Source organism: Bufo bufo, chromosome 5 (assembly GCF_905171765.1).
Source record: "Bufo bufo chromosome 5, aBufBuf1.1, whole genome shotgun sequence".
NCBI classification, from domain to species: domain Eukaryota; kingdom Metazoa; phylum Chordata; class Amphibia; order Anura; family Bufonidae; genus Bufo; species Bufo bufo.
In genome coordinates, this window is record NC_053393.1 from 47,221,065 (window position 1) to 47,509,422 (window position 288,358).

A 288,358-nucleotide genomic window follows, 5' to 3' on the forward strand; every position below is an offset into this window, starting at 1 on the left:
ACCTAACTATCCCTATTTTTGTACCGTTTCCATTGGTAGGCCATGTTGGACAGCCCATTTTGTCAGCACACATTTGCTCTGCATATTATGCTTGTAGGTTGATCTTTGGCCCCCTTAACAGTAGTTACATGCTGCGGGGTGGGTATAGGTTACATGTCAAGGTATATTATAGGCATAAGGGTAACAAGTCAATTTTCCGTTCGTATTTATCGAAGATGTTTAAAGGGAACACCTGACTTAAAAAAAAATAAGCGTGAAGGGTTAAGAGGCCCAAATTCTGTCCTAGAAGTAGGAAATCGGCAATACCCATGTGGGCAAGAAGGAAGCTAAGGAGTTAAAGGGGTTGTCTCACTTCAGCAAATAGCATTCATCATGTTGAGGACGTTAATACAAGGGACTTACTAATGTATTGTTGTTATCCATATTGCTTCCTTTGCTGGCTGGATTCCTTTTTCCGTCACTCGTTTCCATGGTTACGACCACTCTGCAATCCATCAGTGGTGGTCGTGCTTGTACACTATAGGAAAAAGCGCTGACTTCTCTGGTAGTCGGGACCACGGGAACGCACATAGACTGGTGCTTTTTTGTATAGTGTGCAAGCACGTCCACCACTGATGGATTGCAGGGTGGTCGTAACTATAGAAGCAAGCAATGTGATGGAAAAATGAATCCAGCCAGCAAAGAAGGCAATATGGACAATCACAATACATTAGTAAGTGCCTTGTACTAACTTTCTCTACATGATAAATGCCATTTGCTGAAGTGAGACGACCCCTTTATGTACAAAGTTGTGAGAGGTTTTGAAGGTAAGCTAGAGATAAGAAGAGGAAAGGAACTAGAAGATCGGGAAATCGTTTCAAATTTAATTTCACTTTCCAGCTTCTAAACCTCTTGGAAACTATCCACGGAGCAGGTTAAGAACTTCTGTTTGAAATACTTGTGTCTTCAGCTGGAAGCTAAAAGATGTGAGCTGGATCATCTAGATGTAGGAAAAAAGATCTCACCTCTACTATAGGATTTTATTTTTGACATCTGTCGTCTAACTTTTTGGGCAAAACGATACATTCCAGAAAAAAGTATTTTAATCACATTCACAGTCCTGACGGCTCCGGTGCGGTTGTCTGGCCCTTCTCATGCTGTGAATTTCTGCTTTCATTGTTTTCTTAAATAAAGTGAGAACTTTTTGCTTCGGGCAAACTTAATAATTGATAATGCAGATAAAGGAGAGGCTTTATGACCTGCTTCTATGGGTTTCAAGTCTATGGACACGGGGAACTAGGGGGTTTCGAGTGCCTTGGGTCACCGGTATATTGACAAGTCCTTCCATTGCGTATAGGGAAGACACCTCTTCACAGACCATAACACAAGAAACGTAGAGAGGAACTTGTAGTGTATATAGGTTTTTATAAATTACATCTTTCTGAGGGCCTCAAGATTGAGGCTGCACTACTGAGAGATGATATCATTTAGTTTTCTGTCAGTACGTTGACGTTTTGGAGACCTTGTGGATTCCATTAACCACCTACATCAATATCTACATTATATGACTCAATGCAGTGTTCATGGAGAAGCAGGACAGAGAAAACCACCGCCCGACACCAGACGGCTGCTTATCTCCTGGGAGAACAAAAGGTTCAGGCGTTGAAGTTCAGAGCACCCAATCCTTTTCTCCCGTCCACATTATACTGTCGCCCAATAGCCTACGGTGTAAGGGGGTGTACCAACTCTGTCCATAGCCTAAAGCTGGCCATAGATATGAGACAATGATCGGCTGCATTGCGGCCAATCAGTCCTCCATGGGATTGTTCGACCGTTTTAATAAAAATTCACTCCCTGGTGCTTGAGCACAATGGCAAGTGATCGGCTGAATTAAGCTGATCATGCCATTAACATGCAATTTCGGCCAAAGTTTTCTAGCACAGTGGATTACATTCATTGGCGATCGCAAACGCTTGTTTATGCTAGTTTTTCAAACAGTATGCTGGAATGGCCAAAATCTGCCATCCTGCCTGACTTTGGTCTTGGGTGTATGGCCACCTTTATGCACTTGTCCTTAAACAAATGCAGCACATTGTGGTGGTTAATGATTATATGACCAGAGCAACCAAAATTCAGAGGTGGTTTGCCCGGTTGCTGCGCCAATAATGCTATTTAACGTGTCAGTGTAGCTGTTTGGATCTGAGCAGGATAGTGTCTTTCCGTTCATTTAGATCCATATTAAAGGGGTTGTCGGGGTTCAGAGCTCAACCCGGACATACCTCCATTTTCACCCCGGCAGCCCCCCTGACTTGCTCATCGGAGCAGTTCATGCTCCAGTGCCCTGCGCTAAATCCTGCAGGACAAAGGCATTTTCAAGAGTTCTGGTGACATACCTGGGCTCTCCATGGGGCTGCCAGGAAGCCCGGTGACGTCACTGGCACTGATGGGCGGGCTTTAGCGCTGCCCTAGCCAGTAAAACTGCTAGGGCAGCGCTAAAGCACGCCCATCAGAGCCGGTGACGTCACCAAACACACTGCTGGGCGGAAGCCTCCGCCTGCCAGTGTGTTTATTGTAAACAAAAGAGCCCGTGCCCTTCGCGATCTACCGCAGGGCAAGGGAGCGCATCGGAGCATGCCTGGGTGAAAATATGGGTTCAGCTCTGAACTCAGACAACCCCTTTAAGCGCATACAAGCTCCCATGAGGCTTTTGAAAATCCCATTCACTTTAAGATTTGTGACAGAAAATCTGTACCGCAAGTCCACAGTGTATGAAACTCCGGTGTAAGGTTACCTTACAAGACATCAGCAGTAAGAGTTACCATGTTTACATGTTTTGTAAGAAAAAAATGTGGGAATTACTGTCCCAACTTAAAGGAACCTGTCACCATGAATATGCTAATTAATCTGCAGGCAGCATGTTATAGAGCAGGAGGAGCTCAGCAGATTGATGTATAGTTTTGTGGGAAAAGATTCAGTAAAACCTGTAATTTATACATTGAAATTCCTGCTCATTCTGAGCTTTGAAGTCCAGGAGGCGGTCCTATCAGTGATTGGCAGCTCTCTCTGTATACACAGTCATAAAGGGAAAACTGCCAATCACTGATAGGACCGCCTCCTGGACTTCAAAGCTCAGAATGAGCAGGAATTTCAATGTATAAATTGCAGGTTTTACTGAATCTTTTCCCACAAACTATACCTCAATCTGCTCAGCTCCTCCTGCTCTACAACCTGCTGCCTGTAGCTCCGATACCGTGTTCAATGTGACAGGTTCCCTTTAAGGCCCCTTTACACTGACAGAGGAGACTGACTATTGTTGGGAAGGAGGCGTTTTGGAGGAGACCGCTACATTTACATGCAGCAATCTTCTCCACAGTATAGGGAGGAGCGATCACTAATGCCATCGCTTGTCCCCATACAGGATCAGTTTTGCCGGCAAACAGGTGACTGCACTAACCGATCCTATTACCAGAAGAACGAGCGTTTCGCCGGGGGATGTGCCTAATTTATGACCAGGCCTGCACCTCGTCATAATTTTAGGCACAACCGCCAGCAACGTAGGGGATAACAAGACCCCAGCAGTTGGTTTTGTCAACTTTTGATGTAAAGGCAGGGTGTCTTACAGGGGTTTTCCAAGATCAGAAAAAAAACTCCATAAACAGCGCCACATTTGTCCATGGGTTGTCTCTGGTATTGCAGCTCAACTCAATTAAAATGAACGTGGATGAGCTGAAATACCACACAAAACCTGTGGACAAGTGTGGTGCTATTTTTGGAAGATGCCTTGTTTTCTAATCTTGGAAAACCCCTTTAAGATGGGACATTTGTTGCCTAATTTTTGTTGAGATTTGGTGAAAGACATTTCATCCTACAGCAGAGGCTCAGTATACAGCACTGGATTCCTGTTTTCAATATGGGAACAATTACCTGGGTGGCAATCTGACCACGGCCCTACACAAAGTCGTCCATAACTTGACTAAACAATGACACAATTACAAACAATTGGATCTTGTAACAATCTTTATTTGTCTTTACAAAACAATGGAAATTGCTTTACAATAAATTACCCTCATGTTCACTTCTGGTCAATTTGGCACCTGGCACAGAAAACGGTAAATGGCGGTAAACAAATGTATTGCACAAATGACCAAAAACCTCTCTAAAGTCTAGATACAACGTACAATATGAAGATGTGGACTGACTGATTTAAATTACTACAAGTAACAAAACGTATCAATACAGATATAACTAAGGCTACTTTCACACTAGCGTTAATATTTTCCGGTATTGAGATCCATCATAGAGTCTCAACACCGGAAAAAAAAAAAAAAAAACGCTTCAATTTTGTCCCCATTTATTGTCAATGGAGGCAAAACGTAACTGAACAGAATGGAATGCTCCAAAATGCATTCCGTTCCGTTCTCATACCAGAGAGCGAACCGGTAGCATGCTCTGCTTTGCTTTCCATACTGGGATGCGGAGCAAGACTGATCCATCATGACCCACAATGCAAATCAATGGGGACGGATCCGTTTTCTCTGACACAATCGAAAACTGATCCGTCCCCCATTGACTTTCAATGGAGTTCATGATGGATCAGTTTTGGCAATGTTAAAGATGATACAACCGGATCCGTTCATAACGGATGCAGACGGTTATATTATCAGTAACGGAAGCGTTTTTGCTGATCCATGACGGATCCGGCAAAAACGCTAGTGTGAAAGTAGCCTAAACTAATCGATAATATCACTACAAGCCATCTAAAATAATTTATTTGGTCCTAAATCTCTGGTTTTACAAATTTTTGGGGGGGTTGAGAAGAATTCAGTGGTTTGGGTGGAAATATTTTGCCTGGGGAAGAGGTGTTTATGTACCAGCTGGATGTGAACACAGGACTACAATGGGTGGGTCTTGTGATGACCACAAGAAATGATGATCTCTTCATCAGCCTGTGTGAGGTTGTTCAGGATAGCCCGTATGGGGCTCTACAAAAACATGTATTAGGTTATTCTTCCCATGACTGCTGTGTCAAATCGCAGTATAAGATATCGCAACCACCACTATCTTTAGGGGACCACCGAAACCGATGGTTACTAGAGGTGTGTGATACAGCCCTTATACAGGAGGTGCCCATCCAAACGCATTATAAATCTGATATTATTAATACTTTGGGAGCTAAATATTAAATTTGTCTTATTAATTTCACACTTTTCAGATCAAGAAAGACATGTACCCAAACACCATCTGCTAATGCAGCCAGTTTCTCAGGCTAAGTAAAATGGTCTTCACATCTATGGGCACTAGCTCCAACATACAACTGATTTCTGTGAAAATACTAAATCCTAATTTAAAGACTTGAGGTTGATTCCTTTTTCTCCCCAAAATAAGCCAGCCCCAAAGTCGGCCCTTGTTATCTTTGGCACAACCCACCACTGAATGAATTTGTTGACTCTATCTTGGTCTCTAAGTAGAATGTAGGATTGGATAGATCCAGAGAGATCATGAGAAGAATAAGCTGTGGTGAAGCTAGAGGCTCAAATATGAAGGGTTCTCCTCAAATTGTGAAGTATGACTTCTCATTTGACCTGACCCAAAACCTCGAAAAGACTTTCCATTCTACAAACCTCCATTGTTCTCTTACCTCAATCAAAAAGTGGTAGATAGCTAGATGCAATGGATTTTGTACATGGACGCAAGTAGGGTGAGGCTAATGCTGTTTGAGATTCCTGAGGCAGTTGTCACCAATATCATGAGGGGCCAAGTGCCTGAGCACCTTGTCTATTTAGCTTATTATAACCCTTGTCTATTACTACACACATATTTCAGGACTCACAAAAGAAAGGACATATGCAATTACCTTTGGTCTCAGAGTACGTATTGATCAAAAATGGATAAAATTACTATTTCAATTTACGTAAACAATTTCCATGAACAGTGCATTACATTATGTACAATGTATTGTAGACAATGCTTGATGACTGTCCCACCACAAAATTATGAGTACCTACTCATTGAGTCCACTTAGACATCCTGAAGATTTTTTAGAGATTTGGATGGTCTTTTCTGAATACTTCTGGCTATGCGGCTAATCCCAGGTGACCTCACCTCCTCCGAATCTTCCCCTTGGACCGGTGTAAACTCTGGTATGAATTCTGGTTGATGGTAACCAACGTGAGAGTAGGAGGCAGGGTAGGGCACTTGGTATCCACCATAAGGATCTTCATTGTCGTCATCATCGTAAGGACTTTCTGGGCCATAGGATTCAGGGCTGCCTTGGCCAGGCTCACCGCCATATCCACCTTGACCCGCCACCACCATGAGTGTATAAATGATTAAATACATATACAAAAGGGCATAAACATACAAATATGGGGGTATAAACATGGTAACAGGGCCTAGATGCTATACATGAGTTAAAATACTGTATCTTTATTTACAACATGGAACGATTAATAGAAACAAGACGAAAAGTTAAAGTTGAAGACTTTAACTAGGAAACCGTCACCAGGAACGTGTAATCAACCAAAGACATTTACATCAATGAAGTGAATAATGTCACAGTATCTTGGTTTCTTTTAGCTCTGGGCAAGCCTTCAGTATATCAGGCTGTCCCGAGCAAGGTACATTGGCTTATGTGACAATGCTTGATATGCAGCTAATAGAAACGGTAGGAGAGGCCTCCATGGAACATTATCCTCTCCTCTTCATCACTTAGTGATTGTTTTTTTTTTATGACAAGTTCATTACTGTCTATTTTTTATTGGTCAAACGGACTATATTTTCCATTGGTGGCTTGGAGCCAACTGGCAAAGCAGAGTCGTAGCGCTATTGGTCGTAATCTTCAAGGCTGGTAGTCATTGTAAGGTATTAAGCCTTCTCATTGGATATGTGTAAAATTGTGTAAGACGAGACATTCGGAGAGACAAATGAATAAAAGAGAAAAAAAACACAAACGTCAGTACATAAATATCATTACACCAAGAGAAAAATGCCAACCGACACTCAACAAGAACGCACAAACAGAATGTCCTACGTTGGCATGTTTTGGGTGGAACGTATCAGTTGTGGTGCATGGGATCTGTCATTGTAGTCTTAATGCCAATATATTTTGGGGCACCTTGATTTAGTGAATCTTGGGGTATACAGTAACCATTTTATCACGTGGCCCCACTCCAACAGCAACCACTTGAGATGCTGTTGAGATGGTAGGATTTCCCATCACGTTTCTCAGTGGAAGTACAATACACATGGTCAGGATTGGACTAGAATACCCTCTTGTGGGCCAGGCTCTGAAACAATAATGAGCCTAATTATGCGTGGGGGGGGGGGGGTTCCGAAATAACTCCACTTGTGTCCATGGGTTGTGTATGGTAATGCCGCTCAGTCCCACCCAAGTGAATAGAACTAATTTATATCTCATATTACAACCCTGCTCCATTCACTTTAAAGAGGCAAGCTTCCTGGTAAGAAAGCAAAAGTCTGTTTGTGTTAAACTCATCAAACAGTAACAGATTACCAATACACAAACACACTCAACGCAGACAAAACGTCACAAACACACAATGACAAGGACATGCAAATCTGAGTTTGCAGTGTCATGTTTTTAGTTAATATGTGACATTTTGTGGAAATACTGAAGTGCAAACCTATATTACATCCATCAAAACCAGTCAGGTAACTAGTACAGAGCCTACTTCCTATTACCATATACCCAATATCAGTGAGTATGAAATTCACAGACATATTGGGGGAGATTTACTAAGCAAATTATGAAAAAGTGGAGTACACTGAGATGGACCTTTCATAGCCATAGAGGCTAATGACTATGATTGCTCACAATTACTGGTGGATTGTGCAATATATTTTATAAGTTTTTCTGGAGGGAGAAATTTAAATAAGAGCAGAATGGGTTATAAGAAGTATTAGTCACCTCACCAATCTCTGGCCCCAACATCCTGCTTTCAGCTGGACACAGAAAAAGGCCAATTACCAGTCCAAATTATGACCCTTCCAATACTCATTTCCAACTGCATTGTTTGTGATAGGTAGCTGCCTCTATGTGATACACTTTGTAATCTTTTGGATTATTGGATATGTATTCTATTATTGTCAAGAGATTATCACACCATCTTTTGCATATATGTTACTTGACCTTCTATATGGACGTCCTTATGTTGGTCTTATTTTCTGGCATTTTTGCGAGGATCCTTGATCTTGCCAGGGATCAGGGTCAGTTTCTATAGGCATGTTAATCTTGTCTACCTGCTTTGTTCATATCCATTGAAAATCATGTACAACAAAACATTAGAGCTCACCATATCCAGCACACGAAGAAGCATCGCAGTAACCTGGGGGCCCAGGTGGTCCCATAGGACCAAGATTTCCTTGTGGGCCTGGCAATCCACGTTGTCCCGGTGGCCCAGAAGGTCCTTGGCTTCCTGTCCTTCCTTCTCCTGGGGGTCCTGTTGGAGAATGGTTCTAAATGTAGTATTTGTAGCAGCATTCATGAAGTAAATTAAATATTTCCTTTCCTAGAACTAAAGGTCGATAGACTAAAGTCAGCATTTAATGAAAATCTGGAATATATAAAGTTATAGGAATAAAGTTCCATAGGAAAAAAGTTAAAAGAATTCTACAGATTTTATAACCTGTGGGATGTAATAATGTATAGAAGGATTTCTAAATCTTGGCAATATCACATTTTCCCTTTTGGCATTTTGGCCACTAGACTACCTGGCACATCCTGAAGAATATTATATACATTTCAATGACAGATTTTCCCAACAATGAACTTTTGTCCCATTGATTGTTTTTACCTGAAGGTCCCTGGGGACCACGTGGGCCTTGAGTTCCAACTCCTGGGTTGCCTCTTTCTCCCTTTTCACCAGATAGACCTATAGGGAGATGATTAAAAATTAGACATTTTTCTAGTTTACCCTCAATGTGGCCCAAGTTGTAGAAAACTGCAAACTGACCACAATGTCATAGGCAAGGAAGCCCAAGTCAACCAGGTCACCTGCTGCCACAGTTTGCACTAAAGTCACCATGTAACAAGGGTCAAAAGTAAAACAAATTCATGCTCAAGAAATCTTGTGATCAGTGTCAGACTGGGGTTCCTTGTGCCAACCAGTGGAAATTATTCTCAGGGCCCAAACCCCATGTGAACAATAAAGTCTAATCGATTATGATTCAAAGATATAGACTCTAGTGGCAAGTTATTGGCTCCAAAAACATCTCCAAAACTTTTTTTTCCAGGACCTCTGGTGGGCCAGTCTGACACTGGTTGTGATGCCCTCAATTCAGCCCAACCAGTAGCCACACTTATTTTTACTGCCTTTCAAGTGCACAATGCAGATGCTTACTAGATTATACCTCCAACAGTATCCTGCAAGTTCTGAAAAGTATGGGGGAATATTTTTGAGATGGAGGTTTTAAGGTGGATTTAGATGCCAAATAATTGGGTGGATTATACGCTCGTTCCTGTGAATCTGTCCATCTAAAGATGCATCCGATCACCTGATGAATGAGCATAAGGGTCCATTCACACGTCCGTTGTTTCTTTCCTGATCTGTTCCGTTTTTTGCGGAACAGATCTGGACCAGATCTGTACCCATTCATTTTCAATGGGTCCTGGAAAAAAATCAGACATTGAGCTGTCTGATTTTTTTCAGGACCCATTGAAAATGAATGGGTACAGATCTGGTCCAGATCTGTTCAGCAAAAAACGGAACAGATCAGGAAAGAAACAACGGACGTGTGAATGGACCCTAACACTCGCTCATCATAGAAGCATATCACCATATCTTTCTCTAGACAGTGGCAAAAGAATTGGTAGGAGGCATTACATACCATAGTGTTATTTATTAGCAGAATCGTCGGGGCTGTGTGTGAGGAACTATGTTTTAAGCAGGGGGGCAATACGGGAGAACATAGCTCCTTGACTGCAGTGCTTTCTTGGGAGAGGTAAGTGCTTTATGGTCTCATTGGACGAGATTCTGTCTGCCCACAGAAAGTGAATAGACCTGAGCCGCAGATGGATGAGGAAAGAAGCTAAAAAGGCTTGAAATTACACTGAAGATTAGCTGATGAGCTGTTTTTGCATTGATATACTTAAAATTTATGGAGGGTTAATTCGTGAGATAACCCATTGAACTGTAATAAAGCTGAGCTGCTATACCAGACACAGCCCATTGACTGGTGTGGTGTCGTTTTTGCAAGAAGTTATGATTTTCAGTGACTTTTCATGTATTGAGACATGCTAATTAAAATTAAAACTTTGGATCACTTCTACAGTGAGTTCACCTAGGTTCTGGCATAAATTGCGCTAAAAGGTAGCGTAATTTGGTGCATCTACGTTTAGAGATATTATCTGATCCTAGCCTGACAAGGGGCGTGCCTTCTCAGGAAAGGGAGTGCAGCCTTATATGTGACACTTAGCACCAAAACTGATCCACCTAAAATCTTTCTTGAACTAAGCCAACCAAAGTTGGTATAAAGTTGGACAAAAGTGTCTATGCCTGCACCACATTTATCATCCAGCCTGAGCCACTGTGATAAATGTGGAGCATGTCTAGACAACTGGTCTAAGTTTATGTCAACTACAGGATTAGTAAATCTACCCCACTGTTTCCATCAATGAACATTGTGTGGTAATTAAATAGGCATTATTCTGTAGTTAAAGGGAACCCTACTTTTTTAATGTAGTGACATTCCTTGTAATGTAGTGAGTCAATGAGCATATACAGGCACCTATTGGTCTACAGTTATCAGGACTGGTACCTCTGGTACCAGGCCGCATTCCTAAAGATTGGGGTAACTTTACATGCGTACTGCACACTGAAGATTTTTAGGAGAGGCCGGGAAGCTAGAAAGTATAAACTTCTATGTATGTAACAAAGGCCTCAGTTCCAAAACACACATCATCAGGGTAAAATCATGTCTTGTGACTACCACCTCTTTTTGTGTCATATGGGCGTTGATCAGATGTTATGTTGGGAACTAGTCAATGTGGAGCTTGCTCATTTGTTCACTGGCTTGGTTACTGTTACTTACTTTACTCTGTATGTTATCTTTTGTATACATACTTTATCATAGTTTAGTAAACTCCTTATGCACTGAAACCTTGTCAAGCCTATCCTATTCCTGTATCCCAGAATTCACTGTAAAACAGCAGCGTAAAAATGCCAGTTGCAAATGAAAAACCCACAATGGATTTTAAAAAGTCACAAAACCTTGTTTCGAGACTTTTAAATACCAGGAAACTAGTGTGGGGGAAATGATAAATTCTCCTCAGAGTTTTTAAAATCCATTCCAAAATTAACAATGTATCTTAATTTTTTATCTTTTACATCTGCAGCAACATGATAATCACTTTGCTCAAAACTACCTCCTCAGGGATAGGATTAAGGAAACTATCAGGTCTGAACAAATCTGCTCCCAGTGACATAAACATGCATGCTCAGATCAGCTCAGCGAGACCTCTTTGCAGCACCTTATCTCCCAAGAAAAAAAGAATTAAGCATGTTGAAATTGAGCAGCCCAATCCTTATCTCAACCAACATCTGCTGTCAGGCGGTCCTGCTGAAATCACACTTTTAAGAAGTCTATAGACAATCACTCTAAATCTTGACCTGCAATCATTATGGGGGGAATTTATCACGCCATGCACTCCAGAACTCTGACTTTAAAAAGTCTCAACATTTCATGACTTTCTGGGCTTATTTACATTATAAGAAAATTGCTACTTTTTGCATTTTTACACCACTCACTCCAGTTTTGAAAAATGGGTGGGAGCGTGGGTGTGGTGGGCTATGTTAATTGGCTTCACTCAAGATTTATCACTGCAACTTTTTTAATAAAGAAAAGTCCCACTAGAAAAGTCGCAAACCCACTCCTGAGAAAAGTGTTATGCTTAAAGGTGTTCTAAATTTAACAAACACTGGGAAGATTTATCAAAAGTGGTGTAAAGGAAAACAGACATAGGCTACATTCACACGTCCATGGTGTATTGCGGGTCCGCAACACACCAGCCCGTCACCCCCATAGAAATGCCTATTCTTGTCCGCAAGCTGCGGACAAGAATAGGACATGCTCTATCTTTTTTGCGGCGCTGCGGACCCAAAATCGGGGCTGCGCTCCGCAATTGCGGCTGCAGACAGCACACTGTGTGCTGTCCGCATCCATTCCGTCCCCATAGAGAATGAATGGGTTCGCACCCTTTCCGCAAAATTGCGGAAAGGATGCGGACCCATTTTGCGGACTTGTGAATGGAGCGTTAGGCCTCATGCACACGACCGTTTTTTTTTACGGTCCGCAAAAACGGGGTCCGTAGGTCCGTGATCCGTGACCGTTTTTTCGTCCGTGGGTCTTCCTTGATTTTTGGAGGATCCACGGATCGTTTTGGTGTCCGCCAGGCCGTGCGGAGCCAAACGGATCCGTCCTGAATTACAATGCAAGTCAATGGGGACGGATCCGTTTGACGTTGACACAATATGGTGCAATTGCAAACGGATCCGTCCCCCATTGACTTTCAATGTAAAGTCAGGAGTCCCTTTTATACCATCGGATCGGAGTTTTCTCCAATCCGATGGTATATTTTAACTTGAAGCGTCCCCATCACCATGGGAACGCCTCTATGATAGAATATACTGTCGGATATGAGTTAGATCGTGAAACTCAAATCCGACAGTATATTCTAACACAGAGGTGTTCCCATGGTGATGGGGACGCTTCAGGTTAGAATATACTAAAAGAACTGTGTACATGACTGCCCCCTGCTGCCTGGCAGGTGCTGCCAGGCAGCAGGGGGCAGACCCCCCCCCTGTTTTTAACTCTTTGTTGTCCAGTGCGGCCGGCCCCCCTCCCTCCCCTGTAGTTAACTCATTGGTGGCCAGTGGGCCCCCTCTCCCTCCCCTGTAGTTAACTCATTGGTGGCCAGTGGGCCCCCTCTCCCTCCCCTGTAGTTAACTCTTTGTTGTCCAGTGCGGCCGGCCCCCCCTCCCTCCCCTGTAGTTAACTCGTTGGTGGCCAGTGGGCCCTCCCCCCTCCCTCCCCCTCCTAATTAAAATCTCCCCCCCCATCATTGGTCGCAGCGGAGAGTACCGATCGAAGTCCCAGTTTAATCGCTGGTGCTCCGATCGGTAACCATGGCAACCAGGACGCTACTGCAGTCCCGGTTGCCATGGTTACTTAGCAATTTGTAGAAGCATTATACTTACCTGCGCGCTGCGATTTCTGTGTCCGGCCGGGAGCTCCACAGGTCTGTGCGGCGCATTGCTTAATGATCTGTCACTTACCAGTAGGAGGAGCTCCCGGCCGGACACAGACATCGCAGCAGGTAAGTATAATGCTTCTACAAATTGCTAAGTAACCATGGCAACCGGGACTGCAGTAGCGTCCTGGTTGCCATGGTTACCGATCGGAGCCCCAGCGATTAAACTGGGACTCCGATCGGTACTCTCCGCTTCCAGCAATGATAGGGGGGGGAGATTTTAATTAGGAGGGGGAGGGAGGAGGGAGGGCCCACTGGCCACCAACGAGTTAACTACAGGGGAGGGAGAGGGGGCCGGCCACACTGGACAACAAAGAGTTAACTACATGGGAGGGAGGGGGGCCCACTGGCCACCAATGAGTTAACTACAGGGGAGGGAGGGGGGGGGCGGCTGTACTGGCCACCAATGTGTTAGCTACAGGGGGGGGGCCTGCCCCCTGCTGCCCCCTGCTGCCTGGCAGCACCTGCCAGGCAGCAGGGGGCAGTCATGTACACAGTTCTTTTAGTATATTCTAACCTGAAGCGTCCCCATCACCATGGGAACGCCTCTGTGTTAGAATATACTGTCGGATCTGAGTTTTCACTAAGTGAAAACTCAGCTCTGAAAAAGCTTTTATGCAGACGGATCTTCGGATCCGTCTGTATGAAAGTAACCTACGGCCACGGATCACGGACACGGATGCCAATCTTGTGTGCATCCGTGTTCTTTCACGGACCCCATGACTTGAATGGGTCCGTGAACCGTTGTCCGTCAAAAAAATAGGACAGGTCATATTTTTTTTGACGGACAGGATACACGGATCACGGTCTCAGCTGCAAAACGGTGCATTTTTCGATTTTTCCACGGACCCATTGAAAGTCAATGGGTCCGCGAAAAAAAACGGAAACAGCACAACGGTCGTGTGCATGAGGCCTTAATTGCCCAGTGCAAGCAATCAGATTCCACCTTTTATTTTTCAGAGCTCCTTTGGAAAATGAAATAATTAATCTGATTGGTTGCTTTGGGCAACTAAGCCAGTTTCCCTTTGCACCAGTTTTGACAAATTCCCCCCAATGCATGAGATTTGATAAATTTTGTGTAAAGTATGCTAACGCAGACTCATGCAAAAAACTGGCTTCAAATGTTCCCGTTCTGAAATCAAATTTGTTCTTTTTTCAATTAGAACGAAAGCTGGCTGACTTTTCAGCCCCCTGCTTGTTCAGGGTCTGTGGACAATTTAGAAGATACAGCAGGCACTTGAAATTGAAATTTAAAGGAAATCTGTGACTAGCTTCTTCCCTATCAAACTGATTGCATACATTTGACACATAGCTGTTGTTCACCTGATTAGAACACAGTTTTTCTTTTGTTGATGTGAGGCTCAATTCCTGATTTATGATGCTTTTTCTTAATATGCAAATTAAGCTTTTGGTGCAAAGAGGGCATTACCTTTGCTCTTGCTGCACCCATCCTCCACTCATTTCTTTGGCCAGCTCTTCCCTGGCTGCTTTGACACTCCCTGGTTCTGTCAATCAAAGCAGCCAGAGAGGGGCTGGAGACAGAAAGTAACAAAGCTTGGATGCATCGAGAGCAATGGTGACGCCCTCATTGCACCAAACGTCTAATTTGCATATAAGGTATAAAGTATCATAACTCGGGAACGGCACCTCGGATCAACAACAGAAAAACAGCGTTTTAACCATGTGAACCCCAGCTATGTGTCTATGCAGACACTTTGATAGGGAGGTTGTTGATGACAGGTTTCCTTTAATAACAAATGTTTCTCCCCATGTCTAGCATTAGTATATGGTATGTTAAAGAATATTTCTGGGGTGTGTCTGTCAGCACATTATTGATGGATTTAAAGTCGCAAGTGGCAGAATTTTAGATTCTGGACGTGGCTGGAGAAAGGTAATATCAGTACAACATAGATAAAGTAATGTATTTGAAAAGTTAGTCAGCATTACATACAGTTTCACCATCGGAAGGCTATGCCCATTCCTACCTCCCCCAATCTGTCTTGACACAGCCATATTTTTGGCTAGAAACAATGTAGAAATTACCTCTTTCTCCTGGCGGTCCAGGGCTTCCAGGATTGCCAGGAAATCCTGCTCGTCCAGGTGATCCCTGTTCTCCAGGTTGTCCTGCAGGACCTTGTCGGCCCGGTTCCCCTGGTGGTCCCTGAATGCTCCTAACTGATACAGACTGACTTGGTATTTGGTTCAGAAGTGAATTGAATCTTGACATATGACCTACAAAAAAAATGCACAAAGGTTAAACCATCTTGTGGTATCCTGCTCTGGTACTTCACAGGTTGTATTACTTTCAGTGGGGGTTCTTGTATTCGTGAGAGTAGTTTCATCTTGACTCTAGAGGTACGTAAAAGAATCTGTTCCTTTGGGCTAATTGCACATGGGAGAACATTTGTCCAAATACAATTGTCCTTCTTCTGAGTATGTGGCCCAACTAGTAAGAATTTTCAAGGTAAATTTTGCATGAATTATGACTTGGAATTACATAAAATTTGTTTCTGGCCTCAAAATATGTTTCTGGTCTCACAGTACAGGCAAGGACATGTCACTTGTCCGAGCCTTCTTCAGTTTGAACCGTCAATGCTAAACCTTGCAAGTGGAAATACTAAAAACTTGCCTGAGATTTCACCATGAGTACAGACACTATCGATTCACATTCTCAGGATCTGATACTCATTGAGTGGCGTTCATTCATGAATCATCAATTCCCCATGGAGCTGAGCTAATGTTTTTAAGGCATACTTAACCTTTCAACAAAGTTTGCATTAATCAGTAGTACAGTAGGTGTACACGAGGAACAACACTATTTCTGGCCTCTATATGACTTGTATCTGGCATTTTTTAGCAGTTTTTCTCTGTGCATGCTGAATGTATAGTTTGCAGTTATCCCAGACATGGTGGGTGAATACTAGCTTCCATCCACTGCACACAGAAAGTAGAGGAGAATCTGCTTCATAACTTTATCTTACTCAGTCAGAATCAGCTGCAAGATCACGGAGGACAGTACAGAAAGGCAATGATCTCTATGGTTGCGAATAGAGTACATCTCAGCCCATGTAGCTGCAGCAGTCTGTGTGTGTCTCACTCATCTCCTGCTCACTCCTTCCCCCTCCCCGCTCCATAGCCTTGTATTCACATGTGTAATATGATTCTTCTGTGGAGCTGATCCATCTTGGACAGGTTTAAAGAGGTTGTGTCACCCTTGACATTGGTGGGATATCATTAGGATATGCCACCAAAGTGAAATAGGGGCAAATACCACCTCTGGAACCCACTCCTATCTAGAGATCAGGGCCCCCAAAGTGAAGGAGAGCACACCGTGCATCGGAGTTCTGAAAATAGCCAAGTTAGTGTGCTCTCCTATTTTTCGGAAGTCCCATGAAAATTAATGGAGAGTGCACCACACAAGAGCGGCCACCACTCCATTTATCTCTATGGGACTTCCAGAAAAAGTCGAGCGAGTGCTCAGCTAATTTTGGTAAGTAAGTCCCATAGTAATACAGTAATTGAGGGCGACCGTGCATGTGCATCTGCTCTCTGTTCACTTTGAAGGTCCCATTCTGGAGATAAGAGTGGTTCCCAGATGTGAGACCTGCAACTATCTGACATTGATGACATACCCTAAGGATATGCCACCAATTTCTTAGGTGAGACAACCCCTTTAAGACTTTTTCAAAGTGAAAAACGATTAGCAAGGAAGGAGGGAGAGATAAAGAATTGATAACATGAGAACTAGACATTTCTATCTGATAAAACATATTACAAAGTTTCTTGTGGTGGCTTGTACTATTGATTTATGCTAAGTTGTGTGAAAAGTTAGTTAACATTTAAGTAGCAGTTTAGATACTCACTCTGGATGATCTGCTCACACACTTGCCGAGCAATGACACGCACCATGTTCTGGGACTGGGTATCTCCCTGTTGTAAGACAAAAACAAGGAGCAATGTCTCTGTTCTCGAGAATATGATAAGGAATACATAGCATTATTCAAGTAGGGTGGTGATGCTACATTGTTTAGATGTAAAGACTTGTATAGGTTTTGAAATAATATTTACTGAAGAAAGTAAATAAAAATAAAAAAGTAAACACCATACATCATAAAAACCTCCAAGAATGCACCTATATTTTGGTTCCCGTGTTAGTCTCCTTGGCTTGATAGTTTATAGCATGAGTCCACATGATTTATTTGTACAACTTTGTCATACATCCTTGTTCCTAAGATCCTTTTTGGACAGCCGACAACCTTTATTTATGAACCTTAAAGGGGTTCTCTGGAAGTGATTTAAAATGGCTGCAACCAACCTGTCCTAAAAAGTGAACAGGACTGGCTGTCTCCATTTGCACAGCTGCCTAGGGGGGTGATGGATCAGGGCCTCATTACACACTATGCTCTGGCACTTGCACATACTAAACATTGGTGAGTGTTCCTGTCAGGCTGCTCAGCCATGATTTCATATCATAGGCAGGATCACATCATTACCATCTATTGTAGATCACTGTAGTATAGATGGAAATGATGTGATCCTGTTTATGATATGCCATCATGACTGAGCTGCCTGACAGGAACACTCAGTTATATGTGGTATACACAAGTGCCATAACGTAGTGTTTAGTGAGACCCCATCCCCTCACTCCACCTAGGCAGCTCTGCAAGTGGAGGCCACCAGTGCAGCTCACATTCTAGGACAGGTTGCTTGTGGCCATTTTAAATCATTCCCAGAGAATCCCTTCAAGGAACATATTCTATTATTTACACTGATCAGCCATAACATTCAAACCACTGGGAAATATTGGAGCTGGACATGGTGTGATGCTCTGAGCAATGTGCAGCTGGGAAACTTTGGGTTCTGGCATTTATGTGTTTGTTACTTTGACATGTGTCACCATACTTGTCAACTCTCTTGAAATGTCTGGGAGGCTCTGGGGAAAAATTGAGACCTCCTGGAAGACTGCAGCACTCCATGAGTTTTAACTGTATGAGATGCTGGGATGCTGCATCATCAGACTCAGTCCAGCGCCCAAACATGCATTCAGAGTGGACAGGGTGTTATACGAAAGGTGGCCAAACACCACCCAAAAAGTGTGGTTTATGTGCCCAGGGAGCCTGGTCTGGGTTGTTTAATGCTTAAAAGAATCCTGGCATAAGTTGACCAGTAGGCAACTTACAGTGCAACCCTTCAGGTATTCCCTAAGGGCAGTGGCTTCTGCCACACCACAATAATTGTCCAGGAATGGTCCGACGAACATGACAAAGAGTTCAAGGTGCTGATTTGGTGACTTGCCCTCCAAATCCTCCAGATCTCAATCTGATCGTCATCCGTGGGACGTGTCGGCAAAACAAGTTTGATCTATGAAACTTACTGGACCTAAAGGATCTACTGCTAACATTTGCTAACGTCTTGGTGCTGGATAGCATGGACCTTCAGAGGTCTTGTGGAGTCCATGCTTTGGTGGGTCAGAGTTCTACACAATAGTAGGCAGGTGGTGAGGAAATGACATGGATGACAAATACTGGAATTACTTACTCTTTCTCCTCTTTCTCCTTTTTGGCCTGGAGAACCCTAAAATAAAAAGAAAACAAATGATTATTCGTTTCTGCATTGTATTTGTAATAGTTGGAGCTTCAGTTTTCTGATAAAGAGCTTCACATCTCTTCATAGACAGCAGAAATTCTGGATTTTATTTATAGCATTCAAAGGTGTATCATGCTTGCAGCTCCTTAACAGACAATTTTTTTGGAATTACACCTACCGTATATGTCTCTTAAAGGTTACTTCTACATTCAATGTCATTTTGGGTGAGGAGGGGGGTAGCCAATTGTTAAATGCTATAAGTGCCATATGTAGTGCCTAGAAGTGAAGGGGGTCTGGGCAGAAGACCTGACACAATGACATTGCATAATGATCCTGAGGTTGTATCGATCTCTACAAGACAGATAATCCTTAGGCAGCTGTAGATGTGTATTAGATGCAGTTTATACAGAAACCGTGTGCCTAACTTGTGTGTTTTTGGAAACTTTTTGCCTTTTGAAAAAGCATTTTGTCTCCATGCCGACTGAGTGGGCGGACACTTTCTGGTGTTTTGCTAGTGGTGTCCTCAATACTATAAGCCAATCAGATGTTATTTCATTTCCGCGGCCCATCCCCTCTCACAGCATGCGGTCTCACAGACACAGAGGGAAAGAAACTGCAGCTGCATCTCCCTCCTCATCCTCCTCCGTCAAGAACCTATTACTGATGGAATTACAGGCTGCTAGAAGAGGAGAAGATTCAACTTTCACAAGTAGAATAGATGATAGAAGTTATGTAGAGTCACATCTACTAGTTAATTAAAAAGAAGATAGATATGCTTTACATTGTATATTTCCTGTCACTAATACAGTACGAATTTCATTTGCATGCAGATTTACATCTCATGAGCCTGTAGCTAAATATTGCCTTGTAGTAAGAACTTGTTCGAAATGCATAAGCGTCTTTTTTTTTACCAAGGTTGGGATGTTTTTTAGAAGATAAATTAGTAGATTTTATTGAGTGCTGGAGCCCATTTTTATTTGATATATTGCCTTGTGCCTTAGGGCATATTTACATGTGCTTTCCTCCAAAATGACCCTATTCAGATGAAATAAAATTAAAAAATTTCTGAAACAAATCTTCCACATGGGAATAGACCCTGAGACTCCGTCCATCACATCTTAAAGGATATACGGTTTTAAAATGTTTATCTGCAGCCTCTGACTCCCCAGCATCAATGAACATATTAATACCTATTATTTTCATATAAATGTACATGGTTCAGAGTATTCACATGTAATCAATCCTGTTTGCAGAGACCCTTCCTTTAGGGTGGCCTAGGCACAGGCCTACTGTGCCTATAGGTGACTCTGGCTCTGTCCATAAAAAAAAAGAATCCTTGCAAACGGAATTGCTGTGTAATATAAAGCTGCCCATACGCATAAGGTTTTCATCGGCCACAATGAAGACGATCAGTCATCTGTACCAAGGCATAACAAAATAAACTGGCCAATCATGGAGTCAGTTAAAAAAATGTAATCCTTGGGGCGTGGGCAAAGTGGCAAACAATCGGCCAATATTTTTAAACCTGACGGATCACATTCAGGGGGCAGGGCTTAATAGGATGGCGCTAAAGGCACAGTACACTGCAATGCAAAAGCACTGCAGTGTACATATGGTACAAGAGGGCAAATGATTTTTAATATCTAAAATATTAATTTTTTTACATTATTTATACCGCTCACTTGTAAAAAGAAACAAGTACAGGAGTATAGCTATAGAGGAAACAGGGGGCAGAGACACTATAAGAAACGGACAGAGCGGCTGCCGGGCCTGGTCTGAAAGAGCGATCTTGCATAGCCACCGAAGTGGAGGTTGCATGGGAGGAGGAGGGTGCGAAGAAGTTACTAGGGGGGCCACGTTAAATTTGCTGTGGGGCCCAATCATTTCTGGTTATGCCACTGAACAAATACAATGTTTTTCGGACACCTCGCTTAACCCCAAAAAAGTGAAGTAAAAAGTGATCAGAAATTCATACATACCCCATAATGTATTGCATTTTTTTTAAAGCAGTAAAACATAACGAAAACTATATACCTGTGTCGCCGCAGTCATACTGACCGGCAGATTAAAGACCGCGCATCATATTTACCGCATAGTGAACAATACTAACATTGGCGGAATTGCAGGACTTTTTTTTATTTTTTATTCCACCCGACAAACTATTTTTAGCAAGTTTATCACCACATTATGTGGAATGTTAAATGGTGCCAGTAAAAATATCACTTATCTGCCAAAACTAACGCAGCTTGGTAATAAAGGGGTTAAAATACCAGCCCTGCCGCCGTCTTTGTATGATTTAGCACACATCGTGCTAGTTTGTATTATTTTTTTCCGATTATTATTATGAATGTTGTGCGTTGCACATTTCATAAACAGCAGTTGCTTCGTGTCATGGGATCGTCTTCTGGAATATTTCACTGAGAATAGTTATCCCAACAAGATGTCATTGAAATATCAATAGAAATATCCCAAGGAGCCGGCAGCTGGACTCTCTCAGCACAGACGTCTTATAAGTTCAGGGGAAGGAATTTACAATGATCTCGTAATATCATAATGTTCTAGTCAGCGGGGGTTTATGATTGGATATTACACATAGAAAGCATTTCCTAATTATAACCTATGTCTATGCAACCATTTATTGCTCCGACGCATCTAAAACATAAAATCATCACGAAAAAAAAAATCATCAACCGTTTCATGTATACAGCTCCTATGCAGACTGATGTGTCTCCATGGTAACAGACTACAAACAACCCCTGTGGAGTCTGAGCTCGCTGTCCCCTCCTTCTTGCTCACAAACCCACAGTAAGAAGTAGAGCACATATAGGAGTGACTGCAGGACTAGACTACGAAGGGTTTGTTTGTAGTCTGTAACCATGGAAACACATAGGTCTGTTAAGGAGCTGTATACACAAAAAGCTAGGAGATAATTTTCAAAGCTGAGTTGTTGTTTAACATGGCCTTGGGGTGGGAAAGGAACTTATGATGTGAGAGGTGGCTGTAAGATCAGTATTAGAAAAGTACAATCACATATTCGCCAATACGTATTTACAATGTTATGACAAATCCACAGGATCTGCCGTCCCGACCTATCAGGAGAACAGGGGCCCCCATTTTGGCAGGTGCTATAACTCCCATAGACTCCTATAGAATGAGGTGTTCATGTGTGCGACCACTTCTTGAAGGGGTTGTGCCAAGTTTAGAACAAGTCCACGGTATAAGGGCTAATAAACTGATTGCTGGGGGTCTGACTGCTGGGACCACCATGGACTCCACTGATCTGATGGAGTGGCAGGTCGGGCATGCACCCTGCCTCTCCATTCATTCTATACTGTTCTTAGCTATCTCTGGCCATCCCATATAGAATGAATGGAGTACTAAGGCTCACGTCCAAGATGCCGCTCCATCAGATCAGGGGAACGGGACCCCTTTCACGGAATCGGTGGGTGCCGAAGTAGTCGGACCCCCAGCAATCAGTTAGTTAGCCCTTATCCTGTGGACTTCTAAACTTGGCACAACCCCTTCAAGAAGTGGTCGCACATGAACGCCTCATTCTATAGGAGTCTATGGGAGTTATAGCACCTGCCAAAATGGGGGCCCCTGTTCTCCTGATAGGTCGGGACTGCAGATCCTGTGGATATGTCATAACATTGTAAATACGTATTGGCGAATATGTGATTGTACTTTTCTAATACTGATCTCACAGCCACCTCTCACATCATAAGTTCCTTTCCCACCCCAAGGCCACGTCCGCCTCCATCACCATTTTTGTTATTGCTCCAATTTTCATCCAGTAGTCGGACCCCCAGCAATCAGTTAGTTATTGATAGCCATTATCATTTCTAAACTTGGCCCAACCCCTTTAAGTCCGTCTGCTGCTGGAAGTCAGGGGGCCCGTGTTCTCTCAATAGGTGGGGACGGGCCCCCTGATGACATTTTTGCCACATCTTGATATATATGTTGTCATGACAACCTTTGTCTATCAGTTATTCCTGACCTGTCACGTATATAATCTACTGTCACACCCTGCAGTTAATCTGATTATAGATGAAATGTTGTTTCTCGGGGTCGTTATCCTGCACAGACCCCCAGGGCAGCACTAAAACAGCGGAATGTGACAGCTGAGTGCGGGGACAGTGTTCAGATGTGTCACCCCATGGTTATGTCAGGGCAGCTTCCCGGCGGGCGCCTCCCAGTGCGCAGCTCCAGGTATTTCAGAACTGCTCAGACTTTGCTGAAGCTGGAAAAACACGGCCACGTTTGTTATTCTGCAGCCCTCAGACTATAGCGCGGAGAGGGTCCTATCACCACGAAGCGCTCCGGTCCCTCACACACGTCTCTTTGTAATCTGGAACGTTGCTTTGAATGTAGGCAGAATAGTTTATGTCACTACTGGAGGAGTTATACGTTCCTGAGGCTAAAAGGGGTTTTCTCATCTTTCCATTACTAAGGTGAGATGTGACACAGTCCGGACCACCAGTCGGCCGGGGAACAGCGGAGCATGCCGCCACTCGCTGTTTTAGTAGTTCCCATTGCGGTGCGTCTTAGTAAAGGCGAAATAAGACGCCCCCTTTAAATATCGCTGTCTTATCCTTAGGGCTCCCGATGATCAGCTGTGTGAAGGGGTCACCACCGCGCTTGGATGAGTACGCCAAGCTCAATCCTATTCAAGAAACTGGTACTGAGCTGCAGAAAGGACTAGAGATTAGTGTTGATCGGGAATATTCTAATCGCAAATTTTTATCGCGAATATTGGCACTTTGAGAATTCGCTAATATCTAGAATATAGTGCTACATCTTCATAATCGAGAATATTCTAGATTTTTTTTCATCAGTACCCATGATCCCTCACTGCTTCTTGCTTGCGGGCCAATGAGAAGGCTGCAATATCTTTGACTTTAGGAGTAGTGTTGATCGCGAATTTTCGTATCGCGAAATTTTTTATCGCGAGTTTTCCGATTGCCGATTTTCACAATCAAGAAAATAATGACTGGAGATCACGAATTCGGGGAATATATGACAAATATTCGCCCAAATATTCGCGAAATAATGCAAATTCGAATATTGCCCCTGCCGCTCATCACTGCTAGAGATGAGCAAATCTTCCAAGATTCAGTTCCTCGCACCAACCTATACCGGCCCCGATGGGTAACCACTGTGCACATTACTATAGAATCTACACACCAACATTACCAGTGCACAGCATACAATTAATCAAAGTATATATTCTTTATAAATTTCATATCAAACACAATATAAAATCCGCAGCAGTGGCATATACAAAGAAAAGAGCCACACTATATATGTCACATGAATTGTATGTAGAATAGTTCCCACCCTTAGGCTTCATTCACACGTCTGTGCTCAAATCCGTGAGCAGGTGGTCAGTGATGCATCAGTGAAGCTGTCTGTGAAAGATCCGTGTGTCCGTTTTTTGCTGTCCGTGTTTCACTGACACTGAACAGCTGAAAAATAATTTTCAATGAATCTCTTTTTAATGATCCGTGAAACACAGATGCAACACGGATGGCATCTGTGGTTTTCACGGACCCATAGACTTTAATGGGCGTAATGGATCCGTGAACACGGACAAAATAGAGCACGCATCCATGCTAAAAAAACGGACCCACGGACTGTGCTAAAACACTGATGTGTGAATACACACATTAAAATGAATGGGGACGTGTGCTGTCCGTGGAGAACACTGACGTGTGAATGAGGGTTTAAAGGGTATTAAACAGTCACATTCATTCCAGCATACTGCAGACCCATCTATATAAGGCCTCTTTCACATGGGCGTTGCGGGAAAAGGTACGGGTGCGTTGTGGGAACATGCGCGATTTTTCTGCGCTAGTGCAGAACATTGTAATGCGTTTTGCACTCGCGTGAGAAAAATCGGCATGTTTGGTACCCAAACCCGAACTTCTTCACAGAAGTTCGGGCTTGGGTTAGGTGCTGTGTAGATTGTATTATTTTCCCTTGTAACATGGTTATAAGTGAAAATAATAGCATTCTGAATACAGAATACATAGTAGAATAGTGCTGGAGGGGGTAAAAAAATAAAAATAAATTATTTAACTCACCTTAATCCACTTGCTCACGCAGCCGGCATCTCTTCTGTCTTCTTTTTTGCTGTGTGCAGGAAAAGTACCTGTGGTGACGTCACTCCGGTCATCACATGGTCCGTCACATGATCCATCACCATGGTAAAAGATCATGTGATGGACCATGTGATGACCGGAGGGACATCACCACAGGTCCTTTTCCTGCACACAGCAAAAAAGAAGACAGACGAGATGCCGGGCTGCGCGATCAAGTGGATTAAGGTGAGTTAAATTATTATTATTTTTTTTTTAACCCCTCCAGCGCTATTGTACTATGAATTCCGTATTAAGAATGCTATTATTTTTCCTTATAACCATGTTATAAGGGAAAATAATAATGATCGGGTCTCCATCCCGATCGTCTCCTAGCAACCGTGCGTGAAAATCGCACCGCATCCGCACTTGCTTGTGGATGCTTGCGATTTTCACGCAACCCCATTCACTTCTATGGGGCCTGCGTTGCGTGATAAACGCACAATATAGAACATGCTGCGATTTTCATGCAACGCACAAGTGATGTGTGAAAATCACCGCTCATGTGCACAGCCCCATAGAAATGAATGGGTCCGGATTCAGTGCGGGTGCAATGCGTTCACCTCACACATCGCATCCGCGCGGAAATCTCGCCTGTGTGAAAGGGGCCTAACAGTTGATAAAGAAAAGGGGGGAAGGAACATAGTAGATGATCAAGATGAATGGTATCAAAGTTCCTAGTGCAATAAATAGCATGTAAAAATCATCAGGGAATACGTGAAAAGATTATTATACGGACCAATGTGGCTCAGACCCCAACGCACGTTTCGCAAGTTGCTTCTATCTCATATCTATCTAATCCTCTGTCTGTCTTTTATATTGCAGTTAGCACCTATGACCCTCAGTGTATGATCCTGGGATTTATGTAAGATATTCATATCTGACATTACAGTTCCGTTCACCAAGTTCCAGCGGTTTTCTCGTATTTCTGCGATTTCCTCTCTTGATAGTACAGTACTAGACTCAGATAGCAGATAACACAGCTCACATACCGGGGTTCCTGAATCTCCCTGAGGTCCTGTGCTGCCTGGAACACCGGGGGATCCTGGGTTGCCTGGTGCACCCTACAATAAAAATGACCAAATCTTAGATTTTATATATCTTCCATATGGCAGTGAATCTTTTATGTATTGCACTTCTATGTAAAGTCACAGAGGACATCTCATGTGGTGTGCCGAATGACAAACTCAGCACTGCTGCATTAGACCAAACATCCTCAAACTGCGGCCCTCCAGCTGTTGCAAAACTACAACTCCCAGCATGCCCGCACAGCCTACAGCTATCAGCCTACAGCAGGGCATGGTGGGAGGTGTAGTTTTACAACAGCTGGAGGGCCGCCGACAATGGGGACAACACTGAACAAACCAGAACGGAGCGCGCCAGAATGAATTGCGTTCCGGTTTGTTGCGTCCCCATGCAAGCAACGTTTTTGTGTGCGGCATGGGAAACTGAAAGAACCAGATCCAGCACCAATAGACATGTAAGTCAAAGGTGCCGGATCCGTTTTTCTCGGACACGAAAAATGGATCCAGCGCCAGTTGACTTACAATGTTTTTAGTGCCGGATCCGTTTTTTTCATTTTCGATATAATACCGGATCTGTTCAGAATGGATGCAGCCGGTTGTATTATTAGAATGGAAGTGGTTTTGTGATCTCATGCCGGATCTGAAAACCGTACAGCAAAAACGCAGATATGGAAGTAGCCTTTAATGAAATCATTCTAGCTGGGGAGGGGGTCTTAGGAACCTATTACATACTACTTATAGACTGAGTTCAATAACATAGTGGGCAGCAACCTCCAGCTGTTGTGAAACTACAATTCCCATCAGGCACACTTGCTCAACCGTTCTTCGAACGACCGTAGAAGTGAATGAAGTATGCTGGGAGTTATAGTTTCCCAACAAATGGAGTCCCGGAGGTTGTTTCATAGATTGTGAGGCAGGTGGGACCTATGATATATTTATATACTGTGTGTGTATATACTATCTATACACTGTATATATATATAGAAAGCTTTGAATCTCAGTTTTCACTTGCATTTGAGAGTCCTCATCTTGGCAATTTTATTTTTCTTAAAAAACAAAAACTTTACCATTGGGCCTGGAGGTCCTGCTGAGCCAGTTGCGCCATCTTTTCCTAGCATTCCCTGTATAGATAGAACAAAAAGAAATGTGTTACTGTGTCCTCTACCGTTCTCATCTTTGTGTTGCGGACGTCTATGTCTGCGTGAAATGTCATCTGACCATTCATAATGCATGCTACTTGGGGTTCATGCACACGAACGTGCCGTGTTTTGCCGTCCGCAAATTGCGGGTCCGCAAAACACGGATGCCGCCCGCGTGCGTTCTGCAAATTGGTGGAACAGGCGACCCGTTATAGAAATGCCTATTCTTGTCCGCCAAACAGAAAACAATATAGCGTCGCTATCAACTCCCAAAACAAATGATCTCAAGCCGTTTACAGCACATTTCCCATTTCTGGGTATATTTTGGGATTTGTTGGTCTCCATTACCCACGCCAGGTCGTCTCCAGCCACTGAAATGTACAGTCCTGGACAAAAGTTTTGAGACTGACACAAATTTTAGTGATATTTCTGTGGTATACTGGAGTACAATTATAAGCATTTTTGTTTTTATTTTAATGACAAATAAAGTTGCCAGAAAAAGTATGTGAACCCTTTGGAATGATATGGATTTCTGCAAAAATTGGTCATAAAATGTGATCTGATCTTCATCTAAGTCACAACTATAGACAATCACAGTCTGCTTAAACTAATAACACACAAAGAATTAAATGTTACCATGTTTTTATTGAACACACCATGTAAACATTCACAGTGCAGGTGGGAAAAGTATGTGAACCCCCAGACTAATGACATCTTCAAGAGCTAATTGGAGTGAGGTGTCAGCCAACTGGAGTCCAATCAATGAGATGAGATTGGAGGTGTTGGTTACAGCTGCCCTGCCCTATAAAAAAAAAACACCAGTTCTGGGTTTGCTTTTCACAAGAAGCATTGCTTGATGTGAATGATGCCTCGCACAAAAGAGCTCTCAGAAGACCTACGATTAAGAATTGTTGTAACTTGCATAAAGCTAAGTATCTCCAAAAGCCTTGCTGTTCATCAGTCCACAGTAAGACAAATTGTCTATAAATGGAGAAAGTTCAGCACTGCTGCTACTCTCCCTAGGAGTGGCCGTCCTGTAAAGATGACTGCAAGAGCACAGCGCAGACTGCTCAATGAGGTGAAGAAGAATCCTAGAGTGTCAGCTAAAGACTTACAAAAGTCTCTGGCATATGCTAACATCCCTGTTAGCGAATCTACGATACGTAAAACACTAAATAAGAATGGATTTCATGGGAGGATACCACAGAGGAAGCCACTGCTGTCCAAAAAAAACATTGCTGCACGTTTACAGTTTGCACAAGAGCACCTGGATGTTCCACAGCAGTACTGGCAAAATATTCTGTGGACAGATGAAACCAAAGTTGAGTTGCTTGGAAGAAACACACAACACTATGTGTGGAGAAAAAGAGGCACAGCACACCAACATCAAAACCTCATCCCAACTGTGAAGCATGGTGGTGGGGGCATCATGGTTTGGGGCTGCTTTGCTGCGTCAGGGCCTGGACGGATTGCTATCATCGAAGGAAAAATAAATTCCCAAGTTTATCAAGACATTTTGCAGGAGAACTTAAGGCCACCTGTCCACCAGCTGAAGCTCAACAGAAGATGGGTGTTGCAACAGGACAACGACCCAAAGCATAGAAGTAAATCAACAACAGAATGGCTTAAACAGAAGAAAATATGCCTTCTGGAGTGGCCGAGTCAGAGTCCTGACCTCAACCCGATTGAGATGCTGTGGCATGACCTCAAGAAAGCGATTCACACCAGACATCCCAAGAATATTGCTGAACTGAAACAGTTCTGTAAAGAGGAATGGTCAAGAATTACTCCTGACCTTTGTGCACGTCTGATCTGCAACTACAGGAAACGTTTGGTTGAAGTTATTGCTGCCAAAGGAGGTTCAACCAGTTATTAAATCCAAGGGTTCACATACTTTTTCCACCTGCACTGTGAATGTTTACACGGTGTGTTCAATAAAAACATGGTAACATTTAATTCTTTGTGTGTTATTAGTTTAAGCAGACTGTGATTGTCTATTGTTGTGACTTAGATGAAGATCAGATCACATTTTATGACCAATTTGTGCAGAAATCCATATCATTCCAAAGGGTTCACATACTTTTTCTTGCAACTGTACATCAAGTTTCTGCAGAGACTCAATATTTCCAGCTGTCTCTTCTTTTTCAAGACTTCTGCTACGCCCCCTGGCCTGCTGGATATCAGCTGCGGGTCCAAATCCTGACTGACGACAGCCCCTCGTTGCCTAATCATTGCTTGGAGTTTATCACAATTTCTGTGTTTTGTTTGTCCACCCCCTTTTTCAGGACTGACCACAGGTTCTCCATGGGTTTCAGATCTTGGGAGTTTCCTGGCCATGGACCCAAAATGTCAATGTTTTGTTCATTGAGCAACTTAGTAGTTTACCTTTTGCCGGGTTAACCTCTTCCCAACATGTGACGTACTATTACGTCACATGCCGGGTCTTTAAAGATGGCACCTGCTCCCGAGCGGAGCGGGCGAAAATAGCAACCCGCTGCCTGCTGTTTTCTACAGAAGACACCGACTGCTAATGTCCGCGACTAGCGGTAATGCCTATCGCAGACACTTAACCCCTCAGATGCTGTGGTCAAACCTGACCACGGCATCTGAGCGCGCTGAAAACCAGAAGTGCACGCTTCTGGTTATGCTCCGGCTCCCCTGTTCGACGATCGGAGGAGCAGGGCCTTGTGTGCAGCAGCCCCTGTCATAGTCTATGACAGGAGGCTGCTGCACAGTCTTTCCTATGGAGGCCTTGCCTGTAATAGGGCTACATAGGAAAGTAGTTAAATCATCATAAACTCCAATGCAAGTGCATATATGCCTGTACTATCAAAATATAAAAGTATTAATCCCATACGGAAGAAGACGAAACAAAAAAAGGGTAAAAATGGCAGATTTTATATTTTCTGGTCGCTTCTCCTCCCACAAAAAATTTAATAAAAAGTGATAAAAAAGCCATACATGCCCCAGAATACAAAAAAGTACACTACAGTCTATGCAATATTAATTGTTATGATGAAGGACCTGAATTAAAAGAGGTCTGAAACGCGTAACATTATATACTGTACTGGAAGTTTTTAACCGCTGAAATAAAGATTCCCCTGTTTTCGCTTTGAGCTGGATTTCTAAAGTTTTTTGGATTACCGTTGGAACAGCTAAGCCCAGGGGCTGTTGTCCGTGCTCTGCATAGCAGGGAGCAGGTGAGAGCTGCTTTTTTCAAATTTTTCAGTGGCGTTGGAAAGAACAACTTGTCCCACAAAAAAATAAGCCCTCATACAACTATGTGAACGGAGAAATAAAAAAGTTATGGCTCTGGGAAGGCGGGGAGCGAAAAAGCGCAAATAAAAAAAAAAAACCTCCGGGATAGAAAGGGTTAAAATCTGGTTTGACATCGCAGCAGGTAATTATTGGCCGCGGTGGAGACCGGATCCCCTCGTGTCATGTGACCACTCGTCATGCTGTAAGGGGAGTTGGTCACTGCCTCGCCTTATGTTTGGCTGCGGCGATGTGAAACCGGATGTTGACATCGAGGGAGTCCAGCAGAGCATTGCAGGCCTGGAGGAGAAGGAGCGGGATGCTGGCGCCGGGAGGCAGGTAAGTCATTTTCATGGGGGGAGGAGGGGGGGGTTCCGGGTTCCCCTCATCATTTTTGCACAACCCCTTTAAGGTGTGCACAGAGCTCCATGCCCCTCACATTTCTCATCTGACAGGCTTGGTGCTCCGCTAAACCATTAGAGGATTAACTTGATGTAGCGCACTCCCCAAACAAGACAGCTTGGCAGTCCGTGCAGATTTCACATACGTGAAACACAAATATCAGCGCTCGGGTGTCAGATGTTCTACGCATAAAGCAGATAAAACGCTGTAAACACCATTCATTATAATCGTGGCAAAACTTGGCAGGAGCGTTTGTAGTGTAGGCGATAAAGAAAACCTCCTCCTAATAAATGAGGCGAGATGTACGTGAAATTGAAGAATGTCACCATTTTTTGGTCCAGAAGCGCTGCACACCAGCATCGGCAACTGTACAACAGAAAACTGTTCGCACACGGATGTCACCCGCGTGCTGTCCGCATCCGTGTGTCTATTCAGCAAAAAGATAGAGCATGTCCTATTCTTGGCCACATAATGCAGACCATGGACCCATTGAAGTCAATGAGTCTGCAAAAAAAAAAACGGATGCAGCACAGACGTCACATGGACATCATCTGTGTTTTGCAGACTAAAAAATGGATGCAGTCATGGGCATGATGTCTAGGGCCCTATTCAGACATGTGTTCTCACAGACAGCACACGTACCCATTGATTTTAATGCGTGCGCTCACACATCCAGGATTTACCATGGTTCAGGGGTCTGTGGCTACTTCGTGGAACCATGCCCTATGTCCATTATAGTCTAGGGGTCCGTGAAAAAAAACATGGACACAACTAGAAGGCCATCTGTGTGTCACAGGTTGCTGGGAAATGAATTTTTAGTGTCCATAGAATACGGATGGCACACGGAAGGCAAAAAAAGGACGCACGGCCTAAACACGCTGACAGTCTTGTCATGGGTGTCATCATGGACACGGACCATGTTACATCCAGTGTAGACAATGCTCTGTGAGCTCAACACATCAGCAGCAGCTGCACAGATCTCTCTGGTAGTTTGCTACAATGTATCAGTCTGGAGTCCATTGTCTAGACTTCTCACCTGTAAGCAGGACGAGCTGTGTGCAGTGTTCTCATTCACTGGCGGCAAACACATTTTTCAAAATGCGGACATGTCATATTTTTTTGCGGGGTCTGGCCCGCTGCATGGATGTTGCCTATGCATTTGGGACTGCAATTGCACGGAACGGCCGCACAATGGCCGTGTGTATACGGCCATGTAGTATAACATTGTTACTTGCACATTAGCCCTTAAAGAGGTTGTCTCACTTCAGCACATGGCATTTATCATGTAGAGGAAGCTAATACAAGGCACTTACTAATGTATTGTGATTGTCCATATTGCCTCCTTTGCTGGCTGGATTCATTTTTCCATCACATTATACCCTGCAATCCAGCATTGGTGGCCCTACTCGCACACTATAGGAAAAAGCACCGGCCTATGTGCGCTCCCATGGTCCCGGCCACCAGAGAGGCCTTTTTCCTATAGTGTGCAAGCACGACCACCACCGCTGATGGATTGCATGGTGGTTGTAACCATGGAAACAAGCGGTGTATAACGTGATGGAAAAATTAATCCAGCCGGCAAAGGAGGCAATATGGAGAATCACAGTACATTAGTAAGTGCCTTGTATTAACTTTCTCTACATGATAAATGCCACTTTAAGAGGAACTCAGAATGATGGTTAGTCTACTCATAAACGGCTGAACTATGCTGTGGGCGTGTCCTCTGTGCTCAGTGTCCCCGCCCACTCTTATGATGCCTGCCGATTTCTAGTCGCATGCTTTTATCTCACCCGTGGTCCTTCGTTTCCATCACGTCCAGGAGCCCCTGATGGTCCGGAAGGCCCCTGAGAATAAAGCAAATAAATAACATTTTGGTTTGTATTGAGCCATATGGACTCTGTATGAGCCAGACACCAGAGAAGATCAGAGGGACAGATCCTGGGACGTGATGAGTATTAGTAGTATTCTGTACAATACCTGAATTCCTTGGGCTCCAGCTTCTCCCTTTTCCCCTTTGGTTCCAGGTGTTCCCTAAAAACAAAGTAAAGGACTGTCTCAGTGCTGAATTTTTGAGGCCTGTAGTTTTCGGACAGCTGTTTCGGTATATACTTGAACAATATTTTTGAAGGTTCTTCTGGGCCAACATTGAGTATTACAGATATCAGCCATTATGGGAGAAATAGGACCTCCTGCCAGGTTTGGTGGTCACCATCTCGATCTGCTGATTGTCATGCTGCCATCATTTCAAAATGGAGTTGTCTCCAAGAGACAAAGACATCTCCTTTAATTAAAGCATAACTAGCTAGGATTTTTTGTAGGGCTGAACTTGCTTGACCGCACCCTCAGTGGAGCCGAAGCTAGATCATATTTTTCCTAAAAATCATAAATTATTTTAGGTTTTAAAAAAAAAATTACTAAAACTTACAGATTTTGGAAAGCCGATCATTTATATTGTCAATGTACCGCCGAAGAATTATTAATGTGTGTGACGAGTGCATAGTTATGAGATCTACAAGCCTGCCGGCACACAGCCTTCCAGCGGACTGTTTTGGCTTGAAATGCCGGGAATCGGCCGGACAAAAACCGTTGCACGCAGTGGTATTTATCTGGCTGAGCCTCGGTATATTTGCAGTGTTTCAGCTGGTTCTTTACTGGATCCCGTTGTAGTTAATGGGGCCAGACAGCTTTCTGCCATTTTTAACTGATGGCCCATCCTCTGGATAGTCAGCACATCCCAGTGCGGCGTGCACCTGCGCCCTGGGATGTGCTGACTGACCCCCTTGTACTGCTGGAGGTGTGGATGACTCCAGTTGGTCATTCACCCCTGACTAGCCTGTCTGCCCCATAGACTGATTTTAATTAGAGTAAGCATAAAGCTGTAGCCTGCTCTCATTGTATTTATTGCAAGCCATTTGGCACCAGGAGAGGTATAGAGTGGGCTCAGCATGCATGTTGGTACCAGCATCCCTGGATTTAATGGAGGTCGTTATGGCACAAAAAATGGTAAAAGGCAGAGTGGAACCTGCATGCATGTGGAACCTGCACTCCCTGAATTTTATGGTGGCCGTTATGGCATATAATAGGTAATATTTAGTGTTAGGTTCCCGTCTTACAGAGATCACCTTGACGCCGGCAGACGGGCCCAAATAATTTTGTACAAAATGTATTTGCCAAGAATCTCAAATTTATTAAATAAGCGTAGCATTAGCACCAGAATATTTTCTATAATTATGGCATTATTGTACTTTTTTTGTGTTTGCAGAGTGCTGTTGCATTGTGTTTTTTTATATCCTCTGGATAGGTGATCAGTATCTGTTCAGTGGGGGTCCGACCCCCACTGATTTAAGAAGGTACCGGCGCTCGCAGTAGTGTTGTGGCCTTCTGTCAGCTCACCAAGCACAGCGCCGTACATTGTATAGTGGCTGTGCTTGGTATTGCAGCTCAGCCTCATTCACTTCAATGGGGCTGAGCTGCACCTAGGCCCCGTGTCTAGGGAAAGCAGCAAGAAGGTCGCAGTGCTTCTGCGAGCGCCGATGCCATCTGAAACAGCTGATTGGTTGTGGACCCCCACGATCAGATACTCATGACCTATCCTGACGATAGGTCATTAGTTGAAATATCTTGGAAGACCCCTTTAAGAATCGATTTGTCTCATCAAGCAGAGTTCTGCACCTGTGACTTGATTGACAAGGCTGCCTGACCCGGACAATCTTGTGCCTTCACCAATGCTCCTAGTAGCAGCACAAGCACACAGGCTCTGCTTCCGCTGCGACTGCGCATGCGCTGCTACACCCCCAGCTAGAGGCGCATGAACAGTTGCTGCACCACTTGCAAAAGCAAAGCCTCTGCACTTGCGTCACTACTTGGAGCAGCAGCTCAGGCATGAGATTGTGAGGGCCCGCCGAGATGTCCTGCCCTGTCCATCGAGCAGCAGGGGGCGCATCCTCAGCTTTGGGGACACCCCTATTGCAGGTGCAGAACTCTGCTTGGATGAGACAGATTGATTTGCTCGCCTCTGCTCCATCGCCTCCATGTTCATGAACTAATCTCCCCAGCTCCCCCTAGTGGGGCTTATCCGCGGCAGGTTTTATTTTATAATTGGCCTTTCTGGTTACAAAGGGGGATTTGGAGCTCTGAAGCTACGACCACTAAGATATATTAGGAAATGAATCAGCAGAGAATTTCGGACTTATTTAGATTAAAAAAACAGCCTGGTGTTCCAGGGTAAACACGAACGTTAAGAAAACTAGCCTGGCCAAGCCGATTTATACACATTCTGCTATCAGCAGGAGCTCTGCTTTATCTCACGGATGTTCGGTTCAGTGAATCTGTGAATTTCCTTTGCTGTTTATTTCTTCTTGCTGACTGTAAAATAGATGATCGAGTAATGTGTTCTTTGCGCTGACCTTTTACAGGCTGCAATTTGGCATGAGCTAGTGATATCACTGAGCAGAGGTGGATACAGAAATCTTTGGGCTCCATGGGAGAAGTCAGAATGGGCCCCATCCCCCAAAAAATCCTTGGTGACTCATTTCATACTATATAGGGGAGCTCTGCTTTTCTGACTTGATGAATGATATAATTCTGTACGCATACTGCTAACACTAGGGGGAGCTAATTGCACATTAATATGTACAGATAGTATAGAACCTAACAGGAGCTGTTTTAAATGGGTTGTCCTGGACTTATTGATACAGGTCATCACTATATATCAGATCAGTGGGGTCCGACTCCCAGTACCCCCGTCAATCAGCTGTATGGCTACCATGCTGCTGCCTTCTTCAGGCTCGTGATGTCATGTTCATCAGTCACATGTGAATGAACCTGGGCTACAATACCAGGCACAGCCACTATATAGTGTATGACGCTGTGCCTGAGGAGGCCACATTGCTTGCCCGACCGCTGTAGCCCTTTTTAAACATCAGATCTCCAAGAGTCAGACCCCCACCATTCTGATATTGATAACCGATTTGCCCATCAGAAATGAGTATGAGATGAGCTCCCTCTAGAGGCGGATGCAGGTAGACGACATAAGAGAGTCACAACAAGCAGGGGAAGCAAATAAAAGAGAGGCACCCTCCTACTATGGGTAGCATACCAGACGTGTGCCCTGCCTCTATTGTGTGAGGCACAAATACTCAGTCAGAAATTACAAAAATTACGGATTTATGGTCAGACAGCTTTCTTGTAAATGGTGGCGTGTGCATTATGGATGTGTGTGGAGTGCGCTATTAAGTATTAAGGTCTTACAGGCGGTCCTTGAATAGAATGCCCATTTGGTCCTTGGGGTCCGGGTGGTCCATGTTGTCCTGGTGCACCTACTGGGCCTCGGGGCCCTTCTGGTCCCTGTAAGATAAAGCATATTTTGACCATCAACCATCAGCTCATCTACCCTGAAATCCCAAGATAAATGGCGCAAGATGCATTACTACTTGTGGCACTAGACCAATCTGTAGTGGATCATACATGACCCAAATCTTTATCTCGACCTCTTACAGAGGACTAGTCACTTGTATTCCATGTGAAACCATTCTGGAGCACTTACTCTTATGACTGTAGGTTGTGCCATCACATGTACAACTGGATGTTCAGAGTTGGCACAACAAAGAGCTATATAAAAAGTTACTCCAGAGTTATTACATGGGGAATATAGTTAGTTACTAAAACAGTTGTGTCAGGAGAAGTGATAGGTCCTCTTTAAAGTTAAGATGACTGAATCCCCAAATAACCTAAAATAGCTCTCCAGGCAAAACTGTGTTACACCTAGTGCAGGGCCTTAGGGGGCGGAGCATGACACAGGGATTCCCTCTCTGGTATTCTTTGAATCTCTGTGTCATGCTCTGCCCCCGCAGACCCTGCACTAGGCATTTTTCTTGGTTTTACCTGGAGTGTTCCTTTAATTATAAGGAGATGTCTTTAACCTTTACCTATCTTGAAAGAAAGACAATATTATACAGGATTGACACATTCCTGTTTTGTCCCAATGAAGAGCAGAAGTAAAACATGGAACAAGAGGTTGCCTCATCTTTGTATGCTGTTGAGATGAGCACCTACTGTTGCAATACTCCAGAGCAGGGGATATCTGCAAATAGTTTGTTATTTAATGTTATGCCATGTATTGTTATGTACACTGACCAAAAATATAAACACTTTCAGTTTTGCTCCCATTTTGCCTGAGCTGAACTCAAAGATCTGAAACATTTTCTACATACACAGAAGACCCATTACTCTCAAATATTGTTCACAAATCTGTGTCAGTGAGCACTTCTCCTTTGCTGAGATAATCCATCCCTCCTCACAGGTGTGGCATATCAAGGTGCTGATTAGACAGCATGCATATTGCACACAATAAAAGACCACTCTGAAATGTGCACAGTTTTGCCTTACTAGGGGAGGGGGTTTGGAAAACCAGTCAGTATCGGGTGTGGCCACCATTTGCCTCACGCAGTGCAACACGTCTCCGTCGCATAGAGTTGATCAGGTTGTTGATTGTGGCCTGTGGAATGTTGGTCCACTCCTCTTCAATAGCTGTGCGAATTTGCAGAATATTGGCAGGAACTGGAACACGCTGTCGTATACGCCGATCCAGAGCATCCCAAACATGCTCAGTGGGTGACATGTCGGTGAGTATGCTGGCCATGCAAGAACTGGGATGTTTTCAGCTTCCAGGAATTGTGTACAGATCCTTGCAATATGGGGCCGTGCATTATCATGCTGCAACCTGAGGTGATGGTCGTGGATGAATGGCACAACAATGGGCCTCAGGATCTCGTCACAGTATCTCTGTGCATTCAAAATGCCATCAATAAAATGCACCTGTGTTCATTGTCCATAACATACGCCTGCCCATACCGCAACCCCACCGCCACCATGGACTACTCGATCCGCAACGTTGACGCCAGCAAACCGCTCACCCACATGACGCCACACATGCTGTCTGCCATCTGCCCTGACCGGGGAAAACCGGGACTCATCCGTAAACACAACGCCTCTCCAACGTGCCAGACGCCATTGAATGTGAGCATTTGCCCACTCAAGTCGGTTACGATGAGGAACTGCAGTCAGGCCCAGACCCCGGTGAGGACGATGAGCATGCAGATGAGCTTCCCTGAGACGGTGTCTGACAGTTTGTGCAGAAATTCTTTGGTTATGCAAACCGATTGTCGCTGCAGCTGTCCGGGTGGCTGGTCTCAGACGATCATGGAGGTGAACAATTCTCTAAAACGCCTTTGGAGACGGCTTATGGTAGAGAAATGAACATTCATTGCACGGGAAACAGCTCTGGTAGACATTCCTGCAGTCAGCATGCCAATTGCATGCTCCCTCAAACGTTGCAACATCTGTGGCATTGTGCTGTGTGATCAAACTGCACATTTCAGAGTGTCCTTCTATTGTGGGCAGTCTAAGGCACACCTGTGCAATATTCATGCTGTCTAATCAGCACCTTGATATGCCACACTGGTAAGGTGGGATGGATTATCTCAGCAAAGGAGAAGTGCTCACTGACACAGATTTAGACAGATTTGTGAACAATATTTGAGAGTAATGGGTCTTTTGTGTATGTAGAAAATGTTTCAGATCTTTGAGTTCAGCTCATGCAAAATGGGAGAAAAACCGAAAGTGTTGCGTTTATATTTTTGTTAAGTGTATTATACCCAGCATAGCCGTGTATGGATGGCACAGCCAGGGTTAACAATCCTGGCTTCGCCCTTGTAGGAAGCTAGGTGGTGGCTGGTTCCACTCATAGATTGAGGTTGTTTAGTTGAGAGATCAGAGAAAGAGGATGCATAGTCAGGGCCGTCTTTAATATTTATTGGACCCTGGGCAAAAATTTACTTGGGCCCCCTGGATCCCGCCTTCCCACACCTTAGCAGGCAATCACGCCCTCCACCACAACACACACACAAAAAATCCACACATCTGGTAGAGTCCAGTGAATGACTGTAAATACTTCCAGTTCTGAAGACTCCAGCGGCTCAGGATCAGTGCTCTGGGCAGCTGGGCTCAGGCTGGAAGTGGGCACCGCTCTGCAGGAAGGAGACCAGGGCTCGGCTCACCCTAGTGTTACAGTGCACCCCAGCACCCCACAGTATGCAGTATAGCACCCTATAGTATACAGCACCACACAGTATGCAGTTTAGCACCCCACACTATACAGTACTCAACAGTATATAGTAGACCAGTATAGCAGCCCACAGTATACAGCACCCCACAGTATACAACACCTCACAGTATATAACACCTCACTGTATACAGCACCCCAAACTATACACGATACAGCCCCCCCACACTATACAGTACAGCAGTATAGCACTCCACACTATACCGCACCCACAGTATACAGTATACAGACCCCCAAAGTATACAGTACAGCAGTATAGCCCCCCACACTATACAGGCCCCCCACACTATACAGGCCCCCACACAGTATACAGCCCCCCCACACTATACAGCCCCCCACAGTATACAGGCCCCCCCCCCACAGTATACAGGCCCCCCACAGTATACAGGCCCCCCCACAGTATACAGCCCCCCATACAGTATACAGCCCCCCACACAGTATACAGCCCACCACACAGTATACAGCCCCCCACAGTATACAGGCCCCCACAGTATACAGGCCCCCCCACAGTATACAGGCCCCCCACAGTATACAGCCCACCACACAGTATACAGCCCACCACACAGTATACACCCCCACACAGTATACAGCTCCCACACAGTATACAGCCCCCCACAGTATACAGCCCCCCACAGTATACAGCCCCCCACAGTATACAGGACCCCACTATACAGTAGTTTACAGTATATTAACATAACAGCCCCTGTCACCTTTTTCTGATGTAATCTTCACACAAAAAAGCTCCACAGTTAACTTCTGCAACACTCCTGCTAGGACCTGTGATGACCTCCTCATAGCCATGTGACCAGTAATTGGTAGGTTACTGGTCACATGGTGATGATGTCATTTAGGTCCTAGATCACAACTTTAACACAGTACGATCATGATACCTGGACACAGGGGGTGCTGGCATGGCAGCACCCCCTGTGTAGCTGACAGCTTGACACCCGGGGCAGTAGCTAGCAGGGCTCAAGAGACAGCTGCCTTGGGCCCCCCAGGAGCAACTGGGCCCGGGGCAGCTGCCCCTTTTGCCCCTTGGTAAAGACGGCCCTGTGCATAGTCCAGTTCAGAGGGAGAGAGGAGGCAAAGTCCATGTGCTCCCTCTTCTCAGGCCCAGGATGCTTCAGAGACGAACAGATTTCTGCAAGATCATGAGAAAGAGAACAAAGGGAAGGAGAAAAAGACAGAAAGATGAAGGAGAACTTGGAATCAGCTATTTAGATTTTGCTGCTGTGAGGGACACCATTAAGACACCCTTCACACCTGGACACATCCTGGCTAGACGTGCCTTCAAAACTCTGTCACCCGCATTGGGCACTACAGCAATTATTGCCTACTATTATAGATAGATTATAGAAAGGGTGCATCCTCTTTCACTGTACAGCTCTAGGGAGCAACAGTGTGAGGAAAGCCACTAAGATTGACTATAACAGCCAGAGCCACTACCACTCCCATCCTCTGCTCCAAGTGTACTTTGCTTCCCATTGGCTTCTTATCCCTAAAGCTCCACTGAAATCCATGATTGTGAAGAGAGAGAGTCTGGGGTTGTACATGCCAACACTTATCTGATGTATATAGCTGGATTACCCCATTATAAAATCAAAGAACAACTTACAGGTGGACCTTTTTCTCCTGAAGATCCTTTGGAGCCTCTCATGCCTGATCCGCCCTAAAAAAAAAAAAAAAAAAAGAGAACAGCTTAAATAAAATAATAAGACTCTGAAATTCGGAAGGTTATGGCTTCCTTTCTATAGAGTTAACGTAAGGCCTATATGAATATCCAACCAAGTGTCCATAAATTTCCTAAAACTACAAAAACTCCACCAAAAGTAGAGTTGGCCACAAAGATAATCAAACGGATAAGGTGATCACCGGACCTTCTACCAGCAAAATGATGTCTTATGCTGGAAATAGCTAAAATTCAAAGAACCCCAAAGTTAAGTCCGGGATGGATCCCTACCAACTAGATGACATCCGTATAGTAGACAGTGGATCCCTTCAGTCTTTGGGCCCCATCAGTTCATCCTGATCATTGCCCTGTGTAAACGTGCCTCTGATCACTCAACAAATGAGCAAATGTTCATTTTTTGCTTGATCACGTTTCATGAGGCACCAAAAATTGTCATTGTTTATTAGCACATCACCCCCTAAATAAATGTGAACTGACTCTAGTTCAGGGCTTAACCTGCCCCATGTAAATGAAGAATAGAACCTGTTAAACTCATTGATATTTTTTTTGAACAGGATGGACTTTAAAAGTGAAAATTATGTGTAAAAACCAAGTCATACTACAATGTCAGTATCCTGAAAAGTCTAAGAAACCGCTAGTTATACCATCATGCTGGGGCTTATGAAAAAAATTAACATAATCCAAGATATGGGTAAAAGTCTACAGCCAGCCATACAAAGCCCATCCATTGCCACAAGAAGCAAGATTTGGTGGTGTATATTGGAGATAACTAGCTCTTATGAGGGCTCCATGGGTGGACTGGCCCAGGAAAATAGCAGAGGATCCTCTGGTGGAGCCAGGCAGAGATCATAATGGACCACATCAGAAGACAACCAATTTGGGGATGATTTTGGAGGAATATCATGCCTCTAGTTCTTTTGGGATTACTAACAACCTATTAGATTTTATTTTATTTATGCTATGTCCAAAGATTATTCTGTCATTGTAAGTGGTGGATGTCTACATCTATGTTCTGTATGGATGGAGGGTGGCCTTCACAGTCATGCTCTCTAGTGGACCCAGTGGACCCCATTATGATTCTGGTCAGATCAGTATTTTTCTCTGGTAAAGGGCTGTCGAGATCTATGACATGGAAAGCAAACAAAGGCATCAAGGCCCATGTACAAGTGCCCAAATTGGGTCACGATCATTTCATATTCTAAACAGTTGCAAATGTAAATAAGTATTCCTATCACATAGAGTTGGCTATGATATGCCATCACTTTATGATGATGGGGGTTGACTGCTGAGACGCACAGCTGTACCTTAGTCACAGGTTGTACGTAGAACACAGGCTCAGTCCTATCCTGTTCCCTGTACACTCTGCAGGGACAATCTATGAGGACCAGCACTGTAGAGCCTTCAATCTCAAGATTGGTAGAGGTACAAGCAATTAAGGGGTTCTCTGGGATTTTCATATTGATGACCTATCCTCAGGATAGGTCATCAATATGTGATTGGTGGGGGTCCAACTCCTGGCACACCCACTGATTTGCTGTACGAAAGGCTGCGGTGCTTAGTTAGTGCTTAGGCCTCTTCCTACTGTAGGTCATTGACTTCACGTTCATCAGTCACATGGCCTAGGTAGAGCTCAGTCCCATTCAAGGGAATGGTGCTGATCTGCAATACCAAGCACAGCCACTATCAAATGGATGGCGCTGGATGGGGGTGCTGGGAATCGAACTTTCACCAATCAGATACAGATGACCTATCTTGAGGACAGGCTATCAGTATGAAAATCCCAGAGAACCCCTTCAAACACCACTGAACATAAAGTGATGGCATATTCCATTACTGTACCTCTTTAGGGGCATTCATGCTACACTACGACCGGGTGAGTTTGTATGTGGACAGTATTCTAATAGAATTGAAGTCCATATCTGGTCTATGAAGATATGAAAAACCCTTTGTTTGGGTCAGTCACCCCCGCCTAGTTGCTTGCTAATCACCATTAGATGTAACATTCCTACATGCTCATATTTTTACACATTATGTTCCATACACATGAGTCATTTCTTCTTCTGCTTGGCATGAGATGGACAAGTGGCACAGCTGAGTATACACATTACTAAGGTCTACCCGCCAGGTGCGTTAGTCCCATGCATTACAGATCCCAAACTAAACAAGCCTCAACATTACAGCAAACCAGATCACAAAAGTCGGGCTTCTTACCGGGGGTCCTGGAGGTCCAGGTAACCCTTTATTTTCCTGGGAGCAGGAGCAGGAGTTTGGAAGTGGTGGGCAGGTGGCCTCATCTCTCTGGAAAAGAAACATGTCTGCTAAATCTCTGCTGTGAAAACATGGAGAATGTCAATTTGATAAATGAATGGGACAACACAGGAATGCCGCTATGAAAAGTGTAAAGTATGAACATTATACAGACGATGTAAGCATTGAAGACTGCAGTGCCCTTCAAACAGCTGATTAGTGGAGGTGACGAGTGTCATACCCCCACCAATCTAATATTGATGACCTATCCTAACAAAAGGCCATCAATTTTGCAAAGCTGGATAAACCCTTTAAAGGAGTTGTGCCACTAAAAATATTCTACATTTTTCAAACCAGCACCTGGATCTGAATACTTTTGTAATTACATGTAATTTAAAATTTATTACAGCCACTGAGCTATTCAATAAAATGTATCTGTATAGCGCCACCTGCTGTTTGTTCTTTTGCTTATTTCCTATCCACCTCACTTTGGTGGTCACACGCGCTCAGTTTAAACTTTCAATTGTCATATATTGACTCTGTGGCAGTTACAGGGAAGGAGCTACAGCAGAAAGAACATGTCCCCTGAGAAAGGACAGGGCCCCTGAGCTGCAAGTTTGTAATAAATCTAGTAGCGCAACTTGGGCAATGAATGTGGAGATCTCTGGTTCCATGTGAGGTACAGGGCTGGTTTTAGCTTTGTTAAAAAGATGTCCTGTACTATATGATATCAGATTTTTTTTTTTTTTACATCAATCATGGTATAATCCCTTTAATGTATGTACACTGTGACTGCACCAGCAGAATAGTGAGTGCAGCTCTGAAGTATAGGGCCAAACGAGTATACTGTTTTTAACTTAACTTTCTGTGTAAATTATAACTGTAAAATGTGGAACATATTGAGCCATGAACAATGTAAATAAGGAATAGGGCACTTACCAGTGCAGGAAGTTCACAGCATTTGTCTCGACTGGCCCAAGAAGATGTACAAACAATATCAAACAACTGGAGCTGGAACTAAAGACAAATACATATACAGCATGTAAGTTAAATACAGTATGTCACATCTTCATTAGGTACATTGAAATGACTTTATGCACTGATATTCAGATTGTGTAACTGGTTACAATACCACAAAATGATGTTTGTTGGAGTCAGCGATAAGACTGAAGCCTGGGACTTTAGATTAATAAAGATGGCGATTAAACCATTAAATTGCCAAGAGGGAATAATAAACTGCGGATGGAAACTGTATGATGTTTTAGTTACATGAAACCAGTGCATTACCAAGAATAATCCCTTAACACTGGATCATCAGCGATCTACAGTAAATCACTAGATCACCAAGAATAGACCATAAACATTTTTTGCAGAAAACTACAGTAAACCTCAAGATTGCCAAAAATAGACTCTAAACTCTGAATCATCAGGGATCTACAGTAAACTACTAGACCACCAAAAATAGACCTTGAACACTGAATCATCAGTAATCTACAGAAAACCACTAGATCACCAAGAATAGACCATAAACAGTCATCAGTGATCTACAGTAAACCTCTGGATCACCAAAAATAGACCCTAAACACTGAATCATCAGCAATCTACAGTAAAACACTGGATCACCAAGAATAGACCATAAACAATTATCAGGGATCTACAGTAAAATACTAGATCACCAACAATAGACTTTAAACACTGGATCATCAGTAATCTACAGTAAACTACTAGATCACCAATATTAGACCATAAACTATCATCAGCAATCTACAGTAAACCACTGGATTACCAAAAATAGACCCTAAACACTGGATCTTCAGCGATCTACAGTAAACCACTAAAACATCTAGAATAGACCATAAATAATCATCAGTAATTTACAGTAAACCACTACATCACCAAGAATAGACCCTAAATATTCTTCATTGATCTACAGTAAACCACTGGGTTACCAAAAACACTAAACACTACATCATTAGCGATCTACTGTAAAACACTTAATCACAAAGAATAGAACCTAACACTAAAGAATTAGAGATCTACTGTAAGAGTGGATTACCAAGAATAGACTCTAAATAAAGTATCATCACAGATCTACTGTAAATAACTAGATCACCACGAATAGACCCCATACACTTTATCATAAGAAATCTACAGTAAAACACATTGGATATCTAAAAATACACCCCAAACACTGGATCATCAGAGATCAGTGCTAAAAAACCTCGGAGATCTACACTTAACCACCACTAAGGATGGACGATTATCTATGAAATTATTAAGATGATCATCAAACCATTGGATTGCCAGGGATCGAGGCTAAAAGACAGGATTGCTAAGAGATCAGCAGGAATGAACTCTGAATAACATGAGATTGGATCCAAATTATATAATAACACTAGACCATTGGATCACTAAAGATGGACCATCAACACATTTTTAAACTTAGCACTGGATCATCAGAGATCATCTTCTAGAGCTCTATGGAAGTGTAGCACCCCAGAGTTGTGTTACTACACGCCTCTACTCCGCTACTATCTTCTAAGAGGCTTTATATTGTCATCTGATGTAATTTACATTATGTCCTCCACAAATGTACAGTCGTGGCCAAAAGTTTTGAGAATTACATAAATATTGGAAATTGGAAAAGTTGCTGCTTACGTTTTTATAATAGCAATTTGCATATACTCCAGAATGTTATGAAGAGTGATCAGATGAATTGCATAGTCCTTCTTTGCCATAAAAATTTACTTAATCCCCAAAAAAACTTTCCACTGCATTTCATTGCTGTCATTAAATGACCTGCTGAGATCATTTCAGTAATCGTCTTGTTAACTCAGGTGAGAATGTTGACGAGCACAAGGCTGGAGATCATTATGTCAGGCTGATTGGGTTAAAATGGCAGACTTAACATGTTAAAAGGAGGGTGATCCTTCAAATCATTGTTCTTCCATTGTTAACCATTGTGACTTGCAAAGAAACGCGTGCAGCCATCATTGCGTTGCAAAAAAATGGCTTCACAGGCAAGGATATTGTGGCTACTAAGATTGCACCTCAATCAACAATTTATAGGATCATCAAGAACTTCAAGTAAAGAGGTTCTATTCTTGTTAAGAAGGCTTCAGGGCGTCCAAGAAAGTCCAGCAAGCGCCAGGATAGTCTCCTAAAGAGGATTCCGCTGCGGGATCGGAGTGCCACCAGTGCAGAGCTTGCTCAGGAATGGCAGCAGGCAGGTATGAGCGCATCTGCACGCACAGTGAGGCGAAGACTTTTGGAAGATGACCTGGTGTCAAGAAGGGCAGCAAAGAAGCCACTTCTCTCCAAAAAAAACATCAGGGACAGATTGATCTTCTGCAGAAAGTATGGTGAATGGACTGCTGAGGACTGGGGCAAAGTCATATTCTCCGATGAAGCCTCTTTCCGATTGTTTGGGGCATCTGGAAAAATGCTTGTCCGGAGAAGAAAAGGTGAGCGCTACCATCAGTCCTGTGTCATGCCAACAGTAAAGCATCCTGAGACCATTCATGTGTGAGGTTGCGTCTCATCCAAGGGAGTGGGCTCACACACAATTTTGCCCAAAAACACAGCCATGAATAAAGAATGGTACCAAAACACCCTCCAACAGCAACTTCTTCCAACAATGCAACAACAGTTTGGTGAAGAACAATGCATTTTCCAGCACGATGGAGCGCCGTGCCATAAGGCAAAAGTGATAACTAAGTGGCTCGGGGACCAAAACGTTGACATTTTGGGTCCATGGCCTGGACTCCCCAGATCTTAATCCCATTGAGAACTTGTGGTCAATCCTCAAGAGGCGGGTAGACAAACAAAAACCCACTAATTCTGACAAACTCCAAGAAGTGATTATGAAAGAATGGGTTGCTATCAGTCAGGAATTGGCCCAGAAGTTGATTGAGAGCATGCCCAGTCGAATTGCAGAGGTCATGAAAAAGAAGGGCCAACACTGCAAATACTGACTCTTTGCATAAATGTCATGTAATTGTCGATAAAAGCCTTTGAAACGTATGAAGTGCGTGTAATTATATTTCACTACATCACAGAAACAACTGAAACAAAGATCTAAAAGCAGTTTAGCAGCAAACTTTGTGAAAACTAATATTTGTGTCATTCTCAAAACTTTTGGCCACGACTGTACATCTAAAACCATGTTAAACACAACAGTTCTTGTTATTTACCTGGTTACCAGTAGGTGGCAGCAACACTTTGGCAAAGTACAAGTCTCAGTTTAGTGTATCTGAGCTGGAATGGATTATTCCAGCTTAGCTCTCCCTCTGTGAGAGAAGTGGGCTGTTCCCACATCCTGCAGCATAGGTGGAGAAGGAAGTTAGAGTCAGTGTGCCAGCCACCCCTGTTGGGGAAGGCTGTGTGATAGAGTTCAGGAGTGTAGCCCACCCCCTGCTAGGGGTAGGGTGTGTGTGTCAGGAGTTCCCCTGCATAGGGAAGACAGCAAGGATCTTGTCTCGGCTGAGACTTGATCATATTCCCAGTCTGAGCACCTTCAGTCTCAGCTGGATGAAGAAAGCAGAAACTACAACCTCCAGAGTTCCAGGAAGAAAGCATCCCCTGAGAATCCATCTGTGATTTAAGTCCACAGACATATAAGAAGCTATTCCTCCTCAGCTAGTCTGTCCCCATAAAGCAGAAGTTACAGAAAAGTGCAGAAGATTAATTCCTGTCACAATTACAGAGCTACTAAGCAGACAACTTTCATGCAAGCTCCAAATTTAAAGCAGAAGTATTCATTCCTGCCAATGATTGCTAAAACCTGCTGGGACCAAAGATTTATACTGTATACTGCTTGGATACAAGTTATCTTCAGTAAAGAAACGTTTGAACCTCATCTAAATGTCTGGACATCATTTCTGCTGCATCATTTCCTCTATTACTCCTACTATCACTACACTCAAATTTATTGCAAGTGAGTCAGGAGTCCAGCCGTACCCAGGTAGGAGACACCGTGACACAACTACCACCAAACTACAGAGACATTATAGGCCATTACACCACTCTGACATTCCTAATCTGGGACGTGCGTTATAACACCTTGGAAGGGCCCTGGGAGAGTACCCTGCTCACGCTGCAATTGGCGTCATGACAAATATAGAACATTATCCACACATATCCTGGCTATTGCAGAAGGAAAGTAAATTGTAATATCCCAGAGGAAGAAACATAAATTAATTGATCACCCAAGGCAGGATATTGAATCGGTAACTCCCTCGGGTCTAAACACTGAACTAGATCATCTACACTACTGGACTAATCAGGGAGTCATCACTGCAACGCTGGATCACTGGTACTAGGCTGTACGTCAATGGATCACCATGGAGGAGACATTGTACCATTTGGGTTAAGATCACAGTTCTAGTCACTGTAATCTAATCCTAAAACTCTTGGTCTGAACTGGTGTAAAAAGCAATGCAACTTGGGTCCTTGGGTATAACGTTCTACGGATATGTTGGGTTAATTAATGCACATAAAAAAATGGCTACAAAAAGTAGCTTCCACCCTAAATAGAGGATTTGTGACTGTGTGGGCAGTTTGGTTAACCAATAAACTTTGTAAGCCATTCACAAAAACACAAAACTTCATTTCCACCGATGAAACAATGGAGTCCTTCAACGAACAGGCCTCATTAGGTTGATGCCGGGTTGGAATGCAGCCACATGGTTCCTTCTCCTGAATACCCTCTCATCATGAGTGGGTTAGGGTTATTCATGTAGCAGCCATTATGTATAAGGCTCTTATTGTTTTTAGCCCGACCTCTAATAGCTAATTATTTTTACTCTCTCTCACATTCTCTGTGTTTGCGTAAACATATTATCTATACAGAGGTCGGCAATGGAATAATCTCATAAATGTAAATTTATTGCCTAACAGGATAACACAGACTGCAGGAATTTATTGAGTGGGTTTAGTTATGAATGGCCCATTGTCTGCAAAGGGTTCAGTACGTCTATGGGCTGATTGTAAAGCAGTCACTGTCTCTTACTCATGGCACTTACCGGGGCAGAGTTGTCCTTTGGTCCTCTTGATCGAACCATTCTTCCCAAGACTTCTACGCCATCGACTGTGATGTTTCCAGCTCCATTTATCGGCTTCTCGTCCACTTGTTTGCAGTCAATGACCAGTTTCGAAGTCGTCTTGGATATTACTATGTGTACCTAGAAAATAAATTAAGGCTTTAGTCTGTGCTGCCAGGGGACCCAGCATTTTTGGTACAATTATACAATTTATATTATTAACTGCACAATGTATATTATAGTCTATGGGTTTATATTTATAATGTAAAACATTTACACTGACCTTGTGGAAACTGCCATGGAAAATCTTCTTGACCTCCGGGCCTTCAAAGGTAATGGTCTGAAACTGTCCCTTACTGTCGTAATTGAAATATGTTAACGTCTTGCCATTGTCTGTACAGAAAACAACGTCATGTAGGTGTCAATCAAAAAATACAAACATTTTAAAAAATATATATATATATAATATATACAGTATATAAATACACAGTATATACTGTATATATATAATTATATATATATATATATATATATATATATATATATATATATATGTAACTAAAGTGATCAACTATTAAATGTGGGGAATATGTGTCATAATTGAATATCTGTCACACGTCTTTTCAAACATTCATTATAAAGGGTATATAAACTTCCACTACCGTCTTTATAGCTTCAGTGCTTCTAAGGTAAAAAAAAGATAAAGCAATCTTGCATATTGTCTTATATAACAACATATACTACCTGGTTTTTGTATGCAGCTCCTATGCAGACCAATGGGTCCCAATGGTTATAGACTACAAGCAATTCATGTGAGTAGTCTGAACCTGCAGGTTATAAAGGGGGTATAATAACACATGACTGCTGGATCAGACTACAGAGGATTTTTTGTAGTCTGTAACCATGGAGACTCATAGGTCCGCATAGAAGCTGTATAAAAAGAATAAATAAAGAAATAGTTGTGAATATCTATATACTCTTTAAGCAACAAAGGTGTTCCACGCTCATATCTACCAGGTGAACTTACTGTCAAGTATTACACCAACTAGTGGCTCATACTCTTTATTCAAGATCTCCCAGAGTGCAAATGGTTCTTTGGGGGTGTCAGGAAGAATTCGGAAAAGGAAGGAAACAGTATAATCTGAAGGAAGTCCCTCTGGATGAATATATCTTAAAAAAAAAGAGAACAGAGGGTTAATGTTTTTGTATGCAGAATACAAAATTCACATGTTTGTGTGTATGTATTGAATGCAGTAGGAGGGCAGGTAATGTTCATGAATTTTATTATAGAGGACTTTTTACCAATTTTCTCTACAACCCTAACAAGCCTCTGCCCTGTTGGGTGAGGTGCTAATAGCACGTACGACCTACTCGGCTGATTGGTTATGAGGGATCACCTGACACAGTTTCTGGTACTATTCCAGGCTTTATATGAATGGTACTACAAACAATCAGATGGGAAGGGCAAGTGGTTTTACTTACAGTGATCCTCCATTGACTGCCCAGGTTGGTACTTTAAGTTTTGGTTCGGTAGGTGGTATCCATTAGGTCATTATTTTTATTTGAAGTTATATAACAGAAAGGCGTCTCTCCACTGGTTTTCTGGAAATAGGTGCTCTTGCCCAATATGACTCACCCTTGTCAATTATGTTAAATTTAGAAAATATAGTAATGAAGGGCAGGCACTCAATTTATGGGTTCATGAGAAAGTGCGATTTTATTTAGAGAACAATTTAAAATACTAAACATTCATAAAATTCATAAAACAATGATAATAACAGTCTTAAAAAATTATTTTTATTGGATCTACTATAAATCTTTTTTTTTATTATTCTAAGAGGTCTTAGCTCAGTTCAGTCAGGTCTCTTGTGCTACCTCATTTAAGGACAGTATATGGCAGAGAGAAGATAAAAACTATGAGTCTTGCTTTCCCGCCCACTTAGAGAAGAGTCCTGCTTCTCCTGCCCACACAAAGAGAAAGCCTGTGAGACCTGTTTCCTACACCAACTCATAAGAAACATGTGAGTCCTCCTTCCCCCAACCACTCATAGAGAAAGCTTGATTGTCCTTTTCTCCCCCTTAAGATGGTCATACACATTAGATAGAAGTTGGTTGATGGTTGAACAGCAGTTGAAGAAACAATCATCTGGTGAACAATCACTCTCCTCTTCCCATGAAATACAAATGCACACTCAGCCAAGCCGGGCATGTAGGTGTATTTGTGGAGCCGGGTGAGAGTCGGGAGAGATAGCTGTTGGGCAAACAATCCCAAAGTAGCCCACAGCTACTGAATGTGTACGGTCGCCTTTACAGTTGTTCACACTGGTCATACATGTTCAATGAAAGCGGGAGATGGACGAAAGATCTTTCTAGGAACATTATTTCAAAGAAAGATCTTTCATCCAATCTTTTGTCTGACTATTGGATCAAAATTTCAAAGATGATGGATTTCTTTCCAGATGATAATGGTCTGTTATCGGTCGGTTAAAAAGTTCTTTCAGTGTTAAATTTTACCCGACATACAATTGTTTTGGCTGAAATAGTCCTTTTTGATCAGCTTTAGACTAATGTGTATGTCCACCTTTACAGAGAGCCTGTGAGTCCTGCTTCGTCCACTCACTTATAGAGAAAGCATGTGAGTCCCACTTCCACTGATACTGGTAGCCAACAACTGTGAGTTCCACTTCCCATGCCCACTCATAGTCAAACCCCGTGACTCCTGCTTCCCCGATAACCCAAGAGAAGCCTGTGAGGCTTTATTTTCCGGCCTACCCATAGAGAAAGTCTGTTAGTCCTGCTCCACCTTCCTATTCATAGACATAACCAGAATCCTGGAAGAGATGCCCATCAGCAGTATGTTTTTTTTTCAATTGGGATGGCTGACTGATTACAACTATTTTCTATATAATGCCTATATTATACACGAGTATAGTAGTCTAGGTTAATGATACAACTGTGGAAAAGGTAGATTTAGGCTCAGTCTTAGTTTTAGGGAGCAGGATTTGTAAAAATACACATAAATGGAAATCTTTATTAGCCTTGTACATACTTGGTAGGTTGAGACACCAGTGCATCCTTGTGTATTCTGTAACATGGGAAGTTATTGAAGGTTCCAGGCTCCATAGAGACCCCATCCAAGGCTGCATATTCCTTCTCCACCAAGCCAAACATTTCCAACATTTTGAACCCTGGAATAGTAAGGTTGCTATGTAAAGGTGCTGTCCATTAATTAGACAGTGCCTAATTAAGGCGCTCTCCATAAGAAAATATAGTACCCCCAAATCCTGACCTAAGGCCTCTCACCCACTTAAAGGGGTTTTCTGGGATTTTAATACTGATGACCTATAGTCAGAAAAGGTCATCAATATCAGATTGGCGGGGGTCCGTCCTCCGGCAGCCCCGACGATCATATGGTTGAAGAGAAGGCAGCACCCTTCCCTTCATTGTTTACCTGCTCGACATCGACATCGCAGCGATGAGCAGGTGTAATTACAAGAAGCCGTCCCATTCACTTCTATGAGACGGTTCCTTCCTATTCAAGTGTATACCACAGAGCCGTCCCATAGAAGTGATTGGTACAGCTTGTAATTACACCTGCTCACCACTGCAATGTCGATGGCGAGCAGGTAAACAATGAAGGAAAGGCTGCGCTTGTACGGAGCGCGGCCTGTCCTTCAACCATATAATCGGCGGGGGTGCCGGGTGTCGGACTTCCACCGATCTGACATTGATAACCTATCCTGAGGATAGGTCATCAATATTAAAATCCAAGAAAAATCCTTTAAGCCAGTACTCTCTGCTCTGCACTAATGAGGGACAATTACCACCGAAACAGCTGTCTTTAGATGAGATGCTGGCTTATTTAATATCTGACTCATGTCTCAAGACCTATTTAAAGGGTCGAACAGTGACTTATAGGATAGCTGCCTTACATCTGTTGGCATCAGAGGCAGAGCTTGTTAAGAGCTCATTTGCATCCCTTTCTTCCCGCAATTCCAGAGGAGCATGTATGGCCTATAAGATTGTTTACGCTGATTACAGAGCTCTCCATAAGGAGATATAGTACCCTCCAATGCTTCTTCATGTAATGCTTTGGTACGCTCAGGAGAAAGCAACAACTCGCCAACAGGCTCCCCCCATAATAACATAATTTTACTAGGATACTCTAGTGTTACACAATTTAGGGTCTATGGAAAGCTGAGTGAAAGCCCCTTTAATTAGTGTAATAGTTGTATAATGGTTTACACCCAGGACATGTCACCAGTGCAGTAGACCACAACTTATAAACGCTTAGATCTTCGATTCACTCCACTTATTAACAACGAAAGAGGTGGAAATGAAAGAAACATGGTCCCTTTTTTCTCAGAAACAACACTAGTTATGTCTAAAAGCTACTTTTCTTAACGAAATAGAGCTGACTTGCAATACCCAAGACAGCCTATACAGTTTAGTGGCACTGTTTCTGTAGTAAACTGATCATGTTTCTATAATATCATACAACCTTTCTAATAATGGGGGTTGTCAGACCTAGGAAAATTAGGAAATGATTAGGACACTCAGGGCAGATAGTGGCTACAAAGAAGTGTCTCTCTCTTTGGAGGACCAGGCATATCCATACAATACAAGGACAGTTCATTGATTTCAAAGAGGAACATGTAATGCTTAAAGAGTCACTGTACTGGGGGTAAATGGCAAATTTGTAAATCACTTTATTTAAAAAAATTCTGCCTGCATCCACCTAACAAAAAGCTGCAATGTTGTGGCCACTAGGGGTCTCACTGCCACCTAATTTGCAGTCCACAACCTGTTGTCAGGCAAAATCCATCCCTAGTAATAGCACAGAGGAAGTGGTGTGTGACAGAGCTAGCTGAGCTCCTGATCCTGATAGAAGAACTGCTTCTACACAGCTTCTGAACATCACAGGAGCGTCCTGTGCAATCTCTCCCTCCTTATCTATTCCGAGATCTCCAGAGCTGAAAACAAAGATAGTGGGAAGTAAGGTAAAGACGTCACAGCAGTAAAGTGCTGGCAGATTCCACAGATGGGAGATTTCCCCTGCTTGTGAGAGAAGTGCATCTAGCTGTGCAACCAATAAGGGCAATAATTAGGCTTAAAAATACATTAGGGATGCCCAAAAAAGACTTATTCCTTCACAATTATGATTGTACAAAGAAACACAGCTGCAAAGTTTAGTTACTGTCGTGTTACACTATTGCGTTTTACCAATGTAGGAGTAAAACGTGTCTATAATAAGGTAACTATAGAAACAAGAGAAATATCATCAAAGCCGAGAACTGGTATCACTTATAACGAGGGGTCTGTACGAGGATAATTCGCGGAAAGCAGACATACCTGTCACACTGTTGCCTTGAATGTAAGCCCATGGACAAGCTGAAAAATACATAATCATATAGGTGTCAGACAGGCAGCATGAACATAGAGATATTAGAGTGCAAAATGGCACTTTGGCTTCAACAACGGTATTTTGCTCTATGGTATTACTGACCCTGCCTACTTGTGTTGCCTTCTGTCAATCTGGACCTGCCTGCAACATGGGACCACATTTATGGGTTTTTTTCCAGGGCCACTTTAAATTTCCAGTCCACCCCTGATGGATTTTCAGTTCCCGTATATCTCAGAATGATTTTGCTTGAAAAAGAGAGGTTTGGCACGGAATGTTTTGGGTGGTACAGTGTGCCGTTTGCCAGCTTCTATGTAGTCTACAGATCATATCTTCCTAGTCTGAGATGTGAGGACAAGATGCACTTAGAGGATTCCTCAACCGGCCATGCACTTTGTAGGTCTGATGCCTTGCTCCTCCTCATGCTGAGAGCTCCATGTCCTCACACATCATTGACGCAGTGGGGACAATTTGTTAAGAGTTTAGGGGTGAGGGCTACTAGGAGATGTGAGAGCACAACATGCCATAAGAGGTCCCATTTAGGTTCCTGAGGAAGCTTCAGTTCTCCAGTTGTTCAAATGAAGATGTGTAGTGAGGAAGGACATGCTATGGATGGAACCTACTGAGGGATTTCCAGTAGAAATTTTGGTGCTACTATAGCATGCTATCGTCCCTTTCACCAGTGTCGGAGTGGGGTTCCTAGGGAACACCAGTAAAATTTGTTCTTGGGGCCCACTGTGCAGCCACATGCAAATATTGTCTGCTCACACAATGGCAGGCAGCAGCAAGACACTACAAGATGACTGATTATGGGGGTGCCTGATGAAAGATGACTCTGCACCTACAAGTCATCTCAGCCACCTAATGCATCCATAATAACACAATGGGTACTTATAAAATAATGTACCCAGGTTTTTATATGGGTACATAGTCTGGTTGAGAGGCTGTATGCTGCCTATCTATATGGAATGCAGTCAGTTTACTGGGCCATGTGCCACTTGTGAAAGGGGGTGGGGGACTAGGGGCCAACCCTGCTCAGGAACCCGCCAGGGGATACACCTGTTTCCTGGTGGGCCAGTCCGAGCCTGCAGTTGCAGACCAAGCACTATAACGGAAATGTGCTGGTAGACCGCATACTATAGCAGAACCGCTTATTGTCTTTCTGATAGGACTTTATAACGATGTGAAAAAAGAGGGAATGAGAAAACATAAGAAGTTGGCACTCACTTGCTTTTGCTGTCTCGCAGACAAAAGTGATCAATTCATCTTCTATTTTCTTGAAGGCATCAAAGTTGTCGACAAAGAACACGTGTCTCTCGCTGGGCTTGCTGCCAATGTTCACTAACTCTGCATAGTCTGCATCCGCCACTCCGATCGCAAAAATGCTGAAGCCTGGGAGGAGAGGACACAGGAGTTTAGTCATTAAGCTTCCCTCAAGTGCGAGTTCATTTCCACAGGTTACAAAAGAATATATGGCACGATCAAAGCCGGAGATTGTTGATGAAAGGTGCGGCTGGGCTGGGGACCACATGGTTTATTGAAGTTGCAGACTTAAAAATAACATTCACTTAAAGTGAACCTGGCTGCTGTGGTTGTGACGGCAAGCAGGTAAACAATGAAGAGAAGGCCGCTCTCATACGAGTGCTGCTTTCTCTTCAAACAGCTGATTAGCCGGGATACCGGGAGTTGGCCCCCGCCAATGTGATATAGATGACCTATAATGAGGACAGGTCATCAATAGAAATACAGCAGACAACTCCTTTAAGTTTTCCTAAGGCCTCATGCACACAACCATATCCGTTTTGCGGATCTGCAAAATACGGATGTTGTCCATCTGCTGTCCATATTTTATTTGCAGACCCATTGCTTTCAACGGGTCCATGGTCTGCAGTTCATGGAATGGACATACGGATGCAGAGAGCACATGGATGATCCGTGTGCTTTCTGCATCCATATTTTCGCTGTGCAAGAGGATAGACAATAGCCTATACTTGTCCACAAAATGAGGACTGCGGAACCATTGAAGCAGTAGCTCCACAAAAAATGTGGATGTAACACGGACCACATCTCTATTTTGCAGATCATCTAAATACAGTCCAGTTACAGTTGCATGTATTTGGCCTTAAACACTGGGTATGTGGATGAGACAATGTTTGGTTTTGTTCTTTTGCATTGCCAATGTCCAACATGGGACCGTCCACCATCTGTATGTAACGTAGATTGGATGTCTAGGGCAATAAAATTTAAAGTTTCTCTGCAGCAAAGAAATAAAATGAAAGGTAACTCAGACCAGCTGTATAAACGTTCTCTTAAAGTTATGTTATGAGGAGACGCGAGCCAAGATGAAAATTAACCAGTCCAATTATGACTTAAGGTATCGAGTCCTGACATCTCCAAGCTGTGAGGACCTAAAGCAAAGAGTGTACAAACCATAGACGTATAACTCATGCAATGTAGAAGGGAGGCCCTGATTAGTTTGGCTTCAGTTCCATAGAAGAGAGAAGAGCTGGTTCTGGGTTTTCCACCTAGGATGAGGGCTTCTCAACAAACTTCGATGATACTTGGGCCAAGTCCCAACTACCTTGCTAAAAAGCAGCTCCCCAGATCCTCGCCATCTAGTACTAAAGTTAATGAAACAACCAGGGCTGGGCCCCATCTTTCTAGGGACCCCAAAGCCGTGGCATGTTACTGTTATATGTAAAGTCCAACTATGACTTGAGGTACCAAGTCCTGACATCTCCAAGCTGTGAGGACCTAAAGCAAAGAGTGTACAAACCATAGACGTATAACTCATGCAATGTAGAAGGGAGGCCCAGATTGAGTTGGCTTCATTTCCATAAGAGAGCTGGTTCTGGGTTTTCCACCTAGGATGAGGGCTTCTTAACACACTTCCATGATGCCTGGGCCAAGTCCCAACTACCTTGCTAAAAATAAGCAGCTCTCCAGATCCTCGCCATCTAGTAGCAAAGCTAATGAAACAATCTGGGCTGGGCCCCATCTCTCCAAGGATCCCAAATCAGTGGCATGTTTCTGTTATATGTAAACCCACACCCATTTCCATTTATTCCCCATTTATTGTGATTGTTAGGGATTTCTTTCTGCTTTATGACTATTGCCCAATCTCGCACTGTTATGATGGCCACAGACATAACATATCTAGATAACAGTCCAACCATCAAATGGCTGTAGGCTCAGGGTAATAGTTGGAGATACGGCCATCAAAGAGGTTGGATTTTTGCCTGTGTATTCCTTTGTTTCCTAAATAGATAAGCGGTACCAGAGTCACCTTGTTCTGCCCAGCAGGGTTAGGGAAAATTATTCCAGTTCATTCTGCCAGTGTCTTGGTATTTCTCAAGCATTTAATGTGGTTATAGAACCATCTAGCGGTGTTAAGTTGTATTACACTTTGTTTTTTCCTGTTACAAAGACTGCTGCATTGTGGGTGGTGCAAAGCATTGTGGGAGTGCAAAGCATCCTGGGAAAGAGAAGCTTCCAGTTACCAGGACACATCAGCAGAGCTGTCCTTCTGCATATCTCCTTCTCAAACTCCACCATCCTTGTAAAAGCATATCTGCTCAAAGATCTACCTTGGTTTCAGGGACAATTTGTTATGCAGAGATGTTCAGTTAGTTATAATTGTTACTCAGGGAGTTACTACTGTTAGCTAGACATGTAATCTTATGTATAGGCAGCCATTTTACCATATGCTTTCACTGTCAATGCAAATGTTATAGTACATGCTATGCTATGCTTTATACTATACATGTTATTTGTATTCTTGTTGTACAATCTCTCACTCACGCGCATCGTGCAGTGAGTACAACCTGTTGACCAATAAACAAGTTAGACTACAAAGAACAGTCCTCTTATTTGGAAGACAGGAATGGTTTATGCTGAATGTCAGACTGCACACTGTGTGAACGTGTATTGAGGAGTCTGAGAAGGTAGCTGAGTGATCATCTTATGTCAACTCTTTTTCATATCATCCAAATTTAACAAATTATATATATTTTTTTCTCTAGACTCCAGAACCGTCTCTCCTCCTCTGGGGCTGATTTCCCTAGACGAACACATTTTTGGAATTCCATGGAAATGCGGATCACCTGGAGGATTTAATATGAATAAAAGGAGAACATACACACACTATTCAGGTTCAAGTGCTACAGGCATCAAACCGAGTCTCACAGCCGTGCCGCTAAAAATGACTGAGGTCCCTTTGTCCCTTCTGTTTTGGGTACAACAAACTATGAAGGCATCGCAGAACGTCTCACAGTCATCAAATGTTATTGTTCCCCCCCAAAGCAGCTTCATAAACTTCTCCACAGTTCATACTGCGCTCCTGTGGGCCAAGAGCTCTATTATTAATCATAATCTGCTGCATTGTCTGCTTCTTTTATCCGCTCTGAAGTGGGTTCAAAAATTTTTTTTGGGGCCAAATACCTTCATTTTGTATCAGATAATAATAAACCTCTTCATCGAAGCCCTAGGACTAAACGTTTTAATGAGTCTATTCACGTTAAACCTTATTCTCAGCTTTCCTGTCTTCTAGAAGGTTGTAGCTTCATTATTCTACAAGGAAATTCAGGATAAGGACGCAGATGTAGCTGAGTGGAATGTGCGTTTTAACTGTTTGAGGCTGTGTTTGTGCATTAAAGGGGTTGTCTAAATTTAAAAAAATAACACAAGGCAGGGAGGTTAATAAAAGAATAATAACTTACATTCACCGTTTCTAAACCCCTCCACTCCAGCATCGCCGGACAGCACCAATGAAGCACCAGTATACTGCACATGACCGCTGAAGCCAATTACTGGCATCAGCGCGCTCATGCTGTATACAGTGATTGGCGCAGAGAGGTTGCATGTGGTATATGGGACATCTCTGCAGCCAAGAACATGACATTATGGTAGGATGATCAGAACGACGATGCTGGAGCGCAAGGAGTTTGAAAATGTGAGTATATTTTATTGTTTAGACGATCTCCTTGCCTAAAAGGGTTTTCAGGATTTTTGTCAATAAAAAAATCACTTTATGAGTGAAACGTTCTACAACTTTCTAATATACTTCATCTTTGAATTCCTCACCATTTTCAACATAATAGCTTGCTGTCAGTGAAAGAGAACCTGTACATAGCCAGTCCTGTATCCAGTCTAGACAACGCTCTGTGAGCGTCAGACTGATACATTGTAGCAAACTACCAGAGAGGTCTGTACAGCTGCTGCTGCTGATGTGTTTGGCTCACAGTCATTGTCTGGACTGGATACAATTGTATCCACTTCTCAGCTGAGAGCAGGACTGGGATTGTACAGCTGGCAGTGAATGTAAATAAGGGTGTTCTCATTCACTGACAGCAAACTAGTATTTTCAAAATAGAAACATAAAGTAAATTAGAATGTTGGAGAACTTCTCATTTACACAACGATGAAGCATTATAAACCTAAAACCACAAAATCCCTGTAAGATACTGTAATAGGTTTCTTTATATGTCTGTGTAATCACAGGCTGCACATCCTGATCTTACTATGAATTTTGCCAAACGACACATTCATCTCTGCTAGATCATTTGTCTTTAGGCTACCAGTGCACATGGGCGCAAATTTCCGTGTGGATTTCTGTGCATTTGTGCACCAAATCCGTATGTGTTACTTACAGTTCTTGGGGTACAGATGTGGTGCCGTTTGTTCGCAATGTATTTTGTGACACTAACTGTGTTCCTTGACACAAAATGAATGTAGCAATCACAGAATTCATTTTGTCTTTATAGAAATCTTTTTGTCACACAGAATTGATTTTGTCACCCAGAACTCTTATTTTGTGATGCAGAGCTGATTTTGTTACACGGAATTCATTCTGTGACGACACTCATTTTATTGCACAGAATGTCATTTTGTCACACAAAACGTTAGGCTACTTTCACATCTGCGTTTTCCTTTCAGGTTTTGAGTTCTGGCAGAGGATCTCAGAACCAGAGGAAAACGCTTCAGTTTTGTCCCCATTCATTTTCAATAGGGAGAAAACTGAACAAACAGGAATGGAATGAATCGGAATGCATTCTGTTCCAGTTTGTTGCGTTCTGTGACCGGACACAAAACCGCTGCAAACTGCGGTTTTGTGTCCAGTTTGTGAAACTGAACAAGCTGGATCTGGCACTAAAACAATGTAAGGGTACTTTCACACTAGCGTTAAACTTTTCCGGTATTGAGTTCCGTCCTAGCGGCTCAATACCGGAAAAAAACTGATCAGTTTTATCCCCATGCATTCTGAATGGTGAGCAATCCGTTCAGGATGCATCAGGATGTCTTCAGTTCAGTCACTGTACGGTTTCTGGACGGAGAAATTACCGCAGCATGCTGCGGTATTTTCTCCGTCCAAAATTCCGGAACACTTGCCGGAATGCCGGATTTTTCCATTGAAATGCATTAATGCCAGATCCGGCCCCAAGTGTTCCAGTTTTGCGGTCAGACCTTTAAAAATGTGAAAAAGATACATACCGGATCCGTTTTTCAGGATGACAACCGGAGAAACGGATCCGGTATTGCAATGCATTTGTGAGACGAATCCGCATCCAGATCAGTCTACAAATGGTATCTGTTTGCATACAGATTGCCGGAATCCAACAACGCAAGTGTGAAAGTACCCTAAGTCAGTGGTGCAGATCTGTTTTGTTTTTTTCAGTTTGTTCTTTTTCGATTTAATACAACCGCATCCAAATGGAATGAATGCAGCCGGTTGTATTAAATCGAACTGAAGCGTTTTCCTCCGCTTTTGAGATCCTCTGCCAGATCTGAAAACCTGAAAGGAAAACACATATGGGCCAGATTTATCATTAGCTCTGGTCAGATCAATGGAGTGAAAAAGTCCCAAAAAAAGTCCCAAACGCTAAAACTGCGCACAAATTTGCGACTTTTTTCTGCTCTGCACTATGCTCGCCAATTTTCTGAAAGTGGGCGTGTTTTCTTATGTAAATGAATCTCTAGACAGATTTACTATTGGGACTATTTAAAAAGTCTCAAAAAAGTTGCAATTTCACTCCAGTGAGGACCATGCTTATCTTATGAGACTTTTTAATAGAACATGCGACTTTTTCATAAAAACGTGCGACTTTTTCGTAAAGATGTGCGACTTTTGTAAAGCTGCTACCGTCAAACCACGGATAAACTGCTACCGTCAAACCACATTTATTACAGTCTTAAAGGGCCGATCATAAATCTGACTTGGCTAAAACTGACTTTAGCCATATGTTAAAGTGGAGTGAGCTGTCAGAGTAATGATAAATCTGGCCCATATTTTGTAGTAGCCTTATTTTGTAATACAGAATTAATTTAGTCACACACAATGTTATTTTGTGACACCAAATCACAAAATAAATCTTCTGCACACAAAATTACATTTTGTAACAAAGCACTGATACTTGCTCAGTAACTTCTGATTGAAGAGAGAATTTGATTGGTTGGTTTGTTTGACTGACAGATACAGTATTTTTCACAGAATATCATTTTATCGCACAGAATTTTATTTTGTGACACAGAACGTCTTTTTGTTGCACAGAATTCTACTAAATGAATGTTGTCTGTACAAAATGCACTGTGAACAAATGGCGCCCCATAGATTTGATGCAGTTTTGCCGCAAATCTTCTCATCCTTTGCAATGCAAAGGATGAAATCCGCAGTGAATTTGTAAATCCGCACAGTAGGTCAATATCTGCATCAGTCTACACGAGATTTGTAAAATCACATACACTTTGCTGGTGCTGTATTAGGGTTCACACGACCATGTGCTGCTCGTGCACGTGCTGTGGACCGCAAATTACGGTGCGCAATGCACGGGCACCGACCATAGGGCAGCCGCATGCGGATCGCAGACCTATTCACTTGAATGGGTCCACGATCCATACGTTCCGCAAAAAGATAGAGCAAGTACTATCTTTTTGCGGTGCGGAAGCACGGAACAGAATCCCATGGAAGCACTCCGTAGTGCTTCCGTGGGGTTCCGTTCCGTGCTTCTGTTCCGCACCGCACCGTATCTCCGGATTTGCGGACCCATTCAAGTGAATGGGTCCGCATCCGTGATGCGGAATGCACGCGGCCGGTTCCCCATGTATTGCGGAACCGCCGTATGCGGTCCGCAATGCGGCCACGGGAGCACAACGGCCGTGTGAATGAGCCCTTGGGTTGTGGTTTTTCTGCACCAGACTCCACACGGAACAACCCGCATGTAATTGCAACTTGTGCAGGTCCCCTTACGGTGGAGCTGCCAGGTCTGCTTCCCCTGGGTGTGTAGTACTGAGGAATAGCTTGGCGCTATATATAAGGATTATTGTATCACCACTTTGGGCAGGAACCACATTCTACCTTCCTGCTGCATTTCATAAGCAAGTTTGATGGCGTCATCTTGAGAGCGTCCATCGGTAATCACCACCAGGACTCTTGGAACACCTTTCCTCATACCGGATTCCACGGTAAACAGGTCTTCTCGGACGTGCTTGATTGCCCTGCCTTTAGGAGAGAAAAATATATGGCTTAGCGCTGCTTCGGAAGCCGTGTTATTTTAGGCTATTGATTTTGTAAACCGTATAATTTAACTGTTCTGTTTGCATTAGCAATGGAGCTTCCATCACAGATTTGTGCAGTTTTGTAGCTATTTATAAAAAAACAAATATCCCTGAGGGCGGCCATGTTGGCAGCACACACTTTGTTCATGTCTGCTGTAAAGAAATGTTAATAAACTATGAGGCAGAGGTTCTATCCAAAGGGTCCGGCCAGTTGCGTGTGGCAAGCCACGTCCACCAGCAGCAGTCAATGGCTGGACAATTTTGCTGGGATTTTGCAATCAGATCTTGGCTGCTGCGGGTTGCCAGATGGACTGTTTGACCTTACCCTTAAGGCCCTTTTACACTGCTTGAACATTGGGCAGATTGTCTCTTACAAGCGTTCATACGAACGTAAGTTGCAGCTGATTACCCGATGAACGAGCAAAATGCAATGCGTTTACCTAAATCGCCGTTAGCCGGCAGGAGGTCGTGAACAGCCTTTGCTGCCGGCAAACCATGATCATGTATGGGTCCGATCTATGGCATTAGTGATCACTCCTCCCCAAACTGTTGGGAGGAGTGTGCAATTACTGCGTGTAATTGCAACGGCCACCTCCACTGACAAGCAGGCCATTGCCAGAAAGGAACACTTCCTTCCCGACAATCGCCTGCTCGATTGACCAAAGTAAAGGGACCTTTACAGTTTCTCTCCTCCAGAGAAGAAGGAGTGATCAAGGATCTGCATACAAAGCCTTATCGGTGTGTACAGTTATCCTGCCTTATCTAGGCCTCCAGCAGTGCAACAGAGAAGGCTCTGTTAACTCTGACCTAGTCTATACTGCAAACCTGAAGTGAGTGAAGGGAACGGTAGAGAATAGGAAGTGTCATCTTATTGTTTGTACTCTAGTGGTCGGGAATAAAACAGGAATTTATTTTTCGATGAAACATTCTTTGACGGCCTATTCTCAGGATAGGTCATCAAAATCTGATCGGTGGGGGGTCTGATCAGGTTGCAGCGCTAGGCCAGTGATGTCATGTTCATGGGTCACATGACCTAGGCGCTGCTCAGTCCCGTTCAAGTAAATGGGGATGAGCTGTAATACCAAGAACACCCACTACACCGTGGTTGTGCTGTGGTTGGTATGCTGTAAGGAGGCCGCGGCGCTCCGGCTGATCAGCAAACGGTGGGGTGCTGGGAGTCGGACCCCCACAATCAGATAATGATGACCTATCGTGAGGATAGACCATCAATATCAAAATCCCAGCAAGCCCCTGTAATCTATCTGATGGAAAATACTTGGTAGCGCCGGATCTACGCTTTTGGTTCTCTGTGCTGGGGTCTTATCAGGATTTCTGTCCGATAACTCTAAAAATGCTAACGACTGTTTTTCCATACTGGAATGATTCAGATAAATTGTGTTTCTGGCCCGGGCTGCGGTCAGTCAGCTTAAATAAACAGCTCAGTAATTGTTCCAACAATGGCTTTAAAAAAATGCAAAATTACCAAATAATTGTACATCAATAAAACGAGAGCCAAAACACGCAGCTCTCCGCATCTGCAAGGCAAATAAACAGGACTCTATTTTACGAAGTGCCAAGATCCATTTATCTCACCTTCCAAGGTTTCCTTGTCGCCGGCAGAACATGAAGGAAGCAAATGGGAAATTCACCCACCACGTACCTGTTTTTGTATTCCCTCCTTTGTAAGATATGGCATTGATTGCCGCCAAAAGGGACTCCTTGTTTCTATGGGATTTTAACTTAATTTCGGTCCTGGCGTCATCACTGTACTGAGCAACCCCAACCTAGAAAGGAACATGTCTCGTTACTAGTCCGGCAGCGACCTATGAGCTGATGTACCGCCAGGCAGGGTATGAAGGAACATACGTATGGTATGAAGGAACGTATACACCACTGCGGCCCTCCAGCTGTTGCAAAACTACAACTACCAGTATGCCTGGAAAGCCTACAGCTATTAGGACATGCTGGGAATTGTAGTTTTGCAACAGCTGGAGGGCTGCAGATTGAGCATCCCTGGTTTAAATCACCCCTCTTTCAAAAAGTACCCTTCATAGTTTAGTTTAAAGGACTTTAATGTTGATGGCCTAGCCTTGATCGATCCACTCCTGGGACTTCTGCTGATCAACACAATGAAGCAGTTGGGGAGCTACTACATATGCCACATCTCCTTCACTGTTCATTGGAATCCCTGAGATCGGACCCCCCACCCATAAATATTTTTAGACATTAATACTGAACTCCCAAACAGCCCTTTTAACCCCTTAAAGGGGAATTTTGATCTGGATATTTATGGCATATCGATAGGAAATGCCATAAATGTCTGAAAGATGTGGGTTCCATCTCTGGGACCTTCTCCTAGATCAGGAATGGTGGCGGTGCCCCAATGTGAATGAACAGCTCGCCGCACATGCATGGCGTCCTCTCCATTCACTGTTATGGTAATTTCAAAAGTAGCGGGTGAGTGTGCTCGGTTATTTTTCCAAAGTCCCACAGCTGTTAAAGGAAAAATCCTGTATGTGGCTTCTACTCCATCCACATTGGGGCCCTGGATTTCAGATATGAGTGGGTCCTAGAGGTGGGACCCGCGACCCGCACCCTTCGGACATTTATGGCATATTGATAGGACATATCCAGATAAAAATACACCTTCTAGGACGCATCTTAGTTTAGTACTTTGGGCACAGCAGTCTTTTTTTCCATTTTTATTTGTGCACATTTCAAAAACCATACATTTTTGGACAAGTTGCATATATTAAATGGCATAATTTTGGGTACCTCTAACTTAAAAAAAAAAATTTTTAATGCTGTGAAAAAACAGTGATTCTACCATTGTTTTTTTTTAAATATTTTTATGGAATTACATTTTGCTGTATGAGGCCTCATGCACACGGCTGTTTTGCCCGGCCGTACCTGTATTGTGGCCTGTAAACAGCAGGTCTGCAATATATGGTCACCGGCCGTGTGCACACCGTATCATGGAACGCAGACCCATTGTCACGGTCCCTCAGGTGACTGATGTCAGGAAATCAAGGAGATTGGCTGAGCGTGGAGGAATCTATCAGCCTCCTTGATTTCTCTTGATTCAATGTTGATAGGGTTAATGACCACTTCCCTTTTCTCAGCTGTTGCTCAGTGGTCATCACTTCTAACCTTTATAGTCTGACCCCACCCTTCTGACTATGCGGTAGATAGCTTCATTTGGGTTTGGCTGAGCTGGTGTGAGGTCGTCTCTGGTGTTCCTGTCGTCCGTCTCTACAGAAGTTAAGTGTTGCATTTGTTTGTGTTTGTTATATTCCCTGTTGTTTGTATCTGGGCCTGAGACAGAGACTTCCATTTGTCTATCTGGGGAGGAATGGGTTGTCTCTGGCCCTATCCTTTTTCCAGGGCCTTATAGGAATATAAAGGCCTAGGTATCCTGCATATGAATATTCCTACCTTCAGGGTCTATTCATATTGTTAGATAGTTAGGGCCCGGATTAGGGTTGTCTAGAAGGTGACCTGTTTCTTCCCTAGTTTCCAGGCCCAGTTACTGTTCCCCTTCCCTCCTGTGTTCAGTGTGGAGTTTACCCCCACACTGATCGTGACACCCATTTACTTGAATGGGTCCGCAATCCAGAAGGAGCAGCTCTACAGGAACATGCCCCATTTTTTTTTCCTGTGTGGACGGATCACGGACCCATTCAAGTTGAAAGGGTCTGCATCCGTCTGTGGCAACCGCACAGATGGTGCCTGTACTTTAGGGACCGCTAATTGCGTTCGTGTACATGAGACCTAAGTGATACGTGGAACAGTATGATTACGCCCATATTTATATTGTATTTTTATATTTTCCTACTTTTGCACAATGAAAGCTCATTTTATTGGAAATTTTTTTTTTCTGTCACTGCATTTAACCACCTCCGGACCGCTGTACGCACAGACGCGTCCTGGAGGTGGTTGATTCATTCCTCCTGGACGCGCCGGCGCGTCCTCTCGCGAGACGCGAGACTTCCTGTGAACGCGCGCACACAGGCGCGCGCGCTCACAGGAACGGAAGGTAAGAGAGTTGATCTCCAGCCTGCCAGCGGCGATCGTTCGCTGGCAGGCTGGAGATGTGTTTTTTTTAACCCCTAACAGGTATATTAGACGCTGTTTTGATAACAGCGTCTAATATACCTGCTACCTGGTCCTCTGGTGGTCCCCTTTGTTTGGATCGACCACCAGAGGACACAGGTAGCTCAGTAAAGTAGCACCAAGCACCACTACACTACACTACACCCCCCCCCCGTCACTTATTAACCCCTTATTAGCCCCTGATCACCCCTGATCACCCCATATAGACTCCCTGATCACCCCCCTGTCATTGATTACCCCCCTGTCATTGATCAACCCCCTGTAAAGCTCCATTCAGACGTCCGCATGATTTTTACGGATCCACTGATAGATGGATCGGATCCGCAAAACGCATCCGGACGTCTGAATGAAGCCTTACAGGGGCATGATCAATGACTGTGGTGATCACCCCATATAGACTCCCTGATCACCCCCCTGTCATTGATTACACCCCTGTCATTGATCACACCCCTTTAAAGCTCCATTCAGATGTCCGCATGATTTTTACGGATGCACTGATAGATGGATCGGATCCGCAAAACGCATCCGGACGTCTGAATGAAGCCTTACAGGGGCGTGATCAATGACTGTGGTTATCACCCCATATAGACTCCCTGATCACCCCCCTGTCATTGATTACACCCCTGTCATTGATCAACCCCCTGTAAAGCTCCATTCAGATGTCCGCATGATTTTTACGGATGCACTGATAGATGGATCGGATCCGCAAAACGCATCCGGACGTCTGAATGAAGCCTTACAGGGGCGTGATCAATGACTGTGGTGATCACCCCATATAGACTCCCTGATCACCCCCCTGTCATTGATTACCCCCCTGTCATTGATTACCCCCCTGTAAAGCTCCATTCAGACGTCCGCATGATTTTTACGGATCCACTGATAGATGGATCGGATCCGCAAAACGCATCCGGACGTCTGAATGAAGCCTTACAGGGGCGTGATCAATGACTGTGGTGATCACCCCATATAGACTCCCTGATCACCCCCCTGTCATTGATTACCCCCCTGTCATTGATTACCCCCCTGTAAAGCTCCATTCAGACGTCCGCATGATTTTTACGGATGCACTGATAGATGGATCGGATCCGCAAAACGCATCCGGACGTCTGAATGAAGCCTTACAGGGGCATGATCAATGACTGTGGTTATCACCCCATATAGACTCCCTGATCACCCCCCTGTCATTGATCACCCCCCCTGTCATTGATCACCCCCCCTGTCATTGATCACCCCCCTGTCATTGATCACCCCTCTGTCATTGATCACCCCTCTGTAAGGCTCCATTCAGACATTTTTTTGGCCCAAGTTAGCGGAATTATTTATTTTTTTTTCTTACAAAGTCTCATATTCCACTAACTTGTGTCAAAAAATTAAATCTCACATGAACTCCCCATACCCCTCACGGAATCCAAATGCGTAAAATTTTTTAGACATTTATATTCCAGACTTCTTCTCACGCTTTAGGGCCCCTAGAATGCCAGGGCAGTATAAATACCCCACATGTGACCCCATTTCGGAAAGAAGACACCCCCAGGTATTCCGTGAGGGGCATATTGAGTCCATGAAAGATTGAAATTTTTGTCCCAAGTTAGCGGAACGGGAGACTTTGTGAGAAAAAATTAAAAATATCAATTTCCGCTAACTTGTGCCAAAAAAAAAAAATTTCTATGAACTCGCCATGCCCCTCATTGAATACCTTGGGGTGTCTTCTTTCCAAAATGGGGTCACATGTGGGGTATTTATACTGCCCTGGCATTCTAGGGGCCCCAAAGCGTGAGAGGAAGTCTGGTATCCAAATGTCTAAAAATGCCCTCCTAAAAGGAATTTGGGCACCTTTGCGCATCTAGGCTGCAAAAAAGTGTCACACATCTGGTATCGCCGTACTCAGGAGAAGTTGGGGAATGTGTTTTGGGGTGTCATTTTACATATACCCATGCTGGGTGAGAGAAATATCTTGGTCAAATGCCAACTTTGTATAAAAAAATGGGAAAAGTTGTCTTTTGCCAAGATATTTCTCTCACCCAGCAAGGGTATATGTAAAATGACACCCCAAAACACATTCCCCAACTTCTCCTGAATACGGCGATGCCACATGTGTGACACTTTTTTGCAGCCTAGGTGGGCAAAGGGGCCCATATTCCAAAGAGCACCTTTAGGATTTCACAGGTCATTTACCTACTTACCACACATTAGGGCCCCTGGAAAATGCCAGGGCAGTATAACTACCCCACAAGTGACCCCATTTTGGAAAGAAGACACCCCAAGGTATTCCGTGAGGGGCATGGCGAGTTCCTAGAATTTTTTATTTTTTGTCACAAGTTAGTGGAAAATGCTGATTTTTTTTTTTTTTTTTTTTTTCATACAAAGTCTCATATTCCACTAACTTGTGACAAAAAATAAAAACTTCCATGAACTCACTATGCCCATCAGCGAATACCTTGGGGTCTCTTCTTTCCAAAATGGGGTCACTTGTGGGGTAGTTATACTGCCCTGGCATTCTAGGGGCCCAAATGTGTGGTAAGGAGTTTGAAATCAAATTCTGTAAAAAATGACCTGTGAAATCCGAAAGGTGCTCTTTGGAATATGGGCCCCTTTGCCCACCTAGGCTGCAAAAAAGTGTCACACATCTGGTATCTCCGTACTCAGGAGAAGTTGGGGAATGTGTTTTGGGGTGTCATTTTACATATACCCATGCTGGGTGAGAGAAATATCTTGGCAAAAGACAACTTTTCCAATTTTTTTATACAAAGTTGGCATTTGACCAAGATATTTATCTCACCCAGCATGGGTATATGTAAAAAGACACCCCAAAACACATTCCTCAACTTCTCCTGAATACAGAGATACCAGATGTGTGACACTTTTTTGCAGCCTAGGTGGGCAAAGGGGCCCATATTCCAAAGAGCACCTTTGGGATTTCACAGGTCATTTTTTACAGAATTTGATTTCAAACTCCTTACCACACATTTGGGCCCCTAGAATGCCAGGGCAGTATAACTACCCCACAAGTGACCCCATTTTGGAAAGAAGAGACCCCAAGGTATTCGCTGATGGGCATAGTGAGTTCATGGAAGTTTTTATTTTTTGTCACAAGTTAGTGGAATATGAGACTTTGTATGAAAAAAAAAAAAAAAAAATCATCATTTTCCACTAACTTGTGACAAAAAATAAAAAATTCTAGGAACTTGCCATGCCCCTCACGGAATACCTTGGGGTGTCTTCTTTCCAAAATGGGGTCACTTGTGGGGTAGTTATACTGCCCTGGCATTCTAGGGGCCCAAATGTGTGGTAAGGAGTTTGAAATCAAATTCTGTAAAAAATGACCTGTGAAATCCCAAAGGTGCTCTTTGGAATATGGGCCCCTTTGCCCACCTAGGCTGCAAAAAAGTGTCACACATCTGGTATCTCCGTACTCAGGAGAAGTTGGGGAATGTGTTTTGGGGTGTCATTTTACATATACCCATGCTGGGTGAGAGAAATATCTTGGCAAAAGACAACTTTTCCCATTTTTTTATACAAAGTTGGCATTTGACCAAGATATTTATCTCACCCAGCATGGGTATATGTAAAAAGACACCCCAAAACACATTCCTCAACTTCTCCTGAATACAGAGATACCAGATGTGTGACACTTTTTTGCAGCCTAGGTGGGCAAAGGGGCCCATATTCCAAAGAGCACCTTTCGGATTTCACAGGTCATTTTTTACAGAATTTGATTTCAAACTCCTTACCACACATTTGGGCCCCTAGAATGCCAGGGCAGTATAACCACCCCACAAGTGACCCCATTTTGGAAAGAAGAGACCCCAAGGTATTTCGTGATGGGCATAGTGAGTTCATAGAAGTTTTTATTTTTTGTCACAAGTTAGTGGAATATGAGACTTTGTAAAAAAAAAAAATCATCATTTTCCGCTAACTTGTGACAAAAAATAAAAAGTTCTATGAACTCACTATGCCCATCAGCGAATACCTTAGGGTGTGTACTTTCCGAAATGGGGTCATTTGTGGGGTGTTTGTACTGTCTGGGCATTGTAGAACCTCAGGAAACATGACAGGTGCTCAGAAAGTCAGAGCTGCTTCAAAAAGCGGAAATTCACATTTTTGTACCATAGATTGTAAACGCTATAACTTTTACCCAAACCATTTTTTTTTTACCCAAACATTTTTTTTTATCAAAGACATGTAGAACAATAAATTTAGAGCAATATTTATATATGGATCTCGTTTTTTTTTGCAAAATTTTACAACTGAAAGTGAAAAATGTCATTTTTTTGCAAAAAAATCGTTAAATTTCGATTAATAACAAAAAAAGTAAAAATGTCAGCAGCAATGAAATACCACCAAATGAAAGCTCTATTAGTGAGAAGAAAAGGATGTAAAATTCATTTGGGTGGTAAGTTGCATGACCGAGCAATAAACGGTGAAAGTAGTGTAGGTCAGAAGTGTAAAAAGTGGCCTGGTCTTTCAGGGTGTTTAAGCACTGGGGGCTGAGGTGGTTAAAGACCCAGAACATTTTTTCCCATTGATTGAGCCGTGCCAGTGCTTGTTTTATTGAGGACGAGTTGTAATTGGAAACATTTTGACTTTTTGATCTTTTTTTATTGTGTTTTTTTGGTGAGGTGAAATGAATTTTAATTTTCATCAGTGCTGTTTTGGAATACATATAATTTAGGCCTCATGCACACAACCGTTGTTTGGGTCCGCATCCGAGCCGCCGTTTTCACTTCAATGAGGCCGCAAAAGATGCGGACAGCACTCCGTGTGCTGTCCGCATCCAGGGCTCCGTTCGGCGGCCCCGCTAAAAAAATATAACATGTCCTATTCTTGTCCGCGCTTTGCGGACAAGAATAGGCATTTAAATTGCCGGCGCCCGTTTGATTATGCAAATTGCGGAAGGCATCATGGGCGGCTAATATTTTTTGGGGATCCGCAGTTTGCGGACCGCAAAAAACGGCACGGTCATGTGCATGAGGCCTTACTGTGTAATTTCCTTATTAGTCACGCTCGGATGCAGAAAAAGCCATTTTTTTTTTACCATTTTTAGATTCTGTTTTAAATTAATTATTCCAGTTATTAAGGTCGTGTGGATTTCTAATAAGTATAGGTTATTTGTTTTTATCAACTGTATTCAAAAGAAAATCTGTTTTATAAAAAATAATAGCGTTTTTGAATTTTTTTATTACATTATGTATAAACGTTTCTCTTGCCTTTATATGACAAATCCACCGAATACAGGACATTTTTGCAGTTTTTATCCCATTATTGTATTATGAATTTTATACCTAAAAAAGTGAGTAAAATAAATAAATTATATGTATGGAAAGACTGAGCACTCGCCAGCTAGACCAAGTGAAGACCAAGAGCAGATGTATATAATATAACAATAATTTATTAATAGAATGTTAATAGATAGCCCTAAACTTATATTGCAATAAAATCACACATAATTATCTGGATTGCTCCATGCCAGAGTTTCTGTATGACCAGATCCAAAACCATATTTTCGTTCCATCTCACCTTAAGGGATGTTGGGTATAAAAGGAGGATTAAACCCCCCTTACAGACCACCACTGAGGAAGGGGCCAGGAAAGGACCTCGAAACGCGTTTGGTTTCTGTACACCTTGGACATCAGCTGATGAACATTTACGAGACCCCAACATCCCGACAATTGGATCTTAACTTTGCCGGAACAGTGATATCTCCTTGATAATTACCAACCAGGTCCAGACTTGCAATATCGGGGAACACTATCAAGAGATCTCTCGTGCTGAGAGCTACATGACCACCTTGAGCAAGCGACTAGACCCAGGTACTGCCTAATCTGATTCAGTGAGCCTCGTGGGACGCCACGGTTATACTCACATCAGACGGCAAATAACAGGTGCATTCTTATCCCTAGACTGTACGTTCACTTGCTTCTATATAAGCGAATTTACTTCTTCGAATACAGGGACACTTATCCGTTTTTATTATCGGACATCATACCTGGCATATTTCTTCACTGGATTGAGTAGTGGTTTATTGAACAATATACCGAATATTTATCGAATATAGTACCACTTCTACATTTGGTTTTTATATTATATTAGTTGCCCTTTTTAGCTTTTTAGTATTGTCTATGATATATCACTGTAATACTATAGATGTAATTATCACATTTTCATTCGTTATCTGGGTACTACATCATTATATATTGTCATTATATTTTAGATTTTATTGCAATATAAGTTTAGGGCTATATATTAACATTCTATTAATAAATTATTGTTATATTATATACATCTGCTCTTGGTCTTCACTTGGTCTAGCTGGCGAGTGCTAAGTCTTTCCATACATATATACTATAACCCTTTCATGACTGGGTGAGTCATACCAGACTTAGCAGCACCCATTTCCATAGCCGCTTACAGAGTGAGCCACCATATTTTGATTATAAAATAAATAAATTCTCTGTCCTTATAGGGAAGCACTTAGGCGGAAATTCATTATTCCCCCTATGCCAAGTTTTGGCTTAAAGTAGAATTTTTTTTTTGTTGTTGTTGTAGGTCTACTTATGTCTGTGACTACCTCTCCCATGTAGTGCACCTTGAGGATTAGATGATTTAAGTTGCCTTACAGCCATCTGACCAGCTCCAATCTTTATCTATAGGTACTGAAGTGATCACGGATAGAAGCAGAATAATGACATGATGGAACGCAGCTCTACCTATTTGTATATATATGTTTTTTTTACATTTTAGACTTTTTTTGTATGATCTTACTTGTGTTCCATCTGGGCCTATCTCGTCCAGGGCTCCGGCAGTGCTGTACAGGAAACTGATGACTTTGTGGAAGTTGTCATCTCCGATACTCCACGATCCATCCACAAGAAAGACGAGATCAGCTCTGGTAGATTTACACACTACAGTATGGGAAGCATTTAGAAACCAAATGAGGGCACATTATATGGGACCTGTCCATAGCTAGTGCCATGCTGGATTTAAAGGGGTTGTGCATCCAGTACATATTGATGACCTATACTCCGGATAGGTCATCAATATCTGATCGGTGGGGGTCTAACATGCGGCACCCCCGCCAATCAGATATTGATGACCAATCCTGAGGATAGGTCATCAATATGTACTGGCTGCACAACCCCCTTAAGGTTTGTGTGTTCCTTCCATATAGGTCAGAAATGCAAGACAGTAAAGCTGTTAACCATCCCAACACAGTAAATACAGCAAGTAGATCTCATAAGGGTTTTAATGACAAAATAATGGTCCAAGAAGATATCATTTTAGTGACCAACAATAAAAGTTATGTTTTAGATACAAATTAACATATGTTAAAAGAAGGCAACTAGTAGTCTTTAAATAATTGTAAAATTAGAACTCATAAGGAACACCATATGGAAATATACATGAAAATCTGGTACCATGCTGAGCAGTGCCGACTGGTATAAATTTTTTATATATTCATTATTCACATGTATGAAACTTAAAGGGCATCTGTCAGCAGTTTTGTACCTAGGACACTGGCTGACCTGTTACATGTGCACTTGGCAGCTGAAGGCGTCTGTGTTGGTCCCATGTTTACATGTGCTCTCATTGCCCAAAAAAAATTATGTTTTAATATATGCAAATGAGCCTCTAGGAGCAAAGGGGGCGTTGCCATTACACCTAGAGAGTCTGCTTTCTCTGCAACTGCCGCGCCCTCTCCAATTTGATTGACAGGACAAAGCAGCAAAAGTGTCATTACACCTGGACCCTGACTTCTTCTAAAGTCAATAAAAGTGCAGAGGGCACGGCAGTTGCAGAGAGAGCAGAGCCCCTAGGTGTAATGGCAACGCCCCCTTTGCTCCTAGAGGCTCATTTGCATAAAATAAAACATCCTATTTCTCAGCAATGCGGACACATATGAACATGGGACCAACACAGATGTCTTCAGCTGCCAAGTGCACATGTAACAGGTCAGCCAGTGTCAAAGGTACAAAACTGCTGACAGATGCCCTTTAAAGGAATTATCCTGTGAAAAGTATTACTATGCAAAGAAAAGGGTGTTTAAAACTATGTATGATTGCACTATACATGCAATAAAAATATTGTTAGGTTTCTGATGTACATTGCATTTCTGGTAGCTCCTGTGCCCAAAATTGTGGTCCACCATCTTCTGCATTCACTGGTGGACCAGACAATGCTCAGTAGCTTCCCTACTCCCTTCCTACTCTCATTGCCAATGTAGTGATCTCATAGTGAAGTAGGTGAGGCGGCTCCAATATCTTTCATTAGTCCGTTCTTATCGCTAAATTCATAAAAATATATCTACCATACATCTGTCTCTAGACAGTGGAGAAGGAAATTGGGGGCATTACATACCATAGTGCTATTTATTAGTGGAATCCCTGTGGCGGTGTGTGAGGGACTATTTTCTATGTGGGGGGCAAAACAGTAGACTGGGTTAACAAGGGCTGACTGCAATACACTCCTGGGAGATGCAGGTGCTTCATGGTTGCATGTGCCCACCCACAGAAAGTGAAGAGACCAGAGCAGCAGAAGGGTGAGTAAACATAAAACGGGGTGAAAATAACGCTGGAGAGCTGCGATCTTTGCACTGATATGATGGTGTGTATTACTCCAGATATACATTTTTTTAATTTGTGGGATGACCCCTTAAGTACACGACAAACAATGTTGTGAAGTTCTTATTCTTTGAAAAATTAATTGGATTGTGCTGAAATGCCATTAATAGTTACATTTTGTCAATTTGTCAAACAGTTCAAGCTGTTGGTGTTACCTTCTTTAGCAGCAGGAATAGTCGGAGGAGGAGGTGGCGTTAGTGGTCGGGTGGGTGCCGCAGTTGGAAGTGCCGCTAAGAACAAGCACGAGATGTAAATGATTAAAACTGAGCACATCTTATCTACGGGTATCAACAGGACTGACCTGTATAATGTACAACCAATACGTACAAAGGGGGGTCTTTTATTAAGACTGGCCTTTTACATGCCGATCTTAATAACCCCTATATCTGGCGGTGGATCGGCTGAAGTTGTGAAGAGACGCCGGCCTCTACATAACTTCGGCGCATCCAGCGCCAGTCTGAATGTCAGCCGGCTTCCGAGCTTGCTTACATTTAGACCATTTTCTATGTCTAAAACAATCTGACCGTTGAGCCGCAATCTGCGCCGGAAATACGCATAATATAGGCATATTTCAGGATAATAAAGGACCCCCATAATGTATATGAGCAATGGCTAGTCATATGGCACTTTTTCAGCATAGTCATCTTATCATATATAAAAAAAATATATATTTTTTTATTCTAACAAACTATACTGGGTCTGTAAAATATTTCAGGGCTCTGTTTTAGGGTCCATATGTATTAGTAGCACATGAATAGGGTATGCTACCAATGTCTGCTCAACAAGGGTCGGGCTGACTCCACCTTTAAAGGGGTTTTCCAGGCTTTTAATATTGATGACCTATCCTCATGATAGGACATCAATATCAGATCGTCGGGGGTCCGACACCCTTGCCGATCAGCTGTATGAAGAGAAGGCATGCATCGTGTGCACGTGCAGTCTCCTATATCTCTTCCTGTCCGCTGCTGCTATGTCTATGGCAAGCAGGAAGAGATACAGGAGATGGCACGTGCGCATGGTGCATACCTTCTCTTCATACAGGTGATCGGCGGGGGGTGCCGGGTGTCGGACCCCCGCCAATCTGATATTGATGACCTATCCTGAGCATAGGTCATCAAAATGAACAGCCTGGAAAACTCCTTTAAGTGGAACAAGTAGACACTGACACTAGGAAAATGTCATGCCACTTTGTGTCTTGTCTGTGCAACCTGTGCAAGGGCTTGGCTATTTCTCCTTGTCACGTCCAAGGCTTGCTCAAAAGTTGGACATTCACTTCTAGGAGGCCACTTCCAATAGGTGGCATTAACAAGGACCCTCTTTCTCTGGGAGATACCTTTTGGCATAAAGAGATAATTGGGAGGGTGCTCTAAGTTATTAGAGAGCAAGGCGCCCAAATGGTGTTGCATACAGGTCCTCTGCTGTTTGTCTCAGCCCCTTCTTATACTAAAGAGCTGCCTATGAAGGTCTTGCGTAGCTCTTCCATTAAATTACTCCTTACCGTCTAGACTACTGTTCTCCTGCCTGTCTAGCTGCTGTACATCCACAACTCCCATCATGTTGGGAATTGTTACTTTCACAACAAGTTGAAGCTATTCTTTTAAAATACCCTGACTTTGCATATGAAGAACCAAAATAGTTTTAGTATTCATTAATTATGCTTTCTAGTTGCAGGAAGCCATTTGCTTTCATACCAAAAGAGTGAAGGAGACATTTTTCCAGCACGTCTAGAGTTTACTTGGTGGGATCCCATATTCTGATACTCTCTCCACCCCCAGGATACTCCTCTCCAAATAATATATGTCTCCCTATTTATTGTCTCACAATGAATCAACATACATGTAGTCTCCACAATGCTCACGCCGGGACCTTCGGTCTCATCAATTTGTGCATAAACGGTGATCCTGTATCTAGAGTTTGGTAGAAGGTCATAGAAACAGTGTCTAGATGTTCCTCCAGCAATATTGGCTTCTTGCTTTGATTCATCTGTATAAAAAGAGTGAAAACGGAAGTCATTAAATTATATGGCGATTGAGGATTAGTAAAAATGTATTTAACTACATATGAGAAACACAAAATGTAAGAATTACTTATGGTAATGTCCGCATCTTTTGCGGCCCCATTGAAGTGAATGGGTCCGCATCGGATGCGGACCAAAACAACGGCCTTGTGCATGAGGCCTAATGCCGATTGTGCTTCAGTGGAATCTAATAAGTTGTCAGGGGCTTTGCCGCCACCACATGGGCACTAGATTTAATACATGGCTGCCCTTTGCCATGGCCTAGCTTCTCAGTCTGTAGTATCTATATCCCAGGGGTAGGGGATGCCATGCTTTTGATAGGTGCAGCAAAGTGTATGATCATAGCCTTGGGGGTACAAATCCCGCTGTCGATGACCCCTAACCATATCCCATATCAACCACATCAGTCTTATCAGGGTACCTACCTCTCAGTGACTCTATGATGATTCTATAGGATGTGGCATGGCTCTGCGGCTGCCACTGAGCGCAAATGCTGGTCATTTTAATTTGATAGGATCTCAGGTTTGTCACTCCAAGAAACACTGGAAAGTAATTACAGACATTGTAATCATTAGATGCATAATAATAAAAGGGATATTCCCTTCTGGACATTTATGACATATCCCCATAAAATGCCATAAACATCCAATAGTTACATATTATAGACCCTTAGGTACTCCATATTCTCACTCCCTGTCCCCATTGGACCTCACTAAATTCTGCATTAAGCTATGATTATTTTTTTTGAGTGTGGAAGCAAACGGGTGCACCCAGAGGAAACCCATGCAAACACAGGAAGAACTAAAAAAAACGCCATGCAGATGTGGACCTTGGCTGGATTGGGACCCATGACCCCAGTGCTAAGCCACCATGCTTGATTGGACAAATATACTTTATTGCTCAAAGGTCTGCTGACATCCCGGCATCTCCCCTCATCTCTGGTCGAGAGAGTCTTCTGTTTGAAGTTGTTCCTCATGAGTATTGATTGAATTGGGTTGGGTGAGATGCCACTTGTATGTTCTCTGACCAGTAACCAAGCTTTTATATTACCCATGGAAATAATTACAGCTTGGACTAATAGGTTAGATCAGAGCCATGGACCATGGGTGGGATGTGGCCTCCTAATGCTTGGAATGGTCTTCACCACCAAAGTAAACCCTTTGAAGACACTTCGTGGATGATGTCAGCTCTTGAATTAAGATGCTTAGAACAGCATTGGGGCTCTCTTTATGGAAGCATGTATAAATAATAGTTTTTACTATTGAAATGACGATATCCACTGTGGAGCAACAAGTCCATTATTTGGAGGTAACCGTGAAAGAGGTCTTTGAGCTGAGAGTTGATACTGAGCCCAATTTGGAAAGTTGTAGGACACAAGAGGAATGACACCTAATAAACTAACGACCTCGCCGGTCAGGTCCCACAACATCTCGTTATATAGTCTTACAAAAAATTAAGAGTTTCAAATCATTCTTGTCATCTCCTCCTGCCTTGTGACCTGAGTTACTGCTATTTTCGGTGTTTACTTCTAGATTTTGGTTGCCCTACTGTACAAAATATGAAGCTGACAATATTAAGTACTGGCTTTACGCTTCATATTGGATTCAAGGGATTTTACAGATTATGAAAAGTTATACAATTTTCCAATATGTCTTTTGTATCAACTCATGATGTTTTTCAAGACCTCTGCTTGCTGTCATTCAGTAGGAACCTCCACTGTTTACTTCCGGTGGGTACAAATGTATCACGCGATGTGCCATTATGAGAGATGTGTTTTGTATCGTGCCCTGTGGGTCAGTCATATGACCAGGACAGGTGTGCATTCACTGGAAGTACACAGTGAAATTTGCTACTGAATGACAGCAAGCAAGGATCTTGAAAACCAGGAGAAATTGATAGGAAAAGGATATCGAAAAAATTAATATTATTCTAAGTTAATAGATGGGCCCGCCTTTTAGAGCTCTGAACTCTCCTGCAGATCAGAGAGGAGGACCTGGCATGTCTCACTAATTTCAATGAGAACTGTGCAATGCCTTATTTCCCCTGAGTTGGCGCTGTAGGAAAATGAAACACCTTCTTCTGGATTCCTCCACAATTTAGAGCTGATCGCTGGATGTCCCAGTAGCAATTAAATTATCCATTGTCTGTGATCTTACATAGGACTGCAGGTAAGGCTTTGTTCACATCTAGTTTTTCTAGATGTTAGGGGTTCCTATTGGGAATATTCCTCAACGTATGCTTCTGACGTATCCATATGCCTCCATGCACCCAGTGTCTTTACGCAGGGCCACTAGCGTCAGCATACCCTTCTTTTACATTCTACCATGATTTTACATGCAGAAGGTATAGCATGTGCTATATGTTTCTGCCCGGAGCTTACGGACGACATATCCCACAATATCCCAACACAGTATAACATGTAACAGCATCCCGTCAGACGTAAACATTGAGAGATCCTCTCGATGCATATCTCCATTGCAATGTGAACAGAACCCTTCGGCTCTGCTACATCTGCAGTAGAACATAAAGTTTTCCTTACGTGTTTTGCCCATTCCAGTTAAAGGGTCACCGAATCCAGTCGAATAGGACGCCAGGACTTTTAAGTTGTATTCGGTCCCACTGAGAAGGTTGAGAATGAGAATGGTGTTCACATCATCTCCAACGAAGGTCTCCAGGGCTGGGCCGACTCCTGAAATAAAGTCCGGAGCCTCAAATCATCACCGGGCCAATGCATGCGATAATCTTGGAGAACTTATACACAAGCCTGACGCTTCCAGTCCAAGCACAACATGAGCCATTCATATGGAGCGTGTACTTCCCGGCACACGGAAATGTAAGACTTGGAAATTTCAGATCTACAAATATTTTCATATTGTAAAACTTGGGGCTGAAATAAAATGTTATCCTAAATAGATCGCTTCCAAAGCACACACTCGTGGACAAGTCAGAAGGGATTTTTAAGTTAGTCGTAATTAACCAAAATCTTTAGTTTATATCCATTATTTATGATGTGAAATTTTATGAGCCGCCCACTGAAGGAAAACACGTGAAAGAACATATCTGAAGCTGCTGACCAAATGGCAGGATGTCTGGGAGCTTCTACTAAAAACAGCGACCCACTGGTCCACAGGTTGTGTGCGGTATTGCAGATGAGCCCCATTTTCTTCAATGCAGCTGAGCTGCAATACCATGGACAGGTGTGGTCCTGTTTCTGCAAGAAAGCAACCGCGTTATTCAAATCCTGTACAAACCCTTTAAGGTGGGAGTTGAACAGGTTAAGTCATCAATATGAGATTGCTGAGGATCCTGTTTGAAAGGGCTGTAGCGCTCGGATGAATGCTGCAGCCTCCTCACAGTATACCAAGCACAGCGCTGTACATTGTATACTGGCGGTGTTTGGTATTGCAGCTCAGGCCAATTCATATGAATGGGACTGAGCAGCACATGGGCCATGTGACCAATGGACATGACGTCAGTGGTCTAGGGAGAGGCTGTAGTGCTCAACGGAGCTTCACGGCCCCTTCAGGCTACCTCCACACGTTACGTGAATTAGGCATGTTTTTTCGGTAAAGAGATTTGACCGGGTTTGAGGTGGCCCCAAAACTACGCTAGATCCCCTGACACTGAGGTTAAGGTGTCACCACATGTTCCTGCTGTCTGGAGGGGATGGTAAGGCAATGGGAAATAAGTCCAGAGAGTCAGGGTCTGCAGTAAACCAGTGTGCTTCTTTACTGGGGAAACTCAAGTGCAAAACAATACAGACGAGGCACTGAGCTGGCTTCTCCAGTCTCCTCCAGGACAGAAGAAGGTTCTGTGCTGAGGAAAGGTCTGAGCTAGCTGTCCCTCTGATACACTGGCCTAAGGGCTGGTAAACTAGGGTTTGTGGCAGAGTATCCCTGTATTAGCGTCTACTTCCGGTCACTCATGCACTCATGAGTCTCTCCTACTAAACGCTGGTTCCTCTCTGCAGATCTCTAGGGGCTCTGTCTGCTCTACATTTATACAGTTTCTAACTGTTCCAGAACCTTCTAGGAGAGGAGAGATGAAGCTGGAGAAGCACAGCCTAACAGAAACAATGTTGCAGTTCACGGCTGCCATAGACTTTTAGTGTGCCTCAATACAAGTCAATGGGAATGACTAAGCAGTTTCCAGACATAAACAACCGTCTGACAGAGCTAAACCAGACGGCCAAAAAAAATCACTGTGTCTGTTTTTTCCCCTCCAAAACTTAGCACTGGTATCTGTGGAAAATTAATAGCTCCTTTGTGCTCAGGCTGGAAAGTCCCAAAGTCTTTTAGTATTAACTGGCTTTGCATTAACCCTTTCCACACCACAGTGCAATAACAGTTCGAATGAACAGGATAAATAAAATAAAAAAACATATAAAATGCAATTCAACAATATAAAGCAGTTGTAAGTGTAAACAACCGCATAAATCGTAGTGCACGCCAACCCTTCAAAATGCAGTAAAGTAGGGGGTTGATGGCTTTACATACTGTAGCATCAATAGCACCCTTGCTCTAGGGCAGTGGTCCTCAACTCCAGTCCTCAGGTCCCACCTACCAGTCATGTTTTCAGGATTTCCTTAGCATTGGGCAGCTGATATAATTAGTGTCCGTCCATCAGGATTTACCACAGGTATTCATTCTGTGGGATACTCCTAAATCCTGACCGGTAAGTGGGCCCTGAGGAGTGGAGTTGGGGAACCCTGCTCTAGGGCACTACAACAAATCTCATGTACACTTTGATTTTCTTTCCCTGAGTTGAAATCGACCTGCTGTGTGGATTTAGAAATCTGCAGCATGTCAATTGTTTGTGCAGATTTTTTGCGCAGATTTCACCCTTTGCAATACAAAAGGAGAGATCGGGGGAGATCGCATCACAGTCACTAACAAAATCCACAAATAACACAGAAAACCCGTGTCCGTGCCCAGGCACCCTCAAACAGCTGATCAGATATTGATCACCTATCCTGAGGAAAGGTCTTTAATATTTTACTCCCAGAAAACCTCTTTAGGCTACATTCACACAACCGTATGAATGGGTCCGCATCCGTTCCAAAATTTTGCGGAATGGTTGTGGACCCATTAATTTCAATGGGGCCGCAAAAGGTGCGGACACCACACCGCATGCTGTCCGCATCCGTAGTTCCGTGGCCCCGCAAAAAATAAAAATAAAAATAGAACATGTCCTATTCTTGTCCGCAATAGTGGCGGCATGTGCGGTTCGCAAATTGCGGAACTCCCATGGGCAGGTGTCCGCAAAAAAACACGGTCATGTGAATGTAGCCTTAAGCACAGAACCATAGCTCTTAAAGTGAAATATTTAAAAAATGAAAATTTATATTGGGTTAAATTCACACAAACGTATTTGAAATTGCAGAACGGATGCGGACCAATTAATTTCAATTCTTTTCCGTGCTTCCGTTCCGCGGCTCCACAAAAAAGATAAAGTATGTCCTATTCTTGTCTGCAATTGCATTTCTATGATGGGGCTGGCCATGTGTGTTCTGCAATCCACAATTTACGGATCGCAAAACACATACGGTCATGAATGTTCCCTCAATCTATAGCTCTGGTTCTGATCCAATCGACTCTCTATTGCTCTATTGCACTACACTGTCCTGGTATCACCTTCTGGAATTTACCCTCAGGGTCATCTGGAAGCATTAAAATGCTTGCGGTCAGCCGCATATTTGAACATGTCTTAGAAAAATGTAGCCTGATCAAACATTTCTAAAGCTGAAAGTAATTTTTTTCACCAAGTAAATTTCCCGGTAGAATAACTTGGACATGAAATACAAAGTTCTAACACTTGGCTCCAGGTTATTGGATCCGTTACAGAATTCTGCGACGGCAACACTTTGCACATACAATGGTACCTCTCTATTCAGTGAATATTAACCCACTTTGGGGGTAAGTTCTTCGTTTTCAGGATCTTACACCTTCCTGTTATATAACAAGTAAAATGTGGTTGCGCTGTCCAGGAAAACATTGCAAAGGGCTCGAGTAACGGCCTCACAGTCACTGCCCGCGCGCCAGATCCAAGAGAATAAATTCAGCATTTCACTGGCAGGAGGAATAAAAAGCTTACCGCTTGTAGGCCTGTATACAATTCTGTAACCCAAGGTGGAGGAAGGCGGGGGGTCCCATGTAATCCTCAGCTTATTGTACCATTCATCAGAAACACGCAGATTTCGGGGAGGAGATAAGGGCACTGCAGAGACAAAGTGTTGTATGCATCATTAGGACAAACTGGGATGGTGGTATTTCTATGCGTCACCATCATTGGTGCACATCTTAATAGCAAATATATTGCTTCTCTTGTCAGGGGTACAGCTAGCCTTTCTGCTGCCTGAGACGAAAATTGAAATGGCGCCTTCCCCCAATGCCTATTTCTTAACTTAACCCCTTTGCCACAATGAAAGTGCTCATTCCCCATGGCCCTTCTGCTGCCTCCCTCTTACCCCTACATGGTGCTGCCTGAGGCGATCACCTCACCTAGCCTCATTGGTGGTGCACCCCTGTCTCTTGTCTTTTACTGACCTATTTCATTCACGTGCAAAACTGCATTCAAAATTCTGCTAATTGTGCCTTGAATCAATCAACTGATTGAGTTGAAAGACCTGCCTCTAACAACTTAAAGGGGTATTCCAGCTAAATAAATAAAAATGGTTGCAGTAGAATACATTATATATATATATATATATATATATATATATCTATATGTGTGTGTAAAAAAAAAAATAACAGAGCTTGTGCTCACCAATCCCTCACCGCTGCCTGGGTCAGTGCTGTGCTCCACTTCCTGTTCCTGTCCTGATATGGCAGGAAATGGTTGTGAATAGCGCTAAGCCAATCCCTGACTGCAGTGATGACCTGCCTCAGCCTGAGTGGCATTCTACTCAGAACCTTGTACTTAAAATGCTTTACACATCTTGTACTGATTCTGAGATTTTGTCTATGTTATACTCCAGAGCTGCATTCACAATTCTGCAGACTCTAAAGTTGAGATGTTCCAGAACTCCCTGATAATTCAGCATCTGCAGATCTTTGTGTGTGTGATTTACATTCTAGGACTGTGGCGGTCTTAATAAGCCGCTGCGCTGGCGGTGGACTTGCCTAAATTATATAGAAACAACGGCCTTTACATAACTTCGGCATATCCAGCACCGGTCTAAATGTAAGAATTTAGAATTTACATACATTTAGACCATTTTCTACACCTAACAGAGGCGTAGAAAACAATGAATGAGACCTGCCTGCTGGCTGGTTTTTATGCCTGGCAAAACCCGGCCTGGAACATGAGGAGTAGTCACCCACCCAGCACTTTGACTACTGCCAGTAAGAGCCGTCACTGATCAGCTATGACAGCCATGCTAAATCTCAAGGTGTCAGTTAGCAATAGCTGCTGCTGACACATAAAATACCAGCTCTTACTTCACCGAGGCCAGGAACCTCGATGACACATAGCTTCCATCCACGATGATTCCAGGTACCTTCTTACAATAAATATATATCTAACCTAATATAGGCATATTTCTGAATGTAAATGATGGTCCCTGTGTTCTTTACATGGGCACTGTACTATACTGGCTCTGCTGTAAGGGATATATCTGATGAGAAGCCTGTTGTGAAATACCAGCTTTATGATGTGCTATCTATCTATCTATCTATCTACAGCCAGGTCCATAAATATTGGGACATCAACACAATTCTAACATTTTTGGCTCTATACACCACCACAATGGATTTGAAATGAAACAAACAAGATGTGCTTTAACTGTCAGCTTTAATTTGAGGGTATTTACATCCAAATCAGGTGAACGGTGTAGGAATTACAACAGTTTGCATATGTGCCTCCCACTTGCTAAGGGACCAAAAGTAATGGGACAATTCATTTCTCAGCTGTTCCATGGCCAGGTGTGTGTTATTCCCTCATTATCCCAATAGCAATGAGCAGATAAAAGGTCCAGAGTTCATTTCAAGTGTGCTATTCGCATTTGGAATCTGTTGCTGTCAACTCTCAAGATGAGATGCAAAGAGCTGTCACTATCAGTGAAGCAAGCCATCATTAGGCTGAAAAAACAAAACAAACCCATCTGAGAGATAGCAAAAACATTAGGCGTAGTCAAAACAACTGTTTGGAACATTATTAAAAAGAAGGAACGCACCGGTGAGCTCAGCAACACCAAAAGACCCGGAAGACTACGGAAAACAACTGTGGTGGATGACCAAAGAATTCTTTCCCAGGTGAAGAAAACACCCTTCACAACAGTTGGCCAGATCAAGAACACTCTCCAGGAGGTAGGTGTATGTGTGTCAAAGTCAACAATCAAGGGAAGACCTCACCAGAGTGAATACAGAGGGTTCACCACAAGATATAAACCATTGGTGAGCCTCAAAAACAGGAAGGCCAGATTAGAGTTTGCCAAACGACCTCTAGAATAGCCTTCACAGTTCTGGAACAACATCCTATGGACAGATGAGACTAAGATCAACTTGTACCAGAGTGATGGGAAGAGAAGAGTATGGAGAAGGAAAGGAACTGCTCATGATCCTAAGCATACCACCTCATCAGTGAAGCATGGTGGTGGCGGTGTCATGGCTTGGGCATGTATGGCTGCCAATGGAACTGGTTCTCTTTTATATTTATTGATGATGTGACTGCTGACAAAAGCAGCAGGATGAATTCTGAAGTGTTTCGGGCAATATTATCTGCTCATATTCAGCCAAATGCTTCAGAACTCATTGGACAGCGTTTCACAGTGCAGATGGACAATGACCCAAAGCATACTGCAAAAGAAACCAAAGAGTTTTTTAAGGGAAAGAAGTGGAATGTTATGCAATGGCCAAGTCAATCCCCTGACCTGAATCCGATTGAGCATGCATTTCACTTGCTGAAGACAAATCTGAAGAGAAAATGCCCCAAGAAAAAGCAGGAACTGAAGACAGTTGCAGTAGAGGCCTGGCAGAGCATCACCAGGGATGAAACCCAGACTTCAGGCTGTAATTGACTGCAAAGGATTTGCGACCAAGTATTTAAAAAGTGAAAGTTTGAGTTATGATTATTATTCTGTCCCATTACTTTTGGTCCTTTAACAAGTGGGAGGCACATATGCAAACTGTTGTAATTCCTACACCGTTCACCTGATTTGGATGTAAATACCCTCAAATTAAAGCTGACAGTCTGCAGGTAAAGTACATCTTGTTCGTTTCTTTTCAAATCCATTGTGGTGGTGTATAGAGCCAAAAATGTTACAATTGTGTTGATGTCCCAATATTTATGGACCTGACTGTATCTATCTATCTATCTATCTATCTATATATCTCCTCTCTCTCTCTCTCTCTCTCTCTCTCTCTCATATCTATCCATCTATGTATCTATCTATCTATCTATCTATCTCATATCTATCTATCCTGACCAAAAATATAAACCCAACACTTTCGGTTTTGCTCCCATTTTGCCTGAGCTGAACTCAAAGATCTGAAACATTTTCTACACACACAGAAGACCCATTACTCTCAAATATTGTTCACAAATCTGTCTAAATCTGTGTTAGTGAGCACTTCTCCTTTGCCGAGATAATCCATCCCACCTCACAGGTGTGGCATATCAAGGTGCGGATTAGACAGCATGAATATTGCACAGGTGTGCCTTAGACTGCCCACAATGAGAGGCCACTGTGAAATGTACACAGTTTTGCCTTACTAGGGGGAGGTGTCAGAAAACCAGTCAGTATCGGGTGTGGCCACCATTTGCCTCACGCAGTGCAACACATCTCCGTCGCATAGAGTTGATCAGGTTGTTGATTGTGGCCTGTGGAATGTTGGTCCGCTCCTCTTCAATAGCTGTGCGAAGTTGCTGAATATTGGCAGGAACTGGAACACGATGTCGTATACGCCGATCCAGAGCATCCCAAACATGCTCAATGGGTGACGTGTCCGGTGAGTATGCTGGCCATGCAAGAACTGGGATGTTTTCAGCTTCCAGGAATTGTGTACAGATCCTTGCAATATGGGGCCGTGCATTATCATGCTGTAACATGAGGTGATGGTCGTGGATGAATGGCACAACAATGGGCCTCAGGACCTCATCAATAAAATACACCTGTGTTCGTTGTCCATAACATACGCCTGCCCATACCATAACCCCACCGCCACCATGGGCCACTCGATCCACAACGTTGACGTCAGCAAACCACTCACCCACCCGACGCCACACACGCTGTCTGCCATCTGCCCTGAACAGTAAAAACCGGGACTCATCTGTGAACAGAACGCCTCTCCAACGTGCCAGGCGCCATTGAATGTGAGCATTTGCCCACTCAGGTCGGTTACAACGACTAACTGCAGTCGGTCCAGACCCCGATGAGGACGACGAGCATGCAGATGAGCTTCCCTGAGACGGTTTCTGACAGTTTGTGCAGAAATTCTTTGGTTATGCAAACCGATTGTTGCTGCAGCTGTCCGGGTGGCTGGTCTCAGACGATCATGGAGGTGAACATGCTGGATGTGGAAGTCCTGGGCTGGTGTGGTTACACGTGGTCTGCGGTTGTGAGGCCGGTTGGATGTACTGCCAAATTCTCTGAAATGCCTTTGGAGACGGCTTATGGTAGAGACATGAACATTCATTGCACGGGCAACAGCTCTGGTAGACCTTCCTGCAGTCAGCATGCCAATTGCACGCTCCCTCAAACGTTGCGACATCTGTGGCATTGTGCTGTGTGATCAAACTGCTCATTTCAGAGTGGCATTTTATTGTGGGCAGTCTAAGGCACACCTGTGCAATATTCAGGCTGTCTAATCAGCACCTTGATATGCCACACCTGTGAGGTGGGATGGATTATCTCAGCAAAGGAGAAGTGCTCACTAACACAGATTTAGACAGATTTGTGAAGAATATTTAAGAGTAATGGGTCTTCTGTGTGTGTAGAAAATGTTTCAGATCTTTGAGTTCAGCTCATGCAAAATGGGAGCAAAACCGAAAGTGTTGCGTTTATATTTTTGTTCAGTGTAGATATCTATCTATCTGGTCTATCTTTCTATCTATAGGTAAAAGTAAAGAAACATAAACAAGGCAGAACTCCAAAGGCTCCATTGAGATGAGCTAAAACATTGCATTGGGTGTATTAAAGAATACACTTATTTTTCACCAAGACGGGAGTGCTGCCTTGTTTATACTTCTTTATATTGAGTTGATTTCCATATCACAAGAATCCTTCCTAGGACTTTTGCACCTGGCTAACCTTAGGAGTGCTGCTATTTCTGTTCTTTATTATAGATAAAAGTAATAATATTTCCGAATACTAATACATACACGTTCTTCCAGATGTTGACATAGGATTTCCTTCTCCATTGAAATAAACGGGGGTCACGCTGACTTTGTATTCAGTGTCAGGCAGCAAAGGCTGCAACACAATTTCATTTTCCCTTCCAGACACAACTTTCTGAGGAAGGCAAGAAAGATGATGTTACAAATACAGGAGAAACCAAGATATATTGTAAACAATGAAGCACAATTATTGGAGCTGTGGTTCAATTCATCAGGCGATTGTTGGGAAGGAAGTGTTCCCTCCCGACAAGCGCCTGCTCATCAGTGATTACCGGTATCTGGTGGATTCTCAGCCTGTGTAGGGCCCTTAACCCACCTTTTCCACAGGCTGTTTTTAAAGGCCAGCTGTAACTAGTACAATAATTGTAAAAGCAAATACAATGCAAAAGCACCCTGCAAACATAGACTATATGAACTAATGTTATATTTACTATATAAATGAATATGAGGTACTTAGCAATTATATTTTGTAAAAATTATTTGTGCCCATCCACCACGGCAAGGTGACCTCTTTCTGGATGGGAACCTACTCTTTATTATACTTCTCTGTGTGCCAACCATCCTCTAATTAATTTAGGGAGAGCAGACTCCACATGTATACTGTGTCTGCTCTATTTGTAATTTCTCTTTGTGCCAGCAGGCCTCCAATGAATTTAGGGAGAGCAGACTACAGCTATATATTGCATTAATTAAAGGGGGTTTCCAAGACTTTTATAGTAGTTTGCAACAGCTGGAGAGCCACCCCTCTAATTAGTGCAATATATAGCTGTAGTCTGCTCTCCCTGATTTCATTGGAGGTCTAACGGCACATAGAGAGGTAACTAACAGAGCAGACATAGTATAATTGTGGAGTCTGCTCTCCCTAAATTATTTAGAGGCCAGTTGGTACACAGAGAAGTATAATAAAGAGTAGGTTCCCATCCAGAAAGAGGTCACCTTGCCGTAGTGGATGGGCACAAATAATTTTTACAAAATATAATTGCTAATTATATAATGTTGATCAAAATATATTTGATAAGTACCTAATATTCATTTATATAGTGACTATAACATTAGTTCATACAGTGCCTTGCAAAAGTATTCACCCCCTTGACTTTTTTCGTATTTTGGTGCCTCATAACCTGGAATTAACATGGATTGTTTGAGGATTTGCATAATTTAATTTACAGAACATGCCCACAACTTTGAAGATGTTTGTTTGTTTTTTATTGTGAAGCAAACAACAAATAGGACAAAATAACAGAAAAAGTCAATGTGCATAACTATTCACCCCCCGAAAGTTAATACTTTGTAGAGCCACTTTTTGTGGCAATCACAGCTCCAAGTCGCTTTGGATAAGTCTCTATGAGCTTGCCACATCTTACCACTGGGATTTTTGCCCATTCCTCCTTGCAAAACTGCTCCAGCTCCTACAAGTTGGATGGTTTGCACTTGTGAACAGCGATCTTTAAGTCTGACCACAGATTTTCTATTGGATTGAGATCTGGGCTTTGACTAGGCCATTCCAACACATTTACATGTTTCCCCTTAAACCACTTAAGTGTTGTTTATCAGTGTGTTTGGGGTCATTGTCCTGCTGGAAGGTGAACCTCCGTCCTAGCCTCAAATCACGCACAGAGTGGTACAGGTTTTGTTCAAGAATATCCCTGTATTTAGCACCATCCATCTTTCCCTCAACTCTGACCAGTTTCCCAGTCCCGGCTGCAGAAGAACATCCCCACAGCATGATGCTGCCACCACCCTGTTTTACTGTGGGGATGGTGTTCTTTGGGTGATGTGATGTGTTGGGTTTGGGCCAGACATAGCGTTTTCTTTGATGGCCGAAAAGTTCAATTTTAGTCTCCTCAGACCAGAGGACCTTCCTCCATACATTTTGGGAGTCTCCCACATGCCTTTTCGCAAACTCACAACGTGCCTTATTGTTTTTAGCTGAAAGTAATGGCTTTCTTCTGGCCACTCTGCCATAAAGCCCAACTCTATGGAGCGTACGGTTTATATTCGTCCTATGTACAGATACTCCAGTCTCTGCTGTGAAACTCTGCAGCTCCTATAGGGTTACCTTAGGTCTCTGTGCTACCTCTCTGATTAATGCCCCCATTGCCCGGTCTATGAGTTTTAGTGGGCGGCCGTCTCTTGGCAGGTTTGCTGTTGTGCCATGTTCTTTCCATTTGGTTATGATAGATTTGATGGTGCCCCTGGGGATCATCAAAGATTTGGATATTTTTTTATAACCTAACCATGACTTGTACTTCTCAACTACATTGTCCCTTACTTGTTTGGAGGGTTCCTTGGTCTTCACGGCAGTGTTTGGTTAGTGATGCCTCTTGCTTAGATGTTGCAGCCTCTGGGGCCTTTTAAAAAAGGTGAAGAACATAGACTCCATTGTTTGGAACCAGTTCTCTAAATCAAACAGCCTGCAGTGATCACCTAATCTGGCTGTAGAAACCTGAAGCTGCAGGCAACAACACATTTACCCTGCAGTCAGTGGCCACTAGAGGGGAAATGTAGTATTATATGGTGACCATTAAAGCTACCCTTCATTTCAAGAAAAAAATCACATTATCTAGTGTAACGAACAGAACACTTACCTGGTGATCTCCTTTTTATCTTTTTAGTTGCCAATCCGCTAATTCCCAGGCTTCACTTCTGCTGCCCAAGATGGAGCATCACTTCTCAGGCCACCTGGTGCCTACTGTGCATCAGTAGCCCAAGACACTTTCTACTTGGCCAGCCCTGCTTTTAGATTGACTAACACTGTCCACATGAGCATTGCTGGTCAATCTGAGAGCAGCAAGTAGTGCCTTGGGCACCAGATAGTCTAAAAAGTGGTTCGGCCATCTTGGATGGCAGAAGAGGAGTCTGGGAACTGGAAGATCTGAAGCTGAAAAGATTAAAAGAAGGTCACCAGGTAAGTGTTCTAATTAATTCCCCAGTTTTTTTTCTTGAACTGGAAGGTCCCTTTAAAATAAAATGGGCAACTATGTTGTGCATTTTTGCACACAGCTAACTGGAACAGGAACTGTATTCTGTAGTGACTTATAGATCGGCGTTGTCCAAGACCTTTAAGTAACAATCCCTTTAAGTAAAGACTCATGCACACGACCGTTTTTTTTTAAGGTCCGGAAAAATGGGGTCTGTAGGTCCGTGATCCGTGACCGTTTTTTCATCCGTGGGTCTTCCTTGATTTTTGGAGGATCCACGGACATGAAAAAAAAGTCGTTTTGGTGTCCGCCTGGCCGTGCGGAGCCAAACGGATCCGTCCTGAATTACAATGCAAGTCAATGGGGACCGATCCGTTTGACGTTGACACAATATGGTGCAATTTCAAACGGATCCGTCCCCCATTGACTTTCAATGTAAAGTCAGGAGTCCCTATTATACCATCGGATCTGAGTTTTCTCCAATCCGATGGTATATTTTAACTTGAAGCGTCCCCATCACCATGGGAACGCCTCTATGTTAGAATATACTGTCGGATATGAGTTAGCTCGTGAAACTCAGATCCGACAGTATATTCTAACACAGAGGCGTTCCCATGGTGATGGGGACGCTTCAAGTTAGAATATACTAAGAACTTTGTACATGACTGCCCCCTGCTGCCTGGCAGCACCCGATCTCTTACAGGGGGCTGTGATCCGCACAATTAACCCATCAGGTGCCGCACCTGAGGGGGGTTAATTGTGCGTATCATAGTCCCCTGTAAGAGATCAGGGGCTGCCAGGCAGCAGGGGGCAGACCCCCCTCGGCCCCCCCTCCCTCCCTCTATTGTATTAATTTCATTGGTGGCCAGTGTGCGCCCCCCCCGGCCCCCCCTCCCTCCCTCTATTGTATTATTTTCATTGGTGGCACAGTGTGCGGCCCCCCCGGCCCCCCCCTGTCTCCCTCTATTGTATTATTTTCATTGGTGGCACAGTGTGCGGCCCCCCCCGGCCCCCCCCTCCCTCACTCTATTGTATTATTTTCATTGGTGGCACAGTGTGCGGCCTCCCCTCTCCCCCCCCCCCGATCATTGGTGGCAGCGGAGCGTTCCGATCGGAGTCCCAGTTTAATCGCTGGGGCTCCGATCGGTAACCATGGCAACCAGGACGCTACTGCAGTCCTGGTTGCCATGGTTACTTAGCAATATTAGAAGCATCATACTTACCTGCTGCGCTGTCTGTGACCGGCCGGAAGCTCCTCCTACTGGTAAGTGACAGGTCTGTGCGGCGCATTGCTTAATGATCTGTCACTTACCAGTAGGAGGAGCTCCCGGCCGGTCACAGACAGCGCAGCAGGTAAGTATGATGCTTCTAATATTGCTAAGTAAGGGGAGGCCGCACACTGTGCCACCAATGAAAATAATACAATAGAGGAAGGGGGGCCGGGGGGGCCGCACACTGTGCCACCAATGAAAATAATACAATAGAGGGAGGGAGGGGGGGCCGGGGGGGCCGCTCACTGTGCCACCAATGAAAATAATACAATAGAGGGAGGGAGGGGGGGCCCTGGGGGCGCACACTATGCCACCAATGAAAATAATACAATAGAGGGAGGGAGGGGGGGCCGGGGGGGGGCCGCACACTGTGCCACCAATGAAAATAATACAATAGAGGGAGGGGGGGCCGGGGGGGGCCGCACACTGTGCCACCAAAGAAAATAATACAATAGAGGGAGGGAGGGGGGGCCGGGGGGGCCGCACACTGTGCCACCAATGAAAATAATACAATAGAGGGAGGGGGGACCGGGGGGGCCGCACTGGCCACCAATGAAATTAAAACTGGGGATGGAGGGGGGTCTGCCCCCTGCTGCCTGGCAGCCCCTGATCTCTTATAGGGGGCTATGATATGCACAATTAACCCCTCAGGTTAATTGTGCAGATCACAGCCCCCTGTAAGAGATCGGGTGCTGCCAGGCAGCAGGGGGCAGTCATGTACACAGTTCTCAGTATATTCTAACTAGAAGCGTCCCCATCACTATGGGAACGCCTCTGTGTTAGAATATACTGTCGGATTTGAGTTTTCACGAAGTGAAAGCTCATCTCTGAAAAAGCTTTTATGCAGATGGATCTTCGGATCCTTCTGTATGAAAGTAACCTACGGCCACGGATGACGGCCGCGGATGCCAATCTTGTGTGCATCCGTGTTCTTTCACGGACCCATTGACTTGAATGGGTCCGTGAACCGTTGTCCGTCAAAAAAATAGGACAGGTCCTATTTTTTTGACGGACAGGAAACACGGATCACGGCTGCAAAACGGTGCATTTTCCGATTTTTCCACGGACCCATTGAAAGTCAATGGGTCCGCGAAAAAAAAAGGAAAACGGCACAACAGCCACGGATGCACACAACGGTCATGTGCATGAGGCCTAACACACATGCAATCATAATGAATAATTTTTTGTGTGTGAATTGTTAGCAATTGTCATTATTAGTGCTGAGCAAATTGAATCCAACGAAGTGCAATTTGATTCGAATTTCAGGAAATATTTGATTAGCTGAGAAGTCGAATTTCCTTGTGCTTTGTGGTTAAACTGAATTAGTGTAAAAAACAAAAAAATCATACTTACCTGATCCATTTGCTTGCGATGGGCCGGCCGCCACCATCTTCATTGAAGATCTCGGCCGTATGACATCACCCCACCGCGCTGCACGATATTTCACTCCAGATCTTCTAGCAAGATGGCGGCGGGTGGTCAGTCATGATCAAATGGAGGTGGTAAGTATGATTTAATTTTTTTTTCTGTAACTGTTACACTGTATTTTTACTATCAGATGCTGCAATCATGTATGATCGCGGCATCTGTGGGGGACAATGACGGGGAGTGGTGCAATCGCAGCTCCCGGTTATTGCACCCACTACTTACAAAGAAGCTTGAAGGGATTTTTTTTTGTAAAATTCAGCGAAGCAGCCAAATCGAAATTTGAAGAACTTCGCTCATCTCTAATCATGTCTATGGCTAACTTAGTCTCCATTAGTGACCGCTAACCTTCTAGCATGGAGTTTTAGTTTTGCAGAAGTTGTAGGGATGCGGGTTGGAGACCGATTGCCAAGATGAATAACACTTTCAAATGTGATCCTAATACATTGACTGTAACCATGAAAGAGGAGCGTTATACCCAGAGGTAATAGGGGGCGATAGTGAGTGTAACTAGGGGGCGATAGTGAGGATGAGGCATTTGCCCCGGGTGCAGAGGATGCCAATAACACACTCTGCTTTTGATATTTAGATAGGAGGCTAGAGCAACAAACAAAATTCTTGCCCTTGTGAAGTAACCCACACTTATGACCCAACCCAATATCTTACCGTTTCTTCACGATCTCCATTTGCAGTAGCATAGGATATGAGGTATTGGCGAATGTTGCCATCTGTCATAGACCATGAAACGAGGAGGCTGGATGTGGTCTCTTCATCTATTAAAAGGTTTCTGATACCCAAGCGGATCACTGTAATGGCAATAAGGTATACAAATATATTATATTCTGCAATAAGGTTCGCCATATACAGTGCCTTGAAAAAGTATTCATACCGCTTAAATGTTATACTCACAAACTTAAATTTATTTGATTGGGATTTTATGTGATAGACCAATATAATGTAACAAGTATGTGTGAAGTGAGAAGAAAATGATAGATGGTTTTCAAAATGTTTTAATAAATACAAATCTGGAAAGTGCGATGTGCATTTGTATTCAGCCCCCCTGAGTCAATACTTTGTAGGACCACCTTTCGCTGCAATTACAGCTGCAAGTCTTTTGGGCTATGTTTCTACCAGCTTTGCACATCTAGAAGCTGAAATTTGTGCCTGTTCTTCTATGCAAAATAGCTCAAGCTTAGGCCTCATGCACACGACCGTTGTGTGCATCCGTGGCCGTTGTGCCGTTTTCCGTTTTTTTCCCGGACCCATTGACTTTCAATGGGTCCGTGGAAAAATCGGAAAATGCACCGTTTTGCAGCCGCATCCGTGATCCGTGTTTGCTGTCCATCAAAAAAATAAGACCTGTCCTATTTATTTGACGGACAACGGTTCACGGACCCATTCAAGTCAATGGGTCCGTGAAAGAACACGGATGCACACAAGATTGGCATCCGCGTCCGTGATCCGTGGCCGTAGGTTACTTTCATACAGACGGATCCGAAGATCTGTCTGCATAAAAGCTTTTTCAGAGATGAGTTTTCACTTCGTGAAAACTCAAATCCGACAGTATATTCTAACACAGAGGCGTTCCCATAGTGATGGGGACGCTTCTAGTTAGAATATACTACGAACTGTGTACATGACTGCCCCCTGCTGCCTGGCAGCACCCGATCTCTTACAGGGGGCTGTGATCCGCACAATTAACCCCTCAGGTGCTGCACCTGAAGGGTTAATTGTGCATATCATAGCCCCCTATAAGAGATCAGGGGCTGCCAGGCCGCAGGGGGCAGACCCCCCTCCCTCCCCAGTTTGAATATCATTGGTGGCCAGTGTGCGGCCTCCCCCGCCCCCCCCTCCCTCTATTGTAATATCATTGGTGGCCAGTGTGATGGGGACGCTTCTAGATAGAATATACGACGAACTGTGTACATGACTGCCCCCTGCTGCCTGGCAGCCCCTGATCTCTTACAGGGGGCTATGATACGCACAATTAACCCCTTCAGGTGCCGCACCTGAAGGGTTAATTGTGCTGATCACAGCCCCCTGTAAAAGATCGGGTGCTGCCAGGCAGCAGGGGGCAGTCATGTACACAGTTCGTCGTATATTCTATCTAGAAGCGTCCCCATCACAATGGGAACGCCTCTGTGTTAGAATATACTGTCGGATCTGAGTTTCGATGTAACTCAAATCCGATGGTATATTCTAACATAGAGGCGTTCCCATGGTGATGGGGACGCTTCAAGTTAAAATATACCATCGGATTGGAGAAAACTCAGATCCTATGGTATATTAACTCCTGACTTTACATTGAAAGTCAATGGGGGACGGATCCGTTTGAAATTGCAGCATATTGTGTCAACGTCAAACGGATCCGTCCCCATTGACTTGCATTGCAATTCAGGACGGATCCGTTTGGCTCCGCACGGCCAGGCGGACACCAAAACGACTTTTTTTTCATGTCCGTGGATCCTCCAAAAATCAAGGAAGACCCACGGACGAAAAAACGGTCACGGATCACGGACCAACGGAACCCCGATTTGCGGACCGTGAAAAAATACGGTCGTGTGCATGAGGCCTTAGTCAGTCACAGTGAGGATGGTGTGTTCAGGGTGATGTGCAGTGTTAGTTTTCCACCACACATAGCGTTTTGCATTTAGGCCAAAAAGTTAAACTTTGGTCTCATCTGGCCAGAACACCTTCTACCATATATTTGCTGTGTCCTCCACATGGCTTGTGGCAAACAGCAAACAGGACTTCTTATGGCTTACTTTCAAAAATGTCTTTCTTCTGGTCACTCTTCCATAAAGGCCAGATTTGTGGAGTACACGACTAATAGTTGTCCTGTGGACAGATTCTCCCACCTTAGCTGTGGATCTCTGCAGCTCCTAAAGACTTACCATGGGCCTCTTGGCTCCTTCTCTAATTATTGCTCTCCTTGCCTGGGCTATCAGTTTAGGAGGACAGCCATGTCTTGGTAAGTTTGCAGTTGTGTCATATTTTCGGAAGATGGAAAGACCAGTGCTCCGTGAGATGTTCAGAGCTTGGGAACTTATTTTATAACCTAACTCTGCATTACACTTCTCATCAGCTTTATCCCTGACCTGTCTAGTGTGTTCCCTGCTTTTCCTGATGCTGCTTGATCGCTAATGTTCTCTAACAATCCTCTAAAGCCTTCACAGAACAGTTGTGAAGTTATACTGAGAATAAACTACACAGAGGTGGACTCTATTTAGGTGACTTCTGAAGGCAATTGATCACACAGAATTTTATTTAGGGCAGAGTCAGGGGCCTGAATACAAATGCACTCCAAACGTTCCAGATTTTTATTACAACCATGTATCATTATTTTTGTTCACTTTACACATACAGTTGCAAGAAAAAGTATGTGAACCCTTTGGAATGATATGGATTTCTGCACAAATTGGTCATAAAATGTGATCTGATCTTCATCTAAGTCACAAAAATAGACAATCACAGTCTGCTTAAACTAATAACACACAAAGAATTAAATGTTACCATGTTTTTATTGAACATACCATGTAAATATTCACAGTGCAGGTGGAAAAAGTATGTGAACCATTGGATTTAATGACTGGTTGAACCACCTTTGGCAGCAATAACTTCAACCAAATATTTCCTGTAGTTGAAGTTCAGACGTGCACAACGGTCAGGAGTAATTCTTGACCATTCCTCTTTACAGAACTGTTTCAGTTCAGCAATATTCTTGGGATGTCTGGTGTGAATCGCTTTCTTAAGGTCATGCCACAGCATCTCAATCGGGTTGAGGTCAGGACTCTGATTAAGCCATTCTGTTATTGATTTACTTCTATGCTTTGGGTCATTGTCCTGTTGCAACACCCATCTTCTGTTGAGCTCCAGCTGGTGGACAGATGGCCTTAAGTTCTCCTGCAAAATGTCTTGATAAACTTGGGAATTCATTTTTCCTTCGATGATAGCAATCCGTCCAGGCCCTGACGCAGCAAGCCAGCCCCAAACCATGATGCCCCCACCACCATACTTCACAGTTGGGATGAGGTTTTGATGTTGGTGTGCTGTGCCTCTTTTTCTCCACACATAGTGTTGTGTGTTTCTTCCAAACAACTCAACTTTGGTTTCATCTGTCCACAGAATATTTTGCCAGTACTGCTGTGGAACATCCAGGTGCTCTTGTGCAAACTGTAAACGTGCAGCAATGTTTTTTTTGGACAGCAGTGGCTTCCTCTGTGGTATCCTCCCATGAAATCCATTCTTGTTTAGTGTTTTATGTATCGTAGATTCGCTAACAGGGATGTTAGCATATGCCAGAGACTTTTGTAAGTCTTTAGCTGACACTCTAGAATTCTTCTTCACCTCATTGAGCAGTCTGCGCTGTGTTATTGCAGTCATCTTTACAGGAAGGCCACTCCTAGGGAGAGTAGCAGCAGTGCTGAACTTTCTCCATTTACAGACAATTTTTCTTACCGTGGACTGATGAACAGCAAGGCTTTTGGAGATACTTTTATAACCCTTTCCAGCTTTATGCAAGTCAACAATTCTTAATCGTAGGTCTTCTGAGAGCTCTTTTGTGCAAGGCATCATTCACATCAGGCAATGCTTCTTGTGAAAAGCAAACCAAGAACTGGTGTGTGTTTTTTATAGGGCAGGGCAGCTGTAACCAACACCTCCAATCTCATCTCATTGATTGGACTCCAGTTGGCTGACACCTCACTCCAATTAGCTCTCGGAGATGTCATTAGTCTAGGGGTTCACATACTTTTTCCACCTGCACTGGGAATGTTTACATGGTGTGTTTAATAAAACCATGGTAACATTTAATTATTTGTGTGCTATTAGTTTAAGCAGACTGTGATTGTCTATTGTTGTGACTTAGATGAAGATCAGATCACATTTTATGACCAATTTGTGCAGAAATCCATATCATTCCAAAGGATTCACATACTTTTTCTTGCAACTGTACTTGCTACTTTCTGTTGTCTATCACTTAAAAGCCCAATAAAATACATTTAAAGGAGTTGTCCAGGTTTAGAGCTGAACCTGGACATGTCCCCTTTTTCACCTTTCACATTTCATGCTCTGATGCTCTCCCTTGCCCTGTGCTGTATCGTGCAGGGCAGGGGCTTTTTTGTTTACATTTTTACACTGCTAGGCAGAGGCTTATGCCTAGAAGTGTTGCCGGTGAAGTCACCGGCACTAATGGGCAGGCTTTAGCGCTGCCATAGCTGTTTTAAAAGCCTGTCCATTAGTGCTGGTGACATCACCGGGTACACTGATAGGTGGAAGCCTCCGCCTAACAGAGACCCAGTACGCCCCCGTTTCTACTGAAAAAAGCCCTTCCTTGCGCGATTCAGTGCAAGGCAAGGGAGAGCATCGGAGCATGAAATGATCCAATGCTCCACTCACAGGGGCTGCCTGGGTGAAGAAGGGGATATGTCCGAGTTCAGTTCTGAACCCAGACAACCCTTTAATACTTTATATTCTACAATAACCAATATGCAGTATATTATATTCTACAATAAACTATATATACATATTATATGCTACAGTAATCTGTTGGAAGACTATTAACTTATATTAAAGTTTTATCAAAAAATATTTAGCAAATGTCATATAGCCTGTCCTCCACTGAAATATTGTAGCAAACCATCAGGAGAGAAAATTAGTGCTAGAGGACTGCTTAGGGTCCATTCACACGTCTGTAGTGTATTGCGGATCTGCAATACACCCGGCCGGCACCCCCATAGAAATGCCTATTCTTGTCAGCAATTGCCGACAAGAATAGGACATGTTCTATTTTTTTCTGGAGCCGCGGACCGGAAGATCGGCGGCGCGCCCCGGAAATGTGGATTCCTGCCCCATAGAGAATGAATTATTACGGACGTGTGAATGAAGCCTTAGACTGGATGCATACAAACCCTCAGCTGTGATGAATACTAAGTCTGGGTTAGCCCATCTGGGACATGGATGGCATATTGCTAGAATATGCCATAAATGTCAGATAGGTGTGAATCTTCCATATAGGGAAAGGGCACTCAAAGTGAAGAAAAGCACACCGCGGATGTGTAGCATGCTCTCTATTCATCACTATGGGAATTCTGAGCGTGCCCATAGCGGTGAATCGAGGATGCACCATGCAAATGTGGCCACTGCTGCATTCACCACTATGGGATTGCTGGAAATAGCTGAGCCAGTGCTCGGCTTCCCATATCTAGGCCCAACACCTACGTGACACTGATAGCATATCCTAGCGATATGCCATCAATGTCCCAGATGGACCAACCCCTTTAAACAAAAATGTCTCTGTTTACAGCAAGCAGGGATTTTGAAAACGGTTGGATTTGATAAACAAAGCATATTAGAAACTTGCAGAATTTTTGATTATACAGTGAAAAATCCTTATTTAAATGAAACCAACACTTCAATGCTGCCTTGTGATTTGCGGCCAAATATAGGACATGTTCTATCTTTCAACGGAACGGAAAAACGGAAACGGAATGCATACAGAACACATTCCGTTTTTTTTTGCGGAACCATTGAAATGAATGGTTCCGTATACGGAACACAAAAAAACGGCCCGTACACCCGCAAAAAAAACGTTCGTGTGAACTAGGCCTTAGAACAATCAAACTAATAATCATGAAATACATTACTCATGTACCTTGTGTCGTAGGTCTTGCTGTAGTTGGAGTAGTCGTAGTCCTTATCACTGAAATTATAAGCAAAGGTCATATTGATATACAGTTATGCTTTATTATTGTACCTACAGAATACCAGCCATTATAGTGAAACTGCTACTTACTGGGCAGCATGCTCAAGGGGCATCAATCATCCTGCCACCATCATGGCCTAAACTTACATCACATTATTTTGCCACTGTTGGCACTATTATTTCTTTACTGCTTGGCACTATATAGTTCTGTGATCATGGAGATTTGACTCTTGGTACCAAACCCAATCAGGGTCCACAGCACTCGCTGCACAGAGTAGCCCAATTTCATTTAAGTAAATGGAAGCTGCAGTACCAGGCGCAGCCACTACTAAACATATGGAGCTGTGCCTGGTAAAAAAAAAATGTGGTCCTTTCAATCAGCTAATCAGCAGGTGCGCCAAGACCTAGATCCCCACAATCTGATATTGATTGCCTATCCTAAGGATAGGCTATCAATTTTATAGGACACACCTAACTCCTTTTAAGCACTGGTTTATGGTCACCTCCAGAGCCTAGTGGTCCCCAGCCTGGTGCTCTCCTAAATTGGCAAAACTACAACTCCTAGCTAAGAACAACAGTCAACTCATGCCCCTGGTCCTCCATAGACCTAATTTCAGCCATAATTACAATAACAAGGAAGCCACTGGCAATCTGTCAGCAGAAGACAATACAGCAAAAAAGCCCAACAGGGAAAGCATGGGAAATTCTCATTCCCTACATCTACCCTGTTTTTATATCCACAACTTTCTCAACTTCCACCTGTCATAAAGAATATACTGTATTTCTTGGACTATAAGATGCACCTGACCATAAGACACCGCTCAGGTTTAGACAACAGAAAATGTAAAAAAACAAATCATTTCCTGGTCGTTTTAAGAGGAACAGGAGTCAATGTTACTTTAATAGTCTAGTGTATCAACATCACAATAAAGATTACAAGTTACAGTGTACAGTACCAGCCACATACAGTACCCTGATGACATCATCAAACGTCATTTATGTCTTTCCCTGCTGCCTGGGGACCTTCAGCATGAGGAGGACTGGGTTCCTCACAGTCCTCTCCATGAGCTGAATGGCCGTCATCCTCCTCTTCTGTCAGCACTGATCACACAGATTGATATTCAGCGATCTCATTAATCCAGCAAAGCGCTGTTTGAGCGCTCTGCCGGATCATTAAGGAAGCAGTCATGGAGGTCTGGCACTACTAGAACATACTGACTGCAGAGTATAAGACGCAGGCACTTTTAAGCAAGATATTTCCTGCTAAAAGCGAGTCTTATAGTCCAAGAAATCCTGTATATGATTGTCTGAGCAAAGAGATTCCTTACAAGTTGTAGCCAAAGCTGATAAGGAATCACTTTCAGTTTCATCAGCAAATATAGCGGACAGGGAAACTTCATGTTCTGTGCTGTGTGTTAGGCCATCCATAAGATAGGAGGTGACATCTCCCTTTACAAGAGCCTACGAGGAAAAACGAAAAAGAAATTGATTGAAAAGTGGATGATAACAAACAATCTAGGGTTTCCTATTGGGTGAAAATGTCCAAAATATTAATTTGGTTTGACATTGGGGAAATTAAAAAAACAACGCAATACCAATTTTTCAGTCTGCAAGACTTTATTTTAGCTCCATAGAGTCAGGCAGAAAGGTAGCTCTGTATGTTAGCTGTAAGAGGTGAGTGCTGCTGCCTCTTACTAGGCAGGTGATGTCATATTCATCAGTCACATGGCCTGGGCGCATATCAGTCCCATTCAAGTGAATGGACCTGGGCTGCAATACCAAGCACAGCCACTATACCATGTACGGCGCTGTGCTTGGTATGCTGATTGGCAGGGGTGCTGGGAGTTGGATAGGTATCAGATATTGACCTATCCTGAGGGCAGGCCATCAATATTGAATTCCTGGAAAAACCCTTTAACATCTACTCAGGGTCCTCACAGGACAAATGGCAAAAAATAAACTTACTGAGTAAATAGGAAATTTACCTCCTGAGTGTTACCACCATTGCGGGGCGTCCATTTCAATCTGTACATTATAATATCTGGAGCAAAGCGTATCCAGTAAGCTCTGAAACTGTGTGAGGTTATATCTCTCACATTCAGATCACGAGGAGAGGGCACTGGCTCTGTGGGTGGAAATGACAATGGATTCATAGACAGAAATGTATAAGGATTTTTATATTGTTATAATAACACGGGACATGAGTGGTATATCAGAAAAAGGAATGGAATGGGGTTAATATTATGGGTCCTCCGTTTAGGATCCTTATATCTTGGCCAGAGTGGAGAAGAGCTGGAAAGAGTCTCTCATCGTTCTGGAGGACCTGTCCTGTCCTGCATTACACATACAACCCAATGGACACTGTGTAATGATTAGTTTGCCCTGCGGTGGAGCTGCAGGGAAACGTAACACTTACTTACAGGTTTCCTCACAGTTTACAAATGATCAGCTTATTGTCAACGGACCCTTCTAGCAAGTAGGAGTGGATTGTCCAAAACAGAGTCAAATATTGTCAAGCCAATTTCAACTCATGGCTAATGTATATACAGTAATTCCCCATTTTAAAATTCTACTTTTTTTCCCCCCACAATGTCTCGTGATTTCACTTCACCACCTTATCAAAAGGGTCTATTGCATGCATATTTATTAAAGGGGCCTTTGAACATGTCCTTATGTCAAAAAGGGCCACAAAAATAAGCGGCAACAACTGTTCAATTCTCTTGCAGTTCTATCACAGGCGAACTGAGGCTTTACACGGTGATACTTGAAGTCAATGGACTTTCTATGTAACACATGGGTGCCTGGGTCCTCTAAAGTGAGACACTCTAAAGTCTGGCTCCTCTGTTAACTCAAAATTTCCTAAAGTGGAATTTCTAAACTAGTCAAGGCCTTCAAAAACTCCATATATGAAAAAAAAAACATCAGGGAACTCTGTGGAAGCATACTGACCGAATTAGAAGTGGTCAACCATTAGCGAGGCACAGTCCCTACTCTCCATGGCCCTATAGAATCTGCAGGGCAGCCTATTCTGTATGTTTGACCTTGGTGGAGACACTTTGTAAGATGTTCAGGTCTAGCCCCCTCTGCAGTTCTAGACTTACTGGTGGTGAAAGTGCCAGTGAGGGGCTCAGATTGTCCTTCATCAAAAACAGAGAAGACGGCCACCGTGTATTCGGTCAACGAGGATAACTTCCTTAAGTCGGTGGTTGCAACTTTTCTGACTTCCACCTGTGAAATACATGGATTTATATACCGTAGGAAGTCTACACATTGTCCTTAAATAGTCTACATTTTGCCAATACCTGGTGTATTTAACCCAACATGATGGGAGGGCCCTCTGGCAGCAGAAAGATTGGCCGAGTTATGAGGGACTAGTAAAGAAAATACATAGAAAATGGAATATCAAAAGAACAATGGTTAGTAAAACAAAGATGAGACAAGCATACAAGCAAAACCGAGACATAAAGAGAAATGTAATATCATGCAATTAGGAATTGTAAAGTTCACCAAGGACACTACTGGGGAAATTGTTAGTATGATTCTGATAGGCTGCCATGAAGAACATTACAGATTTTTATCTACATCCCTTTTTCATACATGACGTAAGGTATCTGCAGTAAGGTAAATCCTTCACAAGATGGCTTGATCAGGTCACAGGTCTAAAGATTCCCAAACCTGACCAAATATTGCAGTATATTTCATTATTAGGTTGCTTATCCTGAAAGCAGAAAATTAATTCCAATCATGGAAATTATTGTTCCCTTACATGGGTGCACTCGTGTATTTCTGATAAAACGGTTCAAAAATTCTGTAACCATGAAGACCATGAATGTTTGAAGCTGGCCGGCCTGTTACAACTGCATATTGCAGTATCGGAGAGAAAAAAAAAAGTGTCTTTAAAACGAAACCTTTCATCATTGATAAAATGGTTGCAGAGGGGTGGGCAGAACAGGAAGTCTGCGAGTTGCAGCACCAGCCAATAGCTGCAGAACAGGAAGTGATGTCAGAGAGGGTGCGTCATTTTGGCAACATCTACTGTAGAGCCCAGGAACGCGAAGCAGTAATTATTTCCCAATAAAGGTTTTTTCCTCAGAATCAAACTTAGCCATTATTCATAGGATAGGGAATAAGTGTCTGATCCCTGGAGGTCTTATCACTGGGACTTCCACTGATAAAAAGAAGGAGAGGTCCTGTTTTCCCTGTTTGAATTTAAGAGGTTGTCCCATCTCCCATTTTACCAAATGTGAATGGTTGCCCAGAATTTCACTTTATAGGGGTTATCTGGTAATAAATATTGATGACCTATTCTTATCAAATTGGCTGGGATTCGAAACCCAGGACCCCCACCGATCAGCTGTTAGAAGAGACTGGCACTCCATGAGAGAAGTGGCTTCTTCCTAGGCCTTGTGACATCACGTTCATTGGTCACATAGTCTAATTTCTGCTCAACCCTATTGAAGTGAAAGAGGCTGAGCTGCCATACCAAGCACAGCCGCTGTACTCATACTTACCAAAGTTTCAGTTGGTAAAATTGGGACATATAAGTCCCACCCAGGGGAACACCCCGAACCCACCTGGTAATACCCATTTTTGGGCAGGGGATTATGCTAGCCCTGTCAATTTTAGACCCGGGAAAGCATGAACTACCCTTGACTGTCTCTGAAAATCAGGGACAGCCCCGCCAAAATCGGGACAGTTGGCAACTGAGGATAGGTCATCATTATATATTACTGGATAACCCCTATAACAATGATGGTGCTAGAGAAAATCCAAATCCAACCATATAACATGTCAGCAAAATATTGTTTCCTGTGGAACCAGGAAAGCTTAAAGGGGTTGGCCACTTTCTGGTTACTGTTGATCAGTTTGCTTGTAGGATGTCTACATCATGGCACTTACTAATACAGCCTTTGTTGAAATTCTGCACCATTTTCGATACATTTTATAAGGTAAATATAAAATATACTTTTGTGCTGTCCACATGGAGGTCCAGCTCACAAAATATCTGCTTATGGAGGGTCATGTGACCAGGAAGAACTCGGTCTTCTCCAATAAAATACACTACACTTGCCATCTGCACTTGCTCTGTTGGGAGTTTAGAGCACATGCTTGAATGGAGGTTGAGTTATGTGTTTGGTCCCATGACCCTTCATCAGCGGCCATCTTATGGACCTCTTTGTGGACAGCACAGGAGATTTGCACAAGAAGGGGATATGAATTATGAAATAAGTGCCATATAGTCTTCTTACATATACATTAGTCAAACAAAGCCAGCCAGTGGCAACCCCTTAAATGGTAATGAGGAGATGTGGCATCTTCCTTTTGGAATTCCACACTTCGCCGCTGATGTGAAACGTGACATTTCTGAAGATGGTTTAGTCAGATTTGCACTATTTTGGTCAAATTGTTAACAGCGATTGTTACATCAATGGATAATTTCCAATGGAAATCCAGCCAAACATAATTTGCAGACAAGTCACTGACAATTGTTATAAGATTTGTGAGCTCAGACCAATAGTGATTTCCCATACAAATGTGCTACAGATTTCTGCAGGGTGCATGAACCTGACCCTGATCTGACATTTCACCCGACATAACATTTATTTATTTGAATGGCTGTGCTTTTCAAGAAAATCTCAGAACTTTGCTGAATGAGTTTGGCATGATCTTGTTTTGGAAACTAGTCGAGATTCAAAATCACAGACTTCACAGATTTGATCTTCTGACACTTTTATGTGTGAAGATCGCTTTTGGGTGGATTTCCAGTTTAAGGTACTTTAGAAGACCTCATCCTCATGTCTCATCCGGCTGATTGTGCTGGCCTAATTGCCAATTGTAAGGTTATCACCCTAGGCTCCCTTGGTTCTTCTGTTGTTGCACATGTGATTGACCTGGCTTGTTTGACTTTCATTCACCTGCATACTGTATACCCGGCTTTGCTACATCACTATTACTGACCTTAGGCTCATCTGACTACCCACCTGAACTACCCTCTAATGAACTGCCAGTCTAGCTCTGTTACATCACTGATACTGAACCTCAGCTTGTCTGATTATTCCCCTAAACTGCCTGCCATTGTAACATATATCTGGCTCTGCTATCTCTGTTACCAACCCTGATTGCCAACTTCTGCACCATTTGACCTACTACTGCAGTACCCCAGAATAGGGAGCTTGAAAAATATGTTTTTGTTATTAAAATGTTATGCAATGTAATCTAATGTATTGTAATACCCAGTATAGTCTTGTATGGATTAGTTGGGGTTAATAATCCTGACTCTGACCTTGTAGGAGGTTAGGTGTTGGAATTAGGTCCACCCCTAGTTCAGGCAGTAGTATGTTAGTCAAAGGAAGCCACATGTACTCACTCTGCAGAGTAATAGGCCTGAATAAGCCATCTCTACTCTACAGTGCTCCAGGAAAAAAGAAAGGAAAGAATCAGAAGGTCCAGAATCTCCAAGGCCAAGAACTAGAGTCAGTCAGTAAGGTATTTGATGTTTAAGGCTGATGGAGACTTTACTGCAGTGAGAGGGACATTGCTAATCCACCCTTCACTCTTGGACACATGGTTGTCTAGGAAGATTTGCACTGTGAATTGTTTGGAACTGTGTCTCGATACTGTTGGATGTACTACAACTCCCACTTTGCATTTCAGTCAAAAAAGACTTGTTCGTTTTCTACAATTGGCGTTGTTACTGACTCCTGTACCATCTGCTAGCCACAACATCTACTGCCTTAAACCCATACAACACTCATAACACCAAAAGCATCCCAACTACGATCAGGCAAGAGCCCCAACATCAGATGTGCCCTCCTGTCACTGCCCGACCCTAGGGAGCATCGTTGTGAGAATTGTCACTGTGAATAACTACTGCAGTCAGAGCCACTACCACTCCCATCCTTGGGTTCTCCACACTGTGTAGGTTAAATCTTAAAGGGCTTGTCCGACATTTGAAAAGATTCCCAAATCCCCTAAATGTGTCAAAATGTTAAAAGACTGGCCTGTGTTTACAGGCTCCAGTGGTATACGGCCTAGGACCATTGCAGCCAGTCACTTGCTGGTATATGGCATGAGACAGCTGAGGCTACTAATTGGCTGCTGAGGTTCCCTGGTGTCACTGCTGCAGGCTGTAAACACAGAACAGAGGTAAGGACTGGGGAGGGAGGATTAAGAGGTGATTGTAACATATTTTAATCTTTTCACACATTTAAAGGGGTTGTCCGGGTTCAGAGCTTCCCCCACTAAGTCACTCAGGGCAAGGGCTTTTTCTGGAGATCTGGTGACTTACCGGCTCTCCATAGGTAACATAGGTAAGCTAGGCAGAGGCTTCCACCTAGCAGTGAGCCTGGTGACATCACCAGCACTAATGGGCGGGCTTTAGCATTGCCCTAGCCTGTAAAACGCTAGGGAAGTACTAAAGCCCGCCCATCAGTGCCGGTGATGTCACCAGGAAAACTGCTGGGCGGAAGCCTTCATCTAGCAGTGTAAAAACATAAACAAAAAAGCCCTTGAAATGCTACGATGCTCATATCAGAGGGTCTGCCTGGGTAAAAAAAACTGGGATATGTCTGGATTCAGCTCTGAGCCCGGACAATCCCTTTAAGGAAGATTTTGAAATAAGTTGGACTACCTCTTTAAGATTTTATGGCTAATGACATTGAGTGGAGAAGCAGATGGCTTAGGAGCCACATTATGACCTACATCCTCAGCTGACTACACTGAGATACATGTGGTAATAATCATCAGTACAGATATGTAAACTGAATTTTTGATCCTGAAAACTGGCTTACCTTGAGAAAACCAAACACAGCCTAGGCGAAATATGACATTGATCAGAAAAAACAGCAGTGAAAGTTATTACTGGAGGAAAATGGAGTACAGTACAATAGCAGATGAGAATAACTGGTGAAGTGTTGGAATAAAACAGAAGGAGCTAGGAACCTGATGCAGCAGATGTGTTATCTCATATATACTCACATCATTGATGTCAGCACCCCCGGTTTTCACATACATAATACGATATCCATTCACATTCTTATCAGAGTGGTCCCAAGAGACTGTGGCACTGCTGTGTTCAATATTAGAAAATCGGAGGTTTCTAGGTGCACTTAGTGGTACTGTGGAAACATAAAACATGATGAGGTGGAATAATCTGTAGCTTTCAAGGAAGTTAAGCCTGTTCCTGCCAGAGGTTGGCAGGAACAGGCTTAACCCCCCCCCCCCTTCCCGTTCCTCCCATCGTGGTAGGAGTAAGCTGGTCCTGCTCCCTGCCAAGATGGGGAGTTCCTGTCCAGCGACAGAGAGGAGAGGAAGCAACCTGCAAAGCTTCTGCTCCTGTTACAGATTCTCCATAGTGATCACGTATTCTGCCACAAGTGAAGTCTTGAAAGCTCGACAGCAGAAGTATGGCTATAATCAGCATCTACAGACAAAGCTGTAAGGTGAGGGACTACAGCTAAGACACCCATCACTCAGAACATTACTAGTCCGGTATGATCTACATGATAAACTGCAACCTTCCTTCAGATTCCTTGCTGGGGCCACAGAGAGATGCATTCATTCATTCTATCTATCTACTTCCTAGATTGTACAATAGATAAACATATAAACTACGATGCAGTATATCACTATTTCAGTATTTGATACTATGTTGTTAAAAAACAATGGAAAATTAAATATGTTTAAATCCTTATATCTTACAGTATAACCATCTTTGTAGAATGTAATTTAGGCATGACTGAGTCGTTACATTACCTAGATACAACTTCTTTTAAACCTGTCATTCCACCTATAAACCCCTTACATGTGGTTTCTTGCCCGGTGAGTGGATCGCTGGCTTCTTCTCCAAACATTGAATAGACTGTGACTGTGTATTCTGTGCTGGGAGTCAATCCATCCAACTCAACATCTGTCACTGAACCATCAACCTTCATCTGGAATATTTGAAATTATTATTGTCACCAACAGCTGATCTACTCTGCTTCCACCACTGGATGTATCAAAGCATATCCTGCTGCTGGGTCATTGGGTATTAGGGTAGCAAAAGGCCAATTCTAGAAACTCTTGAGGGATATCCATACTAGGCCACCACCTAGGGTGTCAAGGTTATTTTTAAATGTTCTGTCCAATTGAAATTCAGAGATAGCTTGTACTATCCCTGATACCAACCATAGGTTTGGTGGCCCCTTAATTAATCATTAATGAGATTACAGGCATACATCCCAAATGTCCCTCTTTGGAGAGACAGTCCTTAGTTTTCATCTAGATCCCTCTTTGCTCTTAAAATGTCCTTGTCTTGGCACTGAACAATAGATTTGCCATAAAATACTTTTTCTATATTGGTTAAAGCACCAATAAATTGGCCAAAAACAATGAAAACAATGTCATAGCTGAAAAATGGATCTTCTACGCAATAAACGTTTAGTGCCTGTAGACCATCTGAAATATTCAGTCGTACAATTACTAGTTACCTCTTTTTCATCTGCAGCCAATCCCTCGGTGAGAGGAGCATAGAGGATCATATACTCAGTAGCACCTGCAACACCAACCCATTTTGCCCTCATACTTCTGTGGGTGACGTCATATAGCTCGAGATCAGATGCCATCGGTAATGCCACTTTAAAGAAAAATATCAACACTTATTGTAAGAAAACTGAAGCAAAAGTCTAGAAGTAAAAAAAACGGCAATGATGGCCCCTGACAGGTTTGGACACTTCTGCATGTTGAGGACTGAGAGATAAGATTTGGACGAGGCCAGTAAATTAAACCTTTGCCCAAGGTGTAAGAAAGCCTAGCAATAATTCTGAACTTGGGCCGATTCCTCACCTCCATTTTTTCCAGAAATGAAGTTCCTCTAGAGAATGTAACTAGAAAGTACTGAGCCCCATGGCAAACCATTGAATGGACCCCTTTAAATCAGAACCCAGACCAGATCACAAAATCAGATCACAGATCAGAACCCTAAATAATACTTCAAAATTAATTTGATTAAAAAAAAAAAAAATTATTTACCTCTCCTCACTTCCCCCCTGGCCGCCATCAGGACCTTGTGTGCCAGACCCATAAGGGTCTGATGTGGCAGAAGGACAGGGGCCTGTAGGCTCACTGAAATATAGGGACCTGTGACGATTGCAACTGTTGTGATCCATATAGTCATGCCACTGGAAATTGGAACAACTTGGTCTAGGCCCCTTAGCAACCTATCTCAGCGACCCTCACTAGAGACATCTAGAATGTTTTCCATTCCATCGTTACTGAACTAAAAATGTACACGTATTGTAACTTTCTAAGAAAGTGTGACTCTCACCCTTGCCGTGTATTACATGGTTGGCCAATCACTCTAATGGGAGCCATGTAATACTTCTGCATGCAACGGCAACTACACAGGAAACATGATTGGCTGCAACATCCCCTGGAGGTATCAGCTGATCTCTGGGATTTTCAGAAGAATGGCACCAAAATGTACACCAATGCATCACGTGGGAGGCATACCGATATGCAGTATAGACACCATGTATTAGAATAGGAGACACAATATGCAGTATAGAAACCATGTATTAGAATAGGAGCACTATACAAAACACATAATGCCTTATACTGTATACTAATAATTGGCAATAAAATAACACAACAGCAACACCACCACAAAAACACCTCAAGTGCAAGAGGCCTAAAATAGACATTTCTCGGGTGTGCAGGAGGAGACAAGTTACTCACATGTGGTTTCAGCACCGCGCAGGCCTTCCGTTGTACTCCTTGAGTACACAGCAAACACAGCTATTTGATATTCTGTCAGAGACATCAAGTTCTTGAGTACAGTGGTGGACACTCTGCCATCAACTATGACCTGCAAAAACAACAAGACATACATGGGTCCTTCAGGCTGCCCAAAGTTTTTAGGTGGCTCCTAAGCCCATGTTAGATATCAAGGGTTTACCTCACTGGTAGTTTTTTGTGACCAGATCATGACCATTGTGAGACAGTGAGAGATTGTCAGGGAAAACAGGTATTTTCCTCCCAGCCTGTGCTGCTGTGCTGATTTACAGACAGGTGAGGTCAAATACCGGACCGGATTTTAAACACGGTCCGGGTTTTGGCAGCACCTGGCTGTCCTTAAATAGGCAGCTGGGCTCAGAAGCCAGGTCTCTGTGTTGGGATTTGGGAGCCTGGTGTCTGGTTAAAGGCTTGCTACATGTTTGGCGTGAAAACAGGTTGGTGTTGCTATTAACAAGGACTCTTTGAGGCAGAATTGCCGCACGGTGTGAATTACCACCAACACCGCAAGGTGACTTTTTGCTTGTTTATGACTGCTTATTTTGTCACTTGCCTAAAGTGTGAATAAAACACTGAACCGTTTGATCCAAAGAACTTGTTGTTGCCTCTATACTGCGTCCGCTAATCCTGTCTACCAGAGCAAGTCCCCACACAATGTTAGGCCTCATGCACACGACCGTTGTTTTATTCCGTGTCCGTTGTTCCGTTTTTCGTGATTTTCTGCGGACCCATTGACTTTCAATGGGTCTGTTGAAAACTCGGCTAATGCACCGTTTGTCATCTGCGTCCGTGATCCGTGGTTCCAGTCCGTCAAAAAAATATAACCTGTCCTATTTTTTTCATGGAAAACGGTTTGCGGACCCATTCAAGTCAATGGGACCGTGAAAAAACGCGGAGGCACACAAGATTGCCATCCGCGTCCGTTTTTTTTTCCTATCATTTGCATGGCAAACTTGACTTAGACTTTTTTTTACTTTCCTTCATGTCTGGTGATCCTCCAAAAATAAAGGAAGACACACGGAAACAAAAAACGGAAACGGATCACGGAACAACGGAACCCCATTTTGCGGAACGGAACAAAACAACGGTCGTGTGCATGAGGCCTTAAGATGATAAAAACCCAGTTAGCTGCTAGTGCTTACCTCTTCTGGTTGTCCTCCCTTAGTTGGATAATACACCACACGGTATTTTTCGACATTTCCTGGAGCGTGAGTCCAACTAACGCGGAAACTTCTTGCTGTTATTTCTGACGTGACTAATTCAGATGGAGAGCCAAACTCCTCAACTATGTCCGCTAGAAACAGAGAATCAGTGTCATTCTCAAAGACACCTTCACAGTTTTATGTAATATGTCTTATAAGACAATTGAGAATTTTAGAAGGTCGTTGTGTCATGTCTACTTGGCCATACTACTGTGAACTACTGTGAAATTACAAAATATGGGGCAACATCTATGGCTATCTACAATATCTATGGCCAGTTATGGACTATTCAGGAGGAGATAAAACATGCTGGATAATTTTCTTCTAAGGGTAATTCAGTGGCGGAAGGATTTGCTGCAGATGTGCTGTGGATGTGCAGTAAACTCGCCCGAGGATTCACCCATGCATGTGAATGGGGGAAAACCCATTGGCATTTATGCGATGAAGATTGTCATTGGATTGGATGTGGATTTCAGCCCAGAATCTGGTCTGAAACCCATTGCTAATCCATCTCTCCAGGCTACCCTTCCTCTTACCTTGTGACTTTTACTTTTGTAATTGCTTCTAGCAAAAGTAAATATCCACAGTTCTTTTGGTTCCTCTGGTTCCTATTAATAGATGTTATCCAGGGACTCAATCACTGAACCAGTTAGGGGAGCCTACATACCTCAACCCTAACCAAAGTCATGAAAAAGCCGGGTAGTGCAGGTGAAATAGTGCCGTCCAGTTAGCTGTTTTCTGGTTACGTCAGTCATCAAATCATTAAAACAGGTCAACCAAAGACCACATGGTTTATTTTTTATAGAGACAGATTGTAACATTGGCAGGCCATGTCCGTCACTGCCCCACTACTTCTATTAGAAATATTATTCAATGAACTACTACTACTCCCATTTTTGCCATCACCACCACTCCCCTCCTCTCTTTGCTGTGTGCAATTACATGACTGCTTCTAATTGTTAGTCAGCTTTCGCTATAAATGCTGGACTGTCTTCTCACTCCTCATCTGCGCTTAGATTCCTAGTTAACTAGTGAACGTGTGCTACTTTGATTGTCTGTCCATGTACTGAAGTTCTACCTTTTAAGCAACTCTGATACTCCTCTGCTTGCCCTGACCTTGGCCTGTGTACAGTACAGACTCTTTATATTGCCTGCCCTGACCTCGGATTAGTCTCAATGGAATTGTACAATCTCTTCCTGCCCTGACCTATGCTTGTTTACCGACTGTTGCCTATCACCTTGCAACAGTGTTTCTCACCACTGTGGGTCAGCTGCCAACTACACCGGGACTATTCCAAGAGTTAGCAGCCTGGTGGCTCCCCTGCATTGAAAACCAGACCACTGTGTAGAGGTTAAAAGGTGAATCACCAGGATAATGCCCTTAGAACTAGCCCAAAGTCAAACTGGTTATTTGGTACAATGGGCCCAAAGATAAACGATATGCACAACTGAGTCGCCCTGTGTGGCCATCTGCTTCACGTTGAGTCCTGCCTAGTCTAGAAGAAGACTATATTTATAGAAGTACAGCTCTGTACTTCTCTTTACTAAATAAACCACAAGTTCTGCATTTGAAGACTAGAGTGTGCTGCGGTCTCTCGCTATATTCTGGATAACGGGGGTATTTGGGCTGATACCCAATACTGCGGGCACCACCAATTTTTGGATTTATTTAAAGCCATAGGTGCTACTACAAATCTGCTTTTTGTTTAGCCTAGAAGAAGACTATATTTATAGAAGTACAGCTCTGTAAAATCATAATTCTTCCTATGCAGTTACTGACTTTATTGCTAAAATGTAGCCCGAGGGGCAGTAACCCTAAAATGCGATGGAGAACTTCAGGGTCTTAAAAACTCGAAGAGTCATGACATGAAATAATGTTGATTTATTGTCATGAATGTATTTGTTAGCAACAGAGTGCAATATAAGAGATGACTACCCTCATCATATCATATCCACCCAATAAACAGGGTTATAAAGAGCCAGCTGATGGCCCCGGGATGTGTAACATGCACATAGACTCTTGTCTTTCAAATCTCATCCCAAATGATGCCTCATGATCAGAGGTATAATATAAAGCTCCAGGGCCCTAATGTAAAATCTGGAGCAGGGCTCCCAAATGCCATGAGCCATTTACAATATGGGGGATCTTCTTACATGGCAGAAGGCCTTTGGACCCCCCTTAGGCACCAGTACTGGGTTTGACTGGTACCTCCGCACCCCCTATACCTAATACCCAGTTCATGGTGACGAAAAACTTTGCCTTGGTAGAAACAACCAATCCTACTGTCATATTCACTCACCTTTAATGGTTATGTCTATATCCTCCACTCTCTCACACACAGTTTTCGTAAGAGACTCAACAATCGAGTTCATGATGTTGAAGTCGGCCACATTGTAAACGTGGTCACTGTGCGGCTCGGAGGCGATCTCTCTCAGCTCATTAACATCAGCGTTTTTTACACCTTTAAGGGGTTTAGAACAGATAGAAATTACAAACAAGATGTTAGTAAAGTTACATGGTAAAATAGTATCACACGCAAAGCTCTACAGAAAATATGAAAATCTCATATATCTATTTATCTATCTATCTAATATGTAGCTATGTATTTCAAATATATCTATTTCATATCTATCTATCTATCTATCTATCTAATCTACATTTATCTCTCTATCTATATCTATCTCTCTGTCTATGGTCTATCTATCTATCTCTCTGTCTATGGTCTGTCTATGGTCTATCTATCTATCTATCTATCTACATCTATCTCTCTGTCTATATCTATCTATATATCTGTCTACAGTCTCTCTGCTCTGCTAATACTGGAGAATACCAAGCGAGGGATCCACCATATTACATATGAATGCCGCCAGTGCAGTAACTTATTAAGATAAGGGGGGTAAAATGGCTGCAGCTCTTCAAAACCTTCCACAACTTTTCATAGCCCTTCAATAGTTATAAAAAGGTGACAAAGAAGATAATCAACTCCATGAAGCCAAGTGAAACACAGAAGGTTCTTTTCTTGTCTTAAGTAGAAAAACATGTATAATATTTGATAATTAATACTATTGATTTCTCAAAATCACTCCAGTCAACCAAAGATCTTAATTTTTTTACTTAATTACTGCAGCACCCCCCTATGTGGCCTTTCCTCTAAGCTCCTCTCCAATCTCAACCTCTAGTCAACCTCTCGATTGGAGAGGAGCAAGAGTGTTGCAGTAATTAAGTCAGGAAAGATCTTAATTTCCTAATTACTGCAACACTCTTGCTCCTCTCCAATCGATCCTAAAATCTGCTGCTCAGTTAAAGGGGTTGTCTCAGCTGGACGCTTATGACAAATCCCATCACCATAAATGGAAAGCAAGATGCACATTTGCGGTTTTCTCCATTCACTGGTGTAGGAATTCCAAAAATAGCCAAGTGCTGGTTCTGCTATTTTTTTTAAAGTTCCATAGTGGTGAATGGAGAGGACACCTTACATCCTCTCCATTCATGTTGGTGCCCTGTTTATATATGAGCCGGTCTCAGAGGTGGGACCTGCACCTACTGGACAGTTATGGCATATCCTTTCGATATTCCATAAATGTCCGGATTGGAAAAACTTTCCACCTCTGCCCTCATTCTCCTTGCTCCTCTAGCACCTCTCCCCTCTGCAAGTCCCTTTTTGGTAGTCCAAAACCTCTTTACATCTCTGCCCTAATCCTCTAATACCTTCCCACACAGAATCTCCACTTCTTGCCAGACTTTCTTCTTTGCTGTCCTCTTCTCTGCTCCTCAGAACTTCTTCAAGGTTTCTTCCATGAATCCCCCATATTCTAAAACTCACCACCCCAGCACATGAGAGTTTCTGACCATTCAAACTCAACCTACAAACCCATAGAAAATTGTACACCCTGTGGTAACCCCCCACCCCCATCCCTACACAACTTTAACAACTACAACTATAAAATCTAAATCTCAGATGTACAGGGACTGCTTTCTTCGATGTCTCTGGATGGAGGGATGGGTGTTGATTGGCAAGTGAACTTGTTTAGCACCTACTCAGAAGAGGATCTGTCAAGGGACAGCTGATAAAAAGTGGTCATGTGGGTGTTTCAAGTGATCACCCATCTTACGCACCATGGACATCTCATCCGAGGCTTGGTTTACATAGCCCACAGAAGGGGACCTAGGCCCGTTCCTGTAAAATTTACAGACTTCTAGTAAAAATTGTAAGAAAGTGGCCACTCATATCATAGTGCTATACAATCAGTAATAACAGTAGAACATACAGTATATTAAAACTACACGAGTTAAGCAATTCCTCATCGCTTACCAATAGCAAACAGTTCAATTCCTGCGTCTTTCAGGCTCTTGGCAGGTGGAATAACATCATCTTGAGATTTTCCATCTGTAATCAAAATACCAATCTTTGGAATATCCGTTCTTGCCCCTGCTTCTGGCGTAAAGCTATTTTCCAGAATGTAGGTTAAGGCCAGCCCTAAAAAACCAAGAAAAAGTGAAGACAAAATCATGGGAGGCAAATGTCACAGGAAAATTGCTAATTAGATTCCATAACATAAAAAACATTTCCTAAATAGTTTCAGTATTATAGTAGTTATATTCTTGTACATAGGAGCAGTATTATAGTAGTTATATTCTTGTACATAGGAGGCAGTATTATAGTAGTTATATTCTTGTACATAGGAGCAGTATTATAGTAGTTATATTCTTGTACATAGGGAGCAGTATTATAGTAGTTATATTCTTGTACATAGGGAGCAGTATTATAGTAGTTATATTCTTGTACATAGGAGGCAGTATTATAGTAGTTATATTCTTGTACATAGAAGGGAGTATTATAGTAGTTATATTCTTGTACATAGGAGCAGTATTATAGTAGTTATATTCTTGTACATAGGAGCAGTATTATAGTAGATATATTCTTGTACATAGGAGGCAGTATTATAGTAGTTATATTCTTGTACATAGGAGCAGTATTATAGTAGTTATATTCTTGTACATAGGAGCAGTCTTATAGTAGTTATATTCTTGTACATAGGAGCAGTATTATAGTAGTTATATACTTGTACATAGGAGCAGTATTATAGAAGTTATATTCTTGTACATAGAAGCAGTATTATAGTAGTTATATTCTTGTACATAGAAGCAGTATTATAGTAGTTATATTCTTGTACATAGGAGCAGTATTATAGTAGTTATATTCTTGTACATAGAAGCAGTATTATAGTAGTTATATTCTTGTACATAGGAGCAGTATTATAGTAGTTATATTCTTGTACATAGGGGCAGTATTATAGTAGTTATATTCATGTACATAGGAGCAGTATTATAGTAGTTATATTTTTGTACATAGGAGGCAGTATTATAGTAGTTATATTCTTGTACATAGGAGCAGTCTTATAGTAGTTATATTCTTGTACATAGGAGCAGTATTATAGTAGTTATATTCTTGTACATAGGAGCAGTATTATAGAAGTTATATTCTTGTACATAGAAGCAGTATTATAGTAGTTATATTCTTGTACATAGAAGCAGTATTATAGTAGTTATATTCTTGTACATAGGAGCAGTATTATAGTAGTTATATTCTTGTACATAGAAGCAGTATTATAGTAGTTATATTCTTGTACACTGCTCAAAAAAATAAAGGGAACACTTAAACAACGCAATGTAACTCCAAGTCAATCACACTTCTGTGAAATCAAACTGTCCACTTAGGAAGCAACACTGAGTGACAATCAATTTCACATGCTGTTGTGCAAATGGGATAGACAACAGGTGGAAATTATAGGCAATTAGCAAGACACCCCCAATAAAGGAGTGGTTCGGCAGGTGGTGACCTGGCCACTTCTCAGTTCCTATGCTTCCTGGCTGATGTTTTGGTCACTTTTGAATGCTGCCGGTGCTTTCACTCTAGTGGTAGCATGAGACGGAGTCTACAACCCACACAAGTGGCTCAGGTAGTGCCGCTTATCCAGGATGGCACATAAATGCGAACTGTGGCAAGAAGGTTTGCTGTGTCTGTCAGCGTAGTGTCCAGAGCATGGAGGCGCTACCAGGAGACAGGCCAGTACATCAGGAGACGTGGAGGAGGCCGTAGGAGGGCAACAACCCAGCTACCTCCGCCTTTGTGCAAGGAGGAACAGGAGGAGCACTGCCAGAGCCCTGCAAAATGACCTCCAGCAGACCACAAATGTGCATGTGTCTGCTCAAACGGTCAGAAACAGACTCCATGAGGGTGATATGAGGGCCCGACGTCCACAGGTGGGGGTTGTGCTTACAGCCCAACACCGTGCAGGACGTTTAACATTTGCCAGAAAACACCAAGATTGGCAAATTTGCCACTGGCGCCCTGTGCTCTTCACAGATGAAAGCAGGTTCACACTGAGCACATGTGACAGACGTGACAGAGTCTGGAGACGCTGTGGAGAACGTTCTGCTGCCTGCAACATCCTCCAGCATGACCGGTATGGCATTGGGTCAGTAATGGTGTGGGGTGGCATTTCTTTGGAGGGCCGCACAGCCCTCCATGTGCTCGCCAGAGGTAGCCTGACTGCCATTAGGTACCGAGATGAGATCCTCAGACCCCTTGTGAGACCATATGCTGGTGCGGTTGGCCCTGGGTTCCTCCTAATGCAAGACAATGCTAGACCTAATGTGGCTGGAGTGTGTCAGCAGTTCCTGCAAGACGAAGGCATTGATGCTATGGACTGGCCCGCCCGTTCCCCAGACCTGAATCCAATTGAGCACATCTGGGACATCATGTCTCGCTCTATCCACCAACGTCACGTTGCACCACAGACTGTCCAGGAGTTGGCAGATGCTTTAGTCCAGGTCTGGGAGGAGATCCCTCAGGAGACCGTCCGCCACCTCATCAGGAGCATGCACAGGCGTTGTAGGTAGGTCATACAGGAACGTGGAGGCCACACACACTACTGAGCCTCATTTTGACTTGTTTTAAGGACATTACATCAAAGTTGGATCAGCCTGTAGTGGGTTTTTCCACTTTAATTTTGAGGGTGACTCCAAATCCAGACCTCCATGGGTTAAAAAATTTGATTTCCATTTATTTTTTTGTGTGATTTTGTTGTCAGCACATTTAACTATGTAAAGAACAAAGTATTTCAGAAGAATATTTAATTAATTCAGATCTAGGATGTGTTATTTTTGTGTTCCCTTTATTTTTTTGAGCAGTGTACATAGGAGCAGTATTATAGTAGTTATATTCTTGTACATAGGGGCAGAATTATAGTAGTTATATTCTTGTACATAGGAGCAGTATTATAGTAGTTATTTTATTGTACATAGGAGCAGTATTATAGTAGTTATATTCTTAACCAAAACTCTTTTTATTGAGAGTGCAAAAGGTTTGTTCCAAAATTACGTATCAGTATATAGCCATGTGCAAATGGCTGCAGTAGAATGGGTACAAATATTCTTACAGACCATATCATATCTACTAACATAGTGAGTATGAACGAATTTAGTTAACACAAAACGAAAGAAAAAGACACGGACAAGAGTGGGGAATTGGGAGGAGCGGTAGAATGGGGTGGGTAGAGGAGGAGAGGAAGTTCTTCCAATTCACTCGGGGTTGCGATACTTCTCCCAAAGTCGCCACAGTTTGAGAGATTTGGAACGTGTGCGCGTTTCCCAGTGGGCTAACTCCTCAAATCTAAACAGTTGGTCTGTTTTCTCGGTCCACATCAACATTGAGGGTGGCGAATCATTCTTCCAGAGGAAGGGTATCAACATACGTGCTGCAGTAAGAAGCATGGTCGGGAGGTCAGCCTTGGCAGGAGTAAGGGAATCATTGGGACACCAGAGGAGAACTAGTTTTGCATCCAGACGCACCTCAGAGGCGCATATCTGGTTAATTTTGTTCTCTATTTGAGACCAGAAGGGACGAATTTTACTGCATGACCACCATATGTGTGACAAGGAGCCGACTTCTGTTCCACACCTCCAGCACTGCTCCGGAATATCCGGGTTGAGCCTATGTAGGAATTCTGGTGTTTTGTACCAGCGGGTCAATAGCTTGTAAGAATTCTCTTGTATTTTGATGCATCGGTTGAAGCCATGTGAATGAGCTAAGATAAAGGCCTTCTCCGGCTCAGTCAATTGGATTGTGAGCTCCTATTCCCAGGCAGACACAAAGTGCAGTGCTGGAGGAGCAGAAGAGAGCAGCTCCCTGTAGAGTGTCGAGAAGGGCTTTTTCGGTAACTCGGGAACACAAAGCTTCTTCTCTAGCCAAGTAGGTGTATCATCAGTGAGGGGAGGTAGCTTAAGGGCTTTAATATCACGACCAAATGCCCCAATAGAAAGGAAGGAGAGGGCTTTAACCCTCGGCACATCGTGGATCTTGTCCCATGCCAAGTCCCCAGATGTAGAAGCGATATCTTGTAAGGTGAGGTCAGATAGTATGCTCCAGACTCCGGAGGGTCTGAGTATATCGGGGTGAATATAGTTCTGTAGTAGATGCAGGGGAAGGTGGATATTAGGGAACCTAAGGTCTCGGGATTTATATAGTTTGGCCCATTCCACCAACATGCCTTTCCAAATGGGAGAGGCATATGCGTTATTTGGGGTGCATGTGCGGATTCCCCATAGGATAAGTCCTTCTTTGTAGGTGATAAGAGCACGCTCAAGTTGTACGCAAAGATTCGGGGGTTGGCGGGAGAGGAGAGAAAAGCACCTGTTCAGGAGCGACGCTGTATAATAAGTTTGGATGTCGGGCATACCAAAGCCCCCAAATCTCTTTTCTCTTGTCAATATTGAGTAAGCTATCCTGGAGGATTTGCCCGCCCACATGAACAAAGAGAACATACGGCGTATCTCCACAAAAAAGGAGCGAGGGAGCCAAATTGGTAGTGTTTGTATTAAAATAGTAGTTATATTCTTGTACATAGGAGCAGTATTATAGTAGTTATATTCTTGTACATAGAAGCAGTATTATAGTAGTTATATTCTTGTACATAGGGGGCAGTATTATAGTAGTTATATTCTTGTACATAGGGGGCAGTATTATAGTAGTTATATTCTTGTACATAGAAGCAGTATTATAGTAGTTATTTTCTTGCACATAGGAGCAGTATTATAGTAGTTATTTTCTTGCACATAGGAGCAGTATTATAGTAGTTATAATTTTGTACATAGGAGCAGTATTATAGTAGTTATATTCTTGTATATAGGAGGCAGTATTATAGTAGTTATATTCTTGTACATAGGAGGCAGTATTATAGTAGTTATATTCTTGTACATAGGGGCAGTATTATAGTGGTTATATTCTTGTACATAGGAGCAGTATTATAGTAGTTATATTCTTGTACATAGGAGGCAGTATTATAGTAGTTATATTCTTGTACATAGGAGCAGTATTATAGTAGTTATATTCTTGTACACAGGAGCAGTATTATAGTAGTTATATTCTTGTACATAGGAGCAGTATTATAGTAGTTATATTCTTGTACATAGGCGCAGTATTATAGTAGTTATATTCTTGTACATAGGAGCAGTATTATAGTAGTTATATTTTTGTACATAGGAGCAGTATTATAGCAGTTATATTTTTGTACATAGTAGGCATTAATATAGAAGCTATATTCTTATACACAGAGGACAGTATTATATATACCATAAGAGAGTACCTGTGAGTGTGTTTCCACCTTTATAAGGCAGGTTACGGACAGCATCTATAACAGCTTCTTTGGTGCCATAGGTGTTCAGGTTCCATTCTATTCTGGGATCTCCACTGTATTGCGCCAAACCTGGACCAGAAAAGAAAACATATTAAGCTTTGTTCATTAATTTTACAAATATTACCAAATCAATATGAGAAGTAAGTCATCGTCACATTACCTATTCTGGTTTTACCGCTGCCAACGTTGAATGCACTGACCAGATTCTCTATGAATAGGCGGACAAGTCTAAAATTAACTCGACCTATACTCCACGAGCCGTCCACCAGAATCACTATATCTGCATTTGCTGGAGTTTTACAAGAAAATTGCACGTCTATGAAAGATACAAAAGAGAAAATTGCGCCAGTGAACAAGGACTGGGAGTCGCGCTAATTGTGTTGACAATAATTTTTTTTTTATAGTCATTATCAGTACATTTCTGTACTGTTATCTGATGTGCAGAGGTAGATAAAAGGTGTGGTACATAACATATTATGTTCCTAACTACGCATGGCTGTAGTTAAAGGGGCTGTCCACTTTAGACAATCTTTTTTTGTTAGAAGGATTCTAAGAAACTTGCATGGGGTCAGAAATCTGCAGAATTTGTGGAGGAATCCCTGGAGCGCCACCACACATTAAATGAAGCATTACAGATTTCCCATTGAAATGAATGGACTGCTTGTGTAATGCATACATGATCTGTCTTCCATGGGGTATCCCCTTCACATATTGTGATAACAGAATATTTCTAAACCATACAACTCCATTATCCTGAATTGCATCACACAGTGTTCCAGGAAGTTAAAGACTATGTACACCTTTGGGGCCAATTTTTTTTAATGATTGTATTTTTGCTCATTTTAGGCTAAAACTCATTTTTTCAATTTGTATTTATTAAAAATATTGAGCCGTTCTGTCTTAAACGGTTCACTATTTGTCTAGCTATGTGAATGGTACTTTTACTTTGGGCCGGTATTCTAATAAACCTTATCTTTAAAGGTCATAAACACTTATTTAAAGGTTAATTTGGACGAACCAACAATCGTCCAGATTATTGGGAACGATTGTTCCTGCGAACGCTCGTTCCTGATAATCTGACCATAGTGATTCCTCATCCTCATACTGTGAAAGAGATCAAGGAGAACAATCCAGCACTTTGTAAAATATTGAAGCGCTTTATTGGTATCGTAGCCAATAATTCACAAGCAGATAACCTTCACCCAGACAGCAGTTGCAGTTGACGCGTTTTGAACACCAATGTGTTCTTAGTCGTAACTAAGTGTGGCCAGATCCGGGAAGCCTTATATTCAGTTGTATTAAGTCCCTCCTACTACTCAGGTGAGAACACGAATTGCAAGGCTTCTTATATATACTAAATTCGACATAATGGCTATGAGAAAACGCCCTGTGTGAACAATCATAAAATACATAGTAAAATATCTACGTAACTTAATACAATGGCTTTTTCATATGCCCAGATGGTATGGTAAAGCAATGTCTGTCTAGTCACTGAAAAAAGAAGAAAAAAAATAAAAAACCCAGCAAGGGTCCATTTTTAATAATGATACATTAATCCTTTATGCGTACAAAGTGTGTAATTATGTTTTACCTACAAAATGTAAATGCAGAGGTCTCCTTCACTGAGCGAGCAGCCGACTGTCGGGAAGGAATGCTTACTTCCCAACAATTGGACACTCCATCTAAACGTCTAACCTGTCTTAAGCCACATTCTTATCCGTAAGATAAAAATTGAGCTACAATGAGTGTTTAGGAGGTCAGAGATCAGAAATAAGGATCCACGTCAGCTGAGCTGCCTGACAGGAAATAGTAAATCCATAGAGCATACTACTAGAGAATCTCAAGTCTGTACAGAGAAAGGGGCTTAAAATTTTTAATAAGGACCAATTGAAAAAATTATTTTTTAGCTCAAAATGCAATAATAAAAAAAAAATTCTCCCCAAAGGTGTCCATAGCCTTTAAGATATAGGGTGTTCTTTGGTGAAGTCCACGGAGTGCAATGCTGCTTGATCTGCCTGTGACACACAGACACAAGAAATGGGGATCAGAAGGTCCAAAATGCATTTTTGACTTACAAACCCTGACATTGGGGGAGATGTATTAATTCCACCACATGATATTAAGGGTGTGCCCATCTCTCCTGCAGTATAGCAAGCAACAGGTCCATCAACAAGATTGCCCACCATGTTGACAAATCACCACATAAGAGTCAGACATGGTGTTTTCTTTCAATTTTCTCCATTGATAAGGCTGGGGCTCCATGGTTCCTTTGGTCGCTGTGACCAAAGATTGTTGTGTAACACTGTTTGAATAGCAAATAATGCAAGTGATTGGAGGCACGTTGCATTTCACATGTTGCATGATTGGACATTTCTTGGGTGGGGCCAACTTGTGGGTCTGAACACAACCCCATTTACCTGCATTTTGTTCTTTCATACTTACCAACTGTGCAGTTGGTAAATTTGTGGCAAATATTACCCACCCCTGGAAATGAGGTGAGATGAGCTTATATAAGCCCCACCCATTTTCATCCTGGGACCGTCTGAATTTGCATGGACAACATGAAAATTTGGGACTTCAGGCAAATACGTATGTTGTAAGGCTGCAGTGCTACACAGTGATTTTTGGACACCTGAACGTCTAGTTGTAGCTCCAACCTAAATCTTTCATTATGGTGTGCCCTGTCTATTTTTAATGACAAATTTTTATGTAATAAAAAAGTCACAAGGGCTTCATTAATATGGTGTTCAGCCTGGACAGTTTCCTGGTGTCAATACATTTGTAAATCTGCCCTAGTGGTTCCTCAGGGGCATGTACAGCAGCAGTAAAGTGAGGACACCAGCAAACACCACCCCTTTTCTCATCTTCCTGAGGGGATTGAGATATTGAAGTTAACTACAGTCACACCTGAATTTTGGGTTTTTGAGTCTTATATTTTTCTGTATGTTTATTTAGTTGTCCATGGTCTAAAATATTGCAGAGACTTATCAAACCCAGTACATAGACATAGCGCAGAGCTGCCCATAGCAACCAATCAGATCACCGCTTTCATTTTGCAAGAGGCCAAAGAAAAATGAGAGCCGGTATCTGGTCGCTATGGGCAACAGCTCCCTTCTCCCCTGCACTAGCTTTGATTAATCTCCCTCCATGGTTTAAAGATTTCCCCCCCAAAGTTAATATATAATGAATTCCCTAGTGAACTAAATTCAAGGAATTTTCTACTCGAATGTAAAAGATTAAAAAAAAAAAATCTATGGGGTCATTTTATCAAACTGGTGTAAAGTAGAACTGGCTTAGTTGCCCATAGCAACCAGTCAGATTCCTCCTTTCATTTTCCAAGGGATCTGTGAGAAATGAAAGGTGAAATCTGATTGGTTGCCATGACCAACTAAGCCAGTTCTACTTTACACCAGCTTGATAAATGACCCCATAGATTTTTTCCAGGGGTCCTGAAAAACAAAAGAAATGTTCATCTTAAATCAACTGTAAAAGAAAATGTCAAGTTTAATATGGGAAAAAAAAATGTACAGAAATATGATTTGTGAGTTAAGATGGCGTCCGGCCTTTTTGGGTATCAAAGACATAGATCACTCATACATATTTGCTTTTGCCAGCTCCTTTAAGATGAGTTTAGCAGGCACAACCCTAAAACGGAATAAAGAAGAGTGAGATCATACACAGATGACATGATAAAACCACGTCTATGTTTATTACAAGATGAACCAGTGCAGCGATAGTTGTTTTCTGAACGTAGCTTTCATCTTATGTCGTTTTCCCATATACAGTGCCTGTGCAAATGTCACAATGCCCCCAAACAGGCCATGCTTTGTATAGATATTGATCCGGGGGTGGGTGGCTATTGTAGATGTCAGGTTCTGCAGCCTGAGAGTCAACTGGAAGAAAGCAGAACTTTGAATGCAGGAAAAAAAGGGAAATGCAGCAGAACTCTGAAAACACATATAAAGTACAACAATGTAATCATCATAGAAAACAGTGAGATGCTTAGCAAATACATTTTGTACAAAATTATTTGGGCCCGTCTGCCACACGTCAAGGCGATCTCTATTAGACGGGAACCTAACACTAAATCCTACCTGTTATGTGACATGACGGACACCATAAAATACAGGGCGTGCAGGTTCCACATGCATGCTGGGTCCACTTTGCTTATTACCATTTTTGGTGCCATAACGGCCTCCATTAAATCCAGGTAACGTGCACCTGTGGAATGGGATGTGCTGACTGACCCCCTTTTCCTTAGAACTTTGAATGCAGCTCTGAATGTGAATAGTGAGCATGAAATAATGGAAAGTAGAAAAGTAGTGTATTTGCAAAGTTGCTAAACATTACTCAGGCTATGTAATGATGGCAGGAAATGTGTATTGGGAAACTATGGGGGGTATCTATGGCGGGAAATCTGAGATGGGACTGCAGCGAGCCCCTGAGGAGCCAGTGCAAAGGATGAGAGTGGTAGTAGCCCTGATGAGATTATGTCACTGTGTACTCTCAAGTGCGTTTGTGAAGCTAAATGATGTTGGCCTCTCTAGAGAATCCTATATCGTGGTCAGAAGCAGGAGCTCTGGAGTGTGCTTCCTCTCCTCTGAGTACCTATGCTGCAACTCCCCCCCCCCCCCCCCACCCCCCACTTCCTGGCAGGAAGAAGGACCAGTCCACTCCTACCAAGAGGGGAGGAACAGCGTGGTTAGTCCTGTTCCTGTCAACCTTTGCCATCCATACCTATTCTGGCTGGTACATATGGCCAAAAAATTTAATACATAACATAACAATACAAAATAATACAACAATTTGCAGATAAGATACCCCCAGGTCTGAGATACTGTAGGATCTGTGGCAGGAACAATGAGGTGTCTGTGGATGACACTATGGGGGGCACTCTATGGAGGCAGTTGAGGCTGGGTCACTGCATGAGAGCAATTTTAGGCATTTCTGCACACACAAAGAAATAAGTAATTTTGCTGTGCTGTACTACTTTCTATCTAGTGCAAGAAGGGGGCACTCTTTGCACAGGGCTCAAATGGCCTTGCACCTATGGGCAATGTGACCCCACGTAGGTCTCTCCCTCTGTACTGGTAATTGTAACATTAGCAAACATGAAAGAATTAGTGTCAGGCTATGATGCCCTTCTCTACGGTTGTGGGGAAAGAAAATATAGGTTATGCCGTTATACAGCCTCCTGCACACAGCTCTGCTAAATCGTGATTGTATAACTCCTGTATTCCTTTATATTGCTTTTTGAATGGTAATTTTCTCCATTTTAAGCATCGTGCCCTTGTCTCTCATCCGCTCCATCCACACAACTGTTAAACTTCTAGCACTGAGGATATCGCTTCCATAGAGACTGCCTGGAAATGCAATTTCTTTGAAAGTCTAAGGGGAAATCCATGTCTAGTACTAGGATTAGGTTAGTGAAAAAAACTAAATGTAATATCACTATTATTAGTACTGCATATGTGTGGGTCAGCAGACGGCCTAAGAGGGACCTCTGAGGATTCGTCTGGGTCCCCCAGATCATTTCCGTTCAGTATAGCCTAATCAGAAGCACAGCGCGAAGCTCATAGACACCCATGCAATATCTGTAACAGGCAGAAGGTCCCCGCGTGCACCAGGATCCGGGTGCCCCATAATATCCATACTGATATACATTCTGATGTACAGGTAATAAAAAATGTCTATGGTCCTACTGCACTACCATGAGCCTGCTGGACCCCATAGGCTCTGTTGTGGCTAGGGCCTATTGGAGCACCCCATAAGGACTACTGCAAAGGGTTAATTACCATTGACAGAGTTAATTCAATGTTTCTTGAGTTAAATGTCGTGATTTGTTACGTACATGCACTTAGCGGCATTGTATGGTCAACATATGGTTAACAACTTGGCAAATTGTGATGCCAGGAGATGGACTAGGTCCGCCCCCTAGCTAGTTAGAGAGAGAAGAGTCTAGTCTGAAGCAGCCTGGAGGGAAGATGTGTGTGAGAGACCTCCTGCACAACTACAGTAGGCCCAAGTTCAGAGAAACCTAAACTTAACATCTGAGGAGGTCTAGAACTCACAAGGCCATGCATTGTACTCACACAGCAAGGTTTATAGCAGAAAGGCTTTGCTGCTGTGGAAGGGACTATTCCCCACACTTTGAGACCCATTGGCGACCCATATTCCGGTTCTCACCCCTCAGTCCAGGAATTGAAGAAGGACTTAGCAAGAACCTTACTGCAAGCCTTTGGTTCTGCTGCGAGACTGCAAAGTGTCTTTAGAGAGAAGGAGTACTATAACCACCATCAGTGTTCCTGTCCATACGCTGGCATTGAGAGAATATTGCACTGTGACATACTGTTGGAACTGTGCCTTTTGCTGCTATTTGTACTACAATCCCTATTATTAACTGAGTAAACAGAGACAGGCCTGATCATTGTCTCCATCATTCACTGGCCCTGCACTGCACCCAGCAAATCATCCATCAAGGTAAACCCCTACCAACCCAAGGCAGGAGCCCCAATACCAAGGTCTGCCCTTAGGGAAGAAAGGGTGCACCCTCCAGTCACTGCACACTTGCCACTGTGATCTGTGAGCACTATAACCACCCTCAGAGCCACAATTACCACTCCCATCCTTCACATACCACCCAGCAGTCCGCTGCACTATGATTATGTCAGGCTCTGGTTCTACAAAGGATACTCCCGTCCTTGGTGGTCCAGTCAGGCCCTTCCAAAGTCTACTAATGAGACGGCAGTGAAATTCTTTCTGTCTGTGTATGTATAAGGCAATTTTTGTACACGCGGTATGCTAAATGTATAGGAGAAACTTTATATTAGAGACTGCTCTGGACTTAGTAAATACGCTACTGCGTGGCTTGTAGTGCATCAGCGCAGGGCTTTCCAGTCCGTCCTGTGCAGTTACATTGATACTGGGGAGGATTAGCCGCCTTGTATACTGCGTACTCTATATCTTCTCATATTACAGAACTAGAGCCACTGTCCCGATATGCACTGGCTTGACTGAAGCAGAGCTGCCGGAAATTTATCATTAACTTTCCTTGGCAGAAAGCCCGTCACATCACTACAGTCAACAACGCTTTCTTTCATGTACAGGACCCACAGATTATTTATTGGCCTTGGTTGTGTTCACCAGAAGCCCTTCGGCTTGAGGCGATCATTGCCTTCAAAAATTCCAAATTTACACAATTTACCTCGTTTCTTAGGTATCAAACAGATAACCATACATAGTGGAGGCTCGAGGTTTCTATTGTAGCTTCCTACTGTCTATTACATTGCATGTAAGGGACTGAACTAATGAATGTCATAGCTTACAATTATTTGTGGGCATGAGAGGTGCTGTATGATGAGCTATTGGAGAGCAAAGGGCTCATGTACTCTTCTTGAACAGGTGCCCACTGATATCTATGCCCAGGGTCGCGTTGGCCCACCAGAGTAAAAGATCCTCTGGTGGGCCTAGTGTCTGAAGCCATTAGTGGACCCCAAAGGTCCAGGAGATAAAAAAATAAAAAATAAAAAATAAAAAATTTGGAGCTGCCTTTGGAGCTAATGCATTGCCACATGGGTCCATTTCTTTGACTCAAAACCATTAGACTATATTGATGATACAGGACTTTGGCCCAGTGAATAATTTCCTCCGATGGGGCCAAGGATCCCCAGTCTGACGCTATCTATGTCTACCCCTGTGAGGCCTGTCCTACTGACTGGTACACTTTAAAATATGATAAATACAGGGTTTCATTTAACATAAAATTGGCAGATAAATGGGGTGATTAATCTCAGGGTGGCCTTGGCAAAGCTATAGCTTGGTATTCCTTCAACGTTTCAGTTCTCCTACTAAATCCTGTATGGAAAAACCCTAGACATGGCAGGTGGGCCTGTTAGTGCTGCCTAGTAGTGACCTCAACTCAAGTTATGCCCCTGGACATTGGTTTGAGCAAGATCCTTTCCCAAATCACTCAAAAAAGGCAAAATTTCAACAAATATGCATGACCCTTACTTTTGCTGGGACAGCAAACCAGGACACAAAAGGAAGGGGTTGGTTGAAAAAAAGACCAGGCAGTGAAAATATCATTACACCTAGCCCTGCCAATTAAAGTACAGAGGGCGCAACAGTTGCAGAGAGAGCTGAGCCTCTAGGTGTAATGGCAACACCCCCTGTTGCTCCTAGAGTCTCATTTGCATATATTAAAACTTAATTTTTCTCAGAAATACAGCCACATATGAACATGGGACCAACACAGATGTCTTCAGCTGCCAAGCGCACATGTAACAGGTCAGCCAGTGTCATAGGTACAAAACTGCTGACAGATGCCCTTTAAATGTCATGACCTTTACATTATATATATCAATAGCCAGATCTAAGTCTGTGGTGGTTAAATATACTATGGGCCCTTCATCCATTACTTTAGAAGAAAAAAAATCCAGAATAGTTAAAATCATCATAACAGTCCATGCTCTTGAATATAGATTCTGAAGGTCAACATGGGGTTGCCTTACCCCAGCACTGCACTATATAATACTGCCGTCTTCTTATGTATCAGAATGGTTTTTGGGCCCCCTCAAGCACCAGAGCCACCCCCTATAAATGCACCACTGTTCAAGAGCATACTCGACAACAGTCCTCTATTCCCCTTTAGATTTTGCCCTGAGCCTCGCCTCCTTTGTGAGTTCCCCTAGGGTGCTGTATTTGCAGGAACCCTAAACATTGGGTTCTGCATTTTTTTTATCAAAAACTTCCACATATCTATTAGGGGACACGTCTGTTTCAGACAGGAATAGAATACAATATATTCAGTCATATTATATTGATTCTATCTGCAACAGCTCAACCCGAATGTCAGAAAATCTGCAGCTACCGAACAGATGTAAGGCTCATCATGAGGCAAGACGGATGAGAGTGCCACATGGCACATAGCGCTTTTATGTTTGCCAAGGAGAATAAAAGGGCAAAACTCAGATTTACTCTCCAAAACTTCACTGCAAGGAATTTCAACAGTAAAATTCTGGACAACATGGAAAAGTCAATTTCAGCTTTCATCCAAATAGTTTACTGCCTCCAAGTCAAGTCCAATGCAACAATTTAAACAGACGTGAATACTTTGTCAGTGAAAGAGGCATTACATCAATCAGTAGATTGTGATAGACCCGGTTCAGTGGTGTGACTAGAAATGATTGGGCCCCACAGTACATTTTTGAACATGCCCCCCACCACCTAGAAACTTCTTCCCAAACCCCCCCCTCCCATGCAACCCTTACTCCTGTGGTTAGTCAAGATCGCCCTCTCAGATGAGGCCCGGCAGCCACTCCATCTGTTTCCTACAGTGTCACTGTATATAATGTCTTTGTATAATACTCTTGAGGCGGCCCCGACAATAAAATATTTTAGTCCCCCTCCTGGGTGGGCCCGTTCTGAATTCAGGCCCCAAAGCAGCGCTTTCCATGCTTCCCCTATAGATACGCCCCTGGCCCGGTTGCTGAAAACCTGCAGACAGCTGAAAACTAAGGTGGAATACATTTTTCTTAGAAGGGTCCCTTGATGATAAACTGATCATGGTGTATTCTACTGCTGGGACCACCAGAGATCAGCCATAAACACATCAGCAAGTGTTCAATTTCCCTACAGCACCCCCACAGGAGAAATAAAGCATTACACAATTCTCGTGGAGCTGTCTGTATAATGCTTGGATGAGCCAGATCCTCCACATTGAGAGACACTCTTCTGCTCTGGCTCTGTGGGTTATGAACAAGGGACAACAAAGGATAAACCCTTTAATCAAGCAGATTACTTTTACAATGAATTATAAAAAGAGGAAATTTTGTACAAATAAGAGAAAGAGAGAGAGAGAGCTGACTTAAGTCCTTTGTCCGTGTTCCATTAAGTGTTCTGAGGGGCCACAGGTTACATTTTGCTTGGTCTCCCTCATATTCACTCCAATACAACTTTCACTATCCCCTTGGAGGTGTAACTATGAGAAACACAGAAAGAGTTCACCTAAACCTAGCCTGAAGGGCCACATAAGGCTACATTCACATGAGCTTTAGAAATCCTGCAGGCTTTCCCAGCAGAGGAATAGCCTGCCGGAGTTCGCTGTGTCCGGCATAGATATACGATGCCGTGAATAACTTTCTGTCTGACCATCAGACGGCATCCATGCCGGAAAAGACCCCCGGGAGAGGTTGCCGGATCTCATAACCCTAGTGTGAACCTGGTGTAAGAAGACACCACTTTTATATGGCAGTTGTTTGGTGGGGGCCCTGTTAGGGAATTTTCATTTGGCCCAAGAGCCACAGGTGACCTTTCCTTATTTGCTGATCTCCATATCTTCATTGTCTGCATGTTAAAACCACACTCAGCATTGATGCTTCAATTCTACCGTCTTAAAGGCTACAAGTTGGATTTAACTAAAAAAAATTAAAAAATGTAGGTCGGGGGGAACTTAGGGAAAATAGACAACGGTGCATGAAGACCTAATTTTCAGGCAATGCACCATGGGAAAAAGTATGCAAATTAGATCCTACCAGCCAAACCAGGGACACCCATCTGTTAACAGCGCTGTTTCAGGCTTCCTGCTCCTCATCAGTACAGAACGGGATACTGTTTGGCATCATGTAGACCAGACATGCTCAACCTGCGGCCCTCCAGCTGTTGCAAAACTACAACTCCCATCATTCCCTGACAGCCTACAGCTATCATCCTACAGAAGGGCATCGTGGGAGTTGTAGTTTTACAACAGCTGGAGGGCTGCAGGTTGAGCATGCCTGATGTAGACAACCACTGCTCTGCTCTATACTAATGAGGGGCAGAAACCTAAAACAGAGTTATCTACGGATGGGTCTCTGGTTCAGTCAGTTATAGCTATTTTGCATATCATAAAATGTAATATTGAAAGGAGTGTAATGTTATATATGTTTAGACCACACTTCGTTATTTCTCCATCTCCTTCTACATTTCTTTTTCTACAATGTAAGACAACTCAGCACAAGATAAAAGGTTTGCTATTTAAGACTCCCACAAACACCTGCATTTTTGCATTTCTTTAGCCTTTTGATCTTGGTGGGTGAGCAGAGTGTTTGATGTCATCTATATAAGTATTATACCCCCTACCACCCGATAGAAAAGACTGCACATCGAGGACAGACACATACGAGAAGGAAAAGTGAAGTATAAAAGATGACACCAAGAGAAGCTGGAAAAAATGAAAATAAAATGGATTTTACTGATTTATTCCCTATACACCACGAACATCGATAACCTGTTAAAAGTTAAAAAAGGCTAATACAATTTAATAGCAAAATATACAAAGTTATTAAACTTTCGTAAAACTGAGCATGTACAGGAGCTTCCCTCCAGGTGGTGGACAATCAATCACTAGATCTCCAGATGGGGGAAAAAATCGAGTCCACCACTCTTTTTTCACCGTATTTTGGAGTGCTGCCTCGTCTTTCTAAATTATTTGATATTCACCGGATCCATTGCCCAGGGTCCCTGAGGGATTGCACCCACGTTTCCACTGACTGTGCTTCTGTTTTTCCTATTTTTAGATCTCAAGATGGAAATTATGCCTGACCAAAACTGCAGACTTGAGAATTGTCGTCAGTTGAGTGGAAGCGACTAAGCCCCGAAATCTGTCTTGGACTTTTGTCAGCTATGTGTCTATGCAAACAGTTGGACAGGGAGGTCGCTGGTGACAAATTCCCTTTAACTTAATGTACTTACTGATTCCTTTAAAATGATGAGTAGATCTTCATGTTAGGTCACCAGACTGCTCTTCTGTTGTTTCCCAAACACTTGCATTTTGACTTGCCACAACACTCAACTGTCTTACGAAGGATGCACTGGCACCCAACTGACCCCATTGGTTTATAATGGGATCCTTCAGCTTCTGTTGTAAGGAGGGTAGAGCTGCATGGTCATGTATGAAGAAGGCACAGATGTTGATCAAGATAGGTAATTAATTCTGGCTGCTATCTGTGTTATAGAGCCTCACGCTGGCTGATAAATTTGGCGCACCTCTGGATATTTTTGTCTTAATTTGATACCAATTATTGGTTGGCTTACGTTGCAGTGGAGGTCCACAATTGATTACTGGTGTGTTTTGGATGCATCTCATTTTATACACATTTATGAAACTAGGAAGCCAAAAAAATAATCCAATGCACCTCGCCTATTAAAAGATCATGGCTTAGCGGGAAAGGGAATGGCAAAAAACACGGCATGATTTGGTGATCTAAAGTTAGACAAAAATGTCTAGCCATGCACCAGATTTATCATCCAGTCTGAGACATGGCCCTCATCTACAGACTGTCTAGTTTTTGCAATCTACATTTTAGATAGACCTGGCGGATGAATGACATACAGTTGCAAGAAAAGTATGTGAACCCTTTGGAATAATATGGATTTGTGCACAAATTGGTCATAAAATGTGATCTGATCTTCATCTAAGTCACAACAATAGACAATCACAGTCTGCCTAAACTAATAACACACAAAGAATTAAATGTGACCATGTTTTTATTGAACACACCATGTAAAAATTCACAGTGCAGGTGGAAAAAGTATGTGAACCCCTAGACTAATGACATCTCCAAGAGCTAATTGGAGTGAGGTGTCAGCCAACTGGAGTCCAATCAATGAGATGAGATTGGAGGTGTTGGTTACAGCTGCCCTGCCCTATAAAAAACACACACCAGTTCTGGGTTTGCTTTTCACAAGAAGCATTGCCTGATGTGAATGATGCCTCGCACAAAAGAGCTCTCAAAAGACCTACAATTAAGAATTGTTGACTTGCATAAAGCTGGAAAGGGTTATAAAAGTATCTCCAAAAGCCTTGCTGTTCCTCAGTCCATGATAAGACAAATTGTCTAAAAAATGGAGAAAGTTCAGCACTGCTGCTACTCTCCCTTGGAGTGGCTGTCCTGCAAAGATGACTGCAAGAGCACAGCGCAGACTACTCAATGAGGTGAAGAAGAATCCTAGAGTGTCAGCTAAAGACTTACAAAAGCCTTTGGCATATGCTAACATCCCTCTTAGCAAATCTATGATACGTAAAACACTAAACAAGAATGGATTTCATGGGAGGATACCACAGAGGAAGCCACTGTTGTCCAAAAAAAACATTGCTGCACGTTTGCAGTTTGCACAAGAGCACCTGGATGTTCCACAGCAGTACTGGCAAAATATTCTGTGGACAGATGAAACCAAAGTTGAGTTGTTTGGAAGAAAAACACAACACTATGTGTGGAGAAAAAGAGGCACAGCACACCAACATCAAAACCTCATCCCAACTGTGAAGTATGGTGGTGGGGGCATCATGGTTTGGGGCTGCTTTGCTGCTTCAGGGCCTGGACGGATTGCTATCATCGAAGGAAAAATGAATTCCCAAGTTTATCAAGACATTTTGCAGGAGAACTTAAGGCCATCTGTCCACCAGCTGAAGCTCAACAGAAGATGGGTGCTGCAACAGGACAACGACCCAAAGCATAGAGGAAAATCAACAACAGAATGGCTTAAACAGAAGAGAATACGCCTTCTGGAGTGGCCCAGTCAGAGTCCTGACCTCAACCCGATTGAGATGCTGTGGCATGACCTCAAGAAAGCGATTCACACCAGATATCCCAAGAATATTGCTGAACTGAAACAGTTCTGTAAAGAGGAATGGTCAAGAATTACTCCTGACCGTTGTGCACGTCTGATCTGCAACTACAGGAAACGTTTGGTTGAAGTTATTGCTGCCAAAGGAGGTTCAACCAGTTATTAAATCCAAGGGTTCACATACTTTTTCCACCTGCACTGTGAATGTTTACAGGGTCTGTTCAATAAAAACATGGTAACATTTAATTCTTTGTGTGTTATTAGTTTAAGCAGACTGTGATTGTCTATTGGTGTGACTTAGATGAAGATCAGATCACATTTTATGACCAATTTGTGCAGAAATCCATATAATTCCAAAGGGTTCACATACTTTTTCTTTCAACTGTATCTTAATCCACACCCCTTTCTTGCTAAACCACATCCCAACTAAGTCATGCCCTTGAAATCGGAGGTGGAGGGGATAACTTTTTGGCTTACTTGCTTCATGGATATGTCTGGAATGAGATGCACCAAAGGGCACCAAAAACCCACCAATTTTTTTGTATAAATTTGATTTTTAGGTGCAGCCACAATTATAAATATGGACCATAGCGAGAAGAAAACCCAGTGCTCAGCAGATGTATAGATGGAGAATATGTATAAATAAAATTGACAGTAGTTTTTGTATATACTTGGAAAGAAAAAAAGCACATTTTATTACAGAAAAAACGGGGTTAGATATCGCACAAGGATATCTGAAAACCAAAAAAGGTGCACCTTACCAATCGAGAACACTCACTCGATCACTATAAAATGAAAAATGAAGAAAAAGAGCAGGGCACTCTCAGAAATTTCAGACCATTAAGAGAACCATTATAAAATATATATTTATTAATATACAAAATATTCTAAAACGATGGAACGATATTGAGTCCACTTCTATAGTAGATAAAATCACCACTAGGGAACCATAGGTGAAAAAATCGAAAGATGTAATTTATAATGGTATCCCAAAAAACTTTCAATCAGGCCCCCTTGTGGGTCTATATCATTCAATGGTGTACCTTCAAAGTTCCTTAATATTTTTCACACCAATGCCAATCCGTCCTATGAATACTAATTTGGAAAAAAACTCTCCTGAGCAGAGCGGCGTCCCGCTACTTTGAAGCTTGCAAGCGATTGAAGAGTTAACTTTTATCCAGCTTCCATCGAGTCAGTCTTAACCAAGCCGTGGGATGTTGCTGCTCCCTGCATTGTGCTAATGATGTTGTCGCACTACGATATCGAGGGCTTTATCTTCTAGTGAAGACCACGCTGGCGGCTTATTATTCCACAGGTGGGCCAGTTGGTATCCCGGTCCTATCTTGTGTTTGGCCGTCTAATCGCGCGGGTAGCTTTCGAAGGTGATAAATCCCACTTTTTTTGTGTCGATGGATGTTGATATATCTGGTCACAAATAGCGGGGGATGTGGCACCATAATATTATTAATTTAAATATTGTCTAGATTAAATTTGCTGCTATTCAGATACATCAATTGCTGTCATTAACTAACATTTAGGATTTTATGTTTTTATAGTGAGTTCCATCATTTTAGAATATTTAGTATATTAATAAATATATATTTTATAATGGTTCTCTTAATGGTCCGAAATTTCTCAGAGTGCCCTTCTCTTTTCCTTCATTTTACATTTTATTACAGGCTTTAAAAAAAATATTGGAAATGCAAAGATTTTTTTATTGAACCAACACCCGAAAGAAGTCAGAAAGAGTCGAGATATTTCATGTCTTACCTTCCTCTGGGACATTGTTTTGACTTTCAACCTTACGATTTCTACTAGACTTTTTTTTCCCCAAATCTTTGACTGAAAATGAAACAGACACAGAGAAGTATAAGAAAGCAGTTGCTCTGCTATAGAGGTAATAAAGAGTAAATAAATCTTCACAAAGTAAAAAGAATCTAAGGTCCGACTCGACATCTCACCTCAAAGTTGTAATGAGCTGTATATACACCTTGGAGTTACATTGTGTTGTTTAAGTGTTCCCTTTATTTTTTTGAGCAGTGTATTTCTATGGGGCCCTAATGTTCCACCACACACGTCTTACTTAAGTGCCACACTAATGAACCAGTCTCCCTTAAAAAAGTTAAAATTCTAACCTCATACAAGCCTTTATAAGGGTATTCCAGCCCAAAACTTCTATCACCTATTGACTGGGGTCCAACAACTGATCACTTGAAGAAAGTAATAAGGAATAGTATAAATGGAGTGCCGGTAAAGTGTGTATCCTTGTGTCGGGGTCCCAGAGGTCAGATCCTGAAGATCCAAGACTAATCACTTACTGTATCTACTGAGGTCTGATCATTGGAACTCATACTGAGCACTAGAAAGGAGGACCATGATCCCTCAACCAGCCATGGCAAGAAAGAGTTTGAATGGAGTTGTGGTCATGTAGTGGAAGTAGTGGATCCTCTACTCAGCGGTCCCAAGATCTAACATTTCAATGATTTCCAGGTCCATGCTGGTCTCTGCTTCCTGGTGCTTCTCAGCACACAGGAAAAGTGGTTCTGGCAGGTCACCTCTGTGACCAGAGATTGGCTGAGGGGCTTTTTCTGTATGTCAAGAAGCACCAGAAAGCAGAGACCAGCATGGACCTGATCATCATTGGAAAGGGAGTGGTGGTGGATCAGTAGGGGCGAGTATCACTTATTTTGTTTTTTATGCCAGTCTGATCCTTTAAACAAAAATGAAAGAAAAATTGGCCGGACAATCCCTTTAATCTCTGACAGATTTATAAAGCTAGACCCAAACAGCAACTTGTACTGTGCAGTAGTCAACTGAACTAAAACTACAACAATGGCCCAGATTTACCAAAAATCTGTCTATGGGCTCATGCACACGAACATATACCGGCCGGGCCTGTGCTGCAGACCGCTAATTCTGGTCTGCAATGCACGAGCACCGACCGTAGGGCTGCCATATGCGAAGGCAGGACCCATTTATTTGAATGGGGTCCGCGATCCGCATCCGACAGTCCACACCGAGAAAAAATAGTGCATTCACTACTTTTTTGCGGTGCAGACCTACGGACAGAAACCCCACAGAAACACTCCGTAGTGCTTCCATGCCTTCGTTCCACACCGCACCTTCCGGATTGTGGACTCCGAATTGTGGCCGTGTGCATGAGCTCTAAAATAAGTGGTGCAAATTGGTGCAATTTGGTGCATCTAGGCTTTCTACACTTTTTATGACATGAACAAGTGGCAGGGCTTACGGTGTGCCATGCTGCACCAAAATTGCACTACAATTATGGCATAAAAATCTGTTACAAAGTAAGATGACCAATACTTGGTGTAGTCAGAAAAAGTGTCTATCACTGCACCAGATTTATCATCCAACCTTTGACAAATCTGGTACAAGTCTACACAGCCGGCCTAAGCTTACAAAATCTTTAGGGCTCATTCACACATTTGTAGGGAGTCCATGCCCGTATTGTGGACCATTGACTTGAATGGATCCACAAGATACAGTGCGGAGGCACAGATTGGAAGCCCATGGAAGCACTATGAAGCGTTTCCATGGGCTTTTGGGTCCATGCCTCCGTTCCTGAAAAAGATAGGATATGTCCTATCTTTTGCCATATATTGTGGCATGTCAATGGGTCTGCGCCGCAATATGGGATTCACACGGCTGGTGCCCATGCACTTTGGACCACAATTTGTGGTCCTCAACATGGGCATGTGCGACCTATGGTCGTGTGAATAAGCCCTTACGATTACTAAATTTGGGCCAATGTGCACATTAACAAAAGAGTGTAAATACAATGTGGCAGACGCTGGGGTCATATTCGCGCCCTGGAGCATGAAGGGGTCCACAAAGATCCTTGGTCCCATATGGGAAGACTAGTACTATCTATGATGCATCAATGATGGGGCCCTCAAGCTTCAACTTACCCTTCTAAATGAAGGTAATGAGATATATTAATTACAGTGAATTCGGTGTTACGGTAAGTCATGTAGATATAACTGAAAGTTACTGTCACTGTGATCTGATCTTGGGTTCTTGGGTATATTTTATCAGGTCACGGTTACCTACTTCTAAATTCTCCTCGCACTGGCACACTTTCATCATCTTCATTAAATGCAATGACCTGCACGGCATAACTGCGATCAGGATCAAGTCTCTGGATGACTGCTCGGGTCGCTGTGTTTTGAAGATTTAGTTGGTTGGTTCTCCCATCTGAACATGAGAAGACATTGAGTCAGACATCTGTCATCATGCTGGAAAAATGAAAGGACAGCATCACTGTATCTGTTTACACCGCACGGCAAGGATACTCCTTGGGTCATTGGTAATCGCTGGCCACAAAGCTGAGTACCAGAGTATTGGGGATCGTTTTCTGCTGATAATACTATTTATGAAGCCTCATTTAAAAAGCCAGTAAAATGTGACATTTTAAACTTTTATTGTGGGTTTTATATTGCTATTCTTATTATAGTAGTTATATTCTTGTACATAGGAGGCAGTATTATAGTAGTTATATTCTTGTACATAGGGGGCAGTGTTATAGTAGTTATATTCTTGTACATAGGAGCAGTATTATAGTAGTTATATTCTTGTACATAGGAGCAGTATTATAGTAGTTATATTCTTGTACATAGGAGCAGTATTATAGTAGTTATATTCCTGTACATAGGAGGCAGTATTATAGTAGTTATATTCTTGTACATAGGAGCAGTATTATAGTAGTTATATTCTTGTACATAGGAGCAGTATTATAGTAGTTATATTCTTGTACATAGGAGGCAGTATTATAGTAGTTGTATTCTTGTACATAAGAGCAGTATTATAGTAGTTATAGTCTTGTACATAGGGGCAGTATTATAGTAGTTATATTCTTGTACATAGGAGTAGTATTATAGTAGTTATATTCTTGTACATAGGAGCAGTATTATAGTAGTTATATTCTTGTACATAGGAGCAGTATTATAGTAGTTATATTCCTGTACATATGAGCAGTATTATAGTAGTTATATTCTTGTACATAGGAGCAGTATTATAGTAGTTATATTCTTGTACATAGGAGTAGTATTATAGTAGTTATAGTCTTGTACATAGGAGCAGTATCATAGTAGTTATATTCTTGTACATAGGGGGCAGTATTATAGTAGTTATATTCTTGTACATAGGAGCAGTATTACAGTAGTTATATTCTTGTACATAGGAGCAGTATTATAGTAGTTATATTCTTGTACATAGGAGGCAGTATTATAGTAGTTATGTTCTTGTACATAGGAGGCAGTATTATAGTAGTTATATTCTTGTACATAGAAGCAGTATTATAGTAGTTATATTCTTGTACATAGGATGCAGTATTATAGTAGTTATATTCTTGTACATAGGAGCAGTATTATAGTAGTTATATTCTTGTACATAGAAGCAGTATTATAGTAGTTATGTTCTTGTACATAGGAGGCAGTATTATAGTAGTTATATTCTTGTACATAGAAGCAGTATTATAGTAGTTATGTTCTTGTACATAGGAGCAGTATTATAGTAATTATATTCTTGTACATAGGGGCAGTATTATAGTAATTATATTCTTGTACATAGGAGCAGTATTATAGTAGTTATGTTCTTGTACATAGGGGCAGTATTATAGTAATTATATTCTTGTACATAGAAGCAGTATTATAGTAGTTATGTTCTTGTACATAGGAGCAGTATTATAGTAATTATATTCTTGTACATAGGGGCAGTATTATAGTAATTATATTCTTGTACATAGGGGAAAGTATTATAGTAATTATATTCTTATACATAGGAGACAGTATTATAGCAATTATATTCTTGTACATAGGGGAAAGTATTATAGTAGTTATATTCTTGTACATAGGGGAAAGTATTATGGTAGTTATATTACTGTATATAGGAGGCAGCATTAGTGGCAGTTTTAGGCTACTTTCACACTGCCATTTCTGGGTCCGCTTGTGAGATCCGTATCAGGGATCTCACAAGCGGCCCAAAACGGACAGTTTAGCCCCAATGCATTCTGAATGGATAAGAATCCGCTCAGAATGCATCAATTTGGCTGCGTTTGGTCTCCGTTCCGCTTTTGAGGCGGACACTAAAACGCAGCTTGCAGCGTTTTGGTGTCCACCTGACGATGCGGAGCCAAACGGATCCGTCTTGACTTACAATTTAAGTCAATGGGGACAGATCCGTTTTCACTGACACAATATGGTGTAATTGAAAACGGATCCATCCCCCGTTGACTTTCAATGTAAGTCAAGACGGATCCGTTTTGACTTAGACTTTTTTTTTTATGAATAATGCAAACAGATCCGTTATGAACGGATACAAGCATTTGCATTATCAGTGTGGATCAGTCTGTGCAGATACAAGACGGATCCGCACCGAACGCAGGTGTGAAAGTAGCCTTGGTGGTAAGTCCCTTGGGTGGCAGTCATTAATCTGTTCTACAAGAAAAAATGATTCTAAGGATGCACCCTTCAGCAGTACAGATACATTATGGAGGAAACATGATCTCAGCTCACTGCTTCATTATAGAAGATCTTTTTCTTCTCCTTACACATGGCTGTAATGAGAATTTTAGCTATTGATGTCACATCTGGCAAAAACTAGCTGCAATTTTTTTTGCCCGTATAAAGATGCCCCCAATGCATTCCTATTGCTGCAACGATTTATTTTTTTTGTCCGAGGCTGGCATGTAACCTGGCCTTTTAAACAGAACACAGTTATAGACATCTACATAATATCATTTCCTTTCTGCCTACAGATTGACATTGGGAACTTAACATTCTGTTCTGTTTTGTGACCACAACATAGAAATTCTGAATTCTCTGATGTTTTGTGTTCAGATGAAAACAATGACAGTGAATGGTGTGAGGGGACAGGAATAAACTGGGATATTGTTCCCATCATATGTCAGCTGCCTAAGACGTGAGACAAGCCATTTTGGGAACAATCTACCATTGTGTCTCAGGGACCCACCACGTTTTTATGGACACAGATCCAGCTAGTAAAAGCAGCAGATAAGAAAGGTGCCAGGTTCAATTTCAAGCTTTGCTTGGTTCATGGAAATGTCTAGATATCCGACATCATTCATCATCTGTCAGGTCGTTACTGCCCACCTCTACAAGGCTACGGTACAGATCTCATAGGTTTTCATCTGATTTCATCAGCAGTCTAATGTGTATGGAGGTTCTGGTGATGCAGACAATGGGGGTAACAGGGGTGGATTGGAAACTTAAAGTGGCCCTGGAAAAAATAAAATAAAAGTGGCCCCATGTTGTAGGCAGGACTAAATTGATAGAAGAAGGGGCAACATAAGTAGACAGGGGCTGCAATACCACAGTGCAGCACAAAGTACCGCCCCAGCAGAACCAAATACCACAGTGCAGGACAAAGTACCGCCCCAGCAGAACCAAATACCACAGTGCAGGACAAAGTACCGCCCCAGCAGAACCAAATACCACAGTGCAGCACAAAGTACCGCCCCAGAAGAACCAAATACCACAGTGCAGGACAAAGTACCGCCCCAGCAGAACCAAATACCACAATGCAGAATACCGCCCCAGCAGAACCAAATACCACAGTGCAGAATACTGCCCCAGCAGAACCAAATACCACAGTGCAGGACAAAATACTGCCGCCCTCTCCACACTATTGATATGTATCACCGTCTTGAGGACGGTAATACAGTTGAGTTCAGGAGGGCAACTGAGGCCATCAGAAGAGCTTGGGTAGCCGCCTGGGCATCGGCCCACCGGGAAATTTCCCTGTAAGGTCTATGGCCAATCCACCCCTGAGGGTTAATAAGGTAGATTTTGTCCATGGGTAGCTTTAGTGTTTTCTGACTGGTAGTTTTCACCGAGAACATGGCTGGTCTGGGAATGCTGCACCCTCAGTCTCATCTATGGTACAGCTAATGATACCGAACAATATCACACACTAGACAGATTTGAAATTAGATTTTCATTGGGTTATTTCACTGAATTCTTCAGTTCTTAGTGGCTTGTGAAAACTGGAATGAGAATGAGAGGGAGAACCTGATGGTGTGATCGGTGTGTGCTTAAGGGGTATTCCCATCTAAGACATTGGGGGGCATATCGTTAGGATATGCCCCCAATGTCTGATAGGTGCAAGTCCCACATGTGGGACCCACATCTATGCTTAGAACTGAGCCTGAAAAGTGCCGGAGGGCGCAACGTGCATGCATGGCTGCCCTCTGTTCATTTCTACGGGAGTGCCGAAAACAGCCAAGCGGCACGCTCGGCAATTTTCGGAAGTCCCATTGAAATGAATGGGAAGCGCTCTACGCAAATGTGGCCACCTCTCCATTCATTTCTATGGGGCTGACGGAAATAGCCAAGCCAGCGCTCAGCTATTCTCAGTGCTCCCATAGGAATGAAAGGAGGGCAGCCGTACATGCATGGTGCACCCTCCGGCACTTTGCGGCATCGTAGCGATATGCGGCATCCTAGTGATATGCCCCCAATGTTTGAGATGGAAATACCCCTTTAAAATGATAGTACTATACAAATTTTGTATTAGATAGATATATGATAGATAGATAGATAGATAATAGATAGATAGATAAATAAATAGATAGATAGATAATAAATAGATAGATAGATAATAGATAGATAGATAGATAGATAGATAATAAATAGATAGATAGATAGATAGATAGATAATGAAATAAATAAATACATTGATACATATGAGAGAGGAGACTAGATAGATATACAGTATCTCACAGAAGTGAGTGCACCCCTCACATTTGTGTAAATATTTCATTATATATTTTCATGGGACAGCACTGAAGATACAATGTACAGTAGTCAGTGTACGGCTTGTATAACAGTGTAAATTTGGGGTGCCCTCAAAGTAACTCAACACAGCCATTAATCTCTAAATCATCTGGCAACAAAAGTGAGTACACCCCTAAGTGAAAATGGCCAAATTGTGCCCAATTAGCCATTTTACCTCCCTGGTGTTATGTGACTTGTCAGGTGTGTCAAATTTGGTGTTATCGCTCTCACACTCTCACATACTGGTCCCTTGAATTTCAACATGGCTCCTTATGGCAAAGAACTCTCTGAGATTTGAAAAAAAGAATTGTTGCTCTACATAAAGATGGCCTAGGCCAGTGATGGTGAACTTTTTAGAGACCGAGTGCCCAAACTGCAACCCAAAACTCACTTATTTATCTCCGAAGTGCCAACATGGCCATTTACCCTGAATACTAATATAACATATCTTTCATGTACTTTATCATTTATCTATAATGGCCTGCCTACATTCAGTGAGCTGTCTGTGCCATTCATAGCATGCCCTGCGCTGATGAATGGCAGAAAAAGTCTAAGGCATAGTGTTACACCTTGGACTTCTTCCAGGGTTCGGGTGCCCACAGAGAGGGCACTGAGTGCCGCCTCTGGCACCTGTGCCATAGGTTCGCCATCACTGGCCTAGGCTATAGGAAGATTGCCAACACCCTGAAACTGAGCTGCAGCATGGTGGACAAGACCGGTTCTACTCAGAACAGGCCTCGCCGTGGTCGACCAAAGAAATTGAGTGCACGTGCTCAGATCCAGAGGCTGTACAGGGGTGGAGAGTCAGCCTGTCAGTGCTCAGACCATAAGCCACACATTGCATCAAATTGGTCTGTGAACCTGTGGCAACCTGTGAAACTCTAGTGAACTCCATGCCCAAGAGAGTTAAGGCAGTGCTGGAGAATAATGGTGGCCACACAAAATATTGACACTTTGGGCACAATTTGGCCATTTTCACTTAGGGGTGTACAGTGGCGTAGAGTGGGTGTCCAGCACCCGGGGCAAGCCAGATTTTGCGCCCCCCAACCTGTGACCATGCCCCTTTTTACAGATAATGTAGTAGATATCACTTGCAGTCATACGTAACACCACAGATAACACAGTGATAACTCTCTGTGTACAGATAATGTAGTAGATGGGTGTGAGGCCCCACACAGTGTGACCTAAAGTCTGGGGCCAGGCTGCTACAGTGTGGGCCAAATTCTATATCCACCCTCCCATCACTACAGAACATACAGGGTAATACAGTGCCCCATACCTCTTACATCCAGTGACGTCTCTTTGATGTAGATGTTCTCTTTCCTCATCTTCTCCTTTCAGAGCAGACCACCATTTTTCAGCCATTTCTCATCTCTGCAGTTTGACAAAAAAAATCTTAGTTTACTACTTTTCCATCATCCTCCCATCTTCTGGACAAATCATCCTACCACCACCAATACTGTGCCGCTGTGCTCCCCAATACTATACTGCAGAAACAGATAAACCCCCTGATAATACTAGTACCATGCAGATAGTGCCCTTCAATAATTATTGGCACACAGTGCCCTAAAATAACAGCAAATAGTGCCCCTGACACTAATAGTGTAAACATAATGTCCCCCAAAAATCATTGTGGTAAGCTGATACTGTGCCAAGGTGCCCCCACAGTAATAGTGCTCCTAAAAGTCCCACCAATAGTAATAATTCTCTGCTAGATCACACATGGTAGTAATAGTGCTCCTACAGTGCCCCCAACATGTCCCCACCGTGCCCCAAAAGTAATAATGCTCCCATAGTGCCCATACTAGTAATCATGTTCCCCCTAGACCCCCAGTAGTAATAAAGACCACCATAATGCCTCCAGTAGTAATAATTCTCCTTATAATGTGACAGTTCAAAAAATACCCCCTTTTAATACCCCCAGTTGAGCTAATGTCCCCATAGTGCCCCCATAATGTGCCAGTATAAAATACCCCTATATAGTGCCCCCAGTAAATGTCACCATAGTGCTCCTCTCCCCCCTTCCTCCTAGTGCCCCCCATAATGTACCAGTATAAAATGCCTTATATATAGTGCCCCAGTAGATGCCCTCAGTTTTCCCCATAATTTGAAAGTATAAAATACCCCTTCTTAGAGCCCCCGTAGATGACTCCATAGTATTCCTCTCCCTCCTTCTCCATAGTACCCACCATAATGTGCCCCAGTATAAAATGCCCCTATACAGAGCCCCCCCATATAAAATACTCCTTCTTTGTGGACTCAGTAGATGCCCCCAATAATGTGCCAGTAAGAAGTGCCCCCATAGATGCCCCGATAGTGCCCCCAATAATGTGCCAGTAAGTGACCCCATAGATGCCCCCCAATCATGTGCATGTGCCAGTGAGAAGTGCCCCCATAGATGGCCCCCCAATCATGTGCCAGTAGCCAGTATTATACCATATAAAAAAATAAACACTTATACTTACCTCCATGGCAGCGATGCAGGCCTCTTCCGGCCTGTGTCCCACGCTGTATGGCTCAAGCGACGCGATGATGTCATCGCGCGCCGCCTGCACTGGCCTCTGATAGCCTATCAGAGGAACAGGGAAGGGAGACACCTCTCCCTCCCCTGCCCCGCCACAACACAATCATCTGTATCGCTGTCCTGAGGACGGCGATACAGATGACTATGGGGATGAGCGCTTCCGCAATAGAAGCGCTCATCTCCCTGTGCCCTGCCGCCGCCCCCCACTTGTGAGCAGGGCCGTGCCGCCTGAGGCGACCACCTCACTTTGCCTAATTGGCGGTGCAGCTCTGCTGGCACCCCTTAAAATTTTGCGCCATGGGCAAAGGCCCCCCTGTCCCCCCCCCCACGCTACGCCACTGGGGGTGTACTCACTTTTGTTGCCAGCGGTTTAGACATTAATGGCTGTGGGTGGAGTTACTTTGAGGGCACACAAAATTTACACTATTATACAAGCCGTACACTGACTACTGTACATTGTATCTTCAGTGCTGTCCCATGAAAAGATATAATGAAATATTTACACAAATGTGAGGGGTGCACTCACTTCTGTGAGATACTGTATATGAGATAAATAGAAAACACCTGACTCTAATTTTACCTTTAAATATCTGCTAATCCTAAAGGTTTACATACTTTTGCTGTTCACATGTGATATCGCATCATTTTTCTCAATATATGACCTGGTCTAATCATTTTGACTCATTTGTTTGATTCGGTTATCTTTATCTAGTTTTAGGACTTGTGTGAAAATCTGATGTGAAAAGGGTCCAAGAAAGGAGTAGCATGGAAGACAAGAGTGGTCGTAGTGGCGCACCCTTTCTCCCCTTGGGGCACTTCCTGGACTTTTGGGGGCTGCTTCCAGGTGGTGGCTGGGATACCCTTGATGTTAGGAAGATGGATGCAAGTCAAGAGGGCAGTAGGGGGGCTGGCAGATGGATGTGAGAGTCAATGACTAGGCCCATTTGGTTAGAATAAAAAAAAGTCTCTCTTTACTGAGAACATGATGGAGGCTGTATTACAAATGCAAGCAATAGGCACAGTTCTGAGGTATATAACACAGCAGAATTCACCCAAAGGTTGTATATAGGAGTTGGAAATGATGGTAGTAGTAGTCCTCCCTGAGTCTAACTCTACTTAAGTTCACTTTGCAATCTTTCCACATTAACCACAGGGTACAATTCTACTCTCATTCACACTTTCTGCACTTCCTGGGCTTAGAGGTGCAGAATGTAGATCCAGATGACCAGTCTATCTGAAAGTGTGGTTGACGCTGGAAGCAATTAAACCTTTCCACAAACAGTAAAGACTATTGCCATAACCGTGCATTTACCATACTGTCTCTGTCCAGCACAGCCTTCTTAGTGCTCCTCAACCACCAAAATGTCTGTTCTCTTTCTCTCGGGGTAGCCTCTCAGTTCAGTTGCTTCTCTGGCAGTGTTCAGTTTCAGCTCATATATGCATGCCCTTCCTCTACACCTACTCCTAACCGGGGGGTGGGGCCAGCCCATCTCCCTGGTAACCTAACCAAAGACTGCCAGTACTATTTAATTCCTATAGATCACCTTTTGGGATTCACAATGCACAAATATCATCTCATTAAACATTTTACAGTGGTGAGCCTTAGCATAGATAGATAGATAGATAGATAGATAGATCTTGACAAAGGCTCCATTGAGTAGAGATCTTGACAAAGGCTCCATTGCTGATACATATGTGAATAAAGACATCCACTTTTTTTTTACACTTATTTTTTGTAGTGCTGCCTCTTTTTCCGATTTTTTTTATACAATGCGGATATTGGTCATCGACCCACAGGGGGATTGCACCCAATCTATTTCAGTGTGTTGCTTTTTGCCCTTTTTTCATCTAGATAGATAGATAGATAATAGATAGATAGATAGATAGATAGATAGATAGATAGATAGATAGATAGATAGATAGATAGATAGTGTAGGAGGGCGCAAGGGTCTGTCGTTGACGGAAGGTATGTGTCTCCGAGGTTCCTGGCCTCAGTGAAGTAAGAGCCGGTATTTTCAGGTGTCAGCGGCAGCTAATGCTGATTCACACTTTACTATTTTAGTATGGCTGTATAGCTGATCCAGTGTTCTGTCAGCGCAGATCCACGGGTAAGTCAAAATTATAGCACCGCCATGGGAGAAGCGCCCACTTAATGCGCATGCGCGAAACCGGCCGGGACACACTGCGCCTGGAGCCACAGCTGGGTAGGAGAGGTGTGTCCGCGCGTGCGCACTCAGGGGTAGGGAGATCTGATGGAACATTTTGCACTGACAAATCTACCTACCCCTGAGTGCGCACGCACGGTGTAATCCTGATGTGTGTGGCCGACGGGAGTATATAGCCGCGCGTACGCACCCTCTCCTACCCAGCCATGGCTCCGGGCGCAGGCGCAGTGTGTTCCGGCCGGTTTCGCGCATGCGCATTAGGTGGGCGCTTCTCCCGCGGTGGTGCTATAATTTTGACTTACTCGTGGATCTGCGCTTGCGCAGCGCCGCAGACCCTCTCTTCCAACTGATTCTCGTCACTTCCGGTGTGGCCGCGTCACCGGAAGTGACAAGGGTATAGCATTCTGATGAGGTATAGTATTCCGACAGAACACCGAGACGGCTCTTACTGGGAGTAGGCAAAGTGCTGGGTGGGTGACTACTCCCCACGTTCCAGGCTGGGTCTTGGTTTTGGGCTATAAAACACAGGCAGCACTGTCATGTGGTTTGGATTACTACTCTCTGACAGTGGTGCTCTGTCAGTCTCTGTGTTGGGACCTGGGAGTTTGGGACTGGATTAAGGCCTGCTACCTTGTTGGTGTGAAAGCAGGTGGATTCTGCTTTGTCCAAGGACTTCTTCTTTGCTGCATGGTGTGAACGAACACCAGAATCACAAGGTGACTGTTTTCCTTGAAACTGACTTTTTGTTTTGTCACTTACTTAGGCCTCATACACACGACCGTTGTGTGTTTTTTGCGGTCCGCAAATCGCAGATCCGCAAAACACGGATGGCGTCTGTGTGCATTCCGCAATTTGCGGAACGGCACGGACAGCCATTGATATAACTGCCTATTTTTGTCTGCAAAACGCGGACAAGAATAGGACAGGTTATATTTTTTTGCGGACCACGGAACGGAGCTTACGGATGCGGACAGCACATGGAGTGATGTCCGCATCTTTTGCGGCCCCATTGAAGTGAATGGGTCCGCATCCGAGCTGCCAAAACTGCGGCTCAGATGCGGACCAAAACAACGGCCGTGTGCATGAGGCCTTAATGTGTGAATAACACTGAACTGTTTAATTTAAAGACTTTGGGCCAGATTTATCATTAGCTCAGGTCAGAATAATGGAGTGAAAAAGTCCCAAAAAAAGTCCAAAACGCTAAAACTGCGCACAAATTTGCGACTTTTTTCTGCTCTGCACTATGCTCGCCAGTTTTCTGAAAGTGGGCGTGTTTTCTTATGTAAATGAATCTCTAGACAGATTTACTATTGGGACTATTTAAAAAGTCGCAAAAAAGTCGCAATTTCACTCCAGTGAGGACCAGACTTTTTAATAGAACATGCGACTTTTTCATAAAAACGTGCAACTTTTTTGTAAAGATGTGCGACTTTTGTAAAGCTGCTTACTGACGGATAAACTGCTACCGTCAAACCACATTTATTACAGTCTTAAAGGGCCGATCATAAATCTGACTTGGCTAAAACTGACTTTAGCCATATGTTAAAGTGGAGTGAGCTGTCAGAGTAATGATAAATCTGGCCCCATGTTGTTGCCTCTATACTGCGTCCGCTAACCTGCCTATCAGAGCGAACCTCCACAATAGATACAGTACAGACCAAAAGTTTGGACACACCTTCTCATTCAAAGAGTTTTCTTTATTTTCAGGACTATCAGCTGTGTATCCACCTGACTTCTCCTCAACGCAACTGATGGTCCCAACCCCATTTATAAGGCAAGAAATCCCACTTATTAAACCTGACAGGGCACACCTGTGAAGTGAAAACCATTTCAGGGGACTACCTCTTGAAGCTCATCAAGAGAATGCCAAGAGTGTGCAAAGCAGTAATCAAAGCAAAAGGTGGCTACTTTGAAGAACCTAGAATATGACATATTTTCAGTTGTTTCACACTTGTTTGTTATGTATATAATTCCACATGTGTTAATTCATAGTTTTGATGCCTTCATAGTCATGAAAATAAAGAAAACTCTTCGAATGAGAAGGTGTGTCTAAACTTTTGGTCTGTACTGTAGATAGATTTTGCATTGTGTACTATACAATATAGCAGTTTCCTCATTTGACATCATAATTTACCTGATTTTGGGGTCACAAGCAGTTTATAACCTTTAATTTTATCTTTGGAGGCCTTCCATGAAATCTGTACACTATCCTGTGCTACTACATGGTACTTTAATTTTGTTGGTGGAGTCACTAAAAAAGTTGAAAAAAAAACATAAGTTAATGAACTGGAAGGAGATTGTTTTCCATATAAACCCACATTATAACCACCACTGGACTACGATCCCGCATGACATACCACTGACAGTCCCGCTAAATTAAGACAAGACAATTCATGTTAGAGGTTAGAACATTAGTCAACGACACCGAGAACACAGACATTTTCAAAGGCATGAGCCAAATTTTCATCTGGTATTCAGTCACCTCTAATGGAGTTTAGTTATTTACCTATTTGGTTGTTAATGGAGAAAAGATGTTTTTTTTAACAATTTAATAAATTTACAGGATTAAGACAAAGGAGTTTAAATAAATAAAATAAAAATAGCTATTTTAATCTGTTGATTTCATCTCATGTGTCTATATTTGTATAGCTTTCTGGTTTTGCGCAAAACTTTGCAACTTTTTACATTTTTCTGTTGATTTTTTTTTAAAGTTAGAGGGGAAAAGTGGAGAAGGCAGGGCCTCTGGAGACATGACACATTTACTATATTTTACACGCCAAAGGGCATCTGTCAGCAGTTTTGTACCTATGACACTGGCTGGCCTGTTACATGTCCATGTTCATATGTGCCCGCATTGCTGAGAAAGATGATGTTTTAATCTATACAAATTAGCCTCTAGGAGCAACGGGGGCGTTGCCGTTACACCTAGAGGTTCTGATCTCTCTGCAACTGCTGCACCCTCTCAACTTTGATTGACAGGACCATGTGTGATGACGGTTACACTGCCTGGTCCTGTCAATCAAAGTGCAGAGGGCGCGGCAGATGCAGAGAGAGCAGAGCCTCCAAGTGTAATGGCAATGCCCCCATTGCTCCTAGACAGGCATGGGATTCAGCCGGTTCCCTCCGGTTCTCCAGATCCGGTTGTTAAAATTAGAGTCGGATCGGAGAACCGTGTTACCGGCTGAATCCCGATCCGGTGTGGCGGGAGATGAGCGCTTTCATTGTGGAAGCGCTCATCTCCCTACATTCATCTGTATCACCGTCCTAAGGACAGCGATGCAGATGAACACTGCAGCAGGGCAAGGGAGAGGCGTCTCCCTTCCATGTTCCTCTGATAGGCTGCAGACACTAGGCCGGAAGAGGCCTGCATCACATCGCTGACAGTGTGGAGGTAAGTGGTTTTTTTTTCTGTGGCGTGCTGGGGGCATTGTTGGCACATGGGGGACACTATAGGGGTATCTACTGGGGGCATGGCTGGCACATGGGGGACACTATGGGGGCATCTACTGGCCCATCCTTGGGGACACTATGGGGGCATCTACTGGGGACATTGCTGGCACATGGGGGACACTATGGGGCATCTACTAGGGGCATTGCTGGCACATGGAGACACTATGGGGGCATCTACTGGGGGCATTGCTGGCACATGGGGGACACTACGGGGGCATTACTGGCACATCATGTGGGACACTATGGGGCATCTTATACTGGCACATTATGGGGACACTATGGTGTTGAAGGGGGGGACGAACACTATGGGGGCATATTGTATAGGCACAATATGGGGGCACTAAAAAGGGGCATTTATACTGGCACATTCTGGGGGACACTATGGGGGAATCTTATACTGGCACATTATGGGGGCACTATGGGGAAGAGGAGAGGAGCACTATGTGGGCATTTACTAGGGGCATTATTTTATACTTGCACACATTATAGGGGCACTATGGGGACATTAGCTCAACTGGGGCACTGAGGGAATTTTTTTGTACTGGCACACAGAACGGGAGGATTATTATTATTGAAGGTGGCAGGTGAGTTATTAAGAAGGTAAGACTGAACTACAAAACAGGGCAACTTTTTGTATTTTTTCCAGGGCCATTTTAAAGGGGTTGTCTCAGTACAGACGATGGGGGCCTATTGCTAGGATATGCCCCCTTTTGTTTTATAGGTGGAGGTCCCACCACTGGGACCCGCACCTGTATCGAGAATGGAGCCCCGAAAGTGGTGGAGGGAGCACTGCGCATGCGCAGCCTCCCTCTATTCATTTTCTATGGGGCCACGGAAAATAGGCGAGTGCTGGCTTGGCTATTTCTATTGAGCCCATAGAAGTGAATGGGAGTGGTGGCCGGTTATCCGCGGTGTGCTCCCATTCCCTTCTATGGAGAGAGCGCTTGGCGGTGGCTGGACCAGAGTCCTCCGGCCATCACTTTGCGGGGCTCCGTCCCCGCTTGGACCTTCATCTATAAGACAATGGGGGCATATTCTAGCAATATGCCCCCATTGTCTGTGATGAGACTACCCCTTTAAGTTTCCAGTCCACCCCTGGATGAGCGTATCTGTTCAATACCATAGTAATCTCGGAAAACCTGTTTAAAGTTACAGAAGTTTGGGGAGGATTTTCATTGTCTTTCATAGAACTTTTTAAAACCCAAGGAAACGGAGTTGAAGTGATTGGAATTAGCAGTCACCTTGTCTACCGCTTTAGCATGCTTGTCCCCGGAGAGGACATAGTTGGGCTCCTGTTACAGATCGTCCTTTTCGATATTAAGATATAAAAAAAACTGTAATTTTCATTATATAATTATTACGGTATGTTACGTAATGAACACTCTACTTGCCGTAATCAGAATTTGCGACAAAATTAATTATTAATCATTTTAAATGAATAAGTAACTTTTTTTTGGAGTTCTAATAAAGTTTTTGGGCAAGATGAAACAGGAATTTCCAGCAGCGATGGAGCCGAGGTGAGCAGTAAGCTGTGCCTCATAGCATTTAATGTTATTGAGATGATAACGCTGTGGGGAATATTCCATTATTAATACGACACTCCAAGGCCATGAATTCATAGCATGGTCTATGTTAATGAATCTGAATACTTTCCATTCTTCATCTGCAAGATCAAACATTGTACTCGTAGACACTGCTAGTATTTTCTATCGACTAAGAAATTTACGTAAACTATTTTCAAAAAATGTTTAAAAAAAACATAGAATGTAAATGTCCACCACTGAACAACACATTTTTTTTTTTTATTAAATAGATCCTAAATTTTATGTGGATTCATTTCTTAACATATCTTTATAGCAGGAGATAACTGCATACTGATAATACATTAAACTCAATAATAACACAGTACACAGCAAGCTCCCCCTAGTGGTGGCTGCAGGCAGCCAGAATTGTATGATTTTTGCTATAGAATTGATGCTGAAGTTTTTTTTTGTCCCGAACCTAATTCAGTAATATCAAGGATCAATAAATAGAAGAAAAAAATTAATTAAAAGGGTGCATGCAATTACAGAAGTCTGTTTTTTCCCTGATGCAATGGATGTATTGGATGAGTTGTGTGTAATATTGCATCTAAGGCACCTTTTAAAGGGGTATTCATATCACAGACAATGGGGGCACATCGCTAGGCTATATTGTCTGATAGGTGCGGGTCCCAGAGAGAACTGATAATGGAGCGGGGAGAGTGGTTGCTGGAGGACCCAAGGTTTTCCGAGGTCCGGCCACCGCCATGCGCTCTCCCTATACAAGTGAATGGGAGCGCACCGCGCTTGCATGGCCACCACTCCCATTAATTTCTATGGGTCCAGAGATGGGACCCGCACCTATCAGACAATGGGGGCATATCCTAGCGATATATGCACCCATTGTCTGTGATGGGAAAACCCTTTTAAGGGAAATGAGCTGCAATACCGACTACAACCTATGGACAAAAGTGGCGCTGTTTATGGAAAAAATAAAGAGACTTTTTTTGTAATCGCATACACCCCTTTCATGTTTTGTTTTAGACTGGATGAGTATAGCGGTGTAATTTTGTTTTGTTTTTTCTCATGGTGTGAACATGTCATACACTGATAAGCTGTCACTTAAATTTTTATATTTAAACGATCATCTAATCTGGGTATGCAGTTCTACAGATTACAGTACAATAGACAGCAATGACAACAAGGAAATAACCATCACCAATGAAGAACAAACCACTACCCAATACACCTGACAAATGACACCGTCCACCTGTCTGAACGAAGAAAGACACATTTTGCTTCCACAGTATACAGTATACGCACTAGAGTAGAGTTTCGAGACTACGGGATATGTGCCAAGAGTTTCACATAACTAGTGTATAGAAATATACCAAATGTCGCTCCAAAATTAAAAAATGTTACTTAAAAGTAAATGGAAAGCTTTATAAAAAACATTCTATTAGTTGTATTTTATAGTTTTGTTTTTTGCCCACATCTAGTTATGTTGTAAAAAAAACATCATTGGCACATAATAAAAAACACACAAACTAAGGCTACTTTCACACTGGCCACGGTTTTGGCTTTCCGTTTCTGAGATCCATCAGGGCTCTCACAAGCGGTCCAAAATGGATCATGCGTTCTGAATGAATAAGGATCCGCTCAGAATGCATCAGTTTGCCTCCGATCAGTCACCATTCCGCTCTGGAGGCCGACACCACAACGCTGCCTGCAGCGCTTTGCTGTCCGCCTGACGAAGCGGAGCCAAACAGGCACACAGTGTAAGTCAATGGGGACGGATCCGTTTTCTCTGACACAATCTGGCACAATAGAAAACGGATCTGTCCCCCGTTGACTTTCAATGGAGTTCATGACGGATCCGTCTTGGCTATGTTACAGATAATACAAACGGATCCGTTCATGACGGATGCAGATGGTTGTATTATTGTAACGGATCCATTTTTGCAGATCCATGATGGATCTGCCCAAAACGCGATTGCGAAAGTAGCCTTAGACATACATCTAGACGGAAAATAAAATCGGTTTTACTCTGTTGAATCACCAACCTGTGTAGATTTGTCTTTTTATGTCACAGGGCACCTAGTGTCTGTGGGGAAAAAGCTAATTTCTTGTGGTAACAAAAAGTGTGAAAACAAAGTAAAACAAGTAAATTAAATAAGCAACTAATTAGCTTCCTGTGTATAAAAGACAAAATAATAATAAACGGAATTAAATATGAATAAGAGAAATAAAAACACAATATGATCGCCCTTCTGAGGTACACATAAGAATTTGAAAAACACCACTCAGGTCAATCAGATAAGACTAATAGATACGTTAGAAAATAGTGATAAGTCCACCATTGATCCCATCAACATTTTACACGTATTGAGACATTTACTTTGAAGTAAGACAAAGATATTTCACATCGTGTCCCAACTTGAAGACCAGTTATCCAGATGGTTCTCAACTTCCGTGAAGAAAACGAAGTGCACATACTGTAAAAAGCATATAAAGCCTACACAATAAAACACATATATCATTACGCACAATGTCATAAATACTTTTAGTTTAGTTTGGAGGTTGTTAAAACTACAGAAAGGTTTATGAAACAATATTTGGGTCCAAGATGAGACTGAAAAGCATTAAAAAACCACATAAAACACGGTATGTGGTATCATCATCCTGTAAATTGTTCAAATATAGAAATATATTTGACATCCCGAGACTTATTTGGAGCTGTACAAAGTACAACTAAAAGTCATACAAGTTGTGTGGTCAAGGTAATTTACAAATCTCCTTCATTAATTCACCGATTTAACAAGATCTGTTTGCCTTTCCAGCTGCTGCCTGACATTGAGGATTTATATTTATTGCGTTATTAAATCTACAGAGAGATTCGGTGTTTGGTTTCTGCTTCATGGTATTTATTATAGGAATAAATTAGAAGATAATTGCCATTGCTCATTGCCTGCCAAGGGGACTGGAGATATGAAGACCAGATTCATGTAACCTCCATAGTAGCGCCATAAGATGTCATAAATGAGCATTACAGGGATTGTCCAGTGCAGCAACATTTTCTGCACCTGATGCAGTGTTTGCATTGGTCTCGACACAAAGGAAATGGCAGATGATTTGCTAAGCAGGCCTCTCCTGCCATTTTTCAGCAGATCAGGAAGGAAAGACCATCAGGGACCATGCAAGTGTCAAGGGACCAAGTATCTTATTTTTTTTAAAACCACTCTGCACCTTTTCAAGAAATGTTGCCCTGTTTGACAACCCCTCTACTAAACTCATCAGAAGTATTCGCGTTGACTGTACAGACTTTATGTCATCACCGTCAGTGGTGCACCTTCAAAGGAGGCAGACCACGAGGCTGCAATTAGGTTTGAGGAAGAAGGGGCAAGGCGCTGAACACCTTTTTTCTCTTCCCGCTGTAAAACCACTGTGGGGGTGATTTATCAAACAGGTGTAAACTAGAACTGGCTTAGTTGCCCATAGCAACCAATCAGATTCCAGAGCTCCTTTGGTTGTTAGGGGCAACTATGCCAGTTCTACTTTACACCAGTTTGATAAATCTCCCCGTGCGTTTTCATGCCACTAGGAGAAGCACAGTAGAAACAGAAGATTACAGTAACTGTATGAATTCCTATGTACTGAGCTCCCCCTAGTGGTGGCTAAAGGCAGCCAGTTTTGAAATAGATGGGAAGCAGGAGATTTATCATTGTATTTATGCCAGTTGTCTGGCGTGAATACATTGAGAAATTTGGTGTTCAGAATGAGTGCCATATGTATGAAGCACCTTACTTTACTGACAAAAGTTGATGTGGGTGGGTGAGACCAGGTGTGACTTTGTTATTTTTTTTATTATATTTTCTTCTGCTTAATATAAAAAAAAAAAGGAAATTAATCTGCAATCTAGGGCATTGCATTCTGCAACTGGGTGGGCAGAGGGGCCCATACTCAGTTTTGCTATCTGGCCCTATGAGACCTGTGTACACCCCCGATCACTGTTATGTTTAACTTCAGTTCCTCTAATTTTGCTTATTTCTAAAACTCTAACTAGAGATGAGCGAAGTTTTCAAAAATTCAACTTGGCAACTTCGCCGAAGTTAGCCAAGAAATTAGATTTATTCTAAATTAATTTGTCACGAATCGCTATAAATCAGGTATACCCAGGCACACTATGCCTTAGGGTACAGTCACAGTGAGCGGCCATATTAATTGGCCATACAGTTCTTCACTGCAGCATGGCCAATTAGCCCACAGCTAATTTAATAATGAAGACTGCATTGTATAGCCGGTCTTCATTGTTAATAGCCGCGCTGTAACTTTAGTGTACCATTAAACAGGGGCCATCTCCAAACCCAGCTCTATCCTGCCCTACAGGTGGGAGCCCTTCTTCTGCCATCTGCTTTTCCTCCTTTTCCACATCATCTAAGATGGATGAGAATATGTCATCATGAACATCCAGCTCCTCCTCAGTCTGCATCTTGCTGACTTTTCTAGGACATAGAGACCAAGAAGGATAATTAGGAAGAAGTAAAGCCAGCAGAAGATGAGGATGGTCATCATTAAGACCTGGACCTTCTAAGGGCTGCAGTCTGGATGATATTGGTTGGCACTAGAATAATAAAGGCTTCCATCTTATTGGTATTGAATTGCATATCTTAGTTTACGGCTGATGTAGGAATAAATAAATGTAGGAAAAAATAAATAAAACTAACGCAGAATAATCACCCCGGAACTGTCCCTAGTTTTCCTAAACTTCGGACCGAATTCCACTTCGAATGCTTCGCTCAACACTAACTCTAACCTACATTAGAAGAGGGAGCAGATGAAAGAGAAGTAATGTATGACTGTAGAATCAGACTACACACTATTTTTAGTCTGTAACCATCAGGGGCGGACTGGGAGCTTAAAGTGGCTATGGAAAAAATACTAAAAGTGACCCCGTTTTGTAGTCGGGTCCAAATTGATGAAAGGCAGAGCCAGCAATACCATATTGTGGCACAGTATACCACATCAACAGAGCCAAATACCACAGTCCATCATAAAATACTGCCAGCAGAAACAAAATACATCCTCAAAAACTTCCACTGGCCGGCCGTAAGGAGGGCCCAGGCGGCCCCCTGGGTATCAGCCCAACAGAAAATTTCCCTGTAAGGCCTATGGCCAATCCGCCCCTGGTAACCATGGAGACACATAAGTATGCCTAGTCGCTGTATATAAAAAACAGTAGGAAGTTTTTTTTAGTCATGGAATTCTAGTTGACTCCTATTTGTCATTTCTTCATCACATTCAATCCACAGTAGGTTAATTACTGTCACCTTCACCTAAAAATGTCTGTCATATCCATTACTACCATACTAATGACACTGCTAAAACACTAATCTAGGACCTAATTATTTCTACTCTGAACTGCTGTGAAGGCACTTCTAACAGGGATTCCACAGGCTCCGCTTCAGGCCATCACGAGGGTGGTGGCCTGACTGATCCTTCTGTCTAGCAGTTATACTAACGCCTCTGCTCTCTGTCACTCATCACTCTGTTACTTGTTTCTTACACAATTAAATTCAGTACACTTCTACAATCTCCACAATTCTGTGCAATCGTCAGAGCTGGACTGGCCCACCAGAGGAGTACCAGATGATCCTCCGGTGGGCCCAGGCTTTAGAACTATAGTAGGCCCCAAAGGTCCAGGAGACATATACCCATTTGGCAGCCTTTGGAGTCAATCACTTGCCATTAGGGTGTTCTTTTTTTATTTAAAACCTGTTAGACTCTATTGATGATATAGGGTCCGGATCCTGAGAATAATTTTCTCTGGTTGGCCCAAGTAACCCTAGTCCAACATTGACCATCATAAATCTCCACTCTTATCTCCATTTACTAACCCACTCATGCTTTTCACTTAGCTAATGACTTACAACTCCCATCCTCTCTTATTTCATCTCATTTTTGTTTTTGCAGGACTTCTCCCACGATGCACCCATTCTGTGGAACAAGCTGTACTGGACCATTAGACTCGCTACTAACGCCTCTCCTGTTTTAATCATTCATTGAAAACTCCCTTCTTTAAAGGCTATGAACACTTTTAGTGGCATTTTTTTAAAATTATTATTGCATTCTACATATTTTGGGCTAAAAATCATTTTTGCAATTGGTACTTATTAAAATTTGTCAGCAATTTTTGTGTTGCATTTCTGTTTTGCAGTCACTTTCGGTTTACTCTGAGTCCTGTCAGATGACGGCTCTTGTATAGCCCTTATCTCTTATCTTGTGATCTCATAAACACTCATTTAAACCATGTCTATACCAGTCTGATAACATTTATCTATAATGAGTGTTTTTAAGATCAGGAAATCAGTGAAAAGGGCTCTACATGAGTAGACAAACATAAAGTGACAGTCTGCAAATTGACTGAAATTTAACCCCTGTATCACAAAAACTGCTGATAAACTTTTCTCTCGTAGAGTGCAAGTTCTTATGGGTAGAAACCTCTCCTGTAGATTGTAAGCTGTTATAAGTAGGGATCTCTCTCCTGCAGAGTGCAAGATCTTATGGGCATAGCCCTCTCTCCTCTAATTTCTTATCAGTAGAGACTCCTCTCCTGTAGATTGTAAGCTCTTATGGTCCAGGGACCGCTCTACTGTAGAGTATGAGGTGGGCAGGGACCTTTTGTAAAGTTGCTCTATTTTAGAGCCATTGTAGTCTATGAAGTGCATCATTTTTGAGAGAGACCTATTGTGATAATCCCCTGATACTAGATAATTCTGGTAAACTACCTCCTGTGAGGCACAGAATTCAGGTCTGTAAGAAAATAAAACGCACCTCAACCAGTTACTACCAAGAGAATGTAATAACTTAATTTACTTTTATCTGTTATTTAATCCTATTGATTGAAACCTGTCTGTATGGGAATTACCGCTCACTGTGCCAAGATACGCATGATTTATCACTTGTAATAATATGTCATGAAGACTCCTGGTGATGTTCAGTCACCTCAAATCACCTACTGTAAAAACAGGTTTTGGAAAAAGTTTAACCCGTAATAAAATAACATAGTCCTGTAACAATTCTCCTCGTTAGATCCAATTTTTAGTATAGTATAGTATATAGTATAGTTCACGACATAGTACATTGTTCCATTTATCTTATATAGATCCTGTATAATGTCATTTCTTATAACAATTCTCATCTAGAGCTGTATTCACAATTCTGCTCTCCTGAGCCTACATATATTGCATAGATTGTAAGCTCTAATGGGCCCCACTGTACCAGTCTGTTAATAGCTTCTTGTTTATTGTATTGTTATATTTGTGTAACCACGACTGGATGTACAGCGCCAGGGAATTAATGGAGCTTTAAAATAAATAATAATAATAATAATACACTTATATACATAATACATACTCATACACACAATACATACATTACCTGACATTTAACATGTTATATAATACAATTGCAGTAAACTTTAGCTTGACTTTCAGTGGCTTTTGTTGTAATTGTCAGATTAAAGTTTGCTCCAGCAATGCTTTCTATATCTGTGTATACAAGTTACACCTACATCCCAGGAGTGGACAGAAACCATGGAGAGCAGAGCCTGCGCAGCATTTGAGCTACTCTCTGCACTTCCTTCCCCTCCCTTTTCTGTCAGTCCAGGAAGAGCTCCCGCTGGGATCAAGTTATAACAGCCATTAAGAACCTCCAGCTGTTGCAACTTTTGCCGTTCAGACAGAAAAGGGAGGTTGAAGGAAGGACTTCCAGAGACCCTCATCCTGCACCTCCCTTTACAGCTCTACCTGACTAGACCCAGGGAAAATGCCCCAGCTGCGCCACATTGCTACACCCCTGTTGTATGGAACTGTCCATTGTACTTTCAAATCTATGCTTAAGGCCTCTTTCACACGGGCGTTGCGGGAAAAGGTGCGGGTGCGTTGCGGGAACATGCACGATTTTTCCGCGCGAGTGCAAAACATTGTAATGCGTTTTGCACTCGCGTGAAAAAAATCGCGCATGTTTGGTACCCAAACCCGAACTTCTTCACAGAAGTTCGGGCTTGGGATCGGTATTCTGTAGATTGTATTATTTTCCCTTATAACATGGTTATAAGGGAAAATAATAGCATTCTTAATACAGAATGCATAGTACAATAGCGCTGGAGGGGTTAAAAAAAATAAAAATAATAATTAAACTCACCTTAATCCACTTGCTCGCGCAGCCCGGCTTCTCTTCTGTCTTCTTTTTTGCTGTGTGCAGGAAAAGGACCTGTGGTGACATCACTCCTGTCATCACATGGTCCATCACATGATCCATCACCATGGTAAAAAATCATGTGACGGACCATGTGATGACCGGAGTGACGTCACCACAGGTCCTTTTCCTGCACACAGCAAAAAAGAAGACAGAAGAGAAGCCGGGCTGCGCGAGCAAGTGGATTAAGGTGTTTAATTATTTTTTATTTTTTTTTTAACCCCTCCAGCGCTATTTTACTATGCATTCTGTATTCAGAATGCTATTATTTGCATTGTATTCACTTGCTTGTGATTTTCACGCAACCCCATTCATTTCTATGGGGCCTGCGTTACGTGAAAAACGCACAAAGAGGAGCATGCTGTGATTTTCACGCAACGCACAAGTGATGCGTGAAAATCACCACTCGTGTGCACAGCCCCATAGAAATGAATGGGTCAGGATTCAGTGCGGGTGCAATGCGTTCAACTCACGCATCGCATCCGCGTGGAATACTCGCCCGTGTGAAAGGGGCCTAAGGCCCCATACAAAGATACTGTATGGTGGGTAAGAGTCCCTGTTGGTCTGTACTGGGAAGTCATTTGCACTCTGTGTGCTGGCTTATGGTGTCCCAGCAGAGCTTTGTATTACGGAAATATTCTTCCCAGTAGTGCTTCTATTTTCCTAATGCAATATCCATTTGAACATATGATTTTTTTGTTTTTTTGCTTGTTTTTTTGGTCATTTGTGTATGAACACAACAGATAAAGCCTATGTATGCAATCAGAGGCATACAGGCCGTGCAATACAATCCCAAAATACCTTCTGATACTAGAACAGATTCCCTTAACTTAAAGGAGTTATCCCATGTCTAATGTAAAAATAAAAATCAGACATCATATAGTCTATGACAACCTCTTTCTAACAAAGCTAGAACCAGCCCTGTATCTCACATGGATCCAGAGATCTCTTCATTCATTGCTCTGCTAGATTTATATCAAGCTGACAGCTTAAGGGTAGTGTCTTTTCTGCTGCAGCTAAGGAGGCGTCTCTCCCTATCACAGCTCAGGGGGCGTGTCTCAGCTCTCCCTAACACAGCTCAGGGGCGTGTCTCAGCGCTCCCTATCACAGCTCAGGGGCGTGTCTCAGCTCTCCCTATCACAGCTCAAGGGCGTGTCTCAGCTCTTCCTATCACAGCTCAGGGGCGTGTCTCAGCTCTCCCTATCACAGCTCAGGGGGTAGTTGAAGGATGAAACTGAGCATGTGCGGCCTTCTCAGTGAGCAGGTCAAAGAAATAAGGGGGGAAAAAACTGATCGAGGAGCTGGTTTGAAAACTGTAGAATATTTTTCATGAGGCATCCCCTTTAAAAGATAGAGGGCACCAAGTAGGTATATCCATAAAATTGCTCTCTATGGTATCATGTAAGTGGTATAGGTAATTTGCACTTTTGCCAAGTATCACACAATGCCTTTAACTCTTGGGCCTTCTGCACATGAACGTGTGCGCCCTGTGGCCGTGCTGGGGCCCGCAAAATGCGCGAACACCGACCGTGGGGCAGCAACAGCGGATCTCGGACCCATTCACTTTATTGGGTCTGCGATCCGCCCGTTCCGCAAAAAGATAGGACATGTTCTATCTTTTTGCGGAACGGAAGTACGGGACGAAACCCCACGGAAGCACTCCGTAGTGCTTCCGTAGGGTTCCGTTCCGTGCTTCCTTTCCGCACCATTCCGCATCTCCGGACCCATTGGAGTGAATAGGTTCGCATCCGTGATGCGGAATGCACACGGAACAGTGCCCGTGTATTGCAGATCCGCAAATGCCAAAGGACACCTACGGTCGTGTGCAGGAGGCCTTAGTCAATTATACAGGCAGAGAAGGACATCTCTCCTTCTTGTACATTTGTGTCCAATATTTGTATGTTTAAAGGGAAAGTGTTATCAGAACATAATGTATAACCTAATGTTTAAATCGAGCTTTTATGTCAGACATTTTTGTGGTGTTATATTTCGTTTTCCATGCCACACCATCTCTGTGCATGGGGAAGGGGCGGTGAAACATCTCACTGCAGAGAATACTTTACAGTGAAGCTCTGCCTCTAGTGCACATGCAGAAGCAGAAGCTGGCAGAATAACATTTCATATGCACTATACTCCGGATAATAAAGCTCCACCAAAGGCATCTTTGTCCTGCTCTACCTAGTGCTTTCACATGGTCAAAACTCCAGACAGACTCCCTTTAAGTGGGTGCACTAGAAAATGTGGATCATACTTTAATTGCATCGTAACCTTTTATGTTATCATTTTACATACAAGACATATTATCAATCGGTGGCAACTAACTGGCTCCAGAATCACCTCCAAGTGAGGTCTTTCTCTGCTACCATTGAGGCCTATTATTCTACAGTAGAATTTTTTCCAAGCATGGGGTCATTGAAGGACTCTCTAGTGTGACCCTGTAAGGCAGTGTATGCATGTTCAGTAGCCGGTTTGACTTTTTAGGTACCCCTGAGGTGGAATGTGAATATATATATATATATTGCAATACCATGTGCAGATGGCAGAAGACTCCCCCTGAGTTCTATACATTAAACTATTTTTCACCTCTGGCAAAGCCTGTATAATATGAAGCCCGTCAGTCACCTGTAGCAATTACAAGTCCCCACCAGGAGCTCTGCTTAACCCAGCACTTAGGCCCCTTTCACACGGGCGAGTATTCCGCGCGGGTGCAATGCGTGATGAGAACGCATTGCTCCCGCACGGAATTCCGGACCCATTTATTTCAATGGGGCTGTGTACATGTGCGTTGGTTTTCACGCATCACTTGCGCGTTGCGTGAAAATCGCAGCATGCTCTATAGTCTGCGATTTTCACGCAACTCAGGCCCCATAGAAGTGAATGGGGCTGCGTAAAAAATTGCATCGCAAGTGCGGATGTGATGCGTCTTTCACTGATGGTTGCTAAGAGATGTTGTTTGTAAACCTTCAGTTTTTTTTATTACGTGCGTGAAAAATGCATTAAATCGCATTGCACCCGCGCGATAAAAACAACTGAACGCGATCGCAGACAAAACTGAATGACTTGCGAAATCGCACATTTTTCACTGAACACATTCGCAAACCCATCCGGACCTAATCCACACATGCTCATCTGCGAGGGGCCTAACAGTCTTTCAAGCTTGCAGACTTGTGTGCTCCTTTTACCTCATTGTGCCAATATTGTATGTGAGCGAGCAACAGAAGTCATCCTCACAAGTCGCTGGTACAAAACCTTTTGTTTCTTTTATTTCTTTACTTCATTCCAATATAAAATGGTACATCATGAGGGACGCTGAGACAGACATCGTTCACACCTCGTCCCCGCCACGCGACGTTTCGGGAGAACACGCCCCCTTACTTATGCATGCAGGTAGAGGGGCAGGTGGGGTTTTTATGGCACCAACAGCTGATACATATATACAAACCATATCCTTTTATACAAAATACAAAGTATATAGCCATAAATAGCCCTAAAACATGAAAGTGATCAATCATATAAATGCACTAAAGCTACAACAGGGTTATAATAAGAAAGAGGTGACTAAAATTGGAATACAGGTTGGTAAAAAAAAAAAGACAGGACATCAGACAGTAAAAAGAAGGATAAGCAAAAGAAACAATTTGTGTATGTTACCAAATATGATCGACATTCTAAGCTAATAAAAAAGGTCATTCTGAAATATTGGGAGGTGTTTAGACATGATCAAAAATGTGGGAGAATGTTTGTTGATAACCCCCTTTTTGCCTATAAAAAAAAGGTGCCTCTCTGAATAACAGAAGTGACATACGCCCTAAAAAAATGGAAAGCCAGAGTTTCCTTGCAACCCAGAGAAGGGGCACTTTGCCCAACCCAGAGAAGGGTCACTTTGCCCAACCCAGAGAAGGGGCACTTTGCCCAACCCAGAGAAGGGGCACTTTGCCCAACCCAGAGAAGGGGCACTTTGCCCAACCCAGAGAAGGGGCACTTTGCTCTGCCTGAGCAGTGGGAATTGTAGTGCTATAATTAAAGGTGACACTGTAGGGAGACAGGATACATAACGTCATATACTGCTTGAAATGCCCATGTGGTAAGATATATATTGGGCAAACATCTCGGGCTTTAAGGATCAGAATCAATGAGCATAAGGCCTCATGCACACGACCGTTCTGTTTTTTGCGGTCCGGCAACCACGGTTCCTCAAGAAACGGAAGCCGCCTGTGTGCCTTCCGCAATTTGCGGAACGTAATGGGCGGCCCATTGTAGAAATGCCTATTCTTGTTGGCAAAACGGCCCCATTGAAGTGAATAGGTCCCAAAACGGCGGCTCGGATGCGGACCCAAACAACGGCCGTGTGCATGAGGCCTAAGTCCAGCATTAGGAAGGAACTCAGAAGGGAGAGTAAGATGGATACAGTGGAGGTGAAAAACATGGTGAAACTACGGTTGCCTGACATTTTTATGATCGGGACCGCCAGGTGTCAGATCTCAGGTGACAGGTTCTGGAGGTAGTAAAAGGTGGAGTCCATGAGGAGGAGAACAGTAGGAGATTGTTACAAAGGGAGACCTTTTGGATAGTGAAACTCCAGTCTTTAATACCTAAAGGGTTAAATGAAATTTGTAGCTTTAGTGCATTTATATGATTGATCACTTTCATGTTTGCGTCCCTCATGATGTACCATTTTATATTGGAATGAAGTAAAGAAATAAAAGAAACAAAAGGTTTTGTACCAGCGACTTGTGAGGATGACTTCTGTCGCTCGCTCACATACAATATTGGCACAATGAGGTAAAAAGAGCACACAAGTCTGCAAGCTTGAAAGACTAAATAAGGCCTCACCCAAAAAAATATTACTTTTACTTAGTCTGCAGCTTCTTGGCTTTTAACAAGGCAATAAACCTGTACATTTAACATTCTTGGATTGGCTTCCTTGAAATGGGGAATGAGACATGTTGAAACGCGTTGGGTTTCCATCCCTCAACAGCATTATACTGGGTTCCTTATTTGCATATTTACCAAACCCAATTATTTTAATCCTGCAGAAAGATGCAGTAAATTGATATTATTTGTAGAATGAGTGGCAATCTATAAATACTAGCTTTATAAATCCTCAGGATCCCAAGGCTTGTGTTCTTTGGCACTTATTCTAGCCGAGTCTCAAATTAATTAAATCATTTGTCACCTACTTATAGACCCTATGGCAAGCTACTCCTGGCTGGGGCACGTGTTAAATCTGCATGTGCTGTAAGCTTATAATAACCACAGTAACAGACTTAAAAATGGATGCAACCAAAAGATATCTGTGCAAAAATATTGATAATCCAATATGCAGTACCCCAGAGCAGGGGTTCTTGCAAACTATTTGCTGTTTAATGCTTGGCATGTTATTTAATGTTATTTTATGCTCTGTATACCCAGTATAGTTATGGATGCCAGCAACGGATCAACTCTGGCACAACCCCTTACAGGAAGCTCGGGTGTGTATATCCTGAATACACTTCTTGCTGAGCCTAGGGAGTTCCAGCAAGTACAGGAATAGTGAGGGAGCAACTCCATGTACTCCATTCCACACAAGACTGGACTAAAGCTACAGAGATTTGCTGATCTGTGGATGATCTACAGAAATGAAGAAATAGAAAGAGACAGGGAGGTTAAGAAATCTGCATTGCTGGGGATTGGAGTCAGCAATGCAGATGGGGGGGGGGGGGGGTGTTCGGTGCACTGCACCACCAATGAATATCGTTTATGCTTAATACAAACGTAGGCTGCCATGCTGTGCCGGCCATATCCATACCCGGCACCCAGCCTCTATGACTGCGCACTGCGATCCGCCGCTATTAATCCTCCAGGTGCGGCATCTGAGGGGTTAATAGCGGACGATCGCAGCACGCAGTCATAGAGGCTGGGTGCCGTGTATGGGATATGGCCGGCACCCGCATGGCAGCCTACGTTTTTTAAGCATAAACTATATTCATTGGTGGTGCAGTGCACCGAACACCCCCCCCCAACCCCAGTATTATAAAGTAAAATCATTGGTGGTGCAGTGTGCCCCCAACCCCCCCCCCCTCTTTTCTAAGTATTATCATTGGTGGTGCAGTGTGCCCCCAACCCCCCATCCCCCAAGTATTATCATTGGTGGCAGTGGCAGCTTCCGATCGGAGCCCCAGCAGTGTAAGCCTGGGGCTCCGATCGGTTACCATGGCAGCCAGGACGCTATTGAAGCTCTGGCTGCCATGGTTAGCTCTCTGCTGCTGTGTGCACAGGGCACAGGGCAGCAGGGACAGTGTGATGTCCTATTCACCCTGATAGAGCTCGATCAGGGTGAATAGGACAAGGGATGAAAGATCCCAGGTTCTGGCCCCTAAGGGCAAAAATAGGTATTAAGTAAAAAGTAAAAAAAAAAAAAAAAAAAAGGTTAAATAAAACAAACACCAAAATATTAAGTTTAAATCACCCCCTTGCCCAATTTTACATATAAAATATATAAACAATAAAAAAAATTACATATCGCCACGCCCGAAAGAGTGTGAACTATTAAAATATTTAAAAATATCTCCTATGCGGTGAACGCTGTAACAGAAAAAAAACAAAACGTGCAATTTGCCATTTTTTTGTCACCTTGTCTCAACAAAAATTAGGTTAGGACTGTTCTATTATGGTCCAGACGTTCCATAAAATCTGGAATGCACGCAGCTTTTTTGGTGTTTTATTTTTTTCACGTGGTATCGAGTATCGCAATACTTTTTTATGGTATCGAAATAGAGTCAAAATTTTGGTATCGTGACAACCCTAGGTAAGACGTGTGTTTTTTTTTTTTTATTATACTGTAATTAGATGTATTTTAAGTTTGGCGACTAAAAATTTTAGTTTGGCTCCTAAATTTTTCAGGTTAGGAGCCAATGGCTGCTTGATATTTTTTTTAGTCTGGAGCCCTGCCACTGCTCCAGCTCTATGTCTTCACTAGGCAGTAGTAAAGAAGTAGAAGTGTCATGATAAGGAGTATCAGACCTCAATAGTAGAACCTGAAGATATACTAGAAAGAAGCAAGTCGTATTTCATTGAGTAAAATGTAGAAAAAAATGTGCTTTTGCAAAAATTGCAGCAGTCATGTGAACACACCCTAAAAAAAAGTATATTGTTGCAAGTCATTGGCTCCAAAGTCAACTCTAAATGGGGTTGTCTTCTGCAGGAACTTTAAGGTTCATTATTGTGTCAGAGTCTGGGTCTTTAGGAGGGTCTTCTGCTACAAAGATGGGCCACTGTGATCTTGAACAAAGGTCACAAAGACTTGGGGTTGTGAAGGTCTTCGGAATGACTAATAGGGCACCTAACATGTCAAATTAATGACTACTCTGTGGACTTCCATACCAGAAACAAAAAAAAAGTCAGGCTACAGGGCAGTTTCATATTAATCTGTTTGGCCTATTGGATAACATTAATGCAGTATAGAAGGAAGGGAGTCTCTTGCATGGGACCCCATCTGTTAACCAGCAGCTTCAATTAGAGGGGGTCTAAAGAGACCAGTATGTCTTCATTGGCCCTCTATTTTCATTGGGTATAGGGAAGTACTTCAGTTCAAAAGCAATCAAGAGTACCCAAATGAGAACAGCCGATCATAAGAAGATTTTTCATGTGAGAAGGGATTGTCAAAAGTGGACAAACCCTTCAATATGGCACGTCAAGTAAAAGTAAGTTGATCCCACTGATGGTCTTATGAAGTGCCCCAGTGTCTACTACTAGAACTAGAACTAGAACGTGGATCGGATATGTTGAAGTTCTACATTCCCATTACCAATAATTCTGGTCCTTTTTTCCCACTGGATTGTAAGGAAGTGTTGTCTGACAGTGGATTGACGTTTCCTCCATATTGGCATAAATATGTTTTTGGGCAATAAAAGTATTTATGTTAACAGTGGAGTAGGAAGAAATACCTGTTGTTCGAATGCATGTGTTTAGATAGCATTAAATTTGTCCTTTTTCATTAAGTTGTCAAAATTGGTTCAGCCATTTCTAGTATTTGTATGGTAACAATCAAAATGTCTGCCATTTCTGCATCTACAGGGGCTGTAAACTCTTTTAGAAACTCCTGAACGACAAATCTAGCCTCAGATGTACCTGAGCTTCTGTTTAAAAGAGCCTTATCAGCATGGGCCCATCCAAGTCCAGTGGGCCTTGCCATTTGCTAAGCACTGGTGCCAGCCATGCTGCCTAATTATGTAGAAGAACATGCCCAGTTGATATATAACTAGGTAGAAAATAACCGCTGAGGAGGAATATGATCCCCGTCATTGCAACCCAACTTTCGCAGACAAGATCAACAAACATACCCATCCTCAAAAAGCCTTCACTTGACCCATCTTCTTTGTCCAGTTATCGCCCCATATCACTTCTTCCGTATGCCTCAAAGCTACTTGAACAACATGTCCATTCTGAACTGTCCTCTCACCTCTCCTCCTGCTCCCTCTTTGACCGCCTACAATCTGGCTTCCGACCCCACCACTCGACTGAGACTGCCCTTATCAAAGTCACCAATGACCTACTAACAGCCAAAACCAAGAAACAATACTCTGTCCTCCTTCTCCTTGACGTGTCCTCTGCCTTTGACACTGTTGACCACTCCCTTCTGTTGCAAACTCTCTCATCTCTTGGCATCACTGACCTGGCCCTCTCCTGGATCACATCATACCTCACAGAATGGACATTTTGCATCTCCCACTCCCGCACCACCTCCTCGTCTCATTCCCTCTCTGTTGGTGTCCCGCAAGGCTCTGTCCTAGGACCCCTGCTCTTCTCTATCTACACTTTTGGCCTGGGACAGCTCATAGAGTCCCATGGCTTTCAGTATCACTCTTATACTGACGACACACAAATCTACCTCTCTGGTCCAGACATCACCACCTTACTATCAAGAATCCCACAATGTCTATCTTCTATATCATCCTTCTTCGCCTTTCGCTTTCTAAAACTTAACATGGATAAAACAGAACTCATCATCTTTCCCCCATCTTGCTCAACCCCCCCAACATACCTATCTATCACAATCAATGGCTGCACACTATCCCCGGTCAACCAAGTCCGCTGCCTTGGAGTGTCCTTGGATTCTGCCCTTTCCTTCCGACCGCACATCCAAGCTCTTTCCACCGCCTCCAACTCAAAAACATCTCCCGCATCCGCGCTTTCCTCAACTTTGAATCTGCGAAAATGCTTGTACATGCCCTCATCATCTCCCGCCTGGACTACTGCAACATTCTCCTCTGTGGCCTCCCATCTAGCACTCTCGCACCCCTCCAATCTATCCTCAACTCTGCTTCCCGACTAATCCACCTCTCACCCTATTACTCCTCTGCCTCTCCCCTCTGCCAATCCCTTCACTGGCTCCCCATTGCCCAGCGAATTCACTTCAAAGTACTAACAAATACATACAAGGCCGTCCATAACCTGTCCCCTCCCTACATCTCTGAGCTACTTTCCCGATACATCCCCACACGCAATCTCCGATCCTCACAAGACCTCCTTCTCTCCTCTTATCACCTCTTCCCACAATCGCCTCCAGGATTTTTCCCGCGCATCCCCCACACTCTGGAACTCGCTACCCCAACATATCAGACTCTCACCGACAGTGGAATCCTTCAAAAGAAACCTGAAAACCCACCTCTTCAGACAAGCCTACAACCAGTGACCCTGCTGCCTCTAAACCGCCATGACCAACTCCACCCTCACCTACTGTGTCCTTCTCCCATACTTTGTAGATTGTAAGCCCTCACGGGCAGGGCCCTCTCTCCTTCTGTACCAGTCTGTAACCCGTCTTGTTTAAGATTAGTGCAATTGTCTGTATTATGTATGTGCACCGCTTATCATATGTACAGCGCTATGGAATGAATGGCGCTTTAATAATAATAAATAATAATAATAATAACATACGAGATCTCTGATTAACAACCTGAAAGAAAAGACTTCTAATTACTGGCAATTTTTCAGCACCATCATCATCATATAGGACTTTGTTTTCTGTCCTGGATAACGGAAACCAGACGGATCCGTTATGCTTCCCCATAGATATCTATCTATGATGGATAAAAAGCAATGCCTCTAAAGGTTTCCGTTTTGATTTCCGTCTTATGAATTCCGTTATTTTCCGTTATAACCATGCTATAACGGAAAGCAATAACGGAATTCATAACGCTGATGTGAACCTGTCCTAAGTTACTTGTATTAGGTTAGTACACATCATAAATGTCACTTCATGTGATGAGACAACCCCCTTAAGGTTTTATGAGGTTTAAGGCCTCTTTCACACAAGCGTGGCGGATTAGGTCCGGATGCGTTCAGTGAAACTCGCACCATTTTGCAAGCAAGTTCAGTCAGTTTTGTCTGCAATTGCGTTCAGTTGTTAGTTTTTTTCCGCGCAAGTGCAATGCATTTTAGTGCGTTTTTCCCGCGCGTGATAAAAAACTGAAGGTTTACAAACAACATCTCTTAGCAACCATCAGTGAAAAATGCATCGCATCCGCACTTGCTTCTGGATGCAATGCGTTTTTCACTGAAGCCCGATTCACTTCTATGGGGGCAATATAGAACATGCTGCGTTTTAGAATCAATGCAGAACTGATGCGTGAAAAAAACGATCTCGTGCACAGACCCATTGAAATTAATGCATCACGATTCAGTGTGGGTGCTATGCGTTCACACAGAAACATAGACATGTTCACGTCATGCATTGCACCCGCGCGGAAAACTCGCTCGTGTGAAAGGAGCCTAAGGTTCTATATTGTGGTGTTTTTCACTCTAGACATTTGCTATTTATTGATGCAGCTTGTATTGTTTAGCGAGATCCCCTGATTGAAAGCACTCACTTGCAGAACATATTTGCAAAAGCTGTTAAAACAGTTCCAATTAAATCAGGGCCCCATCTTTTAGCAGTTGACATCAAAGATACCCTTGGTTGACTTGGCACCATCTTTCACAACATATCACATAAGCCCTGATATTGGTAAGTAGAATCCAAAACACAAGACGTGGCACTGCAGACCACCCAACAGGGAAAATATCTGAACACTTTATTGGTTGCAGTAACTAACAACGCATTTTGGGGATGGAAGGTTCACTGGCAACATCCCCGAAATGCGTTGTTCATTTCTGCAACCAATAAAGTATTCAAATATTTTCCCTGTTTAGTGGTCTGCAGTGCCACGTCTTGTGTTTTGGATTCTACTTCGGCTACTTTCACATTGGCGCTTTTACAGTCCGGTTTTGAGATCCGGCATGGGATCTCAAAACCACAGCAAAACGCTTCCATTATTATAATACAACCGGCTGCATCTGTTCAGAACGGATTAGGTTGTATTATATCGAAAATTAACATGCCAGATCCGGTACTAAAACCATTGTAAGTCAATAGGTGCTGGATCCGGGTTTTTATGTTTGAAAAAAAATGGATCTGGCAACATTGACTTTTTGTGTGTTCAGTTTCCCATGCCGCACACAAAAATGCTGCTTGCATTCTGGTGCACTCCATTCCGGTTTGTTCAGTTTTGTCCCGTGTAAGAAGGTACAAGAAATCATCGTGGATGATAGGTACGTGTCACCGAGGTACCTGGCCTCGGTGCAGTAAGAGCCGTTTTTTATGTGTCAGCAGCAGTTGCTGTTTGACACCTTGATACTTAGTATGGCTGTAATAGCTGATCCGGGATGGCTCTTACTGGGAGTAGTCAAAGTGCTGGGTGGGTGACTACTCCCCATGTTCCAGGTCGGGTTTTGCCAGGCGTAAAAAACGTTTTTGTTTTGCTTTCACGTGTGAATAAATACTGATGTTTTTAACCAAGAATTTATACTTTGCCTCTGTGCTGCACCCGCTAATCCTAACTACCAGAGCGAATCCCCACATTTGGTGGAGGATGCGTGCAAGCGCAGTGAGGCTGGCGTGAACGCCAATATATTTTTTGGTTTGCATTTTTGGGCATGGTTGTATGTCGTACATCAAACCAGCGGTATTACAACCCGTACCCCACGACAAAATGGAAGCTGTTGTGAAGGCCCTCGTGGAAGCTAATCTACAGCAGCGAGAGACCAACCTGCACCAACGGGAGGCTAATAAGCAGCAGCAAGAGACCAACCAGTTGCTGCTACCACACGTGATGGCTTTGCAGACCTCACTGAGGTCACGCGCACTCAGTTTAAATCTTCAACTGCCACCAGCCATATCTTCTGAGCTGAAGCAGTAAGGACTTGCCCCCCGAGCTGCCAGCCTGAAATAAATGTAGCTCAGCATTTCGAGCATTGAATGTAGACAGGGGTGAATTGGGAACTTAAAGTGGCCCTGGGCAACAAACGAAAAGGAGCCCATGTTGTAGACGGGTCCAAATTTACAAAAGGCGGGCCAACACAAGTAGGCAGGGACAATACAAGTAGGGGTGCAGCAATAACATAGTGCAGCACAAAATTCCGCTCCAGCAGAACCAAATACCACAGCACATAATACTGCGCAGGATGGAGATACAGTTAAATTCAGGAGGTCACCTGTGCCTGCTGGCCAGTACTTGATGTACCTAGCATTAATTAATGCGGAGAGCATCAGATTGCTATGTACAAGACTGGTGGCCATGAGGAGGATTTAAGCGGCCCCTGTAGAGTCTATTCCCAGTCCATCCCTAAATAAGGAGATCCCTGGATCCATGTGAGGTACAGGGCTGGTTCTAGCTTTCTTATAAAGCATGGCATAACCCCTTTAATAGATGAGGCTCCTAAAGAGTGGACCCCGTATATCAAGTTAGAATTCTCTAGTAGTGGATGATAAATATCAAATTGCATCTCTTGTATGTAAAGTGGGACTAATTCTAAACTCATGTAAAATCATCAGGCGTTATTGTATAATTTACCAGTATTTTATTGCAGTAACCTGGTAAATAGCTCCTTCTCTCTCTAGAAAATGGCTCAGCTCTCTCTGTTCCTGTCACAGCAAGAAGTCCCAGCACCAAAGTAGCTAAATTACATCCAGCAGAATAAGGGCTCATTCAGACGGCCGTATGTTATTTACAGTCCGCAAATATCTGGATCAGTTGTTCAGCAAAATCTAACGCATGTCCGCAAAAAAAAAACGGAATGTATGTTTCCGTATGTCTTCTGTATTTTGCGGATACGCAAAAAAAATAAACGAAGGTATCATTTTAATAAAGATTCAAAGGTGACATGACAGGGCATTAAATATGGATTGCATATGGAAGACATTCTGTGGGCAATCTGCATTTTTGCGGAACCATAGACTTGAACCGCATTTTGCAAACAAGTATAGGGCATGTTCTATCTTTTCTGTGGACATACGGAAGCGGACAGCACACGGTGTGCTATCCATGGATTTTGCGGTCCAATAGAAATGAATGGGTCTACGTCTGTTCCGCAAAAATGCCAAACGGATGCGGAAAGAAAAATACGGTCGTGTGAATGGGCCCTAATCCTCAACTGTTATTATGCACTCAGCAGACACATCGCTATTGAAAAGTTATGATTTTGATTGACAGAGGAGGCGATTTACAACCTTTTACCAAAAAAATGTATTTTCTGATCAGAAATGGTAATTCTTTCAATATCAGCTCTAACCGTCCACTATATCCTCATTTTGAATGATATTCTATGGCGACATGACTCATCTATCCCTTGATGTATGTGTCTATTATGTTTCAATGCTCACGGCTGTGTACAGTTATTTCCCAGCACAGGATGGGGGCATAACAGCACCTGTAGTTTAAGAGCAGAGCCATCAATCTTACTACAGTCCCTCGTACAGTCCATACAGTAAAGGATGTCGTATTTTTCCCGAGTTGTTCAAAAGAAACAAGTGATGAGAGAAGTATTGAAAAATCTGATTCAGCTGAGTTTTACAAAACAATTTGCTTTGTGACAAAGCGCATGAAGCGCATTTCTTTGTAAGCAGTGGGTGCAATGACAGGGAGCGGTGATTGCGCTGCCCCCGTCCTTAATTGTACCCCTCAGATGCCGCGTTCATAGCTGATCGCGGCATCTGACAGCAATAATACAATGTAAAATAAAAAAAAGAATTTGTTTGCGAAGAGTCGGATGCCTCCATATTGATTGAAGATCTAGCGCGACATCTTGCGCAGCCTTTGATGACGTCATCACGCTGGCTGGTGTGGTGTCGTCATATGTTACCGCGCACAGGATTTTGTGCGAGATCTTCAATCAAGATGGTGGCGGCCATCTCTTCGCGCTCAAATTGCTGGGGTAAGTATGATTTATTTTTATTTTTACCGCCAATCAGGGAAAATCGATTCACTGCCATTAAGCACGAGGGAATTTGGCTTTGCGGCACATCAAATTTTCCCTGAAATTCGGATCGTGCAGTTTGATTCACTCAACACTGAAAGACACCTTCTCCATAAACTGCTAGTGCAATATCTTTAAGTGACCGGTAGAGGATCCTCACGACTAACAATATGGTACCTTACGCTGGCCTTACACATTCGTCTTTTGTCTTGAACGGCGGGTTTGGCCAACACACTAATGTCGGGGAGACAAGGACTGGGTGAAAAGAATATTTTTCGTCCAATCCTTTTGCTCCTCCAGGAAATAATCCGCCAGAAGTGCCTGCTCCGTTCTCCCCATAGAATACACATACATGGTCGGTCGTGGGAGGAAGTCGAGAGAGATAGCTATTAGCGTAACGACAGATTTCAGGTGCCCGTGCTCAAGACAAAAGTTGACCAGGGAGCTAAAGGTGGCCATACACATTAGACAGAAGTTGGCTGATGGTTGAACAGAAATTGAACAAACAAACATCTGGGGAACGATTATTTTGCAGACACGGCCATACACATTTTAGTCCATATTGGCCGTTATAGTTGTTATAATTGGCCATGCATGTTCCAGCCGGGTGACGGGCGAAAGATTTTTTGGAACATTCTTTCAAAGAAAGATCTTTTTTTCCTACAAACGTTCTTTCTTTGAACAAAGGATCTTTCGTTCGACTATCCAGATGAAAATATTAAAGACAACAACTTCTTTTTCATGCTCTGTCATTTTAATCGACCATTAATAATAATAATAATAATAATAATAATTGTTATTGTTCGATTAAAATTATCATTGTTAAATTTCACCCGACGAACATTCGTTTGGTTTTGATAAAGCAGCCCTAAATTAGAGCATTTGAGATGCACTCTGGTGCTCCAAATCAATGTACCCCCCCCCCCAGGGGTTAATATCCACGCGTGGCTGAGAGACTAGACGCTGACACATAGATGGTTAATGCAATCTCTAACTTTTATTACATGGGGTAAGCGTATATACATCTTCAGAAGAGGGCAGTCCTCACTGAGACTTAAACATTGTTTCATTGGTCAAAAAGGAAGAAGAGATAAGAGAGAGGAGATAACACCCTGGCATCTGCGCACTGGGCCCTACTTTGGAATGTGAACTAATGTAAACATCTGGTTACCGTCGCCATTTTGTAATGGCTTCTATTCTAACAATAATACTGCATACGTCATATGTGACACTTCAAAGAGGTGCTTCTCTATAGGCAGTGAATAATATATACATATCATCGAGCCATATAATTGGCTTATGCACTCCTTCACACTCTATATACCTCCCTTGTTGGGACACCTGTACAAGGATGAGAAACCAGACGCTGCCCACAGAACAGCTCTTTGCCCCCCCCCTCTCTTCTCCAGTCTTGAGACAAAGAGGGGGGTGGGAGGAACTTGAAAAAGAAAAAAGTTAACTTATTACAGTCCTAGAGATACAAAATATAGAATAAAATTCGCACATCTTTAACAGTTTAAATTGTCAGTTTTGATCATTGTTAGACTGATGTGCTTTATTCACACTAGGGCTGAGGCTATTGTTGGAGGTACAGGATATGTTGGTAGTAATTCCTAATTAGAGATGAGAGAATTTCATATTTTGAAATTCGTTCACACTTCGTTGGGTGGTAAAAGGTGAATTGCGTTATGGATTCCGTTACCACGGACCATAACGCAATTCTATGACGGAATGCATAACGGAATGCCTTTAGAGGCATTCCGTTATTCATTCCGTCATAATATAAGTCTATGGGCTGCAAAACGGATCCGTCCCGGGATAGGACTGCATAACGGAAACGGGACGGATCCGTTTTGCAGCCAATAGACATATTATGGTGGAATGAATAACGGAATGCCACTAAAGGCATTCCGTTATGTATTCCGTCATAGAATCGCATTATGGCCCATGGGGTTTTGCAAAATATACATTTTTCGCAGGATGCCTGTAATCGGAAAGCGCAGCAGACTGTACTTCTCCATACATTTACAATAGATACTTAACCAGAGGCTTCTTCAGGTCCATTGGGATTACACATTAAATGCACTGCAAATGCAGGGTTAGCAGTCTTGACTCTGTGTATGGCTTGATTGACTACTGATACCATCTGAATAGCCAGGGCAAATACATAACCCAAGCTCATAACATGCAAAACACAATGTAGTTCACATCTACCATAAAGACAATCAGAAAATACTAACAAAAAATATAAAAAAAACTATGCAAAAAGGTGAAGATAAGATCAGTCCTGCGAATACTGATTAGGCAGGTCAATCAACCAGTACTGAATATTTAGGCAATGATACAACACGTATGAAGAAGACATAAATCCTGCTAAGAAATGATCCTTATTATACAGTATAATCTAGTATCAAACCATCATCTACTAAAACATTAAGCAACAGCAAAATGTAAAGCAATTCTATACAGTTATACAGTATGTCACACATATATACAACTACAATATAATATTCACATTAGATACGTTTGACCTCTGCACACCAGATAACCGGGGAGATATAATACAGATTGAGTATAATGCACACCCACGATAATTACCTTGGCTCTGCCCAAGATTGGATAAGAAAAATGTCACCGCAAGGAGCGACACAAAGGCCATCGTGTGTGCACTGCGCCCCGTCCTCATTTTATCTGCTGGAACCCAGTAAGCAAATCTGCAAAAAATTTTAAAAAAGGTGTTAATATAAATTAGAGTATGTAATGTGGCAGGATAATGTCCCTTTTATCCCTTAAAAAAGTAGCTGCCAACACCTGCACAAGTGTATGCAAGTAAATATGTGACTGTGTGTAGTGAGTGTTCATGCCAGTGTGAGGTCAGTGCGTGCGTGTACGGATGAATATAGTGGATGTGCGCCTGCCTTCATGTATGTACCGTATGCGGTGAGTGTGCATAAGTGAGCATGCATGTCAATAGTGTGCATGTGTGTGCCTGTCTGATGGAAGTGCGTTTATGTAGTGTGTGTGTCTCTCTATTTTTTAGCCTATACAGTTTTTCTTACTTTTAAAATTAGGCTAGATATTGTGATATGTAGAGATATTGCGCCATTTGTCTCAATATCGTTATCATTAGAAATGTGCTGTTTTTGCCTAACCTTAGCCAACACTACTGAATAGTTTCTGTCCGCATCCAATCAGCATTTTTTGCGGATCGGACCCTGACCCATTCATTTCAATGGGGCCGCAAAAGTGTGCTATTGTAACACCCCAGAGTTGTGTTACTACACGCCTCTACCCCGCTACTATCTCCTAGGAGCCTTTATACTGTCATCAGATATGATTTTCCTCATGTCTTCCACAAATGTGCATATAAATCTATGTTAAATGCAATTGTTCATGTAATTAGCCTGGTTACCAGCAGGTGGCAGCAACTCATTGACAGGGACCAGTTACAGTTTAGTGTATCTGAGCTGGAATGGATTATTCCAGCTTAGCTCCCCCTGTGTGGAGAAGTGGGCTGGACCCACATCCTGCAGTATGGGTGGAGAAGCAAGTTTAAGTCAGTGCCAGCCACCCCTGCTAGGGGAAGGCTGTGTGATAGTGTTCAGGAGAACCCCTTCTTAGGGAAGACAGCAAGGACCTAGTCTCGGCTGAGACGTGGCCATATACCCAGTCTGAGCACCTTCAGCTCTGCTGGATGAGGAGAGCAGAAACTACAGACATACTCCAGAGTTCCAGGAAGAAAGCATCCCCTGAGAATCCATCTGTGAGATAAGTCCAGAGTCCTAGGAGAAGTCTGTTCCTCCTCAGCTAGTCTGTCCCCACACAGCAGAAGTTATAGATACATGCAGAAGCTAACCCTGCCACAGTTACTGAGCTACCAAGCAGACGTTTATCCTGCAAGCTCCACATTTAAAGCAGAAGTACTCATTCCTGCCAAATATAGCCAAAACCTGCTGGGACCAAGAGACCAAAGCTGTATACTGTTTTGGATGCAAGTTATTCCAAGTAAAGTAACGTTTGAACTTCATCTAAAGGTCTGGACATCATTTATTCTGCAAAATTCCTCTATTACTCCTACTATCACCACACTCACATTTATTGCAAGTGAGCCAGGAGTCCGGCCGTACCCAGGTAGGAGACACTGTAACACAACTACCACCAAACTACAGAGACATTATAGGCCATTACACCACTCTGGCATTCCTAATCTGGGACGTGTGTTATAACACCTTGGAAGGGCCCTGGGAGAGTACCCTGAGCACGCTGCAATTGGCGTCACGACAAATACAGAATATTATCCACCTGTACCTGGCCACTGCACTATCCACATCCATCTGTCCGTTCCGCAGCCCCGCATAGAAGGTAGAACATGTCCTATTCTTGTCCTGAGGATAGGTCATTAATATAAAAAAAAGCGGACAATCCCTTTAAGATGACACTTTAAAGAGGAGCTGTCCCCTCTCCTGACATATTTTTTAGTAACTATTTGCATCCCTCATGTAATACCAATTCTGGAGCATCTGTTCTTATGACTCTATGTTGTACCATTCCCTTATTATTCCTGATAGAAATGTATGAATTAATTGCTGGCAGTCTGCAATGAAGGTCCATTGGTCCATTTGGGTGTTACCAGTTGGTGGGTGTGCTTGCACAGTCTGATACTGGCAGCACTCATTGGATAGTTGATTGGATAGTGCCAGACTGTGCAGGTGACACCCATCTGGACCTTTTTTTTTTGTAGACTGCTGGTAACTCATTCATCAACTTCTAGAAGGAATAATAGAGGAACTGGACAACATAGAGTCATAAGAATAGAAGCTCCAGAATTATTACATGGGGAATGCAAGAAGTTACTAAAAGAGACATGTCAGGAGAAGTGATAGCTCTTCTTTAAAGGGGTTATCCGACACTAACAAATGCTCCCCCATATGCTGGGCCCCTCACACCGATTCTACTTAGCTGGCTCCTCGCACCCTGCACCGCTCCTGGTCCCCGCACCGTCGCTGCTGCTTCTCCCTGTGCACGAATGAAAACATCTGGTGTTGGGTAGGGGGGGGGCAGACAATGGCAGGCGGTGATGATGGGGATGTGCCTCCCTAGTATTGCGGGATAACCCCTTTAATGAGTCCCTACCCTTTTGCTTAAAGAATGTCTTTCAGCTCCCTAGACATGTCTGTTTAGTCAATAATTGCAGTCTCCATAATATAATTATTCAGTATATTTTTTTCTTAACTGTCTCTATTATTCCTCCTAAAAAATTATGACTAGAGTGACAATTAGGTCTTATCAGTTGAGGGGTGTCTCTACATACTCTGACATTGTCCAATCACTGCTGACTGTGCAGGTTCATACTTTTCTGACAAGTGAAATGGTAACACCCAGTAGTTAATTTAGTCATTAGTTTCTAGGAGGAATAATAGAGGAATAGTGCAATCCAGCATTATAAGTAATGATGTTCCAGAATTTTCATTACATGGGGGATGGAAATATTTACTAAAACAGACATGTCAGGAGAGGGGACAGGAGCTCTTTAAATCAGACACCTCCTTATTGGCGAGTTATGCATTTGATTGCTATTAAAATCAACAAGAACTACAATAAAGGAACCAAACTAATGGCACACATCAAAATTAAATACAAATATAACTTTATTGAAACATGATTAAAGAATCATGCAGCTGCTGCTCCCGCTGCACTGTGATTGACAGATGTAATCACGTTTACACTGCCTTACCCTGTCAAAGTGCAGAGGGAGCAGCAATTGCAGAGAGAGCAGAGCCTCTAGGTGTAATGACAACGCCCCCATTGCTCCTAGAGGCTCCGCTCTCTCTGCAACTGCTGCGCCCTCTGTACTTAGATTGAAAGGACCAGGAATGATGACGTTCTCACTGCTTGGCCCTGTTAATCAAAGTGGAGAGGTTACGGCAGTTGCAGAGAGAGCAGAGCCTCCAGGTGTAATGGCAACGCCCCCGTTGCTCCTAGAGGCTCATTTGCATATATTAGAAGCTCAATTTTCTCAGCAATGCGGGCACATATGAACATGGGACCAACACAGACGCCTTCACTGCCAAGTGGACATGTAACAGGTCAGTGTCATAGGTACAAATCTGCTGACATGTCCTTTAAGCCATTTTTTATCAGTTTAATAAGAATTTATCTACAATTTTTATGAGCTGCAGGGAGTTCAGAGATAAGAGCTACACATCGAGCCGTCAGAGCAGCTCCCTAACGGATTCAGTGCAAAGCAGAAAGCAATACACTGCAAGTAACAGCTGTAAAAAAATAAATAAACTGTTGAAAATTATTGAAAACAATTGGAAAATGATTTTCAGCCCAAAATGTATAAAACGGAATGATAAAAAAAATGTTTTCCTTTAACAGTAACACAGTATGCAGTAACCTCCTAAGCTTCCCCTAGTGGTGACTACAGGCATAGAGAATTGTATCATGTAACTCTGTGATTTTGAATGGGATTTGAAGATAAATTAAGAAATAAATCAGGACAGAATGTTGGAACTAAAATTCACATCGAGGTCTTTCTAGGTTCTAATCCAGTATAATAAAGAACTTTGTTATAAACCTAATACCTTGAGCCCGCAGGCCACCCTGTGTCTCACAGCTGACTTATAGGGTTTGCTTAACCACCGACTTGTAAAGCACATACCTTAATTCTGGATATTATCTTATTGCAGGACGCTGGCAATGGTAGCACGCAGCCATCCAAACTATATCATCAGCCTCAATTACTGTATGAGTCAGCATTCATTAATGCATCAGATAGCTGTGCTGAGTTTGTCATCTGGCACAGCGGATGGTATTATTATCATATGTTATCTGGAGTGCTGTACAGGACTGTAGGTATGTCTACTGGATTATTCTAACAATTTTCCCTTCTTAGGGTAGGTTTATGCACAACGGATTTGCTGGAGTCATTTTCTGAAGCAAAGTAGCAGAATGCCTTAGTCAATTGACCAAAAAAAAAGAAACAAAAAAAACCCCAGTATACTCCCCTTACCAATCCCCTGCTTCGATATGACATACCCTGATGCCCCAGACATGGGGCTATCTGCAATTGTTATATTAAGTAATATGTTATGTACCGCAGCCGATGGGGTATGGATGGCAGGGACAGGGTTAACCACCCAGTTTCTCCTCTCTTGGTAGGAGTTCTAGCTAGGACAGTGAGGAGCAACTCCTAGGGTCTTAGGGACCAGCAAGAGATCCTTTTCTTCTGTGAGACCACTACTCCAGAGAGACTGCAAGAACACCAGGAAACCTGAAAAGATATAGCTTTCCAAAAGCGACATCATTATATAGACAGTGTTTAGCAACCACAGCTTTACAGACCCTGCTACGGGTGAGGGACTATGGTTCAGACACCCATCACCTGAGTTCCGTTCAGGTAAACTCAAAAGCCTGCTTTTTCATAAGTGGACACCTATAGCCACAAGTGCCAGCTTACAGCTGTTTGCCAGATGTTCAGGACAGAGGCATCAGCAAGATAGCATACCAGAGGTGTGGGGAGGGAAATTTCATTTTGTCCAAACTACTGCTGGATATTTTATTCTTTGCACTAAGTAAAGAGAGACTTTTATTCTTTTACTTCTGGCCTGATTCTTTGCACCACCTTTCCACTGCACCCATCCCCAGGGACCGAAGCGAGGGAGTACACAGTAACCCATCATATGACACCCCATCCCACCCCCCCCCCCCTTCCCCGATCCTCTGCAATGACTGCAGCTCCAGCAATGATGTTCCAACACCTGTGACCACTGCATCCTGTGCTTGGCCGCAGCAGTCTTAAACATATGTTGTCATGCAATCAAATAGAGACCCATAGGAGACCAGGGAATCATCATGTCAGAGCAGCAGGGGAGCTCTAAGGTCAGTAAGCTGCTGTTTTTATTTTATGCGTTTTTCCACACCTGCCAATTTTGCTGCAGATCCACAGAAATGTGGAAAGTTCGCAATCAATCTGCAAACTTTTAGTTTCAGAAATTGCCATTTAAAAGCGAGTCCCATCTACCCCAAAGTTCTGACTCTGCGATGACTTAAAAAGTCATTGTTTTTGGATAAGACGTGCTACTATGTGCAAAAGTAGTGAAAAACAAATAAAACTACACATATTTGATATCGCCATAATCAACTGACCCATATAATAAAAGTAACACGCTAGTTATGCTGCACGGCAAAAAAAGTGCAAAAACCAATAGTGGAACACGGTAGCTTTTTTCGCCCCCATTACTGCAAATCAATCTGTAAGCGATATGTATGCCAGAATGATTCGACAGAAGAAAAAAAAAGACTTATTGACAGAAAAAAACTAAAGAAAAATCGATAATCGTCCTTAAATATTTTTTTATTTTGCAAAATTACCCTGCCCTAGGAAAATGCCCCGGAGTACCCCTTTAATGGCTCATTTGAACCAAACTTTTCATATACATTCTAAAGTCTATATTGACCGGAGGCGCATTCTGCCTGATATTCCCAGCTACTGTATCCAAATCTTGTATAATCCATGCCCTACAGAAACTAATTATGGCTTACTACATAAGGTCCTGGGGAAGAAGGGGGGCTCTATGTTCTCATCTCTGTGTCACCTGCCTACTTGTTACAATAGAAAATGCAAAAGGTATTAGACTTGTTAACAAAAATAGATGTAGCAGAGATGACTTTGTAATTTAAATGTTTGGGGCTGCCTGGCTTTTGTCAACATAATGCAGCAGGTATACTTAAAGGTGTATTCTGGTTAGATTATATATAGTTCTCTCCAGTCCATAGAACATGGGATAACTATTAGAATATTGGGGTCCAATCACCCACCAAACTCAAGAATGGGGGACCTGTGTCCCTGAAATGAATAGAGTGGCAGGTTAAACTGAACCAATTACCACATGTACAATCTAATTAGACAGTGGGTAACACCAATGCAGTGAGGATGGGAGAAATGGTAGTGGCTATGATGGTTGTAGCAGTACTCACAGTTCATGGTAGCGGTCCTCACTTTGGCCGTCCCCGGACCATACACAGTGAATGAAGAGTGCACCCTTGCATCCCTCAGGGCACTTCTTGCCTTTCTGGGACTCCTGCCTGATAGTAGTTGGGGTGCCCTTGATGTTAGGTGATTGGCAGTGTGCACGGCAGGAGCATGGATGCAGTACCGGTGGACAGATGATGGAGTCAGTAGTCAGGCCCGTTGGTTGCAATAAATAAAGTATTTCTTTACTAAATAAGTGATGGGAGTAGTAGTCCATATAGCAGCACAAGGCACAGTTCCAAAGTATATCTCAGTACAGTATAGTCTCCTCCCAATAGCTGTGAATGGGCAACAACAATGGTAGTAATCAGGGCCGACCAAGCGGCTGCCTTAGGGCGCACCCTGGAGGAGGGCGGAAAAATTAACCTTTTTTTTATTTTATTTTTAAATCACTTACTTGTGCGCTGGCAGCACGGTCACGGGGTCAGGCCAGGGGGGTGTGACTGGCGAGTGGCGCAGCGGCGGCAGCAGGGACTGGAGCTGACTGTGTCTGCGAGTCTGACTCACACATAGCCAGATTGCCGCAGCAGCAGGACAGGTGGGTAGGTGATCACTGACGAGCGCACCAGCGCCAGAGCGCACGGCATAAATGTGTTTTAAAAAAATTATTACACAAACAACAATCATAAATGGAGGGGGGGGAGGTGACCGTGACATGATGGGAGGGGGGACAATGTCTGTGACATGGGGATGGGGCCAGGACCGGCCGGAGGGGGATGTGCCATGGGGGGGGGACTGAAATGTGACACAATAGGGGGTACTGATGTGATCATGATGTGACACGAAGGGGGTGATGGGACATGGTTTGGAGGGGGAGAAGTGTGACATTGAGGGGGTGAAATGTGACATGGGGGAGATATGTGACATGGGCGTGATGTGACAGAAGGTATTATGTAAAAAGGAGGGGGAGAAATGTGACATGGAGGGGGAGAAATGTGACATGGGGCTGATGGCTGACATGGGGGGCTAATGGCTGACATGGTGGCATGATGGATGGGGCTGATGTCTGACATGGGGGCTGGTCTGAGGCATTGGGGGTCTGATCTGAGGTCTGATTAACATTGGGGGTCTGATTGCTGGTCTGACCTGAGGTGTAATGAAAAATATTTTATTATTATTATTCTGCTCTAAAACCTAAGTGCGTCTTAGAGGGTGAAAAATACGGTCCTCAAACCAGCGATTGTCTGATACCAGGACCACACAGAGGAGAAGCCAGCTGCTGCAGACGGGCCCAGGGCCAGGTGAGCTGCGAGGGGGGGGGCACCAAAATGTAGCTTCGCTTGTGTTGGCAAAAATCCTTACACCGGCCCTGGTAGTAGTAGTGCACCCTGACTCTCCTTCTAAGGACACTTTGCAGTCTTTCCACATAACCAAAGGCCCGCAGTTCTGTACTTGTTAACCCTTTCTGCAGTTTCTGGGCTGAGGGGTGCATAATTTTGATTCCGATGGCCTGTCTGTCTCAAGACTAGTAGGTACTGGAAGCAATATACCCTTTCCACATCAGATAAGTCTTTTGCCATAGGCGAGCGGTACCTTGCCGTTGTTACTTTGTACAACCTTTATAGTTCTGGACCTTCTAAGATGGCGGCTCTCTTTCCTTCAGGGGTCCTCTGATGATAAACTTACTTCTTTGGCAGCTGTAGTCTCAGAGAGAAAGGTTCACTAGACTTGGATCTAGTCTGCAGGAGCTTGCACCTGTAAGTCTGTAGCTCTGCTAAGACTCCACTTACTAACTAACTAACCAACCAGGGGGCAGACCAAGTCCATCGCCCAGGCAACCTAATCAGGTCTGCCAGTATTAACTATATCTTGCCCATACATTGCTATTAGGAATATGTAGTGCCCTGGAGCAGGGGTACATTGACGTTTGGACATTTGTGGACATTTGCTCCTGTTTCCCCTATGCAAAGTCATCACTTCCTTACTATATTTCACTTGAAAGGGTTAACTTGCATTGACTTATACTGTTTAATACTGTGTAACAGCATTTTATATGTTTGCTTTGATATATATCCTGTTCAGTTGCACTGTATTTGCAAGGCTCTGTGGAAAGGGTTAATTAAATACTGAGAGACTTTTGGGACTTTGAATGAGAAGCTGGTAATTTTCCACAGCTACTACAGGGTTTAAAGAGGACATTTCATCAGTTTAGCCCTAGTCTAACTACGGTCTTACCTTATACGGCGGTCCCCACTGATGCCATGGCATTTTTTTTTTCCAAAGACCACTCTTTCCCCCCCCCCCCGGGTTCGTCCGCTGTTGGCCCCGTTGATTTCGGCGCCTTATATTATAATGAGCCGACTCGGTTATGCTAGGCGGAGACCTACCCCCAGCGAAACTGCGAGTCTCCGCCTAGTATAACTGAGTTGGCTCATTATAATATAAGGTGCCGAAATCAACGGGGCCAACAGCGGATGAACAGGGGGGGGGTTCTTTGGGGGAAGAAAAGTGCCATGGCATCAGTGGGGGCCGCCCTATAAGGTAAGACCATAATTAGACTAGGGCTAAACTGATGAAATGTCCTCTTTAAAGAAGAGCATGTTTTGGAGGGAAAAAAACAGACTTGTTTACCACCAAAACCAGACAGACTGTCCTTTTGGATGTCCGGTTTTAGGTATGTTGTTATTTCTGAAATCTTGTTTTTGTCTGGAAAAACTCTGATGTGTTTGCCACGAGTATCATTGAAGCTCTAGTGTAAGACTATGACAGACGGGAGTTGTAACATTGTAATTGGTTGTGCTGAGTTTCTCCACTACACCCCTCCCACTAGGAGGTTACAGTCTAGCTAGAGATGGTATATAAGGATTGCAGTCAGAGCCCCTAGTGTCCTGCAGTTAAGGACCAGTGCTTGGAGGTTAAGACTCAACACATGGTGATGCCTCGACTGTATCCAAGGGACCTAGCGTAGCACTGGGACCACCACAAACATTAAATTAACCCTTTTAGCAGCGTCCTCTGGGGCACTGCAGCAACCATGTCACTGTTGCTGAGGCTAAGCAGCCATAAGCCACTACTTGTATGTCTCTATACAAATGCATCTGCCTAAAATGGTATTAATAACATCCACATATCGTGAACTACCAGTCATCCAACTTGAAACATGACTCTGTATTCGCATTCCTACCTGTCATCAGGGACGGGCCATAGACCCTACAGGGAAATTTCCAGGGGGCTGCCAGAGCCCTCCTCATGGCCAGTGACTGTAGGTGCCCTCATGAATTGACCTGTATTGCTGTCCTCAGGGCGGTGATACAGTTGAATACTGCAATGGGAGGGGGGGGGGGGTGGTTGGGCAGTATTTTTATGCTGCCCTGTGGTATTTGGTTCTGCTGGGGTGGCATTTTGTGCACTTCAATTCGAAAACCAAAACAGCAATGGGAGACCCCGTTGGCGCTCCATACACCTGCGGTAATTCTGGGGCCAGGTCAAGAAGGGCTTTGACTGCTTCAGTTGGATTTTTAGTGCTCTCCCAATTCCCAAACCGTTATCCTGATGATATATTTCTTATACAGTGTGGGTTCTCCAAAGTGGTCCCAATACTTCCAAAGATGATATTAGTGCCGTAATGTAGAGGCAAGCAAGTCTGCTCGTTCTGCTAACAATCCTGTGGAAATGCCACGCCGGTGGAGCGCCACAAACCAATCAGACGTCACTACTGATGCTCTGGAGGCCACACCAGGACACTCCATACCAACGCGTTTTGGAAAAACAGGGTTTCCTTTTTCAGGGATACTACTTAGCTTCTTTCTACTGACTTCATCCTAGAGTGCCTAGCCTCAGCTGTACGTGGCCTGGTTGGTGTTACTGGTACCCCCGCTGGCTAAGGAGTTTTTACAGGCTGTAATTGGTTCAGTCTTATTGGAAATAACCATGTGCTGTAATGAAGCAGCGGTGCGCATGCTTGACCTTCTGCTCCTCTCATATGGGAATATGCGGCTCTAGAGCTCATGATTGTGGAGGCTAAGTGGTCGGGCCCCCACCAGTCTAATAGTTGTCCCCTATCCTTTGAATAAGTAATAACTTTATCTAACTGGAGTACCCCTTTAAAGACCAAAGTCAGATAACATATCCAGACAACTTGAGCTCTGCTCCGTCTGACCAGCTCTGCACTGCTACTGGATATCCAACAAGCCCAACTCTGCTACATCTATTTGTCAGAAAGTAATTGCTCATCCTGTATGAAAACACAGCAATTCCAGCACTTTGGACAGTATTTACGTGCTCTTTGTTCTTAGATCACAGTTTTAGAAGGGAATTTGTAGGAAATGTCCAGTGTTTCAATTGACCTTATTTTTGCATCGGGTCGAATGCAATTGTTCTCAATAGATATGAATTTGATACCACAATCTACTAACATTAATAAGACAATGACACAAGGATAACTACCATGCTCAGCAATGCAGCCCAAAAGAATGAAATAATACTCCAGAGCTGCATTCACAATTCTGCATGTTTCAGACCTCAAATCTACCAGTATTCCCTGCTGCTTCAATGTCTGCACACAGCTGAATAATTTGATTTGCATTCTGAAAAGTGTTGTTTTTACAATGAGCTCTAAAGAGACTGCATTCTGGAAAAACTAGCTGTATTATAGGAGCTGAGCGAAGCTGTTAGAGGTGTGGATCACAACAGGCTGACAGTTGCTTCCTGTAAAAACTACGAGAATAGTGAGTGCAGCTCTGGAGTATAATTCAGGATATTTCTCAGGATCAGCACAAGTTAAGTAATGTGATGAATGTACACAGTGACTCCATCAGCAAAATAGTGAGTGCAGCTCTGGAGTATAATACAGGATGTAACTCAGGATCAGTACAGGATAAGTAATGTAATGTATTTACACAGTGAATGCACCAGCAGAATAGTGAGTGCAGCTCTGGAGTATAATACAGGATGTAACTCAGGATCAGTACAGGATAAGTAATGTAATGTATGTACACAGTGACACCACCAGCAGAATAGAGAGTGCAGCTCTGGAGTATAACACAGAATGTAACTCAGGATCAGTACAGGATAAGTAATGAATACACACAGTGACTCTACCAGCAGAATAGTGAGTGCAGCTCTGGAGTATAATTCAGGATATAACTCAGGATAAGTACAGGATAAGTAATGTATGTACACAGTGACTGTACCAGCAGAATAGTGAGTGCAGCTCTGGAGTGTAATGCAAGATGTAACTGAGGATCAGTACAGGATAAGTAATGTAATGTATGTGCACAGTGACTTCACCAACAGAATAGTGAGTACAGCTCTGGAGTATAATACAGGATGTAACTCAGGATCAGTACAGGATAAGTAATGTAATGTATGTACACAATGACTGCACCAGCAGAATAGTGAGTGCAGCTCTGGAGTATAATACAGGATGCAACTCAGGATCAGTACAGGATAAGTAATGTAATGTATGTACACAGTGACTGCACCAGCAGAATAGTGAGTGCAGCTCTGGAGTATAATACAGGATGCAACTCAGGATCAGTACAGGATAAGTGATGGAGTATATATTCAAGGTCGCTCAGCCGTTTGTTTTGTAATTAAATTCAAACAACATGAAGATAGATATGAGATAGATAGATGATAGATAGATAGATAGATAAATAGATATGAGATAGATAGATAAATAGATAGGAGAATGAAGTGGTCATCTCTCCTAGACTCTCAACAAACCTTTAGGGACACCCTTCCCCCAACGGCCTTTAAAATGCGATTTCCATTGCTGGACTTGTGCCCTCGGGGTTCATTGCCCAGCATACAAGATCTCTCTTCCAATCTGCGTCTGGGGGGGTCTCTCTCCTTTCCACCTCCAGCATCTCATCCATTATATTAAGCCGTTCGCCTCTACTATATCTGCTAACCCGGAACATGCAATGTTCGAAAAACTAGCAGCGCAACAAAAAGAACCTAGTAAAAAAGATCTCGACTCTCTACTCCCTGCTTCTACCTAAGATTCAGTTTAACGAATTTAGTTTTATTCCAAAATGGGAAAGAGACTTAGGGATCAAATTATCAGATGACGAGAAGATAAAACTTTTGTCTTTGTCACCAAAAATGTCTTGATGTGTCAAATTGCAGGAAAACTACTACAAGGTGCTCACAAGATGGCACTACATACGCCCTCCAAAATCAATGCTCTACTTCCAACGTGTTGGAGGCGAGAGAGGCTCTTACATCCCCATTCTGGTGGCAGTGCCCCAGGATCAGAGACTCCGGATCAGCTGTCTGTAATGTGCCAACGCCACCTCCCAGTTTCCCCTAAGATTTGCCCCTTAGGCCTCATGACGGAATTACAGGCCCCACAGGCGCAACAACATTTAATTCAAACGTTACTGGGTGCAGCTCGGATATTGGTGGCTGGTCAATGGAAACAGAGGGAGCCCCCCCCCGTATTGGCACATTGGTTACATAGAGGGGATCAGTTGTACCGTTTTGAGCAGCTGGCCCACCGGGAACTCCATTCCCCAAACAAATTCAAGGCCATATGGAGCCCCTGGCTGAAACACAGAGGCCTTGACCCAGATGTTCGAAACACAGTATAACTAACAGACGTACTCAAGTATATCCCACACCTCTCACGCTAATCTCCACAATCTATTATCACTGACAGGACTAACACCCCCCACCGCTAAACCCCCACCTCTCCTCTATACCCCCCCTCTCCCCCCCCCACACACCCTGTTCGTGAGTCCTCTTAGTTGACATATCTTGTGAAAAGGACAATAGTCGGTTCTTACGTACGTGTTCTGTATTTAATATGATATGAGGGGAAGCTCCTCTCTTAGGCCTCATGCACACGACCGTTGTTTTATTCCGCGTCCGTTGTTCCGTTTTTCGTGATTTTCTGCGGACCCATTGACTTTCAATGGGTCAGTTGAAAACTCGGCTAATGCACCGTTTGTCATCCGCGTCCGTGATCCGTGGTTCCAGTCCGTCAAAAAAATATAACCTGTCCTATAAAACGGTTCGCGGACCCATTCAAGTCAATGGGACTGTGAAAAAACGTGGAGGCACACAAGATTGTCATCCGCGTCCGTTTTTTTCCTATCATTTGCATGGCAAGCTTTACTTAGACTTTTTTTTACTTTCCTTCATGTCTGGTGATCCTCCAAAAATAAAGGAAGACACACGGAAACAAAAATGGAAACGGATCACGGAACAACGGAACCCCGTTTTGCGGAACGGAACACAACAACGGTCGTGTGCAGGAGGCCTTAATGAGATGTCGGTGAAAGGTCATGTTGACCAATTTCTGTGCTTTGTCTTATAAAATAAAAATGTGTTATTATAACTAGAATGAAGTGGTCATTGGTGTCTCACTATTATTATTATTTATTTAAATGCCCCCTAATTCCATGGACTTCAGGAGGGGGTTACACATAAATAATATAAAAATCCAATAAACATGAAGCTATTACCAGACTGGTACAGAGGGGGAGAGGACCCTGCCCACAAGAGCTTACAATCTCAAGGCTCATTGGGGCGATCTCCAACCAATAGTTTAGGAACCACATGTGGCGGACGCCCCTGCTGTGTGGCTCACCACCGGAGTCCTGTGTTTTTTGTTTCTGGACATTTAAAAGTTCTCTCCCCCATGACCGTTCCTTCCGACCAGCACTGAAAGCTGAATGTGGCTCGCAAGGTACAAAAGATTGGGGAGTGTGTCCTCTGATCTAAAGAAGAAGAAGTAGCAGAGCTAAGTATGTCATTTGACATGTGTCAGACATCTGGGACTGAACCGTATCAGACTATACACAGTCCTATGGCGACTTTGTCCTGACAAGCACAAGAGACTCCTGTCCCCTTAATCGGTGGGATGAGGCCTCGGCGCGGATCTGTGAGGGGCGCAGGAGATGAATGCAGGGTGGAGAAGCTTCCTCACACTGACAGCGGCTTCTGAGATTTGTGGCTTCAGGCGAAACACCTTTTGCAGTGGAATTCTTGAGGAAACACTCATCTCTTTCTTCAGCTGAAGCAAAAAACCTATTGACCTGTGCTAACCCTCCTCCTAGATTGGGGGCAGATAAAATACCCTAAATATTGGGGTGGGCCCCAGAGGAATAAATGGCCACGCTGCATTACCGGCCTGGGAGATAAGACTGTTTGCAGGAGCCCAACCAGTGCAAACACCTTCGATTTGGGATCGGAGACATCTGGAGCAGTAAAACTCCACTGATCCCTCCATAGTAAATCCCAAAGTCAAATACATTCTGTTTTTCCAGGATCATACAAATGTAGTGGGGCTGAATTTGTCATTTGGTTCAACTCATCATAATATGACAGTCAATCTGTGACTTTCCATAGGGCTGCAAGTAAACTTACCACACTATCTGCAGGCACAGGATGAGGGAGACCAAGATTTTAGTTACCAAGTCAACTCTGCTACATCTGAAATATTAGTATTCTATTAAAGAGTGATAACAAATCCCCTGCAGACGTTTACTATACAGCACCCTGGACTCAGTACTGCACCTGCGGGTCAGATTTCATATGGAATCAAAAAGAGAAAGAATGACTGGCGTGCTCCATCAGATATCTCACTACGGAGGCATTCTCCGCCGGAGGCATCGCTCCTAGGGAGGGAATAAGGCGACTTTCACACTAGCGTTATTACTGGATCCGGCAGGGTTCAGCAAAAACGCTTCCGTTACTGATAATACAACCGTCTGCATCCGTTATGAACAGATCCAGTTGTATTATCTTTAACTTTTTTTTTTTAACATAGCCAAAACTGATCCGTTTTGAACTCCATTGAAAGTAAATGGAGGACAATTCTGTATTCTATTGTGTCAGAGAAAACGGATCCGTCCCCATTGATTTGCATTGGGGGTCTGATTTTCTCTGCATCCCAGGGACGGAGAGAAAAAAGCAGCCTGCTGCGGTTTGCTCTCCGGTCTGGAAACTAAACTAAATGGAACGGATTGTATTTTGGAGCATTCTGTTCTGTTCAGTTCAGTTTTGTCCCTATGGACAATGAATGGGGACAAAACGGAAGCGTTTTTTTTTCCGGTATTGAGACCCTAGGACGGATCTCAATACCGGAAAACTTTAACACTAGTGTGAAAGTAGCCTAACTCAGTGATACAGTGTCATACAGAGGCACCAAACTCCATAGTATAGAGCTACATGGACTCCATACACATTCCTAAGATTGCTTAGAGTGGATATCTATTATCTATCTATCTCACACAGTATCTATGTATCATATATATATCCATCTATCTCATATCTATCCATCTATCTATCTATCTATCTCATACAGTATCTATCTATGCATCATATATCTATCTCTATATCTTTATGCCTATCTTCTATCAACTACCTATCATCTCATAACTATCCATCTACCTCTTTTCTAGCTCTGTCTATGTAACATCTATCTAGGATCTATCTATATCTATCATTTATCTGTTTCCTAGTTCTCTCTCTCATATCTATCTAGCTCATTTGAATTGACCTTATATCAATCTATAAATTTTTATAATATGAATCTATTAATAACTTAATCTACAGTATCAGATGTCATACAATGGTCTCCAACCTGTGGCTTTCCAGCTGTTTTGAAACTACAACTCCCAGTATTAATGACTACATACATTTTGCGGATACTGTGCGGCACTGGGTCATCTCATAAACAAGATCAGGAATGAAGTAACCGTAAGAACAGAAGAAAAGAACAAGAAGCTGCCAACAGTACAATGTGCCCGGGTGTGCGGCCCGGAGCCCCCCAGTCTCTATACTGTGCTCTTCCCAGTGCAACCAACTGGAGCCTCTAATCAGATCTGATGCAGAATATCAGAGACCAGAACAACTGCTGAAAACACCAGCTGCAAAACCCATCATCTACAAGCAAATGTACGGAAGCAGCGCACGTCCAAAGTACCTGAGAACAGGTTGTCAGAAAATACAGCCTGAGCCCTCGGCACTGTGACATTCACAAAAAACGAAAAATGTTGCAGCCCTCCAAAAAGATCTACTAAAAAGTCTATTATCTATCAATCTAAATATCTATTTCATATCTAATATCTATCTTTACCAATCCATGAATCTATCTAGTCCATCATCATCTCATCTCTATCTGCCTGACTATCTAGTTATCTTTCCTTCTCATACGGATTTCTCGGTCTATCTTTCTAACTATAACACATTACAAAGTTTATTAGACAAACACTATTATAGAAAAGTGTATCTTTCATTTAACAGCAATAAACAGATGTAGCAGAGTTGAATGTATTCTTTCATACTTGGATGCCACATGGTTTGAGCATACTCCCTAAATTAAGATGTTATAAAAAAAGAAAAGGTGTTACCCAGCAGTCCTATGTAAACCCCCAATAACACATAATATCATCATGAGTTTAAACTTAGCAGCTCAGCTCTGCTGCATCTGTAGACAGCACACATACAGTACAATAGCGCTATTCTCTCTATTGAGAATGGAAGGTTTCTTACCAGTAGATTCATTCGTAGTAATTAGCAGTGGAATGGTGACGTCCTCTAGAAGGTGACAGTAAAGTTCGGCTTCTTCTTCCTGAGGTTCTCATTGGCCTCCTCCTTCGGGGTGATGTATGAGGGTCCTTCCCCGCAGCTGCACTGTGCTCCACAGCACCAGATCTGACAGAGAAGTGGAGAAGAGGGAAGACAGCAGCAGGGCGACCAATTATAACATAGAAGGTGGAAAGAAGGAAGCCCAGCAGCTAATCCCTCACATCTGCTCCTCCGCCCCTCCTTCCACAATTACCTTCCCAGCCCTAAATGATGGGAGTTGCAGAGAGTAGTGCCACTGAGCCCTAAACAGCGCGGCGCCAGTCGCTGGTATACAGGTGCATGCATGCACCCAATGCGAAATAAAATCCAATGGTAGACAGAAAATTGCAAAAAAAAAAACTATAAACTCTACAATAAAAAAAATTTTTTTAGTCTTTATGAACATAAAACCTCATTCTGACAATTAGAGTCCCAGCAGTCAGTCCCCCATTAACAAGGCATTTGTGGAATATTGTAAAAAAAATTTTTAAAGGGTTGCCACCTTTTAGGGTTGTTTTTGGCAGACTACCGCCATCCCCTTCCCAGACCTGAAAGGTGACACGTACTTGCCCACTCCCTGCTGCTGGGTCCTGGCTTCTTTGCTCCCCTACCTTAACTGCCTCGCTCGAGTACCAACTGTTGACGTCCACTTTGACGCTGCTGCAACCGATAACTGGCTGCAGAGGTGACGTTCTCCCTTACATCACATGACCAATTCACATTCTGCAAGAGGGGAAGGTCGCTGCTGTGGCCAGTCATTGACTGCAGCAGCATCAAATGGATGTTGACAGCAGGGGACCTAAGCGAGACAGTCAAGGCAGGGGAGAGAAGAAGCCAGGACCCAGCAGCAGGGAGTGGGTAAGTATGCTTCCCTTTGCAGGCCTGGACGTGGGGAGGGATGTCTACAACCAAAAGGCGGCTAACCCCTTTAAGGGAGTCCATGGCACAGATACAAATGTAGCAGAGCCAGTGGCGTACTTACAATAGAGGCAGACCATGCCACTGCTATGAGTACTGAGGGGATGGGAGGACCAGGCACAGAAAACACTGCATTTTCAAGCAGCTGCCACTAGGGGGAGCTCAAAGCAAAGAGATGATTGCAGCTTCCATTGTAGTTGTAGCTCCCCCTAGTGGTGTCTGCAGGCAGCTAGCTTTGTAATAGAAGAGAAGCAGATACATTTTTGTCAGTTTTTTGGTGCAAATACATTCAGAAATATGGTGTTGAGAATGAGATCCATATATTTCCATATGTTCCCCTTTATCCGACATACAAGTCAGATAAAGTCAGTGTGGCCACAGGCAACTTTTTTTTTACAATTTGTATTTAAATAAAATTTCATCCACTTGATTAAAAAAAAAAAAAAAATCGCCAGAAATCTGTCGCGTTGTGCATGTTCTACATTGCCTGGGAATAATTGATACACTGGGCAACTAAGTGAATACTAGGGGCCCCATACTAAGTTTTGCTATGGGGCCCTATGAGATCTGTGTACAATTACATATATTAGTTACATAGTAAGTCTGGAAAAACAAGCCCTTTAAGTTCAACCAGGGGATGGAAAGATGCCCAGCTTTGTTCATCTAGAATAAGGTGATAACTATAGTTAAGATCCCCATAACTTGGGACAAAGATTCAAGTCGCGCCTTAGGTTTGCATCTAAATACCCTTGCCAAAGTAAAGCAGCTTGTTGCCCCCTTCGTCACCACCAAGAGCACCAGCCCGGCCAGCGCTGGAGGACCCAACTCATCCGTGTATTACGTAAACATCCCACTGATGTCAATGTTTAATGTGTAATACCTAATTTCTCCTGTGGTGGCACTGCAGGGGAATCGCTAGATTCCTCCACAGATTACTGCTGATCGCTGGGGATCACTGTGTGATCTTTTGTTGACAGGGGACCCCTTTAAGGGCGTATTGCTCCATTGCTTGCAATGTAAGTGATTTAAATTATTGGGTAGACGAAAGGGCCAAATCCCCAGGAGCCTCCATCACTCTTTTCAGGCTCTGTCAAAGAAACAACATTAATGCTGGGAAATCCTGGACCTGAGCTCGGTTATCTGGCCATCTGGACCATTTATGGTGTATCGATGGGATATGCCATAAGTGTCTGATAGCTGCGGGTCCCACCTCTAGGACCAGCTCCGATCTGAAGACCAGAGACACCATACTACACATGTGCCGTCACCCTCCACTCGCTGGTATAGGACTTAAAAAAATACACAAATGCTGACTATTTTTGGAAGACCCATAGCAGTGAATTGAGACATCGCTCATGTTGTGCATGCTCTCCATTTACGGCTGAGCCCCGTTCTTGAAATAGGAGGGGGTCCCACATTACAGACAAGGATAGCACTGTTCTATTAGGGGCCAGCTGTTCCGTACCGCAAAATACGTAATGCACACGGACGTCATCCATATTTTTTGCGGATCCATTTTTTGCGGACCGCAAAATAGATACGGTCGTGTGCATGAGGCCTCATCATATTGTGCTCACTTCTGTCAGCACTAGGAGGGAAGGTGATCATTTGTAGCCAATGAGACCTGTGATTAACTCCTTCCCTTTCATCAAAGCCAAGGGGCTAAACAGCACAGATGTGGCCTCCTGGGCAAGAAGTTCAAAGGTTTCATAAACAGTAAAATGCGCCCTCACCCAGTCCACAGGGGAGGAATTTCATGCACTGCTGCTAATATATCAGGTGGCTCTGTGCGTGCAGATAAGACTACCTGCACATGGTGCAAATTATGCACGTTTTTTCCACGCGGTTTCCTGTGTGAGTAATAAAGTGCCAGCAAAGTGTATGATGTTAGATAAATCTTTTTTATTCATGGAATGCAAAGGTGAGATCTGCCGCAAACCTGTGGTTATCTGAGATTTTTATACTGATGACCTATCCTCCGGACAAGTCATCAGTATCTGAGCGCTGCGGCCTTCTCTCAGCTCGCCAAGCACAGCGCCGTGTATTGTATAGCAGCTGTGCTTGGTATCGCAGCTCAGCCCCAATGTACGGCACTGTGCTTGGTAAACTGGGAGAGGGCACCATTGTCTTCTTGAACAGCTGATCGTAGGGGGTCCTGGGTTTAGAACCCCCACCAATCAGATGCTGATGACTGGAGATGAGAGAATTTCATATTTTGAAATTCGGTCACTTTTCGTTTGTTGGTAAAAGGTGAATTGCGTTATGGATTCCGTAACCACGGACCATAATGCAGTTCTATGACGGAATGCCTTTAGAGGCATTCAGTTATTCATTCCGTCATAATAGAAGTCAATGGGCTGCAAAACGCATCCGCCCCGTTTCCGTTTTGCAGGAGAGTCTTCCTGGCAGAGGAGCAGAGGTCAGGGTGGGAAATCACGCTGTGTCTTGCCCTGTAGTTACCTGATGTAAAGCAGATCTTACAAAGGATGATCAAGTCTGAAGATCTCTGTCATTTTAATCTAAAATCCACCAATATGTCCACCCTTGATTATAATTAAAGAAGTCAGAGTCCCATTTTTTGATACAGAGCTCCAAATCCACTATATGAACACAGTTAAATGATAAAATTCTGTCTGCTTTCAGCCACCACTAGAGGGAGCTTATAAGCATACACTAGGTCAGTGATGGCTAACCTCCAACACTCCAGCTGTGGTAAAACTACAACTCCCAAGATGTACACTTGCTTGGCTGTTCTCAGAACTCCATAGAAATGAGCAGCGCTTACTGGGATTCGTAGTTTCACCACAGCTGGAATGCCGGAGGTTAAACATAATTGCACTAGACTGTTTAAGCATTGCACTTGATGATAAACTAAAAGTGCTTGAAGGGGTTGTCTCATTTCAGGTGGAAACCGGACAACACACAGGAACCACCTGCAATAAATAAGCAATCATTACGGAGCTGGCAGTTCCTTTAGTATATTCTCAGCTTCATAGATGCATAACTGACCATCTGCTCACGGATTTGAGCATGGACACGGAGGTGTGAATGAGGCTTAAGAGAGAGATTTCCCTGCCTGCCGTTGTAGAGATGGCCTTGCGGTTCGCCCGGCGGTCGTTTCATGGCGAACTTTGCACGTTCGCGATTTGCCGAACATACGAACATATGGCGATGTCCGCCGGCGCCATATTCTTTTGCATTGTACCAAACTTTGACCGATGACACATCCATCAGGTGGGACAGGACAGCCAGTTAAGATGTTTCAGCACATAGACACACCCCCACCCTATAAAAGAACCCAATCTGGCAGTCATTTTACATTCTGTGTAGTAGGGAGAGGTTGCTTTGTGGAGCAGGGACAGGCTGTTAGGGACACCAAACGCTAACTAATAGGGCCACAAAGGTCCTTTTAAGGACTGGTATAGGTGTGCCATCGATAGGTGTGATATACTGAGGGGTGTGATATACTTATAATATACTTTCTAACATACAAAGTGTATTATAGTGCATTTGTATTGTGCAGCAGTTGTGTGCAGTTCTGCTGCGATATCGCAGCTATATAGAGGGACAAACGCTATTGGAACAACTAATTGCAACGGGAGTGATATAACTGTTGCCCCCCAAAAAACTGATTGAGGGGTATGATATACCTTCTTCTACAAAATACTGATTGAGGGCTGCGATATACCTGTTGCCCCAAATAAACAGGGTGGTGTGATATAACTGTTGTGGCAAAAAAAATAATTGAGGGGTGTGATATACCTGCTTCCACAAAATACTGATTAAGAGGTTCGATATACCTGCTTCCACAAAATACTGATTAAGGGGTTCGATATACTTGCTTACACCAAATATTGATTGAGGGGTGCAATATACCTGCTTCCACAAAATAATGATTAAGGGGTTTGATATACCTGCTTCAACCAAATATTGATTGAGGCCTGCGATACACCTACTTCCACAAAATACTGATTAAAGGGTTTGATATACTTGTTTACACCAAATATTGATTGAGGGGTGCGATATACCTGCTTCCACAAAATACTGATTAAGGGGTTCGATATACTTGTTTACACCAAATATTGATTGAGGGGTGCGATATACCTGCTTCCACAAAATAATGATTAAGGGGTTTGGTATACCTGCTTCAACCAAATATTGATTGAGGCCTGCGGTATACCTGCTTCCACAAAATACTGATTAAAGGGTTTGATATACCTACTTCCACCAAATATTGATTGAGGCCTGCGATATACTTGCTTCCACAAAATACTGATTGAGGGGTTGGATATACCTGTTTCCACCAAATATTGATTGAGGCCTGCGATATACCTGCTTCCACAAAATACTGATTAAGGGGTTTGATATACCTGTTTCCACCAAATATTAATTGAGGCCTGCGATATACCTACTTCCACAAAATACTGATTAAGGGGTTCGATATACCTGCTTCCAGAAAATACTGATTAAGGGGTTTGATATTCCTGCTTCTACCAAATATTGATTGAGGCCTGCAATATACCTGCTTCCACAAAATACTGATTAAGGGGTTTGATATACCAGCTTTCACAAAATACTGTTTGAGGGCTGCGATACACCTGCTTCCACAAAATACTGATTAAGGGGTTAAAAATACCTGTTTCTACCAAATATTGATTGAGGGGTGTGATATACCTGCTTCCACAAACTACTGATTAAGGGGTTTGATATCACTGCTTCCACTAAATATTGATTGAGGCCTGCGATATACCTGCTTCCACAAAATACTGATTAAGGGGTGCGATATACCTGTTTCCACCAAATATTGATTGAGTCCTGCGATATACCTGCTTCCACAAAATACTGATTAAGGGGTTCGATATACCTGTTTCCACCAAATATTGATTGAGGCCTGCGATATACCTGCTTCCACAAATACTGCTCTTCTCTAGGGACTTAGGCACAGGGTCATTTTGAAAATGCCAGGCAGAGGAAGAGGCAGGCCGTTCCGTAGGGGTGGTAGGGGTCGGGCAGGTGCACCAGGCGGGAGCCTAAGTGCGTGTGATTACTTCAAAGGGCGCACCAGAGTTGGTTGAGTGGCTTACTCAGCCTTCCGCTTCTGCACTCTCCTCATCCTCTGTATCTGCACCCTCCTCACACTCTGCTGTGTGCACCCCCAAATGCACCACCACCACTACTACCATAGCCCCTCCACTCGAGTCAGAGGAATTATTTTCCCACCCATTCCCAGACCTTACCGATGCACAGCCATTCTTGACATTGTTTGAGGAGGAGGAGGTACCAATGGCCACCTTCCAGCGGTCTGACGACAGTACCAAGTTCAGCCCAAGGAAGGAGGTCCCCGCTGTTGCTGCCTACTCCGAGATCTCAAAGGTCAGTGGTGGTGAAGATGATGATGATGACGTGTCAATGGACGTCACGTGAGTGCCCACAAAAGAGTAAGTGGAGGGGAGTACAGAGGGAGATATGGAGCAGCAGAGAGGGAGGAGAAGGAGGAGAAGCAGGCAGAGCTTGCAGGGCACAGTAGGCAAAAAGCTGGCTGCAAATGTATCTGGAGCGAGCCATTCACCATGCACGGTCACTTCTGGCGCTCCCAGGACGCCGGCACATGGCTCCGCAGTGTGGGCTTTTTTTAACGTGTCAGCTGCTGACAGTAGTGTTGCCATCTGCAGCCTGTGCTGTCGAAGCATAAGTCGCGGTAAGCCCAACACTCACCTAGGGATGACCGCCTTAAGAAGGCACCTGGCCTCCCATCACCGAGCCCAGTGGGAGCAACGCCATCAGAACCCACAAAGCCACACTCCCGGCGCTCCACATCCTGCCTCTTCTCCTTCTCCTCTCTCCTTCCATTTGTCCTCCACTCCACCTTTCACCGTGCCGTCGTCGCGTTCATATGGCAGAAGGCAGGCTTCTGTGGCCCAAATGTTCGAGCGTGAAAAGTTGATGACGCCGGATAACCCTCTTGCCCAACGGCTGACTGCTGGCTTGTCGGAACTGCTAGCACGCCAACTACTGCCATATAAACTGGTGGACTCGGAGACCTTTAGAAAATTTGTGGCCATTGGCCCACCACAATGGAAGGTCCCCAGGAAGGAAATATTTCTCCCAGAAGGGCATCCCAGAGCTATATGGCCACGTTCAGCGGCAAGTGAATATATCTCTGGCACACAGTGTCGGTGCCAAGATACATCTGATCACAGACACATAGTCTAGCAAACACGGGCAGGGAAGGTACATAACTTTAAATGCCCACTGGGTGAACCTTCTGACGGCCGTCAAGCATGTAACCCGTGGCTCCCCGTGTGGATTTGGTGTTACGGCCAAGGATTGCATGCAGGCCTGCCTCTTCTTCTCCTCCTCCTACTCCATCCTCCGTCTCCTCCTCGGCTGACTCATCCTTTTCCACTGCTACCGCCTCTTCCGCAGCACCCCCCAAGCTCCCCAGAACCTGTTTGACGTGCCAGGTGAGACGTTGCCATGCTATGCTGCAGCTGTTGTGCCTGGAAGCCAAGAGCCACACCGGTCCTGCAATACTTTCAGCTTTGCAGTCACAGGCCGATCAGTGGTTAACCCCGCTCAATTTGACAGTTGGTAAAGTGGTGTGTGACAACAGTGCCAATCTGCTGAGCGCGCTGAAACACGGCAAAATGACACACGTGCCGTGCATGGCACACGTCCTGAACTTAGTCGTGCAGCGATTCGTCGCCAAATACCCCAGGGTCCAGAACGTCTTGCGGCAGGCCTGGAAAATCTCTGGCCATTTTAGAAGATCTTACATGGCCATGACTCGCCTTGCGGACGTTCAACGGCGACACCACTTGCCCGTCAGACGTCTGATTTGTGATAGCCCGACGCGCTGGAACTCCACCTTGTATATGCTTGATAGGCTGCTCCAGCAGAAACGTGCCGTTAACGACTACCTGTACGAACTCTGCAGCAGGACAGGTTCTGGGGAGCTTGGTTTCTTTTCACCGTGCCAGTGGCTGCTCATGCGTTGTGTCATTGATCAAGCTGTCGAGGAGCAGGAGCTGGAAGATGAGGAAGTCACAATGCTAAATGAATTCCCAGGGGGGCTACTCCGTCTGAGACAAGTCAGCAGGAGTCTGAAGAAGAGTCAGAGGATGATGGTGGCTGGGGGGAGGAGGAGCAAGAAGAGCAGGGTTTGAGGGGGACTTTAAACTTTTCGGGGATTCCTGGTGTTGTCCGTGGCTGGGGGAGGAGACCGAGGACGACATTCTCCTGGGCGATGAGCAGGAGCCAGGGGGCTCCACCGCTTCCAATTTAGTGCAAATGGGGGCCTTCATGCTCCAGTGTTTGAAGAGGGACCCCCGTATAAAAAGAATAAAGGGCAAGGACCAGTACTGGGTGGCAACGTACTTAGACCCTCGGTACAAACGCAAAATGGCGGACATGTTAACAGCATCACAGAGGACTGGCAGAATGCAGCATTTCCAGGCCTTGCTGCGAGAGATGCTGCATTCTGCTGTTGCGGGCACTGGCAGAGGATTTCCACCCACAGCGAAACAGGTGCGGGTACCAATCGTACCGTGCCTGCAAGAAGAGGGCGGTTTGCAGATGTGTTGGTCACTTTGGATATGAGATCATTCTTGAAGCCAACTCATCGACAGCCGCCCTCCGGATCCAGCCTCAGGGAACGTCTAGACAGACAAGTATCAGACTACATTGGCTTAACGGCCGATGTGGACGCTCTGAGAAGCGAGGAAACCCTGGGCTTCTGGGTGTGCAGGCTTGACCTGTGGCCAGAGCTGGCACAATTTGCCATGGAACTCTTGGCTAGCCCCTTGTCGAGTGTCCTGTCCGAAAGGACGTTCAGTGCAGCAGGGGGGGATCGTGACCGGTAAGCGCACTCGCCGAGCTCATGACAGTGTGGACTACCTCACATTTCTAAAAATGAATGAGGCTTGGATCTCGGAGGAATTCAACACCTGTGACGACCACGTGTAATTGAATTTCCTAATGCCAGCCCACACATATCCGCCACCACCCAGAACAAAGAATGGCCCTTGTCTTATATACAGCGGCATAAAAGGCCTTTTCTGTCAGATGAATGCCTAATTTTTGGGGCCTGTACTCCAGTGGTGTAGTGTCCCACTAGGTAGGCGTGGGCACTACACAAGGGTCAATTGGTTCACGTGTTACTTCTGCTCACAAGGGACAGTAATATTATATTTAACTATGTACTTTAATGTATTTTCTATGTGCTTTTACATGCAATGTTTCCCCTGTGTCATGCATAGCAGGCCTATGAGGGTGTAGTTAGGCATCCTAGACACTAGAGGGAGATAGAGAGCCCCTAGTATAAATGTTCAGGCCCAGACAGGGAGAAGTTAGTCTGTAATCAGGAGTCTGTGAAGACAGAAGTGAGAAGGTACCAGCCAGAGATATGCTGAGGGCCTCCTCCTGACATGCAGCTAGATAGTCCTGGCTGCTAGCTACAACCAGGAGGCTAGTGAGGAACTCTAGCCTGCCTGTAGATAAAGTGAGCCGCAGTTAGCTCAGAAGACACCCCAAGAGAAGAATCTACCTCCTGGGAGAAACCTGCAGCTTCCGTCACAACAGGAATAATACAACCAGCTCAGATAAGTAAGCTGATGAGCAGAGGTACTATAAGTTAAAGTCAAGAGTCAATACTGGAGGAAGGATTTATTACTAAGGATTAAAGCCAGCATTTAGGCATCCGGGCCTTGGGATCCAGCCAGCTAGAATAGCTGAAGGGGATAGTGCAGCATAGTTCTGCTAAGCATTAACTTTATACCCTCCAAGTATCTTGCAAGAATATACCTGCCATACTAAGAAGTAAACCTGCTTGTGAATTATATGATTCAAGGGACTGCATCATCTTGATCCACTGTATGTACAAAGTTGAACTGTTCAAAGTAAAGCAACGTTTGGTTCATCATACCAGCTGTTTACCTCTATTACTACTCCTACAAATCGGTGTGCCACCGTTACAGGCACTGGCATCACGATCCTTAAAGGGACCTTGCCCCAGGCACTCAAAACACCTGCAACATCCAGGGCACCTCATCCACCATCAGGCCTGGTCCCTATATTCAGAGTGTGCCCCATAGGAACTTTGTGTCAGCCTCTCCTTCACTGCCGCATGCCTGCCCAGGGTTCTCCTCCAAAAAGTGAGTAGCCCTCGATTGCCCATAACCGTGACCTCACTATCGCAATACCCTGCAGGTCTGGCGTGCTGCAGTGGCCTACAGTAAAATTTTTATCCAGTGACCGCCTAATGTACCTCCAGCCACATCATCACAAGCTCTTTCCTGTCAGGTGAATGCCTAATTTTTGGGGCCAGTACTCCAGTGGCCTAAAATAAAAATTTTCTAGGCTCCAGCAGGGCACATTTTTGAGCGTTTCCATTTAAGAAGCATAAAAATGGCCCCTGATTAAAATACATATTTTTTGTGGGAATTTTTGCCACTGTCCGTGTTGTGGGACTATTTGTGCACTTCTAGTAAGTATTTGGTGGTTGCAAATGTAACCTATAGGTTTTTCAGGTTCGCCTGCCATTAAAGTCAATGGGGCTCGCCACGAACGCACGGTTTGCGAACATTTGATCGCGAACGCGTGTTCGTGAACCGTCCCGGCTGATGTTCGTCCATCACTATCCATCAGGTTCAACCAGGCAAAGGTAAAGAGAGTGGATAAAAAGATGAGTGTGTGAGGGAGGAGTGGTAAATCTTAGGACTTGGTTTGTCATCATCTTTTTTCCATTCATTGACAGCAAGCAAGATCTTAAAAATGGTGAACTACTATACAATGACAATGTCATAAATGATGCACGTTTGACAAGGAAATATTATGCATCTTGCAGCGGGCACAGGTCCAGGCAGGTTATGTCTATGAAACTGACTCTTTGGAGCCAAGGCCAACACATTTTGAAAATATTAACTCATACTTTGAACTCTTATATAAAGCAAAAGCGCCACCCAGTGGTTATATTGTAATATGCAGTAAAAGAATCAACCAGCCTTTACATTAAAGGGGTTGTTCAAAGGGGCATCCTACTGTGGGGGGGGGCTCAAAGAGGAATTCAACTGTGTGTGGAGCAAACACGGGGCATTCTACAGTGTGTGGGGGCACAAAGATGAATTCTACTGTGGGGGTGGGCTCAAAGGGGAATTTTACCATGTGGGGGGGGTTCAAAGGGGGATTTTACAGAGTGTGGGGACAATGTGAAGGCTCATCGAGGCATTGTACTGTGTGTGGGGGCACAAAGGGGCATTCTACTCTGAATGGGGCATTTTAGCATTTGGGGGGGCATTAAGGGGGTATAATAACTACTATGTGGGGGGACAAAGGAGACTGGGCAGGACTGGGTTTGTATAGATAGGCATTGGGCAGTAACAGAGTTGTGTCTTAGTGTCAAAAAAAGGTGTGCTACTTATAATGTCCCTCTTTGGCCTTTTTAAAAGTTTGGAGGTATGAGAGAGACACTGGAGTGGAATATTAGCGACCAGGGGGGATTGGGGCATCAGAGCTGTGTTTAGGTCTATCACAAAACCTGGATAGAGAACCTGTTTTGCCAGATTCAGAGGAGAGAAGGGTGGGCTCCCAGCACTAGTGTGTAGACATGGTGAGTAGGCTCCAGTCTGGGGAACATGCAGGCTGTGCCAAGACTTGGGTTGTATGGACGGTATTTCTGTTTTTGGGGGAAATGTGCACCTTTAGCGGTCCATGCTCCTGGTGTGAAAAAATAATCCAGGCCCTTACTGGAGTGGTTTTCCTTCAACATTTATGCCTGTTTACAGGTGTAAATATTAGTAAATTTGTCGGGAGCGGGTCACTCCCCTGCCACCCCCAAGTGGCGAGGAGAAAAACGCCTGTGTAAGAAAGTACTGATGCACAGGCATTTAAAAAGTCACAAAAGGGGTCTTGCGTTTTTTTTACTCAAAAAATGTTGTAAAAATGCTAGTAAATGATCCCCAATGAGTTGAAGCATATTTGTACTACTACAACTACTCCCATCATCAATTCAGTAGTCATTAACTCCATCATCCTTCCGCCAGCCCTTGCATCTGACCTCCTGCCTTACAACCAGGGCTGCCATCAGCTCAAGGCCTGGCCCCCCTCCTACCCCGCCCCTTTAGAATCTGTCCTGACTCTGCCTCCCGGCCCCCCTCCACCCCCAAGGACCTACCCCCAATTTCATTATTTTTTTACAACTACAGGTAACGAGTGACGTCATAGCGCAGCGGACGTACCTCCCGGCGGCTACTGCTGTTTTAAAGTGGCAGCGGCCGCCGGACCCAGAGGTATGACCGGGTGCTGCATGAAAGTGTATGATGTCAGTGTGTGTGAGTGTGACTGATCGATTGACTGCACTGAGTACAAATTGCAATCAGTCAGTCAGGTCAGTAGCGACTCTAGGAACAATATATAGGGGGGGCACATAAGATACCACAGTCAAAAAGGTGGGGGGCACTAATAATTTTCACCACTTAATCATACTACTGAAAAAAACTAAATAAGTATATATAAATAAGATATCAAAATACGAGAGTATTGCAGTATGCAGGGATGCCACATTATAGCACCACTACATTTACATTTATTTATTATCAAAAAGCATCATACATAACTAAAAAAAAAACTGTTTTACTGTCCCTTTAAGCAAAAGCCAGAATATAATAAAAGACAAAAACAGACATTAAACTGCATTTATAATAAAGCAATTTACTTGCAAAAGAAGCTATTCAGTCATCTGCTGTGCCGTCCTCTGCTTGCTTTTGCGGATTCTTTCCCCTCCTTTCTCTCTCTTCCTCAGTGCGCAGGCGTACTGTTATGGGGGATCTGTGGAGGACACACTGTTATGGGGGATCTGTGGATGACACACTGTTATGGGGGATCTGTGGATGACACACTGTTATGGGGGATATGTGGATGACACACTGTTATGGGGGATCTGTGGATGACACACTGTTATGGGGGATATGTGGATGACACACTGTTATGGGGATCTGTGGATGACACACTGTTATGGGGGATCTGTGGATGACACACTGTTATGGGGGATCTGTGGATGACACACTGTTATGGGGGATCTGTGGATGACACACTGTTATGGGGGATCTGTGGATGACACACTGTTATGGGGGATATGTGGATGACACACTGTTATGGGGGATCAGTGGATGACACACTGTTATGGGGGATCTGTGGATGACACACTGTTATGGGGGATCTGTGGATGACACACTGTTATGGGGGATCTGTGGATGACACACTGTTATGAGGGATCTGTGGATGACACACTGTTATGGGGGATCGGTGGATGACACACTGTTATGGGGGATCTGTGGATGACACACTGTTATAGGGGATCTGTGGATGACACACTGTTATGGGGGATCTGTGGATGACACACTGTTATGGGGGATATGTGGATGACACACTGTTATGGGGGATCAGTGGATGACACACTGTTATGGGGGATCTGTGGATGACACACTGTTATGGGGGATCTGTGGTTGACCCACTGTTATGGGGGATCTGTGGATGACACACTGTTATGGGGGATAATGGATGACACACTGTTATGTGGGATCTGTGGATGACACACTTTTATGGGGGATCTGTGGATGACACACTTTTATAGGGGATCTGTGGATGACACACTGTTATGGGGGATCTGTGGATGACACACTGTTATGGGGGATCTGTGGATGACACACTGTTATGAGGGATCTGTGGATGATACACTGTTATGGGGGATCTGTGGATGACACACTGTCATGGGGGATCTGTGGATGACACACTTTTATGGGGGATCTGTGGATGACACACTTTTATGGGGGATCTGTGGATGACACTTTAATGGGGGATCTGTGGATGACACTTTTATGGAGGATCTGTGGATGACACTTTTATGGGGAATCTGTGGATGACACTTTTATGGGGGATCTGTGGATGACACTTTTATGGAGGATCTGTGGATGACACTTTTATGGGGGATCTGTGGATGACACTCAACCACTCTCAAACCCAACTGGTCAAACTTGTTAAATGGATCCCAAACACAATATGCACAATAATAACACCCCCCACCCCCTCCAACACTTAATTAACCCCTTCATGGCCAAAAAAATAAATTCACAGCAGAACACACAGCTAAATGGGGCTGGGTGGGCTGGCAAGGGAGGGGTTAATAACAATAAGTGAAGGAGGATCATGGCCCTGTGGGATAATCCAGAAAACAGCTTTGCATTTTACCCCCAGAAAGTCCAGGGTGTGCACCAGGGGCGGATTGGCCATAGACCTTACAGGGAAATTTCCTGGTTGGCCGATGCCCAGGGGGACGCCTGGGCCCTTCTCATGGCTGGCCAGTGGAAGTATTTGGGGATGTATTTTGTGCTGCTGGCAGTTTTTTGTGCTGGACTGTGGTATCTGGCTCTATTAGGGTTGTATAATGTGGTTAGGGTTGTACAATATGGTATTGCTGGCCCTACCTTCCATCAGTTTGGACCCAACTACAAAACGGGGCCACTTTTAGTATTTTTTTCCGGGGCCACTTTAAGTTCCCAGTACACCCCTGGTGTGCACTGTGGGAAGAAAGGGTGCGTCCTCCATTCTCTGCATGGCCCGATGAAGAGTTGAAGCGAGGACAGCCACCGTGAACCACCACCACTCCTATCAGTCCCACATCTACCTCTCTACTCCTCGTCGGGTGGCCACTGGCTTCACCCTAGAAAGCCGAACCTCACTGGCCATGACCCAAACCACGCCCCCCACAACGCCCTAAACCACGCCTCCAAATTCTGTGAAGCCACGCCCCGGCATCCGTGAAGCACCGCGTTCCACCGCCAGCTGGAAAAACACGGGGGAGGAGAGGGTAGAACTTTCAGACCGGAAGGGGAGCTGGGGGCAGCCCGGGGCGCTTCTCTCCCCCTCAGTCAGCCACAGGGAGCCATGTCTGCGGATCTAGTGACTGGGGGTGAGAGAAGCCTCAGTCAGTTGCTGCAGCTCACGCTCAGACAGCGCAGTGCTGCTGTCTAAGCGTGAGCTACTGAAAGGGTGGACATCCCTGTGTCCGTCCAGGCACTGCGCCGGACGGAGGACAGGGAGCCAGAAAACCGGACTGTCTGGCCTAAAACCGGACGTCTGTCCACCCTAACACCTCCCCGATTCTCCTCCGTGGGCCGCTGCAGTTCTGATTCTGGGCACCAAGAATCAGATCCCCACCTTATCCTCATGCTAGGTCATCAATATCACGAAACCGGAATACCCCTTTAACCTTTTCCAAACATTTGACATAAATGTACATTATGTCTTAAGCAAGAAGTAGTTAGCCGGAAAAATGGCTGCAACTGACAGTTGAGGCCCTGCGGTAATGGCTGGGATCAGAGAACTTTGATCTTGGCTGTTTAACCCCTCAGATTCTGCAGTGAATGCTGAGAGGGCTACCTCCTCTGTGCCTCATTGACCCAAATGATGCATCGTGGGGGAGAAAGTGATGGTTGCCATGGCAGCCTCTGGGTCTATCATGTACGAAAGCCTGTAAGGCCATGAGAGGTATAATACATTATAATACAGAAGTATTGCAGTGTATTATGCATGAAATCAAAATAACTGACGTTAAAGACCCCTACCGGGACTGAAGAAAAGGTTTTTAAAAAAACAAGTGAAAATATAAGACAAAAAAAATCCTTTTGCTCTCTTGTAAAAAAATAAATAAGTAAAAATAACCAAAAAGTCCCCCACAAAATTAGTATTGTGGGGTCCGTAACAACCAGAACCTTTGCGGTAAGCGCAAAACGGTGCCAAAACTGGTCTTTTTGTGCATCTCACCTCCCGAAAAATAGATTGATGATGCCAGTAGAAACTACAGCTCATCCTTCAAAAAATAAGACTTGAAACATCTTCGCCTTTGTAAAAATTAAAATGTTATGGATGCAGTGACAAACATGTTTTAGTAAAACACAAAAAAAACCATATACATTGGGGGTCACTGTAATCATACTGACCTGCAGAATAAAGTCGCTTCATGAAAAAAAAAGTAAAAAAAAAAAAGCCAGAATTGCAGGTTTTTGTTCATCATACCTCCCTAAAAACTGAATAAAGTGATCAAAAATGATATATTGTACCAGTGAAATCCCACAAGAATACTACAGCTCAAAACAGCGTTATTTAAACAAAAGCTAAAAAAAATGTGGTATTGCCATGATCGTACTGACAGAATACAGTGAACGTATCATTTATACTGAATGGTGAACACTATTTAAAAAATACTCCCATTAATACAGCCAGTGTAGGTCAGTAATGGCTCAACTCCTCGCTGCGGCTAGCCCAGGACAAGAGCATTGGCCACATGACTGCGGTTCACTCTGAGCATCGTAAATAAACATGGCTGCACTTGACATTCACCCTTCATCATAGGGACTTGTAATTAACATGATTTATGTTCCTGCTGACAGTATGATTAGTCCCGTCCCTTAGAAGACTGGGAGGTATGTGTAGCCACATATGGACTATTATACACAAGCCATAAATTCTTATTCAAATCCAAGCCATAGTCATTACACATCCATAAACACATTTACATCTGGTAAACTACAAACCGCACATTCCATTGAACCATAAACCAACACATTGTTAGTGATGTAGGAACTCTTTAAGGGGAAATTAGATAGCAAAGATATGACGGACGCTAACCAGGAGCCTACACTGTAGAAGAAGGGACCCACAACAGAATGAAGATGACTTCCATTATAACAATGATCAATATTATTAAAATGGTTTCCTTTACGAAGATGGTGTCTGAGAAAAGTTGGTCACCCTTTTTTCTTTATTCACATGTCAGTGTTTTGATCAGTGATTTCCATCCAAAACCAGGTATGGCTCTAAACACAGCTCAGTTCAAAATCTTTCTCTTATACCTGATGTCTGTGGAGGCTCCAATTTAGGTTTTGGCTCACAATCACTGATGGAAATCACTGACCAAAACACTGATATGTGAATGAGTCTTTATATAGCAGGTTCTCCTTAAAGAAATGGTGACCCTTATATAGAAAGTCTTCCTTACCTAGTGGTTCTTCCTTATATTGAAAGTCCTTCTTACATAGATGGACACCCTGATATAGAAGGTCTTCCTTATGTAAGCGTTCACCATTATAGAGAAGGTTATCCTTATGGAGATGTTCACTCTTATAGAGAAGGTCCTCCTTATGGAGATATTCACCCTTATAGAGAAGCTTCTCCTTATAGAGATGTTCACCCATAAAGAGATGGTCATCCTTATGGAGAAGGCCATCCTTATAGAGAAGCTTCTCCTTATAGAGATGTTCACCCATAAAGAGATGGTCATCCTTATGAAGAAGGCCATCCTTATAGAGAAGCTTCTCCTTATAGAGATGTTCACCCTTATAGAGATGGTCATCCTTATGGAGAAAGTCACCCTTATAGAGAAGGTACTCCTTATAAAGATGTTCACTCTTATAGAGAAGGTCCTCCTTATGGAGATATTCACCCTTATAGATAAGCTTCTCCTTATAGAGATGTTCATCCATAAAGAGATGGTCATCCTTATGGAGAAGGCCATCCTTATAGAGAAGCTTCTCCTTATAGAGATGTTCCCCCTTATAGAGATGGTCATCCTTATGGAGAAGGTCACCCTTATAGACAAAGTTCTCCTTACAGAAATGTTTAATCTTATTGTTACGACCGGTGGGTGGGACCCACTGGTCAAACCAGAGAGTGGGGATTCTCTGTGTCAACCAAGGGGTGGCAGACACTAAAACCTAGGGTGTTATTCAGCACTCTCACAGGAGACAGGATAGAACGCAGCATGAGAGAAACTGAACCAGTACCTACAGGATTAGCTAATATGGTTGAAAGCTGACTAACTGAGTCAGACAACAGGTAACGCTCCAGTAGCTCAAGTTGCAGTAAGAACAGCAGTTAGTCCAATAGCAGACACGGTGGTGGGAAGTGGTATTGCAGAGAAGACTGGAGTAAAGGCAGCATCTGATGATGATGATTATTAGAGGCAGAAGCTGAAGCGTGGTCAGAGACAGATCAGAGGTCAGAAGCTGGTATCAGATAGTAGCATGGTACAGAGGATCAGACAGATTCAGGGTCAGACAGGTCCATTAGTCTATGCAGGCGGCAGGCAAACAGTATGGTCAAACAGACTGGGTCAAACACAGAAGATCAGAACAAAACACCTTTTCTATTAACTCAACGGTCAAGCAACTTTCTGGAAGAGGAAGCTGCTATTTAACCTTGTATCCCCACCCAGGGGCCGTGCTTGGAGGCAGGAAGCACGCACCCCTGGAAACATAAATGACAGGAAGCAGCGGGCGCACGCCCCAATGGGACACCAGCATGGGATGGAGCACGGAGGCAGCATGGCCGGAGGACACGTCTGGCAGGCACATGTCTGCCACATCTGGTGGAGACAGCAGCGGGCAGCGAGGCAGGAGATGCTGGGGATATGACAGGTGAGACAGTGGGAGGTATGGCAGAAGGCTCAGGCTTAACACTTATAGAGAAGATCCTCCTTATAGAAATGTTCACCCTTATAGAGAAGGTCCTCAAAAAGGTTTTCCTTATGGAGATGGCCACCCATATGAAGGTGGCCCCTGCAACATAACCATATCTAGAGGAGATGCAAAGGTAGCAGTCTCATGTGGACTATGCTGCTTGAAGATGCCAAAAGTCCCACTACCACATTAGGAGAAACCATTATTATCAATGGCACATGGTTGGTTGGTGCCCTATTACACATTATACATTGGGACCAGCCCCTGGATGGCTCACCTAAAAAATGGTCCCTACTAGGAATAATTGCACACATATGAAGGATGTAACCCTTTATATTAAGGTGATTTCATATAAAAAAAACTGCCCCCCTTTTTTTAGATATCCATGCGTATAAAGCTGGTCCCTGCTATAAAGATGGCAACTCTTAAAGGCTATGTACACCTTCAGGGGCAATTTTTGTATGATTGCATTTTACTCATTTTGAGCAAAAAATCCTTTTTTTCAATTGGTTTTTATAAAAAATATTGAGCCGTTCTGTCACAAAGGGATAACTGTATTTCTAGCTGTGTGAATCCTAATTTCACTTTCACTTTGTGCCGTTCAACTAAGAGGTCGTAAACACTTGCTGATTTTTACCTCATAATGAGTACAATGAAATAATAAATAAATAAAAATGGCCCCAAAGGTGCACATAGCCTTTAAGAAGATGGTCATCTCTTAAAAATGGTTATGCTTTTGAATTTGAACCTCATTTAAAAAAAACGCTTATATGAAAGTAGCACATTGTGATAGGGGCATCGGTAAGTGATACAGGACTTTTGTGGCTGGCACAGTGGCACACTGTTAAGTTGGCCTTTATGGTTTGTTGTCTCATGGGTGCTTTGGGGCAAATCAAAAAGTTGCAAGCCAAAAATTTCAGTTGTCTGAAATAATGAATTTGGCTTTGCTAAATCTGTATATCAGTGATCTCCAATCTTTAGCTCTCCACCTGTTGCAAAACTACAACTTCCATCGTGCACTGATATCCAGAAGTTGTCAGGGCATGATGGGCATTGTAGTTTTGCAACAGCTGGAGAACCACAGGTTGGGGAACAATGCTGTACATGAACTTACTTGTTCCTCTGTTTGTTGCGACTATGTCAGTCATATTCCTGAAATGGTGGCAAGCAGCTTTTATATAGGTGTCAAATGCCCTTTAGAGGTATTAAGGGATTGACCTTGTCTATCTGATGATGGACCTCTGAAGTAATTAGTCCTGTGGTTGCCTCATAGGTCCGTCACTTACAGACTGTAAATACGTAGTGGGATTATTAGGAAAATGTGTTACACGCAGGCTGCACTATCCCCTGAGAGCCTGAGGGTCCTGCGTGTCTTTGTACCTCAGTGCAATGTGACGCCCTCTGGCAGTGGTGAAGATGAGGAGGTGCGAGTTATGCACAAACTGGAGATCCGGATAATTGACACCTCAGAGCTCCATTCCATCTACCTGACTAGACATGATGATACATTCCTCTAGTCCTATATATATGAACTTTACCCTGAGTCCTGTCACTCGAGCTTCATAAAGGCTCCTAATGATGCAAGTTTACGCAGCAAAGCAAAAATATTCACACCTGTCATATATAGGACAATAGCAGCAAATATAAGATTTTTGAGCCCTAACTGTCTAACAATAAGCCTGTTGTTGTTTTCCATAGCAATCAATCATAGCTCAGAATACATTTTTTGCATATCAGTATAAAAAATGATAGCCAAGCTTTAGTTGGTTGCAATGGGCAACCAAAAGTCTTAAAGGGTCACTGTACTTCCATACAATTAAATTAAATTTAATAGAGAATGGTATAATTAGCAGATTTCTAAATAATTTCATTTAAAAAATCCACCTGAAAAAAACCCTGTAAAGTCCTGGCCACTAGGGGGTCTCACTTCTACCTAACTTGCAGCCCACTGCCTGCTGTTAGGCTTCTCTAGTAACAGAGACACAGAAGACGTTTTGTAGGAAATGGGGGCATGTCAGGGCTATCTTTGATCCTGAGCCTGATAAAAGAACTGCTTCTACACACTTCTGAAGAATAGAGCAGCTCCTGTGTGTCTATAAGTCTGATCTCTCCCTCTTTAGCTCTCTGAACTTCATAAAAGAAAACAGATATAGTGGGAAGTAAGGGAAGTGAGATCAGTGCAATACACTACAGATTCCACAGAAGGAGATGCCCCCTGCTTGTGAGAGAAATGCATCTATCTGTGCAAGTGAAACAGAGAATAATATGGCTGGGGAAGACATTAGTGAAGGCCAAAAAAGACCTGCTCCTTCACATTTATGATTTTACGATGAAGTACAATCATTATGCAAACTTTTTTTGAAAACTCATTTATGCTTTAATTGTTAGACGGTCTTGGACAGTTTTGAGCAGGGGAAAACAGGGAATCTAAAGTGGCCCTGGAAAAAAACTAAAAGTGGCTCCATATTGTAGGTGGGTCAAAATTGACAGGAGGCAGGGCAACATAAGTAGGCAGGATCAACACAAGTAGATGGGGTCAACGCTAGTAGGCGGGTCAGCAATACTATAGTGCAGCACAAAATACCATCCCAGCAGGACAAAACACCACAGTGTGGCAGAATATACTGCCCCAGTAGCTGTCACTCTGTGTTAACCATCAATAGCTGCCACGTTCTGTCCTCCTCCTCCAATTCTTTCTAATTAAAGGGGTTCTCCGCGCTTTTAATATTGATGACCCATCCTCAGGATAGGTCATCAATATCAGATCTGCAGGGGTGTCGGGTGTCAGCTGTATGAAGGGAAGGCGCGTGCAGTGTGCACATTCCGTCTCCCTTCTCTCTTCCTGTTAGCTGCTTCTATGTCTATGGCAAAGCAGCAGCAACAGGAAGAGAAGGGAGATGGCACATGCACACTGCAAGCGCCGTCTCTTCATACCGCTGATCGGCGGGGGGTGCCGGTTGTCGGACCCCCACCAATCTGATATTGATGACCTATACTGAGGATAGGTTATCAATATTAAAAGCCCGGGGAACCCCATCAAGATATGGAGCAGGGGGCTGAGGAGGTGAGATGTGGGCCACAGCACCAAGCCAGCCTGCCCTACCTCCAGCAGGCTGCCTAGACTTCCCCTAGTAACAACCCCTATAGTTCCCCCAGTATTCTTCTCCCCAAGTGGCCGAGGAAAGAATAAAAAAATTAAATACCGTAGTGCTGTTCCAAGTCACCATCTCCCATGCAGGCCATAGGCCTTCTCCAGCCTGTGCCTGTGATGCCTGTGTCCCTGCGCCATTTCTACACTACTACAGGGCCTATGGCCAGTCTGCACCTGGTTTTGTTTGATAAATGAGGCCCAATAATTAATTCTTCCGACGCTTGGAACTGGTAATGGTCTCCACTAGGGCTACTTAAAAGGGATCCAACAACCCTGATGCTCCCAGGACTGCCTATATATGAAATAGTTATGGGTGTCAGACAATAATAATTTGTTTCAAAGTGTTTTTATCTTTTGGAACAGTATTAAAAAATAAAAAAACATATACATTTGGTATTGATGTTAAGTTCCCAGTAGAATAAAGCTAATGTGTCAGTTTGATCACAGTAAAGACCTTAAAAAAAAGAAACCTATAAAGTAATGGTGTAACTGTGTTTTTTTTCTTAATTCCATCCCATGTAGAATATTTTTACATCTTCCCAGTACACTTTACAGAATATTAAATGATGCCATGATAGAAAACGGCTTGTCTTGCAAAAAACAAGCCCTAATGCGACAACGTGAATGGAAAAAAATATATATTATAGCTCTTTAGACAGAGCAAAAAAAATAAATAATAAAAAAAAACATAACTTGGTTGGAAAGTGATGAATGAAAAAGGCATTGTTTATTTTTATTTGGAGGAGGTAACTAAACGCTATTAAAGTCTCCCCACTAGAAGACTTGTGATTAGGGTTGAGCTAAACTTTAGAATTTTTGGACCCCGGACCCAAACCCGAACATTTCTGTAAAAGTTCGGGTTCGGTGTTCGGCGATTTCTTGGCGCTTTTTGAAAGGCTGCAGAGCAGCCTATCAACAAGCGTTTAACTCTGTGCCCTTAGAATCCATCACAGCCATGCCTACTAATGGCATGGCTGTGATTGGCCAGTGCAGCATGTGGCCCAGCCTCTATATAAGCTGGAGTCACGTAGCGCTGCACGTCACTCTGCTGTGCTTAGTGTAGGGATAGGATGCTGCTGCTGCTGTGAGGGAGAGAATAGGACAGAATCTTTAATCAGAACTCCAATTGAACTCAACGATCTACATAGATTTAGTTGTGTGGGTTCAGTGCACAATCTTTTTACCCTGCCCTGAGCCCAGTGACAGAGAAAAAGAACTTTTATCCGTCTGTTAGTTGGGTGGGCAGCGGCGGCCATTTTATGCAAGCTCAGTGCACCAACACTGCATATGTGCTTTTGTGACATTCAAATCCAAGCTTGAAATACTGCAATAATAATCTGGCTTTGAAAAAACACCCATTTTTGGCAATATCCAACATCTGGTGCCTTCGCAGGATTAGTCAGTGTGCAATTTAAGCTAGAAATACAGCTATAATTTTCTGGGTTTTTAAAATACACTATTTTACAGCCCTTGCTGCATCTGCAAGTGTGAAATTCAAGGGTTATATACTGCTGTCATATTCTGTTATTAACCACCTCAGCTCCCCTAGCTTAAACACCCTTAATGACCAGACCACTTTTTACAATTCTGCACTACACTACTTTCACGGTTTATTGCTCGGTCATGCAATTTACCACCCAAATGAATTTGACCTCCTTTTCTTCTCACTAATAGAGCTTTCATTTGGTGGTATTTCATTGCTGCTGACATTTTTACTTTTTTTGTTATTAATCGAAATTTACCGAAATTTTTGCAAAAATTTTTTTTCACTTTCAGTTGTAAATATTTTTTTTTAAAAATACATTTCTATATAAATTTTTCTCTAAATTTATTGTTCTACATGTCTTTGATAAAAAAAAAAAATGTTTGGGTAAAAAAAAAATGGTTTGGGTAAAAGTTATAGCGTTTACAAACTATGGTACAAAAATGTGAATTTCCGCTTTTTGAAGCAGCTCTGACTTTCTGAGCACCTGTCATGTTTCCTGAGGTTCTACAATGCCCAGACAGTACAAACACCCCACAAATGACCCCATTTCGGAAAGTAGACACCCTAAGGTATTCGCTGATGGGCATAGTGAGTTCATAGAACTTTTTATTTTTTGTCACAAGTTAGCGGAAAATGATAATTTTTTATATTTTTTATTTTTTCCTTAAAAGTCTCATATTCCACTAACTTGTGACAAAAAATAAAAACTTCCATGAACTCACTATGCCCATCACGAAATACCTTGGGGTGTCTTCTTTCCAAAATGGAGTCACTTGTGGGGTTGTTATACTGCCCTGGCATTTTAGGGGCCCTAATGCGTGAGAAGTAGTTTGAAATCAAAATGTGTAAAAAATGCCCTGTGAAATCCTAAAGGTGCTCTTTGGAATGTGGGCCCCTTTGCCCAACTAGGCTGCAAAAAAGTGTCACACATGTGGTATCGCCGTACTCAGGAGAAGTCGGGAAATGTGTTTTGGGGTGTCTTTTTACACATGCCCATGCTGGGTGAGATAAATATCTCTGTCAAATGACAACTTTGTATAGAAAAAGGGGAAAAGTTGTCTTTTAGAGAGATATTTTTCTCACCCAGCATGGGTATATGTAAAAAGACACCCCAAAACACATTGCCCAACTTCTCCTGAGTACGGCGATACCACATGTGTGACACTTTTTTGCAGCCTAGGTGGGCAAAGGGGCCCACATTCCAAAGAGCACCTTTAGGATTTCACAGGGTATTTTTTACACATTTTGATTTCAAACTACTTCTCACGCATTAGGGCCCCTAGAATGCCAGGGCAGTATAACTACCCCACAAGTGACCCCATTTTGGAAAGAAGACACCCCACGGTATTTCGTGATGGGCATAGTGAGTTTATGGAAGTTTTTATTTTTTGTCACAAGTTAGTGGAATATGAGACTTTGTAATAAATAAATTTAAAAAATCATCATTTTCCACTAACTTGTGACAAAAAATTAAAATTTCTAGGAACTCGCCATGCTCCTCACGGAATACCTTGGGGTGTCTTCTTTTCAAAATTGGGTCACTTGTGGGGTAGTTATACTGCCCTGGCATTTTAGGGGCCCTAATGCGTGAGAAGTAGTTTGAAATCAAAATGTGTAAAAAATGCCCTGTGAAATCCTCAAGATGCTCTTTGGAATGTGGGCCCCTTTGCCCACCTAGGCTGCAAAAAAGTGTCACACATGTGGTATCGCCGTACTCAGGAGAAGTTGGGCAATGTGTTTTGGGCTGTCTTTCTACATATACCCATGCTGGGTGAGAGCAATATCTCTCTAAAAGACAACTTTTCCCATTTTTTTATACAAAGTTGGCATTTGACCGATATATTTATCTCACCCAGCATGGGTATATGTATAATGACACCCCAAAACACATTGCCCAACTTCTCCTGAGTACGGCGATACCACATGTGTGACACTTTTTTGCAGCCTAGGTGCGCAGAGGGGCCTAAATTCCTTTTAGGAGAGCATTTTTAGACATTTGGATCCCAGATGTGACCCCATTTTGTGAAAGAAGACACCCCAAGGTATTCCGTGAGGGGCATGGTGAGTTCATAGAAGTTTTTTTTTTGGCACAAGTTAGCGGAAATTGATATTTTTTTGTTTTTTCTCACAAAGTCTCCCTTTCCGCTAACTTGTGACAAAAAGTTCAATCTTTCATGGACTCAATATGCCCCTCAGCGGTGTCTTTTTTCCAAAATGGGGTCACTTGTGGGGTATTTATACTGCCCTGGCATTTTAGGGGCCCTAAAGCGTGAGAAGAAGTCTGGAATATAAATGTGTAAAAAATTTTACGCATTTGGATTCCGTGAGGGGTATGGTGAGTTCATGTGAGGTTTTATTTTTTGTCACAAGTTAGTGGAATATGAGACTTTGTAATAAAAAACAAAAACAAAAAAAATAAATTTCCGCTAACTTGTGACAAAAAAAATAAAATCTTCTATGAACTCGCCATGCCCCTCAAAAGTGATCTTTTTATAGCGCCGCAGCGATTTTATGGTGTTTTTGCAGTGATCAGAAAAAATAAATTTCTGTCACTGCGGTGGGGCGGACTGAACGCAAGTGTGCGCACAAGATCAGGCGAACACTGCGTTTTTTGTAGAGCCTATTGCGGACAAGAAAAGTCATTTTCTATATAGTTCTGGCAATGTGCGGATCCGCAAAATGCGGAAAGCACATTGCCGGTGTCCGTGTTTTGCGGATCCGCAGTGTCCGTGTTTTGCGGAATCGCAAAACACATACGGACGTCTGAATGGAGCCTTACAGGGGGGTGATCAATGACAGGGGGGTGATCAGGGAGTCTATATGGGGTGATCACCCCCCTGTAAGGCTCCATTCAGACGTCCGTATGTGTTTTGCGGATCCACGGACCGTGGGTCCGCGGATCCGCAAAACACATACGGACGTCTGAATGGAGCCTTACAGGGGGGTGATCAATGACAGGGGGGTGATCAGGGAGTCTAATATGGGGTGATCACCCCCCTGTCATTGATCACCCCCCTGTCAGGCTCCATTCAGACATCCGTATGTGTTTTGTGGACCCGCGGATCTGCAAAACACATACGGACGTCTGAATGGAGCCTTACAGGGGGGTGATCAATGACAGGGGGGTGATCAGTGACAGGGGGGTGATCAGGGAGTCTATATGGGGTGATCAGGGGTTAATAAGGGGTTAATAAGTGACGGGGGGGTGTAGTGTAGTGGTGTTTGGTGCTACTTTACAGAGCTGCCTGTGTCCTCTGGTGGTAGATCCAAGCAAAAGGGACCACCAGAGGACCAGGTAGCAGGTATATTAGACGCTGTTATCAAAACAGCGTCTAATATACCTTTAAGGGGTTAAAAAAATCAGATCTACAGCCTGCCAGCGAATGATCGCCGCTGGCAGGCTGCAGATCCACTCGATTACCTGCAGTTCCTGTGAACGCGTGCCTGTGTGCGCGCGTTCACAGGAAATCTCGCGTCTCGCGAGATGACGCGCCGGCGCGTCCACTCGGAATAACAGGGCCGCCGCAAAGACGCAATCCTGCGTACGGCGGTCCTGTAGTGGTTAAAGAAACACCCATTTTGGGTAAAAAAGTAAATTTTGCAGCCTTTGCTGCATATGTCATTGTGAGATATACACTTTAGATACTGTGGTTCTATTCTGTTATTTGAAAAACAACAAGTTATATTCTGCTATTAATAAAACACCCTTTTTGGGCAAAATACACAATTTTACAGCCCTTGCTGCATCAGCACGTGTGAAATTCAAGGGTTATATACTGCTGTCATATTCTGTTATTAAACAAACACCCATTTTGGGCAAAAAACTTTAATTGCGGCCTAGTCTGCATCTGTACATGTGAGATACACCCTTTACATACTGTGGTTCTATTCTTTTATTTGAAAATCACCCATTTTGGGCAAAAAACTTTAATTGCGGCCTAGTCTACATCTGTACGTGTGAGATACACCCTTTACATGCTGTGGTTCTATTCTGTTATTAGCAAAACACCCATTTTGGGCCAAAAAAATTAATTGCGGCCTAGTCTACATCTGTACGTGTGAGATACACCCTTTACATACTGTGGTTCTATTCTTGTATTAATAAAACTCCCATATTGGGCAAAAAAACTGTAATTGCGGCCTAGTCTGGATCTGTTTGTGTGAGATACACACTTTAGATACTGTGGTTATATTCTGTTATTTGAAAAACACCCATTTTAGGCAAAAAAATGTAATTGCGGCCTAGTCTGAATCTGTACGTGTGAGATACACCCTTTACATACTGTGGTTCTATTCTGTTATTAGCAAAACACCCATTTTGGGCCAAAAAATTTAATTGCGGCCTAGTCTGCATCTGTACGTGTGAGATACACCCTTTACATACTGTGGTTCTATTCTGTTATTTAACCACCTCAGCCCCCAGAGCTTAAACACCCTTAAAGACCAGCCACTTTTTACACTTCTGACCTACACTACTTTCACCGTTTATTGCTCGGTCATGCAACTTACCACCCAAATGAATTTTACCTCCTTTTCTTCTCACTAATAGAGCTTTCATTTGGTGGTATTTCATTGCTGCTGACATTTTTATTTTTTTTGTTATTAATCGAAATTTAACGATTTTTTTGCAAAAAAATGACATTTTTCACTTTCAGTTGTAAAATTTTGCAAAAAAAACAACATCCATATATAAATTTTGCTCTAAATTTATTGTTCTACATGTCTTTGATAAAAAAAAAATGTTTGGGTAAAAAAAAAAAATGGTTTGGGTAAAAGTTATAGCGTTTACAAACTATGGTACAAAAATGTGAATTTCCGCTTTTTGAAGCAGCTCTGACTTTCTGAGCACCTGTCATGTTTCCTGAGGTTCTTCAATGGCCAGACAGTACAAACACCCCACAAATGACCCCATTTCGGAAAGTAGACACCCTAAGGTATTTGCTGATGGGCATAGTGAGTTCATAGAACTTTTTATTTTTTGTCACAAGTTAGCGGAAAATGATGATTTTTTATTTTTTTTTCTTACAAAGTCTCATATTCCACTAACTTGTGACAAAAAATAAAAACTTCTATGAACTCACTATGCCCATCAGCAAATACCTTGGGGTGTCTTCTTTCCAAAATGGGGTCACTTGTGGGGTAGTTATACTGCCCTGGCATTCTAGGGGCCCAAATGTGTGGTAAGTAGTTTGAAATCAAATTCTGTAAAAAATGGCCGGTGAAATCCGAAAGGTGCTCTTTGGAATGTGGGCCCCTTTGCCCACCTAGGCTGCAAAAAAGTGTCACACATGTGGTATCTCCATACTCAGGAAAAGTTGGGGAATGTGTTTTGGGGTGTCATTTTACATATACCCATGCTGGGTGAGATAAATATCTTGGTCAAATGCCAACTTTGTATGAAAAAATGGGAAAAGTTGTCTTTTGCCAAGATATTTCTCTCACCCAGCATGGGTATATGTAAAATGACACCCCAAAACACATTCCCCAACTTCTCCTGAGTACGGAGATACCACATGTGTGACACTTTTTTGCAGCCTAGGTGGGTAAAGGGGCCCACATTCCAAAGAGCACCTTTCGGATTTCACCGGGCATTTTTTACACATTTTGATTTCAAACTTCTTACCACACATTTGGGCCCCTAGAATGCCAGGGCAGTATAACTACCCCACAAGTGACCCCATTTTGGAAAGAAGACACCCCAAGGTATTTCGTGATGGGCATAGTGAGTTCATGGAAGTTTTTATTTTTTGTCACAAGTTAGTGGAATATGAGACTTTGTAAGAAAAAAAAAAATATAAAAAATCATCATTTTCCACTAACTTGTGACAAAAAATAAAAAATTCTAGGAACTCGCCATGCCCCTCACGGAATACCTTGGGGTGTCTTCTTTCCAAAATGGGGTCACTTGTGGGGTAGTTATACTGCCCTGGCATTTTCCAGGGGCCCTAATGTGTGGTAAGTAGGTAAATGACCTGTGAAATCCTAAAGGTGCTCTTTAGAATGTGGGCCCCTTTGCCCACCTAGGCTGCAAAAAAGTGTCACGCATGTGGTATCTCCGTACTCAGGAGAAGTTGGGGAATGTGTTTTGGGGTGTCATTTTACATATACCCATGCTGGGTGAGATAAATATCTTGGTCAAATGCCAACTTTGTATAAAAAAATGGGAAAAGTTGTCTTTTGCCAAGATATTTCTCTCACCCAGCATGGGTATATGTAAAATGACACCCCAAAACACATTCCCCAATTTCTCCTGAGTACGGAGATACCACATGTGTGACAATTTTTTGCAGCATAGGTGGGCAAAGGGGCCCACATTCCAAAGAGCACCTTTCGGATTTCACAGGGCATTTTTTACACATTTTGATTTCAAACTTCTTACCACACATTTGGGCCCCTAGAATGCCAGGGCAGTATAACTACCCCACAAGTGACCCCATTTTGGAAAGAAGACACCCCAAGGTATTTCGTGATGGGCATAGTGAGTTCATGGAAGTTTTTATTTTTTGTCACAAGTTAGTGGAATATGAGACTTTGTAAAAAAAAAAAAAATATAAAAAATCATCATTTTCCACTAACTTGTGACAAAAAATAGAAAATTCTAGGAACTCGCCATGCCCCTCACGGAATACCTTGGGGTGTCTTCTTTCCAAAATGGGGTCACTTGTGGGGTAGTTATACTGCCCTGGCATTTTCCAGGGGCCCTAATGTGTGGTAAGTAGGTAAATGACCTGTGAAATCCTAAAGGTGCTCTTTGGAATGTGGGCCCCTTTGCCCACCTAGGCTGCAAAAAAGTGTCACACATGTGGTATCGCCGTATTCAGGAGAAGTTGGGCAATGTGTTTTGGGGTGTCTTTTTACATATACTCATGCTGGGTGAGAGAAATATCTCGGCAAAAGACAACTTTTCCGATTTTTTATACAAAGTTGGCATTTGACCAAGCTATTTATCTCACCCAGCATGGGTATATGTAAAATGACACCCCAAAACACATTGCCCAACTTCTCCTGAGTACGGCGATACCACGTGTGACACTTTTTTGGAGCCTAGATGCGCAAAGGGGCCCACATTCATTTTATGAGGGCATTTTTAGACATTTGGATCCCAGACTTCTTCTCACGCTTTAGGACCCCTAGAATGCCAGGGCAGTATAAATACCCCACATGTGACCCCATTTTGGAAAGAAGACACCCCAAGGTATTCAATGAGGGGCATTGCGAGTTCATAGAATTTTTTTTTTTTTTGGCACAAGTTAGCGGAAATTGATATTTTATTTTTTTTTCTCACAAAGTCTCCCTTTCCGCTAACTTGGGACAAAAATTTCAATCTTTCATGGACTCAATATGCCCCTCACGGAATACCTTGGGGTGTCTTCTTTCCGAAATGGGGTCACATGTGGGGTATTTATACTGCCCTGGCATTCCAGGGGCCCTAAAGCGTGAGAAGAAGTCTGGAATATAAATGTCTAAAAAATTTTACGCATTTGGATTCCGTGAGGGGTATGGTGAGTTCATGTGAGATTTTATTTTTTGACACAAGTTAGTGGAATATGAGACTTTGTAAGAAAAAAAATAATAATTTCCGCTAACTTGGGCCAAAAAAATGTCTGAATGGAGCCTTACAGGGGGGTGATCAATGACAGGGGGGTGATCAATGACAGGGGGGTGATTAATGACAGGGGGGTGATCAGGGAGTCTATATGGGGTGATCACCCCCCTGTCATTGATCACCCCCCTATAAGGCTCCATTCAGATGTCCGTATGTGTTTTGCGGATCCGATCCATGTATCAGTGGATCCGTAAAAATCATACGGACATCTGAATGCAGCCTTACAGGGGGGTGATCAATGACAGGGGGGTGATCAATGACAGGGGGGTGATCAATGACAGGGGGGTGATCAGGGAGTCTATATGGGGTGATCACCCCCCTGTAAGGCTCCATTCAGATGTCCGTATGTTTTGCGGATCCGATCCATGTATCAGTGGATCCGTAAAAATCATACGGACATCTGAATGCAGCCTTACAGGGGGGTGATCAATGACAGGGGGGTGATCAGGGAGTCTATATGGGGTGATCACCTCCGTCATTGATCACTCCCCTGTAAGGCTCCATTCAGACGTCCGTATGCGTTTTGCGGATCCGATCCATCTATCAGTGGATCCGTAAAAATCATACGGACATCTGAATGCAGCCTTACAGGGGGGTGATCAATGACAGGGGGTGATGAATGACAGGGGGGTGATCAGGGAGTCTATATGGGGTGATCACCTCCGTCATTGATCACTCCCCTGTAAGGCTCCATTCAGACGTCCGTATGCGTTTTGCGGATCCGATCCATCTATCAGTGGATCCGTAAAATTCATACGGACCTCTGAATGGAGCCATACAGGGGGTTATCAATGACAGGGGGGTGATCAATGACAGGGGGGTGATCAGGGAGTCTATATAGGGTGATCAGGGGTGATCAAGGGTGATCAAGGGTGAATAAGGGGTTAATAAGTGACAGGGGGGGGGTGTAGTGTAGTGGTGCTTGGTGCAACATATTACTGAGCTACCTGTGTCCTCTGGTGGTCGATCCAAACAAATGGGACCACCAGAGGACCAGGTAGCAGGTATATTAGACACTGTTATCATAACAGCGTCTAATATAACTGTTAGGGGTTAAAAAAAATCACATCTCCAGCCTGCCAGCGAACGATCGCCGCTGGCAGGCTGGAGATCCACTCGCTTACCTTCCGATCCTGGGAGCGCGTGCGCCTGTGTGCGCGCGTTCACAGGAAATCTCGGCCATCGCGAGATGACGCATATATGCGTGACTGTGCGCAGGGCTGCCGCCTCCGGAACGCGATCCTGCGTTAGGCGGTTAAAAAACAGCCATTTTGGGCAAAAAACTGAAATTGCGGCCTAGTCTGGATCTGTACTTGTGAGATACACACTTTAGATATTGTGGTTATATTCTTCTATTAATAAAACACCCTTTTTGAGCAAAATACACAATTTTACAGCCCTTGCTGCATCAGCACGTGTGAAATTCAAGGGTTATATACTGCTGTCATATTCTGTTATTAAACAAACACCCATTTTCGGCAAAAAACTTTAATTGCGGTCTAGTCTATATCTGTACGTGTGAGATACAACCTTAACATACTGTGGTTCTATTCTGTTATTAGCAAAACACCCATTTTGGGCCAAAAAATTTAATTGCGGCCTAGTCTACATCTGTACGTGTGAGATACAGCCTTTACATACTGTGGTTCTATTCTGGTATTAATAAGACACCCATTTTGGGCAAAAAACTTTAATTGCGGCCTAGTCTGGATCTGTACGTGTGAGATACACACTTTACATACTGTGGTTCTATTCTGCTATTAATAAAACACACATTTTGGGCAAAAATCTTTAATTGCGGCCTAGTCTGCATCTGTACGTTTGAGATGCACCCTTTACATACTGTCGTTCTATTCTGCTATTAATTAAACACCCATTTAGGGCAAGATCCTAAATTTGAGAAATATGAGGAGAGCGTCAAATAAGGGACATGGCCCAGGTCGTGGTGCTGCTGGTTGAGCTCCTGTTGCAGGGAGAGGACGTGGTCGATCTGTGCCAGCTACACGCACAAGTGAAACACCTTCCTCTTGTGCGAGTAGGCGACAGAACCTGTAGCGGTATTTGATCGGGCCTAATGCGGCTCTACGAATGGTGAGGCCAGAACAAGTACAGACGATAATAGATTGGGTTGCTGACAATGCCTCCAAGTCCTTCACATTGTCTCCCACCCAGTCTCCTGCTGAAAGATCAGAGTTGGCACCTGCAGCTCATCAGTCTTTCACCTCACCCCCTTGCAAATCAGCCAAGCAGTCTGAGCCCCAAGTCATGCAGCAGTCTCTTCTGCTTTTTGATGACTGTTAGCAGGGTTTCCCAGGGACATCCACCTATCCCTGCCACAGAAGTGGAAGAGATTGAGTGCACCGATGCCCAACCACTTATGTTTCAAGATGATTACATGGGAGGACCATCGCAGCACGTCTCGGATGATGACGAAATACAGGTGCCAACTGCTGGGGCTTTCGAAAGTGTGCAGACTGACAAGGAGGGCAGGGGTGAAGACTGGGTGGAAGATGATGTGGAGGACGATGAGGTCCTCGACCCCACATGGAATCAAGGTCATGCGAGTGACCTATGTAGTTCGGAGGAAGAGGCGGTGGTCGCACAGAGCCACCAGCACAGCAGAAGAGGGAGAAGGGTGCAAAAGCGGAGCGGCCATCCTCTAGACAGTACGCCTGCTACTGCCCACCGCAGCAAGGGACCGAGCACACCAAAGTCAGCTCCAAGGAGTTCCCTTGAGTGGCAGTTCTTCAGACAATGTGCTGACGACAAGACACGAGTGGTTTGCACGCTGTGCAATCAGAGCCTGAAGCGAGGCATAAACGTTCTCAACCTGAGCACAACCTGCATGACCAGGCATCTAATTGCAAAGCACGAGCTGCAGTGGAGTAGACACCTCAAAAACCAAGAAAGGTCTCTGGCTCCTCCTGCTTCCTCTTCTGCTGCAGTCTCGGCCTCTTCATCCACCTCTGGAGTGACAGTGCCACCTGCCACCCCGCAAACAGAGGATCTGCCAGCAAAACCACCATCTGGGTCACCAAGCATCTCCACAATGTCCCACGGAAGCGATCAGCTCTCCATCTCCCAAACACTGGAGCGGAAGAGGAAGTACCCCTCTACCCATCCGCGATCCCTGGCCCTGAATGCCATCATTTCAAAATTACTGGCCTTTGAAATGCTGTCATTCTGTCTGGTGGAGACGGAGAGTTTTAAAGGCCTTATGGTGGTGGCTGTCCCACAGTACGTCGTGCCCAGCCACCACTACGTTTCCAGGCGAGCCATCCCTTCCCTGCACAACCATTTGGGGACAAAATCAGGTGTGCACTGCGCAACACCATCTGTGGCAAGGTGCACCTGACTACGGATACGTGGACCAGTAAGCACGGTCAGGGACGTTATATCTCCATAACAGCACACTGGGTAAATGCAGTGGTGGCTGGGCCTGAGGCGGATAGCAGTTTGGCGCATGTCCTTCCACCATCGAGGATTGCAGGGCGCTTCAGTTTGCCTCCTGTTGCTTCCTCCTCCTACTCTGCTTCCTCATCCTCTACCAGCTCCTCATCCGGTCAGCGTAACACCTTCACCACCAACTTCAGCACAGCCAGGCAGTTTTAAAATTTATCTGTTTGGGGGACAAACCCCACACCACGCAGGAGCTGTGGACGGGCCTTGAACAACAGACCGATGAGTGGTTGGTGCCAGTGAGCCTCAAGCCCGGCCTGGTGGTGTGCGATAATGGGCGAAATCTCGTAGCAGCTCTGGGACTAGCCGGTTTGACGCACATCCCTTGCCTGGCGCATGTGCTGAATTTGGTGGTGCAGAGATTCCTTAAAAATTACCCCGATATGTCAGAGCTGCTGCATAAAGTGCAGGCCATCTGTGCGCACTTTCGGTGTTCTCACCCTGCTGCTGCTCAACGCTGCAGCGTAACTTCGGCCTTCCCGCTCACCGCCTCATATGCGACGTGCCGACAAGGTGGAACTCCACCTTGCACATGCTGACCAGACTGTGTGAGCAGCAGCAGGCGATAGTGGAGTTTCAGCTGCAGCACGCACGGGTAAATTGCTCGGCGGAACAGCACCACTTCACCACCAATGACTGGGCCTCCATGCGAGACCTGTGTTCCTTGTTGCGTTGTTTCGAGTACTCCACCAACATGGCCAGTGCCGATAACGTCGTTCTCAGCGTTACTATCCCACTTCTATGCCTCCTTGAAAAAACGCTGATGGCGAGGATGTGGCACAGGAGGAGGAGGAGGAAGAGGGATCATTTCGTAGGATTTCCGGCCAGTCATTCACAAGTGGCTCCGAGGGTGGGTGTCACGGCCATTGCTGTGTGCGCCGTGACACTTGTGCCATGCTTGCGGTTGCCGGTGGCAACGTGTTGTTATGGCATGTGGTGGCAGTGTCTTGGCTTTGGCTGTGTGCACCGTGACATGGTTGCCATGCATGCTGTTGCCGGTGGCAACGTGGTGGCTGGTGTGTGCACTTCCCCTTTAAGTTGTAGCCTTCCCCTGTCTGGTGCTGTAAGGGTTAAACCCCTGATTGGGTGTGGTCACTAGGTGCTTCTTATACCTGTGGCCTTTGGCCAGGAGTAGTTGTACTCCAGCCTTGGTGTGTGCTGGAGTTAAGCTCCTTGTCTGGATGTTCCATCTTCCTGTGTGAGGGCCACCTAGTGGGACATCGATGTCTTCCTTATGTCTCCTCCAATTTCCCTACCTTACCTGTGGTTATGTTTGGTGTGGGTATATGTTCTGGGGTGGTTGTTCGTCTAGTTGTTGTTCTGTGTCTGGTCAGTGTTTGGTGTATTATTCTGTCCGGCATGGATGCTAGATGTTCCCCTGTTTGTCTGTCGTGGCCTCCGGAAGGGGGTCTCATGGTTTCCCGGAGGGGTGAACCGAATGTCAAGTCTGTGAGCTGTTGCTGGAGTGCTGGTTCCTGTGTGTCAGTACATACTGCATCTGTTTGGTGTTTGGATTGCAGTATGTTTTTATGGGTTCCAGTTTACCTTGGTACGCCGAAACGCACGTTGGGGTTGGCGTCATCCTGGAGGAGACGCAGTATGGGTATTTGTCCGATGTCCTTTTGATTATAGATGATTTGTTTGCATTTGCACTTTATCTTCCTATGTATTGCATTGATGGACTGATGTACAATCGTGGCCAAAAGTTTTGTGAATGACACAAATATTAGTTTTCACAAAGTTTGCTGCTAAACTGCTTTTAGGTCTTTGTTTCTGTGATGTAGTGAAATATAATTACACGCACTTCATACGTTTCAAAGGCTTTTATCGACAATTACATGACATTTAGGCCTCATGCACACGGCCGTGTTCCGCGGCCGAGAGCGGTCCGTGGTAACCCGGCCGGGATTCCTGCTGACAGCAGGAGCGCACGGCGTCATTGGTTGCTATGACGCCGTGCGCTTCATGCCCGCGCTGCTGTACAGTGATACACTGGTATGTTTAGCACGACTGGAGGGGGTTATCACAGGTTTTATTTCCCAATGTTTTGGGGTGTACCCTAATTTAAAAAAATATAAATAAATTTAAAACAAAAAAGCAGTGTAGGCTACCTCCTCCTCCTCCTCCACCGCCTCCTCAACCTCCTACTCCTTATGGACCTCGTCCTCCTAGATCAAGATTATTATTTTTAATTTTTACGTATTTTATGTTATTTGAAGTCATTTCCATATCCACATTTGTTTGCAGAGCACGTGCCATGCTCTTAACCACATTTTGATTTTTAGAGCCATTTTAGTGCCCAAAAGTTCGGGCCCCCATTGACTTCAATGGGGTTCGGGTCCCGAAATCAAACTTTTTTGTGAAGTTTGGCCGAACCCGTCGAACCCGAACATCCAGGTGTCTGCTCAACTCTACTTGTGATTACTTGGTTACATATGTGAGGCTTTGGGATACTTAGGAAATAATAATACTATCAGTATAACTGATGGGAGATCTATTAGGTCATGCTGCTTGCAGGGCCAATAGGTTTATACCTATGGTTGACCTGGGGACTTTGGTAAAACACCCGTTACCATGGTGATTCATTGTCCCCCCCCTACAATTGCATTGTGAAGCATCAATGACTGGAGAACCTCCTCCCTCTCAAGATTCTTCGATGCCACAGTTGATAGGGAAGTGGACCACCTCAGTTATCTGAAGAAGATTGGAACGAAGGAGAACATCCAGTAAGTTAAGAGTTGGGTTCATCACATTAAAACACACAAAAATACCTACAGTCTCTGGTTACTCCATGGATAGGGTTGGGTGTATTACGTAAGCTCGGTTCTGCTACTGTCCTAAAGAAAGTCAAGTCTAAGATACTACAGAGGTCATAGGAGGGTAAGACAAAATTACCACATGGAACTAGGCTTAAAGTATGCAGTATATAGTTAATACTCTCTTGGTTTTCCCTGGGTTCACCCGAGTTTTGGGCCCCTTTTCCTGGGCACCTGTGACCCAATATGGTTTCTATGGGCAAATATCAAATGGAATCGGGAATTCAGGAAAGTAGAAAGATGGCCACTTGAACAATTAAGGGGAGGGATTTTAGTGATGTGAGTAGGGGAACTGGCCAATCAGAATGCAGCATGGCTTTGAGTGACAGAATATTAATGAGGAATAAACTGTCAGCTCGTGTGCAGGTGAGGCAGTCACAAATATGAGCGAGCAGGAAGAAGATGGAGATATTGATGTAACGGTGGCTGAAAGCTGGAGGCGGTGCGGGGGGGAGATTTATCCAGACTAGTGCCAAGGAAAACAGGCTTAGTTGCCCATAGCAACCAATCAGATCGATCCTTTAATTTTCCAGAGGAGCTCTGAAGAATGAAAGGTGGAATCTGATTGGTTGCTATGGGCAAGTAAGCCATTTTACTTTGGCACCAGTTTTGATAAATGTCCCACTTCTACAATAAACACAGATGATAACAGGAGAAGCGGGAAGCACAAGTATGGAAAGATTTGCCCCTCTTCAGTTTTTTGGACCCGCTCCTGGTTTTGGATTACAAATACTGATGAAAAATACTGACCAAATACTGACCATGACCTAAGGAGGAATAAAGATTTAATAAGGAATTTAATATAACAGACATGCCAGGAGAAATGACAAAACTTTAAAGGGGTTCTTCGGGATTTACATATTGATAAGCTATCCTCAAGATAGTTTAATATGAGATATGTGAGAGTCCAACTCCTGAGACCCGCGCCGATCATCCGTATGAAGAAGCAGCGGCGTTCCGTGAGTGCTTAGGCCTCTTTCTAGGCCATCAGATGTCACGTTCATTGGTCACATGGCCTAGGTGGAGCTCAGCAGCATTAAAATGAATGGGGCTGAGCTGCAATACCAAGCACAGCCACAATGTACAGCGCTGTGCTTGATTGTGCGGCGTCCCTCCCACTAAGCCCCGCTTCTTTTCTCAACACTTTGGAGAAGTGGTGAGAAGCTTTAAAAGTCGCTAATTATGGTGCACATATGGCGTGTGCCATAATTGGAGACTTTTTTTCCTGCATAATAATGGCATAAAGACTTTAGTCCCTCAATATGTATAATTTTTTTACAGTTTAGTTTGCGCTATAAAAAGAGTGTTATAGAGAAAATCTTTTATGTGTTGCCAGTGACATAACCGTATGAGGGTTTGTTTTTAGTCGTACTATTTATGGGTACAATTTCGGGAACATATAAATTAGTGAATACATTTTTGGTGGCAGTGATTGGGTTAAAAAAATGAAAATCATGCAATTTATGGGTAAATATGATTTTGAAAGTATCAAATATGTATTTTTTTGTTTAGCATTTTTAAACACTAAAATATATTTTTTTTTTATGAAAAAGGGATTTTTTTGGGGGGTGGGATAAGACCTTTATGAAACATAAAGTAATGATGTAACTGTGTTTTTTTCCCCTAAATCCATCCCATGTGAAATATTTTTACATCTTCCCAGTACACCTTACAGAATAATAAATGATGTCATGAGAGAAAACAGCTTGTCTTGCAAAAAACAAGCTCTCATATGACTATGTGAATGAAAAAAATAAAAATAAATGATAGCTCTTTTGACGGAGTGAAAAAAAACAAGAAAAAAATATTAATGAAAAAGGGATTTTTTTTTTTATTTTTTTTATTTGGAGGAGGTAACTAAACTTCAATAAAATCTCCCCACTAGAAGACTTGTGATTATTTGGTTACATACATGAGGCTTTGGGATACTTAGTATTATTATTTCCTATCAGTATAACTGAGGGGCGATCTATTAGACCATGCTGCTTGCAGGGCCAATAGGTTTATACCCATGGTTGACCTGGGGCCTTTGGTAGAACACCCGTTGCCATGGTGATCCATTGTCCTCTTGTGATTGCATTGTGAGGTGTCAATGCCCGGAGAACCTGCTCCCTTTCAAGCTTCTTAGATGCCACAGTCACTGGCACCAGCTGCTAGGGAACTGGACCACCTCAGTTATCTGAAGAAGATTGGAACCAAGTAGAAGATCCAGTAAGTGAAGAGTTGGGTTCATCACATTACCACACACAAAAAAACCTACAGTCACCGGTTGCTCCATGGATAGGTTGGGTGTATTACGTAAACTAGCTTCTGCTACTGTCCGAAAGAAAGTCAAGTCTAAGATAATACATAGGTCATAATAGGGAAAGACAAAAGTATATATAATTACCACAAACCTGCCAACTGTCCCAGTCTTCCAGGGAGTCACCTGGGTTTTGGACACCTCCCAATTCCACCACCCCTCCCCCCCCCCTTCCCCCCATCCTGTGCACCCAGTTGATTCACCGGGTTTCCGAGACCGCTGCACTCAATTGTATCTTCATCCCCAGGACATAGGTACAATTGCACAAGTTGGCCTGGCATAGCTGGATAAAATGTTGGGACTGGGGACAGGTGACTATGTTTATATAGGGGCACAGAGCATGAGGCATTATACTGTATTTGGCTTTCACAGCGTGTGCAGCACTATATGCAGAGGTCACTGAGCTTGTGCCACTGTCACTAAGCTATGCTGGTATATGTGGTGCTTTATTTTTGGTTGTAGTTCTGTATTCAGTACATGTAATGGGATTAGGTTCTGCTGTAGTATTTATGTGCTGTGCTTGCTTCTGGTGCTGTGTTTATGTGCTGTGCTTGCTGTTGAGGGTGAAGCTGTAATATATTGTTGCTGGTCAGAATGACAACATGTGCTGCTGAATCAGGAGCTGATTAAGGGACAGCTATGAAGATTTAAAGGGGTATTCCTATCTGAGACAATGGGGCATATCACGAGGATATGTCCCAACAATGGGACCCGCAACTATATCGAGAATGGAGTGGGGAAGGTGGTGGCAGGAGGACCCCGGGTTTCCCCAGGTCCGGTCACCACCAATCGCTCTCCCCATAGAAGTGAATGGGAGCGCATTCATTTCTATGGGCCAGCACTCCACCACTTTCAGGGATCCATTCTTGATGTAGGTGCAGGTCCTAGAGGTGTGACCCGCACCTATAAGACAATGGGGGCATATCCTAGTGATATGCCCCCATTTTCTGCGTTGGGAAAATACAGCTTTAATGATGCTTCTCAGTTGGCTCTAGACAATCCTCACCATTTCAACATTTTTTGTTCATTTTTTTGTTTCATTTAAATCCAAATAGATTCAAAATCCTGTGTTCATTAATGTCTTAGTATGTCAGTATCATGTCTGAAGCATCGTTTTTGTAATCAAGGGCTGTAGATCCCCTTCATAGACATAGACGTAAAACATAGTGGATGCAGATTGTTAACAGATTTCAGATTTAGGTGGGAATCTGTTCCAAAATCCAAGTATCTAAGGGGTTAAACGTCCGCGATAAGCATTAGAGCCGGAGCCCAAAAGAGAGCTGAGCTCCTGCTCTTCCCCGCATGGGAGGCCTGTGCCTTAGACTAGGCAGTGGTCTAGCCTAAGGCCTCTTAGTGCCTGCTGCAAAACGGTATACTGTGGTCACTAAGGGGTTAATACGCAGTTATTTGAGTGTTTATCCAATTCTCTGCCCTACAGTATTAGAGCAGAGTGTTCTCTTGTGAGGGGTGGAGGCAGCACCTCGCTCACATGCCATGGGTGTTATTGTCCACAGCATTTGATGGGCTACACGGCAGCAATCGGAGTCAACTCTGATACCGGCCGTTACTGGCACTTTTTTTGTCTGTAGCACTGATGACCAACTCGACCACAATAAGTAAAATATGATTGAGTTTTTATAAAATGTTAATGTTCTTTTTTTCATTGCTGAGGGTCCAAAGCACTGAAGATAATCCCTGTGAAGGACTGCTGTGCTACAATAGGGCAGCGGCAGTGGCTCAGCTTCAGTGTGTGGGAAGTACTTGAGAGCTTGATGACCTCGGCTGAAGAGAAGAGAAGACTGCAAAGGTATTCATAAAGAAGACTGCAAAGGTATTCATAAAATGAGTGGCTTAAGGCGCTATTACTCAAGGCAATCATCAGAGCAAATATTGGGAAGGAACATCCATATGAATGCTTGTTCCCAATAATTGCCCTGTGCTTTAATCACATATGATGTTTTTGATCAGAATTTGCTCTGGTTTTTGAACAATTTTTGTTCAAGATTTGAACCGACTTTTTGCCTGTATGGGACCCTGAAATTCCAGATGGCAGTCCTGGCTGTGCCAACCTCATGGGCAGAGAAGGTTTCGGCTTCTATTGTAAGAGGGTAGCCTGGGTGAACCCTGATAAATTTGTTAAAAGGGAACCTGTCACCCATTTGTCACCACATAAAATTATCATGCAGTCTAATTCCAGGTTGCATAATGTCTTCCATAACTGTAAAATTACAACTAAATGCCTCTTGGAATGTGGTAACAGAAAGGCAAATAGAGAAATTGCAGTTTACCCCCCCCCCCCCCCCCCAAAAAAAAAAAACAATGCAAATGAGTACAATAAATTATATGTACACCAAAATTGTGCTATTAACCCCTTCAGTCACAATGACGTACCTGTATAGAGCACCTATTGCTGCTCCGATCCCGCTACATACTGTATAATACATCAGACACCTGGCCGCAATGTCCGGGAATGGCAATGACGCGCAACCTGTTCATTTAACCCCTCAGATGCTGTGTTCAATAGAAATTGCGGTATCTGTGGAGGGCGGGGACTCCCTCTGCCTTCTGATTGGAGCCCCCGCAGTGAAATTGCTGGGCTCTGACTGGTTACTATGACAGCCTAGGTCCTGCTGAAGGTTCCCGGGCCTGCCATGGTAAACTGCCTACAAAGCCATGCACAATGCACAATTCAGCAGGCAGAGCATCAAAATGCCTTGGGCTATAATAGTTCTTTATTATGGGCTATAAGACAAGCAATCATAAGAACACTTGTTACAGCTCCTTAAAAAAAGGGCTAAAAGTTATGTAAAGAAAAGTTAAAAAAACAAAAGTATTAAAAGTTCAAATCACCCCTTTTACCAATTTTACATATAAAATAAATGAACAATAATAAAAAATTATATAACAGGTATTGTCGCGTCTGAAATTGTCTGGAATATTAAAATATACAAATATTTTTCCTGTGCGGTGTACGCTGTAACGGAAAAAAATTAATAAAAACACGTAATTCGCAATTTTTTGGTCACCTTGTCCCCCTCCCAAAAATTGAATAACAGTGATCAAAAAGTTGTATGTACCCAAATACGGTGCCAATAAAAACGACAGTTCGATCAGCAGTAAACAAGCCCTCAGCTCAGTAGATGAAAACATAAAAAAGTAATGGCTGTCAGAAAATGGTAAAGGTTTTTATTTTTTCAAAAGTTGTAAAACAAAAAAAAAAATATACATATCTGATATCGCCGTAATCTTATTCCCCTGCAAAATTGAATTTCATGTGATTTTTAACGCACAGTAAATGTCGTAATATATCTGAACACAAATTTTTCCTATTTTCCAGTACAGGACATGGTAAATGAAATGGTGCCAGTAAAAAATAAAATTTATCCCGCAAAAAATCCTAATATGGCTATATGAACAGAACATTTTTAAAAAGTTATTGATACTGGAATGTGGAGAGGAAAAAACTAAAATGCATAAACGAAAATGGGCCCGGTCCGCATCCGAGCCGTACTTTTTGCAGCTTGGATGCGGACCCATTCACTTCAATGGGGCTGTAAAAGATGCGGACGGCACACGGTACGGTGATGTGCATGAGGCCTGAAGGGGTCAACAATACAACTGCTTCGGCACAAAAAAAAAGCCCTCATACAGTTCATATGAATCCATTACAAAATCTGCTTGTTTCCTGTTGCTGTGGATTCAGCATGGATTTACAGCGGAAAGTAGAATTAGACCTACCGGCATTGTGAACCATTTCTGTATACTCTATAGGGCAAGATTATTTATGTATATTGCATATGGCAAAAATATTTATGTGTACAGTTAATGGTGGTGATATCAATGTGTACAGTACTGTATGACAACATTTTTTATGTGAACTGTATGGTGACATTGTAAGTGCACATCTATGTGTGCGAACACGCAAGTACATTCAGATGTAGCAAGTTACCGGCTGCATGTTTTTTTTTAGCTTATATCACCGCAGATGTGACTTGACAGTCCTCGGATTGCAATCAATCTGACTTTAGACCCCGCGCTTAGATTTTGGACCCCACCACCAATACTTTGACTTTTGACTTTGCCACTTAAAGGGAACCTGTCACCAGGATTTTGTGCATAGAGCTGGGGACATGGGCTGCTAGATGGCCGCTAGCACATCTGCAATACCCAGTCCCCATAGCTCTCTGTGCTTTTATTGTGTTAAAAAACCGTTTTGATCCATATGCAAATGACCCTGATATGAGTCCTGTGTCCGGAGATGAGTCCAATTTTCTGAGCCCAGCACCGCCCCGCGTCCTCCGAATCTCCTCCTTGCTGGCTGACGTCACAGAGCTGGAGCGCCGAAATCTCGCGATGCGCGAGCTAGCGCATGCGCAGTGTCGGCATCATGTTCATTCCCTGTGCTGGCATCAGCACAGGGAACGAACTACGCATGCGCTAGCTCGCGCATCGCGAGATTTCGGCGCTCCAGCTCTGTGACGTCAGCCAGCAAGGAGGAGATTCGGAGGATGCGGGGCGGTGCTGGGCTCAGAAAATTGGACTCATCTCCGGACACAGGACTCATATCAGGTTCATTTGCATATGGATCAAAACGTTTTTTTAACACAATAAAAGCACACATAGATATGGGGACTGGGTATTGCAGATGTGCTAGCGGCCATCTAGCAGCCCACCAGCACCTGGATTTTGACTTTTGACTTTGCCACTTTAATTTTGTACTGCGCTGCCTGGACTTTGGAGTTCGCCGCTTGGGTTTTGAACACTGCTGTATGCACTTTGGACCCTGCTGCTTTAATTTGGGACCCGCTGCTTTTCTTTTTTACCCAGTCACCTTGACTTTGGACCGGCCGCTTTGATTCTAGACCTCGCCACCTGGACTTTGACTTTGCTGCTTAAATTTTGGACCCTGTTGCTTGGACTTTAGACCCTGCTGCCTAAACTTTAAACTTGGTCCCTTGGATTTTAGACCCTGCTGTTTGCACTTTGGACCCTTCTGCTTTTCTACCCAGTCACCTTGACTTTGGACCTGCCGCTTTGATTTTAGACACCGCTGCCTGGATTTTGACTTTGCTGCTTGAATTTTGGACCCGGCTGCCTGGAGTTTAGACCTTGCCGCCTGGACTTTGAACATGACTGCTTGGATTTTACAACATGCTCTATGCACTTTGGACCCTGCTGCTTTAATTTTGGATCGCTTGAATTAGGGACGCTGCTGCTTTCCTTTTTTACCCAGTCGCTTTGACTTTGGACCCACCTCTTGATTTTGAACCCCACTGCCTAGACTTTTCCTTTGCTGCTTGTATTTTGGACCCTACTGCTTGGACTTTAGACCCTCCCGACTGGACTTTGTACTTGGCCGCTTGGATATTGGACCCTGCTGTCTAGACTTTGGACCCTGCTACTTTGATTTTGGACCGCATGAACTTGAGACTCCGCTGCATTCCTTTTTTACACAGTCTCTATGACTTTGGACCTGACGCTTGGATTTTGGAGCCCACCACCTGGACTTTTGACTCTGCCACTGGAATTTTGGCCCCGCTGCCTGGACTTTGAAGTTCGCCGCTTAGGTTTTGGACTCTGCCCTCTGCACTTTGGACCCTGCTACTGCTTTCTGTTTTTACCCAGTTGCTCTGATTTTGAACATAGAGCTTTGATTTCTGACCACCTGGACGTTAGACTCTGCCACTTTTATATTAGATCACATGGACTTTAAACCCTGCAGCTTTGATGTTGGGCCCCACTGTCTGTACTTTCGACCCTTCTTCTTGGATTTTAAACCGTGTTAAATTGGGACGTTGCTGTCTTGATTTTGAACCCTGTTATCTGCACTTTGGACCCTGCTGCTTTGATTTTGGACCGCGTGAACTTAGGACCCCACTGCATTCCATTTTTACCCAGTCGCCATGACTTTGGACCCTTCTGCCTACACTTTGGACCCGACGCTTGGATTTTGGAGCCCATCGTCTGAACTTTGAATTTTGACTGTGCCACTGGGATTTTAGACCCCGCTGCCTTGAAATTGGAGTTCGCCAGTTGGGTTTTGTACCCTGCCTTCTGCAATTTGGACCCTACTGCTTTCGTTTGGGACCCTGCTGCTTTCCTTTTTAACCCAGTCGCCTTATCTTTGGATCCACCATTTTGATTTTGGACCCCGACGCCTGGACTTTGACTTTCAAATTTGTTGCTTGAATTTTGGACCCTGCTGCCTGGACTTTAGACCCTGCTGTCTGGACTTTGAACTTCACTGCTTGGATTATAGACCCTGCCATCTTGACTTTGGACCCTTCTGCTTTGATTTTGGACCATGTGAACTTGGGACCCCGCTGCTTTCCTTTTTTACCCAGTCACCTAGACTTTGGACCTGCCGCTTGGAATTTGGACCCCAGCACCTGGACTTTGACTTTTGACTTTCCCACTTGAATTTTGTACCGCGCTGCCTGAACTTTGGAGTTTGCCGCTTGGGTTTTGAACCCTTCTGTATGCACTTTGGACCCTGCTGCTTTCATTTGGGACCCGCTGCTTTTCTTTTATACCCAGTCACCTTGACTTTAGACCGGCCACTTTGATTTTAGACCTCGCCGCCTGGGTTTGGACTTTGCTGCTTACATTTTGGACCCTGTTGCCTGGACTTTAGACCCTGCTGCCTGGACCTTGAACTTGGCCCCTTGGATATTAGACCTTGCTGTCTGCACTTTGGACCCTGCTTCTTTGATTTAAGATTGCTTAAACTTGGGACCCTGCTGCTTTCCTTTTTTACCCAGTCACCTTGACTTTGGACCCGCCGCTTTGATTTTAGACCCCGCTGCCTGGACTTTGACTTTGTTGCTTGAATTTTGGACCCTGCTGCCTGGACTTTAGACCTTGCCAACTTGACTTTGAACTTCACCGCTTAGATTTTGGACCCTGACGTCTTTACGTTAGAGCCTGCTGCTTTGTTTTTGAACCGCTTGTACTTGGGACCCTGCCGCTGCTTTCCTTTTTTATTCAGTTGCCTTATCTTTGCATCCGCCGCTTTGATTTTGGACCCAGCCTGGACTTTGACTTTTGAATTTGCTACTTGAATTTTGAACACTGCTGCCTGGACTTTAGACGCTCCCAACTGGACTTTGAAATTCGCCTCTTGGATATTGGACCCTGCCGTCTGGACTTTGGACCCTGTTACTTTGATTTTGGACCACTTGAAATGGGGACCCTGCCGCTGCTTTTCTTTTTTACCCAGTCGCCTTTTTTTTTTATCAGCCGCTTTGATTTTTGACTTTGCCACCTGGTGTTTGACTTTTGAATTTGCTGCATGAATTTTGGACCCTGCTGCCAGGACTTTAGAACCTGATGACTAAATGTTGAACTTCTCCGCTTGGATTTTGGACCCTGCTGTCTTTACTTTGGACCCTGCTGCTTTCATTTTGGACTGCTTGAACTTGGGACCCTGCCGCTGCTTTCCATTTTTACCGAGTCACCTTATCTTTGGACCAGTCACTTTGATTTTAGACCCTGCCGCCTGGACTTTGACTTTTGAATTTGCTGCTTGAATTTTGGACCCTGCTGCCTTGACTTTGGACCCTGCCGTCTGGACTTTAAACTTCACTGCTTGAATTATACACCCTGTCGTCCTGACTTTTGACCCTTCGGCTTTGATTTTGGACCGTGTAAACTTAGGACCCCGCTGCTTTTCATTTTTACCCAGTCACCTAGACTTTGGACCTGCTTCTTAGAATTTGGACCCCAGCACCTGGACTTTGACTTTTGACTTGAATTTTGTACCGCGCTGCCTGGACTTTGGAGTTCGCCGCTTGGGTTTTGAACACTGCTGTATGCACTTTGGACCCTGCTGCTTTCATTTTGGACTGCTTGAACTTGGGACCCTGCTGCTGCTTTCCATTTTTACCGAGTCACCTTATCTTTGGACCAGTCACTTTGATTTTAGACCCTGCCGCCTGGACTTTGACTTTTGAATTTGCTGCTTGAATTTTGGACCCTGCTGCCTTGACTTTGGACCCTGCCGTCTGGACTTTAAACTTCACTGCTTGAATTATACACCCTGTCGTCCTGACTTTTGACCCTTCGGCTTTGATTTTGGACCGTGTAAACTTAGGACCCCGCTGCTTTTCATTTTTACCCAGTCACCTAGACTTTGGACCTGCTTCTTAGAATTTGGACCCCAGCACCTGGACTTTGACTTTTGACTTGAATTTTGTACCGCGCTGCCTGGACTTTGGAGTTCGCCGCTTGGGTTTTGAACACTGCTGTATGCACTTTGGACCCTGCTGCTTTCATTTGGGACCCGCTGCTTTTCTGTTAAACCTAGTCACCTTGACTTTGGACCCGCCGCTTTGATTTTAGACCTCACCACCTGGACTTTGACTTTGCTGCGTGAATTTTGGACCCTATTGTCTGGACGTTAGGCCCTGTTGCCTGGACTTTAAACCTTGCCGACTGGACTTTGAACTTCACTGCTTTGATTTTGGACCCTCTCATCTTTCTTTAGACCCTGCTGCTATGATTTTGGACCATGTGAACTTGGGATCCCACTGCTTTCCTTTTTTACCCAGTTGCCTAGACTTTGGACCCGCTGGTTGGATTTTGAACCCCAGCATCTGGACTTTAACTATTGACTTTGCCACTTGAATTTTGTACCACGCTGCCTGGACTTTGAAATTCGCCGCTTGGGATTTTAACTGTGCTGTCTGCACTTTGGACCCTGCTGCTTTCATTTAGGACCCGCTGCTTTTTTCTTTTACCAAGTCACCTTGACTTTGGACCTGACACTTTTATTTTAGACTGGACTTTAGATGCTCCCGACTGGACTTTGAACTTCACCGATTGGATATTGGACCCTACCGTCTGGACTTTGGACCCTGTTACTTTGATTTTAGACCACTTGAACTGGGGATCCTGCCGCTGCTTTCCTTTTTTACCCAGTCGCCTTTTTTTTTTGATCCGCCTCTTTGATTTTGGACCCTGTCACCTGGTATTTGACTTTTAAATTTGCTGCTTGAATTTTGGACCCTGGTGCCTGGACTTTAGACCCTTTGAACTTCTCTGCTTGGATTTTGGACCCTGCTGTCTTTACTTTGGACCCTGCTGCTTTCATTTTGGACCGCTTGAACTTGGGACTAGAGATGTCCCGAACTATTCGCCGGCGAACAGTTCCCGGCGAACATAGCTTGTTCGCGTTCACCGCGGCGGGCGAACATATGCGATGTTCGGACCGGCCCCTATACATCATCATTGAGCAAACTTTGACCCTGTACCTCAGTCAGCAGACACATTCCAGCCAATCAGCATACCCTCCCTCCCAGACCCTCCCACCTCCTATCAAAAAGCAAGGACAGCATCCATATTAGATTCATTCTGAAGCTGCAGTGTCACACACAGGTTATATTAATCGCATTGCGAATTCAACTTAGAGCTGGGTTCCTAATGGTTATATTGCTAGAATATAACAAAGATTGAGAATATAGGGCTATATTCGTCAATTCTAGCAATACAACCATTAGGAACTCAGATCTAAGTTGTAATCGCAATGCGATTAATACAGGTTATATTAATCGCATTGTGAATTCAACTTAGAGCTGGGTTCCTAATGGTTGTATTGCTAGGATATAACAAAGATTAAGAATATAGTGCTATATTCGTTATATTCGTCAATTCTAGCAATACAACCATTAGGAACTGAGATCTAAGTTGTAATCGCGATGCGATTAATGCAGGTTATATTAATCGCATTGTGAATTCAACTTACCACACTCTGCGTCAATTACGTAATTTTCCATGGCAGTTTTGCCATGCATCCCCCTCCGGCATGCCACAGTCCAGGTGTTAGTCCCCTTGAAACAACTTTTCCATCACTATTGTGGCCAGAAAGAGTCCCTGTGGGTTTTAAAATTCGCCTGTCTATTGAAGTCTATGGCGGTTCGCCCGTTCGCGAACATTTGCGGAAATTCGCCATTCGCAAACGGAAAATTTTATGTTCGCGACATCTCTACTTGGGACCCTGCCGCTGCTTTCCAATTTTATCGAGTCGCCTTTTCTTTGGACCTGCCACTTTGATTTTGGACCCCGCCGCCTGGACTTTAGACCCTGCCGCCTGGACTTTGAACTTCACTGTTTGAATTATAGACCCTGCCGTCTTGACTTTGGAGCCTTCAACTTTGATTTTGGACCATGTGAACTTGGGACCCCGTTGCTTTCCTTTTTTACCCAGTCACCTAAACTTTGGACCTGTCACTTGGAATTTGGACTCCAGCACCTGGACTTTGACTTTGCCACTTGAATTTTGTACAACGCTGTCAAACGTCCCAGGGAGCCAGTAGTGGGATGAGGAACCCACTGGCAGTAAGCGGCTGACAGCCCAGAAACGCGGTACAAGTTTAGGGATAATCCAAGAGGGGTAGTCAATGTCCAATCCGGGTCGAGGCAGGCAGCGAAGGTTCAAAGGCGGAAGACAGTCCAAGGGTCAGTAACCAGGAAGGATACAAAGGAACAACAGGCGAATAGGAGGATCCGCAGGGAGGCTAGGTGTTCTACCATAAGGTGGAATAACTCAGCAATGAGCCAGAGCTCAGGCCAGGTCTTTATAGCCAGGGAAGGTAGGACCGCCCCCTGGTCCCCAGGGCAACCAGGAGGCCTCCCTCCCCGGGAACCAATGGCAGGCGAGGAAGATGGAAGGTGTGTACTGGGAACCTCCCCCAGCAAGGCTCACACCTGACAGCCGGATAATGCAGGAACGCTATGCTCCCGGGGATGCGCACGCAGCCTGCGTACTGCGCACACGCCGCGCGACTCGTGCACCCGGTGTTCTACTGAGCTGAAGGGGAACCCGTGCCCTGCGCCATGCCCGCGGTCTCCGAGTAGGGGTAACACCCCCTGCTTCCTGACAAACGCTGCCTAGACTTTGGAGTTAGCGGCTTGGGTTTGCAGTAAGCCGGATTGGACTAATGCACAATGGCGCAATAATATGCACTGACTGGGTCAGGTGTAAATGATAGTTAAGAGTTTTTGTTCGTGACGCCAATTGCAGCGTGGGGAGGGTACAGTCTCAGGTCCCTTTTAAGGTGTTGCAACTCACGTACCAGGTGAGGAATGCCAGAGTGGTGTAATAGTGTCAACGGTGTTTCCTACCTTGGTACGGCTGGACTCCTGCATCCTGGCTCACTTGCAATAAATGAGTGTGTTGCTAGTAGGAGTAATTGAGGGTTTTAGTAGCAGTAAATGAGATCCAGACTTGGAATATAATTCAACTTGTCTTTACTGGTTGCAGCTTTAATCCATATGAGTTACAGCAATAGTCTTGGGTCCCAGCAGGTATTGGCAATGTATGGCAGGGATCAATATCTCTTCTGCTCCTATCATGTGCCTGGAGAATATGGCAGGAATCTGTATCTGCTCTGTCTATCTTCTGCTGTGTGTGGGACTGACTAGCTGAGGAGGAATTTGGCTTCTCCTGGCCTCTGGATGGTACTCACAGTTAGCTCACAGGGAATGGCTCTTCCTGGAGTTCTGGAGGTCCTGCTTCTTGCTTGTCACCAGTTGAGGCTGAAGAGCTCAGACTGGGAATGGTGATCTTTGGTCTCGACCGAGACACGATCCTGGGTTGGGATCCCTAGAACTGGGAGCTCCTACCAGCACAGTCTTCCCCTAGCCGGGGTGGCTGGCACACTAACACTAACTTCCTTCCCCACCCATGAGGCAGGATGTGGGAACATTCCACACCTCCTCAAAGAGGGTGGAGCTAGACTGGAATGTATTATTCCAGTCTAGATATGTTAAACTGAACTAATGCCCTGCTAACACATTGCTGCCACCTGCTGGTGTACATGGAAATTACAGCAAATACATGTAACAGGCTTAGAAAATGCACATTTGTGAGGAATATCAAATAAAATCACATTAGATGACAAGACACATGTTACCAACAAATAGTAGCGGGGAAAAAGAGTTTCGTAACATAACTCTGGAGTTTTGAACCCTTCTGTATGCACTTTGGACCTTGCTGCTTTCATTTGGGAACCGCTGCTTTTCTTTTATACCCAGTCACCTTGACTTTGGACCCTCCGCATTGATTTTAGACCTCATATATACAAATTGACAGCACCAAGTTGAAGGTGAAGTAATTAATAGTTTTATTCAGCCGGACATAATTTCAGGCATTTCGGGCTATATGTAGCCCTTCATCAGGCCCAGTGTGGGGAGCATCAGAGTATGCACTTTGGACCCTGCTGCTTTCATTTGGGACCCGCTGCTTTTATTTTATACCCAGTCACCTTGACTTTGGACCTGCCACTTTGATTTTAGACCTCACCGCCTGGACTTTGACTTTGCTGCGTGCATTTTGGATTCTGTTGCCTGGACTTTAGACCCTGCTGCCTGGACTTTAAACCTTGCCGACTGGACTTTGAACTTCACTGCTTGGATTTTGGACCCTCTCATCTTTACTTTAGACCCTGCTGCTTTGATTTTGGACCGTGTGAACTTGGGATCCTGCTGCTTTCCTTTTTTACCCAGTTGCCTAGACTTTGGACCCGCTGGTTGGAGTTTAGACCCCAGCACCTGGACTTTAACTATTGACTTTGCCACTTGAATTTTGTACCATGTTGCCTGGACTTTGAAATTCGCTGCTTGGGTTATGAACTCTGTTGTCTGCACTTTAGAACCTGCTGATTTCTTTTGGGACCCACTGCTTTTTCTCTTTTACCCAGTCACCTTGACTTTGGACCCACCACTTTTATCTTAGACTGGATTTTAGACGCTCCTGACTGGACTTTGAACTTCGCCGCTTGGATATTGGACCCTGGTGCCTGGACTTTGGACCCTGCTAATTTGATTTTGGACCACTTGACCTGGGAACACTCCTGCTGATTTCCATTTTTACCCAGTCGCCTTATCTTTGGATCCGCAGCTTTGATTTTGGACCCCTCCTCCTGGACTTTGACTTTTGAATTTGCTGCTTGAATATTGGACCCTGCTGCTTGGACTTTAGATGCTCTCGACTGGACTTTGAACATCGCTGCTTGGATATTGGACCCTAGCATCTGGACTTTGGACCCGGCTACTTTTTGGACCCCTTGAACTGGGGACCCTGCCGCTGCTTTCCTTTTTTACCCAGTCTCCTTATTTTTTGGATCCGCCGCTTTGATTTTGGACCCTGCCGACTGGTATTTGACTTTTAAATTTTCTGCTTGAATTTTGGACCCTGGTGCCTGGACTTTAGACTCTGATGAATAAATGTTGAACTTCTCCGCTTGGATTTTGGACCCTGCTGTCTTTACTTTGGACCCTGCTGCTTTAATTTTGGACCGCTTGAACTTGGGCCGCTGCTTTCCATTATTACCGAGTCGCCTTATCTTTGGACCTGCCGCTTTGTTTTGGCCGCCGCCTGGATTTTGACTATTGAATTTGCTGCGTGAATTTTGGACCCTGGTGCCTGGATTTTAGACACTGCCGTCAGGAATATAAACTTCACTGCTTGAATTATAGACCCTGCCATCTTGACTTTGAACCCTTCTGCTTTGATTTTAGATCACTTGAACTGGAACCCCGCCGCTTTCCTTTTTACCCAGTCACCTTGACTTTGGACCCGCCGCTTTGATTTTAGACACCGCTGCCTGGACTGTGACTTTGCTGCTTGAATTTTGGACCCTGCTGACTGGAGTTTAGACCTTGCCGCCTAGACTTTGAACATGACTGCTTGGATTTTACAACATGCTCTATGCACTTTGGACCCTGCTGCTTTGATTTTGGATCGCGTGAACTTGGGACCCCACTGATTTCCTTTTTTACCCAGTCACTTTGAATTTGGACCCGCCTCTTGATTTTTGGACACCACCGCCTAGACTTTGCCTTTGCTGCTTGTATTTTGGACCCTGCTGCTTGGACTTTAGACCCTCCCGACTGGACTTTGAACTTGGCCGCTTGGATATTGGACCCTGCCGCCTAGACTTTGGACCCTGCTACTTTGATTTTGGACCGCGTGAAATTGAGACCCCGCTGCATTCCTTTTTTAGCCAGTCTTCATGAGTTTGGACCCGACGCTTAGATTTTGGAGCCCACCACCTGGACTTTGACTTTTGACTCTGCCACTGGAATTTTAGTCCCCGCTGCCTGGACTTTGAAGTTCGCCACTTGGGTTTTGGACTCTGCCCTCTGCACTTTGGACCCTGCTATTGCTTTCCGTTTTTACCCAGTTGCTCTGATTTTGAACGCACAGCTTTGATTTTGGACCCCGCCACCTGGAGGTTAGACTCCTCCACTTTGATATTAGATTACTTGAACTTTAAACCCCGCAGCTTTGATGTTGGGCCCGACTGTCTGCACTTTTGACCCTTCTTCTTGGATTTTAAACCGTGTTAACTTGGGACCTTGCCGTCTTGATTTTGAACTCTATCTGCACTTTGGACCCTGCTGCTTTGATTTTGGACTGCGTGAACTTGGGACCCCACTGCATTCCTTTTTTACCTAGTCGCCATGACTTTGGACCCTTCTGCCTAGACTTTGGACCCGACGCTTGAATTTTGGAGCCCATCGTCTGAACTTAGAATTTTGACTGTGCCACTGGGATTTTGGACCCCGCTGCCTTGAAATTGGAGTTCACTGCTTGAGATTTGGACCCTGCCATCCCTGCCATCTGCACTTTGGACCCTACTGCTTTCATTTGGGACCCTGCTGCTTTACTTTTTTACTTAGTGGCCTTATCTTTGGATTCGACGCTTTGATTTTCGACCCTGTCGCCTGGACTTTGACTTTTGAATTTGTATTTTGAAACCTGCTGCCTGAACTTTAGACCCTGCCGTCTGGACTGTGAACTTCACCGCTTGGATTTTGGACCCTGCCGTCTTTACATTAGAGCCTGCTGCTTTGATTTTAGATCGCTTGAACTTGGGAAATGCCGCTGCTTTCCTTTTTTATCCAGTTGCCTTATCTTTGGATCTGCCGCTTTGATTTGAACCCAGCCTGGACTTTGTTTTGAATTAGCTGCTTGAATTTTGGACCCTGCTGCCTGGACTTTAGATGTTCCCGACTGGACTTTGAACTTCGCCGCTTGGATATTGGACCCTGACGTCTGGACTTTGGACCCTGCTACTTTGATTTTGGACCGCTTGAACTGGGGATCTTGCTGCTGCTTTCCTTTTTCACCCAGTCGCCTTATTTTTTGGATCCGCCGCTTTGATGTTGGACCCTGCCGCCTGGTATTTACATTTAAATTTGCTGCTTGAATTTTGGACCCTGATGACTAAACGTTGAACGTCTCCGCTTGGATTTTGGACCCTGCTGCCTTTACTTTGTACCGTGCTGCTTTCATTGTGGACCACTTGAACTTAGGAACCTGCTGCTGCTTTCCATTTTTACCAAGTCGCCTTATCTTTGGACCCACCGCTTTGATTTTGGACCCCGCCGCTTGGACTTTGACTTTTGAATTTGCTGCTTGAATTTTGGACCCTGCTGCTGTCGTCTGAACTTTGAACTTCACTGCTTGAATTATAGACCCTGCCATCTTGACTTTGGACCCTTCTACTTTGATTTTGGGATTCCGCTGCTTTCCTTTTTTACTCAGTCACCTAGACTTTGGACCTGCCACTTGGAATTTGACCCCCAGCACCTGGACTTTGACTTTTGACTTTGCCACTTGAATTTTGTACCACGCTGCCTGGACTTTGGAGTTCACCGCTTGGGTTTTGAACACTGCTGTATGCACTTTGGACCCTTCTGCTTTGATTTAAGATCGCTTGAACTTGGAACCCTGCTGCTTTCCTTTTTTACCCAGTCAACTTGACTTTGGATCCGCCGCTTTGATTTTAGACACCGCTGCCTGGACTGTGACTTTGCTGCTTGAATTTTGGACCCTGCTGACTTGAGTTTAGACCTTGCCGTCTAGACTTTGAACATGACCGCTTGGATTTTACGACATGCTGTATGCACTTCGGACCCTGCTGCTTTGATTTTGGACTGCGTGAACTTGGGACCCCACTGATTTCCTTTTTTACCCAGTCGCTTTTTTTACCTGCCTAGACTTTGCCTTTGCTGCTTGTATTTTGGACCCTGCTGCTTGGACTTTAGACCCTCCCGACTGGACTTTGAACTTGGCCGCTTAGATATTGGACTCTGCCACCTAGACTTTGGACCCTGCTACTTTGATTTTGGACCGCGTGAAATTGAGACCCCGCTGCATTCCTTTTTTACCTAGTCTTCATGAGTTTAGACCCGACGCTTGGATTTTGGAGCCCACCACCTGCACTTTGACTTTTGACTCTGCCACTGGAATTTTAGTCCCCGCTGCCTGGACTTTGAAGTTTGCTGCTTGTGTTTTGGACTCTGCCCTCTGCAATTTTGACCCTGCTACTGATTTCTGTTTTTGCCCAGTTGCTCTGATATTGAACACATAGCTTTGATTTTGGACCCCGCCGCCTGGACGTTAGACTCCGCCACTTTGATATTAGATTACCTGGACTTTAAACCCCGCAGCTTTGATGTTGGGCCCCACTGTCTAAACTTTTACCCTTTTTCTTGGATTTTAAACCGTGTTAACTTGGGACCTCGCCGTCTTGATTTTGAACCCTGCTATATGCACTTTGGACCCTACTGCCTGGACTTTAGACCCTCCCGACTGGACTTTGAACTTGGCCACTTGGATATTGGACCCTGCTGTCTAGACTTTGGACCCTGCTACTTTGATTTTGGACCACGTGAACTTGAGACCCCGCTGCATTCCTTTTTTAGCCAGTCTCCATGACTTTGAACTCGACGCTTGGATTTTGGAGCCCACCGCTTGGGTTTTGGATTCTGCCCTCTGCACTTTGGACCATGCTATTGCTTTCCGTTTTTACCCAGTTGCTCTGATTTTGAACGCACAGCTTTGATTTTTGACCCCGCCACCTGGACGTTAGGCTCCGCCACTTTGATATTAGATTACTTGAACTTTAAACCCCACAGCTTTGATGTTGGGTCCCACTGTCTGCACTTTTGACCCTTCTTCTTGGATTTTAAACTGTGTTAACTTGGGACCTTGCCGTCTTGATTTTGAATTCTGCTATCTGCACTTTGGACCCTGCTGCTTTGATTTTGGACTGTGTGAACTTGGGACCCCACTGCATTCCTTTTTTACCTAGTCGCCATGACTTTGGACCCTTCTGCCTAGACTTTGCACCCGACGCTTGGATTTTGGAGCCCATCGTCTGAACTTAGAATTTTGACTGTGCCACTGGGATTTTGGACCCCGCTGCCTTGAAATTGGAGTTCACTGCTTGGGATTTGGACCCTGCCATCTGCACTTTAGACCCTACTGCTTTCATTTGGGACCCCGCTGCTTTACTTTTTTACCCAGTTGCTTTGACTTTGGACCCGCCTCTTGATTTTGGACACCACTACCTAGACTTTGCCTTTGCTGCTTGTATTTTGGACCCTGCTGCTTGGACTTTAGACCCTCTCGACTGGACTTTGAACTTGGCCGCTTGGATATTGGACTCTGCCGTCTAGACTTTGGACCCATTTTTTTTGGACCACGTGAACTTGAGTCCATGCTGCATTCCTTTTTAACCTAGTCTCCATGAGTTTAGACCCGACGCTTGGATTTTGGAGCCCACCACCTGCACTTTGACTTTTGACTCTGCCACTGGAATTTTAGTCCCCGCTGCCTGGACTTTGAAGTTCGCTGCTTGTGTTTTGGACTCTGCACTCTGCAATTTGGACCCTGCTACTAAATTATGTTTTTACCCAGTTGCTCTGATTTTGAACACACAGCTTTGATTTTGGACCCCGCCGCCTGGACGTTAGACTCCGCCACTTTGATATTAGATTACCTGGACTTTAAACCCCGCAGCTTTGATGTTGGGCCCCGCTGTCTGCACTTTTGACCCTTTTTCTTGGATTTTAAACCGTGTTAACTTGGGACCTCGCCGTCTTGATTTTGAACCCTGCTATCTGCACTTTGGACCCTGCTGCCTGGACTTTAGACCCTGCCGTCTGGACTTTGAACTTAACTGCTTGGATTATAGACCCTGCTGTCTTGACTTTGGACCCTTCTGCTTTGGACTGTGTGAACTTCGGACCCCACTGCTTTCCTTTTTTACCCAGTCCCCTAGACTTTGGACCTGCCGCTTTGAATTTGGACCACAGCACTTGGACTTTGACTTTTGACTTTGCCACTTGATTTTTGCACCGCGCTGCCTGGACTTTTGAGTTCGCCGCTTGGGTTTTGAACCCTTCTGTATGCACTTTGGACCCTGCTGCTTTCGTTTCAATAGTTTTTATTGCATTTTTACAATTACAAGGATATATCGGGCATACCCGATGCACATAGATACAAGAAAATGACATAATAACTTGATAACAGGAATCTTCCAAAATGGTAAGTACAACAACTCCCACAAGGAGTACGAGGCGGCTTGTGATGATTCCAGATGAACCCAAGGTAGGTCCAAAGACAACTGTGCCCAACCCTTCAGCATGGAGACCAAAGAAGATATATAGTACAGTTTCACATCCGGTAATGCTAAGCCTCCCATATGTCGTTCCCTGGTTATGATGTCATGAGCAATCCTGGGTAGTTTTCCTTCCCAAATATATTTAGAGAGTAAACTTGTGCTCGAGAAAAGAACCTCTCTAGGAGGATTATAGGCAAGGTGCGATACATATATAAAAACTTAGGGAGGATAAACATTTTAAATGTAGCAATCCTACCCATCCACGAGGGCATCATATTTGGCAAAGTCTATAAGTTCCTTTTCTGTGGAAAGTAGGAGAGAATCGTAGTTTAGTTCGTACAATTGGGACGGTGTATGAGACATGTTAATGCCTAAGTATTTAATGCTATGGTGCTGCCAATCAAAAGTCCAGGTATTACGAAGGGTCAACACCAAGGCCTCTTGTAAGTTAAAAGGTAGAGCTTGCGTTTTGGAGGAGTTAAGGTGGTAGTACGAGAGGTCACCATAATGGGAGATTTGGACCATCACCGCCGACAGGGACCATTCTGGGTTTGTGAGGGTTAGACATACGTCGTCTGCATATAAGGAGATGACGTGGGAACTGTGCCGGCATACATACATAATTCCTCTGGGTAGCCATTTTGTATGCTTCTGGCCTATGTAAAGGAACAGTGAACTCTCATCTTCCTGAAGCCTGGGTCAAGTATGATATAGATGGACACTTTTATTACCACTACTCTGTGAGGCCGGCTATAAAAGGTCATAAAGGCTATACCAGGCCCAGCTCATTCTGTCCTATAAGATAAAGATCAGCTCGCTGTCAAGCCTGGCTGGAGCGTGACGTCATTAATTTCCAGGTCTGGTTTGAGGAGAGCTAATAGCCCTTAATTAGCTCTGGGCATAAAACCAGTCCACTTTCATATTTCAGTTATGAATCAACTTATGCCCTTTCTGACACCAGATCCAGGCTCTACAGAGTATTGTGGTTAATTGGGTATCAAATATGACCAGAGGATGTGATTCTGTAGCTCACCTATGGGTGGTAGAAGAACTACAGGTCCCAGCATTACCGTGTGTGGTCTCATTCTGTATGTAAATAAATAAGGATCGCAAATATGTATTCTGTATAAAAATATGCCGATGTATCAGGGAGATACAGGCTTAAGTATAATCCTCATTGTAGGAACTGAACTTTGATGGGGGTCATAAAACCCTTGGAGGCCAATCCCTAGGCTTCACAGTCACTCTGCTGCCATTGGCTGACAGGAGTAAGTCTCCTGCCCATGGCAGAGTTCATAAAAATCTGTGCACAAGGACAGAGGAGAGAGACCCATGGAACATCACCAGACACTTAATTGGACATTGACAGCATATCCCTGTATCAGAAGAACTTTGAGGGTCTCCCCTGATACATACTGAACTGGGTTTGCAAGGATTCAAAAAGGACATATGAGCGACCATCTGAAAGCCTCCAGAGAAACTAAGTATTCTTTCACCTTTTTCCCTTTCATTTGAACTGTCGTGATTATTTATATTGTTATTATTATTCTGTAGATTTATAGTCATTTTCATTAGATTTGTATGCACTGCTTTTTACCTCTTATTAAAGATTATAAAATCTAAGTGGCCAAGTCTTCCATATTCTAAGCTGCTGAACAACGTACCTTGCCTTTGAAGAGACGTTACCAGGTAGTTAGTTAAATTGCATTTAGGAATTGTAGCTGGGGGTGATTGACTGCGGTTGGTCAGTAAGTGCTATCCGGTTCATCCACTGATCTGTGTGATAGTGAATGACCCGGATAGTCGGCTCGTGGACCGGGAACCCACGTGGTGGCAGTTACCGAAGTGTAGTGTGGGGGTGTTAGCCGAATGGTAATACCCCGGTCACGTGAGGTCTCTGTGTGTGCGCAGACTCCGTCACAGACCACTACGTCAGAGCTGTGGGATCCGGAGCGATCGGATCCATAGTTCGTGACAGGAACGACCACCCACTGTAACCCCTGATATATTGGTGTCTTGTCTAATCGCCTAGGCCAACGGTTCCATGGCTATTATAAAAATAAGGGGAGATAGGGGACAACCATGTCTGGTGCCATTAGTGAGCGCGAACACATCCGACAGGGCTCCATTTACAAATGTTCTAGCCGTAGGGTTACTATAAAGTGCTCTAACTGCGGTGAGTATATGGCCACTAAATCCCAACCGCTGAAGCATCGAGAAGGTGAACGACCAACGAAGTCTGTCGAACGCCTTCTCGGCATCCAGGGCCAGGGCCAACGCAGGAATCCCACTCTTGTGAACATGATGGAAAATACCGAGCAGGCGTCTTGAATTATAGTGGGTCTGACGGGTCGGGACGAAGCCGGCCTGGTCCACATGAATAATGGAAGGGAGAATTTTAGCTAAACGGGTGGCCAATAACTTCGCCTATATTTTGACATCTTGATTTAGGAGGGAAATGAGCCTAAAATTTTTAGGTTTATCAGGTGATTTGCCAGGTTTAGGAAGGGTAATAATAAGGGCTTGTAGGTTTTCAGCCGGCAAAGAACCAGAGGACATCGCAGCTTGACAGAAGTCTCTTAGATAGGGGCTAATACTCTGCTTAAAATGTTTATAATAATGGCTGGCAAAGCCATCAGGGCCAGGGGCTTTGTCTCTAGGAAGAGACGCAACCACCTCCTCGGTAGTAATGGGGGAGTTAAGGTCCTGAAGTTGGGAACTAGTTAGTGTGGGTAAATGTAGGGAGCTGAGATAAAAGCTGACCCGGTCGTCTAGCTCCGCTGGGGCAGGATGGGAGTTCTGTAAATTATAAAGATCAGCATAGTATAATTGAAAGCCGTTAGCAATGTTTATGGGGGAGTAAACCTTCTCCTGAGAAGAGGGATTCTGCTTTTCGTATGATGAGCCTTAAATCTAGACGCCAAAAGTTTACCCGCCTTGTTGTCCTGTGAATAATAGGTTGCTTTCGTTTTGCGAAGCATTTTCTCGTAGGAGGAGAGCATATAACTTCTCAACTCCTGCCTAAGACGTCTAAGCTCGTCCGCTAACAAAGGAGCAGGATTCGCTTTAGTTTTCGCCTCTACCTGTTGTAACTGGGACAGGATGTTTGATATCTTTGCCTCCAGTCGCTTTTTTCGTATCGCACCTTGCTGTATAAAAGACCCCCGGATACAGGCCTTATGAGCATTCCACAGGGTCACTGGATCTGTGTGAGAGGAATCATTAAATTTGACAAAGTCTTTGAGATCTGCTTCTATGCGGGATCCATACTGGGGGTCTGAGAGCAAAAAGGGGGTTACTCCACCACAAGTATACTTGAGGGGAATTAATAGATTCAGAAACCGCCATGGTAATAGCTGCATGATCGGACCATTTGATAGTTTCTAGGGAGGAGTCTTGAGCGTAAAGGAGAAGTGTTCTATCCACAAGAAACATGTCAATTCTGGAATACACATTATCAACCCCAGAATAAAATGAATAATCTCTAGCAGACGCATGGTGGATACGCCAAACGTCATAAAGCTCCTCCTTCCAGAAAGTGGTAGCGAGGGAAGGGGCGGCCCGCAATGGGGAAGAGGAAGTATCGACAGACGGATCTGATGTCAGAATAAAATCACCACAGATCACCAGTTTTCCCTGTCTTTTCTTATGGACCAGTTTCATTAACTTGTGAAAGAAGTGTATTTGGCCATGGTTAGGAGCATATAGAGACACTATGGAGAATAGAACATTATTGAGAGTGCATATCAGTATAACAAACCGTCCATGAGGATCTATGTGGTCAGCTACATGGGAGAATGCTACTGTATTTTTAATAGCTAACATGAACCCCCTAGATTTGGAGTGAAAATGCGGTTGAAAAATATGCAGAAACGGTATATGCCTCAGCCTGAAAGCATCACGCTGAAGCAAATGTGTCTCCTGCGCCCCTAGAACATCACACTGTAATACCTTAGATTCTTTCCACAGGTACGCTCTACGCATTGGGCTATTTAAGCCATTGGCATTTATGCTAGCAAATGTAATTACCATGATAGGTTAAAATAAACAGCATTCTATTACTAGCAGGTAATAAGATAGATACCAGACACAGAACGTCTCCCAGCGAGGACGTCTGCATCAAAAGGACATAGGCAGCACAAGAGAAAACAGGCATTGTATGAGCACCTAGAGAACTTAACCCCCAAGAACACAGTAGGTAAGACAACAAACTTAAACAAAGGTAGAACATAATAAGCCTGAAAGAGGCTCAATACAAGGAGTAGGGCAAATGTCCCGTCTGCAACCTAGGGGTAAAGCAGGTTAGGGTGACAGAACCCGTACCACGTAAAGCACCTGAGGGTTAGGCGTACTCGCCGTGTAACACGGTTCAGTGTACTGTTGACCAGTCTTTGCGGACTTTGGCTGGAGCGTGGCGTTGAGCTTCATCCGTGGAGGAAACCGGTATGTTCCAACTTTGCAGGAGTGCATGTCCCTCTTCCAGGGTCTTAGGTACTTTCACACTTGCGTTGTTTGATTCCGGCAGGCAGTTCCGTTGCCTGAACTGCCTGCCTGATCAGGCAAACTGTATGCAAACGCATGTCATTTTTTCTGACTGATCAGGCATTTTTCTGACTGATCAGGATCCTGATCAGTCTGAAAAATGCCTGATCAGTCAGAAAAATGCATTGCAATACCGGATCTGTTTTTCCGGTGTCATCAGGCAAAACGGATCCAGTATTTATTTTTTTCTCATTTTTAAAGGTCCGCGCATGCGGATCCGGCACTAATACATTCCTATGGAAAAAAATGCCGGTTCCAGCATTCAGGCAAGTCTTCCGTTTTTTTCGTCGGAGATAAAACCGTAGCATGCTACGGTTTTCTCTTTTGCCTGATCAGTCAAAATGACTGAACTGAAGACATCCTGATGCATCCTGAATGGATAAGGGTACTTTCACACTTGCGTTGTTTGATTCCGGCAGGCAGTTCCGTTGCCTGAACTGCCTGCCTGATCAGGCAAACTGTATGCAAACGTATGTCATTTTTTCTGACTGATCAAGTATTTTTCAGACTGATCAGGATCCTTATCAGTCTGAAAAATGCCTGATCAGGCAGAAAAATGCATTGCAATACCGGATCCGATTTTCCGGTGTCATCAGGAACAACGGATAAGGGCTCTTTCACACTTGCGTTGTCCGGATCCGGCATGTACTCCACTTGCCGGAATTACACTCCGGATCCGGAAAAACGCAAGTGTACTGAAAGCATTTGAAGACGGAACCGTCTTCCAAATGCTTTCAGTGTTACTATGGCACCCAGGACGCTATTAAAGTCCTGGTTGCCATAGTACGAGCGGGGAGCGGGGGAGCGGTATACTTACAGTCCGTGCGGCTCCCGGGGCGCTCCAGAGTGACGTCAGAGCGCCCCATGCGCATGGATGACGTGTCCAATGCGATCACGTGATCCATGCGCTTGGGGCGCCCTGACGTCACTCTGGAGCGCCCCGGGAGCCGCACGGACGGTAAGTATGCTGCTCCCCCGCTCCCCGCTACACTTTACCATGGCTGCCAGGACTTTAGCGTCCCGGCAGCCATGGTAACCATTCAGAAAAAGCTAAATGTCGGCTCCGGCAATGCGCCGAAACGACGTTTAGCTTAAGGCCGGAGCCGGATCCGGATCAATGCCTTTCAATGGGCATTAATTCCGGATCCGGCATTGCGGCAAGTGTTCCGGATTTTTGGCCGGAGCAAAAAGCGCAGCATGCTGCGGTATTTTCTCCGGCCAAAAAACGTTCCGTTCCGGAACTGAAGACATCCTGATGCATCCTGAACGGATTTCACTCCATTCAGAATGCATGGGGATAATCCTGATCAGGATTCTTCCGGCATAGAGCCCCGACGACGGAACTCTATGCCGGAAGACAAGAACGCAGGTGTGAAAGAGCCCTCGGGTATTAATTTTTTTTCTCATTTTTAGAGGTCTGCGCACGTATTCCGTTTTTTTCGCCAGAGATAAAACCGTAGCATGCAACGGTTTTCTCTTTTGCCTGATCAGTCAAAATGACTGAACTGAAGACATCCTGATGCATCCTGAACGGATTGCTCTCCATTCAGAATGCATGGGAATATGCCTGATCAGTTTTTTTCCGGTATAGAGTCTCTGTGGCGGATCTCTATGCCGGAAAAGAAAAACGCTAATGTGAAAGTAGCCTTACTCTCTATTCAGAATGCATGGGGATATGCCTGATCAGTTCTTTTCCGGTAGAGAGCCCCTGTGACGGAACTCTATGCCGGAAAAGAAAAACGCTAATGTGAAAGTAGCCTTATTAATTGTGTGGAAGGCTCCGTTGCGGTGTATCAGCAGGCGGACTGGAAAACCCCAGCGGTACAGTACATTGGCACTTCTAAGGGCCGAAGCGATAGGTGATAGGGCCCTCCGTATACGCAGAGTAGCTGCAGATAAGTAGACAAATAAGAGTAACTTATGGAAAGGTGCAGGTAGTCCCCCATTTTTCCTCGCCGAGGACAGTAGCTGTTCTTTGACTGTGCGAGGACACAAAGTCCCCAAATTTATTTTCCAAATGGTCTGTCCTGACCCCCAGCTTATCTATGTCAGAGTGCAAAGGTGCGATAATGGACTTTATGTCCAGCAGCATGGATCGCCGCTGCAGGATCAGCATGTCACGCATGGCGGTATCAGTGAGGGCTGTATTGGACACTGGTAGCGCTAGTAGCGTTGTTTCCCCGTCCTCTACTGGGGCTGCAGGGGAGCTCTGTGCGAATCACCGGTTGGTGCGCTCCTTCCAGACCTAGAGGCCTTTCTGTTTTGCTGGCTGCTGAGGGATAATCTCCTGGCTCCGGCTGGGTAGGAAGCGCCGGGTCAGAAAGCAAGCGCCACAGAGCTGAAGTTGGAGAGCTGTGCGGGAGGTCCGGTGTTATCGCGCGCTCAGGAGGAAAGACCACTTCACCCCCCGCACCATCTTGGATGTCTCCCATGTCCCTGGAAAAGTAAAACTTTGTGAGTTTTGGCTGCTTGACTGACTTTTTCTTACGCCCGGTCATGTCCAGAGAGGGTCCCCTCAGGTTCTAGGCAGGTTGGAGTAACACTGGGCGTTGTATAGTCGCTTTATTCTGTGCTAACACTGGAGCTCAGGCTCTATACACCCATCCACATAGGCAGCCAGACCACGCCCCCGGACCCTGCCGCTTTCATTTGCGACCCGCTGCTTTTCTTTTATACCCAGTCACTTTGACTTTGGACCCGCCGCTTTGATTTTAGACCTCCCCGCCTGGACTTGAATTTTGCCTGGACTTTAGACACTGCTACCTGGCCTTTGAACTTGGCCCCTTGGATATAAGACCTTGCTGCTTGAACTTTGGACCCTGCTGCCTGGACTTTAGACCTTGCCAACTGGACTTTGAACTTCACCGCTTGGATTTTGGACACTGCCGTCTTTACGTTAGAGCCTGCTGCTTTGATTTTGGACCGCTTGAACTTGGGACCCTGCCGCTGCTTTCCTTTTTGTCCAGTTGCCTTATCTTTAGATCCACCACTTTGATTTTGGACCCAGTCTGGACTTTGACTTTTGAAATTGCTGCTTGAATTTTGACCCTGCTGCCTGGACTTTAGACCCTCCCAACTGGACTTTGAACTTCGCCGCTTGGATATTGGACCCTACCGTCTGGACTTTGGACCCTGCTATTTTGATTTTGGACCGCTTGAACTGCGGACCCTGCCACTGCTTTCCTTTTTTACCCAGTCGCCTTTTTTTTTTGATCCACCGCTTTGATTTTGGACCCTGCCGTCTGGTATTTGACTTTTGAATTTGCTGCTTAAATTTTGGACCCTGCTGCCTCGACTTTAGACCCTGAACTTCTCTGCTTGGGTTTTGGACCCTGCCATCTTTACTTTGGATCCTGCTGCTTTGATTTTAGACCGCTTGAACTTGGGACCCTGCCGCTGCTTTCCATTTTTACCCAGTCGCCTTATCTTTGGACCCACCGCTTTGATTTTGGACCCCGCCGCCTGGACTTTTGACCCTGCCGCCAGGACTTTGAACTTGGCCACTTCGATTTTAGATCCTGCTGTCTGCACTTTGGACCCTGCTGCTTTGATTTTGGATTGCTTGAACTTGAGACCCTGCTGCTTTCCTTTTTTACCCAGTCGCTTTGACTTTGGATCTGCCACTTTGATTTTGGACCCGGCTGCATGGACTTTGACTTTTGAATTTGCTGCTTGAATTTTGGACCCTGTTGCCTGGACTTTTGACCCTGCCGATTGGACTTTGAATTTCGCCAATTGGATTTTGGACCCTGCCGTCTTGACTTTGGACCCTTCTGCTTTGATTTTGGACCATGGGACTTGGGATCCCACCGGTTTGATTTTGGACCCGGCTGCCTGGATTTTGACTTTTGATTTTGCAGCTTAGATTTTTGACCCTGCCATCAAGACTTTGGACCCTGCTGCTTTAATTTTGGACTGTCTGAACGTGAGATCCCGCTGCTTTCCTTTTTTACCCAGTCGCTTTGACTTTGGACCCCATTGTGTGGACCTTGGACCCTGCTGCTTTGATTTTGAATTGCTTGAACTTGAGACCCTGCTGCTTTCTTTTTTACCCAGTTGCTTTGACTTTGGATCTGCCACTTTGATTTTGGACCCGGCCGCATGGACTTTGACTTTTGAATTTGCTGCTTGAATTTTGGACCCTGTTGCCTGGACTTTTGACCCTGCCGATTGGATTTTGAATTTCACCGCTTGGATTTTGGACCCTGCCGTCTTGACTTTGGACCCTGCTGTCTTGACTTTGGACCATGTGACTTGGGATCCCGCTGCTTTCTTTTTTTACCCAGTCGCTTAGACTTTGGACCCGCCGCTTGGATTTTGGACCCCAGCACCTGGACTTTGACTTTGCCACTTTAATTTTGTACCACGCTGCCTGGACTTTGGAGTTGCCTTTTGGGTTTTGAACTTTGCTGTCTGCACTTTGGACCCTGCTGCTTTCATTTGGGACCCGCTGTTTTTCTTTGTTACCCAGTCACCTTGAGTTTGGACCGACCACTTTGATTTTAGACCTCGCCGCCTGGACTTTGACTTTTCTGCTTGAATTTTGGAGTCTGTTGCCTGGATTTTAGACCCTGCCGTCTGGACTTTGAACTTGGCCCCTTGGATTTTACAACTTGCTGTGTGGACTTTGCACCCTGCTACTTTTATTTTCGACAGCTTGAATTATTAGCTACCCTGCCACTGCTTTCCATTTTTACCCAGTTGCCTTGACTTTGCACCCACGGCTTTGGTTTTGGACCCCGTCACCTGGACTTTAGACCCCGCCACTTTGATATTATATTACGTGGACTTTAAACTCCGCAGCTTTGATGTTAGGCCCCACTGTCTGCACTTTGGACCCTTTTTCTTGGATTTTAGACCATGTTAACTTAGGATCTCGCCGTCTTGATTTTGATCCCTGCTGTCTGCACTTTGGACCTTGCTGCTTTGATTTTGGACTGTGTGAACTTGGGATCCCGATGCTTTCTTTTTTTTACCCAGTCGCCTAGACTTTGGACCCGCCACTTGGATTTTGGACCGCAGCAACTGAATTTTGACTTTTGACTCTGCCACTTTGATTTTAGACTTCGTGGACTTTAAACCTTGCGGCTTTGATGTTGGGCCCCACTGTCTGCACTTTGGAGCCTGCTGCTTTGATTTTGGACCGCGTGAACTTGGGACCCCGCTGCATTCCTTTTTTACCCAGTCGCCATGACCTTGAACCCTTCTGCCTAGACTTTGGACCTGACACTTGGATTTTAGGGCCCTTTTGACTCTGCTACTGGAATTTTGGTCCCCGCTGCCTGGACTTTGGAGTTCACCCCTTGGGTTTTGGACCCTGCCCTCCTCATCTTGGACCCTGCTGCTTTCATTTGGGACCCCACTGCTTTCCATTTTTACCCAGTTTCCTTATCTTTGGATCCGCTGCTTTCATTTGGGATTCCGCTGCTTGGACTTTGACTTTGCTGCTGGACTTTTGGACCCTGCTGCCTGGACTTTGGACACTGCTGCCTGGACTTTGGACCCTGCTGCCTTGATTTTGGATTGCTTGAACTTGAGACCCTGCTGCTTTCCTTTTGTTACCCAGTCGCTTTGAATTTGGATCCAGCCGCCTGGACTTTGACTTTTGAATTTGCTGCTTGAATTTTGGACCCTGTTACCTGGACTTTTGACCCTGCTGATTGGACTTTGAACTTTACCGCTTGGATTTTGGACCCTGCCGTCTTGACTTTGGACCCTTCTGCTTTGATTTTGGACCAGCGGGATCCCGTTTCTTTCTTTTTTTTACCCAGTCGCCTAGACTTTGGACCCGCCGCTTGGATTTTGGACCCCAGCACCTGGACTTTGACTTTTGACTTTGCCACTTGAATTTTGTACCACGCTGCCTGGACTTTGGAGTTCGCCTTTTCGGTTTTGAACTTTGCTGTCTGCACTTTGGACCCTGCTGCTTTCATTTGGGACCCCGCTATTTTTCTTTGTTACCCAGTCACCTTGAGTTTGGACCGACCACTTTGATTTTAGACCTCGCTGCCTGGACTTTGACTTTTCTGCTTGAATTTTGGAGTCTGTTGCCTGGAGTTTAGACCCTGCCGTCTGGACTTTGAACTTGGCCGCTTGGATTTTACACCTTGCTGTCTGTACTTTGGACCCTGCTGCTTTGATTTTAGATCTCTTGAACTTGGGACCCCACTGCTTTCCTTTTTTACCCAGTCACCATGACTTTGGACCCACCACTTTGACTTTAAACCCCGCTTCCGGGACTTTGACTTTACTGCTTGAATTTTGGACCATGTTGCCTGGACTTTAGACCCTACTGACTGGACTTTGAACTTCGCCGTTTGGATATTGAACCCTGCAGTCTGGACTTTGGACCCTGCTACTTTGTTTTTGGATCGCTTGGGACCCTGCCAATGCTTTCCGTTTTACCCATTTTCTATGATTTTAAACCCACAGTTCAAAATTAATTTATTTGAGACCACGATGCTTTTGATTTTTACCCAGTCACTTTGACTTTGGACCCAACGATTTGACTTTAGACCCCCTCCGCCTGGACTTTGACTTTGCTGCTTGAATTTTGGACTCTAGTGCCTGGACTTTAGACCCTGCCAACTGAACTTTGAACTACACCGCTTGTCTTTTGTACCCATCTGCTTTGATTTTGGACCGTTTGAACCGCTTGGCAGCCTGCTGCTGCTTTCCTTATTTACCCAGTTGCCTTATCTTTGGATCCGCCGCTTTGATCTTGGACCAGGCCGCCTGGATTTTAGACGCTCCCGACTGGACTTTGAACTTGGCCACTTTTATATTGGACCCTGCCGTCTGGACTATGGACCCTGCTGTCTAGAATTTGGACCAGATGCTTGGATTTTGGAGCCCATCGCCTGGACTTTGACTTTTGACTCTGCCACAGGAATTTTGGTCCCCGCTGTCTGGACTCTGGAGTTCGCCACTTGGGTTTTGGACCCTGCCCTCTACACTTTGGACCTTGCTGCTTTTAATTGGGACCCCTCTGGTTTTGTTTTTATATAGTCACCTTATCTTTAGATCCGGCGCTCCAGCTCTGTGACGTCAGCCAGCAAGGAGGAGATTCGGAGAATGCGGGGCGGTGCTGCGCTCAGAAAATTGGACTCGTCTCCGGACACAGGACTCATATCAGGTTCATTTGCATATGGATCAAAACGTTTTTTTAACACAATAAAAGCACACAGAGATATGGGGACTGGGTATTGCAGATGTGCTAGCGGCCATCTAGCAGCTCACCAGCACCTGGATTTTGACTTTTGACTTTGCCACTTTAATTTTGTACTGCGCTCCCTGGACTTTGGAGTTCCCCGCTTGGGTTTTGAACACTGCTGTATGCACTTTGGTCCCTGCTGCTTTCATTTGGGACCCGCTGCTTTTCTTTTTTACCCAGTCACCTTGACTTTGGACCGGCCGCTTTGATTTTAGACCTCGCCACCTGGACTTTGACTTTGCTGCTTAAATTTTGGACCCTGTTGCTTGGACTTTAGACCCTGCTGCCTAAACTTTAAACTTGGTCCCTTGGATTTTAGACCCTGCTGTTTGCACTTTGGACCCTTCTGCTTTTCTACCCAGTCACCTTGACTTTGGACCTGCCACTGTGATTTTACACCCCTCTGTCTGGAATTTGACTTTGCTACTTGAATTTTGGACACTGCTGCCTGGACTTTAGACTCTCCCAACTAGACTTTGAACTTCGCCGCTTCGATACTGGACCCTGCCATCTGGACTTTGGACCCTGCTGCTTTGATTTTTGACCGCTTAAACATGGGACTCCACTGCTTTCCTTTTTTTACCCAGTCACCTTGACTTTGGAGCCGCCACTTGGATTTTAGACCCCGCTGCCTGGACTTTAGATTCCGCCACTTTGATTTTAGATTACGTGGACTTTAAACCTTGCAGCTTTGATGTTAGGCCCCACTGTCTGCACTTTGGACTCAACTTCTTTGATTTTAGACCATGTTAACTTGGGACCTCGATATTTTGATTTGGAATTATGTTGTCTGCACTTTGGACCCTGCTGCTTTGATTTTGGACCGCGTGAACTTGGAACCCCGCTGCATTCCTTTTTTACCCAGTCGCCATGACTTTGGACCCGACACTTGGATTTTGGATCCCATCGTCTGAACTTTGACTTTTGACTCTGCTACTGGAATTTTGGTCCCTGCTGCCTGGACTTTGGAGTTCACCGCTCCTCACTTTGGATCCTGCTGCTTTCATTTAGGACCCCTCTGCTTTCCTTTTTTACCCAGTCGCCTTATCTTTGGATTCGCCGCTTTCATTTTGGATCCTGCTGCCTTGACTTTGACTTTGCTACTTAAATTTTGGACCCTGCTGCCTGGACTTTAGACCCTGCCGCCAGGACTTTGAACTTAGGCGCTTGGATTTTAGACCCTTCTGTCTGCACTTTGGACCCTGCTGCTTTGAATTTGGATTGCTTGAACTTGAGACCCCGTGGCTTTCATTTTTTACCCAGTCGCTTTGACTTTAGATACGCTGCTTTGATTTTGGACCCCCGCCGCATGGACTTTGACTTTTGAATTTGCTTCTTAAATTTTGGACCTTGTTGCCTGGACTTTTGACCCTGCCGACTGGACTTTGAACTTCACCGCTTGGATTTTGGACCCTGCCATCTTGACTTTGGACACTTCTGCTTTGATTTTGGACTGCGTGAACTTGGGATCCCAATGCTTTCTTTTTTTACCCAGTCGCCTAGACTTTGTATCCGCCGCTTGGATTTTGGACCGCAGCACCTGCCACTTTTATTTTAGATGTCGTGGACTTTGAACCTTTCAGCTTTGATGTTGGGCCCCACTGTCTGCACTTTGGATTCTTCTTCTTGGATTTTAGACCATGTTAATTTTGGACCTCGCCATCTTGATTTTGAACCCTGCTGTCTGCACTTTGGACCCTGCTGTTTTGATTTTGGACCGCCTGAACTTGGGACCCCACTGGATTCCTTTTTTACCCATTCGCCATGACTTTGGATCCGCTGCTTGGATTTTGGACCCCAGCACCTGGACTTTGACTGGCCTCTTGGGTTTTGAACGTTGCTGTCTGGACCCGTCTGCTTTCATTTGGGACTCGCTGCTTTTCTTTTTTACCCAGTCACTTTCAGTTTGGACCTGCTACTTTGATTTTAGATCCCGATGTCTGGACTTTGACTTTGCTGCTTGACTATTGGACTCTGCTGTCTGGACTTTAGACCCTGCCGTCTGGACTTTAAACTTTTGTGCTTGGACTTTAGACCCTGTTGTCTGCACTTTGGACCCTGCTGCTTTGGTTATGGATCGCTTGAACTTGGGATCCCGCTGCTTTCCTTTTTTACCCTGTCACCTTGACTTTGGACCCACCACTTTGATTTTAGACACTGCTGCCTGGACTTTGACTGTGCTGCTTGAATTTTGGACCCTGCTGCCTGGACTTTACACCCTTCTGCCTGGACATTGAACTTGCGGTCTACACTTTGGACCCGCCACTTTGATTTTGGACCCCGCCGATTGGACTTTGACTTTGCTACTTTTAATTTGGACCCTGCCGTCTACATTTTAGACCCTCCCAACTAGTATTTGAACTTTGCCGCTTGGATATTGGACCCTGCCGTGTGGACTTTGCACCCTGCTACTTTAATTTTGGGCAGCTTGAATTTGGGACCCTGCCGCTGCTTTCTGTTTTTACCCAGTTATCTTGACTTTGCACCTACGGCTTTGGTTTTGGACCCCGTCGCCTGGAATTTAGACTCAGCCAGTTTGATATTATATTACGTGGACTTTAAACTCCGCAGCTTTGATGTTAGGCCCCACTGTCTGCACTTTGGACCCTTCTTCTTGGATTTGATACCGTGTTAACTTGGGACCTCACCGTCTTGATTTTGATCCCTGCTGTCTGCATTTTGGACCTTACTGCTTTGATTTTGTACCGCGTGAACTTGAGTCCTCGCTGCATTCCTTTTTTACCTAGTCGCCATGACTTTGGACCCAACGCTTGGATTTTGGCGCCCATCGCCTGAACTTTGACTTTTGACTCTGCCATTGGAATTTTGGTCCCTGCTGCCTGTACTTTGGAGTTCACCACTTGGGTTTTGGACCCTGCCCTATGCACTTTGGACCCTGCTGCTTTCATTTGGTACCCCGCTTCTTTCCTTTTTTACCAAGTTACCTTATCTTTGGATCCGTTGCTTTGAGTTTGGACCCCGCCGCCTGGACTTTGACTTTTGAATTTGCTGCTTGAATTTTGGACCCTGCTGCCTAGATTTTACATTCTACTGCCAGGACTTTGAACTTCACTGCAAGGATTTTGGACCCTGCCGTTTTTACTTTGGACTCTGCTGCTTTGATGTTAGACCTTGTGAACTTGGGACCCCGCTGCTTTCCATTTTTACCCAGTCGCCTAGACTTTGGACCCACTGCTAGGATTTTGGACCCCAGCACCTGGACTTTGACCTTTGACTTTGCCACTTGAATTTTGTACCATGTTGTCTGGACTTTGTAGTTAGCCACTTTGGTTTTGAACCCTGCTGTCTGCACTTTGGACCCCGCTGCTCTTTTTATCCAGTCAAATTGACTTTGGACTTGCCACTTTGATTCTAGACCTCGCTGCCTGGACTTTGACTTTGCTGCTTGAATTTTGGACCCTGCTGCCTGGACTTTAGACCCTGCCGTCCAGACTTTGAACTTGGCTGCTTGGATTTTAGACCCTGCTGTCTGCACTTTGGACCCTGCTGCTTTTATTTTGAGCTTGAACTTGGGACCCCGCTGCTGTCCTTTTTTACCCAGTCACTTTGAGATTGGACCCACCTCTTTCATTTTGGACCTCGCCACCTGGACTTTAGACTACGCTACATTGATGTCAGATTACATGGACTTTAAACTCCATAGCTTTGATATTGGACCCCACTGTCTGCACTTTAGACCCTTGTTCTTGGATTTTAGACCATGTAAACTTAAGACTTCGCCTCTTGGATTTTGGACTCTGCCATCTTGACTTTGGACCTTGCCGCTTTGATTCTATACCCTGTCACTTGGATTTCAGATCTTGCTACCTGGACTTAATACTGTGATGTTTAGATTTTGAACACCGCAAGTTTGAACCTTGCTGTTTTGACTTTAGTCCTTGCGGCTGTTTGCTGTTTGAATTTTGGACTCCGCAAACCTGGACCTTAGACTCCGCCACTTTGATATTAGATTATGTGGACTTTAAACCCAGCTGCTTTGATGTTGGACTCCACCGTCTGCACTTTGGATCCTTCTTCTTGGATTTTAGACCATGTTAACTTGGGACCTCGCTGCTTTGATGTTGTACCCTGCTGTCTGCACTTTTGACCCTGCTGCTTTGATTTTGGACGGCGTAAACTTGGAACCCTGCTGCTTTCCTTTTTTAACCCAATCGCCTTGACTTTGGTCCCCGTTGTGTGGACTTTGGACCCGCTGCTTGGATTTTGGACCCCACCACCTGGATATTGGACCCAATATTTTGATTTTGGACCCCACCGCCTGAACTTTGCACGCGCCACCTCGACTTTAGACCCCAACCGTGCAATTTGGACCCAGCTGCCTAGACTTTTGAACTTGTCGCATGGATTTTGGACCCCGTCGCCTGGACTTTGCAACCCACTGCCTAGACTTTTGACTTTTCTTCTGAGATTTTGAACCCCACCATGTGGATTTTTGACCCTGAAATCTGTATTTTGGACCCCGTCACTTGAATTTTGTGAAGTCTGTATTTTGGAACCCGCTATCTGGACTTTAGACCCTGGCACCTAGACTTTGAACTCTGCTGTTTTGATTTTGGACCTCACCGCCTGGACTTTGGACTTTGCTGTTTGGATTTTGAACCCCTCCACCTGGACTTTAGACTCTGCCATTTGGATATTAGAATACGTATATTGGACGCCACTGTCTGCACTATGGACCCTGCTTCTTGTATTTTTGACCGCGTGAACTGTAGACCCCACTGCTTTTCCTTTTTTTTACCAAGTTGCCTTATCGTTTGACTCTGCCATCTGGACTTTGGACCCAACACCTTTTCTTTTTGGACACCACCCTCTACACTTTGGAACTCACCTTTTGGATTTTGAGCCCTGCCATCAGCAATTTGGTCCCCATCACTTGAATTTTGTACTCCGCTGTGTGGATTTAGGACTGCGTGAACTTTGGACCTCTTCGCCTGTATTTTGGACTATGCCATTTGGACCTTGGACTCAGCTGTCTGTTCTTTAGAACCCGCCACATGGATTTTGGACCCTTAGCCTGCAGTTTGCAACCCGCTGCCTAGACTTTTGATTTTGCTTCTTAGATTTTGAACTCCGCTACCTGGACTTTGGACCCCACCATTTGGATTTTGGAAATTGCCGTCTGAACTTTGGACTTCACCATTTGGATTTTGGACCTTGTCACCTGTTCTTTGGACTTTGCCACTCATATTTTGGACCCTGACTCTTGGATTTTTGACCCTGCCGTGTGGACTTTGGAACCCATTATTTGGATTTTTGACCCACCTATCTGCACGTTGGATACTGCTTGGATTTTAGACCATGTGAACTACCTTATTTAATTTTGGACCCTGTCGCTTGGACTTTGGCTGCTGCTTGGACTTTGGACCCTGATGGGTGGATTTTGGACCCTGCCACATGGAATTTTGTACCTGCCATCTGGACTTTGGAACCCATTATCTGTACTTTGGACTTCGGACCCAGCCATCTGTACTTTGGAAACAACTGGTTGGAATTGGCTTCTGAACTTTGGCCTTCGCTGCTTGAATTTTGGGCCCTGACGCTTAGATTTAGGACCCTGTCTGGATTTTGGAACCCCCCCCATCACCTGAACTTTGCAACCCGCCGCCTAGACTTTTGACTTTGGACCCCACCATTTGAATTTTGAACTTTGCTGCCTGAATTTTGGACTCTCCTGCTTGGATTTTGGACTGGGTGGACTTTGGACCTTTTCGCTTTGATTTTGTACCCTGCCCTCAGGAATTTTGGACCCCGCTGTCTGGATCCCGCCACCTAGAATTTTAACCCCGCCATCTGGAATTTTGACCCTGAGACTTTTCACCACGCCGTCTGGATTTTGGACACTGCCACCTTCATTTTGTACTCCACTGGACTTTGGACCCCGTTATCTGGGTTTTAGATGCTGTCACGTCGATTCTGGACTTCGTTGCTTGGATTTTGGACCTGCAGCATGGACTTTCGATGCCACTGCTTAGATTTTGCACAGCTTGAACTTTGGACCCCTCTCTTTTGACTTTGTACTCTGCCCACTGGACTTTGGACCCCTCTGCCTGGACTTTGGGACCCAACATCTTCATTTTGGACCCTGATGCTTAAAACCATCCGCAACTTGGATTTCGGACCCCCACAGCCTTGATTTTGGACCACGCCACTTGGATTTTGTATCCAATTTTCTGGACTATGGAACACGCCGCTTGGATTTTAGGCCCCAACACCTGGACACCTCTACCTGAAGGTTGGACCTCATGGACTTCAGACCCCACCATTTGGATTTTGGACCCTAATGAGTAGATTTTGGACCTCGTGGACTTCAGACCCCACCACTTGGATTTTGGACCCTGACACCTCAGCTTTGGACTCAATCACCTTAATTTTGGATCCCACTCTCTGGACTTTATACTGCCCAGCATAGATTATGTACCCGCTGCTTGGATTTTGGACCACTTCTTCTAGACTTTGGACCCCACCTCCTGGACTTTAGACCCTGTCACTCAAACTTTGGACCTCACCACTTGGATCTTGGACCCTGTCAGTTGTATTTTGGACTCCACTGCTTGGACTTTGTACTCTGCCGCTTGGATTTTGAACCTCCCCATCTGGATTTTGGACCTCTCTCTCTGGACTTTAGGCCCGCTGCTAAGATTTTGGACCCTGCCGCCTGGACTTTGGACCCCAGCGCCTGATATTTGATATCGCCTTTATATGTTTACACTCACAACAGAACTCCTTTGACGTGCCCAGTCTTCTACAGACCCTACAAAATTCTCCCCGCCCATCTGAGACAAAGGTGTATGAGGCTTAGGAGTGATGAAGAGATACAGTAAAAGCTACTGTGGACTTTGCCAGGAAAACCCCTTGTCAAGATTGCATCTCAGGTTACTGCCATCAATTACAGACACATTGCATCCCTGGGATCCATGGAAAACTTGGTCTTCTACCTAGAGGATGTTTGTTTTTTGTTTTTTTGTAAATTTAACAAGCCGTGTTTCCCAGGTATATGCCTGGGACAATGCCTTTGTCTGCCTGTATGTTATATATGTCTAAGACACTCATTAATGTGGCCTTTTGTATTTTACAGGGTTGCTTAACTTGTGCCTTCCTCTGCTAATGTGGAACTGCCAGATAACACTTACTGGTGATGATAGTGGTGACAGTTATGCCAATGATGGTGATGATTGGAGAGGGGGGAGAAGATGACAATGTAACAAAAGACATTCACCTAAGCCTTGGATCCAGAACAGAGTGTGTGGAGGAACATACTGATGCAAGTGAGAGTGGAGAGAAATTTGATTGACGCGCAGGTAAGTCTTTGTCTTGTGGGTGCTGTAAAATGTCTCCGGACCTATATATTTTCTTTATAACCCACATAGCTCTAGAAACATGACGGATACCAAGAAGAGAATGTTGGACTGTGAAAACATCATTGAATGGGCCATTGCTGAAAGGTTTTGCCTCCTACTTACAGTGCACATTGCAGGTCATCAACTACAAACAGGAGGTGGAAACTATGACCCGGTTCCTCTACTTCATGAACCTACGATGTGTAATGGATGTGGAAAAGGTTCACTCTTTTTTGACAAGCTGTTGTACCTGAAACTGTTTCACCAGACCAGACTCAACTATGTCCACCAGAATCGTAGGTTTGTGAAGTTTCAGATGAGAGCCACAAATCTCTCAGTTCAGAAGCCACAGCTGTTTATGGCTTGCAACTTCTTCATGTGCATCAGTGAAGACATCTAAAAGAACCTGTCTAAAAACTTTCTAGAGAGTGTGTTGATATAAGTTTAGTTGCTGATCAATGCAAAGTAAGCACTCATCTATGTCAGGTTTCCTTATGGACTTTACTATGGAACTTTGTCGGCATTTAGGTACTTGACCTTGACCACAGTGTTAAAAATAGTCAAGGAATGCCAACTGATCCTTGACATGGCAAAGACTGCCTTCTTGGAATGCATCCGAGATGCCCGAGATGGGTGGGCCAATCAGAACTCACCTGGAAATTCTTCATCACCTTAAGGCCCTGCTTGTCGTAAAAGAATCTTCAACAAGGCAAAATATGACCATGAGTCCCGCTATCCTTTTAATTGATATATATACATTTAATTTCTGTCCCTCGATCTCTCATCTTGCAGGTTTCTGAATAAGAAAGAGAGAATTCCTCACAGGTATGGTGAAGACTTGTTTGTAGTTGAAGTAAAATTGCACAAAACCTCTACCCTTCAAGTGGCTGCCTTTGTTCTGAATGAGGAGAAAGAGACAGTAAGTATTGAAGCAAGAAGAAATCTTGCAAAACAGAGTCCTAGCATCTCATTATTTTAATTCTTTTTTTTCCCTAGTCCCATCCCTAGTGGTTTCAACCTTACTTTGAACATGACAGGCTCTTGCGCATGCAGAGGTAACAGAGGAGAAGTTTTTTGTATCTACTCCTGAAAAAGTGTTAGTACATCCAGTAATATACTCAACTGGCTAACTGTAGATATGGTCCAAACTAAGTTAAATAAGGTAAATGTGAACAAAACTCTGGGTACAGATGGATTACACCCAAGAGTTCTTAAAGAGCTCGGTTCAGTCATTGCTGTGCCCTTGTTTATAATTTTTAAAGATTCTCTAGGGCCAAGTGATTGGCGCAAGGCAAATGTGGTGCCCATATTCAAAAAAGGATCTAGGTCCTATACATGTAATTATAGACCTATTTGCCTGGAAAGTATAGTTTGTAATTGGATTGAAAGCTGGTTGAAGGTCCGTGTCCAAAGAGTTGTGGTCAATGATTCCTATTCAGAATGGTCCTGGGTTATAAGTGGTGTACCCCAAGGTTCAGTGCTGGGCCCTCTATTATTTAATTTATTTATTAATGATATTGGGGACCAGCTTTAAAGCACCATTTCTATTTTTGCAGATGACACTAAGCTATGTAGTACTGTGCAGTTTATGGAAGAAGTCAATAAACTACAAGCTGACTTGATTGGGCATCAACTTGGCAAATGAGGTTTAATGTGGATAAATGTAAAGTTCTGCATCTTGGTAGTAATAATCTCTGTGCTTCATATGTCCTAGGGGATGTAACACTGGGAGAGTCACTTATAGAGAATGATTTGGGTGTCCTTGTAGATCATAGATTAAATAACAGCATACAATGTCAATCAGCTGCTTCTAAGGCCACCAGGATATTGTCATGTATTGGAAGAGGCATGGACTCGCGGGGCAGGGATGTAATATTACCACTTTACAAAGCATTGGTGCGGCCTCATCTAGAATATGCAGTTCAGTTCTGGGCACCAGTACATAGAAAGGAAGCACTGCAGCTGGAAAAAGTACAAAGGAGAGCGACTAAAATGATAAGGGGCATGGAGGGTCTTAGTTATGAAGAAAGTTTAAAAGAATAAAATGTATTTATTCTTGAGAAGAGAGGTCTAAGGGGGGAAATGATTAACCTATAAAAATATATAAATTAGCTGTACAAAAAATATGCTGAAAAACTGTTCCATGTAAAATACCCTCAAAAGACAAGGGGGCACTGCCTCCGACTGGAGAAGAAAAAGTTCAGTCTCCGGAAGCGTCAAAGTTTCTTTACTGTAAGAACTGTGAATCTGTTTAATAGACTTCCTCAGGACGTGGTCACAGCAGGAACAGTGGACAGTTTTAAAAAGGATTTACAGTAGATGAACTCTTAAAAGTAAATGAGATTAATGCTTATGAAAATGTGTAGAAATCTCAGTCTCACTTCCTTCTGGGATTCGCGTCCTCACCTATCCCTTGGTTGAACTTGATGGACTTATGTCTTTTTTCAACCATATTAACCATGTAACTATGTAACGGTGCTGTATGTTTACTGTTTTTTCCCTTTACTCCTGTGTAGGTATAATCTTCCTCATATCTCCAGTCATGTGGCTAGAAAGTTATGCGAAACTTGGACTCTCTGAAACTACACAGACCCGGGAAACAGCACATTTACAAAATATTTGGTACATGCTAATCTTAAGACAGAAAGAAGCTGCCAGGAAAAGATATTAGAGGACATATGGCATGGTTACTGGTTGTTGATGCAAGTAGTGCAAGATGGTGGTGATGAGCCCCAATCCAGCAACTCAAGGTAATCTACTGTAGGAGGGAAAATGAAGCCTGCACTGTGATAGTCCATTCCCTTTGCCAAGTTTAACCTTTGTATTTTCTCTATCTCCTTTAAAGAAACTTTGATTCAAGGAGGGAGGTGGATGAAGAAGCAGAATGCCCAGCAGCCAAGGACAGTAACAGCAACTGAAGAAATCTGGAGAACCCTGAGTAGCTTGGATGATGAGGGTTAGACTACAAAGTACCGGTAGATACAACTTTCAAAATACTGCAACGCTGAGTCTAAAGCCAATGTGTGAACGCCTAACAAGCTTGCATATTTTTCCTTTTACTTCAGAGCCAAGTTCCAGTAACAGAGCTCCTCAGAACAAGGTCCAAGAGTCTAGAGGAAGACAGAAGGGAGCAGTGATGATCTTCAGGTCTTGCAAGTGGCAGTGGGGAGCAGGCGACATTGTAAATTGTTTGAAAATTTCTGTCGACATCACTATGAACGGCACTTTAATCCAGGCGCTTTAAAAATGCATAAAATAAAATATATAATGTACGGGATGTGTGGTGCAAAATCTGTATCTAAATATAATTTTTTCTTACACTTTTTTTTTTCTCAAAAGAGGACCTGTCACAGCATTTTTTTTCTAAAGCTAATACCTTCATCTGTGGTCCACCTCCAGCAGATACCATTGCTTTTTTTCTTTTTCAGATTGGCCCCTATGTTGTGCCACTATGCCCCCAAATGTCACGAGAACTGCTCATCTTCTCTCTGGCTGTGAATGAGTCCGCAGCGATTACACAGTGTCACAGAAAGGGAGAAGAATAAGCCCACTGTGGAGAGCTGAGGTCTCCTCCTCACTGTACCTTTGGTACCCATGTTAGACACCAGAACAGAGCTTAACATAGTGGTGCAACAAAGGGGCCAATCTGAAGAAAAACAAAACGCTTTGACATCTGCTGGAGGAGGACTACAGATGAAGATATTAGTATTAGAAAAAAAAATATCCCGTGACAGGTCCTCTTTAAGAAGGTGTAGAATAAACGTAGGATATTGTGAAGGTGCTGTACTCAAAAGTGATCACAAGAGGGCAAAATGCTGCCGGTGATTCGAGGGGTAGAGACCATATCAGGGATGAGCATTTCAGCAAAGGTAGCTAATCGCATTACCCAGGCTAATAATGAAAGGATAACTGTCACATTTAGACCCTAATTTCAATTTTCATATATGTAGTTACTAATAACATGATATTCCAGAATCAGTAATGTGGCGAAAGCCACTTCGCCACGGTGTTTTGGAGGGGGCTGTTTGCCCGCCTCCTGCCCCTGGATTACGGCCCTTTAAGATACTTTTACTAACTTTTAAACCCCTGAACCTATTCAAGTTAATTTTGGATAGGTTTGTCCCTAAGTTATACTGTTTAAATTAATGTAAGTTATATGTATGGCCAATGTAAACTCACAAAGTTGTAACAATTTATAATAAGTGTAACTTGTCAGCTTGGGAGGAAATGCTGGGTGTGTTTCTATTGTGCCATTGTCCCATTGTGTGTTTAAAATGGTGATGTCTATTCTGTTGTCCTCACATGTGTATTGGCTATCTCCCTTTGTCCTGAGAGATAATTGGATTGCTCCTCAGGTTGTCTCTGGGACAGAGAGGAGGGAACCATGATGCATTGTGGGGATATGTTGTATCTGTCCTGTGACGCAGTCTCCCTTCTGGTCCTCTAGGGGCGTGAACGATTTGTTGCTGTACTTACATTGTATGTGTTGTAAATTACTGATTGGTTGCATTTCAAACCCCTGTGGGCCGTACTATGTTTGTGGTTTATGAATAAAAGAGGCTGTACGTGAAGTACAGTCAGACCACTGCTTGACCCTCAAAACGAAGTGTCGTCTCGTATTTGGGGGAATTGGATTGTATGCTGATTGCCAGGAGTGTAAGCCGATTGTATGCTTTTCCTGCTCCGCGGTTTCCAGTGTTCGTGTAGTTTGCAGTTCGGCAGACTGGTGCTTGCAGTAGCTGACTGTGCATGGAAAGGAGAATATCGTCGGAACGGAGTTGTGGGCTGAACGGTCCGTTACAAGTAACTATTAGACTGACTTACCCCATATTTATAGCCTATACCACATCTGCAAAAAACTACACTATGGCAGAAATGACTGCATTACAGAATTTGAGCACTAATAGGGATATCATCATTAAATCATCGGACAAGGGGGGGGAATATTGTTGTCCTTTCAGTACAACAATATAGAGATATGTGCCTCTCCTTGGTCTTAGATAAAAACAACTATACAGTCCTGATGGTGGATCCAACTGACAGATTCCAGAAGGAATTGGCTCAGATATTACAAGAAGGCCTGGAAAATAGATGTATTGATCGAAAAGAATTTGAATATTTATTACCCACAATCCCAAAAACAGCGACTTTCTATGGACTCCCAAAGATACACAAGGGCGTTAGCCCCTTAAAGGGACGTCCCATAGTCTCTGGGATTGATAGTCTTACCCATCATGCCGGTGTATATATTGACAAAATTCTTCGTCCCTTTGTATCCACACTTCCCTCATATCTACGGGACACGACTGATCTACTGCAAAGAGTTGAGGGTGTTACTATAGAACCTGATAGTTGGTTTGCCTCTATAGACGTAGAGGCTCTTTATACCTCTATCCCTCATAATAAGGGTCTGTCAGCAGTCAAATTCTTTCTGAACTCCAGATCTGTGGACTTACACCAACACAATCAATTTACCCTCCGTCTCCTTAATTTTATTCTAACACACAATTATTTTATTTTTGAGAACCGCTTCTACCACCAGCTCAGGGGTACCGCGATGGGCAGCCCGTGTGCACCAACGTATGCCAACCTACTCCTGGGCTGGTGGGAGGACACAGTTGTCTTTACTGAATCTATGTTATCTTGGACCAGATTCATCACACTCTGGTCCAGATTCATAGACGATATATTTCTTCTATGGTCTGGGACAGTTAATGAATTCCAACAATTTATGGACACACTAAATTCCAACCATATTGGACTATTTTTCACCTCTGAAATACACCATAATACTATAAATTTTTTGGATGTATGTTTAGAAAGAGATGAACACAACAACATCAAGACGACCCTTTTTAGGAAAAAGACTTCTACCAACAGTCTCTTACGATGGGAAAGTTTTCATCCCATCCCACTTAAAAGGGGTATCCCAAAGGGTCAGTTCTTGAGAGTCCGGAGAAATTGTTCAGACAACAAAAGCTTCACACATGAAGCATCCAAACTTTTTGATCGGTTCAAACAGAGGGGCTATCCAAGCCCTTGTCTACACCAAGCATGGGATTGGGCCAAATCAAGGGATTGTACTGCTCTATTACGCCCAAAAATAAAAACAACAAATTCTTTAGATCCAATAAGAGTTATTGGTACCTTTGATTCAGAATCCCACCAGGTTCGGGACATTCTAAACCGTTATTGGGCATTGTTAAAGACAGATCCTGATTTAACACAGGTGCTATCCGAGAACCCAGCTATCACCTATAGACGTGGGCGCAATGTTGGCGACACGATAGTACACAGTCACTTTGAGCCCCCAGACAAGAATACATGGCTGTCCAATAGACAGATGGGCACATTCAAGTGCGGTAAATGCAAAGCTTGTGCATTTATAGCCCTAGGAAAAACCTTTTCTGATAGTGCGGGAAATCGAATCTTCCATGCCCGCAATTTTGCCAATTGCAACACTTTTTAAAAAACGGATCCTAGAGCATATCGGGGATATCCGTAACAAACGGGATAAACCCGTATCAAGACATATTTGGAGTAGACATGCAGGATCTGTTAAAACTTTACACTTCTCAATGATTGAAGTCATAAAAACGTCGAAAAGAGGTGGGGACTTGGATAAATTGTTGAAACAAAAAGAATCAAGGTGGATTCACAGGCTGAATACTGTCATTCCATCTGGTTTAAATGAATTTATAGACTTTGCGTGTTTTATTTAAGGCGTTTCATCTATCTTCAAGGATCATCATATCCTTTATATCATAATTATTATCAAATGTGGGGGGGGGGGGATCAACCCCTTCATCAAGGACCCTACATATATAAATACATCTACTTTTTGTCAATTACTCTCTAATAATTAAAATAAAATAAAATTAATTTTGGAGTATATAATGATGATGTCATAAGTCTAATATATCTAAATAAATATTTATTTGATAATTCTATATGGGCCACTACTATGTAATGTTATAATTAATGTGGCTGTTATTAACACTTATTGGGACTTATCTACCAGTACCACATATTCAGTGTGATTCATATATTAGCTATTAGCTCTGTTTTCTTGAAACGGCCATTATATTCTGTGGCTGGCCTGACCTATCAATCATATGTCTGGCCTTGCAATGCTGGTCACATGACCGACATAGCGGTCATCGAGATATGTATGCCGTCAGATTTATTAGATCTACCTCCCATTGAAGTCTATGCATCTATGCGTGGCGTCGGACGTTGCCCGGCACTGCGATCACGTGACATCCCCTTGTGATCCGGAAGTCACAGCTCAACATTAGATATGCAGTCTTTACTGACGTGGTTATCCATGTGACCCGATACCCGGAAGTCAGGGTTTAAAAGGTAGGAACGCCGGCAACAGCTCGCCGCTCACCTGCCGGACGCCATCACCACAGGTTCTCTCTGGAGCCACCACTGCCATAAACACCTTGAGCTGCGGACATCATCATCTATCTATCCAGCCATAAAATGGGCATGCAAGTACTACCGATAAAAATCATCTGCTAGTAGTCCACAGTATATATTGATTGGTGTTGGTATATATATATACCTGTTGATGTGGCAGTTGCCATCTATAGCTGATTAAACAGCTTTGCCGGTACTAAGAGAATCATCCATATCTTTTATTTGATATCTGATATCTGTTATTGGCAGAATTTTTGGTGGTGTTGAAATACAGAGGCATAGTCCTAATATAACAGACAGAGTAATATACACCGAGATATATGGTTTGGTGTATCCCAGTCTGTCCACAGCCCTAAGCATGAGATAGATGAACGAGTTGGGGTTTTCTATCAATATTGTAACCTTCTCTCGCTCACCTATTCATTTATTATCTCCTGCTGATAGCAATTGATCTGATTATCTTATTGATTTGATCGATTAGTACTAATTTGGGTACTGGCCTATCTTATTCTAAACTTCAATATCTTTTTGTGTATCCTCAAACGAAGGAGAAAATATAAATAAAAAAGGAAATAAAAATCTTTATATATATGTAATAATATTTGTAATATTCTATGGTGATAGGTATTCTTTGTCAAATATGTCCCCTGATGAGCCTGACACCAACCAGGCGAAACGCGTAGGGACAACATTGGACATCTCACTTTCGTAATTCTCTTATATATCTTATTTCATATTTGGGTGTAGTCTGTCACCGGGTTTTGCTATCTATATACATTTATTATTTTTCTTGTGTAGTTTAGCCCAGGTGTTCCCTTAGGGTCCCCCACTACACAGTTACCCATCTCTATAGGGTTAACCAGGGACATTAGGAGGCACGAGAAACGGGATCGCCCTTATCGGGGCGGCTATTCCGTATTAGGTAGGGCTACTACGTTAGGGCCAGAATTAGGGTCATACCCCCCCTATATAGGTTTCATTAACATCTACTAACCTACAACAAATATCTTGCTACTATTCTGACCCTAGTTTTTCAATTTATTTTTCCTTCTTTTTCTTTCTATGTTTATTGATTATCTATTAATTAGAGGGATCCATTGACTATTTTATATATAAATATTAAAAGTTATATTTTAGAATGATGGTATTGCTGTGAATCCTTACCCCATATTTAATAAGATTCAGCCCTTAGCAACCAGTCTGCATAAAACTGCAATTTCGCTATTCAGTTAAGATGGCCGCCACTGCCCTCACCCTGAGGCTAATCCCGCCTGCCCTCACTAGCCAGTAACAATAGCCCCCCAAAAGTGTCAGTAACCAGAGCCCTCCCCCCTAAAGGGTTAATCTCCTGCAGCACAAAGGGGTCCTCTTACCACATGTTGCTTTCATTTACACACTGAGCAGACGGCAGATCTCCCTTTCCTGGTCTGCGCTGGTTCAACTCTGCATTCTCCAGCTCTGCTGAGTGAGGGAGCGTCTGCCAAGCGCAGGGACAGGGAGAAGTGCACACAGCCCAGGCACTGTTATCAGCTGCTGGGGAGGACCTGGCTTTAATCATTTACTTACAGTCCCTGGCTGTCAGTAATGTGACCCTGCACGCAGCGTGCTCCGTCCTTCAACAGATAGACGGACCATGCCTAGCAACCCTATTTGGGGCACAGGTAAAAGTAGGCAGTACAGGGAACAAAAATGTGGAATTAAGGGGTAATTGATTACACAGTGAAAAGTTTAAATAGGGCCACCAAGGTGATATTAATCACCACAATCCAATACTCCAAAAAAATATATATATGACAGTTATACTTTAAGGCTCCAGGAGATGTAGTTCCACACAGTTACCACAAGAGGGTGCAGATCCTTATTAGTGTAAAGGAGTGGGGATTAGAGATGAGCGAATTTCATGTTATGAAATTTGTTCACGCTTCTTTTGGTGGTAAAAGCAGAATTGTGTTATGGATAAAGTTACTACGGACCATAACACAATTCTATGACGGAATGCATAGCGGAATACCTTTAGAGGCATTCCGTTATTCATTCCATCATAATAGAAGTCTATGCCCTGCATAACGGATCCGTCCCGTTTCCATTATGCAGGAGAGGACTCCCCTGCATAACGGAAACGGAACCGATCCGTTTTGCAGCCCATAGACTTCTATTATGACGGAATGAATAACGGAATGCCTCTAAAGGTATTCCGCTATGCATTCCGGCATAGAATTGTGTTATGGTCCTTGGTAACGGAATCCATAACGCAATTCTGCTTTTACCACCAAAAGAAGCGTGAACAAATTTCAAAATATGAAATTCGCTCATCTCTAGTGGGGATGTTTGGCACCTATGCAAGCCCAACCCAGAGGTGCTGGAACAGAGCTCACCAACACTGGGCATGAGGCACACAAGTTCAGGGAAAAGCTGTAAAACTGCAGGGAAGAAGGTGTCAGTTTTGTCACGGTGCTAAGGCTACTTTCACACTTGCGCTTGATCGGATCCGTTCTGAACGGATCCGATCATATTAATGCAGACGGAGGCTCCGTTCAGTACGGATCCGTCTGCATTAATAACTTAGAAAAATTTCTAAGTGCGAAATTAGCCTGAGCGGATCCGTTCAGACTTTCAATGTAAAGTCAATGGGGGACGGATCCGCTTGAAGATTGAGCCATATGGTGTCATCTTCAAGCGGATCCGTTCCCATTGACTTACATTGTAAGTCTGGACGGATCCGCACGCCTCCGCACGGCCAGGCGGACACCCGAACGCTGCAAGCAGCGTTCAGGTGTCCGCTTGCTGAGCGGAGCGGAGGCTGAACGCCGCCAGACTGATGCAGTCTGAGCGGATCCGCATCCATTCAGACTGCATCAGGGCTGGACGGAAGCGTTCTGCTCCGCTCGTGAGCCCCTTCAAACGGAGCTCACGAGCGGACAGCAGAACGCTAGTGTGAAAGTAGCCTTACTCTGTTCAACTGAATGAAGAGGGAAACCCTCCAGCCAGGTGCCACAGCCCACTGGTGGATGGCTGCCACCCCAGCCACCTTCTCTGTGCCCCCCGCCTAACGTGCCCCTCTGCGGCATAAAGGGGTTGTCAGAGATTTTGATATTGATGTCCCATCTTCAGGATAGGTCATCAGTATCTTATTGGTGGGGGTCTGACTCCCAGAACCATCACTGATCAGCTGTTTAAAGAGACATGAATGCTGCATCCTCTTCCTAGTCCAGTGACATCACGTTCAACCACATGGCCTATGTTTGCCTCACTCTCATTAAGGGCTCGTTCACACGGTCCGCAATGCACGGGCACCGTCCGTGGGGCAGGCGCATGGGGATCGCAGACCCATTCACTTGAAAGGGTCTGCGATCCGTCTGTTCCGCAAAAAGATAGAGCAAGTTCTATCTTTTTGCGGTGTGAAGCACGGAACGGAACCCCAGGAAGCACTCCGTAGTACTTCTGTAGTGTTCCGTTCCGTTCTTCTGTTCCACACCGTTCTGCATCTCCGGATTTGCGGACCCATTGAAATTAATGAGTCCGCATCCATGATGCCAAATGACCACGGAACGGTGCCTGTGTATTGCGGATCCGCAAATGTGGTCCGCAATACAGCAACGGGCATCACACGTTCATGTGAACGAGCCCTAAGGCCTCCTGCACACAAACTTTTTTTTTCCATGTACGTTCCATTTTTTGAGTTCTGTATACGGACTGTATACGGAACCATTCATTTCGATGGATCCGCAAAAAAACCATGGAGTTATGCCTATCGTTTCTGTATATAGATAGAACATGTCCTATTATTGCCCGCAAATCACGTTCCGTGGCTCCGTTTAAGTCAATGGTTCCGCAAAAAAAACGGAATGCATACGTAATGCATCCGTATGTCTTCCGTATCCGTTCCGTTTTTGCAGAACTATCTATTGAAAATGTTATGCCCAGCCCAATTTTTTTGTGTACTTACTGTTTAAACATTATTGTATGCTTCCATTTCCGTTTGCGATCCGCAAAAAAAGGATCACAAACGGAAACCAAACGGTTATAAGTGAAAATAATAGCATTCTTAATACAGAATGCTAACTAAAATGTGGATTGAGGGGTTAAAAACTAAAAAAAATAAACTCACCTCATCCACTTGATCGCGCAGCCGGTATCATCTTCTTTCTTCTTCCTGCAGGACCTGCGCTGATGTCACGACGTGGTGAGCGCCGTGACGTCACGGCAAGTCCTGCTGAATAAAGATAGAAGATCCTTCTATCTCCATTCAGCAGGACCTGATTACGTCATCGAAGGTCCTTTTGCAGGTCCTGAAAGAAGAAGAAAGAAGACTATGCCAGGTGCGCGAACAACAGGATGAGGTGAGTTTATTTTTATTTTTTTTTAACCATGTTATAAGCGAAAATAATAAAATCCACAGAACACTGAACCCAAACCTAAACTTCAGTGAAGACGTCCGGGTTCGGGTCTGGGTACCACATTCAGTTTTTTATCACGCGCGTGCAAAACGCATTGCACTCGTGCGTAAAAACTGAACAACGGAACGCAATCGCAGACAAAACTGACTGAAATTGCGTGCCTACTCGCATGGGTTTGCCGCAGTGCACCCGCAACGCATCCGGGAAAAAAAACGTGACGCCCGTGTGCATGGGGCCTTAAAGTACAAAAAAAAAACATATACATTAACAAATGCCACAGACAATGCCATACTGTGGCATCCCTCACCATAGAGTTCCAATGTGAAAAACGTATACGTTAGCATTTGCGTTTTTTGGTGGAGGATGGAAAAGTGTGTTATATTACGCTTTTCCATCCTGCAGTGTCCTGCAAAAAACTTATAGGTTAATGCATACTTTTCTTTTTTTTTTTTACAATAGAACTCTATGGTGACGGATGCCACAGTATGACATCTTTCAGTGGCATCCCTTAATGTATCGTTTTTTTGTGTACGTTAAACGCATGACAAAAACATGATGTGAACCCAGTCTAAGGCTACTTGCACACAGTCGTATGTGTTTTAGCGATCTGCAAATTGCGGATCCGCAAAAAAAACTGATGACATCCATATGCCATCAGTTTTTTTTTTTGCAGATCCATTGTAACAATGCCTAAAACGGACAAGAATAGGTATTTATATGCTAATTTGAGTTAATTTGACTACTTTGTGGGTTTGGCTGTTCATTCAAGCTATAATAAAAATAAAATAAAACACAAAAAAATCAACTGCATCTTATAGCAAACCTACAATGCACAGAGAAAAACAAGCTGAAAAGTCAATGAAATAGCACAGAAGTCAATACTATTTGCTGATTCTAGAGCCAAATATTAATCAAAAGTGACGCTTTACTCCAAATATAGCTATTTCTTTACAATGTGAATGTTTGTTTTATGTCCATACAGATCACACCATATAAAAGTGACGGTCAGCAAGCTGACACCTCACCTGACAATCTGGGAAGGAAGATTTTTTTAAAGGCGCTGTCCACTTTGTACCGTATGTCCTAACGGGAAATGGGGGTGGAACTTGTATGTCACCACTAGATGGCCCTATACACAAGGAAATATATCAGGCTATACCTGTAGCCATATTCAGCTATGTTCTCAGTATTAATAGTGCGTTCAGCAAACCTATCCATGGACCAGTCGTATGCGAAAAAGTATATTAACTGCATTTGAAAATGTAGTCAATCCAAAGGCATCCCCCAAAACGAAAACCATATGGCATAGTATACAGTATATGTTTTTTTTTTTTGCAATGTAAGCTGCAGGACTTTTTTTTCCATCTAAAATAACAGATCTTGGATGGAAATGGCTCAAACGGATGACAAATATGCATAACTGATGCGCAGACTTTTTTTTTTACAGGATCCGTTTTATCTCTTTATTAGGCCTCATGCACAGGGCCGTTGTACGGACGTTGCGTGCATTGGGCACCATCCGTGCGGCTGCCGCGACGGATCCAGACCCATACAACATGAATGGGTCCATGATCCGTCAGCACCACAAAAAAATAGAACAAGCTATATTTTTTTGCGGTGCAGAGGCACGGACAGAAACCCCCGCAGCTCCGAATTGCGGACCCATTCAAGTGATGCGGTGAGCACACGGCCGGTGCCCGCATATTGTGGACCTGCTGTTTGCCGGCCACAATACGGCCACTGACGGCAAAGGCCGTGTGCATGAGGCCTTTTCTGTTTTTCTGACGGATCAGAAGAATGGGAAAATAAATGGTGATGTGAGCTCGGCTTTATTTGGCAGAGGTGGCCTGTCATGTACAGATGTGATTGCTACGTCTGTACCCCGTATAGTGCATCTGAACAAGTGGCGTGGGAATTCTTAGCATGTGCATGGATATGTGGGGAGGACACTGTACCCCCTATAGGCATGCCCCCGGGCACACTGGCGTCTGGACAATTGACATGTAAATGATTTTGCATGGCATATGTTTGCTCCTTTTATGTCAACAATTTGAGAGATTCAATGGGGGTCATTTATGAAGAGCGCTGCACCTGTTTTCTTTGCACATAAAAAGTCGCAAGATCCCGTTTTGTGACTTTTTCAAATGCCCGTGCAACAATATTTTGACGCGCAGGCATTACTGTACAGCGTTCGCCACTTGAGAGTCGCAGGGGTGGGGGCCGGGACATCGGGCAGGACGCAGTTAATATCTTTTACCCCTGGAAACTACTTGTCAGGGTCTGGAGTAGTTTTTACTCCAGGCACACGGACTGCATCAGTGTGCCGAAACTATGATGAGGCCTGAGCCTTGTCATAAATTAGGTGCTTTCTCTGCCAGCGCTGGGGGGGGGGGGAAGGGGGTAAACGCAAGTCTGGTGTAAATCGATGGTCATTGAAAATGACCCCCAGTATCTTCTCCGTTCACAAAATAATGACCTGAAATGCAATGACACCTCTATTTTTAAATGGCTCTGCTCACATCCCACCCTGAGGGTTTTACAGAGCTATATACCACCACCCCCCCTCCGCCACTAATCACAGTTTATTTCCCTTATAGAACAATATAGCGTGCGGTGCGAGTCCATTACCAAAAAGATGCATCTACATAGTGTTTCCTCACCGCCATGTGGACTTTTCTCA

At 43.8% G+C, this 288,358-nt stretch overlaps 1 protein-coding gene across 2 annotated transcripts; it reads right to left on the reverse strand.

The window, feature by feature from the left end:
* Positions 1 to 5,360: 5,360 nt before the first annotated feature.
* On the reverse strand, positions 5,361 to 197,192 carry COL14A1 (collagen type XIV alpha 1 chain). Of its 2 annotated transcripts, XM_040432000.1 has the most exons (48): positions 197,005 to 197,192; positions 180,120 to 180,235; positions 152,159 to 152,275; positions 140,594 to 140,737; positions 138,293 to 138,364; positions 123,078 to 123,233; positions 122,867 to 122,986; positions 117,532 to 117,696; positions 115,519 to 115,680; positions 113,159 to 113,310; positions 111,960 to 112,089; positions 110,714 to 110,859; positions 110,047 to 110,176; positions 109,221 to 109,360; positions 104,345 to 104,471; positions 103,229 to 103,368; positions 102,572 to 102,704; positions 101,193 to 101,240; positions 95,207 to 95,346; positions 88,909 to 89,038; positions 83,683 to 83,805; positions 80,129 to 80,278; positions 78,015 to 78,131; positions 77,409 to 77,555; positions 75,728 to 75,802; positions 73,717 to 73,856; positions 64,502 to 64,625; positions 62,642 to 62,785; positions 55,519 to 55,683; positions 54,243 to 54,281; positions 51,940 to 52,078; positions 49,918 to 50,060; positions 49,174 to 49,283; positions 48,873 to 49,031; positions 43,789 to 43,866; positions 42,814 to 42,900; positions 40,528 to 40,581; positions 36,041 to 36,136; positions 32,768 to 32,821; positions 32,581 to 32,634; positions 27,062 to 27,115; positions 25,962 to 26,033; positions 18,785 to 18,820; positions 17,110 to 17,176; positions 15,290 to 15,478; positions 8,793 to 8,870; positions 8,292 to 8,438; positions 5,361 to 6,849 (listed from the first exon to the last, which is right to left on the reverse strand). In XM_040432000.1, the coding sequence occupies exons 2-48, from the start codon at positions 180,205 to 180,207 to the stop codon at positions 6,818 to 6,820; spliced, it is 5,313 nt and encodes a 1,770-aa protein (XP_040287934.1). In that variant the 5' UTR covers positions 180,208 to 180,235; positions 197,005 to 197,192; the 3' UTR covers positions 5,361 to 6,817. The 2 variants fall into 2 exon arrangements, with proteins under 2 accessions (XP_040287934.1, XP_040287937.1); XM_040432003.1 differs by lacking the exons at positions 138,293 to 138,364; positions 140,594 to 140,737; positions 152,159 to 152,275.
* Positions 197,193 to 288,358: the final 91,166 nt, after the last annotated feature.

Bases quoted from the DNA above. Each gene is read 5' to 3' on its own strand.
- COL14A1 (XM_040432000.1), bottom strand. From the start codon at position 180,207: ATGAGGACGGGGCGCAGTGCACACACGATGGCCTTTGTGTCGCTCCTT. The intron at 73,857-75,727 runs GTAACACCAACA...CCCATACTGTAG, and splicing joins TATTCCTGCTGCTAAAGAAG to TGTGTAAATCTACCAGAGCT. The intron at 49,032-49,173 runs GTCAGTGTAAAT...TTTATTTTCTAG, and splicing joins TCCATGGCAGTTTCCACAAG to GTACACATAGTAATATCCAA.